The sequence below is a fragment of the Poecile atricapillus genome, chromosome Z, assembly GCF_030490865.1.
Source record: "Poecile atricapillus isolate bPoeAtr1 chromosome Z, bPoeAtr1.hap1, whole genome shotgun sequence".
Classification (NCBI taxonomy): domain Eukaryota; kingdom Metazoa; phylum Chordata; class Aves; order Passeriformes; family Paridae; genus Poecile; species Poecile atricapillus.
Window position 1 is genome coordinate 41,263,483 of NC_081289.1, and position 288,358 is coordinate 41,551,840.

The 288,358-nt window shown below is 38.5% G+C and overlaps 9 protein-coding genes across 18 annotated transcripts; 2 read left to right on the forward strand and 7 right to left on the reverse strand.

Annotated features, from left to right (window-relative positions):
• Window positions 1-4,521: 4,521 nt before the first annotated feature.
• On the reverse strand, window positions 4,522-41,852 carry LOC131573117 (myelin regulatory factor-like protein). Its single transcript, XM_058826719.1, has 25 exons — window positions 41,807-41,852; window positions 35,303-35,393; window positions 32,322-32,389; window positions 31,969-32,227; window positions 31,097-31,188; window positions 29,139-29,286; window positions 25,803-25,998; window positions 25,275-25,351; window positions 23,911-24,021; window positions 23,248-23,338; window positions 20,220-20,420; window positions 19,702-19,810; window positions 19,168-19,277; window positions 15,628-15,791; window positions 14,982-15,045; window positions 14,167-14,252; window positions 13,334-13,405; window positions 13,167-13,213; window positions 12,899-13,063; window positions 10,493-10,567; window positions 8,261-8,348; window positions 7,967-8,041; window positions 6,908-7,016; window positions 4,768-4,842; window positions 4,522-4,674 (listed from the first exon to the last, which is right to left on the reverse strand). The coding sequence occupies exons 1-25, from the start codon at window positions 41,850-41,852 to the stop codon at window positions 4,588-4,590; spliced, it is 2,706 nt and encodes a 901-aa protein (XP_058682702.1). The 3' UTR covers window positions 4,522-4,587.
• A 2,594-nt stretch (window positions 41,853-44,446) lies between these two features.
• LOC131573025 (rab-3A-interacting protein) lies at window positions 44,447-76,996 on the reverse strand. Of its 3 annotated transcripts, none has more exons than XM_058826595.1 (11): window positions 76,928-76,996; window positions 68,653-68,925; window positions 68,183-68,444; window positions 61,413-61,508; window positions 58,833-58,910; window positions 58,268-58,471; window positions 53,522-53,650; window positions 51,199-51,311; window positions 47,709-47,808; window positions 47,532-47,601; window positions 44,447-44,813 (listed from the first exon to the last, which is right to left on the reverse strand). In XM_058826595.1, the coding sequence occupies exons 2-11, from the start codon at window positions 68,898-68,900 to the stop codon at window positions 44,731-44,733; spliced, it is 1,383 nt and encodes a 460-aa protein (XP_058682578.1). In that variant the 5' UTR covers window positions 68,901-68,925; window positions 76,928-76,996; the 3' UTR covers window positions 44,447-44,730. The 3 variants fall into 3 exon arrangements, with proteins under 3 accessions (XP_058682578.1, XP_058682577.1, XP_058682579.1); XM_058826594.1 differs by lacking the exon at window positions 76,928-76,996 and adding an exon at window positions 76,270-76,402; XM_058826596.1 differs by lacking the exons at window positions 61,413-61,508; window positions 76,928-76,996 and adding an exon at window positions 76,270-76,402.
• A 10,338-nt stretch (window positions 76,997-87,334) lies between these two features.
• On the forward strand, window positions 87,335-111,684 carry LOC131573745 (bestrophin-3-like). Of its 2 annotated transcripts, XM_058827970.1 has the most exons (10): window positions 87,335-87,495; window positions 91,179-91,348; window positions 93,023-93,117; window positions 93,647-93,880; window positions 98,878-99,032; window positions 99,735-99,812; window positions 100,231-100,383; window positions 103,630-103,710; window positions 104,994-105,145; window positions 107,450-111,684. In XM_058827970.1, exons 2-10 carry the CDS (start codon window positions 91,197-91,199, stop codon window positions 108,354-108,356), a joined length of 2,007 nt encoding a protein of 668 aa, XP_058683953.1. In that variant the 5' UTR covers window positions 87,335-87,495; window positions 91,179-91,196; the 3' UTR covers window positions 108,357-111,684. The 2 variants fall into 2 exon arrangements, with proteins under 2 accessions (XP_058683953.1, XP_058683954.1); XM_058827971.1 differs by lacking the exon at window positions 91,179-91,348.
• A 2,087-nt stretch (window positions 111,685-113,771) lies between these two features.
• LOC131573748 (cathepsin E-A-like) lies at window positions 113,772-122,380 on the reverse strand. Its single transcript, XM_058827975.1, has 9 exons — window positions 122,289-122,380; window positions 121,935-122,112; window positions 119,806-119,923; window positions 119,186-119,304; window positions 118,535-118,734; window positions 117,761-117,883; window positions 116,674-116,818; window positions 114,261-114,359; window positions 113,772-114,168 (listed from the first exon to the last, which is right to left on the reverse strand). The coding sequence occupies exons 1-9, from the start codon at window positions 122,342-122,344 to the stop codon at window positions 113,989-113,991; spliced, it is 1,218 nt and encodes a 405-aa protein (XP_058683958.1). The 5' UTR covers window positions 122,345-122,380; the 3' UTR covers window positions 113,772-113,988.
• Window positions 122,381-126,929: 4,549 nt separating this feature from the next.
• Window positions 126,930-139,905, forward strand: LOC131573750 (leucine-rich repeat-containing protein 10-like). 2 transcript variants are annotated; one of them, XM_058827979.1, is made up of 2 exons: window positions 126,930-128,610; window positions 139,855-139,905. In XM_058827979.1, exon 1 carries the CDS (start codon window positions 126,999-127,001, stop codon window positions 127,833-127,835), a length of 837 nt encoding a protein of 278 aa, XP_058683962.1. In that variant the 5' UTR covers window positions 126,930-126,998; the 3' UTR covers window positions 127,836-128,610; window positions 139,855-139,905. The 2 variants fall into 2 exon arrangements, with proteins under 2 accessions (XP_058683962.1, XP_058683960.1); XM_058827977.1 differs by lacking the exon at window positions 139,855-139,905 and adding an exon at window positions 132,551-132,826.
• Window positions 130,193-140,915, reverse strand: LOC131573749 (T-complex protein 1 subunit beta). Its single transcript, XM_058827976.1, has 16 exons — window positions 140,821-140,915; window positions 139,987-140,061; window positions 139,478-139,543; window positions 139,268-139,379; window positions 138,365-138,441; window positions 137,522-137,634; window positions 136,767-136,969; window positions 136,441-136,541; window positions 136,226-136,353; window positions 135,706-135,809; window positions 134,069-134,188; window positions 133,450-133,578; window positions 133,261-133,364; window positions 132,155-132,254; window positions 131,287-131,428; window positions 130,193-130,653 (listed from the first exon to the last, which is right to left on the reverse strand). The coding sequence occupies exons 1-16, from the start codon at window positions 140,821-140,823 to the stop codon at window positions 130,623-130,625; spliced, it is 1,608 nt and encodes a 535-aa protein (XP_058683959.1). The 5' UTR covers window positions 140,824-140,915; the 3' UTR covers window positions 130,193-130,622.
• A 5,319-nt stretch (window positions 140,916-146,234) lies between these two features.
• Window positions 146,235-192,851, reverse strand: LOC131573746 (fibroblast growth factor receptor substrate 2). Of its 3 annotated transcripts, XM_058827973.1 has the most exons (8): window positions 192,714-192,837; window positions 173,259-173,347; window positions 161,237-161,342; window positions 158,746-158,837; window positions 156,712-156,898; window positions 153,604-153,762; window positions 152,619-152,782; window positions 146,235-150,283 (listed from the first exon to the last, which is right to left on the reverse strand). In XM_058827973.1, the coding sequence occupies exons 4-8, from the start codon at window positions 158,809-158,811 to the stop codon at window positions 149,333-149,335; spliced, it is 1,527 nt and encodes a 508-aa protein (XP_058683956.1). In that variant the 5' UTR covers window positions 158,812-158,837; window positions 161,237-161,342; window positions 173,259-173,347; window positions 192,714-192,837; the 3' UTR covers window positions 146,235-149,332. The 3 variants fall into 3 exon arrangements, with proteins under 3 accessions (XP_058683956.1, XP_058683955.1, XP_058683957.1); XM_058827972.1 differs by lacking the exon at window positions 173,259-173,347 and having other exon boundaries at window positions 192,714-192,851; XM_058827974.1 differs by lacking the exons at window positions 173,259-173,347; window positions 192,714-192,837 and adding an exon at window positions 177,182-177,201.
• Window positions 192,852-212,594: 19,743 nt separating this feature from the next.
• Window positions 212,595-217,094, reverse strand: LOC131573760 (YEATS domain-containing protein 4). Its single transcript, XM_058827989.1, has 7 exons — window positions 216,979-217,094; window positions 216,759-216,878; window positions 216,159-216,225; window positions 215,974-216,068; window positions 214,531-214,623; window positions 214,366-214,453; window positions 212,595-213,170 (listed from the first exon to the last, which is right to left on the reverse strand). The coding sequence occupies exons 1-7, from the start codon at window positions 217,027-217,029 to the stop codon at window positions 213,001-213,003; spliced, it is 684 nt and encodes a 227-aa protein (XP_058683972.1). The 5' UTR covers window positions 217,030-217,094; the 3' UTR covers window positions 212,595-213,000.
• A 13,753-nt stretch (window positions 217,095-230,847) lies between these two features.
• On the reverse strand, window positions 230,848-257,852 carry LOC131592992 (cleavage and polyadenylation specificity factor subunit 6). Of its 4 annotated transcripts, none has more exons than XM_058865064.1 (11): window positions 257,701-257,852; window positions 247,070-247,279; window positions 245,812-245,915; window positions 244,927-245,072; window positions 244,093-244,266; window positions 242,446-242,950; window positions 241,139-241,231; window positions 240,027-240,142; window positions 239,534-239,687; window positions 238,750-238,944; window positions 230,848-231,261 (listed from the first exon to the last, which is right to left on the reverse strand). In XM_058865064.1, exons 1-10 carry the CDS (start codon window positions 257,758-257,760, stop codon window positions 238,755-238,757), a joined length of 1,752 nt encoding a protein of 583 aa, XP_058721047.1. In that variant the 5' UTR covers window positions 257,761-257,852; the 3' UTR covers window positions 230,848-231,261; window positions 238,750-238,754. The 4 variants fall into 4 exon arrangements, with proteins under 4 accessions (XP_058721047.1, XP_058721048.1, XP_058721051.1 ...); XM_058865065.1 differs by having other exon boundaries at window positions 238,750-238,941; window positions 257,701-257,851; XM_058865068.1 differs by lacking the exon at window positions 241,139-241,231 and having other exon boundaries at window positions 238,750-238,941; window positions 257,701-257,851.
• Window positions 257,853-288,358: the final 30,506 nt, after the last annotated feature.

Below are 288,358 nucleotides of genomic sequence, written 5' to 3' on the forward strand. Positions count from 1 at the left end.
GTAAATGATTCCTTATCATGAGTTTCCATCAGTTGTTCAATGCTTCCAAGTGTACTATAATATCACATATAAAAGCCATGTCTTCATATAAAGCAACATGTCAAGTAAAAGCCTTACAGCACTGCAATTAAAAAATTATGATTATTTTTCTGTCTATTTTGAAAGTAGTTTCTGTACCTAAAATGAACTGACTTATTTAAAAGACACTGTAGCACTCAGATCAATTGAAAGAGCAAACATGATATAAATCAGGTTTCCATTTTGCAGATGGATTGGCTCAGGTTCTATGCAACAGATTTGTAGCTCAAGAAGTCATTGACTCCTGACTGAGGAACTTTTTGTACTGTGAACAGAATTTAACACAATATAAAATCTTAATGAAAGTATTTTTCTGACTTTATAAAGCAAGCAAAAATCCTAGAAAAATGTAGATAATCAGGACTTAATCAAAAGCTCACCCCCAGGTCTCCCTTCAGACCTGTGCTATGCAGGACTCCAAACTCTGTTTTAGGATTGCTAACTTCTCGGGATAGGCTCACATCATGCCACCAGACAGCCTCCTCACTACCTACCAGGCATCTTCTGAACTAGAGAGTCACTTGAACTGAGCTGCAGTAAGAGACCAAAATGCCTTTCTGCTCACAGCTGTCTAGAGCTGTGCCAAGGGCTATCAGCAATTCCAGCTGCAGACTCACACCTCAGAACTGCTCATTCTGCTCTTCTGCTTCATCCTTGGTTTCCATAAAGTGGCCATGCAAGATTTTCAGCCTTTACAGCCTCTTGGCTTAGTGCACTGGGCTTTCAAGTGATCACTGGCTCTTATTTCAAATGCTGCTGACACTGCTAGATCAAACTTAGTGAAAGCACGGCAAAGTAATTTGTGTTACAGTCAAGTAAAAACATGAATTTCCACATCATGTTCTTGGTATGCACAGCATGGCTTGAAACCCAGATCACATGGTACAAGATCACCCCATTCTAGCCCTTCATTTGCCTTCTGCAACTTTTAGATGTGACTTTCACACAGCCTGGCAGTTTGCTTTGCCTCAGCTCCCTCTTAAATTAGGCTGAAATATTCCAGTGATGGATGTCTGAAGGTCTCTTACAACCACATTGTGGTAAAAATAGATAAGGGAAAGAGAATTTCCTGTTCCAAGTGGAATTTACGTAAACCATTAATAATTCATTATTCAGTATTCACAAAAATTCTTTCAACTTAGAATGACCACTACTAAAAAATGTTGTAACTTTATTACTGAGGACACAGAAATGGAAAGAAAAAAAAAAAAAAAACCCAAAAAACCAAAAAAACCCAGGAAAAAAAGAAACAACGGACATGCTTAAAATTTTTCTAACCTTTTCATTTGGAAAGGTCACTCCATACTTCCTTTGGCTGTACAGAATGGAAAATGCTGCTGGCCGTGTTTTCCCTGTGGTATTCTTCTCTGGTAATTCTAATTCAATGCCATACAAGGGAGAAGGAAAGCAGGAGGCCAAGAATGTCACCAGTCCAGTGCTGTCAAGATGAGCTCCACTTGCCCAAACATAGCAAAGTGAAGGCTTGGCTGTTAGGGGAGCGAGAATCATTCCTAGAGCTTCAGTATTTCCAGTCCAAAATGGATCAAAATCTGGTCATGAAGGTTAGTCACTCACTGGGTTTCTGATGGGGCTGGTTTCTGGTGTCACAGTTTACCTCAGTAAGCAGCTAAACATGACCCAGTGTTCTTTTAACACCAATATTTAATTTCTGCTAGGTCTTCCCTAGCTTTTGCCAAGATTGATATTTGTTATCTCAGACATGTTAGAACACAACCTTCATACAGCCACATGTCACCTTAAACCTGGATGAAATCTTCAACAGTATCTTACTTCAAACATATGACAGGACTAGAGAACCAGTTGAAAATTCTTAAATGGGAAAACTGATGTGTAATTAAATCAGCACAAGCATTTTAAGAAAGAAAATAGTTGCTATCCCATGTGCACCTCACCCTAGACTCTAATTACATAAAGCCTTTTGATGACAGGAAACAGAGTTTATTTTCCTGCTGCAGTGCTCTGTGCTACTGGGAATGGTGTTAAAATCCAGAACAGTGTGGTGAAAACCAGGTGGGCCGAAAAAGGTAGAAGTTTTGTTCAAAATGCACATGCGTTACCATCTGTGACTGGTTTACTCTACCCTCAAGTACAGACTACAAAAAATGAAAGGCATAAATTTCTGATTAATTTGTATCCAAATTTTGGACACCAGTAGTCTCTGGAATATTACAGAACAGTGGTTTATACCACAAATATTTCCCAGGAAAAAAAAAACTCCACACGACAAAAAAAAAACCCTTAAACACATAAGGTCAAACAAATGAGTCAAATGGAAAAAAAGCCAGACATTGAAACTGACCCCAATTAAGCACATGCATCTAAAAAAAAAAAAAAAAAAATCAGTGAGAAGGAGATCCTTAAAGGAAATCCCAAAATAATGACAAAAGAAATGCCAAATCAAGGCACAGAAACAAATTAAACTCTCCCATCACATTGTCAGGCAATAAATATACAATTAAGGCACAGTGGTGTTTACAAAGACAGTGGCAAGGTCTTTTTTAGACATTCATTTTTCTTCCTAATGTTTCCCTTCCACTGCTAAATAATTTCATTCAGAGGACAGTTGTTCAAATGTAGTCTTCACCTCATGAATCTTTAAAAGCCTACAGTCTCACTATTATATTTACTTTCTCCTCTCTACACAAAAAAAGGATTTATCTAGACATACCCTACAACACCATTTACACTTTAATTTATTATTATATCTGTTTTCTTTCTGAGCAATTAATGTAAAATTTCATTTGAATAGCTTTTCCTTAAAAATGTATTTCCTAAATATAAACAGAGAGAATTTTCCCATGCAGGTATGTATCCATATGCAACTTAGAAAGCCATTCTTTTATCATACTAACACAAATCACAAACACCAAGAAAAAAATATAACCTGAATTTAGGAGTATATAGTTCATTCCTGGTGAACAGTTTCAGAGGGCAAAAAAAAAGGTAACTAAAATATAACTCATTGAAATAGCAGTAGCGTTGTTAAATCATGCAACCGTGGTGGTGGCAATGATGGGACTGCTTTCTGAAATGGAAAACACACAGACAACTGAATTGACCTGTTGGTCCCTAATTTACACTTATTTTAGAGGGCATTTGCAGAGTGCTACATTTCTTTTAGAGTTTTGGTTGGTTTTGGTTCTGTTAGCAAAAAAAAAATAGATGGATTTATATCTAAAAAAGGGCAGCAGATACTAAAAGAAGGCATATGCCTGTAGGACAGAAGCAGGTCTCCTTATTGCAAATAACATTTAATCATCTTTCCATTTTCTGAAAACTAAAGGGTATCTCAGCTCAGCAGTGCTCCTACCCATTTGTTCTTGTCAGCTATACATACAATATCATATTGTATCATATCACAATGACCCATACCATCATCTTATTTACATATCTGTAGCAGGATGCTCTGTCTGGGATGCAGTAAAAACTTGAGCAACGCAAATTTTGCAAAGCTATCACTGGTGAACTGAGAGGAGGTGTCATGCTGCTTTTCTGGTGTTGAATTATGGAAAACCAAACCTGACTCTTCAACCCCAAAATTAAACATCCTGAGAGTGAGGTGAAGGTGTGGCACATACTGTAAAGTATCCTCATCTAAAGATGCTGAGCTGATGCAGCTGACCTGGAGACATATGACTGACAGTGAACCACTTTATACCATAGAAGTACCACTTTATATATATATACACACACTATAAAAGTGCCACTTTCAAATGGCAGGGATTTCTAGCATACTCCTTGGAGCGTGTGGAGATTCCTCCCTTGGGTGCAGACACCTCTTAAGGTGAGCTAAAGATGTTTGCTCACAACCATTGGTATGGGTGTGTAACACTGATCTCTACTCAGTAATTGTTTCTTTTTTGATATCTTTAATATCATTGCTTTGATATAGTACATTATCATATACTATACTAGCTGTGTTAGCTTCTATACCATGTAGTAAGTAATTCTGATTAAGATCTTTTTATCTAACCATTTATCATAATAAATCATTCATTTTCATATATTTGGCTTGCCATCCTTAATTCTGCATGACAAAATTATACAAAGGTTCAGTCACATGTGTATAATTCCTTAGACTTAAACCGTTGACCAAGTCTAGGGCTATCCCCTCGGCTTGTGGTAAATCCAACCACACCTAGACTCCTCTCTGAAGAGTTTAGAAAGCCAGAGGTCATTCTGCACCTTGTGACTCAATAGGAAGGTTTCTCTAATAAACTTTGAGGCTCCCACTCCACCCATAACAACATCAGGTACTCCATTACCTCATGTCTTTTTAGAAATATTTTCTGGAAATGCAGAGCTATGTTTTTTGTCAAACACTTTATTTTTCTACTTTTTTTTTTAATTCAAAAGTGAAAAAAACCAAGAAAGTCCCATACAACCCAGAAAGAGGTTTAAAAAATATCCAGGGTTATTTGCAAGTCTCTTTTTCAAATTAAGTGTTTCCTCATCTTTTCTGCAAAGAACAGAATATTTGGCAACATTTTAGTTACACTGTCGATAAAAGTAGAAGTAGTAATCAGTAAAAAATATTCCAGCAAAGTAATGGTCTGTTGAGCAGCTAGCAAAACCCTGCAAAAGAAAAATAAAGGAGATTCATACAGGAACTTCTTTCAGTTCAAATGCTAATTGTCTTTTGCCATGCTGTCATTTGAAAAGGCTTACCGGCACAGCTACGCGGAACGAGTACGCGCTGTCATACAACTTAGCTACGGGGAGAGCCCAAATGTGCTGGCGTCCCTAGGTGATAAATGAGAGACAGGTTAGATAACCTCATTTCATGGGAAACTGGAGAGAAGGATAGACTCTGGAAATATTTAATTGACAAATGCAGTGCAAGGTAATTAGGATACCAAACCTTGATAACTACAGTCAAAGTATTTAAAGACCAAGTGCTGACTTTAAACCCTGCAAATGTGGGTTTACTCTGATCAGCTCCACATGGGAACTGGCAGGCATCTAACTCCCAGTGACACTCAGCTGGCTCTGAATAACTGGATTCCCTCACTCGTTTTCTAAGCAAATCCCCCAATAAATAGGGATTGTTCCTGATGTGGCAGGTGGCCTGAGAGCTTTAATTTGTAATACTAGCAAATGGCAGCTCTGCTGAATTTGGGACAGCAAGTTTAGTAGTTCTCAGAAGACAGAAAATTTCCTCCATCTATTCTAAAAGTATGGGTAGTGTTTTCAATCAGTATTTCAAAAACAGATACCTGCAAGGTTTCATGTTATTTTTTATTATAGTGTTCCGCCATGCAAAAGTGAAACAACATATTTTGTACCTGAAATGTTTATGCTACAACAAATAAAACAAAATTCACCTCTCTTTTACCTAATGATCCACAGTAAATTATATTTCTAGCATCTCAACTCCTTCATCTTTCGCTCCTCACTTCACTTTCTAACACATCCTCTCTTCTGGAGAAGATATGCTCACATGACAAAACTTAGGTGGGACTGGTGACTCCAAATGATTGCTGTTCTGCCTTTTGGTAGGGAATAAACCTTTCCATCCCTAGAAAATTCCTCTTGAAAGAAACCTCTTCAACTAGGCAGCATTTCTATTCTGAGTCACATCAAATCTGAAAGCTCACTGCTGCTGGAGGCTAGTTAGCTTTAGTCTTTTGATGTGGATTTCAGGTTGACACAGGAAATCTATTTGACCAGTTTTGTCAGTAAGCTTCAAGGACAATTCCACATTGTGAAACTCTCTATGTCTGACTTAATTTCAATTCTGCTGAAATTACAGCAGACAGGTCAAAACTTGGAAAATTTGGGCTTTCAGATGACTTTGCCACTGTTACAGAGAAGCCTGAAACTTTTTGCAAAGACATTTGAAAAGTTGAATAAAAAGTCAGCTTAAAGACTGAAGGTATCTCAAGTGCTGTCATTTGACTAAGCACAAAAAAAACAAAAACAAACAAACCAACCCCTCCCCCCCAAAAAAAACCCCACCATGTTATGTATGGGAGCATAGATCAGAATTCTGAAGAAGACTCTGAAATTATTTCCAAATTCAGGGATGTTTCTCCTACAATGTGTTCAGAAATGCTATTACCATTGCTTCTCCCTTTCCTACTGTTTTAGCCACATTTCCAATCAATCACTGACAAATGGGGGCCTTGAAGGAGTTCTGTATGTCCAGCAAACTTTAAGAGAGTTTAAAACCTTCATCAGTTTACTGGAGGTGTTTAAAGATTTGCAAGACTTGGTCACTAAATATTTTTTTATTGGGAAAAGCTAATGTGTTTTACCAGCTTTTATCCTGATTGAGGCAATCCAGAGAATGACACACATACAACTTTTGCTTTTAAAATGAAGAATTTTCCCTAAAGGGATTTATTAGTAAACTCCTGTTTACACAGAAATAAAGCAGAATACTACCATTGTTACCAGCAAATTCTAGACTTTGAAACTGGAATTCATTACTCATAAGATAATAATGGAAACCATAGAGTAGAGGAGAGTTTGGAGGACTCTCCTAAAGCTCTGAGTGATAAATTATTCCCATTTCTTATCTCTGGGATTATAATGAGTTGTAATGGTGACTTAGGCTGAAGCAGAATCAAAACTGTCCTTGCAGAGAATCACTGAATAGATTTTTATAAAAGTCAGCAGAAAACTGACTCCAACAAAAAGACTGCATCTCATTATGGTCATGCCAAAGCCAGCCATGACCAGCCATTGACAGACTCAAAGTACCAGCATCAGGATTTCTAGCACTTCAGGAAAGATCAGAATTTTGCAGCCATTAGTTTTATAAAACCAATTCCCAAAAGCCAGGGTATTGCTACAAAAGTCTTACCTGTGTAGTTTCTTGGAAATCCTTTCTACCATTTCGGCTTGAAGAATAATGAGGGCAATAATTTCCAAATGCAACTTTGCAGAGAAATATAATTAATGGTTCTGTGGTGCTTCAAGAAACAGAGAAAAATAAGGATAAATTGCTTTATTAAAAATAAAATCAGTTGCCCCCAAACCAAAAACCAATATTCAAAATAAAGTCATACTCAGTGAAACTCTGAATATGATATATTAATTCCTACATGGGAGGGCTGTACTATTGGATTATAATGGCATACATGTAAAAGACAAATTTTTAGTCGCTGTAGAAAACAAGCAGACACTTCAGGAGTACTGTTATATTTCATCTTATCTGAAAAAGGCAGATGTTTACAGGGATAACACTGAAGCTCAAAAGACTGGATGAGTCCTTTTTTGCAGAGACAGGAGTCATAAACTGTTGTCAAGCAGATCATTTGGCAGCTGTTCTGGTTATTGCTGGCCTTTCTCAGAATAAAACTCCAAAAGAAAAGAACATGGTAGAGGTGAGCTTTTGAGGAGAAAATACTTGCTGAAAGGAATAACTCTGCTGCTTTTCCCTGCTGTAAGTCACAATTTTATGTAATACCAATAGTTTCTGCACAAGAATCCCCCTTTTACAGGGTTTGGCACAACAGGCCCAAAGAAGGTACTCTCTGTAGTCACCCATGTTATGTTCCTAATAATGTTTCTCTACAACAAAAGAAAAATTAGATCCCTAGGCCAGAGACCACAATCCTGCCAATACACACATACGTGTCTGCTCAAATGATTCTTAGGATAGGAGCTTAAGACTTCTGGATTTCAGTACCTGCAACACTGGGTGAAACTTTCCTTGAGCTGAGAATGGTATTGGGCCCACGCAACAGCAAAGAATCTACCCAAAAGGTCTACATTAACAATTTAGCTGTGCATAAATTTTTTCCCACTCTTCTGAATAGGACAAATTTGTGTAACAATAGACATCATCCAAGAATTATCTTGGATTAAAGAACCACAGCTGTCTTTTATATGTATTTGTATTCATTTTAGTTGTACTTACTTCATTTCCAGTGAGATTTCTACATCCGTGGGCATGTATTTGTTAAGAGGAATAACATAGCTGTAGTTTCCAGAGCTGAAAAAGGTTGCATTAATACATGTGGCATTTTTGAGATAGACAGTATCTTCACCAAAACATGGAAATTGCATTTAAATTTAAACAGAAGAAAATATAAAATGGTATCAAAGACTACTTCATGCTAGAGGAAACAACTGTGAGCAGGAGCCAGTCAGGCAGCCAGGCCACATAAATGGTGTTTTATTCCACCGTAGCATAATAAAACAATTCACCTACCTGCACTGCAGATTTTTACTACAATAGCGATTGTCAATGCTTTGCTGAGTTTCCAAAATCTGTATGGAATTGATTGTTGTATCAATCCCTAAGAATATTAAGAATAATGGTTTATTCTTTATTATTTCAGAAATTTTAGATACGAGCATAATAAAACTGCAGTTAGTCTACTGCCTTGATTGCCACTACAGGACTTGCTGCAGGTCTAAATCAGCACTCATTTAAAAGAAGCCTCTGGTTGATTACCTTCAGTCTGCCATTGGAGATAAGATCTTTGTTCAGTTTGCAGGGACAAATATCCTAGGAACCTAACATTGCACCATTTTCTTTTGCACAGACATTGAAGGCTACTTTGATGGCAGCTCAAGTAAAACTCAAATGTGTCAATATTCATTTTAATATATTAGAAGCCATACTCATTCAAGTAATCACTAACTTGAAAAACCTTTTCTTTGTTGAAAGGAATAATATGGAATACAACAAAACTTGTTTCAAATTCTCTGTGGAAGAAAACTACCCAACTTAAATGAAAATTAAAATTTCTTCTATAATGTTGCCTTGAACTTGCAAGAACTTTCATTTTTGCAAGAGTTTGGTAATCTACAGATAGATGATGACTATAGCCATGATAACATTACTTTTCCCTTAGGCGGTACCACGTGTCTGAGAGTGCTGTCCAAATCCTTCCTGAACTCTGGCAGCCTTGGTGTCATGACCACTTCCCTGGGGAGCCTGTTCCAGTGCCTGACCAGCCTGAGGGTGCAGAATCTTTTCCTCATATCCAGCCTAAACCTCCCCTGACACAACTTCATGCTGTTCCCTTGGGTCCTGTCATTGATCACCAGAGCAAAGAGACCAGTGCCTGCCCCTTCTCTTCCCCTCACGAGGAAGCTGTGGGCCACCAGGAGGTCTCCCCTCAGTGTCCTCTTCTCTAGGCTGAACAAACCAAGAGATCTCAGCTGCTCCTCATACAGCTTCCTCTGCAGACCCTTCACCTGGTCTTACAACGTGGTGCAGAAAGCACAAGGAGGACTTGGTTCAGCAAGCCCAAGCCCCTCACATCTGTGCACATTGGGTTTGTGTTTCTGTTCCTCTGGTCTACAGCAACCATTCCCTGCTCTGCAGTTGGTGAATATAGGGTGACCTGTTCTCTGAGTATAAAATCTCTGTGTGGTAGTATATACTTAATTTTCAGGACACAAATATCTACAAGTGACAGAAGGAAATTGAGCATGTTCCTCTCAGAGAAGTAGCACAGGAGAACATTCCCCTATGACACAGCAACTCATTACAACATGTAACATAGTGATGCCTCAGAGGATCTCATCTGAGGTGTGTGCGCCCTTGCAAAAAAAGTCAGAAGGTGAATGATTTTTTTTCCCAGATCATCCCACTGGGGCAGATCCAGGCAACCTGTGTTCTACTCCTCACCTCCTTTAAGTGCACGGTCTAGATGTCTAAGCCTAGATGTTTTATCATCCACATATTGTCTAGTCTTTAATCAAATATTTATTTTTAAAAAAACAAGCCTTAAAACAGAGGATCCACATGAACTGAAAACAAGGCGTAATCCTGCTCATACTGAATGAATGCCAGAGTATGCTGCTATAACATATGTAGTCAGCAGATAATCATTTTTACATAAAAGAATCAATATTTGTAGCCCAGGCTGGCTCTGACAGCAGTGCACAGTCACTAAAAGGGGAACCCAAAATCAAGCAAAACTTCCTGTGTCAAGGAACTTCATTTCATCTCTGAAGTGTCAGGATCTAAAGGTAAAGATGACCCCTTTGAGCAGCTGACATTTTAATCCCTTAGGTGAGATGAGGTAAACCCCAAACACTTCCTTCACACTGTATCATGAGTTTCCTGCACAGAAATATCACACTCATATCCTTAAGCACAAGATTTTAGCCCCTGTCAAGGAAAATACCACTTGTCATTTTATTGTATCTGAAGCCAAGGCTAAAGACTCTCTAGAGAGGGCAGTGAGAAAGTCTATAAAAATCTAATGAAGATGTAAGAATAAACTGAAAATTACAGTGAATCACAGGTTTCTTGTGGTCCACAGGAATTAGACTCACACGTGCTAATTCTCAATAGTGATGTATTATAACTGAAACATCTCTAAATTCCAGAAGCAGAATTACAAGCCTGAAAGTAAAACCTGAAAGTCATACAAGTAAACTTTTTTTTTTTTTTTTTTTTTTTTCAATTAAATATAGTACTTACAGTCATTTCCAAGATCAGGTCTTCCACCAGGTTTTTTGACTAGATCTTGTTTGGGTAACATGTCACTTTTATTTCCTGTGAAAGGATGAATGCACAAACATCACCCAAATTAGCCTTGCACAATAGTAACAGCAAAGTATGAATACAAAACAAGAAGATATTTTGTTAATTATCTCTTGAATAAAGACATGCATAACCATGAGAAATAGCTTTAAAATACAAAGCACCTCCATTCAGAAAAACATATACACAGTTAAAATAAGTTTGCAGATAACAAGAAACAAGTGTTTGAAATCTACAGAATATCAAAAACATTCCCAAAACATAGCCTCATAGAAAAGACTTCATCACACACAGCAAACATCACCAATTTCTGTAACAGAGAGCCAAGCTGAAAGTAAATACGCAGCCAGGCACTTCAGCACAAACCTGAACATAAAGCCACATCTTTCTTATTTGTGAGAAAATGCAATGAGCATTAAAGCCATGGAAGCAGGGAGAAGAAAAGGCCCAAATGCTGAAAGGTATTCACATTCCTCAATTCCACAGAAATCAGTGGAATTTCAAAAGCCTAAATCCTCTAGAGAAATCAGTTAAAAGAAAGTATGAGGAAAACAGTCACATTAAGCTAGATGACATAAAGATATGTTGAATCTTTGTTTAAAAAATTTTGTCTTGCTTATGAATGCTTGTGTTTCTACTTGAAGTTTCTGCACAGTCTTTTCATGAATAAATCTGGGATGCAAAGGATTAGGAGCTACAATGAATGCACTCTGTAGTAGTCTGCACCCACTGAATTCAAGTATCGCATTGTGGAGCAGAAAAAGGTCTGTAATAACTCCTAAATTAGTATTTAATTTCACTGCAATTTTAAACAGTTCTACCTCTCCATGAATCAAACGAACCAGCTGATTCTAATCCACTTTTTATCTTGATAATTCCCCATATTTAACTCTAAGCTTTTTGTTCTGAAAACATTTTCCTTTTTATTTATCTTGGCTACAGCTACAGTAAACAGCTTGTTGGTTTTTCTCCTGTTTGGATTTCATATTGACATTGTTACCTTCCATTTGGGTATTCATTATATTCAGGTTCATTAAACTTGTGCAGAACTGAAATCTATCAGTAGCTTGTGTACTGTGCTGATTTTTCACTCTTGGATCTACTCTTAATGCTATTTGGAGCATAAGACCTAGAGAAGGTAACGCTTTGTGTTTATTCTTATCTTCTTTTTCCACCTAATATCAGAAGCAGCCAGCTGAGGATAGAAGGTTTTCACATTTCATTTTTACCCATCTACAGTTCCTTCCTTTATAAATGAGATTCATGTCTTCTTAATTAATCAACACTTTTTCGGGCTTCAGAGCAGTACAAATTACTCAGGTATGACTTCTATTGAGCTCTATCTGCCACGGGGCTTACTGCAGCGCTGATCACAAGAATTACAAGGAACACTCACATACAGCTTGTCTGCAGAGTAAAGAATGGCCAGTGGGTGAGTCCCACTGACACCGTTCATGCTGAGAGTGTCACAGCAATTGGTAATGCCTGCCCTGGCAGACATTTGTGCTTCAGAGGCTGAACTGCATCCATCCCCAGTTTCACTTCACTCTGTCAATTATGCTGCAAGCATTGTTCCCAAGGCCAAGATAGGAAGAGTGTGAATGCTGGTTTAGTAACATTAATACTTGCTTCCACTGCAAGTGTTAAGGACTGGCAAAGAGGAATACAGATTCCCACAACTTATGCATACCTTTATGCATTAACCCTTTCTTATAAATATTATAAAATTTGTAAACAATGCATCTTCTCATACACTACACATATAAAATCTGGCAGACAATATCAGGAAAAGAATTCATTCCAGTTAAAGTATTTTATTTTATGTCTTCAAATAATATTACTCAAACCCCCTTGAAGTAAAAAATTACTCTTAAATCATAGATTTAAGTGTAAGTTTTATGTTTTCAGGCAGTTGGTATTCTGTCTCCGCCTATGGAAAAGTTACAGTACCACCACATTGTGACACAATTCAGTTTTTTGGGGTTTTTTACATGAGTTAATTCATTATCTACTACCCCTAATCAACTCCCATCCAACTGTAGCCAAAGGTTAATTAAAGTTATTAGTGACTTTCCAAATCCACATCAAATAATTTACCAATAAAGGCCAGGAAGAAAAGTGACAGACAAAACATCTTAGGGCCCTAAATTCTCAAGGGTAACCAGGCCGGATTTTTCAAAAACATATTGACTGTAGTGATGATTGGTTATATCAAGATTTTTTAAATCCTCTGGACTAAGGTCCTTTGTAGAAAGCTGACTGTCTTCAAAGATTCTTGTCCCTTCCCCCACACTTTCCATACAATCTGTGCTCAAATTATAAATAATTAAATTTTCAACTTACGTTTTTCCTTTGCATTGTTTCTTTCATAACTTAGAGATTTGACTTTTGGCTGATGAATTGGGCAACAATAGACCTTGTCACAAGGCAAAATGTCACAGAAATTCACTTCAGGGATCCTGCTGATGGGCTGTGTGCTCTGAGAAACTGTGCTTTCCCTCTGCAGTGCTAAAGAAAAAAAAAATTCTTAAAAATGCTGTGTACTGGCATTTTATAATAGCCATATTATATACACATATAATGTGTATGCAGACCAGCAGAGACACAGTACCTGCTGTGGTGGTAGAGGGAGAGACTAGAACAGAACTTGTGGTACTGCTGATGAAGAGAAACAATTCATTAAGAAATGGACATTAGAGTTGAGGACCAAAACAAATTGATCCAGTCTATTACTGATTCTACCAATTTGAATTTGCTAATGGTACTTTAACTACTTGCCTGTAAACTGGATGTTTTTCAAAATGGCTGTCATGAATATTCAGTAAATATAGGCTCCATATTGTCAAAGCACTGCAGAAAGAGAATTGTTCTGTATATTTACATCCATCTTTTGTGCAACACAATATGAATAATACCTTGACAGTGTTGTGTTGAAATGCAGTCATACGAGTGTTAACTATCTGATCACTTTCCCTTTAGTGGGAAAAATTTCAGTTGAATTTAATGGGGTTTAGATCAGATATATACATATACATATATATATACATATATATACATACATAAATATATATACACAGTATTGTGTTCATAGACTTGTATTCAGCAAAAAATACAGCCAGTTTCCAACCTAAATAGAATCACACCACCAGTTCAAAGTACTCAGCCCACAAAGAGATTGTAAGCCACAGGTTTTTGGAGACAGAAAATGGCAATCTCAGAAGTCCAGAGCATACTTTCCACAAATCCAATGTCACAAGTTAAACTTTCAGTCACATAATTGTCTACCAAGTGGGAACATGTTCAGCTTCACTTCACACAACAGAATCACTCTGTACATTGGAAATTGTACTTAGACACAGAATGGTTGTATAAAACATGCAGAGTCTGGTTTTGCACCTGTAGTGCTCTGAGGTGCACCCTACATTGTGACATGGAGAGAGATCAGCTGTGTGTCCATCACAAGAGTACCTTAATATTGCCAGGAATATTAATTGTTAATTTTAATACATTGTGTTATTCAAGTAAGAAGGGAAAAGAAGAAGAAAAAGTGCTATATTCTTTCAGATAAGTAGAAAGAGGAAGGGAGAAGCAAGTCAAATTGTTGTTGTTACCATAGTGCCATAATAGCAATCAGAGCTATTATAGTCACCCAGAAAATCTTCACAGAGCAAGATTCTTTGGTCTTTGACAAACAAACCTAGGGTAAAAAAAAAGTTTGGTTAGTTCAAGTGTCAAATATCTAAGCAACTACTAGTAGATTAAGAAATAGTACACTAGGTTGACTTTACCTCACCCTTGTTTCTTTCATGGTCACCCTTATATAGGGGCCAACATCTACACATTAAAACTTCAGTAATTAAAAGGTCCCTAAGACTGTGAGTGCACTGTGCATTGTCGATAGCATGGGGGTACCAACATTACAGAAGAAAAAAAGGATAGATAAAAATAACAGTTCCTTGTCCTTTCTTCCTGCTGTTTTTTCATACTTTTGAAGTATTTCAAAATCAAATTAAGAACTCAGTAAGTGTCCAGAACTAAAAGCTCAGCAGCTTTCAGTATGTGCTCAGACTATGTTAAAGCAGGACTGGTATAAATACAGAAGAAAGGCACTTTCCAAACAAGTAAGATAATCTTAGATGATGGAGCAATTTGACTATCATTATGGTACAAAGTACATTTGAACTATTATTTTCTCTTGCTCTTTGGCACTGGCAAAAGCAAGGTAGGCAAATGAGCATTGGTTCATCTTAAAGAACAGGGCTTGGCAGCCTAGGAAGACAGTCTTGAAAAAGGTCAATACATGTATTTCCTCACTCATATGATCCCCTTTGAAAAGGGGCATCCACTTCCTAAACCACAATACAGGCCAGAGAAAGTGAACGCAAATCACAGTGAAGGACTCAGACAAGGATTTAATTTCACTCACCTTCCTGGATTTTTGCGGGACTGATTTTACTGATGGCAAGAGACTATTAGCTTGACTATACCTGCTGTAAGAGACAAGATTTCTTTAACATTCAAATGCTTCAGCAACTAATTAATGAAGAAAAGACATTTTTAATGTCACTTGCTTTAGCAATTTTAACATTTACAAAAGGAAAGGCAGAAGTGTCAGATTCATTTCAAGGACAAAGGTCTCCAGTAAACTCATTCAGGAGAATGTTCTTAAATGCTACATTTGATTTTGAAGAAAACTTGGGGAAATTGCTTAGAAACAGGAAACGCTCATCACTTCACTGAAGCACCAATAAAGATTCTTTCTTGCTGAAGAAGCTCTGCAGATTTGCCTTAGAAGCAACTTCCAAGTCCCAGAGCTGTAACTGAACATAATCTACCATTTACTTTATGCAATAGAAGCAATTACAAAAATCACTGTAATTTATCAGCCATTTCAAACATTAATTTTGTCAGTGACTAAAAAAAATATGAGAAATTTGGGGTCTTTTGCACAACTTAAATACTGGAAAATAGCCTGTCAATATTGTCAAGCAAAATCAATTTTCACTTCTATCACAGAGATCACTTTAACAATTTGTGGGGCAACTATTAGAGAACATCACAGCCAGAGGTACCTGACTTTACTCTCTTCACTGACTGTTGACTTTAAACTGTTCATCCGTTTCAGCCTGGCCAGTTTCCTATTCCACTGTTCCAATTCTTCTATTCTGACTTCAAGATTGTTAGTTAGTTTACAAAGCTGCTTTACAGCACCAACATTCTCCATAAAGATCTGATCCTGAGAAGAAAACAATGACAAAAGTATATACACAGTATATTCATCAAGCAGATGTAACAAGCAGAAATAAGTGCAGAATTCACCTATATAAACATAAGTTATCTCACTGTAGATATATGGCACTCCTGTATCACCATAAAACCCTTTTGCTAGACATTAATTTTCAGTAAATTAAAAATGAAGACTTGCAGAAAAATTTGAAGAAGCTAAAAGGCTTTTTACACCAAGAATTTAAACCGTATTTTATCTTCATATTGTTTTGAAACCTTAACACTGTTCCAACAGGCTTCTACTACTTGATTTTTAATGCTGCAGCTGAACATACATTTTAGAATCCCTTAGCAAAATGTACATCCAACCATCCCCCTAGAGGCATTAGATAGGCTCAGACAAACCAGAGATTCTATCCATGTTGTACACATAAAGTTAATCACGCGGAGATAAGTGAGGCAGATTAAAAACCAAACCAGATATCAAGCTGTGATTGTATAATATTTTGCTCTCCTCTTCAGCCTCTCCAGTCTCTTACAGGATTCTTGTAGGTTCCAATAATAGGATCTGATCATCTCTGCAACTAAAATAGTTCAGACACCCTCTATTTGCTCTTTCTGGATATTTTACCCAGGAAAAGCCTCCTATTCTCCTACCCCTGCTTATCATCTATGTATCAGTCTGCTGCTGGAAAAGCCCTCAGTATAACCATACAGGCAGTATTTTATCCATTTCTGAGTAAAAAATAGTTACTGATCCACTGCAGGAACACAGTAGAAGAGTACTTTGTTTGCTATGTTTGAAAGAATGGCTTTCTGATACTAATGTACAGACTGATGCCATTGGATGAAGCTATTACTGCAGTTAATGTTGCTAAGTGTTCCAGTCTAGTCAAGTTACCAGAAGTAAGGTAAAAGTAGTTTTGTCTTTCATGATGTAAAAGCCATGCATACCTTTCCTTTAAAGGCAACTGCATTCCACAAAACCAGGCAGCATTTAATGTAATCAGAATCAGAGCACATTTTCAGTGGCAAGTCACAAGCTTCCCTACTGCCAGAATACCAGCAGCCCATTTAAATGACAAGTGACTTCAAAATGCTCTCTCGTACCTAGAACTGTGAAATCACTTACATGGACACTTGCCCTCATATGAATGATATGTAGCAGCTTCCCTTTCCACTGTCTTAAAATCAAGCATGAATTGCTTCTAGGTGGCTTCAACTAGCTGACAAAATTGGTCTTCTCACAAAATGAAGGAATACTCTATTTGAGGGGAAGAAAATTGATCAGAGTTTTACTGCCCATCTAGTGACAAAGTACTGAACACAGTGTGACTGAGAAGATTCTAACTCAAACAAATTGCACATAGTTGTGACATTTCTCTAGAAAGTATCAGAGCCAAGTTCAAACATGTAATGCAATCAATTAATTCAACAGCTCGAAACTGACAGAGACACAACACCAGCCAACACCCTACTTATCTGGAAATAAACTTGGAATATGAGGTAACAAAGTTCAAGGCCTCATCACTTGCTAAACTGAATGAAAAAAATTACTGGCCTTTTACTATTCAAGCTGCTGAGCTATTCTGGAGCTGGGAGCTCCAGAAACTTAAATCAGATGTTCCACCTGAACAAGACATGTTCCAAATCTCTGAATTCAACATACATCTTAAACTGTTAGACACAGATCTCTCCTGATCCTGTCACCCCAAAGGTTATGGAATTGATATTCATATGCTCTGTCACAAGTGTTAGGAGAAAGAGGACACAGCACAGATTTATCTGACCATATTAAAACACCAAAGTGCCTGTGAAGTAATCCCAGATCCAGATCTAGACAAGTAGTCAAGAAAACGCAAAGCAGCAAAAAAGCCATTGCTGTAACAGCCCATTCCTGCTTGGGCCACACCTTGAGCAGAATCACAGCCTGCAGGGATGAGTAGAAGGAAGGCATTCTCCATTTGTATGTCACATCCCTGGAAGACATCCTGGCAAGCACTCTCCAGGGACCCAAGGTACAGAGAAGAAAGGGAACATGATGGGCCCAAACAGCAGTGCTGTGAGGCACTGTCAGAGATGGCATTTTGTGTGATATTTCAGCAAGGAAAACATATGAATAAAAAGCTCAATTCTCCAACCTAAACTTCTGTCAAACAAAAAACTGAACTATGCCAAAGAAATTTTGGAGGCATTCAGAAATGCAAATGATGCTACAGCTGTCATACAATATAATAGGAAGGCCTAAAGGGCAAAACTAACCTGGAGTCACCTACCACTACTGCACTTCTACTAGCATCTAGAAATCAGCTACAGGCTGGAACACTGACCAAGTACAGCAAATTTTCTAAAAGTCACCTTTTCAACAGTATCTCCAGAAGTGCTCTTTCCATAGCTTTATTTGAGGTATCTAATTCATACTTCTTTTATATAGAATACAACCTAGAAGATTTAACCTATGAATTTAAATTATTTATAGCCTATCAAAAGATGACAAGTGAAATAAAATAATTTTATAGACATTTTCTCCAAGTTTGGTGCTGTAACCTTGTGTTTTCTATAGAATAATGAAAGAATGCATTATGATAATGAATGCAGGATTGTGTTCATGACATCACCCAGACAAGATCAGGTCACCTTTCTCTAAAACCTCTCATTATCAGCTGCAAGTGGGAAAAAGCTGGGAAGTGGTCTTTGGCATGCAGTGAACCAGCACTCAGCAGAGGGGCTGCTTTGAGACAAGTGCTGTGTGCAGTCTTGTGTGACTGGACTTTGTGACTGACAGTCCCTGGCAGCCGTATTTCTACAGGAAAAGGAGGAGAAGAGAACACAGGGAAATATCTCAGGAGTGTTCCCAGCCTTTGTGTGCCACTTCATAGCATATGATTTTGAACCTATAAAAAGCATTTCGGATTGCCAAAAACAAAACTCCATACACACTTGGATTTGGTATGTAGAGGTAATACCAGGATTAAAGTAAAGAAGTTTTTATTTAACAAATTGAAGGCCATCACTGCTCAATTCACTTGTGGAATCACTTAATTAACTGAAACACTTAAACAAAAAAGAATGCTTTAAAGTGCCACTTGTTGAACCAATGCTATGAAATCACTATCCACTTTTATTCAGAAAAGATAGGGGTTTTTCTTATTAACTGTATGTTTATATAGTACTATAATCAGTTTTAATATAGTCACCTCTTGTCGTTAAAAGATTCAGCCCTTTATTAACAGCTGGCAGTTCTGTTTTTCTCAATTTGCTGAACGCCATTTCTGTAACACACGTGGGGGGCTACAGCTTTTTATGGGGCACAGCATGTGCTCATAGCTCCCCACATGAAAGAGCAGTCTAAATACACATCCCCGCTTTCTCCCTCAAGACCATACCTTGTCAACCATGAGGAAGTTTTCTATTTTTTCTCCATCATTACAAGCAACATCTCCAACTTCTCTAACCGCTTCAGGTAAAAGCCTCTTCACTTCCTGAGCTATTATTCCTGTTCAGGAAGTCACAAAAATGAATGTCAGGAAACACACTGGCATACCTGCTGACCATTCTAAAAACTACAGGCAAAGCAAAAAATCATCTGGAATTTCTCAGTGGTAGGAAAATATAGACTTTCAGGGGGTTTTTATTCCATTCCACCAAAAAAAAAAAAAAAAAAAAAAAGAAACCTTTCGAATTCTCATTTCTCTGCAGAAAGAACAAAATTGTTTGTAAGCACATACTTCATCCTCATTAAACAGAAGTCGTAAAATTACAAGCAATACCTAATTTTGGCATTCTTATACCACAAGAGGTACACAGCAAAGTGTGCAATTACGATAACCTAAAAAATGAGGATGAAATATTAAAAGACACTATGGCACAATAAATATCAGTAGATGTTAATAAAAATGGGAACAGAACTGACTTTATACCTGTTTCATGGGTATCTTTTATTCCCATAACAGATGCAAATTCAGGCTTGTAGTCATATTCCACCAGCCTCATTTGTGTTATTCTTCTTAACTGCTCATTTGTATCGACCTAGTTGGAAAAATACCAAGATTTACATGTTGCAGCACTAAGCAATCTATGACTACAGCATCTAGGGCACCACTGAGAGAGCAACTAGCCTGACACAGTTATTTGGCCAATCATCACATTGAAAAATACAGACAACCTTCCTATTCCCCACCACCAGAATGCTATTTGTAATTTTATTGCCAGCTCCCCTTCTGTTTGACAACTCCCAGCTTCTACAGGAGCCTTCTCCAAAGTCTAGCTGATGGCCAAAGTGCAGCTGATGGTTCTACAGAGCACAATGGTACATCCGGTTTCTTTAAGCCAGCATTTCAGCACAGCCAGGATATAGGAGCTGCTTCCTGTGTCAGAACAATGATCCACACGTGCTGTGGTACAAACAGAAGTGCCCCAAATACTGCAAGGCCCTCACCTCCCGGATATTCTGTTTTGCTCGGCTGTCAGATGGGTGCATGACTCTGCCCATAACTTTGGCATTTCCGCAGACAACCAGCGCTTCATCTGGTGCATCTGTGTTAATTCCTACTCGACCATGATAGGCTATTGTCTCTGGAATGTGTCCTCGCTGCCACAGTACATCACTGTCATTCTCAAACTGCCCTGGGTTAGATGCCTGGAAGAAAATTTTTTGCTTAAAGATACAGTATAGCATAGATGCACTGTTGTTTATTCTATTAGAAATTCGGGGGAAATGAAAAGCCAAATCTTAAATATTGAAATTGTATTCAAGAGCTTTTTAATAAACTAACAGAAAAAAACAGAGTGGAGTTACTTCTAAGTGTTTCTGCTCACAGAGCACTGGCCTCATGCTTTTTTCCTTTGAATTCTACTTTATTAGCACCTTAAGCTAAATTGACAATGTTCAAAGCTTTCCAAATTTTGACATTATACCACATAACCATTCTTTACCTACCACTAAATTGTAGCTGAGACTGGAAATCAGAAAAGAGAAAGCAAGGCAGAGATTAAACACACATGATTCATAAAATCCTCTGTAATGTTTTAAATTAACTCATACTAAAAATTTCATGTCAAGGAAACAGGGTCTTTTAAAGAACACCAATAAAACAACAGAATGTGTAAAACAAGAAAAGGCATTTGATTTCAATAGATAATTTTGGGTTGTTTATTGTTTTGGGGTGTTTTTTGGTTTTTATTTTAACTTTGAATTCAGGCCAAAGCAGAATCATGATAAAAAGAAGCCAGGCTTTCACAAGGCTTTGCCAGCTACAAGGCCTGGCACTGTGTACTCACCACTGTTTGTCACAATTGGAGCATGATCTGATATGTCTGACAAGCACATCTCAGCTGGTAGCTTTGTTGTGTTGGAGTGTATAAAGGGCCCAAAGATGAGCTGCTTTTTCTCGCAGTGCATTTGCATGGCTTTGCCACTTTAAGGTGGCCAGAGGCTGACTTGCTCTATCCTGCCACTGAAGCCCTGTTAGACAGCTAGAAAATTACTTTTTTTCCCCCTTCTATCTTTCCTGTTAGTATTTTCACCACTTCAGAGCCTCTTGATGTTTCTGCCTTACTGCCTTCTTTTTCCTTTGTCTGAAACAGATGCCAGGCTTGAAAAATCCCATTCTGTGAATTTCTGTTCAAAAACTGTCTTGCATACATTGAAGAAGCCCTCTTCCCTTGAAATTTCAAAAGAATCTAATATTAAAAAGTGGGAAAATGTAAATTTTTAAATCTTACATAAAAATATATGTATCCTGTAAAGTAACAAGTATGAGACAAATGTGAAAATTCAACAGCTTCCCCAAAATGTAATATCTGTAACACTGTCAGATCCAGAAAGATAAATTCAGATGAAGACAAGACTGTGGAAATTAATGGACAAATAAAGGAAAATAACTATAAAATGTGTGTAGGAATGATGCAAACACTGCTTCAGCATTCTGAAGCAAAAAAAACCACAGCAGCAGCCAGGATGATAAAACTTCTCAGCAGGGCAGAATACTGTGCTGAACTCCACACATTGCTTTCAAAGCCTTTTCACAGCTCCACCCAGAAATGAGCTCTGGGCCAAAATGCCCCCCAAAGACCTATCTTTAACTACAGAAAGAGGTTTTATGGCACAAGAGGATGCTCAGATGAAAAAGGAGACAGGACTGAAACCATCTGAAAGCTCCCATCTTCCTTTGGAAACCCCTGAGCAACACCCCACGTGCTGGAGATTTTCTCTTTTGCTCTCTCCAAACACCAAACCAGACCATAGCTGTAAAGCCTAGGCAAATGATGGGCTGCCAAAAAGGATGCAAGAAATGGCCTGCAAAAAAACAATGCCAGGACTAAAAGCTTTGACAGCCCTCAACTTCTTTGAGAAGCCTCTTCCCAGCTCCACTTAATGCACCAGAGCTTTTGGTCATGCTTGACTCCAAGCCAAAATGCTAAGCCTATTCCTCTCCATAAACCAAGGGCTAAGAAAGAGTCCATGCAAACAAGAAGTAGCTCTTCAACTGATCCACATGAAAAAGTTCAGTGGACTGCAGTCTGCCAGACACCCTCTCCATCTTTTGCAGCCCTGCCACATATTTCCCACCTTACATACTTCCTATTTTTCTAAGCCCTATACACAGTATTCACCCTAGAAATAACTATAACTCCAGACTATGCCCAGTTCAAACATTAGCAACTACCCACTCATCACAAGAAAAAGGGTCCAGGACTGAAAACTTTCAGCAGCCCCCACCTTCCTTTGGCAGTCCCCTTGCAATCTCACTCATTCTGGGGCTCTGTGTTTTCTCTCTCTCCTAACCCTAATTCTCCATAGCTCTTGTTACACTACAGATCTAGGTTTTTCCTCTTTTCTGAGTCTAACTGCAGGCTAAAGCTGAGTACTAAAAGAAAAATGTCCTGTGAACCAGGCAACTGAAAAGTAACAGTTAAGAGGAAAATAAATTATTCTTCCTTTTGTTAATTTGAAACCTATATTACTTACATAATCTCATCAGAGATTATCTCATGAGCTAATCTCATCAAATTGAGAGGTGGGGAACTCTGGAAACACACTGGAAAAGCAAAGCTATAGGTCTTAAACTTCCTTGAGCTACTTGACCTTCTTTCCTTACTTTTTTTTCCTTCTCATCCTCCTTGGAAAATGAAGACTCTAGCTAATGAAAGCTTTTACAAAATTCCTAGCCAGTGAAGTAAATTGTTTCACCACAAATTAAAAAAATAGTCTGGAAAAATCAGTATATTTTTGTATTGGAACTCATAACAAGCTTTCTTTTAAAGCTCTTCCATAGCTCTACTTATTTTTTAATTTCTGGTAATTAAAAGAAAACATATTCATATAATGTGCAACTGTAGGTTTTTTCCTCAATCTTTTTGACTCAGTGGTAATTTTTATCCCAAACAACCATGACCCCTCAATCTCCTGTGAATATCAAAACATTAAATACTTTTACATGAAAGTAATACAAATTTATACCTACCCTCACAATGATCTTTTCAGAGACATTTGCAGATAGTAAGTAGAACTGGTCTTGAGAGACAGCATACAGTCCAACTACCAGCATGAAGTATCTAATTTGAAATTGATTTAATCAGGACAATAATTGAAGTAATTCTTTCTCACAGAAACAAAAAGTTTTAAATACAGCTGTTATTATTGATACGTAAAACGATAGAAAATGTTTGTTAAATGTATTTCTTACAATATAAAAGAAAAAATATTTCCTTAACTACTAAGAAATATGCTTTTACAAACCCCATAATCACTGCAAATTAGCAAACAATACAGTAATGTTTATGAATTTAAATAATGAAGCCTCAAAGATGAAAACCTTTCCTGCCTCAGAAGAAAGTTATCATTATTTGGGTTTTATAGCTTTCCAATTTTGTCAGCCATTATTCTGGCTATGATTTCCTGAAACTATCTCTAACTATGAGGATGAAGTTTGAGTTTTATTCTCATATCATGCTGTGACTGTAGCAAAAGGAGCTTTTAAGCACATACCAAGTGCTTAAAAGCATGACAGAATTTGAAAAAAAAAACCAGATTTGGTAGCAGAAATTTTTCACAAACATTGGCTCCATTCTAAAGTAGACATTCTCTTTTCTGCTTCTACACACAGGCCAGCTAGCTGTATCAATACCTCTGATCAGGATTAGGTTTCCCCTTTTTTCTCATATTATTTGCTGTTGTTTCACTGAAATGCAGCCGTGCCAGTGTTACTTTAGTTATCTGGTCCCCTGGCAGATCAACTCTAAAACAGAAAAGGAATCAGGGAAGTAAGTATTTGGAGAGCTATCTGCTCAAACCAGGTCTCTGCAAACTCATTAAAACAGTTCTGAGAAAAACAGACAAATAAAATAAAACAGAGGAACCCCAGTAAAAATGCAGTAACCCTGGTTTCTAAAAATGTATTAAAAACAGTGACTACATCAAGGAGATAAACAGGATAAAACATCAGCAGTAGGAAACTGTTCTCAGTAATAAGAGTCTTATGTTTCTTGGTCTGTTTGTACTCAGTCTTGAATATAATAAAACTGTATGTGTTCAGTAGGATGGCTATTTGCTGCTTTGACAGGATTAATAACTGCTTGCTTATTACTGGGCTTGAATTTCCACAGTAAAACTAAGAGATCTTACTGCTTGTCCTTCTTTTCATCTGCACCTAATTGACATGTCTGGAAGCACACAGTAGACACCTATGTCTCAAATACATAGTGGTAGTCCTCTAGTACGGGATAAATAATACAAATGAAGAGTCTGTATAGATAAAACTACAGTTCACCAAACAGTCACACAAAAAATAATTTACATATACACAGAATCTATTTGTTAGTACACAAAAGGAAGAAAAATGTCATGAGAGAGGCAATATAATTAAAATCAAGCTCCTCTTCCAAGCTCAAAATTCAGTTTCGGTGATAATATAGTGCAGCCGTTATCCCAGCACTGCCCTAACTTGACATTGTCTTCTCTCTTCACATTATAAAGTTTATTTAATTATTTATAGAGAACAGAGCAGCTCCAGCATAAGAAACTTATGCCAGAAGAATAAACATTGATTCTGCCAGTGAGTTAAATGCTCAAGAATGGCAGAGCTCCAGAAAGATACTGCACCTGTGTTTCTGTCAGAGTCACTCTCCCTTAAAAAGCACTGTAAATGTATCTCATGCCTACATAGGACAGGAACATTCTGACATCTTTTAAGATTGGAAATGCATCTGCCATACAGCTCTAAGAAGTGTAAAAGAGGGTTTCTAGTTGAATATAAATATTTTGAATATACATACTTAACACATCTGTAAAGCTGTTGAAAATTGTCCTTAATGAAGTGTGATCAGGTATATATTACTACTGTGATTCTATCTGTGCAACCACAATGAAATCTGGATAAAAATCAGAAAACTGGTTCAGAGCTACTGTGAGATTCCAAGAAACAACTGCTTCATATTTCAAACAAATGAGACATATTGAAACAAGATGGAATAATTTTCTCAGAAATCTTACTTAACAGGATGAAAAGGTTTTTTGCTTCGATCTGATTGAGATTGCTCAATAAGAACTGTTTGATTTGGAGCTTCCACCTATAAAACAAAAATAATCTTCAAAAATTACAAGAATATACAATTTTAGAACACATAAATATTGAAATAGACATTAATAGGAAAATTGTTCCTAAAACAGTGAAAATGCACTCATTTCTAGTGGAACGACATAGAAATTAATAGAGGAACTGACTCCTGATCAATTGATAATTGACATCTAATCTGAAGACCCAAGTCTTTCTGCAGAAGTAATTTGAGAGAGAAAAAAACAAAACAAAGAGCATTAATTTACAAAAGAAAAAATGCTTTTTGAATCCAGACTGTTATTGGCTCATTCCATGCCCAAGCACAAATGCAGAGGAGAATAGAACCTACATAAGATAGCTACATGTTCTTGGTCAAAAACTACTAAGAAAAGAGTTCACTTCAATTATTTACCTCACTACATGGACAATGAAAAATAATAATCTCAAAGAGAAGACACACTTGCCTTAATTCCATAAGCTTTCAAGTAAAACTTCTCTATTGGTTTCCTCCCCTGCTGACTTTTGACATATTTTGGATGTCCAATGATTCTAATATGAATTGTGATTTGGAAATGATTCTTCTTTTGGCACACAAAGGCATCATCTGCTGTTGAAAAGTTAAATCCTTTATCTGTGACAATGTGATATCCTACAGTAGGTCTACAAAAACAAGAAGGAATAGCAACTTTAAGTACCAACATACTTGAGTGACATCTTGAGCTCCTTTTTTTTTTAATGTGGTCCAAAATCCATCTGATTTTTAGTGACAAAACTGGACTAAAAGACATTGTTATAATCACCATTTCTACCAGGATTTTCTTCTTAGACTGTCAAAGGTGTAAAAATAAAAACACATATAAAATGTCCTCTAATTTTAGTCTGAACACAAAATATTTGGAAACCAGAGGCTGAGAGGCTTACATAACCATCACTTACAAATCAGATATAAAGGAACTGTGTGCACCTAGGACCACAAATCAACCTTTTAATGTATTCAATCATTCATTATAACACTGCTACAAACAGCAGTCTGCAGACAACCAGCTAATGAGCCAGCAAGACTCCCCACTTTGTTCACAAGTTCCCACAGCAAGTGCTTCTGCAGAAGCTGCTGGGATTCCAATATGGCTTTCCTTAAGCTAAAAGAAAAGCTAGAGGTATCAACCCTCTGGCCTGAGTATAAGTTGTCCATCCTATTCTGGCTAAAGCAGCTGTATTTTATTTCTTCAAAGGGCAATTCGCCACCCAAAGAGCAAGAGTATTCTGTCTCTAATTCACAGTAAACAAGGGAAGGTACCAAAAGATCTTTCTATTAGAGACAGTGAATTCACCATCCCAACAATGTTTCCAGTCCCCTGATTTAAGCAATGGATAATTCTGAAATACTAGAACTACGTGGCAAGGTTCTCTTATATAGACATTGACTTTTCTTGTTAACAGAAGTTTGATCATGATAATACTGTATGATGCTACTGAGAACCTCTCATTAACACAATTACTGAAGACAGATTTTCATTACTCTTCCATAAAATCAAAATGTACAGACTTCATAGGAAATACACAGATTTTATTATTGTTTTATAAATTATGAACAGAAGTCCCCTTTCAAACAACTTGATTGATTACCTGGGATGGGGAATAAAGAGAAAACTACTTCGTAACTACTTCAAAATTACTAAATCATGTGTTACTTCCTATTTAAAATTATAATGAAGGTTCTACCATCTCAAACCCTCATTATAAAAGAAGTAAAACTTACTCAGTTTTTTTCTAAAATGGGTAATTCTTTTTTATTTATATATGAAATTAATATATTTCATAGTAGGGAATGAAGTAGTTTTTCATATTTAGGTGTCAGCAAGTTCATTAGCTGATATTCTTAATGCAATTTCAGACTATTTGCCTACACACAGGCAAGCAGCTTGAGAAGCAAAATTATAAATGTCCAGATCTCCAAGCTGCAGTGTTTGGAACAATGGCTCTCAAAGAGCAATTTCACATTATAATTTTCCAAGTATGTAATTTACAGTAAATAGGAGTAAACATATATTTTGTTCTTAGTGCAAAAAGAATGACGAGTCTTACCAAGCAGTACAGCTAAATTTGGAATATCTTTCAGGTAGCAACAGATATCCCTGTCACACAAGCATCCCTAGTAGAAATATGCTTCAAATTCCTCTTTCTATTCAAAATTTAAGTCTTCAGACATCTTTGGGACAGAGTCCCACCACAAGGGCCAAGAATGTGCTGAGCAGACACAATGAAGGGCAGAATTAAAGGTAGAGTAACCTTTTGTAATGAATCTACCTCAGCTAACAGTATTTTTGTTGCGAAAATGAAATAACTAAGACATTCAAGTACTGTATGAAAAAAATGGAAAATAATAATTAACCTGAGAAATACCCCTCAAATGGGGCAGTGATTTGAAGGCATGGGTTTGAAGGCATGGGATCAATCCATCTACACTAAGCAATGAGAAGCATGTGAGTGTTTTGAGGCCGACAGAATATAGGATCACTCCTCAGAAAATCTGTGCATTGTGCTGTAATTACAGTGCATCTTGGAACAACAGCACTGCCATTGACCTCACTTAAAAGCAATATTGACTTCCTCTGTAAATAACACCTCAATCCCCTCCCACAGTAATGGCAACAGAGCGTGTATCGGGATACTTTATTGTTCAGCATCACATAGACTTTGTTCACAAAGAAATACACCTGGAACCTCAATTTTAGGTGTATGGGAAGCAACAAGTAACTGGGTAGTGGCAGGAGAGCCATCTCCCGCCATCAGCACACAGCCTTCATGTAGTCATTGACTGAAAGTGCAACAGAACTGGAAGCCACTTCCATTTAGAGTGAATAATCATATCACAAACTCAGCTGGAGGTTTCTGGGCCCATCCAGCTCCCAAGGAGTGTAAAGGTCTGCTCTCTTGTTGTGTCAATCAATACCTGAGGAGAAGGGTTGTGTGGGACATACTAAGATGTGTAACGCCCCTATCCCCTGGGTGCAAACAGGGAACATCAGTGTCCAGGGATGACACTGATATGTACCCAACTCCCATGAGATATTTTGGCAGGTTGGGCGAGAGGAGCATTAAAATTTACTGTGCTGTGTTAGTCCCGTGTAGGCAGTGACAAATTTTTTGCACCAATCCTGAAAAACTAGGCAGATGTTGTAGAGAAAAGGGTGAATTTGTTAAAAGGGTTCATATGCTAAATATTAGAATGGAGAAAATCAGGGATGTAAAGTGAACTTGATCTTTTCCAGATCATGTGGCCAAAAAAAATTATTTACAGTTTGATTAACACAGGAAAACTCTAAATCTTTGACTAAACAGTTGCACATCACACACGCATCTATAATTATTAAGAATTAAGTTGCACGAGCCCAGAAGTAATACTGGTAACTTCTAATGTTCTCTTGTAATGCTTTAGACCACTAAAGGTAAAGGTGCCATATGCTTAGTATTTACTTGCCCCAATGCATTTGACAAAATGAACAAAAGTTACCAGGTATCTTAACTTGCTTTTCTTTTGCCCCTAAATCCCTGAAGGGAAATCAGAAAACCTGACATTAATTCTAACCAGCATTTCTAGTTCAGCTTATCTGATACACCTGCAAGTTCATATTTCATCATACTTTTTATACTTCCTTGTCTGTTCTTATTTCCAAGAAGGACAAGGGATGCCAAATGTTTCATTTATTCCTACAAAACTACAACAACAGATAAAAAAGGGGAAAAAAAAAAAACCAGAAGAAAACAACCTTTTTTCAAGTGCAAACATCAGTGCTTACAGTTTTTCGTAATTAGAGTCAAATAAGCTGTTCCACTGAGAAATTTGATATGGTTGCCACGTAAGAGCTTGACAGCATTTTTCCAAAGCTGCATTTTGTCCATCACTGTCATATTCTTGCACATCAGCAGCACAGTCCTTTAGTGTTGCTGTAGAGAGACAGTGATAATTCAGTTATTTCTTTTGGGACTAGCCAAAAATCCTGCATAGACATTTTTATAAATATATTTACATAAATGCACATGCATATAAATCACAAATGCATTGCATATATATTTAAATGTGATTATCCTTTGCAGTTATTCCACAAGACTGTGTTATATTCTCTTGCTCTAGAAAATAAAATTTTCAGCTTTCTTGATTTGCAAAATAGTACACAAGTAGCACTTCCTATTTTTTATTCTCTCCAAAAGGATGAATAGTTTCCTTTTGTGGGGGTGGAGGGGGGAAGAAGGAAAGAATTCTACTGTACCTCTGCAACACTGCAAGAAGCAATTAAGCAAAATAATTACATTTGTTTCCCATTCCCTCTACTACAGATTTGAATTGAAAAATATACTACAGGGGGCACAGTTTTCCAATAGCAAGCACATTCACCACTACATCTGGCTGATCTCCTTACTGCTTTCTGCCTATACAATAGAGAATTCTTTGACAGACAGGGCCAACCCCAGTCCTCTGAGATATCATACATTTTATGAAGTCAGAGGAGAATGTGATAAGAGAGACAGAGTGCAGGAAGGATAGGAGAAAATATGTCATTGAGCATATAACTAAGATCCATCCACAGCCAGTGACAGCACAGTAAGGCAGACCCTTCAGAATCACTTCAGGCCCAAGCTTCATTTGCAAGTCCCCTCAATTCTGACCTACAGCAGAGTAAAGATAGATAGATTAGATCGATTAGATCGATATAAAAACACCACAGTAAAGAAATCCACACCTCACTTCTAAATTACCCCCATGCCATTTTCACCCATGTCTCTGTTCTTTTTCCAATGCAGGTGTCAGTGAGATTTTATTAAGAACGACACCAAAAGAGAGCTTTTTTCAAAGCTATATCTTTCAGCATTAAAAACAGCAATAGCAATTTTAGATATGGAAGTGTCTGCTTGTCTTGTCTTTTCAGCAGTGGTTGACTCAGAGGACTAGCCACAATCAAGAAACACTGATTAAACAAAAGATATCAAAGGAAAAGCAACCTACTAAATCGAGTTGCTACTCATTAAAAGTGTTCTAGAAAGATAGATTTAATGCTGACAAATAACTTACTCTGAAGAAATAACAAGCAACTTAGATTTTTCACTAACAGACATGGGTAAAATTCCTCAAGTATATTGGTCATTACAAACTGTTCATTTACAGAGAGCCTGACACTTCACAGATGCTGATTCATTTCTGTACATGCCTGATAAGGTTTTTGCATTAATTGATATAAGCTTTTTTTTTTTTTTTTCTTGATAAATAATGAACCAAACTAATATGGGGAAGGGGCAGGAAAAAACACACAGTTTTTACCATGCTTGCTTATGCATACACTTTTTAGAAAAAAACCAGAGTGGAGGACATAATGGGAATTGGCAATCTCTTTGCTTATCCACCCCATTAATTCCCTGTTCAGCTGACCCAAAAATGGTTTCTTTGCTCAGTCAAGTTAATGCCAAGCAAAGTAAGCAAAATATATTATCATCTCTGTGGCAGAGGTTCACATATGAAAAAGGGCAGAATATTCTATCCAGAAAAGCCTTGGGAAACATGAACCTCTAATGCTCTTCTCTCTTTGCCAAAGATAAATAAATCCTGGTTTTCTAAAAAGGTAAATTCCTCCAAACCAGGTAGTGGAGTACAGACTATTAATAAACACAATTACCTTTTCTGAGCCAGCAAGAGCTGTGCTCCTCTAGTATTCACTTGTTTATGGTGTAAAACATTAAATTTCCTCTTCACACACTTGCTCACCTTGTCTGGAATCCTGAGACTGCACTGGAGAATCAATCCCATCTCCTAGTAATTGGGAGAGCTTCCTTTTTTTGCTTGATGCTGCAGAAATACTTTTATAAAAACACATGTTGCATTACTCATTTATAAGTTTAAATCTAGATACTACAGAATCATAACAAAAGAACACACAGGTACCTCTCATCTCATTTTAACTGCACTATTATCCAAATTCTGATTTGCTGAGGAAGGAGACTGCTGGTGGGTATTTAAAACTGAATTATCCAATTTTTTCCTTCCAAAACTTTTTTTTTTTTAATTTCACATGAATAAAGAAGTTGATCCCATTAAAAAATTTCCACAGTGCATAAGTGGCAGGTGTTTAGTTTCCTGACATTGGCATCAAAACCACAACTTTTATCTTGAATAATTTTACTTTTTACCAGTTAATATTAAAATACCACAACATTTTAAATAATTGAGCATCCAGAACACATTGGTGGGTTATTATGGCAGATAGTATATGATTACTGCTTCACTTGCTTACATAGATACGACAACTCCTTTTCTCTTATGTCATTTGCTATAACACAAGATCCTCATGCACAAATTTCTACAATAGGTATTGCAAAACACCTCAATATTTTTATAATCGAGTTATGAAAAATCTATTGATTTCTTCTGTTGATTTAAAAATTGAAATGCATTCCTTCTTCCAATCTAAACCCTAATCAAGATGTTTCAAAGAACCCGCAACCACAAGTGTCTCAAAAATGTCCAAACACTGCCATCCTGTGGAAAATTCTACACCCACAGGGATTTACAACCAGTCTTAAACAAGTTCTACCGTTTTTGGTATGTCTCACCCTTTGCATAAAAGCTTTATCATTTACCCAGAAATCTGAGTTGCATTAGGCTGGAAGTATGAATAATTAAAACCCAAACAGCTGGGGGATGTAGAATGATTCCATGGAGTCACAGCAGTTTCTGTCTTCAGGCAGCAGCTTTGGGAGAAGTTGCAAGGATAGCCCGTGGCACTGGGGTCAGAGTAAGTCTCCATGAACCTGCAGGGAAGCTTGCTGGGCGCCCCGACAGATGGGCATGGGAGCGGAGCCTGAAGCCCACTGGGCCACACGGCACCACACCGCGGGGCTGAAGGAAATAAACAGATAAGAAAGTAAGAACAAGGAAGAGGAGCTGAAGATCTTCCTACAAGCCTGGGAGAGGCCAAATTCATGTCACCTACTTTGTAGCTGTGGTGGGGAACATGGTTCTGACCCAGAGTCCGGTGGGGAGTCTGGCAACTGGCTTTGCCTAGGGATGAAAAAGAGATTTCAATTTCTACTGCAACAAGACATGAAGGACAACAACCAATGCTGAAAGCAAGTGAAGGGGGGACCACCAGGCTACTGACAAGTGTCTTCAGGAAGCACTGCTCAACATGTTTGCTGCCCTTCTCACAGGAGCAATGTCACCTACACTTCATCAGCCCATCTCTTGTGGTCCTGTGCTCTCTGCCATGCAGGAAAGCCTGGTCCCCCATCCCTCCTCACCCAAATCCTCCCTTCACAACCTGCTGACTTTCATCCTCCTTCTCATGAGTGGCTCTTCAGTTACCTCCAGTCACACCAGTGACTGTCAGCATTTAGTGCTCACAAAGGATTTAAGCCCCATTCTCTCTAGACCAAAGGTTAAAAATTTGTGGCATCTTCATCTCTCTTAAGGAAGAGAAAACCCTATGCCATCTTACTGCCATTTAAAGGAGCTACAGAGGGTTCCTCTGTTACATTTGGAATAGATGGAAATAGATTCTCAATCCTTTCAGGTATTCCTATGAATTGTCAGCTCAAACACTGCTCTGAAGCCTAATCTGAAACATAAGTCTTAAGATGCATGTTATGCTAAAAATTCTGCAGCAGAGAAAGGATGACAGAAATCTAATGAGACACACCTTCTTTACCAAAGCTGAGTTTTCTCACAGAAGCCTAATAAAATAAAATTACTTAAAGAGACACTTAATCATAATCATAGTAAAGACATACACACAACACAAATATTTTCAAGCATCAATGGTAAAATTTTCTCTATTGCTTCCACCTCAGATTTTGTATTTCTGAGTTTGGATAGCGTAAAGACAGAAGTTTCATTTTTGATTACAGACTATTACTTTTGACATGTGCTTGTGCATTTTTTAATTGTATTGCTTCTGGTCTTTTAACATCTACAACCCTGCATTTTGGGCTAGCTTCAACCACACAGATCCTCTTTAAAAATTAATTTAAAAATTCCACATTAGAATATTCTTTAATTTCCTTCAAAATAGATTCTTTGATGCTTTTAAATACCATGACTACACTCTGAGCCTTGTTTTTAACTTTGAATAGTTAGGAAATATTTAATTATTTTTTTTTTTCCCTGTGGGATACTTGATCCATATATACCGAATTCCAATTGTGCTTTGTAAAATTTGAAAAGATACATACATAAAAGTCTAAACCTTCCCTTCAGCACATTCAGTTCATATTCTGGCTTCAAATGTTGCCTTGGGTACTTGATTTCTGCTTTAACATAGATTATTTCAGTAAAATAGAGAGACAGACACTTTCTAGGAGAAAGTATTTCTGAAGTACAGAGGTAGTAGGGATATATTCCATATATATGTATCTCTGCTGAAACTGATACTGTGCTTTTTGAAGGAAAATAATCTGTAGTTTAAATGATTCTACATTACAAACATAGTATATCAATGAAATACCTAGTTAGCAAAGGACATGGCAACCCCTTTTCTCCTTTCACTAATAATGTGGAAGATATTACTGTGAGAAAAGATGAGGCAATCAGATGGTGCTTCACTTGTGATGTAAGAGAAGAATAAATGCAATGCTGATGGCCTTTCTGATGCAAGATGACCTTTAATGGAAATTTCAAGGTACACCCAAGACCTTGGTGGTAGCAGCATCCTTCTCATTGCAGATGACATTATGGGATTCTGCATTTTATATGTATATATGGAGGCTTTTAATAGTTTTCTCCTTTGACATATTTTGACATGCTCTTTTACAAGACTTTATTCTATTAATGCACACATTTTCTGCACTACAGACAAATGGTTAATAATGTGACCTGTATAGATCTAATGATTCTTAAATGTTCTTAATCCTATAAATAATGAAATAGGACTGCAGTATTAGCGTAAAGTCCTGTTCATCCTCCAAATCCATAACAGTTTTACAGATGGTTTTCTTGCATGTAAGTACTTTGTAGCACTGTAACTATAATATCTAACATACTTAAGCTAAATAATAGCATATATATTCACATTTACATTTTTGCTATATTTTGTGTATAAAAGCAAAATAATAACATTTTAAAGTTGTCATACCGGAGTTCAATAATGTTAACCTAAAACACATTTAGTCACTCTAAAAATAAAGGATATTTATATACAACATCTTCTTCATTCCTCTTTATTTTTATAGTGTGGGCAAAGAGAATCAATTCATTATTCATGATTTAGAGCAGGTAGGAGCCTTTTTGGCCCACTTTAAGTAAACATGTGCTGCTGAGTCTGTCTAGAATGAAAACTTCTATGTTTAATTATTTTTAAAACATCTCTTCTTGCCATGCTTCTTGGCAAGTGCAAGTGTCAGCCTATTAATAGTGTTTTGCCTTGAAACAATCATCTGACAGTTGTCTAGATGAAAGATTTGGGGTTTAGGTCTTCAATAGATCAATACTACATAATTTTCCACCCTTGACCATAAGCCTTTGCACTATCGATCCTTTGATAGTTTTAAAGCTAATCTCAAAAGAGACCGATGGACAGTTTCTGCTCTGAACTAAGTATTAGCTCTACTACCTTCAAATGGAAAACTTCCATTGTCCTCTCAATTTATTATACAGTAGTCTCACTTTTATCACTTACTCTGTATACAAACAGTAAATTAGTACTTACAGGAATGTTAAAGTAACAGCTCTGCATTTAATGTCACAATTAGCTCAACAGCTGTGAATCAACACAGACGTCATTATCATTTGTTCTGTTGAGCAAGAAGACAACCGTATTTCCATTACTGAAATTACTTAGTTCATTTTTTCTAACTCTTCCTGTGCAGCTTCAAGAAACAATGCCAAGTGAGCCACAATCCTCTTGAAACTCAGATTTTATCATGGCACTAATTAAAACAATTGAAGAGGACAGGAAGTACATGTTGCTATAATACTTACAAAGTTCCAAACTCTATGTCACTACCAATGAATTCTTCCAACAGGCTTGTATCCACCATGGGGTTTTCCAAGGCTCCGTGGACATCTTGCCCTAAGGTTAAAAGTAAAAAAAGACAGAAATTCAGAGGGAATTGGCAGTGTTTCAGAATAAGTGATGCTGCCAATGGTCCTACACAAAGGAAAACCAAATCTGTCCTGTCTCATGTGAAACAAAAGCGTTATGCTTCTGGTTTAGTCAGTCTGGGAAAAAGGATGATGAGGAATGCAGAGTACTTAACAACGTGCAGGGGCATTGCAGATGACAGTGCAGCACTGGGCAAACACCACAGAATGCATGGCATTAAGGCTTCACGGAATTACTCCAGCAGGAGGAAGGACCCTAGTCTGCAACTGAGAAAAAGGGTTCTGAAGATAATTTCCAACTCTTTTACACTGAGGTCTAAACAGTTTGTTGAGTTGAAGCTCAGACATTGTGTTACATAGATCCACTTGGTGCATTACTACTCAGAAGTACTGCGAGTTTCTGATTTAAAACTCCATTTAAAAATCCGCCATCTGAGTTTAAATAAAGACCAAATAAATCTTTAAAAATGTTTGATTTGTGGCTTCCTTTTATTCTGCCTAAAAAACCAGCCCACTAATATGTTAAATGTACTTTGTCCTTTGTTGCTTGGTAACAGAAGGCTACAAACAGATTTTATGATGATAAAGTTTCCGGAATTCATGACAACTTTTGCAGGCTGTCAACGGGCACTCATTAAAAAACCCAGCCAAGCAGCCCTGCTCTGCAGGCTCCCCAACTCTGCAGCAAGCCTTCCATAAATACAGGTGTGGCCTGCATGCAAACAAGATAAGGACCTTGACATTCGTGCTCGAGCTGCAAGTGCCTCTGTCCCACTTCACACACGATAAAATGGTCGAGCCTACACATCAAGAGCTGTGAGGCTCAGTCCTAGAGTCTGACACCAACCACGTCCCCTCAGCTTGACAGCAGCACATGAGAACACAAAAGGTTAATCGCTGCCGCTGAACCGAGGAGCAGTCACTGCCTTTGGTGTGTTTGCTGTCTTCTCACTGTACTATCGTGCATAGGACACTTAGCCTAATACAGCTTCAGTTCCTTTTCTGATGTCTTTGATACTGTTCCCTCTTGATCCAGTGTTTAGAAAGGACATTCATGCAAGCAGAATCTAAAAATCCACCACCTTACACAGGATTTGCTCATTTGTCTGTCTTAATCCACATAAATCCATATTGCTAATAAACATTTGCCAAATTGCTTTGTCATCATAGATTAATCTAGGTATTGTTTACTTGTTGGTGCTGCAGGCTTAATTTTGACTGCCTTTCACTGGGGGACAGCAATTTGGAGGTGTGCTACTGATAGATCCTCGCACCTCAACGTATTGATGTTGTATCCAAACCTGTCCCATGCACACCAGAGAACAGATTCAATAGGTGCAGCCCACTAGCTTATCTCAGCAGAATTGGAAGACACAAATTGTGGAAGCAGAGCAGATCACTTTGCAAAACCAGCTAGAGAGTGTAAAAGAGCCTGGCTTTCCTTAGCAACCTTCCTCAAACGTGTTGGATTCTCATCTTTTCATTCTTCATGTCTGAATGTAGCGTCCCCCTACCTTGAATTACAAACCCTTCTCCTTTTACTAATGTAGTCCACAGGAAAATTATTCAATCACCTTCTTTTACCTCACCTGTTCTTCCTGTTCAAACCACCAAACCCTCATGTAGAATGATATAATTTCATTACTAACTTGAGGCCAGAAGTCAAATACAAAATGTTTGTCCTGTACCACACAACCAAAAATTCTTTATTTTGACCAAGATCAGAGACAGGCTCTTTTGAATCAAAGAATACAGCTCTAAATCAAACATGGACAAGGCCTTTCAAATGGACATCCCACAGTTCAGAGATCTGTTGCTAAGTAATGATAACAGAAATAGCTATCATTTCTTCTTAATCTCTCCACTTTGCATGAACAGCTAAATGGAGGAGAATGAAAGAATAAGCAGTGCTGGGAGAGGAAGGAAGCACACCAGGAAGACAGGCCACCACTAATGAGTGTCTGTGACGCAGGTACATGGAACAGTGGGCACATTTTGCTGCCCTGTAGAGCTTTGTTAATGTACTTGCCAGGCCAGTGGTATCACGTGCTTGCACTGGCACCTGTTTCAGCAGAGGAGGACTTGTTGGATCATACGTAAATTTTTTTTAAATGGTGGCATCCATTTCACAGGCATTTGATCACAGTAAGTACTTAACAGATATGGGCAGTATGCAAGACAGTCCCTCACCTGGATGTTATGTGCTTTTCCTGTGGCTATGCAACAGGACAAGCCCGGCGGTGTGGCCTCTGTGGACACAGCTTCCTGCACAGAATCACGTGCCTGGCCAAGAGCTGGAGGGTATGTGGAGTTAAGAGCCTCAATCAGCTTGCAGTCAGCTTGCAGTTCATGCTACAGTGTGCCCAGACATCTCTGTGAGAGTGCACTGAGTGACACATTCAACTTCGGTGTCACTGTGCAGTGGACTACTCAACAAATGCAATGAAGGTGAAAGGACAAGGCAGTGCCATGGCAGGGGGCTCACACACAGATGTTTGCAGAACACACACTGTAGGCACAGGCTGCATATAACAATATATTTTTCTCATTTCTTTGTAAGCTTGATACTTCTGTTGCTTGATCTCCAAGCCTAAAACCTGTCACTTCTTCCACTGTCTTCTGTTTCCCTGTCCAGTCGCACCTAGCTTGTCCCCAATACCCAGACACAGGCCCCCAAGGAGAAGTATGAACTCCAGCCCCTTAGTTTGGCATGTACTCTTCGGCAGAAATCCCCTTCTTTCCTCCAGACATGAAGCTCTCATCACCTGGCTCCTCAGCTTGACTCTATGGTGTTGTGACCACATCTCAATCCCTGAAAAACCTACCTTGATCAATTCTCCCAACAATTTCATGTAGCCTTATCTATATCTGCATTTAAATTGGCTGCCTCCTATTCAGTGGTATCTAAATGGAGAGTGAAGAATGGGGGACAGAGAAATAGTACTGACTAAAAATAAATACTAAACTAATAATTTCCTGACATTAGAAGAGGATGCCAGGAAGCTTCCAGCAAAGTCCAGCTATCTGTAGCAAGATCAGTGTTAAAATATCGGTTACTTTACACAGGAAACAATCCTTCTATACAGCTCAAGATGTAAAAACAGCACAGAGAACATGGTCAGGGTTCAGAAATGCTTCCTGAACAGACAAATTCATGTTTGCTAAAAAGCCTTGCAACTTGAGGGATATGTTTCTGCTTGAGAACTAATAACTGATTTCCATCTACAGACACTTCAGCACTTTATGAGCTCCACCATATACGCTCAATGGCAAGTCCAGCTGCACCTCATTGACTGACACTGATGTAAGTTATTACTTACAAGGCTTACAGGCCCTTATTTCACGATAAAGGACTCCAAGAACTGGTTGCCATTTAAATTGTGCACAAAATCAAATAGTGCACAGTCATTTCGACTGGAACAGACCTGTTGTCATTGACACAAGCTGCAGAGTTACAGGGTTCTAAGTATAAACTAGCTGCAGCCAGCCAGGAGGTATTGCAGCCTAGGTTATTCAACTTCAGGAAGACCTGTTACTCCAAATTGTAAGGAGCGAGTTTGTGTTAAAATACACTTTTTTTTTCCCCCCAAAGTAACATTTTCTATAGAAACAAATCTTACCATCAATATTTTATATTTTTCACTTCATTTTTTATTCCTGTTTCAAACTCTCATCCTTAAAATGGTATGTAGCACCTCTGGGGTTTAAGTGTTTTATTTTTAAGGGTATTATTTTAATGTTTCTTCAGTGGCTCCATTATTTACCACAAACTCTAATCAATATTCCATGTCACCCATGCAGAAGCTTGAGTATATAAAGAAGTGATGATTCCACTAAGGAAGAGATTTCTTTAGGTGACAGACAGCACAGTCAAAGCACATGCATTTCAGACATGTCGAAGTACCTTACAACAGAAAAGACCAAGTTCAATAGCATAACTAGGCTGGCCTTCTACCAGGTCTCTCAAACTATTGATAACATCAGCAAGAACAGGTTGTTCTGCCACACACAGGCGGAAGAGCTAGTCAGGAGCTTTGACCTTCCTTTTCCCTTGACAAATACGAACTTACTGACTCTAAAATGCAAAATGTTTTAATTATACTCTTTTAGTAATCATAAATACTCAATAAATGCTATTTCTTCCAAATAGGAAAAAAATCTGCATCAAAGATGTTATCTCTAATGTGCAAGTGAAATGAAACAGAAAAAAATGAGAACTTCCCAGCCACACAAGACAAAAGCCATTTACTTAAATGAGAAAAAGCCAAGGTCAAATCCCAATCCCAGAGTAATAGCTCATCTACAAGGTCTATCTAACTAATATCTAACTATCTAACTATTCAAAGAAGTGATTGCCAGGAAAGCAAACATTATCTCACCTTCCTTGAAAAAAAAATCCTGTTTTAGACTGCCCCCTTTCAATACTGTAGAGACAACTCCGTCTTACTAGTGAGTGTCACAACAAATATGCACTCTAAGGAACTAAAGCACAGGGCAGAGGGGGGACTCTTTGCTCATGAATTTCAAATAATCTTACAAAGCAGATCTATAGATTCATTAACTGCCAGCTCATGCATTTATAAGCCAAAAATGAACCACTGAGGAACCACTCAGTAGCACCATTCTCCACTTGATATTGCAAGATCCAGTTTTTTCACAGCCTTGAAAAACAATGTGCTAACACTGCTATGACTAATCAGAGACCCTCAAATCAACACTAGCAATTTATGACTCTTGCTTCATGAGGTTTTGCCTCATTGAAGTGTTACAAAGCCAGCCCACAAGCTGAAGTGCTAAGTTGTAGAGATGCCACTACTTAAAACTGCTTTTGTGTTCAGTAAACACAACCCCTGCTTGAAAAGAGGGCTAACCATCTCTGAACTTCAGCTTGCTCCCTTCTCAGACTTGCCTATGGTTTTATAACAGCAAGAGAGCCGACTCCATGCTGAATGATTAGCTCTTGCAGCCTTGACACATATCTGTGTCCAGATAATGAAATTCAGCCATCTAACAGCATCACAGCACACTGTATGGCCTTAGCAGACCTTTGTCACATTCTAATGGAACACAGCAGAGCCACACATTACAGAAGGGACATGACATCCCAATATGTTTCGCTTTTCCTGTAATTAAAAGGAATCAACAGGACTTCTCCCCCTCACACTGGCACAGACTACCAAAAGACCTTCCAAAAAGAGTTGAAGTAATAATTATATAAATTTATAAAAAAATTCTGATAAAAACAAGAATTATGCTGCCAAAAGCAAAGCAAAAAAGAAGTTAGTTAGCCTTTCAGTTCCATGACATAAACTAAATTTAAGGAACATTGTATGAACTTCCTACAATCTATAAAAACCACATTTGCTGGCTAGCAGCTCTAGATTGTAGCTCACCAATTTAAATTTCTTGGCTTAAATGTATTTCCTTGGTCAAATCTTTAATTGTCCTAGCTTAGAATTAAAATTCAAAAGTTTCAGGTGCCACCTCTCACCCAGGCCAACAGAGGGGCAGGGGAAAAAAAAACACAGAAAGAAAATCACAACAGAAAAGGTAGTTGCCCAAGTTACTTTGAGATCAGTGAATACCTGCATAGGTAATAGATGGAAAACAAATACAACAAAGGCAGCTTAGAATAGAACAGTTAATATATTAAAAACAAAACAAAAAGCAAAGTGCAAACTGGAGGAAGGGAAAGAAAATACTTAGTAAAAAAAATATAAAAGTAAAAAGCCTTTGAACACATTATCAGAGAGTCTAAAAAAATGCAGTTTTATTATGGAATCTATTAGGAAGTGAATTGTGAAATAAGAGAAAGTTATTAAACTAATTGGACCAGCTTGAATAGAAAATGTCTTGGAGAAAAGGGAGGACAGATGATTCCAGCCAAAAGACAAAAAAATCCAAGTCTAACTCCTCCGAAGGGTCCTGAGGATACTGACACAATTACCATTTTACCAATTACAATCAGGCCATTTCAGAAGAACATTAGGGGAAAGAAAACCTCTTTACCTAACATGCTAAAACTGACAAGGAAGTGAGATCTCTAACCACATGAAAATCACTAAGATTTCACAAGTGTTACACTGCAATGAGTCTTCAGTTACTTCCCAATTTTTCTTCGAGGCAATTCACCTGTACTGCCGGCTTTGCTGGGTCTGCCTTCCCTTTGGTATTCTGGCCAGAGCACAAAGAAAATGGCACTGCAGCACATCTGTACCATTTGTAATACTTCATTCTGGTACTGTCTTCCACAATAACTTACTGTAAATACAGCTTTCAGAGAATTTTTTTCTTCCTCCTTTCTTCCTCAATTACCCCCAAACAATTTCTGGTTTTGCTGCCATCAAAAATTGTTAAGGATTCTCTTGAAATTAGTCCTACCTTCAAAGAACTTCTGCAAGGCCTCATTTTCTCCCACGACATCCATGAAAAGCCAGTAGGAGTGTTTTGCTTTCCTACTACTTGAAGAGCTCCCACTGGGACAAACGCAGTCTCTTCCAGATGATTATGAACATGCCAAGGAACACATCATGTTGTTATTGGAGGTTTCAACAACTTTGTCCCAGCTGATTTCATTCCTCCATAACTAGAGTCAGGGTTATAATTAGGCTTTACATAAAGGACTTAAACTACACGTAAAGGAGATTCTAACAAGGCTTTTGGGGCAAGATGATGTGGGTTCTAGCCAGTCAGTAAGTCTAATGTTCTTGTTTTAAGGACCTTTGTTCCCAGTAGTAATTACACATGCGCAAAAAATGCAGCAATAAAAATTACTTATCTTGTCTTTGTACTTTCACACAGGTTATGTAATTACTACCAATGAAAGCAATAATAATCAAAAATGCAAGAGCAAAGCCATCACTGGCAGGGAAGTAGAACTTCTATGTTGTTACTATTATTAAAACTAAATCACACATTAGCCTGTTTGTCTAAGGTAACATTGGAAAACATATGGGAAAGCAGAACATGGGAATAAAGCTCTTTTAAGGCTAGCAGCAAACTCCACTTTCTCTTAGTTCATCTTTAAACACTGAAAATTGTCCATTCTGTCACCACTAAGCAAACAGGAGAAAAACACTCAAATGTTTTGAGTAGGTACCTAAAAGGCATTTGTTGCATAGTTATGAACTAAAGTTCTGATGAAGTCTGGAATTAGGACATTTTTGGAAGTAATTATACCTGCCAGAAAAGTAGCTGTTGTCCAGTTTTTACAAGCCCCAGGTACTCACAGTGACACAGGTTTCTCATGATAAACAGCTCATATGAAAAACAGGAAAGAATTTTGGAGTAGGGACATGAAGACAGAGGTCTTCACAGCATTTACAATATGTTGATGTAATTGAGCAGAACAGTCATTACTACTGAGATGCACTACATGGGGTACATCTTTGTACAAGAAAATCACCTCAGCATAACACATTTTGTATACTACCATGTATAGAAAGGACCGTTCTCGCTGCTTAAAGGCACGACAGGATTTCGTAGTTGTAAAGGATATTAAGTCAGAATCGCACCAGCTACTGGCAACCATTTGCCTACTGTCATGGGCAAAGGCTATGACATTAGCTGTAGCTAATCATGGAAACAGTTCTATCTCATTATCTAAACTAAGGATTAACAAGCATTTAGGAAGCATTTATGAGCTTAACATAACATATTAATACCAATAAACACAGCTTGTTTTCTAAGAATGAGTAAAGCCAGACTTCCTTGGCATTATTGAATGGACAATAATGGAACAATCCTTTAACAACTGCTGGTAGAATTATTCCAGGTTTCCACAACAGCAAGTAGTACCCAGTAAGGGGAGATTAAGAAAAGTATTCCCTCAGTACTAAAACAGCCCAGGTTGGACATGCATACCCCATTACTAATAATATCTAGGTTCAGTTGTTTTTACCTTAACATTGAAATGTCCAGTCTAAGCCAACATTTGCAAAGTGTTTTCACGTATATACAAGCAACACAAAGATGGTACTAAATTTCACTGCTCATTCTATATTGACTTTTATGAAAACAGAGAACATTGCAGCAAGACAGTGATTATGAATAGTGTTGGTTTTGCTCAGCATCAAAGAGATCTGCATCCACTGAGATGCCTCTAGTGAAAAAAAACAACCCATGTAAGTTCACCTTCTAGTCAGTTTACCTGTCAAAGTTTTAATCCTGTGTGCAACTGATTAACAGTTGTCAGGACTGAGATCCCATGTTCTTCCAAAAAGGCAAGTCTAGTACATACCCACAACCATGTTCCTTGTAACATCATCAACTCTCTGCCTTCAGCTGAGACAACACCCAAGAAAAAAATGACTGCTTGAACTTCAAGTGCCAAAGAAACACTTCCAACAGAAAAAGCATCTCTTAAAAGGCCAGGATCCTTTCTTAGGGCTCTCTGACACCATTTTTTTCATACACACAAATTGTAACATTATATGGAAATTATCATCAGCATGTTAAAGAAATCACACAATGGAAATTTCCAAGTTTCAAGAACAACCACAGGGAAAATTATGTATAAGACACTGAAAACTGGAATTTCCAGAAGAGTAGAAGGAAAAAAAAACTAACTTAAAGGAATGAAAAAATTTTAGTGAAAGAAAATTAGAGGGAAAGAGAAAATTTTTAGCAGTCATATAGGGGTCAGAATAGATTTCTAACCAAAGTGCGAACAAGATCCATCCTTCATATTTGACAAGCATCCTTCCTTAAAGAGAAGATAAATAAACTCAGGTTTATTGTGCTGTGACACTTCACTATATGTGTTTCTCTTCCCACATACATATTGTTAAAAATTACAAGTATAAGAAAACAGCACCTCAAACAATTTCAAGCTCTCCCAGATGTATGTTAGCTGTTTTGGCATACATCCATAGAGAGCTGCATAAGTGTACCTAAACACTACAATAAAGAAAATACCAGGCATTTATTTATTCACTCTTCATAAAATCAGTTTTACATTTTGGAGTGTCCTACTGGGGAGGATAACATCATTCTGCGTCACAAAGAACAGAAGACAGAGACTGTTCCAGATTAACACTTTAATCAGAAGTTTTGTTTTTAAATGTAAATTACAATCACTGATACACCTGCAAGTGCTTACCACATTTGTTCAACTAAGTATTATATGTACGCATATACAGCATAGGTCAGTTTAAAACAATCACAGTACTTCATAGTGCCATCTGCAAATGGAGAAAGATCTTGGACCCACTTTGTGGAAATAAATATCAAGTGACAAAAAAAGGTTCAGCAACTTTAGTTATGAATATTCAATGAAGTTCATGCACGCGCAAGAGTAAAAAGTTTTAGAGCTCTTCTTTGTAATAGCCAAGTTTTGCTAGTGACATCTCTCGTCTCAGCTGCATAACTTCCCAGAACATCTGATCCACTAAAAAAGACAGAAATATCATTAAATATATCAAATTCACATTTTATTTCAACTGATGTATTCAGTCTGCCTTACTCTACATAAGTTTTGGGGAACTTTATAACAAACATCTGGTAAAACCAGCATAAGTATGCATAAGAGTTACTCATGCTTGGTTATGACAAAATTTGTTCAAGTACATTCTGAACATTCAAATGAGAGTCCTATTAAAAATTCCTCAGATTTTAGATTTCTTTAAAATGGAGAACAGAACTACATCAGTAGTCCTTATCAGCTTCAATTAATTGCAATTTCTTATTTAAGTTTCCCTGCCCCTAGACTCATATTCTGTGAAACTTAATGACTACAAAAAGAAAAAAGTAGAGCTTGTTGAATAACAATTGTTTCACCAAAGAATCTGTAATTTTGTTGTAATTTGGCCATTTATAATCTTTCTTGCTCCTCTTTTTTCTACAGTAATCTGCTAGCAACGATAAACTGGGTAAGAAAGTCCCTTTTTTCTAATTTAATCTATATCTTCCTGAACCTATGATAAACCTTATGCATTGGCTTAAGCTTCTAGACATCACAGCAATACAAATCAAAATCATGGTGCATATAATTATTCAAGACAAAATTTCCATGTAGTCAAGATCCTGATGTAGAATGTCTACAAGTATCATTAACCTGAATAAATACAAGGTTTTCCCTACCATAGTTCAAAAAACACTTTTGTAAAAGTGACCTCTGTCTGAAAAATTCTATGGCATACTAGTAGAAATGCATGCAGAACATTATACAGACAATTACGATGAGTGCCTACATTCCTGTGAATGTACTGTTGAAATCCTTATATAAAACAAGGAATGCAAATTCTGTGTTCTAGCAGTAAAGACAACTGAGCTGAAACACCAAACTTTTTTTTTTTTTTTTAACAAACTTCTTGGGAGGAATAAATCAATCTGATAATGCTGAAAATATTTCATTACATTAAGGTTTTTTTATCCATTAAGTAAAAAATTAAGTAAAAAACCCATTAAGTTTTTTTTATCTCAGTAGCAAAGTAAACAATTTTTAGTTGAAACTTTACAGGTCCTTTTGGTGACAGTAAAAGCCTTTTAACTACAAACCATATTAAAACGTAACATATTTTCAAGATCTTCAGTGATTCTAGTCAATCAGTAAAAATTACCGACATCTGAAGGTTTTATTAAACATAATTAAGTATAGGAAATAGCTGAATTTCCAGCAAATTCCATGACCTTTTAACATTGAAAATTAACAGCATTATTTTTTGTAACTAAGTCTATCTATCACCTCAGGAGTACTTCAGGTTAGAAATATTTGGGTGTAGCTAAAATCCTGAGCTCTTGAAATTTGGAAACATCAGGTAGAGATGACTATAGGTGAGGTAGCAAAGCAGGGCTAATTCTAGCCAAATTCTTGATGAAGCAAATCCACAGAGACTTGAAAACTGGAATAATGAAATGCAGACATCCATAAATATTACAATGTTTAACTGTTTTACTTTCAAAAATGCAACTGAACTAAAAAAAACTTACATTTTCACAGTGAAAACAAATATTCTAATTAACTATTGACAAAGGGCTAATGACACTTTTTCCAATATCTGTGCTCAGTATTTCTGGGAGCCTGAGTGATACGACCTGTTTCAAAAAAAAATTTGGACTGAAAGCTGTTTGGCAATATTCTTTGACAGTTAAATCAACTGTGTGCAGTTTAAACGCAGTCAAATCACCTTCTTTCCCTTTTATAGTGATAAACAGGTAAAGTGGTCTTGAAAATGAAGACAAAACTATGCCTCCAACATGTGATATATTTTTAAATTCCAGAATTAAGTAACTAGGTGTACCATGAATATGTTTTCACAAACATATTTTATATGGACATACTGGAACCGCATAGCACAGCTAAGCAAATTCCTGAATTACTGTGCAGACACAGTTCAAACAGGCAGTTGTTGGATATGATATTCTGACATGACCAAACCAACTGGGTAACAAAGGTAGGGAACCCCTCCCAAGTCACAGCCTGAAGCAATGGCAGTAAAAAACACATTTCTCTTTTGGGCTGGAGGGTAATCAAGCCTTACATTTATAACCCGAGCCCCAGTCAAGATTTGGCGATGCCACTGTAATGATCTCATTTCTCACCTGCACTCAGATGAATGATTACAGGTTTTCTGTATATATAAAAGGTTACCTGTTTACATTTTGCAATTTTACCCAAAATACTGTCTTTCTTGCCAGTTCCCCCTGAAAAAACAGTCTGACAAGAACAGTTGTCTCAATTGCCATTGCACAAAATAAGATGTGCCAAAATACTAAGCTAAAGAAAAAATGGCCCAGATCAAAACAAACTGAAGTTTTTTGTATCCAAAATGGCTCCACATTCTGTGACAGATATTTGATTTTTGATTACTGTGTGGAAGAACTGTGACTAACTCCCCTAGTTAGATTTTGCTTTAACATTTCTTACTGTATAAGGGGTTTTAAAATGGACTAAAGAATCAATACATTATAATTTTTTGTTTTAAAAACTAATTTTATTGGAAAGTGAAATATCACCATATTCTCAAGATTACAACAGTGACTATAAACTGATAACCTGTAATGTCAGGTCACAGCTAGCAACTTTGTTGCACAGAGAGCAACTTTTAGGAGCAGGCACTATGTAAATGTCTCTTTATGTAGGTTAAATACAATTTTTTATACTTACCATCTTGCTGCTTCAACAGTCCTTGCTGGATGTATCGAATATATGTAAAGAAGTTACACACCGAAGTGATCTAAACTCATATAAAAATAATGGTGGTTAATGTAATTTTGTATACTAGTGTGGAAAAAATAGCTAAATAGCTACTACACAAAATTAAGTCATAGTAAATTTACTTACCCTGTAACGACAGAAAGGAGAAATGTAGTAATAACTGCTTGAATCTCCTAATTTGATTCTATGCTTGCATGACTTACTTTGTCCACTGAGAGCACATTTCCTACAAATATAAAGGTCACACGATTCAATAAACAAATCTGACATTAATGTCTAAACACATGCGTTTATGGTGTGAATGTAACTGCTTCATATTGGCAAAGACTGATGAGTCTCTACCTTCATTTTGCAAGCCGCAATTATTACATTATGTTGTCAACTATTTTAGTTCCACAAGGCCTAATTTAATTTCAATACTGCTGCATTATGATGGTTTTTTTTCATTCTAAAACTTTCTTCAGGTCTAGGAATGCACTTCCATATTCACTAACTTAAATTGGCTTGACAACTCTGGCACAGTGGGATTTCTTTAATTAACTCTTAATATGTCAAATAAACAATTTAAAATTTGATGCTGATTAAATCTTGATGCCAACATTTAAACAGATTTTTTTCAAGTTCCACTTGATATTATACCTCATCCTAAAAAAAATCAGCCCCACAGAAGAGCAGTCAATTCTCTGAGATGCATTTTAAATCCAGTTTTGCATTTATGCCCAAATTGAAATCATATTTTACATTCAGAGTATAAAATCTTTCGGGACAAAGGAAAATGGGCTGTCTGGCAGTAATTCTTTCTGTTATGATTCCAAAAAGTGAGAGTAAAATAATCAAATTTACTGCTGCTGTATTGCAACTATGCAGTATTCAGGAAAGGTCATTATCACGACAAACTGTTCCCAAAAAAAGAACAATTTAGGAAAACAATGGATTTTTAAAGATAAGAACAATTTGATTTATTCGGAATGTCTGTATTAGAGCATCTCAGATGAATTGGGTTGTTATGGCAACCACTGTTTCATTAATTTTAAAAGCTGCTGGTTCTTCTTTCTCCCATTTCTACCTCATGAAATTAGGGAGTCTAAGAACAAGCAGCCTTCCAAAAGTGAAACAAAAACGACTAAGCTCCTGTGAGTCTGAACAGTGGCTCACAGGCCCTTTTAAATTGCCTGCAGCTGGTCCACAGAACCACGTAAAACAGGAGAAAACTGATGTGTGTATTCTATGATTTTCCATAGCAATTTATGAGGACTGACAGCAGTTCATTAATACAAGAAATCCTGAAGTAGCTGAAGCAAGCTGGATCACAATTTCAGTCCAGCTTTTGTCAGAAGACAAACTTCCAACCCTAGGAAAATAAAACCCTTGTATTCCTCTGGTTACATAATTGCCTCCTCTATGGTGTTGTCCTCCATCACACCAGTTAAATTCTGAGGGCTCCTGCTGGTGACTCAGTTTCGTGCTGTGCAGCACACTCAGCTCAGTGCTTTGTTCCCCATGGGGACAACTATGTGAATCTTCTGGGGAAACCCAGCTGTCTTCTGTTAAGGCAGCACCCACTACACACCATCACAGTTACCATTCAGTAACTTCTGTATATTCAGAACCTTTCTGTACTACTATCACAGCTCTCTGTCCTCCACCCCTCACTATGCTATTTAGGCTCTCACCCACTATTTTATGCATCCATTCCCCTATATGAATGTACAACAAAATGCAAATGTACAACAAAATTACTTCTTTAAAAGCATTACTCTAGCTTTTGTTATTGTTTATTATCCGTTTGTCTATATTAAGGTACCCACTTAAGAGGACAGTTTGAATGAAAAAAAGCATTTTGCACTGTGTGAAAATAAAAACCTGAAACTGCTATGCTGATTCAGTGAAAACTGCAACACCTGCTTCCCATTCAGTGCAAATAATAATATATAAGGCAAAACACAATTGCTGTCAAATTACACTTAAATACTGCAGATTCCTTACCTATTACTTATCTACAAGCAGCTCCACAAAAGTTTTTTTTTACAGAAGAGTTGGAAAGTGAGAAAGTAATTTCCCTGACCTTTTGGTATAGCTAAAATAACTTAATTACAACTTGTGCATTGTCATCTCAAAACATCAATCTCTATCTTTAAGGATTTTCTAAATTCTGATTTAAAAGTTATCCTATACTGGAGAAAAAGGGTTAAAAATATCCAGAAATTTCTGAATGATACAGTGGAGTCTCCTGTCTGGCTACGTATTTCATCACATCAAGATGTAGCAAAGGTACTTGAACCACAATGACTCTAAATCCATTTGCCAGTTATTCTTTAATGACACGTGACTTGTTTCATTGGTTTCTGACTGTCCAGATTCTCTGCTGCTTTCATGGCATACAGTTTACAGTGGCAGACTTTGGACAGGAATTCACTATCCCTCAAGTAGCTCCACTACTGGTGTGGGCCCCTCTGATGAGAGCCTGCTGCAGCCCAAAAAATGTGTTCTAGTGACAGGAGAAGTTGAAAAGTATTTGAATGCTTGAACTTCACAGGCTAGAAGGGAGCAAAGACTAAGTCATAAAACACAGAAAACAAATTTTCATTTTATACAGTTTCTTTAAAGAGAAAATAGAGAATTTTGAGATGTGTCAGTTGTAGTTTCTCTTCCACACAACAGAGGAAAAACAAGGATTTAAAAACAATGGCAATGAGAAAGAAAAAAAATCTTGGGAGTCAGATGAAAACATTTTGATGGAAGTTTTCTATAGTAAAATTGAGCTCTCTCAAATCAAATATTACAGAGTAAATTGTTAACTTGTCCAAAATACCTCCAAGAGAAAGGTCAAGTCTTTCTCAAGATTTGGAAGGATTCAGATTAATATCCAGACTGACTCTGCTTTCTTACTCAGACATCCACTCAGGCATCCTACAATCCCTTTCCTTCTCCACATCATCAAAGCCCCAGTGCCTCAGGCAAGTCACTCCCACCCAACTTCAATGTTTGTATCAGTACCTGACAACAAATCTTCCTTCACATTTCTCTAGGACCATTCCAGAATTTATAAAATAACCTTCCCTCCTATCTTTTAAACATACTTCCTACTTTAGGTTCAAACTGTCATTTGTCTTCATTCCCACTTACACTCCTCCTGCTCAAATTCAGAGGATTAACTATATTTCTTAAATACTTTGTCAGCATCCTACATATGTCCCAGTTTTTTTATGCCACAAGTACTCCAGATGTCATAAATCCAGCCTGTACTATTTCAATACCTATTTCTTTCATTATGCTTTCCATCTGAGAGCCTCCAATTCAAAACCATCTGGTTAAAGTATCAGAATGGTCTTCTCCAAAGAGGTGAATGTTACTTTCAGGGTCAATGCATCAAGACAAGCAAAAGTCAAGCTCTCCCCAAATTATAAGGTTTGTTCTATATTAGGGGTTATTTTGAAGTTTCATTTATTAGATGTTTACTTTCCCATAAAATTTGTAACAACAATCTTGAAGTCTTAGATTTTAGGAAATTAAAGGCACACAAATTTGACTGAGGTAAACAGTTGATAGCAGTTTTCTCAAGCCAAGAGATCTCAAATGAGTCAATATTATCCCCCTATGTGTTAGCTCAACATACTTTGGTCCCCCACATTCAACTGCAGAAGCTTTCACAAATCGAACAGGTTGCAAGCCAACAGGTTCAATGCTCAGAGTGTTGTTTTCAACAGCTTCCAGAACAGCTGAGGCCAACTGCAAGAGAAATTTAGAAAGCAGTTAAAAACAGCTCTATTTCATCCATTGCCTCAAAGCAGTGACATATTTCTTCTTCGGGAAAGTTAAGAACACAGGGGGGGAAAGAAAAAAAACATCAACCCACCAAACAAAAATTATATTACAAATAAGATTTCACTTTTATCACAAGCAAGAGGTCCCATTTCCAAGCTCCTGTGCAAATTCTGCCCTACAAATAACCCTGCCTTCCTTGAGGCAACCTAACTTCCTTTCCTGTTCCTACAGCCAGGAATGTAGTTAAGCATGTTTAAAACACTATTTTCAGCCTTTTCTCATACACTCAAATAGCACATGTATTTGTACATGCTGTGCTCTTGTCAGAGACAATATGGCACAAACTTTATTTTAAAAAATTGTATTGTGCTTTATGAAAAATACATAATTATGCTGCATACATTTTTATCTTGAATAAAACAAGTAAATAGTATGTCACTGTTTGTCAGCTAAACATTGCTCTAGCAAGGTGTTCAAACAAGACTGAACAATATATAGAAAAGCCAGCTGCAACTTTCAAACACTGGTCCACTTAAAGTTTAAGTTTGATCAGGTTTTTCATGCTCACTCCTTATAAACAATCATAAGACACTGGAAATGTGACTTTGCTTGATTGGAGTGAACACTTGCCCAAGACCCCTGTTTCAAATAGAAGCCATTATCTGGTTTTAAAAAAGATGCAACTTACATTACTAATGAAATAATTTTGTTCCAAAGTCCCTTCTACTAAGTAATAAAAATATTTTTCTATTATGCTTTAATTATTTTAAGACCAGGACATTACTATTAAAGTAGTTCATATGAAATACTCTCTCTGCCATCTCCCAAAAGCAGAACCCTACACATATACACAAAAGGCTATGGAAAGTTAATATGAGACTTCAACCATTTACATAATTGCACTTTCAATTATTCAAAAACACAATAGATGTGTAATTTATTGTTTGGTTTAACTGCACACTAGCCTATCAATAGCCAAGTAAAACACAAGCTGGTCACTACACATAGCATCTGGAAACAATAAATGGTGTAACTGACAAGTGCTAGAAGCCTCATTCTTCCCTTAAAAGGCAATACAAATCTACAGTAATTATACTACCAATGAAGAACAAAATCCAAAATTAAGTTGCTGCAAAAGACAACAGGATGGCCTACTTACTGCAGAAGCAATTTAATTCCCATAGTAACCAAGTAAACTCTTTAGTGGGAGAGGTTCATATGATGCTGTACAGCAGCCATAAAAAACTGGTACACAATTAACTAAAACAATGCATGCACTTATGGCCAGCAAGTAACAGCAGATGAAAAGCATGGGAAAAGAACATAACACCTCCTGAAAACAACAGATAAACATTATGAACAAAAGGTAGGATTTTCCGTGTGAGCTGTTTAATTTTACTGGGAAATGATATCAATACTTAGGCCTATAAAATTTCTTGTTATTTTAATAAAGATCTAAGAGTATGCTCCCTTTTCCCTACTGACTGATACTATAAGTACAGCCTGTAAATGGTGCTTAAGAACAAAAACTAAGCAAAGCAGCTGGATCTGTAATCAGTTCCATGTTATTCCCAGGACAGGTAAAACTCCAGTCTTTCCTGTGTATGGGAGAATGTGTGGAAATAACACAAGGAACAAAGTCTCATAACTTGATTCTTCTAAAACCGTGTTTACCAACTGCCCCTGTTGAATCTCAAATCCTGAAGTCTAATTCTTGTAACTCAAACTTCTCTTCAAGAAAAGGCCCAGACTATGCTTGCAGTCTGCTTTGACTAATATGAGAGAAAATCAGTCCACAAAATTAAATATATTGATCTCTACTGCCCCCTATATAAACAAGAGACAGAACACAACTTTTACACTGTATCTGAAGTATCAGGAAGAAAACTTCCATCCATTCCTATGAAGATCAGATTCTAACAGACAGGAGTAACATATGAAGAAGCAGACATAAAAAAGCCGTATCCAGAAGAGCATGAATTGAATGGAATAGTGAAGAAAAAAGTGGTCATTTCAATACTCCAGACCAAACTTTAGAATTTCACTGTAAATTCTCACACACTGAAACAAAAATGGTAAAACTTCATATTGAAAACAATATAATAGTCTTTTGGCTCCACGTAACATATTTAAGGGGAAGACATCAGTGAGCATATTTAGACCATTTCCATTACCTCACTTTTGGAGAATGTTAAACATGGAAAAATATCTTCCCGATAAATTTTGTCCAAGAAAGGACATGTTCTGTCCATAGTAGGCTCATCCTTCCAAGATCTGAAGTCATTGTACAGAGACAGGTCAGCCTAAAACACACAAAAATTCACATATTTTAGTAATGTAATTATCACACTAGTGTCTATCATTTGCAAATATCCACAGGTAAATAATTAGCATTGAAATGTTTTCTATTGTAATGTAAAAATTGAAAGAATGTAGTGTGCAAGTTGAAAGAAAGCTATCATGGTTCAGCTACGAATCTCTTCTTAAATCCACTTTCCTAAGCCTGTAAATTCAAGCAAATCAAAACATATGATTTTCAATACACAGAGACAATGCATCTACTGGTTACCACTACACCAGGGACTAGCTAATTACCCTTCCCCCATTTCCTAAGCTTAGAGATAGCTTTGAAAAAATTAGGAAGAGCCAGAAAACAGTTTCCATCTTCATGCATCTTCATTACAGTATTTTAGCTCACCTCCATTTATGTGAGTTAAGAAAAGCAGAGAAATTCAAAGAAAACAACTGCAATGCTAGACAATTCACATGTTCATGCTGCATCTGATTCCCAACACCCAAACACAAAAAGAGAACAGACTAACACACTGAACATACTAAGAAAACAAAACAGGAATTCAATGTACAACTCAGTTAAAAGTATACCGTTATTCTTAATTTTTCATCTTTATGCCAAAACTCTCTCCTACATCTCCCTACAACAGAAAGGCAAGGTTCACTGGGAATGATTTGTGAGCCTGCTCCCACCACAGCTCCACTAGTCAAAGAAGAAATGCTAAAATTATCTATTAAATCATGCTCAGATTAACTGTGTTCTGTGTCAGGAAAAGACAATTGTACCTGTTTTGAAAACACTGTTTTGTCATCTCCAAGCTGAGATCAGTTAGCAGTAGGATGCCACCTACTCAGTGTGGTGGTCCAGAGATGGGTACTAGGTGGTTATTAAAAATCTATTTGTGTTATGGGGCAGTCTGTCCCACGGGCTTGCTACCTACCAACACACTGAGGTGCTCCCAGAGCACACCACCTGCATTAGGGTTACTTGAGAAGCACCTTTCATGGGCTCCAACACTGCTGCAGGACACAAGCCAAGCAGAGTGGGGGTGAGTGCTTCTGACACATGCTCCTAATCCAACATATAAACCTAACTCCAGTCCTGAAGGGATATACAACACCATCCTGCTCCCCAGGTGCAACACTATCATCAGACTGGTTTTGACTTTCTGATTCAGCACCTTTTGTCCTGTTTAAATCCCTTTCTGGAACTACAGCAGACCTGTACTCCTAAAACTACATGCAGGAGAAAGGCCAGGATGTGAATTTAAAATTTTGTACAATTAAAATAATAATACAGATAAGATAATGAAATGGGGAAATAGTATATATTAAAAATTGATTCTTAATCCTATTTAAAAGATCAGTATCCTGCTTTGAACCAACCTCTTTTTCACTCCCTATGCATCACCCCTTCTGAGTTCTCAGCCATTCTTTTACATAGATGCTTTGGGGACTTCTTTCACCATTTACAGGGATTTTTTTGTTAAACTTAATTCTTTGTATTTTCCTTTTTTTTCCTTGCAAAGTAACCTACAAAAATTAGACTGGAAATTTTGTTTTTCATTAGAGCCACTTGCATTACGCTCAGGTACAATCGGGAACAACTATCTTAATTAAGCTAATCCATAAGTGTTCTGGTTGCTAAGCCACCAACTTCATTGTACAAGTGGAATTCAATAGGTGTAACTGGCTCCCTAAAGGAACATTTCCCATAACTTAAACCCATATTGGGTCTGGCTTTAAAATGAATACAGTCAAGAGATACCAGAAGAAAAACATCTATTTTCATCTGTACTCTAGAATTCTAAAAATTAAGATGCATTTCTTATTAACTTCGTTATTTACTAGATTTACCCAATTTTACCCAAATCTACAGTTTATAAAGAAGTTGACTTGAAAAAAATTGTTCAGTGACCATAGCTTGATAATCTTCATTTTCAATCTAAAATGTATGATACATGTGTATCTCCTCCCTGTCTTCACTTATGCTTTCATTAGATCCCATTTCATTTTGATTATCTGAAATTAAATATACTATATAAATGTAGCAATAATTCCAGTTAAATTTTAAATGCTTTCATTACAGTAAATATGACATCAGCTCTTTGAACAACACTGATGCACTTATCAACATTTCTGGTGAGGGAATGCTACCTGTCTGCTGAAGATCTGGGCAGCTATTCAGCTTATCTCAATCTATTTAATATCTAAATTCATCAGACATGTCTATTTATCCTAGAGGTTACTACCACATGCTAGGAAATATTTCTCTGGGATGTTGGCAGCTTTTTAGCTCCACTGCAATTCAGGGTGGACAGCCAGACACTCGTGACTCTGTCTACATTCCACAATGAAATCTGAGAGCCAACCTGTATTTACACACATCTCCATCCCACAACACAAAGCTCTAGGTGGGTAGACTCTGCAAAAGGGTTCAAAACTATTGGCTCAGGGCCAATACACACCCCTGAGCAAGGGTACTCCTGACCCTCTTTAGAAGTCAAGTCACTCAAAATTAGAAGAATAAGATCCACAAGTAACAACTCACTGGCAGGAACAACCAGCAAGAAGGGAACTGAGCTAGGGTTTCAGACCCAAGCTCCCAGAAATGCAAAATATGTACCTTAGAGCAGCTATAAATAAAACCAGTAAACAAAGTGACACAGCACTGGAGAACAGGAACAGCTGGGAAGGTATGTATCCCCTGCTTAAAACAATATCCTAGCTACCATGCCAAAGGCACTCTTGTGTTTTTTCACCCCATTCTACATTCCACTAAATACTCAGAAGTGTAATAGTGAATAGAGAAGAGAAATAAAGAAGAGAAGAGAAATAAAAATACTCAAGTCCCAGTGGGTGGAAAACCTATGTGTTTCTTAGTGATTCCCTGGGCCATGACTGGAAGAAGACTGGAAGTCACCAGCTTGAGCAGCCTTGAAGTGTCTCCTTATGCAGCCAACAAAAAGATGAATTAACTAAAGAAAAGTGCCAGGCAGACTGGTTCTTCTTCACCATGATCTCCATGAACACCTTCTCTCCACGAGAAACTGAGGCAAAACAGATTTCTCTGGTCTCTCACTCTTGCCCAACACTCAAAACCATCTGGTTTTTGGTTTTTTTTCCCTGTATGAAACACAAACTGGAAGATGCCATACTTTTCTAGGTTTATAGTAAAATGATGTCTAGTACAAATGCAGTTAATGGTGACAGGCAAAATAAAGTATAAAGATCTAGTCAGCATATTACCCCTCTGACAACAGCCAGCAGCCACAAAGCTGGCTGAAGGAAAGGATAGTGATGTGTACTCTTTTACAGCCTCAAAACTTCTAGCAGTCTGTAGCTAAAGAAGCTTTCTAAGCCAAATGTCGTATCTATCTTCTATATATCTTGAGAGGCTTTTCTTTTGTCACTTTGCATGACTTTATTTTGAACATATTTTTAATCTTGCTTCCTTGTGACAATGTTTCATTATGTACTGACTAAAAATTCTTCTCCTTTTAGCTTCCAGAGTTTTCATTAATTCATTAATAATTGTTCATCATTGATCTTCCCATGTCAACTGAGATTGCAGAGATTTTTCTTCTACCTCAAGTATCTCTACAAAGAAGTCCTTCCATTAGGTTTGACCATTTTTGTCAGACTTCCTGCTATTTTCAGTGTCCTTTCTGAGATGAATACATCATAGCTGCACGTACAGAAACTCTCTTACTACATGTTGATACAGCAGTATAATACTACTTCTTTTGTTATTTATTCTTTTCCTAAGAACTCCTAAATCTCTGTAGGTCTTTGACCATCACTGAACACTGAGATGGGGTTTTTCAGACAGTGATCAACAAAGACACTAGATTTTTTCCCAGTACAACACACCTCTTTCCAAGTCCACAACTTCAAGCTTGCTAGCTGCATTTTTTTCCCTAAATGCCTTGTGTCTCATTTATTGATTTTTGGATTCCATCTGCTGTTCTACTAACCATCCAGTAAAATAAACTCCTTCTCAACACTTTGGACAATTTTTGCTACTACCATTCCAAGGACTCAAGTACCAACACCTTGCTCCTTATTTCCCCATTTTCAGTGACATGAGCAATTTAAAAAACAAGCAAACAAACCAATACAAAAACCAACCAAACAAAAAAAAACCCAACCCACATAAAAGACACATACAACCCTGAAGATTCCAGGGACTCATCACCTGTTCTCTAATTACTGATTTCATCTTTTCCCTGACTTCTTTCACCCACTACTGATCTATACAATGACTCTTCCTCTTTTCTATGACAATTTATATAATGCTTATGAAAGTTTATGAACTTTGAGTGATGGACTTCTTAAAAAAGCCACCAGGATTTACCATTCAGTTATACTGTTTGGAATTTTTTAATCACCACTTGCAATTCCAATATTTGAAATCTTATCTCATCTTCCCTTAATGACTTAAAGGTAAATAAGACTTGGAAAAATCACTACTTATTGGCATGTAAGGAAAGTTCTTTCATTAATGAAAACTATCTCTAAGACAGTCAGCATTAAATGAAGATTTAAGATATGCTCTATTTATTGTGAGTAAAACGAAACAATAAAGCCAGTTTATCAGCAAAAAGAGAATGATCCTTGTACATTACCTCTTTACAGTCTTTTACAATTGGCTGCATCATGGTAAGGTCCTGATGACTGCCGCCCATAGCACTGCTTGTACTCTTGTTTCTTGCATGGCCTTTCTTAAAAGGAGTTCTTCCACCAGACTGGAACTCCTTAGTTGGAGATGTTGGTGAAGTAGACAGTACTAGCGTTTTCAATGCTGCTACTTCAGCCTGGAGGACATCAATCTTCAGGCGACAGGGGGAATAAAGTCATTAAGAAACAAAAAAAATATTTGTTTATAAATACATTAAATAACATCTCCAGCTATCTTGGTGAAAATCAAAACTTCACCTTTTAACAGTACTAACACACAGCTACCTAAGCAACTGCATAGTAGTAGCATTGGCTTCCTATGCAGCTTGCTGGATGACATGACGCTGAAACACCATGTCCATGGGTGTTCACTAAGAATACGTCACACAACACAAAACAACTGAGTATATATCCTAAAAATGTATACAGGTAATGCTCTACATCTTTATGATTCACACTTGAGATTTAAAACCATGTGAAAATACAAAGCAAACAAGTTGGGAAAAAACTGACCTTGCCTTGTGCTTCTTTTAACTGTTTCTCTGCAGCAGCTTGTTTGACATTTGCCTCTTTAACCATTTTGTGTGCTTCCTACAAAAGATGTTTAGCTAGTGTAAATGCTTCACACAAATTTATGAAAAATCCAACAACTAATGACATACTTTTGCTTCATGAAGACTACGTGCGACAATTAAGATGTGCAATAGTCTGAAATTAAATAGCTACATTAAAAAAAAAAAAATCCCTACAAATCTATGACTTTGATTCATCATTGGCCAACTAAGGTTCTCCTTGGTCCTGAGCCCACATTCAGAAATTCAGCAACTCCACCCACCCCACTCCAGCAGGAACAATACCTGTCATGAACACCAGCCTCCAGTCACGCTTCAGTGTCTGACAAGTTCCTTGACCCCCAAAAGAAAGACTCAACCAGTAGCAACAAAAGCAACATAGGCACAGTAGCACATTCAAAAGAACTCCCTTCTTGTAGCCAGAATAACCAGTTTTAGATAACTGTAAATTTCGGCATGAAGGAACCAGTCAAACAACTACGAAGTCTAAATTCTTGCCATCAATAAAACAGACAAAACAACAGCTTAAAAACACTTCATCATTTAATAAACATTTTTTAAGTAGAATGGAAAAAGCACTAATAAAACAACCCAAGTAAAGAAACAAGGCTAAGCCAATAAAGAAGGAAGCATAAAAGGACTGAGGGTTTTTCCAACATCCTTTTACCTCATAACTCTAAGCCTTTTGTCTGTATAATGTATTTGTTTAGGCTCTGATCCAGCAATTTGTGCCTAGGATCAAATTACTCTTCTCACGTGGTACTTAGTGAAGGCAATAAAAATCAGAATATCAGAGCCACCAACCAAATTACTTGGGATAGGATCCTTTTCATATCTGTAAAGCGCCTAGCACATCTGGACACTATATAAATAGAACAAAAAAGTTCATACATTGTCATACCAAAAGATCTGGCTCCCACTAGCATACAACACAGCTGTATAGTATGGGTTTGTAAAATTCTGGTAAGTAACAAGACACATGCAGGAATGAGAACATACACATTTATACAATGTGTACAAATACATTTAACATTGACCATGCAGTTTCTGCTTTGTGATGCATATTTAAAAGCAAAGCATGTTACTGTGCTATTACAGTGTAATAATGTAATATATGCACCCAGCTGTGCAAAACAAGTCTCAGTCTTCCTCTGGGATGCAACAACAGAAGCCCTAGCATATCCATTTATATGGCTGCTGAAATTAGTTGGATTCAAAATTAAACACGAATTCAAGGGCTGCAGATCCCAGTGCAAAAAATCAATAAACCTCACCACTGTGTCTTGTTAGAGCCTCTAAGAGAAATCAAAAGAAAAAGTAAACTTAGGGTAATATGCCTATAACAGTATGGACAACTCAAACTAAACTGGACTCAAACTATTATTACTAATAAACTATACTAATATATTTCAAATATATTTTTAACAAACTGACACACTGTTCTAAGCAATGCAATGTCATAAATAAAAAAATTTCACTGATAATTTTCCTTTCATTCCTCCACAGTTAAAATACCTGCCTGACATTTTCCTCCCACCAGCACACGCAAATATTTATACTATAAAACACCTTTCCACTCTTTTACTTTTTTACACAAAGGAACTGCTTAATATTTTAAGTAACCTTGCTCTATCAGGATGTAGTTTGTAATTTGATTTTTGAATGTCAGTATTTTCAAGTGTTTTAATAGCACTTTCATACAACATCATAGGTTTAAAAAACTGCTTCTAAAACATACCTAATGTTGTATCTTTATGCATATGCCGAAAATCTATACTTACAATTTAGTAAATGTATCAGGCATCCATGGATTATGAAATTTATTCTGACAGTTAAAGATACTACAATTTAGGCTCAAAGCATTCCTATATATATTCCTAAGATAAAATGAGAACTGATCCTACTTCAGGTTATGGATTTAGCATTTTATTTCTGTGTAATACATCTCACAATCTTTGCTGGTACTACTGCCTCTTCCTCAAATGCAAAGGTTCCACTGAAAGTTCAGGCTTCTCACTTGGTAATCAGGTTTCACCCTGGTGCATCACTCAGCATTAATGTTTCTTTTGAAGTCTGTGGGTGTAGCATGCTACCAGAGCCAAAATTCAGAAGCTGAAAGTATGGTTAAGTTATGTACTCGCTACCTCCATTCATCTGGAACGACGTTATTTTTTTATTTAGTCACCATGGCAACACCAAATTTAGCTCTTATCTAGATAGCCTTGTTGTCAGACAGAGAAGCTGTCTCAAAAATAGTTATGCCAAAAAATAAGCTGATATATTTCCCTTATTTTCTTCATTTTGTGTCTAGGCAGATTGACAAGCTCAATAAGGTGTCTCGCATCTAAGCGAAAAGCCTGCTGCATTCTCTTAAGCTTTTACTTCAACACACCCAAGTCTCCAGGACACAAATCCCTTTATGCGCTTATTGAAGAAAAATTCAGCATACAATATACTGGTTCTACATAAAACATCTGGCTCAGCTTCTCTTAAGTATATCACATCGAAGACTCCAACAAACCTCAAACAGACTAGCTGTAAGTTCTTCCAATTCCTGTCCAAGTTGATCTCGCACTTTAGAAAGCCTTTCACATTCTTCATCTTTTAACTTCAGCTCCTATGGAAAATTGAAAGTTATTTATTCTGACTTAGAGTAGTAATTTGGCCTTTTAAAGCTAATACCACATGAGAGGGGGGGCAAAAAAGAAACGCAAATAATCAGAGGAGCATAAAACCTTTGCTAAACAAAGCCTTTCAAAATAGTCATCTCAACACTAAAAACAATTAAATTAATGCTATGCATATACAGCTGTTTCTTCCTGCTGTGCAGAATTATACCAGGCCAATCTAATGCATACCTAAGCTAAAAACCAACATTTCCAAAATACTCTGAAGTAAAAAAACCTTTTTTTCCCCTGGAAGTATAAAAGACTGTATTCACATAAAATATAGATCAAATTAATTATTGGGACAGAGAGAACACCAGTTCATCTACCCAATCCTTTAAATATGCTTAAAGTAATCCTTTTTAAAAAAATTTAAAAATGTATTAAAAAAATCAAAAAGCACTGACTCGGGACAATCCGCAGTTCTAAACGAATCTTAAAACATATCTTACTATAAATACTGTCTTCCAAATATCTCCTCACAGTGTTTTTGAAATCATACATTAATTATATCCTTGCCCTTGTTTATGCAGATTTATAAATAAAAGTAAAGCAACTTAATGAAATTCAAAATGTTAGTGTCCACCTCACTAAAATTTGAGTGAAAGTCTGACCATAACCAGTTTTGCAGTAAGATTTTAACACAGATTTGGCAGTATAAGGGTTATGTATGCCCAATCTCATCCGTACTAGGATAAAGTGGGGTACTTTGCAGAGAAGTAGAAAAAGGCTGACAAGAAATTTGAAAGAAAGTTCTTCTCCCCTTCCACATCCATTAAACCCTGGAATCCCTTGCACAAAGAGAAGGATGTAGAGATAAAGTAAAAGAAAGAAAAGTAGCAAATTCTGACCTTTCAAACTTTTTTTGGCCCTAGCTCCCTTCTCATCCCCATCCATCTCCTCTTTTCCTCTTCCCCCTGACAAGAAAGCTATTACACTACCATCATTCCTGAAATACAAGGCCAAAGACTGTCACTAGTAGGTTAAAGACTTCAAATACAATCTAGCAATGATTTGTTCTGAAAACTTCCACAAGCCAGTAAAAAATAGTTGCCTTCAGAAAACTGCGGGAGTCCAGTCACAAGAGAATCATAAAAAAAGGCCCAAATGGCAGCTCCTCTTGAGTTTTTGGAAGGTGGTTAGTACTTCTTCCAAAGACTTCATGACTGAAGTAATGTTGCATACAACTACGTGGGAAACTGAATCTTGCCTTATAACATGCTGGTATTAGGTCTTGCTCTCAATTTCAGCAGTGAAATTGGCAATAGATTTTTCTGCAAGGTGAAGGGTCCTGTTTGACTTCAGCTCGGAGACTGGACAAGAGTTTAGGGACCCTTCTAGAATCATTTAGTATCAAAGGCATTATTCTATCCTTTTATTTGGTTTTAACTTTGAACATTTTGATTGATTTTTCATTTAGTTTATTTGTCATTTGGATTTTTTTGCTTTCAATATGCAACTATTTTGTGAGGTACCACTTAAATGATGGTGATTTTTCCAAACACAGTATTTCTCAAATTCGATTCAAGTCTTACTTGCTAGCGACTATTCTGCGCACAGTGACCTATCTCTTTCTCAAAAAAAAACCCAAAAAGGCAGCAGGAAAACAGTTACAGATGGAGACATGAAAAGGATAAAGAAATATAAAAAGTAAGGGGAAAAATATAGTTATTCTGTGTTGGCTTAAAGTATTTCCCATATAAAGTATGGTTCTTAATCAGGAAATATAAGATTCTGATGCAAAATGCTTAAATCTCAAAAATGAGTTGAAACTTTTCCTATAAATGCAGAGGAAACATCAACATTTCCTTTGGCTTATTTCCCTGATTTGTAAGGACAATGCTACATATACATCGACAAATATTAAAAGCAGGTTGTAGCAATATTCAGGTCAAGAGCTGTCAAACTAACAATGCAAGTAAAACTACCCCAGGTTCACCTACCACTACCAATACACTACTTACATAAAACACATTTTGCCTGCAACTGGAATGATTAGGAGAGATTAGATTAAAATTTAGGCGAATGAGTAAATTTCTTAATGAAAACAAAAAGACAACACCAGGCAGTCTACTACGCATGGCTGCTTAGCTGGATTTGTCAAACACTAGGCAAGTTTCCATGAAATGATTCAGGAGAAGCATAATGTAAGACATTATTTTTGTCAAGTAAATTTAAGCTCAGTTTTTTTAGGCTGGGAAGAAATGAAAAAATGCCCAAAGCAAAAAGCCTAGAAGTCATTAGAAACATTACTACTGCCTGTGGCTTAAAGGCATTACTAAAGTCTTCCCAGCCATACCCAATAAAGAAGCAGAAAAGACAACTGTGTGTGCTAACCATTCATGCTGCAGTCCTTTACACATTACTGTTCTGAAAAAGTAACTACATGAAGATGAGGAACCATTATAAAGCACACTACAAACATACTTACAGAAGGCAAGAAAAAAAATTAACGTGCATGGAAGAAAAAAAACCTTACAGTTAAAAAAAAGACTGTATCAAAAGGTCATATTGTTGTTTATTTCTCTTTGATCTTCTCAGACAACAGGGTAGGTATTTTAAAAGAACCATGAGATAAGAATTGCAAATTACTGCTTCATAACCATTCACACTTTACATTCTAGGAAGAAAATCATCCTACATCTAGCTCAGAAATTTAAAGTCAGAACTAGATGCATAATACCAAGCAAAGAACATTTGCTACAGATATCACCTAAATTCTGAACTGTGGGATACTGCTGAATTCTGATGTTGTCAAAGTAATTATGTTAAATGCAGTCCTATTTGACTGGTCTTCACTCAGCACACAAGTTTAAGAAGTTACATAAAAATCAGTCTTTTGCATTCAGATGCACAAGGAAGCGATCTGATGCGACAGAAGATCCAGAATCTCCCTCCAAAGTTAGCAGCATTTCACAAACTATTGAATTATGGTGTGGGTGAAGATGTTTCTATTTTGCTTTCATGTAGCCTTCTTTCTGCATGCTGGAGAAAATTCCTCTGCCTACAATGCACTGTAACAGTGGAAGTGGTGCGGAAACTTTGATGAAAGACAGCCAGGAACTGCTAAAACACCTTCACAGAACCAATGCGTCTTTAACCGTCACAATCCTGTGGCCTTACAATTCAACTGCAATTTGATTTTAGAAAAGATTGAAAGCATATGCTTCAGTACAGTTCTAACGCACCTCATTTTATTGTTAACTTATGAGAAATAACAGAAATTTTAAAATGCTGTAAAGTACTGTATAGTACCACTGGAAATCCTGGGTAGTTATTGTGAACCTGCTCATTGATTAATCCATGCAAAGTTTTAAAATATCATGTTTTACAGCAGATCTGAAGACATGAGATCAAATTGTAACACTCAGCTTGTTTCTGAAATGAAAAACGCATACAGAAATTGAAGCCTTTGAAAGAAAATTCTAAATCTGAGAATAAGGCTCTCAAACTATGTTAAAATTGACAGTACATTCTATACTATCACCTCTTTCACAAGAGTATCGAGGGAAAACAAACCAATTTTACTCTACTAGGAAAATATAATTCATTCACATTTTACTACAGAAAGTCAAACATGGCTTTACTTGTTACTAACAACTCTACAGGTCTTACTCTAAAAGACCATAGGAATCATGGAAACCAAACATGTTACCATCTCTGGCAGACTGCTCTTTCTTCATCAAAGATGGCTAAAATATCAGTTTGTTTGAGAAGGAAATAGCTTTGGGTCAAATCACACAAAAATTCAAGAAAAACGTGACTATGAAATGCTAAAGCTCAGAAACAACAGGTAAGCTACCCAAAATACATGCACTATGCTGATTAACTCAGGTGAAAAGCAAAAGGTATTCCCTCACAAGGACTCCGCTAAATTTGTATATCAAGAAATATTGTGTATCAAAATACCATCACGGTTCTCTGGGAGAGCTAGCTACACGTGGTTGACCTATGGTCAATAACCACAGTGACAGAGCTCAATCCAAACATGGCAGAGAAAATACAAATGCATAGAGACATGAGGACATAAGGTTCCAGGCATTACCATCACTAAGTCTTTTAACACCACCTCACTTCCCCTGATGCTGCTTTAGAAGACCAGTGAAACAAGAAGGGTTCAGATGATCTAAAGCAAACACTACCCATCTCCACCTTTAGAATATAGCCAGAAATTACTACTTCATGAAAAAATAAGCAAAAAAATTATCAGAATGGTCTCAGAGATTGAAAAAAATCTGTCATTTTAATTAAGGGAGCATTTTAAGGCAAAAGTATGTAAAATCGTATATGCCCCATTAGTACAGAGCTCAGCACTGCTTTTAACCTCTGACCAAACCTTCCTCCCCATCTTATGACAGGATTTGATCCTGCAACTGATCTAGATTGAAGTAGAAAGTGTATTTTTCTCTCATCAAGACACAAATATTTGAAAGACTTTTTTAACAATCTTGCCAGCAACGCCATTCATTTTAAGAAGTCTATAGTCTTAAGAAATCCAAGGCACACACAAAGCAGGAAAAAAAATACTTATTCTATTACTGAATAATTTATTCAGAAACAATATTGAAATGTCTAACAATTACATACATTATCTAATATAAAAAAAAAGTGACAGCACTTTAAGAAAAGAGTTGCACTCCAAGCAAAGCAAAAAAAAAAATCAGTGGATCCCTAAAGTTTAAAATTTCCTTTTTCTTTCTAGTTCCCTTTGTGATCACAACTGCAACAAATTCAAATCAATCTTTAATGTATAGTACAATAGCACACAGTTTGAGCAGGAAATTTGGAACAAATGAAAAATGCAAAATAGCAAATTTGCATTTAATTTGTTCATTCTCCATAGCTTGTAAAGTTTCCAGGCTCAATATGCTCACTAAATTCAAGTGCAAATTATAAATCTCATTTTTCTCACTAGTAAACAGCACAGAGAATTACAGAGAACTTAAAGCCATTACACAAAAGACACCCCGTATTCATTACATCCCTACAGGGTTTGAACTGAGTACTCATCAACAGAAGTGTATATGCTGGGAAACAGAAGTTTAAAGATTGCATGACATATGAATATCACAGACAGGATACAGCACTATGTCAACAGCCATGAGTTTTGGAAGATACTAGAGACGAGTTAGGGATAGATAAAAAATAGTTCTCATGCAGGAAGAAAGTGGGTATAATGGAAGGAATAGGGTTTACTGTTGCACAGTCTGTACAGATCCCCTGATGTGACTAAGCAACCCTGAAACAGTGCAAGTTTAGAAAGACAAGCAAAGCAAGTTACCTCTGCAGTGTAACACTGGTAAGAATCACATGAAGAGTTGAAAATTAGCAAGAACGCTGACATCTGTCTCAAGTTAGTGCTGAATTGCTTTTGTTAAGACCACACAAAGAGTTTGAGAACACTTAACATGCAGTTAAGTATATCCTAGCAGCCTTCATGGCATTTTCTTAAGAACAGCCCTAAAAAATTTCAGAGTGAAACAAGAAATATTTCAATCTTTAAGAGACAAAGTGGTACACATTGCAATAAGATTTTTAGATCATTCCAAGCTATAGTAGCAGATCCAAATTGTAGTACATGAGCTATAATTTGGTATACTGTAAAAAAGAGCTTTTCTAAAGTTTGGATGTTCATTTGTCCTTACTTTCTAGGGTTCCAAGTTTAACTGCTAGGATTATATATCCACATGCAAGGTCCTCAAGTTTAGCTCGGGTTAATGTTTCCTTTCAGTGGTCAAAAGCTAAGCAAACACACACATTAGCCACCACTCAGCAATAAATCAACAGAAAAAGCAATGTATGAATCCATAGTTAAGGTTCACCAGGACAGTAATGATGCATCCAACAAGAAAAGGTAACAAAACAGAGGGCAGCAAGTTCAAACACAAGATGAGCTTAAACCTGAACAAGAATGGAAATCACCTAGAGGAGAAGAAAGGGCAGATACAAATAGCACAAAATATACCCAAAAACTTAGGCACAGAGAAACGCTAAAATGATAAATAATGGCTTTGCATTTATATAGCACCATCCATCCAAACAAGACAAAGCGCTTTACAAATATTAATGAATTGAGACACAGTGTCTTCAAAGGTATCCATATTCAATTTGAAGTGGGTTGTAACAGTACTCTAAAGAACACTAGAGACATTTTTACTGCTTGTTTCCTATGCAGGCATTCCCCTATGAAACACTCCTGTTTCTAAAGCATTTATAAATTCCATGACACATGCTACACTTCTAAACTCTAGAGGAAAGACTCGAAAGGTAGTGTCTATAAATACTTATTCAGTAACAACAGAATGACAGAAAATTACTCCTATTCTCAAATGTCAGAATGAAGGAAAGCCTACATTTCAAAAAGAGAATGTTTAACCAGATATTGCAGCAAAAGCTTCCATAGTTAAGTAGCAGCAGCAGCACTAGAAAAAAAAACATTATCAAAGAATAATTCTAAGACATCAGCACTGCACTTAGAAAATTTTACCTTACGTAATTACATCGTAATAAATCCATAAGAAATGAGCAGACTCCAAATGCACCTTCTGGCCCACCTATCATTCTGCAATATTAGAAATACTTTGAAGAGAGAAAAAGAGGGAGAAAACAAGACAATGAACCTTACCCTCTGAGCTTTTGCAAGTTCTTCCTTCAATCGTTCATAGCCCTTTTCTCTTACTTCCAGTACAGATGGGCTCCGTAAGTGAGATAAACTGTCTGTACTCAACCCAAAAATATCTTCATTTCCTTCAGCAACATCTGCTACTGTAGTACCCTGCAAAAGCTCTCTCTCTACGTTATTGCTCTCCTTCCTGGTATTACTGTGATTGAGTGACCCACTCTGGGGTCCAGAGGTAGAACAAAGTACTGCGTCGGTAACATTGATGCTGAAAAGAAAACAATATAATTTTTATTTATATAATGCATTAAAACTAAGTATTTTAGAAAGGAAAGCAGTGAAGTTGAATATAGAATTATGGACACAATTTAATATTACAACACTGTAAATACTACTAAAATTGTATCTTTAATGAAGCAAATAGTTTATATGCAACAAACATCAACAATTTAAGTAAACAGACACATGGCATTTACCTGACACCTGATACTTCTCCACAATTCAGTTGTCTGGGAGATGAATAAACAGGTTGTGTAGGAAGGTCAGAAACATTTAATGCATTGGGTTGGATTGGTGTGGACACAACAGAAGGATGTGGTCGGTAGATTACACTGGGTGAGGTAGTTTGTTCCTGAGTCCCTGGCTCATTTACTCCAAGAAGATCCGGTGTAGTAGGCGAAGCGAGGTTCACTTCATGAAAGCCTTCCAAGGGGTCACTGGCCATAATAAAAGCCTCATTATATGAATCCCTAAATGAAATAATCACATTATCAGAAAGTAAACAGGAAACAAATGTATCTGACAGCTTCTTGAATTTAAAAAACACTCAAATATGTTCAAGGTACTTTGTGATAGAATGCAAACTACGGACTACTCCTGCAAAAGTACAAACTTCAACCACCAAAAATGTTTTTTACCACCCATTGGACTGTTGAGTCCAGAAGACCTAACAGCAGACTCTGCATCTAAATGGGATGATAAAATCAAGAACATACTCGACATCCAAAACAATGTGATTTTTAATATAATCTAAACCTGTTTCATATCAAAACAAATATATTTCATTCATGAAAGAGGGGTAGACCAGGGAATCAGCTAAGAAAAAAACCTCTAAACCTAAAACTTCCACTTTTCATCTCAATGAAGCAAATAATCTAGGACAGAAATCAGTGAATGTGACAATTGCAAATAAGTGAATTGTGAACAAAAATATATTATAGGTAGAAAGTACTATGAATTGGCAATTTAACTGACAAAATTTCAGTTTGTTTTTTAATTACACATGCTTTTCGTAAGATCAACAGAAAACACATGATTTTTACAAGTCCTACTTTCTAGCAGTTTATCAGAGATGACAAAAATCTCTGCATAATTCAAAACTGTGTGTTGGAAGTATTATGAAGAAATTTGTGAAGGAATTACTTAGCACTGATTATTCACTGCAAAAAAAAACCCCACCTATTCCATGTTACATAAATAAAATTAGAGAGAAAAGGCTCAAAAATATACTTAATGCTCAAAAAAAAAATCCAAACAAAACAGTACATTGTATTTTACGGAGAAAGTTGCTTGCATCCTACACTTGAAAAGACAAGGCAGGGAGAAGATCTATAAAGACGATAGTCACAACCATGCCTAGAGGATGCTACATGTACATCCACTTCATTAGCTACTTCACAAAACACACAGGAAGACATCAAGAACAGAATCCCAAAATTACATATGAAGTGATGTTTGAGTTAATTTAAGACTTTCTGGTCACTTTAATCTCAAAGAACACTATTCAAAACTGTTCTGCATCTTAAGGATTGCAGCGTGTATACATACCAGTGTGAAACAAGGAGCTCTGCCAAGTCAGCAGGTATGTGTGAGAGAAGTTCAACCATTCAGACAGCAAGAATATGTTAATTGATAAAAAAAACAAACAAAAAAAGAAAAAAAAAAAAAGAAAAAGGTAAAAAAAAACCTCACCTCCCTCTAAGAAACTGCCCAGACTTAGGGACAAAAACGACCTTACATAAATTAAAAGGAACATTTTTGTTTCATACTCCTTTTCTGCACAAAATTTTATGCAGAAATTTGTTTTATTTTGAACTCTCAAGAGCAGTTGCATAAATATGATTCACACAGAAAAAACACTGTGAGTTTTGGGCTTTGAAGCTTTCCTATAACAGAGATGAAAAGCTTATTTTTGAGTTTAAGTAACTTTGGCAAATATTGCTGTTTGTTTTCCCTATAGTTTTTCTTAACTATTAGAAGCCTTATAATTACATGCTCTACATGATGATAAAGCCTGTTAAGTGGACAAATTAAAATGAAATGACACAGCTACAGGATATTTCTTCAAAGTTCAATTTCAAGAATGTTTACAGTGCAATTATTACATAATTGCTTTACCTTTAATAAGCTAAAATACTGCCATCTTTATAGTTCATCACCCCAGCTGGAAAATATCCACGTTACAGATCTCAAAGTCAGGGCCACATCCACAAACACCCTTTCCCCTCATTTGTTCCCACCACTCTCCTTTCACAACCAAGCCAGCCATACCCTACACAACTAAACTGACAACATCAACCTGTCACTTACACTTCCCAATTCTTAGGATTCCAGTCTTTGACACAGACAAAGGACACAGGCTCTAAACATGGATGCAGAAGGGCTGCCTGGATGCCTCGCCTTTTCTATAGCACCTAGGAAAGTGCACCCAAATCCACACAACAGAAGCAGAAATTGAGACCCACCTGAGACAAAAACAGGAACACAATTCTGCCACATACACTCTGCTGTTGATTAGTTTCTATTTCAAGTTTGAAAGCTGCATTGCTAGTCACTCTTAAAACTCAAAGTCTGACCTGATATTTAGTAGAGATAAAATGGAACTTCCTATCACCAGTACCACTGACTGCTTGAAGTTGCACACCCCATTGGGCTGAACTTTGCTATGCAAGGTTTTTTGCAAAAAAATGGTTTTTAGGAAAAAAAAAACTACTTAGCCTTTTCCAAGAATAAAAAAAGGCTCAAGAAAAGTTTATTTGTTGTTTTTTAATTTATTTTACTATTTCTGTACAAATCTTAGGGCTCTGTTTGGAGAAAATAATTTAAGTACACAGAGTAAGCAACAGGTTAAAAGATGCACCATTCCATATATTTATGATAACAGACACAAATTTGCCTACACTCTAAAGTCCAGAAGGCTATGCTGACTCAAATATATAAAGAACAATTGAAAGTCTACCTATTATCTTTCAAATGCTCAAATGCATTTCTAGCTGTCCCTCTGGACCATCACATCAATTCACCCTGGTGTATGTTCAGGGTATGGATGGGAGGAATCTATCCTAACTACATGGTCCCACTCCTTTGAGAAATGTTCTACTTAACTGTTTTCTACAGCTTTTCTACCTAACCTGCCTATATCCTGCAGTATTTTTAACAGTAAAAAAAAAAAAAAAGAGTTCAAACCAAAAAGATTAGGATAGTTACAAGACTATCACTCTGCTTATACATTAAATACTGACCTCAGCCGAAACAGTAAATAAATCCATGCATAACTTCTCAGCTATCAAAAAATAAGCTCCATCTGATACAGGAAGGAAAAAAGTTTAAAAAGTTATACAAGTTATTCCTGGAAGAGCCAAAAATAAAGTCCCTCAGCTATATTTTTCCCATAGCCTGTCAAATGGGCACTCATAAGCAAACCATCTGTGTAAAACACTTTCCATTCACAATTTTTTCTTTCCTAAGATTACTTCTCACTAGGCAGTGAGCAGGCAGAAGCTGGGTACACCACCCAGACAAGACAAAGAAATCCATATTAAGTATCACAGTTTCAAGATTCACCAACACCATTATGAAGACACATAAATAAACCAAAACATACATGCAAAAAGCAAGGTGGTTGTAAAATTAAAAGCTCTCTTTTGGGAAAGAACTCCTCAAAGTAATGGTAGCCAAAAGGAGGTTTAAAAATGCACATTAAATTTCAGTGTCATTAAAGATTAGAGGCTTCCTTAAGGCTTGCAGGAAACATTCACATTATTGACTAAGGCAGTGATCAACAGCCTTGCTGTGAAGGAGCATGGAGCAAATGGTAATCAGAGGGCTTCACTAGGAGCCAAGCTGACTGCGTGCAAAGAACCACACTCTGCTGGCACAGCACTCTTTAGTAGTAGTTCTGCTACTGTGAACAAAAGCTGATATTCTGACATTTCAGGGCAGCACACATGTTAAATAAAATAATTAATTTTCTTAGTACTTTTTCTACCATCTTAATGTAAGGTGAAAGCTTGGAATCGCATTAGTGCCTACCCAACATGGTTATTTTTGTCTTAGTTGATACTATGCAATTAGAATCACAAAAAAAATGTCAAGTACTGTAATAAATCAGGATGAAACAACATAATAATTCATTTCCTTATGCTTTCATCTGGAAATAATGCAAATTTGGAGGGAGCTGACAAAATGTCATTTTTTATTACCTCTTTGCTGCCACACCTGCACTGCTGAGTTACCATAACTTCATGAGGAAACTATGCTCATATCTATTATTTCCTCTAATAAGAAACTAAAATGTACTACAAAGAAATCAGTTTAACAACAGTTGGTTTAACACTTCCTAAAGCTTCTAACAGAAATTGAGAACCACAAACATTTTTAATAGCAGTAAAATCAAAATGCTTAACCTAATTTTTCTGTTATAACTCTAAGAGGGGTTTAGCTACTTTGCTGAATCAAAGCACTCAATAACTAAATACTAAAAGACTCCCAGAAAGGCAGTACTTTATTGTGGTTTGTTTCCTTTTGGGAAAAAAAAAAATGTTGAAAACCACCTACTACAAACTCTGGAGTTTGTCTTTCACAGATTGCTTTTAAATACCAGACACTTTGAAGATAACTCTGAACAACCTCCTAACTTTTATAGTCCATTTAAAAGCAATGCCAACACCAAACGCTGCACACATCGGTAATCTGATTTTTAGCTTTAACAGTAAAAGAGTACAATTATAACAGAATGGCTACCTGCTTGAGTAGGAAGAAAAAAAAATCCCCTAAGAAGAAAGTTAACACCTCTAAACATTTTAACAGGAGGAAATTCTAGTTAGTATTTATCAAAAGAACGTGCCTATTAGCCACTGTGGTTTAGCCTCCATGCAGCAAGCCTTTTAATATGTAACTGAGTCTCAAAGACTTCATTAGACTCCAACATCTGTTTCAGTTGATTTGGGAGGGGTCTGGAAAGTGAATTTTTCCTCAAAATGACTGCCATTAGCCCACCACTGGACCTGCATTCTTCTCAGTCAGTTTAGGGAAAAATATTTTTTTTAAAAAAATATTTGGCATTATAGAGCCTGGAATGTAATATGTTTTAAAATCTAAAGAACTCAGTAGGGAATTAAGAATAGTGGACTAATGAATACCTTTTAAAGAACCAGTTCAATGAAGTAGTGCTACTTCAAACCTCTCAGATGCAAACAGGCAGTTTAAATTTTCAATTGTTGTAAGGCATATACAGGCATTATTTTCAAGTTCAAAACTAATTCAATTACATCTATCCAGTCTAATATATTAATGAGATGTAGGCAGGACAAAGTTTGGTAGATTTTCTTCCTAAATTATCTTATATTTAATCTTATCCAGAGATTTCAAGCAAGTTTAAACACCATTATCCAATGCCAGTTGATTGCATGAACACAATTCAAGATTTGGCATAGGAATTTCCTTAAGATTTGCAAAAAATAATTCCTAAAATTTAGCAGTTATGATAGAAATTTCTGCTCCAGGAACCCGAAACAATGTTTTTTAAAAATTTATTTATTTTTTGAGACAGGAAGAAAGCACTGGACTACTCCAGTCTTTACAGATTCTACTTTTATTTTTAACTGACCTCACACCATGTATTTACCAACAGATGATAAATTAGGCAAGACAGTAAAGGGGAGGTAAACTGTAAGTTTGACAAGTCTACAGAATTTAACAGCTAGCAGAAACACACTTGGTTTAATGTGAGAGTATTTTTCTACTGCATTCCCTCTAGTGTTGTCATGTAATACTATGATGTGGGTCTTCTATTTTTACTCTCACTCTATGCATTGAAAACACTATTTTACACTGTATTGAAAGAAACAGTCTAATTCATAGCAGGATTTTATGAAGTTAAAAGGATTTTTGCTTTGATGAACTGATGATGAAAAAAATCTCTTTTGAAAACTTTATAATAGATGTATCTTCAACTAGAAAAATACAGGCACCAACAGCAAGTGTCTCTCTTACAGAAACAAGCAGCACACGAGATTCAATGACCTATATTTATGAAGTGCTTGTGAAACTTATAAATAAACATGGTTTAGAGTCTAGTAGATAGTACACCCCTTACTAGAGTGAAAAGTCAGTGCTTCGCAAATACAAAGAATACCACAAACTTTCATTGTAAACAAACATTCAAAGAACACTGTTCTGTTCACAAAGACTCTCAAACCAAGCTAATTAAACTGAATATATGATTCTCTTTGCAGTTGCTGTTCTTTTTAAAGCAGAGCATTGTTCTGCCTTATCTTGGAAACTATTTCACAAGCCCATCTCAGGTTTACACCTGATCACAATGACTGTAGTGTCATTCTCGCCAAGACTTGGACCTAACGACCCTCTTGTTTTCAGTTAACACTGAAAATATTCAGTAAGTAAACTTAAAACTTCAGTAAAATTACCATGAATTTCCTGACACTGTAACTGCAAATGCATTTAAGGAAGTGTTTTCTTAATTTATTAAAAAATGGTTAGCATATTAGTGCTAATAAAGTCTCTAATACAAGTCTTGACAGGTTACAGTAAGACAGTATTCTACATACCATATTAAAAAGGGTCTTAAAAATAAAAATCCGAAGTACACATTGCTTTTCTGAGAAAATCCATAAACCTAAGTGGATCAGTGAGTGACCATCCCATTTGGTATTTTACATGAATTTTTAAACCATGTCAATAAAAGCTGTGAAGATAGCTTCAGTCTATATTCAAAATGCTTCTTGTGACTGTTCTGTTTTCCTACATAAAAAAGAAATTCCCCTTTTAAATATAGCCTATCAAGATGGATATTCCAGTCGCAGCTGTGAGGTGCCCTCCCATTTGTTATTTATTAAAAGCATAATGAGAACAGTAAATTATTTATCCTTCTTTGCTCACTAGGTAACATTAACCAAGCACAACGGACGAATGACTGCCAAGAGACAAATACAGAAGGCCAAACTTTAACCCTTCCAAAAACTCATTAAACAGATCTATAATAGAAACAACAATAAAATTATTAAAGCAACAAGATTTCAGGTTTTGCCCTGTAGTGAGGAATACAAATATTTGAACAGATGGTAGCTGCCAATACATACTTCTAGTCTGAATGACCTTACATCTGCTTCAAGAGAAGCTGATAATTTCAGTTACATTAAGTCTGTAGAACATTAATTATTTTATCTATCTAGATAACTATCTTTGAGACTTCCTAAGAACATGCTTTGAAATGAACACAGCAAACAAACCAAGCAGCATAAAACTCAGTACACTATCTGCAAACAAAACAGACAACACTTTTAAACTCATGAAAACACTGTAGCTTTTTGTCAGCAAGACAAACTCTGACGGTATCATTAAGGCTTTGGTCACTCTGTGTTCTCCTGCTTCCAAAGCCCTGCCACTCTCGGGGAATCAGCGGAGCAGCAGAAATGTCAGCACTCTGGCAGCACAAATTTCTACATAGCTCATCGCTTGAAATTAACTTGTGACCAAAATTTACTTTCTGAGCCTGTCCAACATAACTACATTAGAAATTAAGGCTAAGTCTACTTAACTACTTCAGCTAACAAGACCACTTATCGGCGACTAAGTATGACCCTCAATATTGCTCGACAGACCATAAAGCAACCACAAACGCTACAGGCGAATGCAGCCCCACTGTCCCACGGCGCAGAAGGCCACTCCGGTCTCTGCCCACGCTGTTCTGGCGCCCCTCGAAGGGGGTGAACCCCGCGAACCCCACGAGGGGCCCTGCCCGGCCCTCTCCCCGCTTCTCTCTGCCCCTTTCGGCGCTCTCCCCTGATCCGCACCTGCCGCCGCGCCGGCCGATAGCTCTGTGAGCGGAGGCGAAGCGTTCAGTACTAGCTCAGCTTCCTCTCGCATCCCTCCTCTCCTGGTCTCGGTCACCGCCGCCGGGCCGCCCTTCCCCTCGGGCGCCGCACAGGCACTACGTGGGGAGCACGGCAGCTGCTCCGACCCTCCGGCCCCGGGGATGCGATGGCTCTTTGTCCGCCGCCGCTGCCTTCCCCGGGCCAGGTGCCCCCGGCACTTCCCGGGCTCATCATTGAGAACTACTTTTGCCCAGTTTTCCCTTCGACCGCGGCTGCACTCGGGGACAAACGCATCCCTGCCGCCGACAGACCCTTCCGTGCGCACGCAAGCCCCGACGGATCGAGGTACGCCCTCCCGCCGCAGACAGGCACGGCGGCATGGCCCCACGCTCCCACGTCCATCCGGGCAGGGACCCACAGCCGCCGCGGCCAGCCCGCGACCGGTCACGGCGCCCCGGCTAGGGGCAGCGCTCCCCGCCGGCGCCGGCTCCGCCCGCCTGGGCACAGGCTGCAGGAGACGCGTCGGCGGGCAGGTGCAGCAGCACTAGCGGAGAGTCACAGCTCGGGCAGCCACCCCTCGCTCCCGCTGGCGGAGCCGGAGCCGGGACCGGGGCCGCGCAGCCCCCGCCGCACGTACCTGCCGAGCCTCGAGAGAGGAGCGGCCGCCGTCGTCGCCGCGTCCCCTCAGCCGACCTGCGGGGCCGGGCCGCGCATGCGCAGCGCAGCACAGCGCCCGCAGCGGGGCGGGGGGGGCAGGTGTGCGCAGCCCCCTGCCGCCCCCTAGCGGCGGGGCGGGGGTGACCGCCGTGAGGGGAGCGGGGCGGGGGCGGGAGAATGGCCCGGACCCGCGGGGCCTCCGCTCGTCCACTGCGCCGGAGGGTTACAACACTGAAACTTTGGTTACAACACTGAGCACTTTCTTGTTCGGGAGCGGGCGAGGACAGGGCTGTTAAACCCTGAGTGTTTTGTTGCCGTGAAAAACACAAGGAAGTTCATCCATTATGTGTTTAATGGTATGCAGTAACAAAGGCGCGGGATCGCGCAATTCAAAATGGGAAAATGAAAGAAATGCCAGGTGGTTATCCAGCAGTTTTCATTCACGGGGCATGCACTGCTCCAGAGCAGTTTCCCAGCCTGCCTAATGTATGTCGTACTTAAAGACTGAACTGTACACATCAAATTTCTGAAATGAGACCACATTTAGAGCTATGAAAGGACTCATTTGCTAAGGAGAGGTGTTTTTCCAGCTCCAGTAGTTTGATAAAGAGCGATTACTAGTATGTCTCATCTGGGCTTGGCCTAAGCCATCCCTATTGCCACCCTGACACGAGCATGATACTTGGCGCCCTTGAAGTCGTCGTCTGTCCTGTTCTGTGTGTCCTGTCTCTAAAGCTGATAGGCAAAATGTTATAAAGCTACTATAAATAGGACTCCGTTTCACCACTGGTCTGATTACAGTGCCAAAGACTATGCTTCAAATGACAGCAATATTAGCTGGACCATGTACTTTGCTCGTTGTTCATGCAGCTGAACTGAGCCGTGTGCTGCATGGTGAGGAACTTGAGCAAAAAACTAAGGTAAGTAAGACCTTGTCCCATTCATCAGTTAAGGAATTTAGGCCACATTCCAGTCAGTAATTGAAACTCTAATTATCTTGACAGCTTTCCACTGAATGTGAAAGAATCCTGTTTGGCCAGTCCTGCAGGCATAGCCACAGGCAAGTAATGTTCTGGTGGCACATTCCCCATGGCATCCACCAAGCAGGAAGTTCATTGAGAGCAAAATAATATGACTAAGATTATACCAAAAGGCAAATGTATCATAAAGTAAATACAATACCTGTAAGTACTAATATCTTCTATTTTTCTTTCCAGTATGTAAATCTACACTGACTACAATGGGGCTCAGGCAGAAAAAACTGCTACAGAAAGTCATCATCTATAGCTTTTCTGGAAGCAATCCGAAAACTAAAAACCAAAACTAAAAACTAAAAACTAAAAACCAAGTGCAAAAAGTAGAATAGTCAAATATTCAAACACCAGTATAACTTGAAGTTTGATGTAAAATGCTCAAAAGAGCAGAGATGTTCAGTATAAGGACCTTGAACTTTAAATTATTTACTTTGCTAATATTGACATGAAATAGAATCCAGGCAGCGCTCTCAGAATACAGGTTTGACAAATTAGAAGATGCATCAGAAAGTTTATTAAAAACATGATTGCAAAAGAGATGACAAGTGGAATCAGAAGTTGAAAACAACCTATTAAGAGATAGTAAACCAGCAAGAGTCTATAATTAGGATCTGTAATCCAATAGTTCTTAATCCTGTACAATGACTGTGCTTGGCATGACAATTTGCTGTCTTAACCAGATTAGACATCTTGCAGTTCAAGAAATAAAAGCAATATAGTTCCGAAGACATTTGACTGCTAAAATTAATCACCAACAGATTTATGTTGTCAAAGTACTCCTGTATTTTGCTCTGTGTAATACTTTAAAGAGTCAGGCAGCAACAAACCACAGAAAGCATAATTTTCAGGGTTAAAATTAAAAGCTAAAATAAATTTAATTAAAACCAGAGTAATAAATAAGAGAAAGAGTATTTGAGTGAGATTGGGGGAAAATTAAAAGATGTTTTAGAAGAGTATTTTACCCAGCCCTTTGCTCTTTCCTGAGCTGCAGGGCAGAGCTACTTCTCCAAGCATCATGAACTGAGAGCCAAGGTCACCGATGAAGGCACAGCCAAGGACAGGGCCAGGTGGCAATAGCGATGAGCTTTGCCATACACCAATGACCATCACCCAAGTTTGAGATGTCAAATCAAGTCCAGGATCCATTCAGGAAGTCTTATCAGGATGAGGCAGGAGGCAGTACTGGAGACATGTATGACCTGTGTGCAGACCTACATCTGTGGTGTAGATCTGAGGCTCATCCAAGGAAGGATCATCCAAGACAGATGGAATTTAGTTAACGTTTCTCATCTCCACAGAGAAGCACAAATGCCAGCTAATGTAATTTCCCCCCCCTACAGGTTAGAGGAATGAAAGAAAGAGATGGTAGAAGATGTTCAAGTGTTTAGTAGGGGAGGATGTCCCAACAATATCATGTATAAATAAAGCAAATAAAATTTGATATCTCACTGCCTACTTGCCCATGGTACTTCTTACTTGTTTATTTATTTTTTTTTCATATCAAATGAACTGTACTTATTACATCCCTTTTTGTCAAGATGTTATAAAACAATAAACTCAAGAAAGCCAAAGGATTAATCTATTAATAGTAGTCACACATGCATTGAAACCCCCCAGTACAGTGAAAAAAAACCCAAAGAATATAAAACAAAGAATATAAAAAAACCCAAAGAATAAAAACCCAAACTATATAAAAAAAAATTACAGAGACTGTAAGTCTTGTCTATTTTAGAAATTTCCTCCCCCCTCCTTCTACTAGCTCAGCTGAACCAGTGCTAGCAGTAGTGGGAACTATGGTTCCCCACTCAGGCATACTTCTTCAACATTTAGCTAAGCATTTTGAAAGCAAATCCAATCAGTACATTGGCATAAATAAGCTTCCAGCTTATTGGAGCCCAAAAACTTATCTCTATGTTGCCCTCCCTGTCTAACTAATAGGATGTCAAAACTGGTGAAGTCTGTGTTATTTTTCAAATCTACCCACTGAAAAGAGGCCCAGAATAACAGAAAATAAGCAGGATTGATATTAACTGCTCCTGCAGCTCTTTCTCAAAACTTCCAATAGTGAAAGACAGAACATCCCCACAAGCAGTGCATTCCAGTGCTGAACTAACCTTGGATTTACAAATATCTCCCAAAGTCTAACCTCATCTCCTGTGCTACAGTGTAGAAGAGGTAACGAGCTTATATCAGTGGATACAGGAAGCAGCAATCTTCAGGGCATTTGATAGCATCATCTGTACCCTCAATTTTGTCAAAGGATAAACAATTATTTTGATCTTTCCTCATAGGTGATGTTTTTTAGACCTCCAATTGTTTTTATTGTTCTCTCTGGGTTTCTTCCTGTGGGTCTTTATCAGAGCAGTGCCCAGTTCCAGGCACAGCACTTCAGCTGAGGTCTAACCAGCACCAGCTCTAAAATACCACACATCTGCTTATACATCCCACCAAAGATCCTTTGCTTTTTCTCTTATGACAGCAGAATGCTGCTTAATCAGTCCTTCTCCAGCTTGAGTATGACCTCACTTATGAATTTTCTTCTATGTCCATTGATTCTTACTGAATTCCAATCTTGTTCTGAAAAAAAAAAAATATGTTTAAGACTCTTCATATCTTGCAGATTTGATAAGTGCACTGGCATTTCCATCAGCCAAGTCATTAATTAAAACACTGCATGTTATCAGATCCAGAATGATCCTCTAAGCTGAGATGCTCCTCTTGAAAAATTGACCTTCTAAAACCATGGTTTGAATGGGGTTTTCATACCTATCTTGTATTGTTATTACAGTAATTTATGCTGGACCATGTGCCCCTCCCTTCCTTATGAGATGTCACAGGAGGGAATTTCAAAAGCCTTAGTAAACTCTATCTGTATCACATATATTGATTCTTTCCTATTTTTCTTAAAATGATTTGTTCAAATCATGTAACAAATATTTTGCAGCATCAAAACCTCAAACTGCTTCATCATCTTCAGCTCTGTTATCAATGTTATCACCTCTGTTTTCCATGCACTAAATTAATGTCAGAAACAAGAGCTCTAAATGGTGTCTAAAAAGGAAATGTTCATTAAAGCCCTGTATTCATTAATTGAAAGTCAAGGCTTGCATACTAAAAAATACAAACTTGGCAAATAAATTCCTTTTATACACAGCATATATCTACAAACAACCAGCAGAACTCACTGACACAGTATTAAAAAAATGGCACATTCTTTATGATTAAAAAAACAGAATAAACACTGTTTCATGAATACACAGAACAGAGCCTAACCAGGGAAGATAAAAATTAATAAAGAATATAAATTCTTCATTGACTCTTAAAATGACAAATATTAAAAAGAAATTTCCCATTCAAGCACGTTAGATTACATTGGTCCTCTTTGACCATAAGACTGATTCTGCAAACAAGCTGCCCAAGTAGACAGATTCTGCTGTTGAATATGAAATAATTAATGCCTGTTGATTTTTTTGAAGGTGCTTATAAATGTAACAATACTAAGTAGAAGAAACATAACAACTGAAATGGGCTTACCAACTTATGTAAGGACTGACATGTGGCTTTGTTTATCTTTAGAAGCAAGCCAGGGACAGATCCAGAGTGTGATTAAAAATAGTACAACATGTTCATTCCTAGTTAGAGGACAGCAGAGATACCAAACTTGAACTCAGAAATCAGAAAATAAAAATACAAAATACATTTTAACATGAAAGTTAGCTCTCCGATAATCCAAACAAACTTTGTAGACCCAACAAACCTGTTGTTATAACTCAAGAATTCTTTTACTTGATGTGACTCCAAAAACAGCTCCACCAAATACTGAAAAAAGCAGTGAAAGGCATCAGGTGAGAATTCAGGAATCCTATGTTTTATTCACAAGCCTGCTTTGGGCCTGGGTACCTTCCCTGTGCCTTAATTTTTCCATCTCTAAATGAAATTCAGGAAACTTCTTCCTCCTTCCCCATAACACATACTTGTGATAAATTTTAAATAATTTTTCAAAGGTCTTCATTCTTTCAAAATGAAGTTCCTGTGAAAATGGAATATGTGGCTTTAATGGGCTGGTATTTCTTATTTTTCTCAACAACATAGAAATTCAAAATCAGACTTCGGTCAAGCCTGCCAGTTATTGCTGAGCTCTGTCCTATGAGGTGAAGCTGACCTTATGGAGAAAATTTTACAGGTACCAACCTGTAAAATATCACATATTCCCTATGTGATAGAAATATCATTTTATTCACCTTCTGTTTAGAGTTACCTAGTTGGTACAGGCACCACTCCACTGGGCATAGGAATGCCTCCCAGTTTAGAGCAGCCTTTTCTTCTCCATGTCTTCTGTCTTCTCGAGCTCGACATACTCATGATGCCAAGGCCCTGCAAGTTCAGTGCAGCAGAGCAGCATTTCTGAAAAATAGTCTGAATTCTTTACTCAGTTGCATAGATGGCAAAAAATGCTTAAGTAGTACTGAAACCAGAGCAGTTTCAGTTGCACAAAAGAAAGGGATTACTGTTACACTTTTCAAAGTGACCTTAAAAGTGCCAGGCCTCCCAGAAGTCTAGTGTCCAGTATCATATACATCTCTGTTACCTTCATTGGAAATGTTCTCTCACACTCACCGTGGTAGGAAACATTTTCTGTCACCTCATTAAAATAGTCAAAGCATAGATTTACCCAGAGGAGAGTGAAGGATAAATTCCCCAGCTAGCACCATTCAATGCCCGTTCATGTTCTGAGCCATGAACTGGCTCAGCAGCAGCAGAGCAAGAGGGTTTGTTCCATCTGCTCTTGGCTAACTCATTGAATCTTATGTCAAATAATGAGACTTTACATGCTGTTCAGGCATTTTTTCTAAGTAAAAGTTGTAGATAGCAGAGAATGAGAGTTTGTTGAAATTCAGGTGGAAATGATCAGGCTTATTGTCCACAGAAATTCTTTCTGTGTTTCTTTCTGTTTTGTTTTTTCCCCTATTAAGCAAAATCTAAAAAGTGAAGAAATGAAGTTCTGAGGAAAATGTATGGCACTGAAGTATGCAAGAGAGGAAAGCCAGAGTTAACTTTAATACAGGGCTGGCAGGACATGCATTAAACCAGTTAACATCTGGCTGATGGAGTAAAGTCCTCAGTTTTATCCTTTTCATGTGTGTATTACTGCTACTTTGAATACCAGAATGTTAATTAGAGTTCTTTGAAATAAAACTAGTTAAATAAGAGAAAACCCATGTGAGCTGTTCCCTTTACAAAAATAAGTTAATGATGGTTAGCCATCTCAATGTAATCCTTTTTTGCACATATACCAATAATCCTATTCTCACAGATACAGCAACAACAACTATTCAAAATTCTTTCCAGACAATAACTAACTCTAAAAAAACTCATCTTTTCTAGACACACTTCTCTGGAAATGCTCTTCTGTTCTTAGTTGCTTTCTTGTTCTTGGAATCTCTTCTGTCTTATCCTTCACTTTGTCTCTCATACAAGCAGATACTCCAACAAATCTCTCTGCCCAAGAGACAGCTCAAGAAAATCCTCCATCCTTACAAGTTGCATTTGCATTTGCTGGTACCATGACTCTAAATTTTGGGCTGAGGTCCCCTGTAATTTAAAGAGAGATAATGAAGGGTGTACTTTCTCCCATCAGCTGCTGCATGGTTTAATCACACCTCTAGCAGTGTTATATAGGGTGAATTACTCCAGAGTTTTGTATTGCTCATCACTGCATGGTGATCTGGATCATCATTTCTGTAGCTGGATTTTCATATACACAAACCAAAATATAATCATATGAAGAATTTCTCCAAATAAGCAAATCTGTCCTTATAAAGTTGAAGAAGCACAATGGCTCAGTTGTAGTGTTATACATATTGTCCGTTTTTACATACCATTTTTATAGTTGTTATTTATTATTATATTTCCATGCAGCTCACATGGGTCATCATTTGCTATTCTGAGATGTAACATCCCTCACTGAAAACCTATGCCATTAAGCCATAAAGAGCATGAATTTATGAGGCTCCCAGTGATACCCCAAAAATCTTGACTGAGAGCACAAAAATGCCTGTTGTGCAAACAAAGCGGCATTATTAACTCTAATATGAATATATTATATGAATATTTCTGGTGCAAAATAAACATTTAAATGGGAGAAAATATTTGTCTTTCTCTAATTTAAGTCCCTAAGAAATGCAGGAGATATTAGTATATATTATGAAGCACAGACTACCAACTATCAGTATTCTTCAATGTCCAGAACAATACAAAATTTTGTTAACATAACTTCTTCATCAAAAAGAAAAGAAATTACAGTTTCGCAGCATCTGCATGTGGAAAAAAAAAAAAAAAGAATGATTATGCAAATGGATGTGCAATCAGCTGCATTTTTAAGTAAGTACAGAAATTGTCTAATATCTAACATTTGATAATGTGTAAGAAGTTTTGAAACCTTGGTCATATTGCAAAGTAAAATGACACTGACTTCAGAAAAGCCAATCCATAGAGCAAAATCAATCACATCTCCTTCTGTGATTGCCTTTTAACCATTTAGCTTTCACTTAAACTATGCTAGCATATATTAAATAACCTACCCAGATTGTTTCAGATGAACATGATACGGAGCACTTTGGGGACTTAAGTGTCCTACGTCACGAGAAAGTTCTCCCAGTCAATCCAAGCACTGGCTTTTGAATCCAGTTCCTGGACACCTTATTCCTGGATGCATTGTTGATCTCATCTGTCTAATAAATCCCATGGTGACATTGTGCAGCTGTGCCTTTTGCCAATAAAAGGATTGTCGAGGCTGATAAGAGTCACAGTAATAATATTTCTAATAGCAAATTCAGCACTACTGCATAGCAAATGATGTTTATTTCATTACAAGGAAGTTACAAAGCATAGTATTTTTTTGATTGCAGTTTTACAGTACTCAGAGAATTAATCTGTCAGGACAGCAGGCTTTATCCTGCAGACAAATTCATTTGTAATCCTCTCAAGTATTCTACCATGTGACTTCAGGAGATAAAAGAGCGTCCTTTAAAGTATATTTCCATAACCCGCATTGAGTGATGCTAAGTACAGTGGTATCTCTCCCACTAGATTAACTTTTAATTATTGCAATTTCTCTCATGAAAGAGACTGTAAGATAGCACAGCAAGTCTCCACACAGTCATTCTATGGGCAGAGGACATTTTATGTTAATTTACTGATTTATTTAAGACAGGAATTCCAGCAGCAAGCGACAGTAAGTAGAAAAGTATAGCAAAACTCAATATATTCTCATTTGAGAAAATCTGACAGCAGGTTCTTTAATACTGCTCTCTTCCCAACACTTAAATTATTCACTTCCTTTCAATAAGAAAATTCTTTCATGTTGTTCAGACCACATTTTAGCCTATTTTTTATGGCATTTCTTTGGATATTGGCATTATGTGTTGTTGTTACAGATACTGAAGTGCTTGCTTGAAGCTTCACTAGCACATGATATGTATTCATGTCTCTTCCAGAAATCTTCCAATATAAATGGGTTCAAAAATCAAGAGGAAAGAGAAGTCAAAAGCATAAATATATTAAATAACTTTGATGGGTTTCTATCTGTTGCACTCAACTGTCTTGTTAAACACCCATGGATGATACTAGCAGAAACCTGTCTAGTTACACATTGCCAAAAAGTTTTTGTCTCTTGTAAGTGTTCAAAATACAGCAAGATAAAATGAATGCAAAATACACCATTATTGGTGATCATTAGTACAACTGCATATAGAAAGGAACTTCTGAAAACTATTTTTGTAGATGAAACCACATTTCCCTAGAGGGAAGCAGAGGAGGACAGGAAAAACATTGCCTATCTTTGGAAATATCCGACAAGGAAATAGAGACACCTTAGAGATAAAAAAAGGAGCACTTCCTACAGAACCAGTCCCAGTGGAGCTAAAAAGATGGAAACCCGTATTTATTTCTGCCCCTGAAAACATAGGAGCTCTAAATCTCATGTCTTCTGCAAAACAGCTCAGAGCCAGTAGAGCAACCTCAGCCACTCCGATCTGCAGGAATACTGAAGAGCCGCCAGGAAAACCACCTGATACCCACTGACACACAGAGGTGCTATTATTTACTGCTCAGTGAGACCAGCAAACGATTATGCTCAGCAAAGAAAAATGTTTTAGGTCTAAGTAATTATTTTACCAGTGACCTTAAAATATCCCTGTTGCTGAGAATTTTCCTTGCACAGGGCAGTTTCTGTAATAGGATCAGGCAGTATGTTTCTTCATGCCAAGTCACTGAATGCTAAAATGATTTGTCATCTTTCGCCACAGGCCACTGCCTGACACACACATGCCACAGTCTAGTATCTCGCCTGCTTTGACATCAAAGTGTCTTTCTTCGGTCAGCCATTAACAACAAGAAGGCAGGCAAACAATAGCAGAAACTTCTATTCTTTCTGGGAGAGCTTTAATTAAATAAATGGCCTCAAGTAGCTTAATGGGACTAAGGCAGGGGGGAAAACCTTTCATCATAAAATGAATTAAATCTATAAATCTTGCTTATTCTCTCCCCCTGCATTTTTTTTTTATTTACTTCACAGTCACATTATTTCATTCTCTGCTGAAGTTTATGGCAACATTATATGATATCTCCTGGGCTTTCACAGTCTATCACCTTTTACAGCTCATTCTTAATGCCATGGGTCATAAAAGACAGAGTTCATCTCATTTTACAAAGGGGAAGAGGGAAAGAAGTCCTATGTAAAACCTCCAGTTGCAGAAGGGTGTTCACGTGCTGAAATATACAATTGTGAATAGGTCTACTGAGACTTGGTAGCAGCAACTCTGCCTGTTTTGAGGGGTGAGTGATTTCTACAGCATACCCCAAAGACCTGATTTCCCAAATCAAATCAGCAAAGCAGAAATACAGCAAATGCTGTGCTCCAGGGTGGGACCAAGGTGCAGCTGGAGCACATTTTCAGGTTTGGTGGGGCTGTCTCTGATCTTCCTATTTAGATGTAGTTAATCATTGCTATTCATTGATGTGTTTTCACAGGACCCTGTTAGAGACATATCACTTTTCACGACAGGTCTCAGAACAAAATGCTCCCTTCTTGTCCATCCCATTTTGGAGAAAATAAAATGAAGAAAGACAACTGTATGCACCAGCCAAAAGCATTGCAAGATTCTTCATTCAAATGAAAGAGGTCCTTCCGATGGCAAGTGGCGTTATAATTATAGACTAGAAAAGAGCAAGATCAGCAGCTGCTGCTGCTGCTGCTGCTTGCGTTTGTTCCCTGTGTAACTGACAGGACAGAGTACTTGGCAAAAACAGACTTCCAGAAGTGGAAAGACATTTTAACCCCTGTTCTTGTCAGTCCACTCCTCTTACTGCTCGGCACCAGCAACCCCTTGCTTCAGGTTAAGGGAAGAGCAAGGTGATTATTGCAGATCTGAAGGGGACTTGGTTTAGGACGTCTGAGAAAGAGGAAGGGTCCAGGATTTGCCTTCAGGCTTGGATTGCTGAATCAAAATAGCAGGTCAGTGGATACAGCATAAGCTTAATATGTTTTTATAGTTGGCTTAACTCAAATCTCTCTCACTCACTTTCTCTTCTATGCCGTAAACTAAAAAATAAGGTGAACAATGACAAGGGGTAGGTCTGCATAGAGGTACTATTTATTTATACATTCTGTAACAAGACTTTCAGTTAGGAAATACTGATGGCTCTTATTTTGTGCTGTGGTTTCCCTCTGAATCGTAATGCATCCTGAAATTTGCCAGGCAAAATTCCCATTTACAATTGAGTTCAATATTAATGGAGAGGATGCACTTATATTTTTATCTTTTTATGCCTAAAGTCTTCTGAAGATCTTAGCAAAAGTGGAGCAATATATAACTCACATTTCAGTCTGTGCTTGAGAAAGCTTCAGAAAGTAAATAAACACCAAGTAAAAGAAAAAAACATCACAGATACGAGTCAAGGTCTCTACAGGCATCAAATGGTCATAAACTTGCATTATGTCCTCAAAACTCACAAACCCATACCAGCAAAAAGTCTAGCCCTATATCTGCTGATGAATTTAAGGGCAACATGATAATTAGGAATGTTTTTCATTACATTGGTGCCTGTGGTATCTGATCTAATGTACTCTCCTTCTTCAGCCCTGGCCAAAAGAGTGCTCAGAGAGGAATGTGCTGGGAGGCATCATTATGCTTTGCTCTTCCTGTCTACCTCAGTTTTAGCTTTTTAATTTCCTGTGGCTATAAGTAATGTAGGAAGGACTCACTGCCAACATTCTGCATGTGAACCAAGGGCTTGGGACCACCGTGCAAGAGCCAAAACTTCCAGTTGCAAGGCCTGTACCTAAGTGGTTGTAGCTGCTCTCAGAGAAAAAAAAAACACAAATGCAGATTTAAATTTGTTTTTGCTGCACTGAGAAATCTTACCAGACAAACACATAGCTGTCTTTCATAGCTTTGTATAGTCTAAACTGTTCTGTAATCACCTAATCTGACCCAATGTTTATTTTAAGACATTGATTATTCAAAGTCCCCATATGAACCTAATGATAAATGTTAAGGAAAGCATTTGCTTAGCAGGAAGATAAAACAGAGTGTACCACAGGCAAGGAAAGGCAAGGAAACCAAGGCACCTAAGCCTAAAATTGCTGTAACAGTCCTACTTTTCTTTGCCCCATTTCAGAGGCAGAAAGAAAAAGCAGAGACATCCAGTATCTTCCAAGAGTTTCTATTCAGAGTCAAGAGCATTGAGTAAGGCGCTAAGAGATGTCTGGAGTGTGATTAAGTGAAGTATAGTTACTAGAATCAAGCAGACAAATTGCATTTAGTGGATAAAATTCTTCTCTCGGTCTATTGCATGGGGAAATATTCTTAATCCTGATTCGTATTATCACTACAGGTCTGTAATCTGTGGCCAAAGCCCATCCACAAGGCCTTGCAAGACAGGATTTGTTTCAGGTCTGTAGAGAAGGTAGACCCACTTTGTCCAGCTTAGCTACTGACCAGTTTCTGGCACTTTTCACTTTCTGATAGCTGGGAGGAACAAATCCTTCCTGAACCTCCAATGCAGAAATGGAGAGTCATGTTTTTGACACTAATGGCTGCCTTCCTGCAGAGCTGCAGATGCTGCAAAGGTGCTGCAAGCAATCTTTTTTCCTCTGTGACCCACAACAGAAGAGACCTCACAGAAAGTTTAACAGATGCCAAGATACCAGGGGAGACCAGCAGAACCCCTCAGCCCCTGTCTGTCTCATTTATGTGAATTCTTCCTGAAGGTCATCTTCTGTCCTACAATTTGCCCTCAGCTTAAAAATCCTAAACAAGAGGGTGACTATCCAATCCTCTGTTCTGATATTTGGCTGCCTCCACAGTTAGCAATTCATGTTCTGTTTCATCCTGCATTTATCCAACTTCACCCTCTCATTGTGTTGTGCTGAGGGTCTGTGTTCTTGCCTGGCTATGAGCCCTCCTGTTATCAGACATCTTTTCTATATCTGAGTCCCTACATTCAGTCATTCCCACTGGATATTTCCATTAAAAAGTGGATATTAATGGGGAGATAGAGACACACTTGTTGGTGATATGGCTTAAACATGCACTCCACAGCATCAGTGGGCAAGATCTAAAGGCTCCTACAGCAATTCCAGGAAACAGTATATTTTTAAATGTATTTTTTACCCCATTCCTCCGCTACAGTCCAGCCAGATTTCTTTCATTGTTTATAAAGCCCCACTTTTGCTAGAGAATGGACATCTGTGACTCCATTTTCTTAAGCATTGCATCCTGACCACAAGATTTTTAGCAGACAGGACTGCATTTCCATGCATGCCAGTCAGACAAGCTGGCGCTTGCATTGAACTTCTTGGACTACAACAATGACAGCAAAAAATTTCAAGGTCTGTGCCAAGGCTCAGGAGAAGAAAAACTATCATTTGGATTCTAAAGACAAAAACCAATGCTTCTTAAAACAAAAACAAAACCACCAGAAAAAGTAATCTTCAGGCACATGCTGGCAAATATTGAGCAGACATTCTGCAGAGGAAAAGAGACAGCCTGTCAGCAATACAAGGCTTCTGGTGTCTTTTCCCTGTTGATTCCCTTTGTGCCTAAAATAAAAACTGGAAGTTTTACAGGTGTCTTTTAAAGGCTTACTCTATGCTCTGTATCAGATACACAGCCAAGAAGCACAAAATACTTGCATCTATTTACTAGGAATTCAGATTTTTCTTCCCCCCCCCAATAAATTTGCTACAGTGGCATCACAAAAATATAGGCAAGAATCATATTTGTGATACATAGTGACTTTCTTGAGATTTTGTTCTTGTCTTAATTACTCTCTTTCTTGTATGCTGTATAAAACTGCTTTCATTCACATTTGGAGCTAGGATTTGTTTTATAAGTGTATGAAAGTTCCTGTAGCATCTCCCTGCACTGGGTAAGCAGGTACCAAACCCAGCAAGAAGTATTTACCTGTGTATTTTCAGTTGTACTTTAATTACACCGTGTCTCACACTACCTACCTGAGCAACCCTATGGCTTGTTTTGCATGGCCATGCAATGCTGAAGTATTGATGAGTAAGTCTGGTCTCAAGGAAAGAAATAAAAGCATTTCCCAGCTGATCTCAGCTGCTGTCGTAACTGTTAATGAAAGAAGCAGTCTCCAAATCTCATTTGGTTTTTCAATGATTATAATTACCACAGCCAGCTAAAAATACTGGCTGGGGATGTACATGCATTTGTGGAATTTAGCTATACTTCTCTTACCAAGAAGCTGAAAAGTTTTGAAGAAAATGTCAAACAAATTTGTTTCCTATTCTTTTCCCACACTACAGTGGAGCAAACTGTGAGTAAGCAGAGACTTCAGAGGTGTAACATGTCCCTGCTACTGCCACCCAGAAAGGAGGCCACATTCATTGCTAACTGCTGAGTTTGGGTGGTTACTGACGTAAAGCCCAAATACAGCCTTGCATCAGTCAATCTGCAGGTCTCAACAGGGCTTGTAACTGCACGATTTTATTTTTCCCTCTCTTTCTATATATATATATATGTGAATACAAACACCATGTATTTATGTACACATACTATTATATATTTAAATTTACAAGTATATCCATGTATCTATCTATACAAGGGTACATTCAGGTTAGGATACACTGTCTAAACTGTTGTTGGTGTCCTGCTTCTCTTCTACTGTTTCTAGGCCCAGCTTACCACGACGATGACAGTCACTTATTCCAGCAAAGTAGCAAATGCCACTTTCTTTGGATTTCACAGATTACTCCTAAGGTGGAAAGGCAGCATCTACAAATTGCTGTACAGAGAATTTATTGTTTTTGCTACTCTTTACACAGCGATAAGTGTATTATACAGGTACACTCTTTCCAATTCACATCTCATTAAATGTTATGCTGAAGTTTCAGACTTCCTAGTGTTAGGCTGATGAATGATGGGGGGAGGTTACTATTTAGTTATTGTCTTTTCCTTGGACATTTTCTAATGTGCTTACCTTTCCATGTTTCCTGTAAGGTGCCAGAGAAAGTATATAGTGTCAATACTGTTTATCATATTCAGTTGATTGTACTTTTAGCCTAGCACTGAGCAAACGCCCTACTGAAGTTAGACTGAATAAAAACTCAGCGCTAGCCTAGGCTATACAGCTTTTGTCATTCTGACATTGAGCTGTCAGTCGTGAGTGTGCCTCCCTGCTTTTGATCATAGGTATAGACCTTTTGCTCTCCCTGCAGAACCCTGTCTTTGGTTGCCTGGTGGGAATTTAACAACATTGAGAGGTAATAATTTTAAAGTGAACTTATATAGCCAGGAAAAACAAAGTTTTGCTTCAAGCTAGGAAGGCGTGCAGCCTTGATTTTTGAGCTTGCAAAGAACCAAGGAAAATTGCGTGGAAGCCAGATGTGGTTATTATCTGTGTGTCACCCAGCACCTGGGAGGAACATGTTAGAAGAAGAATTGCTATTTTCCACCAAGGTGTGAATTAAACAACATATGACAGATGCAATGCATCAGTTGGTACAGTGAAACTTTTAATTGATGAAGTACATTACATAGAAGTATCAAAATTATGGTTCCGTTCTTACCATGACCTCTAATTAGATCTCTGCCTTTTACTGGAAGCAAGGAGAAAATGAGCTTCAGTTTTTCTCTGATTAATCACTATTTTTTATTCAGTAATCTATACCTGTAAACAAAGAAGGAAAATTATAGAATTAAGATGTAAAGGAACACCAAAGTCTCACTATTATTTAAATTAATCTTTCTTTTATTGAAATGTCAGGCAATTGAAGACCATGGTAAATACACTGCAGAAAGCTTTCTATATGTTCTCCAGTTTTTATTGCACAATTGTAAAACCCACCAAATATTTGTTGTATGTTCCTGTTATAAGAAATCAAAAAATAACTGTAATACATATACAAACAGAATTATACTGAAGCTTGTTGTATTTAATCAGATGTCTTTTCCCAAGGGCAGAAGCTACTGCCATGGTCCACTTGCTATCATTGGGTGAATATTTTCCTGATTGCAAAATAAATACAGTTGTATTTTAATCTTGTAGAAAAGGAAAATTTCATGGGAATAAGAATAAAAAACCTGTTGCAACAAAGTAACATTTTCAAATCAGAGGAATTTGACTGGTAACTTTTTGCAATCCAAGTAGATCTAAGCATTTCCATTATGTACCCCTCTAAAAATGGAGAGTAAGTTCTATTTGCAGACTTAGAGCTTGCTGCCATCTTTGGTATGTATGGGACAGCAAACTGATTCTCCAGACGTATTGATCCAATTAGTAGTGCCAGTCAAATTAGTCCTGAGAAAACTACAAAGACCAGGGAATAATACTGTTGTTTCCTCCAGCTTCTTTTATACCTGCCAAAAGTGTTTAGACCTTTACCTTTAAGAATTTTCTTTAAGGCATTAGCCAAAGTTGCTCCCCAATGCACATATCTGGTTATTTATATGTGTTTGCCCTTAGTAGATAGTGCCAGAATATTATGGAAGGACAGATACATTTTATTTTTGCTGCAGATTTTTTCTTACAGGTAGCCAAAAACGGTTCTTTGAAAAATTATCAATTTACTGTGACAAATATGCTGAACAAATCCCAGTAACTTTTGTGCTTGGTAAGTACCAGTTAAAAGTGAAATTATTCTCCAACTCTGTTCAGGCATTTTGTGAATGTTGGTGCATGGAAGCATTTCAAAGCTGACAGGCATGTGAGAGGCTAGAGATTCACAATAATCATCCACTTCCAGGTCTCTTCAAGTTCAAGTTGCTTTTGTCATAGCAACATTTATGCTCATGTTCTTAATACACTAACAGAAAAGGTTTCCATATATCTAGATCTAGATCATGCCCACTAACACTGATATCTTGTAACTGATCTTCCAATGAACTAGATCTACCCTAGGTTTTACTACAGAAGAGGAAATTTGGAAATTTGTGGGTATGAGATACTCAGCTGGAATGTACTGTTACATTGCAATGTCCATTAAATAATTAGTATTTATTGTATCCTGGGTTTTGACATGGTTTATTGCATTTATTCTGGGAAAGGTAGCAGCTTAGTGATATGAACAACGCTCTGCAACCTGAAATTAAAATAACTGAAACCCTGATAGTCAATGGACTTTTTTTCTTTCTAACCCTCAGGTTTCTATGTTACTTTGGTGGTGAATCGCTGGTGGAATCAGTTTGTGAACTTGCCATGGCCAGATCGTCTGATGTTGCTCATCTCCAGCTGTGTCCAGGGCAGAGATGAGTATGGGCGCTTGTTAAGGAGGACTCTCATGCGTTATGTGAATTTAACATCTCTGCTGATCTTTCGCTCTGTCAGCACAGCTGTGTACAAAAGGTTCCCCACCATGGACCATGTGGTAGGAGCAGGTACTGTGCTTTGCTTCTTCAAAATTGCTTTCCTTTCCCTCAGAGGCAAGGCTCAGGGAGGAAAGGAGCCAGCCTCATTTTTCCTTTCCTGTGGCCCCATGTGAGCCTCATACCAACCCACGTCAAAGCAATCACCTTTTTATTAGTAACTTAAATGGCATAACCTTAAGAGTGCATCTTTAATGTTCTTAAAGTCTTTAGCAACACTATAGAAGTCAAACAAGTTTGACACACTTATGTGAATCTGCTTTCAGACCCCATGGAGGCAATAGGCCTCCCCCAAACACTCGACACAGCTTTATCTTGATTTTTATTTAAGCAGACTGCATTTTAAATACATTGCACATTTTAAGTGTTGTGATTTACTAAAAAAATCCCTCAGCCCCAAGGGTTTTTTCTTTCTAATGAAAAACTTGCCTTAAACTTAGTTTTTCAAGGATAAATATACTAAGTATTAAACATGTCTTTATTTTCTGTTTCTTTCAATAACATAGTGAGTGTAATGATGATGAGGAGCATTCAATCATGTCACTCTTTGACTGCCTTTCAAGGACTGACTGCTCAGAATTTAAAGGCAAAGTGTGGCACTGTGCCTTCTGACTGGCATGGTCAGTGTCAGAGGTAGAACAGCAAAGCAAAGATATGGGGATGTGTTCCAAATAGAAGTCATGTTTTCTACTGAATGTCTTGAATTTCTTAAAATTATTCCTTTGGCAGAGATTAGTAAGCAAAGTTGTAGCTAGTTAAAATATGCAGTGTGTATATACATATACAGATTTCAAATATGTGTGAGAAGCTTTGGATATTAAAAAAAAAAAAAAAGCCAGGCTTACTGAAATAAAACCCCAAACCATTATGTTGGATACATTGAATTTTAAAGCTCTTTTCCTTGTGCTGTGCAACAAAACTGTTTACCTGAGCCTGTGAGAGGTCAAGGAAGCTTCTGTCACTCTCCCCAGCAATCTGCTTCCACTACGCACTGGAAAATTACAACATTTCCAGGCAGCTAATCCAGCTCTGCCTCCCTATTGCTAGAGACAATCTGTTCCAAAGAGACAGAATGTCACAGCATTGTACCAAAATTGTAGACCAGAAAGCAAGTTTTGATTGTTGGGTTTTTTAACAGTGAAAAATCTACTATAAACTGTGTATGTAAATATAGATAATATAGTCAGCTCTGGACTTCAGTACTTATTTTGTGGGTTTTAATGCATATTGTGCTGCAGAATTTTTATTGATGCAGTACCGAGCATTTCAGGGTATATTTTGCTCCTATTAACATCCAGTGACTTAAACAATACTCTGCAATAATCCCCTCCCTAGCTCCCTGTGGCATTGCATATCAGACTGCATGCCAGGGAGGCATTTAATATGAATGTGAACAGCACAGTCATCACTGAAACAACTTATGACAATTTTGCATTTTGCTGTCACACTGAGAACAGCCATGACGTAACTATTGCTAATGCACCTCTTTTTTCAGCAAATTAACTGCTTAAATTCATAGATTTTAAATTCGAGAACAGGGCCACAATAATCTAGTCTGGCTCATCCATAACACAAGGCACAAAAGCTCGCTAGCAGCATCCTTTATCATGCTGCAATTTCTGACTGAGCTGTAATACCTTCTAGGAATATAATCAGCCCAGATTTAAAATTCAGATGGATATACTGGAGACTACACTGCATCCTAGGAGAACAGACATTCACAACAGTAAACTTGCTGTTGAAGAGTGACATCTTATTCTCAGTCTGAACTTGCACATCTTGTTATTTTCTGTTCACTGGATTCTGTAATAGGTTTGGGGGTTTCTTTTTTTAATTAGAAGGAAATGTACTTTTTCCCTCAATAGTTACCTGTTAGCAGACTGCATAAAGGCTTGAATGAAACTCAGGAGCTTCACCAACTGTAGTCTCTCCATATAGGATACAGTCAAGAGTGGCTGGACCTTCCTCCTGACTCTTTTTCATCTTTTAACACGCTTTATGGAACTGGAGACAGCAGATCCATGGAGATTCACTCCTTTATGATGCTGACTGCTGGGGCACACATGCTTTTAAGTGTCAAATGCCTAGCAGCTGTCCTGAGCACAGCAACTCTGTTGGCTGCAAGGTGCAAGAGGGAAGCTGGATGCTCAAGAACACAACTGTTAAAAAGCAGAGTAATGGGTGAGCAGCTGAGCAGAGAGCCCCCCAAAAGAGCTGATGGGAAACACTGAAGAGAAACATGAGGTGTGAGCTCAGCAACATGAATACCTATGGATGGCTGTAAACTGCAGTCACAAATCCTCCACTGGAACGAAGCACCTGAATTAACCCTTTCCCACATAACACAGAAGCAGAAAATGAGGTTTTTATCTACTTGATCCTGTTCCTTCTTCTCTAACCACTAGTATTAAAAATACTTAATGTGAATAACCTGAATCAGTCTTGTCTCAATCTATTGAGTTTTGACAGAAGAACTGAATACTCTTTGAATCACTTAAGGAAGGGCATGTGTGATTTTTTTCAGAGCCAGGCTTGTGTTCTCATCAATAACTTTCCTGTAAGATCTCTTTGGCTGACACTGTTCACATTAGTGTCCTTTGATTATTTATTGATCGTACTCCATGTCACTCTTCTGATATTTTCACGAGGATTCAATGCTCTGTCATTACTTAGACCATCCTTTTCAAGATTTTGGCACAATATTTAACAAATATTCCCCATTTTCTGGAGCTGCTCCAGTCTTCCAGTGCTTGTCAAAACCAGCATTGCTGTTTATATGGTTTCTTGGTTAATTCTTTGAATACTCCTAAATAAAAACATCGTGACCATATTTAGAAACTATGTAATTTTAAGAACTGAATTTGGATATTCTCCCCTATATTGGATGGAATATAAAGTGTTTCTTTACCACTGCAATAACAGTGAGCTGTTCTGAACTGTATGCCAGCAGTAAGAGCAATCCAGAATTAGTATTTTCTGCAATAAGAGTACTAGGCATTATTAATATTCATCAAATATTTAATCAATGTTAACACAAATATTTCAATGCCACTTTGAACTTTATAATTTAAAAAAACCAGACTTTGTTGAGCTTTCTGAACAGAAGGTGCCCTGTTTCAGTGGAAAGCAGAATTGATCCTTGCTGTTCTTTGTGACCCCTTCAGGCTGTATCTTTCCAGAGCCTCCAGTGACTTGCATCCAGTGTTTACTCCAGAGTCAATTTTTTGTTTTTCTGTCTGTTTCAGCCTGACAGAAGCGTCTTTTCCTGTCCTGTAATAAGCAGGCTGGCTGGACAGAAACTAAAGGCAGCCTGAAAGACTTTTAGGAGGCAGGAGTCATGACAAGCAGGTCAATTTGTCTGGTTGCCTAGTATTTCTGTGAAGTTGATTATGAGAGGTGGCTGCAAAATGCCCAGGGAACTTTTAAAAACTTTATCTTATTCTGTTCTGAAATTCTATGATACTGCACGAGTACTGTGTCTTGCTGCTGAACATTTCCTCTTCCACAGTGTTTTCTGTCCTGTCCTTGCCTTCCTTCTCAGTAGTTGCAGTATTTCATACCTCCTGTGTAGGCTTGTTTCAACTGTACAATAGTGACATTTTTCTCAACAACAGAATATTTAAAATCCCTGTGGTTAGCAAATCTCCTTTAATTTAATTCACATTTCCATGCAACACAACTGAGTTTCTATGTATTTATTTGTTTGCTGTGTCATGTATCTTTAGCAATGTTAGCCATATTCTTAGTTACTAGTTGGAGTCTACAGTCAATTCTCTTACTGAATTTTCAGCATTCAAACTTGTAACTGGTTGGCTGAGCCTCCTATTTTGGGGCTGTCATGTTACTAAGTTTGTCTTATTTCAGAGCTAATGTCAACAAAATAAACTTTATAGCCACCCTGATAGATGTCACACACCTGAGCAAAAACTGAGATCCTCCAAACTTGACAATTGCTCCAATATCAGAAAATTCAAGATTTGGACAAAGGAAAATGTGAATTTTCTGAGATTGTTTTTGTCAAAGCCTGGGTGGAAGGAAGACAGCAGAGCAGAGCTTTCTTCCCCAAGGGGGTAGAGGTGTTGCTCCAAAAGCCAGCTGCTCCCTTGCCAGTCCCAGGCAGAGACTGGCTCTGGTGCAGGATTTGTCACACTCAGCCCTGGCTCCCCAGTTATGTGACCTTGGACTTGCTTGCAGCAGGGGGAAGCAGGGCTTCACGAGGCAGGGGAACTCTTCAGGAAACCTAATAGCTTCCCAGCACCCCAGCAAGGCAAATTGCCAGGCAGAGAGCAGCTTGCAGCCCCACAGCATGTCACCTGGCCCAGTGTCCCCTTAGCAGCGGGATTTCTGTGCACAATTCCCTCTTCATCTCTTTGCATGCCTTCATAACCCCAAATAAAGCATCAAACAATCTGTCAGGGAAGTATTTCACTGGCAGAAGGCACACACTCTATTGGGCTCTGTTTCGTGCATGCACTTGTATCCTCTGTTGCTTGCTCACTGCTTTGCAGATATAACAAAAAATAATCAGAATCAGGTCATATAACTGCCCTTATATGTCAAAATGCTTCTGAAAGCCATCATCGGTGAAAACTGTTTCAGTTTTGACTGATACAGCCAGTTCCTTATTTTTCTGAAAGTAGAATATGAAACTAGAGAGTAATTTGTACAATTCATAGTATTTTATGTACCTACCATAGATCAGCAGTTAGATATGAGAACACAGTAATAGGAAATTATTGCCTATATCGGTAAAGAGGAATTTAGCGCAGGTAATTAATGCAAAAAGAAGTTCTTGCAAGCAAGATTCGTCCTGGATTTTTATTTTTTTTTTAATTTTTGTTTGTTTGTTTGTTTCAAAGAGGAGATTACTAGTTAGAATTATAAGTTGTGTTTAGCAGAGTTCTATGCAAATATTACATAAACAGATAGAAACATATTCCAAATTTATAGTATCAGTAGTACTGAAAGCACAGAATAAATGAAGGATGTTTTGGTGTTTTGGTAAACAGGTTTTATGACAAGACATGAAAGAAAACTTTTTGATGACCTTAAGTCTCCTCACCTGAAATACTGGGTCCCATTTGTCTGGTTTGGAAATTTGGCATCAAAGGCACGAAAAGAGGGAAGAATTCGAGACAGTGTGGATCTGCAGACACTGATGAATGTAAGTAGAAAAAGAAAATCTACAAAAAACTAATCTGAAATTGCTATGTTGCTTTTGACTTACAAAATTGGTTTGATTTAGTATGCACAGATCTCCTGTGTCATCTAAATGACCCTACTCAGGATTTATCCCACTTTTTTTTGTGTAACAATGTACACTTAAACACACACAGCAGCATTCACTGGGATTCTTTGTAATATGACTAAGAAGGAATTGAAAGAAGCAAAAAATTGATGAGTAAAACATTATTGTAACATCAATCGAAATTCATACTTGTTCCATTGCTAAAAATATGAGAAAAGAGAATAATTTGGCATTTTGAAGATTTTTATTATCAGCTTTAGAGAAGATAATCTCTCTGAATATTTCATTAAGTGGTAAAATATCCTTTTTATGATACAATATATTCTCTTTCATGTATCACTACACTGTTAATAAGATAGAAACAGAAGATGAATTGTGAAGATATACAAAGTACACTAAGCACTTCAACTCCATAAACCAAGTCAACATTCAAACGGGGTACTGGGTACCATTATACTCTCAATTTATATATACTATACTTTCTTTTCTCCCTGTCCTTTTATATGTGTAAAAATGAACTGCAACAAAATATTTATCATTCAGAACTGTACCCCATGCAATTTTATTTTGTTATGGCTTCTTGCTGGTTGGTTTTGGTTGTTTTTTTTCCTCTTTTAGGAGATGAATAAGTACCGGTCATGGTGTAGCCTTTTGTTTGGTTATGACTGGGTTGGAATTCCACTGGTCTATACCCAGGTACTGAGCTATTATCCGGTAGAAAATTCAAAACACAATTTCCGTAAAAGGGGGGTTGGTACCAAATATTCATGGTATAAAACATTCATAGTCCCAACCAGAGTCTCTTGAGATATTGAGCACTGGTTCACTCGCACATGATCATGGAGGCCTGGCTAACTACTTAAGGCATATTTAATGCAAAGATGTTTTGAAGATCTTGCATAATTTGGAAGAGGGGAGGGAAGCAGTGAAATTTTTTTCTCTTTCCTAAGTGTTCTTCCTGGCCATAAATTTTCCTGTGGCCTCTGTATTTGCAATACCTCCTACAGATTTAAAAATTATATGGCAAAAGGCAGACAAAGGCCATTGGGTGTGGGTTGCCTTGTGCAAAAGATTGTATTAGTTCATTATTTCAATGAAGTTCTGTTCTTTGCAGGTTGTTACTCTCGCAGTCTATACCTTTTTCTTTGCCTGCCTGATAGGGCGTCAATTTTTGGATACTGACCAAGGATATCAGGGACATGACTTAGATATTTACATTCCAATCTTCACACTGCTGCAGTTCTTTTTCTACGCAGGATGGCTCAAGGTAAATTGGCTTTCTGGCCAGGTGATGGGGGAACCCTCCCTGGGGGGCTGGTCAAGGTGTCAGATCTGAGACACACATGTAAAATCACCAGTGAATACTGAAGTTAGACCAGAGTGAATTCAGCCTGAAGTGTTCTGTGGTCATATAGAAATATCATGCAGTACATTTTTAATTCCACCTGACAGACCATATGGTAAGAAGTGGTTGTGAATCTGAAAGAACCCATTTTAGCAGCCACAAGTCCCCAAGGGCATATTACTTTCGCAAGGCCTCAGGACTTGAACTATAAAGTGACAGAAAAGAGATTAAAAAAATCCTTCCTCCCACTCCATTCTCCAATGGGGAGCTATGGCTGAAGACCTGGCATCAGGTGAAAGGGACTGAATGATACTTTCTTATGATCAAAGCTGGTAGTATCTGCTGTTAACTTCATCAGATGCAGGCAATTAAAGGTCCCCAGTTCCAGAGGGCTGTGAAAGAGTGACAGACAATATTGGCTAGAACTCCACTGCATAAAAATATTCATTAAAAAGAAGAGTAATAGAGGAACTGGATGCTGCCAAGCAGCCTGTTGATGACTCCTGGTCTAACGTATCACAATCAATCTGATAGCTGAGTAATTAAGCCACATATCTCAAGGTGGTTCTCTCCTCTGCAATAGACTAATTGGAAAAAAGTTTCTTTGGGGTCCATGTACATTAGATTTCCTTTTGTGCTTATTAATCATGGTGGAAACATAGAGCTAACTTTTGTGCTAGAATATAAATTGAACAAAGTTGGCCAGGTTTAGAGACACCTTCCCACAGCCAGCTCCAAAGGACAGGGTAGAGAAGGCAGCACAGTGAGCTGGCAGATTGTGAGGAAAAGTGCATGCAGGACAAGCTCCTCTAGTGCTGTGACCTAGGAAATGAGGGGGAAAAGGATTTTGCTGCATAGGGACCAGCCTGGATGGGAGCAGGAGAGAGGGAAAGGGAGGCTGGTATGGTGAAGGTAGCAACTTCTCCTGGAGAAAAGTGAGGTTTTATTTCTAGTCAGTATCTTCCAGTTATGCTAAAGGGTTAATAACTGCAAGCTGTTCCTCTTGACCATGCTACTGGTGCTTGTGAGGGGAAATGGGTTTTCCTTCTTCAGCACCCAAGGTTGTTTATAGCTTCTCTTCCAGTTAGGCTCAGAGCTTCTAGCTAGCTCCTGGCTGTGGCAGGTATGAGATGCCATTGTAAGTGAAAAATCTTCTGCATAAGGAAATGAAAGGGAGGAGAAGAAGCTTTTAAAAGTTAATTTAATATCAGCAGTGTTTCCTCAGACTAGAGGTTCATCCAAACCTCCAGTGCCCCACGTCAGGATATTTTTGTCTTGAAGGTTACAGCCGGTTTCCTGCCGAGCGTGTTGGACTTTGGCTGCCAGGCAGTAAAAAGGGCCCTGAAGTATTGACTTCCAGTAACTTGGCAATTCCTCAGAAATAATGGGTAAACTGAGCTCATTCTTTGGCCTCAAGCCTAATCTGTTATACCTATAATACAGGGCCAAAGTTTCCCATTACATGAGACTCTTCTAAACCCCCTTTTTCATTACAGGGACAGATGAACTGTCCAAATACAGAGTTTAGTTTTCCAGCACTACATTCCTTTCTGGAGAATAAAGTCATGTCTCACATGCCAGTACCAGGTCAGCCAAAGAAAAGCCACCACCACTGTCTGCTCTGTCCCAGACCTCACTTTTTTAAGCTCATGTGATAGGTTTTATCGTGGATTTTTGGGTGGTGATCAAAGTTGATCCATGTCTTCCCTGGAGAGCCACAACACAGACTGTGTTCTGGTTCCTCCCTATTGCAGCACTTTCATAGCTGTACCCAAAATTTAATACCATGTCAAGGAGTGTGAGCAGAGGTGACCCCTGTCTCCTTTCATTGCTCCCACCTTAGAGGTGTTTTTGTAGTGCTAATCTACTCAGCAGTTCTTTTGTCGTGTGCCAACGCTGCCCTGGGAAGTGGTGGCCTTGGAGAGTCAGCAAGTGCTTATCCACAGGTACAGCCTAGAGGCACGTAGGAAAAATATCCAGGGAGCAACTGCCTTACAGCTATAAGTTATTTAGATCATATCTGTCCATAGTGAGTTTAATGAGCAGGACTGTTTAATCATACAGTTGCTTTACCCATACACATATTAAACCAAGTACCTTACTGCTGCTCCTGTGCATGGCTATAGTGACCACAAAGAATGCTTGGAAAGGTGTTATCAAGAATGTGTTTAGCTTCGAAACCAGGGCTTGAAAAGATAAACAGAAGGAGAAAAGAATGGTGGGGAGAGGGTATTTAATGTTTGTACCAAGAAACTAGGAAATAGAGAAGCAGTCTGAATTTCCTAAAATTTTTTAAACATTTTTCTATTTAATCTTTTTTTACCTCCATCAGCAGCTATGTCAATAGCTTACTCTTCCCCACAATGTGCTTTAGTGATTATGGGGGTGGTGGGGGCAGTCTCTGGGGATTTTTTCACTGGCTATAGGGAGCCAGAGAGGGTTCCCTTTCCAGAGTAGTTCCAGACTAAGGTACCTCACTACAAATGTGCCTGAGCTCCCTGTCTGACTGTGTCCTCCACAGGATGAGCTTCTGCCCTGCCTGTTTTAACCATTTCAAGTACAGAAACCCAAGCCAGCAGGTTGAATGAAAGAACAGACTCAGATTCTGTCTCTGGGATTTGGCTAGCATGATGCACAGAGTTGACTTGAGTCAAGTTTTTTTTGTAGCATGCTCTTCCTCAAAAGCCTTGGAAGGTTGCCATTGGGGTTAATGCTGATAAAGAAGCAGAGGCTAAGGTGGAGAGATGAGCTCTACTCCCTCCAGTAGACTCCAGCTGCAAGGCTTGGGAATACTGACCCCATGCAGACAACAGTGCAATAATATAGAGCCTCTAGCTGCTAAGCCATTCATTTCAATGAGCCAAAGACAGCAGTAAGGAAAGGTAATGACTATTGGATGTGACAATTACCTTGGCCCTGACATGTCTCAGCTCCCAGTAGGCCAGGGCTGGCAATGATGATTGACAGCACCATGAGGCACAGAGATATGAATCTATAGTGAAAGCAAGCTGTTCCTTCGCTAGGCTGGCAGAACCATCACACAGGAGCTCAAGCTATGATTGCAAGTGACAGGCAGGGAGAGACAGAAAAATCCAATCCTAATTCCTCTGCAGCAGCAATCCTGACATGGCATGCCAGCCTTTCTTCACTGTCTTGTTTTCTTTCCAGGTCGCTGAACAACTCATTAATCCATTTGGAGAAGATGATGATGATTTTGAAACTAACTGGTGCATCGATAGAAATTTACAGGTTGCTGTTGCTACTTCTACTTCCAGCTTTTCTCTACCATAGGTTATCATTACATCTAATACTATGTCTTATACTGAGGAATAAATCAGGGCAACAAGTGCCAGCAAAACATATCCTTTCCCTGAAGGATTACCTGTGGCTATGATCCACAGAACTTGTTTTCACAGGCTAATTCGTTTTGATTTTGTTATTTGGCATTTACAATGCCTGACTAACCATGCAAACAGCTGACCTTAAATTATAAGACCCCTCTGTTCCTGGAAAAACATGTAATGTAGGTCAATCCTGCAAAATCCAAAAGTCGTTCCCACATAGATAAGAACATATTTTGTTAATCTGAATGTCTCAAGATTAAAATACTGCATATGAACCACCCTTTAAAAAGAAAGGTAGCAAAAATAGTAAAAAGACCAAGCAGGACCCTGAACTAATAAGCAGGCCAGTACCATGATTCACATTCAGATGCTGTCACCCAGGGCAGTATCTGTGGTCAGCACAGGAGCCAGTGTCCCCAGCCACAGGGGCTATGAGATGACAAAGGGTACAGTTTTATTCCAGTTACCCCAAAGAGCCCTGGCTGTTGTGCTGTCAAGGAGAGCAGAGACGTGAGGAAGTCCCACAGCACCCACAGCTCCCCTTGCATAGAACCAGGCACAGAGCTGGCTGAGGTGCTGTCAGACTCTGCTCCAGCAAAGCAGAGCCCAGGAGTTAGGGAGAGCAAGGGCCAAATAAACCACCAAATTAAGCAAAGTAACCAGACACAGGTATGTGCAAGAATGGGAAAACACTTCACACTGACAAAGATGCTCTCTGGCTTAGCGGGATACTCATGCTACTGTGCCTTAGAACCTGTTGTGTAAAATTTATTAGAGGGATGTTCACATACTTGATTTGGAATGTCTTAAAATGTCAGTAAAGCCTATCAGAATGATTCTTGACCTCTGGACATTTTAAGGAGCACGTGTGTAGTACTTTACACAGACTTTCTGTAGCACATGAAGGATCACATTTAACTCATTATACATGTGGGAAGGACTTCAACCTGGGGCAAATATCTTTGCAGTACAGAAGATTCAAGTTATGATAAAATTTGTGCTTTCATGAGTCTAGGCAGATATAGGGGTTTTATTTTATGATACTGAGTCTCCTCCTAATGCCCAGGCCATCATACACTAACGTTAAAGGGTTTCTGAAAGAAATGTTGATCCAGAGAGTATAAAGTAGACTATTTCATATACTCCACTATGTTGAAAGTGACATGATTTATGCAAAAAAAATTTAAGGTTTCACTTCTTGCGGTGGATGAGATGCATATGAATTTGCCAAGGATGGAAAAAGATATTTACTGGAATGATACCTCTGCCCGGCCACCCTACACAAAAGCAGCTGCTGATTACTGCATTCCTTCATTTCTTGGATCGACTATTGAGATGGGGTGAGTGGCACTAAGGGTCCTTAATGCCATCAGAAAGATCAGCACCCCGAGAGTCTGCAGTGACTGGCAGACAGTCAGTGCAGGGATACGGGCTCTGATGGTACTGCAAGCAGAGAAAATGGAAATGGGAAAATAGGAGGGAGTGGACAGGCTGGTGTTGGTGGGAGGATGTCTGCAGTGGTCCATGTGCTCATCCAAGCTGTGCACGAATATCTTAAATTGTATAATCATTAAACAGAGCATGTTTGCAGGGAGGGTGTGCTGATAGTCTCTGAGCACAGGGTGATACCTGAGAACAGACTGACTTTTCTTAATAATATTTGCTTTGCTACATTTTCTTCATGCATCCCCAATTAGCAAAACAGCTATTCCTTTGTTCATTTAGTTAGCAGACAAAAGTTGAAATCAGTCCAGATGTCTGTGAAGAACAACAAGAAATCATCTTAAATGTTGTATGACTTTTCATTGACAAATAATCTTGGCATGGAAGTAGAAATGGTCAGATTTTGTGAAGGTATGAAGAGGATTTATTTGCAGAGATCAACAAAGAACAATGGTTACAAAGAATAGAGGGTGTGGGATAGTCCCCCTGTTGTCAGGATCTGTATGAGAAACCAGTGACAGGCCAGTTAGCTTAGAAGCTGTTAGTTTAAATACTTGTGACATGCTGTAATATAGACAGGTCAACAAGTGTAAATACCATCAAGCTTGAAAAAATACCAGACAAGCAGGTGTTCACATCTGAAAACCTTTTTCAAATCTTTACAGAAGCCATTTTTCTAACTTTAAAAATTATCTCAGGATATTTATAATTTTCCCATCATTTCCCACCTTTATCAAAATAAAATGTCTTCAATTTTTTGTTTCATTTGGCCTCAAAATTGTGTTTTTTTCATTTTTGTTCCTCTTATTTTTTTCATTCTTGCATGCATTCTACTACAAAGGACAATGGTTTATATGAGCTCTTTTTATCGCACACACCCTTTTCAGAAGTTATTTCCTTCTGGAAATAACTATAAAATGGCAAAAAGAAAAGTAAAGAAGAGAGTAAAAAAAGTAAAGAAGAAAAATTAATAGAATGTAATTTATTTTAAGATAATTTCTAGGGGGGAAAGGTGGCAAAGAAGAAACATCATTAAGTCTGCAAACAATTTTTTAATAAGAAGTACTTCACACAAAAAATGGAGAAAGGAGTGAATGAAAAGTTGCCTTGGATAGCTCCTGTGGAATGCAAACAGCTCTGATGTGTTTACTTTTTATTAATTATCTTCTCATCTGAACCATTTCTCTGGTTATATCTCCAAAAATAATGGATAGTTCTTACGCAAACTTAAAAACAAGCTCTAAAAATTCTTCCAAGTCCAAAGCAAATATATAAAACTTCAGCCCAAATGCAAAGTCTTCTCCAGTCACCTCAAGCTAACATCTGGAACAGGCTGCCCAAAGAGGTGGTGTATGTCCCATTTCTGTAAACATTAAGGTCAGGTTGGATGGGGCAATGAGCAGCCTGATCTAGTTGAAGATGTCCCTGTTCATGGCAGGGAGGTTGCATTAGATGCCTCTAAAGGTCTCTTTCAACATAAACTATTCTATCATCTTCGCAAATGCTGGATGAAGTTCCTTTGTCCCTCCAGTACTGTTGCCTGCCTCTGCTCCTTGCCTCAGATTTGGCCAAAGCCCCTTTGCCGTTCTTGTCCTTAGGACAGGTAACTGGGCTGGTTTGGCTTGTCCAGACTGCACTGAGCCAGTGATGTGTACTGAATTCACTGGCACGTGCAGCAATAGTTGCTCTCATGAAGCACCAAGGCTGTGCAGAAGAAGAGTACCAGGTACAGGTGAGACCTTCAGACACACTGTCATGCCCAAGAAGTAATTGAGATTTGGCCATCTGAGTAATTTCAACATTTTTTGAAACTGTTGTACTCTGTTTCCAGCTGTAGCTTTTTCACTGTTGCTATTTTTGCCTGAAGGATTCTCCTGAAAAAGTAACTACAGCACTGAGTAGGGTTCCTTTCTCTCCTTTCCCTCACAAGCATAGCACAAACCTAGCACAAACCTAGCACAAGCCTAACCATGTGGAGTTGCCTCAGAAGGCTGCAGCTCAAGTATGAAATGAGGGTGCCAGATTCCTGTCTGGATGCCTTTCCTGGCACCCTCATCCTTTTCTTCCTTCTCTTTAGGGACACACTAGGGCCTTGGTTCCTGTGTCTTGGCTCCTGTGTCAGAGACAGAGGGATAAATGTGCATAGAGACCCAATGCTTCCTATATTTAAGTGACATCTACTACCTGGCTTTATTTGGCAGGCTGGCTGATACTGAATTCCTCTATGGGGAAGAGTGGCCTTGGGAAGAGGAGAAACACCAGAGACAGTATTCAGTTTTGAGAAGAGTCAAGAGGTTTCTCAGCGTCCATGAGGGTCCTTCATACCCAACTCACCACCGCTACAGTCGGCAGACGAGTGAGAATTCGGTGTTTTTCCCAGCAGATGAAAAGGGGCACATCAGACGGCTGCAGGAAATGCACACAAGAGGGAGGCACTCTACCGCAAGCTTCAAGAAGAAATATGAAGGAGTTACAAGAAGTAACAAACTTCATGGTAGCCGGGAGCTAGGACCCATAACAGAAACCTCAAGGAATGAGGCACAGTTTGGTGACAGTGACACTTCATCTGAGACAACCAGGCCAGTGCCCGAGGTCATCGTTTCTGAAGCCCAGGAGATTGAACCTGATTTGCTGGACAAGCCAGACCTGCCAACAGAGCGCTCTGCAAGCATGCCAGAAGAGAAGCTCCAAAGGATCCTAGCTGAGGCAAATGTGGCTCTTCTGAACAAACACTTTTTCTCCCCAGAAATGACTCCATACCTCTCAAGTTCAGAGGTGCATCAGTCACTTCCTAGTGTGATAGGAGAGCATAAACACGAGCCTCAGGTTAGTAACATAGCTGGTCTCATAACAGACCATGAGAGAAACCTTCAGCGATGGAGTTTACCAAGCTTCCATAGTCCTAGTACAGCATCAAATGCTGATGCTGCACCACCTTCAACAGATTCTAGCACAACTTCACAGCAAAGGACATTGAGTGATGGAAAAAATGCTACTTCTGCTTCTGCTCCACAAACATTTGAGATGCAGGACTTATGGGAAAACCTGGACAGTAAAGAAACAGCCATAGTAGAATTTTCTAATGAGGAGAGTGAAAGAAAACTTTGACCATTCTTCCTCTGGGTTTGACTGAACTTCTTGTCTTATCTTGAACGTGGTTCTCACACAAATTCGCTGAAAGTCCAGAAGGGCAGACTCGATACTCAGACAAGTCATGAGCAAGATCCAAGAGAGGATTTGGGCACCTATATAGGAGGCATTGTGATGCCATACTTTAAGCCACTTGGTCACTGGCTTGAGATCTGTGACCCTGTGGGAAATATATTTACAGGGAGAGCTGGGAGCCTCAGGATGTATATGGCGGTGAGCTGTGTAGACATAACTAGAGGAAACACTAAGGTTATCAAAAGTATGGGTATGGTTCTGTCCACTTTGAATATACACTGAACTCTGCTGCCTTTGTCTGCTCCACCAGCTTGAGGTCTGTGTCATCCCTGTAAGATCTAACAAGTTTAGGGTTCTACTCAACTAGCTCAAAGGCAAGACGTGGGCTTAATTCCTTTCTCACCCTGGAGAAAACCAGCCCACCATCTCTCACTGCCTGAAGGAACATTTGAAAAATCAGGCCCCTCATTTGTGTAGGACAGTATTCTGCCCCACTCCTGATGAAGCTATGCCACTAAAGAGTAGAAAAAAATAAAAGAATTAAATGTTTCATTTCATTTTTAAAAATGGAAGGTGCAAAACACCTGACGAGCTGTGCATGGGATGACTGAGCCTTGGAGCACATATGTGACATACCCAGTGACACTTTATTGTAAAATGAGGCTCCCAGATGGCCTCCCTAGCAATGACAGGGCTGCAGCACTCTCTCAAGAGGTGATGGAGTTGCAAGTGCAACTAAGCTTAGTGCTCCACTCTTGTGGAGATCTTCAGCTGGAAGTGCACAGGCTATAGTCATCCCAGGCAGACACCAAAGGGGCCCATGACTCCTACCAAAACTGTTCTCCAGTTCCTAAACCTCTCCCCCATTCCCATGCTTCCCAGATGTACCACACACATTCTTGATTAACCCAAACCTGAGACAGCATTAGGTGGCTCCTGCTACTCCAGGGATGACCAAGCCACCTCCCTAAACCTGCTGATAGTGACCTGACCTTTCAGCTGTCACTCCTGCAAGAAGTCTCAAAGTAGGCCAGGAAAGCAGCCACAGCTCCTTGGGTTTAGCTCTGACCCATGTTAAATTAATTAAACGTGCAGTCTGGAGCATGTTGCCAGCATTCTCCACTCTGTGAGTATCCAAGTAGAAGACAGACAAGGGAGAGACAAGGTAGCTCAGGGACTGAAAAAACAGAGAAAGGGGGGGACTGAAAGTTAAGAGTCTGCAATAACCAGCAAAAGCAGCATGGACTGCATGGACAGCAAGTCCACCCAGCTCTCTTGCTCAGAAGGTTGCGCTTCAAAAAACAAATCAGCCTCTCTGCCATGGTCACTGGAAACACCAGTGGCTCCTGGGAGTCTTTAGCACTCCCTGATCCTGGGAAGGGAATGAACAGACCTGCCTGTTTCTGCTCCTTTGGCCAACAACTTAAGTGAGGAGCCCTTCTAGCTGGTACCACATACAGCAGGACTCTGTCTCATCTGGGTAGGCTTTGAACAAAAATCAGTTGCCCTCCCCACTTGTACTTCTTCCAGCTTTATTTCAGTCTGGAAAATAGCTCCTGCTGCTGTATATTAGGCACAGTCTGAGCAGAGCCATGCTCTCAAATCCTCCAAAGACACTAGACAACAGCACATGTATCCCATCAGTTTAGGAAGCAGAGGACACATGGCCCAAGGAAGCACTGTTTAAACTCATATTATGGGAATTCCTGATATGCAGGGAAGCCAAGCACAGATTTGTCAGACACCTATGGAAGGACTTCTTCACACCATGAGAAGAGGTGACACTGGTGTCTGACAACAGCTTATTGAAATTTGATCACAGTTCAGAGTCAGGTGCTCTGGTGCAACCTCACCCTTGCCACTCCACAAGTCTTCAGGCAATTCAGATTGCTATATTCAGGTTTGACCAACAAAATGAGAAACTCTGGAGTGAAATCATACAGAAATGAACAATGCCTTGGCCTAGCAGTCCAATTTTCTGAATGGCCTTATGCAACTTCTGGAAGCGTTCCCTTTTTCCTCCTGATTCCCTCTTTCTTCTTGTAGCTGAAGCCACATTTTGCAATTCAATGTTTCTCAATCTAATTGCATCTGCAATTGTCAAGGAACTTAACTTACCAATGAGCTTAACTTACATAAAGGGCTAATTTTAAGTATAAACAATATATTTTAAGGACAGCCAGATAGCTCCAGTCACACAGCTGGGAGCAAAGTAAAAGTAACAGCTGCTCTCCTCTATAGGACTTTAGTTAAAGTCAGGAGAGCAACACAAGTTTCTGGGGAGTTTGTCCGTACTCCTCCCAGCTGTGCATGTATAGGAAGGGTTTTCAGCAGCTGTGAAGGAAGCCTGGCCCTTTATCTAGCCCTCTCTTCACAGTAGACAAGCTTGAGGAGTGTGCTTTCCACTGTAAGGGAAATCAAGACACAAATTAAAGATATCTCAAGTGTCCACCACAAATCTGCACTGAGAGTACAGTTCCACCACACCTCCTCCCTCTAACCCTTCACACAGCTTCCACCAGGGCTTAAGGTATTGGACCAAAGTGCTCTTTGTCCCTAACCCAGACATCAGCTTGTTTCATCCCAGCACTGTTAAGTGGGAAAAGCTTTCCCAGCTTCTCATCATCCAGCTCTGCTCATCTTCTTCTCAGGTTGGCCGCTGCCTAGGAAGCACAGTGCTGCTTTCCATCAGGACATTATACATCTAATCAGCAATGATTTTGCTACCTCTCCCACTCACTCTGCCAGCACTCCCTCGCCCTGCAACTGTGTTCATTACTTGATGGAGGCTAAGGGTGGCCACGCAGCAGCCATTAAGTAGGCAAGAGCTTCAGTTAAGCTGCACAGAGGTGTCTATTACACATGTAGATACATGCTAAATTAGGAATTACAGCTCTGAAGTCACAGTGAAGTGTGAAGTCACACAGTGCCACCTGTAATACACAACCAGCATTTCATACAGTGGGCCAGCTCCAGGTTAGCTATAGCATTCTGTTCATTGCTTCTGAAGAAGCTAGTGCTGGGATAAACTACCAGAAAAATTTCCTCTCCTCATTTAGTCTTATCTCACTTTGGCAAACATCAGTGTACTCTGATTTGTATTAAACTATCATTTGGGATTATGTGCTCTCTTAGGCACTTCTCTCAGTAAACTATTTGCTTTGGCATGGTAAATGGAGTATTTTACCAAACCAAACAATCTACAATTCATGTTCACAGGTATAAGCAATGTTGAATTATTGCATGAATAAAGGCACTTTGAGAAACACCATCATCCTGGTTATACTGAACTCTCAAGAAGCTCTTCTGGCAAGGCCTTGACCTATCATGCAAATCAACTTGATGTCTACCAGGAACAGCAATGCACTTGCAGAATCTGGCCAAGTTGGACAAGGATAGAACAGGTCCAAGATAGACAAGTAGGTCAGAGCAGCAGTTTGCTCCCATCAGATGGTGTTAATCTTGCACAAGATCAGAGATATCAGAACAAAGAGAGGGCAACACGTTCCACCTGTTTCTAAGATGTGTTCACACTCTGCGCTGGAATTCATAGAGGCAAGATGTCAGTGCTGGGACTGACTGGTTGGGGGGACATGTCCCAACACCCTTAAAATCTTCTGCTGTAAATAACAGATCTCTAACTCTGCTTGCAAACTCATATTTGAGAAACAGATACATATTTTATATATAATGAAAATGTACCAGAGTGTTAGGTATGATGCATAGAAAACAAAAATACCATGCTGCTGTTAAATGAGGGATGGGGCTTTATAGATGTTTGTTTGTCTTGGTTCATGACCAAACAGATGACATTTTCTAGACAAATCAGTTAGCTCATGGTCAATCCGTCCTTCAAGAGTGGCATGATCAAGGCAAGGCTGGCCTGAAATACACAGTAACTTCACACAGCTCAGACTTGTCTGCAGAAAGAGACAGCTGGCAGCAGAGCCTCCTTTGCTAGAGGCTGAGAGCCTGGATGCCAAATGTGTAACACAATGTGGCTGCAAATAGAGAGTCATGAAAACAGGCACCAGAGAGAGATTATTTCATACTGAAAGTCAAGATCAGTATTTCAGAGATACCTACAGGAAAACCATTCTGTTTTTGTAATACTTACTGAGTCTTACCACTGAAAACTTACAATCTAAGGGGCTTTGATTGTGAAACAGCCAAGGCAGCACTGGACACTGCCTTTGGTCTGTGCCAGGCACATCCAGACAGACAGCAGCAGCAAGTGCCTGGGGGCCACCAACCTCTGTCCCCATGCCACCATGGGGCCAGTGTCCATCTCCCCATGGCTCTGCCCTGCTGGGGAAGTGCCCAGTACACATGACTGGGACTGCAGACATTTTTTTGCTTTAGGAAAATACAAGCAGCCCCAACACCCCAACACATGACAATTTTTTCCTCCAGGACAGAGAGCAGCCTGAATTTTCAATTGTTGCTCCACCCTCAACTCCCCTTCCTCCCAGAACTGGAACCACTGTAAAGAAGCATAAAATGTAACTGAAACACCAGTGCTAAGATTAAAGCAGATTTTGTTTGGTCATGTTTTATTCATGTGTATGGGGGCAGTATCAGCTTTAGCAATCCAAACAAATACTCCAATGGGTAGAATTTAGGTGAATCTTTTGCCAAATCACTGCAGCTACCTGTGGCTGTTTCATCTGAAACTCCTGCCACTGCTGACAAGAAGTGGCTGAGCAAGGGGCAGTAGGTGTGTAGTGCTGGTGCATGGGTCCCATAACTCATCTGAGTTGGAGGAACACTGGTATCCCTTTGCACAGGCTGTGGTCTAGGTTTTCTAGAGTGAATAGATGCTGCTCCAGCTGCTCACTCTGCTGAGAGGCAGAGGAGACAGGCAATAAAAGCAGCCTCTGACCTAAAGCATGGACATCAAATGCCCAGACCCAAAAAAAGGAAAATTATCAAGGGATAATGAATCCCAGGGAAAAAGGAGGTTTGAGAGGTGGTGTAAGGAGCAGGAAGTCATGCAAGGAACAGTAGCTGAAGTTAGTGGCCACACAGGCATCTGTCAAATTCCCTTTTATATAAGCTGGTTGAAGCAAGCTAATTTAAAGAGAATTTCCATGGCACTCAGGAAACTAAGTTGAACAAAACCCAAACCATGGGAAAATTATGATGGAAAGGAAAGCTGTAGAAATGAGGTGGAAACTAGTACACAAGAAAAAAAAAGGATAGTCAGACCAAGCAGGACCAGGATTAGTTTTCCCCACACATAGCTGCTATCTTTTCAGCCTGGCACATGTCAGCATTTTCATTCTTCCTGATCTTTTGCAAATCTGAGTGCTGAGCTGTTCTGCTGCTGACTCTGAGAGCTGCAGTGTCCATGAGTTACTCAGGAAAAACGGTTTCTCCGTTGTAAACATATAGATATTTAATCAACTATAATAAACTATATCATCTGGGACGAGGATCACTGCAAATTCCTTAAAACTTGGATGGGGACAACACAATGCCCATTTAGGTCCAAAGTTTCAGCAAAAGCTCTTCTTCACATTGTTGAAGATCATTACATTAACCTGAGCTAAGATAGAATAAATGCTATTACAGCTCAGTAGTAATCCTTCCTGTGAACAGCTTTTGCAAATCCCACTCTGTCATTCCCACGGTCAAAAATACAGTAAAATGCAGACATGAAGACATCTCCTAAAATCCAGAGCGAGCCGGTGCGAGTGGGGATGTCGAGAGACTGAAAGCCACTCATGCAGAAGGTTTGGTCATCAATAGACTCCTGGAAGGGAAAGCAGATGTCCCTGCAGCAGCCTGCTCCATCCCCAGCTCAGGGGGTGAGGAGCAGGGAGCAGGGAAGCTGTGGATACACACCTTTATGATGTACTGCTCTGCTGTCAGCTTGTATTCGCGGTGTCCGATCGTGAAGCTTATGTGAGGCAAGCTCGACAGTCTTCTGCAGTCTACGAGAAACTGGACACAATGCACTGACTGAGATGGGATCACTTTGCTTTTCTTTAAGTATTGTTCTTTGAATTCAAGGCTTTCGGAGTAGGTAATAGTGAATTTACTACAGAGAAACAGCATCAGGCTGACTTACAGCCTAACACTGCCCTCCAGCTTTCCTGTACTCGGTCAAACCAGCCCAGCAGCCCAGACCACTGCACCCTAGGGAGCCAGGGCTGATGAAAATCCTTTCAAGTCCAAAAAAAATGAGGTGAAGGGGCTCTGATATCCTCCCTGTGCAACTCAAAGGGAAAACGAAGTGTGTGAGCCCCATCAAGCCTACGTCAGCAAGGGCTGCTGAGCAGAAGTTCTCCAATGCTCTGGCCTTGACAGGCAGAGGGAGTGCTCCAGCCACAGAGGGAGCACCCGATGGGTGCAATTCACCCCAGGTCCTCTCATAATGCCATCACTCTAGGGAAAAAAAAAAGATAGTGAGGAATACATCACTTTATGCTTATACTTTGCCCTGGAGTGGGATTTAAAGAGTAGAAGGGCTAAACTCTGGCATGGTCATTAATGGTCATTAATGTCCATAAATAATATATTCAGTTACATTAACTGAGAAGATAATTTCCTGGCCTTTCTAGTTATTTCATGAAACAACTGGTGAGTGAAATGGCACTGCAGAATGCTCCAAGTCCCAGAGGAATCTTTGATGTAAACTGTAGTGTTTTAAGTCATTGTTTTAGAGGCTTCCTAGAAGGAAGAATCTGCTTTTTGTTGTTTTTCAATCTATTTTATGAAAGCATAATCCTACATCTTCTGTACACTTACCAACTGTCATACCATTAAAACAAAACAAATTATGGGATACAGAGGAAAAGGGTACAAAAAGCCAGTAAAATACTTTTTTCTAGAATACTAGAAGGGAGACATAATTATTTTACATAGCTATTACAGAATTAGTATATCCTGAACAAATCAATCCTTGCTGAAAAGAGATAAAAGTTCTGGTAAAATCTGGGATGGATACACTCACTTTTACTGGGATAAATTTGAGCCAATATGTGCAGTCTGTCTGTGATTGCTAAAAATCAGTCATAGAAAGTCTTGTTTTCAGGATGCTTTTTTTGTGAAATCTGAGATGCCCAATGAACGTTCTTAGGTCAGCACTGGTGTATATGAACCCACACAGCAATGACCCATTCCTTGTTTGTATTAGGCTAGTATAAGTACATTGGAAATGCATATTTTATCTATGTTCATTCCTCCTCTTACAAATGAAAGTGGATTAAGGATCCACTTTTGTCTTAGCGCTTTGTTCAGTGCACTGGGTACTTGCAATACTCCTAATTTTATTCCAAAAGTAGTTTTGGGTCAGGATCAAGACAAATTGAGATTAGCTCCGTTGGTTAGAACATGGTGGTGCTAATAACACCAAGGTTGTGAGTTTGATCCCTGTACATGCCATTTGCCTGAGTTGGACTTGGTGATCCTTGTGGGTCCCTTCCAATTCAGAATATTCTGTGAAACGCAAAATTAACAAAAGCCACACACAGCAGCTTTCCTTGAACACTGGAGCTGTGGCAATGTGCTGGTGACCTGTGGGAGTCAGCCAAGGGCCAGCAATAGGCACGGTAGAAATAAACTGCTCTTTCCCTGGGGGCAGGGACAGGAAGGACTGGTGAGGAGTGTCAGCAAGGGAGATGCAGGAGACAGCAGCAGGGGAGAAAGGAAAACTAGCAAAGAGTCAGAGGAGTAAGGTTCAGGAGGAAGAGCAAGAGCCAGGAAGCCTTGTCCTGTACCCTGTGACTCGTCTGTGAGGAGCCAGCATTGTGAGTGACGCTGATGTGCATCCCTCCCAGGAGCTCTGGCACGATACCAACTGCTCCACTGCAAGCCGACAGTGAGAGGTCCTGTCAGTGAAACCACTGTGGGGCTGTCATTAAAATACCATTCCCTTTCCATCTGATGCTGACACAGCTGGCCACCAGCACCAAATCCCTCCCAGCTTGAGAGAGCCAACAGCTAGAGCTGGAGACCTCCAAAAATCCTCTGAGCTTCCAAAAGAAAAGTATCTCTCGTGCAGAGTACAGATCAATTCTTCAAACAGATGTCCCCATTATTTCCTTACACACCACAACAGAAGATGAAGTGAACGTTTGGGAAGAGGGCTGAGGCAAGGCATATAGGTCAAGAGCAGCTTGGCTCAGAGCTCAGCGCTGTCCTGGAAACAAGGCTTTTGCTGGCACCTAAGAAATAATTTCTGTTATTTTCCAACTCTGCATCATATACCAGTTTCTCTTCCTCTCTAGCTGTTCCCTGGCTGTACAGTTTTTACCTCTCCAATATTTGATGGACTTGCCCCAATATATTCCTGCAATCGCCTGATTTGTGAAGAGGGGCCGGTGATAAGAGAAGTGCCTGAGTCAACGATGGCTTCGCAGCCATGGGAGCAAAATGCCACCCGGCCCTGGATCTTTATACTGCAAATTAAAAAAAAAAAAAAAAAAAGCATCTTTAAGCAAATGGCATACACACTGTGACTAAAACACCATATTACTGCTGGCTAAAGTACCAGACTACTGACTGAAGTTAATCCCAGACAACAAGGGGCAGGACAAGAGGAAATGGCCCAAAGTTGCACCAGGGTAGATTTAGATTGGGTATTAGGAACACTTTCCTCACAGAAAGCATTGTAAAGCATTGGAACAGGCTGCCCAGGGAAGTGGTAGGGTGACCATCCTTGAAAGTCTTCAAAAGATGTGTGAATGTGGCACTTGGGGACATGGCTTAGTGATGCACTTGGTAGCGGTGCTGGGTTGACAGTTGTACTCAATGATCTTAAAGATCTTTTCCATCCCAATGATTCTGTATTTCTATGATTAAAACTATCTGCCAAGCTCTGCTAAAGACAAGAATGTCTGTGGACCCACTTTTCTCTCTCGAGACTCCTACAACTCTAATCATGTGCTTCCTGATGATGAATTTGTCCTCACTCCCAGGTATGTGTTCTCATCAATTTAGGCAGTGTGCTAGAGGTGCGACAAGGGAACACTGGCTACTTTGACCAAAATTAGAAGGACAGATGAAAACAGGACCCAGAGCTGGATTCTATTCCTGGGTGCCTTAACCTCTTAACAGAACAGTCCACCAAGACTCATCTTGATCACTGGTGCATCATATTAAAACAAACTAACATGCTCTCCAAGAAACCAGCTGCCCATGTCACAGCAGATTTAGAGAACCAACAAACCCCGATCTCATCCTGGTGAACCCCTCTTTGAAGGGCACTGTGGTAAAACACTGCAGCTGAGTCCTCCTGCACCTGTGTCACCAGGTGTTTTTGTCTCTGGGGTTCACCTAGGGGGGTGAATTCCACCAGGTTTTTTAAACACATGTACATACATACATACATACATACATACTTGTTCATGTGTATTTGCCAGTAGCTTTTCTCAGTGACTGGGACCCAGTGGATTGAACCTTTGTAGCGAGAATGGTCTATTCCCCCTAGAATCAACTCACCGCCATTCTCAGTGTCATCTCCTCTGAAAGCAGAAAACAGTTTAACACAGAATGGGAGTGTGCCAGCATGCACCAATGAGATTACACTTAAAAAGCAAAAGTCAAATTACAGCCCTTTCTAAATTCAGATATGAGTGGCTAAAAGGGATTATTACTAAAGTATCACTGTAAATGGTCTAACTCAGACCCTTCAAACAACCTCTGAGAAGACTTACTGTAGACACCAAAGTAGGCATCAAGAGCAGGCTGAGCCAGTTGCTATGCTCAGCTCCGAAGAAACACTAAATAGGTGGAGTTGCAGGTAGGTCCAGATTAGGGAACAGTACTTTTCTGAAATGTGGCTATTTGGGTGTAGCATAGCACTTCTGTTCATCTGCACGGGCCAGAGGGAAACAACAGACATGGCTAGTCTGAGCTGGGAACTTTTATTTACGACCAGCTCCAACAAGAATAGATCTCTGTGAAAAAAGTCATGGTCCTCCCCAGGACATATTTTATTTTCATGCCATAATCCTCAATGTCAAATTGAAAACAAAAAAAAAAACAACACAAAGAATCAAAAAATGGGGGAAATTTCTTTCTAGGGTTGAAGCTTTATACAGATGCACAGTTGTTTCTATCAACAATTGAAATAGATTTACTTCTTTTTTAGCAGTGTAATTTTAAAGGCAGACCTTTTCAGATAGAAAGAGAAGATTGGCTCCTCTACCAGGCGTTGGTTCATGATGCTGTCAAACACAGGCAGAGCATTGCCCACTGCTAAGGAGGGGTAGCCTAAGCCCAGTACACCATCGAAGTGGGCAAGGACAAAAGTTGTTCCTGGCTCAAACACCGACTCACCAAAGTCCTGTCCCTTGATGGAGATGTTACTTATCTGTTTGGTAAAAAAAAAAAAAGGCAACAAACAACCAAGCAAAGAACAACCACAACTGAAAATAAAGAGATCACTAATAACAATATTTCTGATCCATATCAGTGGATTTATTCAATTTATAAAGCCTGGCTATCTTTGTGTGACTTGCATCAACATAGCACATGCCCATTCAGCAGGTAGGCAGCACCAATTCCATAGAATGCCTTAATTATGTGGCTGCTTCTTCATAAGCCCAGAAGATGATCCAAGAAGACAATCAGAAATGAAAAATAAAATCTGAGGCATTTGTGTTGGTAGCCCAAAGCTACCACACCTCTAAGCACTCAGCTTGGTGGGACTTCACCCTGCCCTTGCTTAAACCAGGCAAGGATTTCCAGGGCAAGGCCAGTATCTGAACTGCCCTGAAAACAGCTGATGTGGAGGCTAACACCCATTTTAGGTGGACACTCACCTGCAGTGTGTCTTTGCCAGCAATGCCCAGAAGCTGTCCTGAGCCATACTGCAGGGAGAAGGCTTCCCCTCCGTGCTCATATGAATCTGACTTGAAGGACTTAAATTTCTGGTGCACCCCTACACAAAGAAAATGACATCTCTACACTGAGGGGAGGTCCTGGCAACCCATTCACTCCCAGTGCAGAACAAGATGAGATGTCAGAGAGCCAGATTTTTGTTTCTCTCAAAAGAGAAAGTGTTGAAAAAGTACTGTAGGCACCTCAGTTCCCCTGCAGACACCCCTGTTTGTCAGTACTTGAGAGGTAATTTTGCATTTTGGAGAAAAATTAAAACAAAAATGGGCATTTCCACCTCTGTTGGTAGGTCTCCCAGGTCTATTTTCATGCCTTTTACCTCATAGTGCAGAGGGACTCTGGGCAGCTGCAGCTGGCGCTTGCCCTGGCTGCAGAGTGACATGAGGGACAGAGAAGCAAAGTGGGGAGAGCAGAGCTCCAAAGGGATGCTCCAAATCCTCCCTTTGCAGATCCCATCTGCAGGCAAGCTTCTTGGGGAAGGAGAAGTGGGCAAGGCCTCTGGACCCAAGACAAGAGAAGCATCAGGGAGAATAACATTTCTTACTGCAGGCCTCGCTGATGCAATAAGCGGAAGGGACCCAGAAGTTGGAGGAGCCGGTGTCAAACACGACGGTGAACCTCTGGGGCGGTGTCCCGACGCTCACAACCCCGTAGTACTGCGCCTGCGGGAGGAACAACCCGCTCAACCCTGGGCAGCCTCCAGCCAGATATTCCTGAGGAAGAGGCCTGACCGGGAGCATCACACAACACTCCCTCAGGGGCTTCTGCATAAACATTTAAACATAAATGCACACCACAAGAAGAGGGTCTGGTTCCACAAGTGGCTTCAAGCAGCAGGTTTTACTCCAGCTGAATGAACAACGGTGTGGCATTTTTAAAGCCTTTTAAGCAAACATTCAGTTGGTTTCTCTATGGAGTCAACAAACCCACTTGCACTGGCTTCAGAGGTGGCAAGGTCATCCTCAAGATGAAACTCTCACATGACCACACAGACTTTCAGGCTGTTCCTTACTGATGTCAATAAGAAATCAGTGTTGCAAAGTCAGCACGACGTGCCTCTGCCAGCTTCAGAGGGCTCTGACCAGTGGCACAAATACTCAGTGTGGCTTCCCTTTTTCCTTTGTAATTAGCAGCTATTAAAGCAAGTCAAAAAGTATTGTGTTGCACAAACTGTTCCTGTTGTACTGGACAAAGTTCATCCAGCAGATGAAGAAACTGCTGGCCATCCCTGGATACCAGTTGAGACTGAGATAATCTGTGAACACGTGAATGCTGGAGCCAAGCGCTTATCCACATCCCGTACACAAGTGTCTAAGTGCTCCTATCTGGCCCTGGAAGAGCACTTCAGCATTAAGAGACCTATTTTTAGGAAATGGCATTTCTGGAATTCAACCACAGATAGAAAAGCAATAGCTAGTGCCAAACTGTCTTCAGCAATACAAGTATTTGAATATGTACCTTCAAGTGCATACTTGTTAGTTAAAACACTGATGTTTCTGACCCCAGAATATACAGTCTGAATGAGATAATCTTGAAAAGGCAAGCAAGCATGCCATTTAAGAGAATATCCAACTATACAGTAGGATTCTATTTCTTCCTGCATTAAACAAAGGGATGTTCATAAAAAAAAAAAAAAATAAATAAACACCAAAAAACATACAACCAGAAAACCCACATATACACTGCAATGAAACTGTTCCTGGTGCTACCTGAATATGCTGGGGAAGTGGGTTTTGCTTTGTTGTTTTGAGATTTTCATTTATCCTTCTTTGAAATAAGCTTTAAAGCAGGTTGAAATGTTTCAGTGTACTTTGTTCTTCACATACTTATTTCTTTATGGCCCTCAAGTGTCAGTAAGTTCTTGCTGAATGAATTTGGCTTTCCCTTCGATTCCATTCCCTGTTCAGATGAAGACTTCACAACGTTTCTGCAGCTTAGTTTCCCTTGAGATATGCATGGCAGAAAAACCAAATAAAACAGAAAACACAGACCATCCAAATGGACAAAATTCAAAAACTAGGAAAGACAGCTTACAAAATCATAGATCTGCTGACTTGCCTGTCTGAGATCCAGTGAAATTAATATTTTTTCCTTTTTCAGCTTAGATGGTAAACCCTCCCAGGTCAGTCTCCAATATTTAATACATATTAAACTTCAGATGTAAAAGCAGAAAAATAAAAAACTCTACTTAAGTCTTTGTCATCACTGATTTATGACTCCACCTGAAGAAATAAATGAGATTTGGAGGATTGTTTTATAACACAGAAGCATCCAAGTATCTGGTAAACAGAAAATGACTAAATGAAATAATCATTTATGCTATGAAAAACCCTATAGTTCACCAAGACTGATACAGGCAAACCTTCCATATTTCTTTGGGGACCCAACCGAGTCCAATACAGGTATATACAAAAATAAAACTTGTCACAGGACAACCACTGCTACTCTACACCAGCTTTCTACTCAGGTCCCATGCTATCCTAGATCTAGATATGTTTTATTTTACAGATTGCAACCTGATTTTTATGATCTAATATTTATAGGTTAAAGCAACAAGACACCACAAGCCCTATAATTTCATTGACAGACCAGATGTGAAATGTGCTGGGGAAAAAAACCTGCCTTCAGTAGAACAATGAGTCCTAATGATTGCATTACCAAAACTGTACTTACATTCATGTAATCATACAGCCTTTCTGAAGTAGTTCCTACTGATAAAGCAATATCTGCAGGGAAACAATGCAGATACCTCCGGGCAAAAACATCAGGGTGGTGATTCCTCCAAAATTCCTCTAATTCTCCCTTTTCCTTCAGCTGTTTCTTGATAGATTTGAATCGAATCAAGGGGATTCTATGCAAATAAAATAAACACACAACAAAACCTGATTGTCCTTTCTAGAACTGTCATATACTCAGTTTGGTTTTTTTTAAAGGTATCTTTTTTGAGACCTCAAGTAGCAACAAGTACAGGTCACCCCATGAAGCCAGCTGAGATGTGTGCCAGCGAAGTCAGATGTGTTTTCTTACCGTTCCAGAGCCACGATGAATGGGATGTAAACCACAGCCAACAGTGTCGCCCTCATGGCTCCAAGCAGTTCAGAGTCTAATGACACTCCTTTGCTCAGAAGTCCCTTTTTTATGGCCTATTGTCAGCTGAGGGCAGCTCGCCAGGTCAATCAATCGTAGGAGGTCAGTGCTTTGGCAGAAAACTAATTCATTTACTCTCAGACTAACCGCTGGTTTGTGCAAATAGTGGTGTCCAGTGCAGCTACTCAGGCACAGATAACCAGGGCACAGTCTAGACCAAACAGACATTTAACTAACAATCCTTAATGCCTTTTACATAGATACAATACATGGGGTGAGTTTGGCTCCTGTTAGCATGAGAAAGAGGAAGCAGTCCAAGGACTTGCTGCTTTTCAAGCCTGCTTTAGTGAGATGTTGATCAGAAGTGTTCAATGCAGAGAAAGAGGACAAACCATTTCCCTTTTGCATGGAGACATTTCAGCAAGGCTGAGCAGACATTTGGTGGGCTCGTGACAAGTCACCCCCTAAGAGCTGAAATTTAATTCCCTATTTATGGGAGAGCTCCAGTCTAAACATAAATGTGACTGCCACCCCATAAAATGGATCTTTATAGTAAAAAAAAACACAACAGTACAATACTGCAACATACAGTAAATACCAGAAATATTTTTTTCACACATTTCAGCAAGACATTTGGAAGAGCTCTCTTGGATTTATTTTCCTCCAAGTTTCCTGAGGTTAGTGGCTCCCACCCCTGCCTGACACTTGGGTTCAAGTCAAGCCTGCAGAGAAACAGTGGTGTCAAAGAAAGGCTGATTTGGCAGAGCACAGCACTCAACCCACCAGCTGCCCAGGAGGAAGCTGAGCATTGAGTCTGCAATTTATTTACAAGACTTTTTGAATCTTTCCTCTGCACAAGAAAGAGCAGTAAGCAACCACTTACTGCAGCCTAGCATATATTAAAGCCAGCTTTGAATAATCAGCCATTTTTGTTCAAAAGGCTATGGTAGGATGCTGGGAAAGAAGCAACCACATTTTGTTCTTTGCAACACACCATGTATTTAAAATAAACTTCTCACTACGCAAAGGTGAACTGGAACTAAATAAATCTCACAAAAGAGAGAAGATGTGCAACAGCACAGCAAGGAGCGAATGTCAAAGAACATGGAGGAGGCGGGAGTTGTCATCTTCTGCTCCAGCAGCAATGTCAAGAAAAAGCAGCAGAAAAACCCAAACACACAGCATTTGTGAGCCAAGAAGGGGTTTAAATGCCTGTCACAGACTCTAATTAAGTACAAAGCAAACAAAAATTCCTCCTTTAAGTCACTTCCCTTGCTATGTCAGACTGATTGAGGAGGGGGGTATGAGAGCCTTAAAATCGGTAAGTTTAGAGCTCTATTTATTAGTTACCCTGGATTTTGAAATACACAGTTTTCTTTCTCCAATGTACCTCCAAAACTGTAATAGCTAAAAAACTCAGCAAAGGCTGAACCTGGTGTCATCACACAGCTGCAGGCAGAGCTTTGGATCTGAAAATCCACCAGCATCTCTATTATAATATCTTGTTTCAAAAATAGTAGACTCTCAAAAATGTATCTTTTATATTTATTTCTATTTTATTATAATATTTTTCAATTATGTATCTCTGAGTAATATTCCCCATTTCTCCTGTACTAAGAGGTTTTACACAAGTTACAGCAAACGATCCCACTCTGTCCCAGAGTCACCTGGCCACTGAGTTGCAAGAGCTGGGCACGGCAAATGGGAATGGTGAGCAAAGATGTAGCCATTTGTGAAATTCTAGAAAGCAAGGGCATTCCTCAAGGAGCCCCCTCCTGTCACCTGATGGACAGCAGAGCAGATGTCATGCCCTTGGGTAGGGCAGCGCCACTTTGACAAGAGCAAGACAATGTCTGTGCTGAGTGCTTTTATCACTTGAACTTTTCCTCAAATGCTACAAATGTTTCTGGGAAGTCGTTAATGTTCCTTTCAGAGGGCACCACAGTAACTTTGAAGACAAGAAGTGGTTTTCAAAACACCACCTGGGTCTACTGTAAGGACCGCCTTTGCCTTAGTGCCTTCACTGAGTGGCTGATTCTCAGAAAGAACATGATTGTTCATTTTATTGCAAGTGTAGTCCTTTATTAATCCACACACAAAGGTTATTCTTTCCCAAATTCTCTGATCTCACACTATGTTCCAAGCAGACATTAATTTCGCTAACAGAGGTACAAAATGCAGCAACAAAAGGTCATTGTGACCTTTTTTGATAAGCTGGAATAATGATTAAACTACAGTGGAGAGGATCCCTAAGAAATAGTTATCTGCAGCTTAAAAGTTCCATTAAGGAGAAATAATTAAAGTAGAAAAAAAAAAACAAAACCATATCTGTATCTGCAGACTTAAGGTACTTCACAAAGTTATTTGTCTACATATGGACTGTTGAGAAAAATATGCCTAAACTATATCATTGATATATTCTTAGCTATGCTCTTATGTTGTAATGATTAGTAGGTTATCTGAAAAAAATTGTCTAAAAGACAAGGCTTTGCTGTGGATGTATATTCATTATTAATTATACCAAATGCACTTGGTTTTCCACCCATAGCCTACAGTGCCTTAAGGGGAGGGAACCCTTGCCTTCAGAAGGTGCCACAGCTGTTTAGAAATGAAAAACAAATACAACAACCTGCTGACACATTCCCCACAGTGGCCCTCTGACAGGGCACAGAGTATCAAAGCAGTGAAGAAGTGTCCAAAGGGATACGCTCATGCAGTGCAAACTGGCTTCTTGCTTCTGGGACACCATGCTCAGCACATCCCACCATCAGAGAGGGAACTTTCAGGCCCTCTACTCCACAGCACCACCACGGATGACTGTGACACTGTCTTTGTTCTCCAGGCTTGATGCTTCGCCCAGCTTCTCCATCCAAAACTTACTCTATGGCACGCAGGTCTCAGCACCCACTCAGTTTTCTGTCCTGCTACAATACTGTTTCCCAGGTGCCCTCTTTATTGTACTCCTCCATACATTTCATAGCATCACTGCTGCATGGCACAGCCACCCATCTTGTGGGGAAAAGGGTCATAAACATCCTATAACCTATACCCAATTGATAGCTAAGTGCTGCTTTACATTTGAAAGCAAGTGATAGAAAGAGCTCTATATAACTAGATTTGAACAGAAATCCAGAGGCCACCTTAAGTGGTCCCTTTTCCTCAATTTTCTGTTTGCTCTGCCTTCTAGTTTTCAAGAGTGTGTAGTTTTCAGCAGTCACAGATTTTGGTAGCACAGCACCTAATACCCCGAAACCACCTGCAGATTGTTCAAAGATAGTATTCTCCCTAAATTACTAAGTGTGGAGAATGACAGCAACGAGCTGTAGATATCAACACGAAGAGGCAGGTGCTGAAAAGGCTATTTTACCTTAAAACGCTCTGCCAGCTTTCACATCCAAAGTTCATGGTAGAGCCATGGCCAACACCCAAGCAGGGCAATCATAGAATGGGTTGGGTTGGAAGAAATTTTAAAGATCATGTAGTTCCAACCTGCCCACTGCCCTGGGTAGGGACATGTATGAGTACCCAGGAAAGCTTGAAATAGCAGCAGCTCAACATGTCAAACTACGCAGAGGTTCCTATACACAGGAATGCTCCTAGAAATTAGAACTGAATAGCAAAATGGGTCCTGATGACAGAACAGTTTATATTGTCACATCTAAATAGCCATAACTTTTCAAAATGGGACTTACTTCATTCATAACAAGTGAGAATCTTGATGGAATTAAATCCACGGGAGTTTCGTGACAGGTTTTGGTATAGACACGGGAACTGCAGTAGCACAGCTGGAAAGCAGATGGAGAACAACCTTGGCGATTTGTGATAGCACATTACATTGGGATTCAGACAAGGAGTAAAACATAATGTAATGAAAAAGCTCCTGCAGACAAGAAGTAAAACATAATGAAAAAGGTCCTCCTATACAGTCAAGAGTGCCAGAGGCTATAATAAATACCATTAAATTAGGAACATAAACAGTAGAACCGCTCAAGATAGCAGTTTGCCAAGTATTTGTGTTAAAGCTTTAAGATAAATACGGGGTGGCAAGTTACACTCTGAAATCCAAGTGTTTGGCACCTTTCAAAATACATCCCTGAAAGTGCCACTCATCTTGAAAGTCAGTCAAGTCTTGACAGGTATTTTAAACAACAATTTGATTATATCTGACATTTCTGCTGAAAATTTAATGAAAGTTAAACATCTGAGGTTAAAATTTTGGTCTGCTGTGGTGTTTACTTTCTCAAGCCCATCCTTGCTGCCTGCACTGGCTACACAGACAGCACAGCTGCAGCAAGAGTTGTGGGACTGGGTGTTGGTGTGACCCTAATTTTGTTTGGGGCAAAATCAGAGAACATTTACAGTGTGCAAGAAGAGGAAAGAAAGAATGAATGTTTTTGGGGGGGCAAGCGAGTGGGAGTGTGGGTGAGAGAGGGAGACCTGGGCCCTGAGTCAGCCTGTCTATAATCCTCGTCACCAAACACTCATTCAGTTATCAGAAACATTTCAGAGCCCTTGAGATTAATGGCTGGTGCCATGTAAAGAGAGCCTTATATTGAGAAGAACAAGTTACCAACAGGCCAGTGTGCAGCAGGAGACCGAGGCAGGCTCCTGTCCCTCGCAGTCCCAGCCATCCCAAAACAAAATCCTGAGATGGGCAACAGTCTGAAAGCCATACTTGCTTTTGTGCCCTCTAACAAGTGCCAGAAGTACCTTATAGAAGACCTAGAAGAGATGCCTGCGGATAAAATGGTTGATCTGAGCGGCAGGCAGATGAGGCGGCTGCCTGTGCACATTTGCTCTTTTAGGGAACTGGTTAAGCTGTACCTGAGTGACAACAACTTGAACCATCTTCCCCCTGAGCTGGAACAGCTGCAAAACCTGCAGATCTTGGCACTGGACTTCAACAACTTCAAAGCATTGCCCCTAGTTGTGTGCACACTGAAGCAGCTGTGCATCCTCTACCTGGGCAACAACAAGCTCTGCAGCCTGCCCCTCGAGCTCCGACTCCTGCAGAATCTCAAGACTCTCTGGATCGAGTCCAACTGCCTGCAGTACCTGCCCGAAGTGGTGTGTGAGCTCAGCCTGCTCAAGACCCTGCATGCCGGCTCCAACGCCCTGCGCACCCTCCCTCCCCAGCTGCAGTGCCTGCAGGAGCTGCGCACCATCTGGCTGTCAGGAAACCTGCTGTCCGAGTTCCCTCCCGTGCTCCTGGACATGCCTTTCCTGGAGGTGATCGACGTGGATCGCAACTCCATCCAGTTCTTCCCCAGCCTTGCTCACCTCCCTGGACTGAAGCTGGTGATCTATGACCACAACCCCTGCAGGAATGCACCCAAAGTGGCCAAAGGGGTGCGCAGGGTGGGCAGATGGTCAGAAGAGACCCCTGAGCCCCGCAAGCGATCCGGAGCGGTGATAGAAATCACGCTCGATGAGAAACCATTGCTACCTCCTGCTGCCAAGACCGAGCCAGAAGCCGAGCCCTGCTGACGCTGAACTGCCCCTTTTGGCCAAGGTGGCAGCGCACTCCCACCACTGCCAGCTTCTACCTCTCCCTTGCTTGCTGGTGTCCGAGGAGCACCATACCACCTGGCAGTCATCAGGAGTACGTGCACCAGCTTGAAGACAGTGTGACAGCAAAACTCTTGTACAGACAACCATCTTTGTGCAGCACTCGGCACTCTCCCTAGAACACACTTCTTCCCTCTCCCACTCCTCCCACACTGGGACCACGGACAACTCACAAGAGATGAAGACTCAGTTCAGGTGTTTGCCATGGGTGGATTGCATGGAGCACATATGGACTCGCCGCTCCTCACCTGTGGGCTTACTCTTCTCCCTTCCACCTTGCTGAGGTGTCCCAGCTCAGCTGGAAGCTACCATTCAAGGTGATCATTGCTGAGACCCACAGCTCTAAAGCAACTCACAGCATTGGTCTCAAATTACTTACCTGAAACACAGCAACACCTTGCAGGTTTCCGTCTGCTGAGTGGGAAGCAGTAGCAAAGTCCTGGCTGCACTATCAAGGAAACAGCACATACGCACAGGGGGCTCTCCTCTTTCTTCCTGCAAAATTTGTGACAACTGCTTCGTTACTGCCGAGCAGAATTTAAATGATGGTGAGGAAAGCTATAGGCTTTGCTGCTGCGTTTTGTTACTGGCAACACTGCCTCTAAGGGCAGCTGTACAGGACAAGTTCTCATGCAGGAGCAAAGAAGAAAATCAAAGCCTGACTAAAAAGGAAAAGTCACTAAGAGCTGCAAAGGTAAACTTGCATGAATAAAATCCAGGGCTGTTAGCTGTCACTATAGGCTTGCACATAATCTGATGAGGCAAACTTTACTCAGCTGATTTCAGCTGGGTATTTCTTAAGCTTGCAACTTAGACCACTTCAGATCTCCTTAAAAATGCACGCTTTTTTTAAGCTTTGCTTTATTCGAGTAACAGAAATCTGGCTCAAAGTGACATTTTAAACTTTAGACTCTGTAGCATGATTGAATTAGGTGACAGCTTTTTTACAAGGGTGCAGAGCCTTTGGTGGCACACTCTTCGAGCAGAACTGTCTCACCAGCAGAGCCTGCAGAAGCGGCAGTTGTCTTCCCAGAAAAGGTTTGATTCCATGCCAGTTTGTGACTGCTTAATGTCATCTACATGTTTGAAAAATTATCTGGAAATATATAGACTCTGCTAGCACTTGTTGTCTTGTTAAATGAAGTCCAAATTTGCATCTGGCTAGCACCCATGTAGTGTGCTACTAGTCAAATTAAATAAAAGTATACTACCATCTTGCCAACTTAAAAAATCCTTTGGAATTAACTGCAAATTCTTTATCTAGTCTTGTTCCAACAGTTTCTTCCTACAGAAGGGAAAGCAGGACATGAATTAGGGGCATTTTTTTTAATATCCAAGGTCAGTGTTTTATATCCCACAGAACTGAGCTGGTACTGTATTTATCTGAAGGGATGGGGATGAGTGTGCTTTTGCTGGCTTATCAGTGGTTTGTGTTTCACTCAGCCCTATCCACACAGTACTGTCACTTCTGAAGAACTGAAGAGTCAAGAGTTAAGGGGAGGATTCTGTAAGCAGATTCCCTTCATTTTGAGAAATCTAAGGGAGAAAAATCTCTGCACATACTTGCTTATTTCAGCTTAATCTTTCTGCTTTGGCAGACTTGCCCTGGTGTTTGCCAGGTGCTGACAACACCTTACACTTGCAAGATCCAGAGAGGTCACGAGGCCTCACAACGCACAATTCTGGGCCCCCACACAGACCGGGCCCCTGCTTGTCTGTGCTTACAGTCATCACAGATCTGCAGATCTGCAGACTGCTGCACGCATCACAGGTTTCCTTCCAACCTAGGCACAAAGAAACCAGTCCAGTCAAGAAACATATTGCCTTTGCAGCATGAATATAAAGATTGGACACAACAGACATGAAAAGGATGGGGCAGAGAGGGGAGGAAGTGAAAGTTATGGAGCCTGGCACATTTTCTGCTAAGTGTCCTCGACTATAAATGTTTGTAAAGTCAGCCCAGTACTTTATAGATCAACACTATATAGGTACTGAATGCTGCTCTCTCTCCCAAACTGCATGTTCCTCTCTCCCCTCAGCAGAATGCAACATTTGTGGTGTAAAAAGCTGTAAGATCACTTAGTTGTAGTTCTGGGCATTGACTGAGGTTCCTCTTCCACTCTCTCTTCCATCATAAAGAAAAAAATTCAAAATCAAAACCAAACAAGTAAAAAATCCCCTCCAGTATCACTAGTAAAAGATACCATGTAACTTCAGAGCCTATTTCTAGGACCCCAAATCAAAACCTATGCAGCCAGGACTGGAATACACCACTCACACTAACACAGCAGGTCAACACAAACCAGAGAGCCACGAGAGCTTAGTGACTCCCTGAAGCAGCCAAGGCCTGAGGATGTGCACCATAGCTGTCCTAATGGATCTGGCTCATCCTGGTTCTATAGAAAGAAATACAACTTTGGGGGATCTGAATTTTTTTAATTTTTTTTATTTCTGTGCATTTTAAGTGGAACCTGGAAGGAACAGAATGAATAGGATTGTATAAAACCCCCGGTTTATACATCCCTGAATGTGAATTCTTCCCCACAACACAGAATAGCTCCAGTAAGTAAAAACCAACTGAAGACAGTGCCATTGATGGAGAGCTGTTTGTCTCAAGCTTCTGTTCCATAACCTCACAAAAACTAGACCATTAAAAAAAATTACTAGGTGAGATCTGGTCCACACATCCTCGGGTACTGAAGAAAATTAACAGGGGCGATGGTCTGGTACACGTTTTCTGGGGAGAAAAAGAATCAGAAAAATCACACCACACTGATGCCCACCAGCCCCTCCTCACCCACCCTTATTTTTAATCTTTAGCTAGTATTCTGTGTTCAGTGACAGCTTTATCTCAACACACAAAAACCAGAACCACCTCAGAGCTAACACGCCACCCATGACTATGCTAAAAACAAATCTCGTGATTCAAAAAGCAGGGAAAACTACCTGGTAGCAGGCACCCAGGCACTTGCCTATCAGCGGCAATTCTCCTCAAACCTTTTAACAAATATGTCTCTGTTTTAGCTGCAGATTCTATCTCGGAAATAGCTGGACATTTCACTACTATTCTTGCCAAAAGAAAAAAGAAAGCATGACCCCTTACATTTTGGTCGGCCACTTGTACAGGTGTTTAGTGGTGACCTGAGATAAACTAGGCATTACTCAGACAGTGCAATTTAAGTTTGCTGATGGCACTAAAGGCCTGATGATACTGGTAATGTAATAAAATTATCTAATATGAACATCTGTATGTCACATGTCAGGTTCCCTTTCAAGTAAAGCTTTTTTAGATCAAGACTTCTCTGCACCCTTACGCTTCCACAGAAGGTTTACACCACTGTGACTGACCATGCAGATACTCTGATCATACCTTGGTGCTGCTTTAATGATGTCATCTACACGAAGAATCATTTCTGCTGCTTCAGCTGCACTCAGCAAAACTTGTCTCTTGACATGGAAACTTTCTGTTACTCCCAAAACTGACATGTCCCCAATGACACCCTCTTTCATATCTGTAAGAAGAAATGCATTAAGAGGTGTTTTTTTGGTTTTTGTTTTGTTTTATTTAACTCAGCATTATTTTAAGGAAATTACAAGAGGCTGAGAGCATAGTAACTCACCTGCTCAAATGAACTACACTGATAGGGAAGTATTAAATAAAATCTACATCAAGGCTCCTGATTTAAGCCTAATGTTAAAATTACTTAAAAACAATGACAAAAATTTTATACACTGTGATGAGGACACAAGATCCCAATAGGACTCTCAGCACTATGTCCTTAGGTATATTAACTTCAGGATTCTTCTCCACAACTCTGTGGTTGTTGTTCAGTTGGGTTGCTGGGTTTTGGGTTTGTTTTGGTTTTTTTTGGAAGGGCGGGGGGGAAAGGGAAGGTTGTTCGGTTCTTATCGGTTCTTATGGGTTTTTAGCTGGTTGCTGGTTTTACAGCAATGCTTTTGTTTTTAAGCTTCCTATAACTAGACTCAGCGTAAGGAAAGTGGATTTAGAGGTGGAAACCATCCACTTAAGAAACAAAGGTTTTCACTCTACTGTCAAAAGGCTGGTAGAACAGAAAAGGAATGTAGTGCTGTACACCCAAGCTCTAGGCAAAGCAAACAAATCAACATACTCAGTTCTCCCTGCTGAATCTATGTGACAGACATACATGAACAATTTTAATGAGCTTAATGGACCTGCCAAACAGCAATTCAAATAGAAGCAAAACTGATCCACTTACCCAGTCCATAAGTGGTCTTCCCTTCACTATGAGCAGCTCTGAGCTGAGCAACCAAATCAGCACTGTCATAGCCAGCATTATCAGCTATTATTGTTGGGATCTAAGGGGATAAACACAGGTTGTTTTTAATTAACACAGGGACCAACTGTTAGTAAATATGAAACATACTTTGATGTTATTAGTTTACAAATGAACTTCAAGAAGATGTTTCAGAAACTTGGCAGATGATCTATTACTCTGATAAGGAGAAAGTAAAAAACCCAAACTAACTTTCTAAGAATTTCAAGACCCTGTTTTAAGAAAGTACCTAAGAGGACAAAAGCATGTTAGCAGATTTGTCAGTTCGTTTAACATGGACAGAATAAAAAAAAATAATCTTGTCTTTTATCATTTCAGACTACAACTGGAGAATTTTTTTCATTTAAAAAGCACAAGTCTGCTGGGAAGCATTAACTAGCTGACCATTCTGTTCACTGTTTCTGTGACAGCAGTGCAAACTTGCATGTGTTGACTGAAAAGGTGATGCCAAGTGTTACTATGCTCTTGAATTTTCTTGGGAGAAAGGTTTTCCCAAATTTAAATTGCAGAAAGTAAATTTTTTCTCAAATTGACAGCCTGTTAGCACAACTGTATTAGTATTTCTTGTGACACTCTTATTTCCTACCAAGATGCAATCTCCAGTTCAAGTCTAGAAACTTGTAGATAGTACTGGAGTATGGATACACCTAAACAGCACTACAGCATCAATGGAACAGAAGGGTTGCTCTTTTCTAAATCAGTTGTCAGCTACATAAGATTAGATTTTTACGTACTATTTCTGCAGCACTTTTAACTATCAGGTAAGGACAGCAAGAACCAATTAGAGGGCTAGCATATGAACATTAACAATTCTGTAACATGCAGAATTATTAAAACACCAGTACTTTTTTTTGCCTAAGAGAAAAAAACAATTTCCCCCTTTGTTTATCCAAGATGTATTGCTAAACGCCACTTTTTTACTTTGGACAACCAAAACTCTTAAAGTGAAGCAAATATCCAATGTCACAAGTTTGTAAATTTCATGAAACTTTGCCTCTTTATCCAGCAATCTGATTAAATAAACCTACCATTCGTAAAGCCTTAGCAAAGGACTCCATTGCAACAGACTCTTTGCCAGGTGTTCTGACAGCAAGTTCTGCAACAGCATTAGCCATCAGCATCTCTGAACAACCTGTTCATTGAAGATACACAGATGTTACACATCTGATGTTCAGTAATACAAAATGTGTGACATTTACAAAGAATCTGATATTCACCTCCACCATACACAGTTCTTGTGTCCTTCACAGTCTGGGCCAGAACACAGAGAGCATCATGCAAAGACCTCTCTGCTTCATCAAGAATCTGCTGTGTGGCTCCACGCAAAACTATGGTGCAAGCTTCACCTAGAAAGCACAAATGTAAAAGGATTAAAAAGAGAAACCAGGATAAAAAAATGGGCTGTAACAGAGTATTTACAATGGTTTTGCTATCACTGTAGTCAATATTTTTATCACTTAATTTTGGGAGCAAAAGAAAGCATGATAACATTTCAAAGACAGAAAATTAATATCACCTCAAAACTCCCTGAAAAATTATGAGCATCAGCATTTACTAGAACAAGCTCTCAAGCTCTTTAAGTATGACATATTGCTACTTTTCTTGTCAACTGAATTTCCCAAAGCAGAAACCTTGGTTCCAATCCTTAGAAATTATTATATATGTTCATATAATACAAAACATCCACAGTTTCAACCATGAAACTGTAGATACTTACTGAAAAGCAAGGCTCTAGTAAAAGGAGTTACATGAATCATTACAGAATTCCTATGCCTCACTGGAAACTATATAGCATTAGCAGAGGGTTAACACAAATGTTAGTGATCAAACACTTACCCATTGCCACTCCAGAGAAATGAATGAGTTTATCTTCTCCAATCATGACCTCTTCAATAAGCTTGCAGCTTCCTAGTTTTACCAGCTCAGGGTGATCAAAAGTTGATGCAATTTCACCACCTACAAGTGTGATGAAAAGAAATAAAAGATCATAAAGAAATCAGAGCTCACAATGAAAGCATCCCTTCAGGCAAGGTCTAATCAAGGGAGGGTTGTGTGTGAAAAAAAACCATCTTTGTAACTGCTGCAAGCCAAAACTTTCTCATGTCAGTATGTAAGCACCAGAAACCTTTAACCAATGCTGATAAATCCTTAAAACACCAATGTTTTGTTTCATATCACAAGGACTACAATGCTTGTGAGTTGTGCCTGGTAACAGAATAATCATCTTTGTTAGCACTAAAATGTCATTATGTTTCAAGTTTTCAGTGTTTAGTGATTAAGTATTTATAAAATACTAAATGAAGCTTCTTATGCTTTAAAACTTGAGCTTGTGACAGTATTTATTTTGCCTGCCTGATGATGGCTGAGAACCAGTGGCCACCATACTCCTCCAAGTCTCATTCCATGTTGTAGCAGCAATGCTGTGCATGACGTGCAAACTGCTGTATCATAAATGAAACAAGCACTACAAAGACAAAAATGTCTTTGAACACAACATCATTTTAATTCTAGTTCTTTCCTCCTCCTATTAGAAAACTCTTTACATGTATGCATTCCCAGTGCATGCTCAAATATCTCACAGTAGCTTGCAGCACTGCATAGTTGTAGCACTACAAGGAAAACCAAGACTTGTATCAGAGAGTTTGTGTGTATTAAAAACTTGTCCTTTTTTCAGCTATACTATTCAAGCCAATGTGCTCTGAAAAGGCCCATATGCTCTGCACAGAAAGTTTACTTTGAATTTCTTCCAGAAAGCAATGTTCCTCCCAGTCTAGCATTTTCCTGTGTCAGTGTGCCTACTGACAGTTACACACAATTGCTACTTCAGTTATGCTAAGACACTAAACAAGTCAGTGTCTTTTCCTTTCTCCTGCAAAGCAAATTCATCATCCTTCCTGATCACTTTCAAAATCAGCTATGATGTCCCAGTTAACTATCTCTAACATCAGCAGTGAGAATTATCTGTAGCATTCCACAGGTTTCATTTTCATTAGTTACTAGAATCACAGTTATGCTGACCACTACTCAAAATATCCAAGGTTGTTCATATCATTTGAGGTCCACCTCAAGTCAACAACCCAGGCCCACATTTTTAACAAAGCATGACTCTTTAGTCTTCTCTATCATTACAGTCAAACAACAGCCATTTAGAACCAAGTGCTATCACTGAATCAAAAACTGTTAGTATTAACTTGTGGAGTTATTCTTTCTGTTGCTAAGTTTCATCTTTTCCCTAGAAAACAAATCTTTCAAAATCTTATCAAGCAGGAACTTACCTGAAAATATTTTTAAAATATGAAAGAAAATTACTAACTGGCACTAACTTGCTAAATTATACTCCATGTTTTGCATTATGATCCTTTATTCACAGATACTGGAGAAGAAGTAGTATGTTTAAGTGAGTTAAATGTTTACTAATGATCAAACAAATGAAGTACTACTCCAAGTTTCATACAACAAGATACTCTACACACCTGTGACAAGAGCCAGACGTTCTACACCAGCAAAGTCTGCATGTTCAATAGCCATGACACCAGCAGCTCCAAAGAGATGTTCAGGGTAGTTGTAGATCAGCTGCCTAAAATTAAAACACATCTCACCATCACACCAGAACAAACCTTTCAAAACAACACAGGAACAAAAGACACCAGATTCTCAGTAGCATGGACACAGGACAGATTTCTGAAAGCTACTAAAGCAGTTAGTGTATGAGACACCTGCCACACATGGAATGTTGCACAACACAGAGGCAAAAGCAGTAACAGGAAAACGTGCAAAGCTAAGAAAAAAAACCCAAATCAAACTATGATGCTTTTTGAAATACCCTTTCTCTGAAGAAACACTATCACACTAAGCACAGGCCGCCATATGCTTTAAGGTCCAAGTCCTTTGATCCTACGTACCTGCTCAGCACTTAACTGCCTATTCCAGCGGAGTGAATTAAAATAACATGGGGAGCAACATAACTCTCCCCTTTTCCCCAGAAATAAGTACCTGTTAATAAAGCAATTTATTCCATGTTTAAGAATGCGATCCACTTTCTCCTTCATTTTTTCTTTTTCTGCCTGTTCTATTTCTGCCACTTTTGCTGTGGAGTCCACTCTAACACGAGAGCCAAAAATCTAAATCAAAGAAAAGAGAGTTCAGTCTTCAGCCTCAAAATTCCATTTACAAAAACACAGTTTCTCAACAGTAGTTCTGTCACATACCTTAATCTTGTCTGTATCCATACCAGTATTTGCAATAAGAATCTTTGCATTTTCAATTCTTTTTGGCTGATTTACACCAATCTTCTTGTCAAGTAAAAAGCCTGTAGTAACAGAAAGGTCTTGTAAAACTTCAAATTTAAAAAGGAGTACAATTACTAGTTATTACAAAATCCCCCACCTTTAGTATTCAATTTAATAATAAATTATTATTATAAATTATAATATATTATAATAATAAGTGTTTCCCATAACCAATTTACATAGATGTGTAGCCTTTAGCAGCTTTATTTCTCAAGTGCATACACAGTCAACACTCAAAGACTTACCTTCATCTAAGTAGGAATCAGCCAAACTTCCACCAAGTTTCTTAATGACATGGATAGCCTCCAAATTACCAGAACCTTTCAACCTAAGAACAGCTTCTACAGCCAGCTTGACAAAATGATCCTTATGGTGAGTAAGTAATTTTGATGAAAGAGTTGTTCCTGCAATGTTCATCAAGTCTTCACGGAACTTCAATTCATCATTACTAAAATAAAGACAGTTCAGTTAAGGTGGAAAGTCTGAAAGCATTAACTACCACTAGCTACCACCATGAGTCTAGCCACCACTTCATCTAGCCTGTATCTATATGTACCAAATTCTCTTTTGAGGAACACTGCACAGAATCTCTCCACTGCCCCAGAACACAACCTTCTATGTGAAATCCAAATTTTGTTAGGAGAATTTTCACATTCAGTTTTAGAAAGTTTGTGCTTTCAAAGTGCAGGGCATGGGAAATAGTTGTATTTAGAATGTGAGTTCGAAATATGAAATAACAGCTCAGATCTTTGTTCCGGGGAACAAATTACAGCTTGTATTTAATTTCTGCACATCGTAAGTATTTTGAATATCATAAAGCTTCATTAGCTCGTTTGAAAAAAAACCCCAGCATTTTCTTCTCAACTGTTAAAATTCATGAACTCAGCCTCCACACTGCTTTAGTAAGAATGAAAAAATTACCAATGGACTGCAATTTGCATTGATGTTTTGATCTTGAGTAGCTTTTTATGAAGAGTTACAGCAAATGGACATTACTAACCCATGATCCACGGCTGCTTTCAAAAGTGCCTCTCTTGAAGCCTTTGTGGCTGCTCTCCAGCCTGCAATGATGGTCTGAGGATGAATCTTCCTTGCAATCAGTAATTCTGCCTCCTATTTAAATGAAATCAATAATTACTTCCCTCCCAAAAAAGTACAGTTACACTAACTAGAGATGACATGTTCGCTTTATGGATGCAACTTTAAAGTGTAGTTGAAAAAGCTATCTTCATTTTTCTGAGGAACTTGTCAAGCTAATAGATGACTCCTTAAGATGCTCTTGATCCCAGCTCCTGGACCTGAGATGATCAGCACATCTGCCACAGCTCTGCAAGGAAGAATTACTCATTTCTCAAATCCTTTTCAAATCCCTAGTAATTTCAGTTTTACAGTTTGGCAGTGTAAATTTTTCCATAAACATAAAATCCAAACAGAGTTTAAAGGAACAGAGTTTAAAGTACGGATTCAGGCCTTGAGCAGGGAGCAGAATTTAGCAGGACTTTTTTTTCTATAGAAATGGAGTTCAGAGAACTGAGCCTCACAACTAAGCAGTGCTGCATGCTGCTCAGTGCAATAGCCAGGAAGTGACCTGTAAAGAGTCAACTTAAAACACTTGAGAGTTTATAAAACTTATATAAGGAATGACAGTCTACAATAATACTCAAAAAATGATGATGCAATACCTAAGGGTTGTTTTTTCCCCCCTATTAAGTTCAACAGCAACAGGGCAAGCTATTCCTTTCTATACTTTGGGAGCCCTTTCACAAACATAGGATAACACACCTCCTACTGGTGGTATCACAGAACTACATTGACAAACATCTGAAAAAACATAATACATCACCCTCAGTAATTCAGCTGCCAACACCGTGACAGATGTAGTTCCATCACCAACTTCATCATCTTGAACCTTTGACATATCTGAAGAAGGAAAACACAGTATTAATGCTATTTTTCTCATGCATTAATTTGGACGAGGAAAACAGGTCTTACTCTTTGTGTAAAGAGGGAACTCTAAAATAATCCCCAGAAAAACGAGATCAAAATGAAATTCAGCATCCTTCAAATTCTTGCTCTTTATTTGCAACCTAGACACCAATTTCAGCCTGGTGATGGTCAAGATGCTCCCCTGTGTTCCCCATTCTAATAGTGGTTATCAAAAGGAAGTATAGATGGATAGAAGCTCTAAGTCATAGATACAGGATCAGAAACTGTAATAACCAGGTCTGCTACATGAACTGCTGATAAACTGGGACGCAGCAAAGACAAAATCAGTAGGAAACCTGAAACCAATAGTTCAGGCTCCTGCTTGTCACCAGCAGTGGACCACTGGCACAATAAAACAGTTGCTCACAACAGTAAACTCTACAGAAGTACAGCACTCACTGAGTAACAGAGATTTAAATCTGGGAGACACAGAGAGAACTTTGGTTGCTGCACAGATTTCTGCTCCGAATTTTCATACTGCAAAAAGTGGGCATATAGCTGTCTTTAGATCCTTCTGAGTCATGGGACAAAGCAGGGTTGAGGTAAAAGAAGATGAAAAAACAGTTCTGAAGAGCAGCATACACTACAATTTGACTTTTGCAGAATGCCACAACTCTTGCAATACCCTGCCCTTCTTACTTTAGGATTTCTGATCCCCTTCCTTCAATTTTTCACAGAATTTCAAGAACAATTTTCTAAGAACAAATAAAAACTGTGATAGAGTTACAAATTAGGAAATATCAAGCCCGTAAGAACTCACCAACCAAGACCTTGGCAGCTGGATTGTCAACTCCAATAGCTTTCAGGATGGTTGCACCATCATTAGTAACTGTCACAGAGCTGTCTCTCCCGGTACTTAAAAGAATCTTGTCCTACAAGATGTGAGATTTAGAATACTGCTTGAAAGCGCACCGGAACTATTAAAGCTAAATTAACAGGTATGACTACTGAGAGCCTGCAGCTGTCTTACCATGCCTTTAGGCCCCAGGGTGCTCTTGATTAGGTCACCAATGGCAATGGCACCAACAAAGGATGACTGAAATGAAAATAAATATGCCTCAGGGAACAATTTATTTCTACTGTAATACAGGAATTCTACACCATCACATAGCTTTCGACATTTTAACCAAACCTTCCACCTCCTTCAACAGAGGCTTAAGGCAAATTTCTTAACTGTTAAATTTTCATAACCAGATCAAATATACTTAAATCTCCCAGAAACAGTAAGTCTGTCTCAAAGCCAGAAGAAATGCCACCCAATAAACACCAATCTTCTGAGCTTCAATAGAGCTACTTCGGTTTTGGCACTGAAGATTTCTCTAATTTTTCTCTCCCTTCTGTTTACAGATCTGGAACAAGTAAATCCAGTTAGAGACAGAAGCTCCGTATCATGATATAGTGTAAGTATTTTTAGTAGTAGAAAATAGAAAGTTTAACTACCTCTAAGTAATACCAGTTTCTTAAGAGAATTAAACTCACCAACCGAGCTGTTTCTGCTTTCTCTTCATCTGCACCTGCCTTGAAAATGTTCACAGGAGCAAGGGAAATGGATGCCTGAAACACAGTTAATGCAAGACTACTGTTCTAGCTTCAATAAAACTACGTGCTTGAAAAGCAAATCCCTGACACTAACAACTGAATGTTTTTATTAATAAAATTTCCTTAATCCCCCATTTTGTTGTGATAATAGGTATATTTAAGAAATAGTTAAGGTTCTTATAAATCCCTCTTGCAATCTCATAGTCTTGTGAAGCTTACAAGACCGAGTGCAGCTGCTCACCGACTGCAGTGCACACATCCCTTCGTGGCTGCTGCTCTCCCCAACTCGCCGGCCCTTCCTTACAACCCGAGGGCAGCCACAACCAGCAGGAACCAAAAGAAGTCTATTTACTGACCATACTGAGGCTTTAGCATTTTGATACCTGAGCTGAACTCGTCTTTTATTAATTTTTTTCTTTTGCATACCGATGCTAATTAATTACAGCAGTAACCAACACCGGCCTTTAAGGACTACCATTCGCGCAGCAGACAATGCCTTAAATGAACAAGGCTCAAACACCCCAACACGTGTTCCAGGGCGGGCTCGGGGGGGTCCCCCCGCGTGGGCCGGGCCCCGCCCCGGCTCCAGAACCTTCGGGGCCACCCGCGCGCGGGGTCGCGAGCGCCGCCCCCACCCCCGGCACGGCGCCGGGAAAGGAAGGGCGCGGCCTCCAGGCCCCGCGCGCCCGCCCGCGCAGAACGCAGCACCAACCGGCCTCGCCGCACCCCCGGCCCTGCCCTGGGCCAGGCCGTCGCCATCGCCCCGCCGCTCACCATGGTGCCGGTGCCGCCGGGACCCGCCGTCCGCCCCTCCCTCAGCAGAGAACCAGCGCCGCGCCGCAGCCCCCACGAGCTCCTCCGGAACTGGCGTCACAGCGGTCGCCGCTTCCGGCGGCGCGCGGCCTTCTGGGAGCCGCAGTCCGGCCCCGCGCCCTCAGCGGCTGCGCGGCCGGGGGATGGGATCTGTGGGTTGGAGACCCGTTCGGAAGAAATTCCTTACACTGGGTGGAGAGGCATTGGAGAAAGAAAGCCTGCGTGCCCCATCCCTGGCAGGGTCCAAGGCCAGGTTGGATGGGGCTCTGAGCATCCTGGTCGAGTGGAAGGTGTCCCTGCCCATGGCAGGGGGTTTGGAGCTAGATGATTGTTAAGGTCCCTTCCAGCTCCAACTTTTATGATTCTCCGGTTCGGTGATATTCCTGGAGGTCAAAAGCATTTTTTAGTTTCTGCCTGTGGCCTTCCAGTGCGCTTGACAGACCATCCGAGACGGCTGTTCTTAGACCACGCCTCCAGTTACAAGCAGCGAACAGGAGATGCCCAGCGCAACCCCACACGATACCCTCCGCAATTCAGTAAGGAAAAACGGGTAACTATTGCCCTGGCAGCTTTGCCAGTGCGAGACAACACTTCAACCTTGCTTTGTCACTGCTTTTCCTCTACACAAAAAGCCAACAGGTCATATAAAATGACATATCCAAAGCCAACCTCTATTGTTTTGTATGACTCATTCTCAATTATTAATTTCAGCTGGTATCCCTCTTCTTGCTGCTAGATAATAAACTCGTGGGATATGTGGGAAGTTGCTTGTTCTAGATTCAAACCAGCCACAGACAGAAATCCATCCCAATGGAGACAGCAAAAAAGAATGTGACAAAAACTCTGCCAACTCTGACCTGTATTGCTACTTTTGTTGATACCTGGTTAGTGTTAGCTCTTGAGTATGTTAGGCTTTTTGTATTGTTTTCTTCACAGTTAGATACACTTCCCTTCACAACCCTCTTCTGAAAACTAGACTACTAATTTAATTTAAATATCTTTAGTTTTCCTCATAGTTATGGAGAAAACTATTTAAGTTTTGGGTAGGGGAAATAATACAACTAAAACAAGGTAAACAACTTCTCTCAGAATCACAGCATTCATAAAGATTTGCACTGAAGTAGTAATTCATTTTAATTTACATTTGCTGCTACTGTGGTGAGTTGGGAGAAAAAAGATTTTAAAGTGCCTCAGACTTATCCAAGTTACAGCTTTTTAAATATCCAATGCTCACAGAAAAACGACAGCAAATTAGTAAATTTGGTTTAAGGGGCTTTTGACCATTTTTAAGCGATGATTTACAATGTGTAAAAAGTAGTGACACCAGAATAGGAAGAACACTGCAGCAGTGCTGGTTGTGGGGTCTGCTTCTCTCAGCTCTGCAGTGCCCTCACCTCTGTTGTGCCAAGGGCAATTTTTCAAGTTGCACTCGCTGTATGTGAATAAAAAAAATGCCTCATTTTAAAAATCTCATTAAAAAAAAAAATCCCAACCTACGTTCATGACAAAGATGTGACAGAAAACCAGAAGAAATGAAACAAAATATTGGAGATGATTTTACAGACTTCAGATCACCATGACCAGTTTTGGGTTTGTTTTTTTTACTACTGAGTAATGACTGGAATATGGAGGCAGGGAGGAGAGCAGAGAGAGGTACATGAAGCAATGATTTAAAGAAAAGCAAAAAAGTTTATACAAACAAAACACAATACAGTGACACTAACACTGCAAACTATTGAAGTAACCCACAGACAATTTTTAATGTAAAATCAATAGTTTATTGCCATGCTACAATTTTTTTTTTTCCAAATGAAGTTGGCACTGGTAAGGGGAAAAATGTACATAACACATTTTTTTAAAAAATGCACATTTGGTAAGCTTTCTCAATAATGACAGCTTAAAAGAAGTGAAATTATTTTAAGATTAACATGGAATGGCATAAAAATACACTCTTTCTGCATAGTATAAGAAATACGGAATGTTTGTAAAAACAAATTAATTGAACAGGGAAAATTACTTGAAATTTCATAAACAATTTGGCAACGGTACTCCCACTGTTTAGACTTTTTATATAAAAGAAATAAAAATCTAGAAAGCTACCTTTATACAAAGTTGCTATATTTATGCCTTTAAGTAGGAAAAAACATTTTATAATGCAAATTAGGACATACAATAATCTTACAATATGATACAATGTAATGACAAGAAAGGAACATACAACACAAGATTTTGGCCTTTGTAGAAATGTCTATTTCTGCATTCAATAAATGCATTTGTGGCACACTGGTGACTACTGTATCACTACTACCAGTCAGCTTTGACGCTAGCGCGGTGCGCAGCTGGCCTGCAGTTTGGCTGGGACACAGACTGCTTTCCAGGAGACCAAAGGTGATGCTGCAATGAAGCGAGACGTGAAAAAGGCAATGTGCCTGCTGGTCGAGCCATGTGGACTGTGGGACACCATACAACACTCTTTCCTCTCATACCAGAGCATTTCTTATACATTCAGTTATTAAGTACCAAAGTCTTACAAGTGAGAACATCTGTGTTCACGATTTGGCAAAATTTCAAAATACAAAGTTAGTACCAAATATATAATATATTATATATAAAATGTGGGTGTATGATATACACACATATTCCAATGCAAAAAAAACTGCATTATTATGGAGTTAAATTCGCTGACATCCATTCCTATATAACATGACCATTAAAATACAGGTGTAATCCTGACCTTTCACACATTTTAGAATCACTTCCTCTTTCATACACAAAAGTTAAAGCAACATATATGCAAGTAATGATTAAGAAATCAAAATTCTCATAGTTATCTGAACTCTGACCACAACAAATAGGATTTGGTTTTCAGTACGTTTAATTAAATATATTTATATTTTTACATATTTTTAGGCCATTCCTGAAGAACTTGACCAACCAGGTCCTCAGGTGTAATAGAACTGTTACATCAGCAGAACTTGATCTTGGAGGAGCACATCCAGTGGCCCTTGAAGTCAACAGAAATCATTTGTTCGGCTTCAAAGGACACTGCATGCACACCGAACAAGCTCTGGAAGGGTCACCCTGCTAACAAGGAAGATTTCCTGATGACATCAAAGCTCCTTGTCAGACTTCTTTCCTACTGCCAAGGGGAAGGACCCAAGCCAGGGATCCGTGGACTCTGGGCTCTCTGGGTCGCTTGGCAGGTGGCGCTGGGAGCAGCCGTACACAGCACCGCCCCAGCACCAGGGATTGGCAGGGTGAGCTTCACAGCACCTTTTATACTAAGACTTCCCATGGGAAGCAGGGAAGCTGTTTCCCCCACACTCCTCACTTGGCAATTCAGTCACTACAGGTCTCAGACAGGAGCTCTGGCTGGAACCCCAAGGCATTTAGTACTTTGCAGACACAGACGAAGATGGTCTCTGTTCTGAAGGGCTTGAGCCTATTTTTTAATCATTTTACATAATCTCCTTTCTATATACACATATTTGCTACATAAAATAGAATTACACCAAAGTAATGGATATAGCAGAAAACATTGTCACAATATATGTATATTACCACACTAAATAATTACTAAAATGGCAAGAAAAATTTTAAAAATGCCCTTCATAATGTATAAAAATACAGAAATGTCCAACACTTGTTTCATCAACCTTATTTCTCATATTCTATTTCTAACTGTACACCTACATATTCTTCCAAACAAAATACTGCGTTAATCTGGAGTAAACACCGTGTTAGGAAAACATCCTCATAAGACATCTGACAGACTTAGTCACATACCTTACAGCACAGCACAAGTAATAATGTATACATGGTCAGAGTTGCAGATGCTAAGTTGCTCTTTTTTTTTCTTCTGATTCACTTATCTTGTCCGAAAGAGGAAGTAATTCCTAAAGATAGTGAAAGAACCTCAACATGACTTCCTTTTTCATAATCTGCTGTAAGAAGGACATCAGCAAACCTGACTCCATCTTAACGCAGTTTTTTGTGGTGGAATTTCTTCTGGATTTTTTTTTTTCTTGGAGTGTATATGAAGTAAAAATAAAGACATAATAAATGAACTTAGGTTTATATTAAGTAAATACTGTCAAATATAAATGCCTGAATTGCTACCTCAAGGAAGAGATGGGAAAGATCATAGAATTAAATTCCAAAAATACCTAACTCTATCTATCACAATGAAGGACCAGACACCTTTAGGGGAAATAGGAGAATTTCAGATTTAAGTCCACTACTAGTTCCTACTCCATTAGTTTCATCTTATTTGCAGCCATTAAATAAATTAGTACAGTGCAGAAATGGAATTTCACCATTGATCTCACTTTACATGAAGCAAGGAATACTGCTTAGAAATAGATGTCCAAATCAGATATATCATTATATGCTTAAAATAGTTACTGACATTAATCAGAATTTTGTTTCTACTTCACTGACAATGAATAAGAACAATCTGCTCTCTCCTGAATCTCTTTCATTGAGAAGTGGTTAAATATAAAACAAAAACAAGAACAGCCAGATTTTGAGCCAATACAGTGTTATAAAACCAGCAAAATCAACTGCTGGTTTGTCACCTATAAAAAGCAGCCCTGTTTTGACAATGGTTTGGACTTCATACAGTTTAAACATTTCCATGATCCTTTTTACACCCAAGCCATAATCAGAGGTGCAAACACAGACAAATAATCAAACATCAGGGGGTGGGGGGGAAGGACATTTTATCAATTTATTATAGGAAATTTCTACTTCAACACTTTTATTTTCTGTAAGAGCTCTGAAGACTTTTATAGGAATAGGGCTTCAATGCATATCATCAGATTCAACCCCTGTCAAATGCAAAACACTGGGGGAAACAAAGTATGTTCTAATGAGTGTCAAGGTTTTCAGAATGGTCTTTCTCAATATTGTTTTAGGAAGTCAGCAAAAAAAACACCACAAAAGTTAAAACAATTGGTCGTCCTTCTGAGGAAAAGATTATTTTCCTGATATAACAATGGAATAAATTCTCACTTTCTAGCACAATCTTTATTATGTACTTTTGGTCACTTTTTTGTGTTCTTGAACGACTCAGTTTCCTTGTTCAAAAAATACAGCAATGTATGTCTTTCCCAAATCATTGCACTAAAGGAATACCTAAAGTTAGAGGTTTCCCCTTGTCAAATGTGTTTGAAGGGCAGCAACCGACTGCACTTATGGATGAAAAGTAGAACTGATGGAGCTGCTACCATTTTTACAGGACCTAGTTTATGTAAACTTAACATGCCACATTTACTAAAGAAAATGGTTACATATTTCTAATTTCTCAGTCTATACACCTGTGGGCCCAAAATAAATATGATCTAAATACCATGGAGAGATTTCAGTTGAAAACTGAATCCTAGATTACAGACACTAAATCTAACATCACAGCCTTTAAAAGAGACTGAATTGAAAAAATATTTACCAAGTCTCAAAGGGTAAAGTGCATTGCAACTGTATCTACTTCAAGGGGTAGAAAATAAGGAATGCTAAAAATTAGTAGTCTGGGTGACAGGGACTACCCAGCATGTTTGTAGCGTACACAAAACGAGAAAGCATTATCCCACTTGTAAAATGTAACAGGTTAAAAAAGTAGTCCTGGAAAATATGTCAACAGACTTGTTAATATAATTAAGGCTACAGACAGTTGAAATTTCAGTATGTTCTCAATTCTGGGGACCAGAGCTAAGAAAACATTGTGAAACTTGCAACAATGTAAAAAAATTTTCTCAGACCATTCTTTCTATCTGAGACTATTCAGAATAAATGCATAAGAGAGTACCAGAACTAAGGAGGGATATGGCTGGTTGTTGAAATTTCAGCAGGTCACTTATGATCTAGCCAAAGCCTCTGCTTCCCTATTTAGTAGTTAACAATATTATTACTTCCCTGCCTCACAGGTGTGTTTTATGGGTCCAGTTAATTAGTCCAAACTATACAGATGAGGACCATATATTTCCAAGCAGCTAGCTAGATCAAAACAGGCTTGCCTCAAAACACATGCTGAAGCGTTAGTTCAGCTCACAAATTTAAGTGAGCTATATGCTAAGAACAAGAATCACACCAATATTATTAATCCAGTAAGTATTTTGCAATACATGGCAATTTCTCTTCAGTATGGACCAGGAGGTCCATAAGGTGAGGCAACGGCAAAGATGTGACGGAGTAGTTACAGAATCACAGAGTCAGGAGACTTGTGTAAGACCTCTGAGATCACTGAAGCCAACCTATGACCAAACACCACCTTGTCAACCAGACCACAGCACCAACTGCCATGTCCAGTCTTTCCTTGAACATCTCCAGGGACAGGGACTCTACCACCTCCCTGAGCAGCCCATTCCAATGTCTAATCAGCCTTTCTATAAAGAATTTCTTGCTAACATCTACCTGGCACAGCTTAAGCATATGTCCTCTTGTCCTGTCGCTGGCTGACTGGGAGAAGAGAACAATTCCCACCTGTCTGTAACCCTTAAAATGCCTAGCTCTAGGTAGTCTTTACCTTCTTGAGTACCAAGGTCTCCTCAAAAGTCAGTGAGTCTATCCAAGAGTATGCAGAGGCTGACCATGAAATAATTAATAAGGTTTGTTTCTTTTAAATATCTCTTTTAAGTTCCTCACAATGGTCTCAATGACTCCCATTTTTTACTTCAGCAAATTATGTTCTTTGTCCATCTGGTATTTCAGTACCATACAGTCTGTAAAGAATAATGAAAGCCAGAGTGAAAAGGTGGTCTGCTACCACCTAACAGTACAGCAAGAGACATATATTTCAGGTGCTACTACTGCTGCCACTACTAAATGAGAGAAGACCAAAGAAAAAAGTTGTAGGAACAGAAATACACACCAATTTAAGAGACAGAAAATAGTTGCAGTTTGGTATCTATAAAACTTCAATTCAAATATTGCATGGAGACCCTTAATGCTTTTTCAGATCTCCAAATGGCTTTTCTTGCATGTTTTTCCTCACAGTTCAAGGGTTATTTTACATCACACCAGTTCACACAAGTGTCAGTTCCTTTGCAATCACAGGCTCAAGAGCAATCTTTTCTGCTGCTAGTACCAAGGTGCACCTGCAATACTTCCAGAATTCTAACATTATTCAGAGTATTAATAAACAAAATAAAACAAAAAAAAACTTCTAAGGGTGCCTCCGGCATATTCAACAAACATTCTACCTGGATGTACCTGTAACACTGAGCAGCCATCACTGTAACCAAATTCACCAACTGCAAAAGGAAAACAAGTATGCTCATAGATAATACTACCTTCAGATAATTTACTATGTATCTTTTTAAATTAAAGTACACTATCACCTATGGATGCACATTGCTAGAACATACAACTTTCTATAAAGAACTATCAAGTCCAGTACCCTGCCTCCCGTGTAACCTGTGTTTGATGCTTTAGAGGAAGACAATAACTGCATAATAAACCTTTCCAGTTGTGCAATAATGCATGCTGCTGGAGAGCTGGAATATTTCTGTCAGGCATAAAAAAGTAGAACACTGGACGAAGACAACCATTTGACCTTCAAGAGTCTTGCTTTGTCAAATGCAGAGAGTAAGACAAATACATAGATGACCCTGAACAATTAAAGCTATGTACATTACTTTGACTTTTAAAACAAGACATTATGGAACAAATAAAAAGGGAACACACAAATGCAAAGAAAAGAAGGCACACTGAACTAAGAAATAACAAGAGAGCCTTAATTCAAACAGCCCACCTGTGAATTCCTTCACAAAAAACCCCAAAACTTTGATGAGATTAAAATTTTGTCAGATTTCAGAGGGAATTTGATATGTCACTTGGAATTCTATTTTAACGGAAGGAGCTTAAAGCTGTTTTTTGATGTGTTTATAGCTCTGATCAACAACCATCAATGTGTCAAGAAAACTGTCAGGAATTAGAGGCCTTCTTGCCCGTAGACAAAAAAGGTGTGGTGTTTATATTCCTTGAGATGAACCAATATATCTTGTGTATGTCAAACTGAGTGAATTAATGCATTACACACATTTAATTCTGGAGGAACCACTTCAACGAGGAATGAATGTCAGGTATGTATATTGAAAGATTAGGTTTACCTGCTAATAATGCACATATCAAGAGGCTTTAAAAAGTGTTATAAATGCCATTAACGAGTATAGGCACCAGACCAGAATATTTATAAATTCATAACTGACATGTCACTCAGACTCTAATCAATTAAAGAGGCACTGTGAAAGGTGGTGATGCTGCTGTGCAGTAATTACTTCGACTGTAGAATGAAATAGTGTTACCTAAAATGAATACTTGCTCTACATTAATTCCCTTTAGTAAGACAAGTACATGAAGTATGCAGAAAAAGTTCTGTTAGTCTATAAAAGGCGTTAGTGTTAAGAAATGCAAAGTACTCGCATCTTCAATTTTATAAACTTCACAAAAGGTGCAAATGATTCAATGCTCCCCAGGCTCACATAGGCAGATCAGTACTGTTATGTCTAGTTTTCCTAGAAGTACCATCATCTCGGGGCAGTGCTTTTTGCAAGCTTGACATAGCAGCAGTTCTTTCAATGTCTATCACAGCATACAGCTCTGTGCGCCTGGTTGGAGTTTGCGGAAGTGGAGTGGTGGGGGTTTTTGGAGTCTGAGGGTTGTCAGAGTCACTACCACCTTCCAAGTCAACCTGTATATAGTTGAGCTGCCTGTGTTCTAAACTTGGACGCCTAATGTCAAAGTTAAAGACTGTTGGGGTACAGTCCCGACGTCGTGTAAATTCTACTTTATGAGCACTTGCTGGTACTGTTACATTCTCTGTATTGACATAGTTATGCATCAGATCTAGGTTATTGTGGTAGCCATTCAGAGACGGAGTCTTTGGTCCTAAACTGTCATCTTCATCTCTGCTCAGCTTGCGGGCTTCCCAAACAGGAGGCAAGGATGGCAAGTTCTCGTAGTTCAGCAGCGCAGTTCTTCTCTGAGCAGAGTTGTTAATGTTCTGGGTGTCTGAGGTACTGGTTGATGTCAAGCGACCTCTCCTGACCCCTGAGGCACTAGGGATTGATAACCTATTTATATTTTCATACACCAATTTGTTACCAGATGGTGTCTCTCTACGTTCATCACTGTCGTACCCAGTGTCCCATTCAGTGTTGTTTGTGCTGCTGCCACTAACTTGATCTCTCCCAAGTTGTTCCAGTTTCTCTCTTTCCATTAACTGCCTTTGAACAGGTGTTGGTCCTAAAACAAACTTCACTCCTTCAGGCTCCAGGAGAACCTGAGCATCTCTGTCATCAGTACACATCTGATCTTCTTTCACTTTAGTTGTTTCAGTGTTTGAAAGCTTTGATTCCAGTGGCACATGCACACTTGATCGACTTTTTCTTTCCTCTTGTACTCCAGTAGTGTTTACGTAAGTGTGCACCTAAAAGGGAAAGAAAAAAGAAGAAATTCAAACACTATGCCTTCTCCCCCCATCCAAATTTATTAGCTTCTTAGCTCCCCACTTTTCTAATCAAAATATAAAGAAAAACTTGTGATGGCAGGTGTTTAAGAGCAAAAGTCACCTCTCTTGCATTTTGCTGAACTGTAGTCAGCTTTAGGTTTTTTCCCTGAATTTTTGTTATTAGTTATGTTAATGTTCCTCTAGCGGAAAAACAGAATTCATATCTTATGCCGATAATTATTTTTATCTGATGTTTTATCTGAGTTGTGCTCTAGTTCTAGAGATTGACTGCAATCAAGGCTACCTTGGGCTGCTCTAACTTAGCTTGTTACTTTACCTGGGCAGATCACTGAGAGCTCTACTTTGTTGTCCCTTACCAGTGGCCAGCAATTACTTTGGCTAAGTTTATGTTCATAACTTCCACACTGCAAGGAAATCTACTGTCCATACAAGGAATAAAGAAAACCCCAACCAAAAAGTAAACCACAGAGAGGCCTAAGAAGACCCTTGTTCTCTTGCCTTGTGCACTACTCCAGGAACAAAAAGAGAGGTTGTGCCTACAGGAAGAGCTATCCATTCTTTTTTCGAGAACCAACAGCTTCCTAAGAACACGAACTCAAGTAAAAAAGTACACAATTCCATATGAAGTGTGGCGCTCAGAATTAAAAAGAAGCAGGAATTGGCACCATATGTTACTAAGAAAGGCAGAAATACACTTCTAGGTTATATTCCTTCAATTTCCACAATGGATCAATACAAGGCTGAATGGGAAAGACTGGATTCCTTCTCTAAATTTTAATTCTATGTCTGGATACCCAAACAGCAAAAGTAGGATTTTACAGCACAGTCATGTAGTTTGCCAACCTCTCTGTCAAGCTCTGCAAGCTGAAGTGTCATTTACCAGCTCACTTGACTCCTCCACTGATTTTTCAAACTCACTTACTAGTCAGTAACTCCAACGGTAACACCTGAGCTCTTCTGTGAGGGCTCCTAAAAAATCCTTTCCCACAAGATAGCTCACAGCACTCTGCTCTGGCTACCTTCTCTGGTTTCCAGCACTGTTTCTTGTCACACATGAAAGTCTTCCTAAACCACATGACATTCTTAAACTTGACTGTCATTTTCATCAGCAACCTGAATGATGAGCAAGAACATACCCTGACAGTTTCCAGTCTATCCGGACTGGTAGGGTTTCCAGAGAAAGGGATCTCAGCAGTCCGGAGAACTGACTTCATAGAAACCTTATGAAGTTCAGCAACAGCAAATACAAAATCCAGTGCTTAGTATGAAATAACACCAACAATACAGGCTAGATACCAACTGCTTGAAAACAGCCTTGCAGCAAAACTTCAGAGGTCCAAGTGGATGGTAAGTTGAATTTGAGTCAGCAGTCTGCTCTTGCAGCAATGAAAACCAAACATGCACTGGTTTGTGTTAGCAATAGAACAGCCAGTAAGTAAAGCAAAGTTACTATTACCATCAGTTCAGCTCTCACGAGACTAAACCTGAGCTCCAGAATACAAGACAGACAGAACCATACTGAGGTAAGTCCAGTGGGGGGCCATGACTAGAGAGGAGCTGGAGCACATGACACGCAAGGAGAAAATGAGGACATCATCTTAGTCCCATTTTAAGACAAGGCAGGGAACCACCTAATAGCTGTTTTCAACTACCTAACAGATAAAGCAAAGACAGAGCCAGACCCTTTTTGGGGATGTTCAGCAAAAGGCCAAGGGACAGCCAACACCAGATGTAACAGGTAAAAATCTCATAACATATTAAAGAGAAATGATTTCACAGCAAAAGTGATTAAACACTGGAACACATGGCTGAGATTCTGTGGAATTCCTTTGTAGTATTCAAAACATGACCAGGACAAGGCTCTGTGCAGCTGTCTCCAACTTAAAACTCTGACCTAGACAAATGGAGATCCCTTCTAACCTAAATTATTCCATGAATTCTATTTGACAAATAGAAGACTTACATATAAAGAAGCTTTTTGACCAGGATCTCTCATTATAATGTACAATTACTCATGTTTAAAAATAATTACTGAAATTTTTGAAAAGAGTGTAACGCAAACACATACTGTCTGTATCTTTACTTTTTTATTAAATATTAATTCCTCAGCAAGCCATTCTATGAAGTATCATTTTAAAGAGGCTAGTCAAACACTTTTCTGAGGTAGTTAAAATACTGTAGGAATACATTACACCTGATACTGAGAAATGCAAGTGAAAGCCTACAGAATAATCATTAGAAAAATCTTAAGTGATGTAGAAGCTAAGTTGAACAAAGGGAAAAAAACACCCACTTGCTCCTCTGCTACAAGTAAAGGATGTGTTGATTCTTCACCGACAGAGGGGAGGCGTGCGCTGCCGACAGAAGGATGTCTGCTGGAAGGGTGTGATGAAGCATCTCCAAAAGACGGGTATCTGGGATAGCCATTGGGTAAACTTTGTGCATTGAACCCAGGAGCTGATTCAATTAGAAAATAACCAAAACCATATTAAAATAGAACATTTTACTGTATATGAATAAGATACTTTAGATATAAAGCCTAATTTTCAAAAGAGAAAGTAAAATATGTAAAACCATATTAAATATTCACAAAGCTCAAATTTGCTTGCAGGAAGGAAATGGAAAACAGAACAGCATCCCAGTATATACTAGAACACATTTCTGAAACAACCACTGAAAGTTAGGTGTATTACACACCCAGTAAACGCCCTCCAACTTCTCTTTCCCCCATTAACATCTCTCTCTCCCTGACAAGCAGAGACCCCCTACCTAAGCTTCCATTTCTCTGAAATCATCAATAAACTGGAATTCCTAGTTTCAAATACCAAGTCATCTGCCTGAGATTTCAAAAATACCAGAAAATCTTAGGTAAATACTTCACTCACCCATTCATCTACTCAGAGTAAAAGAAACATATTCCAAACTAACTGCACATGTGATTTAAACAGTATTATTTTCCCCTAATAAAAAGTTTGAAACATTGCCCTAAATTAACATTTCTCTGAAATGCTACAGGTAAAGCATGGTAATACATCATAAAGCAATTCAATAAGCATATTTGTAAGTGTTCTTATGCAACAACTAAGTTCCCAAAACTTTTTTCTTGAAGATAATCCTCAGCAATTACCTCAAGAGAATGCACTACTTGTAATTAGCCTCTTAGCTTTAAATTAGCTTTCCTTTTAATTACTTAAAGATTAAATTCAAATCAAATGCTGTTTTCAGCTAAGAACCACATTAAATTCAGGTATGTCATCTGACAGTAGAACCATCCTTACTGGTAGGTGTTCGAGGGGTTCTTGGTACTTCCAAATCAGTTTGATGATTATTCCTTTCTACTACTGGTTCTTCTACCACATTTATGCTATTATTCTGCATTATCTCTTGTAACATGTTAAACAGCTCTTCTGCCCGGGCACACTTAAAGGCAAAGATTCCTATAAACACACCAAAAAAAAAAAATCCTGTTACTCAGAAACATGCCTTAAAATATATATAACTTTAAAGAAATAGAACTGGAATCCACATAATGAATACCTGTTAAAGAAGCAAAAGTTTTATTGCACCAAAACACACAAAATTACTGTGACAACCTTTGAAGTGGTTATCTAATAGAAGAATAAGGTTCCCATGCACCAAAAGTTAAATTAGAACAGAAAACTGATTCAGCTAGGAGCAAAACTAGGTTTTGAGTGCTAAATGAGGGGGAAAAACCCAAGAATTTTCTTTTTTCTTTTTTTTTTTTAAAGCTGATGAAAAGGATACCTGTTAAATAAATATATACTTAAAAAACATTAAATGAAATTACAGCAGTGTGACTGAGTTGTATTTCCTAAATCATATTTCTATTAAATTACTATAAAAATAAGATACCTGCACAACAGAAAAGGATTTAAACACTGGGTAAAAATTTAGTTTCTTTTAAGAAAACTAAAATGAAAAGCTAGTAAGACAAACTGTGTGGAACAGACAGTAACAAACTAATTGATTTAGGCTAAAGGATAGACACAGAACACAAAGTTAGCAGCAATACCATGTATTTTGTGTGTGTATTGTGCCACTTTGCCTTTGAACAGCAGGGAGTTTCCCAACTTACCCTCACCAGCAAAGTCGCAGCTTTGGATTATTCTTCCATTGAAAGCATGAAGTTAAAGTTGACACGCTTGTTAAACGTGGGTGAAGGTGCTCATTTTTTAAACTGAGTACTACAATCTTAAAACACTCTTTACTGAAAACTACCTACCTATAGAACCACTTCTGTAAGTGCAGTTATGTGAATGCACTGGCAATTACTATCATCATATATTCATTTAGGGATGCAGAGCTGTGACAGATCAGAACCACCAGAAATGCTTCACATGGCAGAAGTGCACACAACCCCAGCTGGGAATACCCCAAATGGGCTATGAGGAACAATAATAATATGAGCTACTAATAAGCAGCTGCTGCTCAGAATAAGCTTCATGTTTGCAACACTGCAGCTATAGAGATTCTACTATTACATGTCCCTGACCCTTAATCCAGCCACGTTTAATATTTTGTATATTTCTGAATACTTACACTGGATATTAAAATCTTAATGGACAAAAAAATTTTTAAAAAAGCTCCCAGCACGTTTCTGAGAAATTCAGCTGCCTTTAAATATATTCGTATTAAATACAATGTGATCTGTCACACAACATGGTGACATACCAGCTTTTCCAATTTATATTCAGAAATATCTGTTAGATGGGCCCCTAAGACATGTCTGCAAGGTTTTTAATTCCTAGTACAAACTCAATGATTCACCATCATTGCTTCTCACAACTTATCAATAGAAATAACTTGATATTAAAGGAAAAACAGAAAGAAAAATACTGACTAATGTAAGAAGTTTCTAGGCAGTACTCAGAGAATTCTCAAATGAAAAACTTCTTGGTCATCCCATGAAGTAAAGATGAAGTTTTGCAACTGTGCCCACAAAACCCACTGTGGGTCACAGGAACAATGTTCCATTGCAAAAGGGCAGCAGAGAACATTTTCTGACAGATTTCTTTGTCCTCAATATTTACAGTATTTTAATATTACATAAGGAAGGCAAGAAGCAAAAGAGGGAGGAAAGGGTTGCTGCTTACACAGCCTGCTTAATCTTGTTTGTAAAAAACAAAAAAGAAAAATTAGAAGGAAAGCAGAGATGCTAATTAGACTTGGTGTAAGATTTTGCAGACTTGCTAATAGACTGTAGAGAACTACCTTCAAATTAGTATTTTGAATTAAGTATTATTAGTACATTCAGAAGCAGTAAATTAAATCTGCAAAACCCATTAAAGTGATGATCTTCAAAACTTTAAAAAAAAGTTTATTACTTTAAGAATTATGAAAATTTAGTTTAGTATGGAGTATACTTCAATGTTTGAAAATATCTCCACTTCTCATTAGGAGATGAGCTGAGTGTGCCTTTTAGACTACCATTAAAAAAACCTGTCTTCCTTTACCTCTGCTTAGACAATGAATATTGACTAGGTTTATTTATGATCCAGTTCTGACTTTTTAACAGTGAAATTAAAAAACAAAACCTGCAATTTCTCAATGACTAAAATTATTGATAATAACACTGGTAAATGACAAAAATCCTAAAGAATGCTGGAACTTAATTTCAAAATATGAATGCATATGAATTCCAACTGCACACAGCTATTTCACAGTAGGAGGATGCAAAATGAGGCTGAGAGCTCAACAGAAACAGCTGTTTCCTTGGGGACTGCTGCAGGGAAGAGAGAAACACCTGGATGTTCTCAGAGGAAGCCAACCTTGGCCCAGGCAGGCATGGTCTGGGTACTGGAAAGGTAACCATGAAAGCCACTCAAAAAATAACTGAGCATAGCTGAAGTATATACACCTCATACAAAAACGTCAAAATTTGAGAATTATGTCATTGATATTATTGAAAGTGATATTTGCTTTAGGAAGAGAATGAAACACAGGTGTGTTTCTCAAGACAATAATAAGGTGGGGACGTCCTGTTCATATCAGTGCTCCAGGCTTTTAAAATCTTAAAAACAGAGAATTGTCTGAATTCTAAGGAGATTCCTCCACAGTTTCAGATTCTACTGCCTCCCCCTGGAAGTCAAGTCAGCTTCTGAGGCAGGACAATTTCCACCTCCTTAGATGACCAAAAGAATACTCACATAGAAGCTTGAAGTCCTCCAGACCTATAAATGCCAAAACCTACATGCAACCCAAATCCTCATTCTACCAGAAGACCATTCTTCATAAAGTAATTTTTTTCCAGAAACCACATTCACATACAGCACTATAGCCTTCACAACTCTTGCCAAAGCACTGGCAAATATCTTCCAACATCAAATAAACTTCCAAAAATGTTTATATGCAACATTTCCACATACCTTGTCCAGTTTGACACCTTCGACCGCTTTCAAAAGAGAAAAGATTTGAGTCATAGCCATAGCGACGGAGACAGAGGTAGTGCCATTTTACAGAGTCCCTTTTACGGGTGTACAAAATTAGTTCTGTATCTGTAAGTTCCATTATGCCAGAACCCAGTTCATTACCATCATCATCCACATTAATAACCTATAAAAAAGAAATTAAAAGCATTAGGTAATTACTCTTTTGAGAAACAACACCACTTTTAATAATCTTAATGCCCGACTGGTAAACTCCTTCTGTATTAGTTACAATCCTTGAAGTGAACATTTAAAAAAAACAAAAAAATAACTCAGCAAACTAGTTTCTGTGCTACCCTAACCCAGAATTTTAAAAATTCATAAAATACTTATTTAGAAACAATACAAATGAGGCTGCCTAACATTACTGTAAAATCTGATGAAAAATTTAAAGCAGAAGAGATCTGGAAGTTAAATATTTTTTTTTTAAACTGGCTTTATGTACATATTCTAGTATTCCCACATGGATATGGCATACCTCAGATAATGGAATCTTTCAGAGCCCCATTTCTAAAAAAAAAAAAAAAAAATATTTGCTTTGTCATATAACCCCACTTACAGTTGGGAAAAGGAATGAAAAAGGGTAAGTGGCTCCAAGATGTGAAGATTGGCTCCTTCGCATACATGTATAGCCTTACACTGTGCTGAATCACCCAACAGTTTTAGATATTTTGCTGCCTTTTAAAAGTCAACAAATAATTAAAATACCTTATAGTTATCTTGTGTGAAAAGATGCATATAAAGTTAAACTCTTGTTCTTTCTGCTTTTAAGCCAGTTTTGAGGTCATCCTTTATAGAATTTGGACGGTATATATTTCCCCTCTATTTTACCTTACAATGCTGCTTTTAGTGCGATTCTTTCTTCATCAATAAAAAAGCTACCAAAAAAATTTCCCCACAGAATTAATGCTACTCCCTAAAATTATTCCCTAGAAATACATTTTCAACTTGAAATCTAGTCAATTGAAAAAAATTAAGAATTGTTTCATCCGCCTGTGAGGCTTATGCCCATTTTCCTCATTTTGTAGATTACATTCATTCGTCTCTCCCTCCCCCACCTCCCCAGCCCCGCTGCTAAACAAACAATAGAGAAATCTACAAGGAGAAAAATAGGAACTAGTTACACAAAGTGATGCATAAAGAGCAGGAAAACAGAAAAATATTTTATTTTTCTGCTTTCTTAACTGATAATATTAAACATTTCAATAAATTCCCATGGCTGTAAAGCTCACTTCATTGCTGCCCTCAGGCAGTATGTGAATCAATTTTCATTATGGAAGCATTACATTCCTTTGTCAACTCACAGAGACAGTTTGGAGCACAGAAGCAAATCTGACTTATGTGACCTATGCAAAGGTATGTTGACTTACAGTCACTGAATTCAGCTGCTTCATGCTTAGCACGTCAAGCACACGAACGAGTGTTTGCAAGCTTATAAATTCCAGAGATATATGAGACATAAGGGCACTTAGAAATAAAATTTCTCCACATAAAGGACAAAAGTTTTCAAAATGCATAATCAATAGTGATCTTCAAGTAAAATCAGCAGTCTTGAAATTTTCTATTCATGACCCCACATTCAGGTTCATAATCACACTTCCCCAAAAGCTATTTATATTCCCTTATGCTAAGGACTCCTTTCCTAACTTAACCTTCCAAAGGCAACAATATTTACTTGGGCTCTACCAACTGAAATGGAGGTGGATGAGAATCACAAGACTTCTTCCCTTTCCTAAAGATCAAAACTCTCCTAAAAAGCCTACCCTGTCTACAGAATTCCTGTCACCGCTGATAAGAGAGGGTTTCTCAAAGGTGCAAGAGAAACCTGTAGCTACAGGCACCTGCAACTCTGCAATGTTTCAGCTGTGTAGAAATTTACACTCAATTTTCATTACTTTTTTTTTTTAATCACAGACCTAGTCTGTAAGAAAAAAAAAACAAAATAGTTCACAGCACATCACACCAGCTGCATACCTTAAACTTGTTTCGTTGGTTATCTGGGACAGTTTCTTTATCTGGACAGCTACAACAGCTACCCATGACTTCTTTAGAAGACCATCTGATCTCTAAAGGAGAAAAAAAACCCAACCAACAAAATGATCATTTAGTTGAAGTAAAAATGAAGTAACATCAACAAACAACTCAATGCAAATTACTCTGACATACAATTCTTCATGATGAATCTTCCAGTCACATGTAATAAAAAAATCAACATAGATACTACAAATATGATAGTTAATTTAGATTTGATAGTATGAAGTGGCAACACTGAGCTGGTGAAGTCCTACCAATAACTCAACTTGAGGTTACTACCAAACAGACTCATTTGATTTCTCACCTTAATTCCCATGGTAGCAGCTTGGGGGAAAACAAAACCCAGCCACTTACAGTGTGAGATTTTCACCTCAGGCTTTTACACAAGGCTGCTATCTGGATTCCAGTTCCATCTAAATGAGCACTCCCCGATTCAGGAGCACTGCACTAGAGATGCCCCTAGAAGCTCTGGGCTGTAGCAGGTTACCAGGCACAGGCAACACAAAGAGCCCATATGGCAATCCTGAAAGGCTGCCCTGGCTTTGGCAGCTCCAGGGTGGAGGCGTTCAGGCCTGCAGGCAGCCCTGTGCTGGCAGCCACGCAGTGAGGCTCTGTGCTTCCAATTTTGAATACTTCCCATATTGCAGTGTATATCAAACTATGTAATCAAAGATAAGGGAAGGGAAAAAACCCACATTCAACACAAATATTTTAAAACTTGGGTATTTTTTTTATTTCTATTAAGTTCCATTTGGATTAAATTGTGTTACACATTTGTTTAAAAATGGTAAAATATTCAAGTAACACTGAACAGCATGGCTAAAGTAAAGAAACAAAAACTAAACACCTTGATATTTTTGGTATTTTCATTTAAAGATTTCTGTGTGTATGACAGAACTTTCACAAACCAGTATGATAAAATATTAACAGAATGAAGTCAAGCAACTTGCTGTTTGACCCTCTATCACCATGAAAAAGGGGTTAAGTCTCATATTTCTTAAATACAAGAAAGTCTGACAAAAGAAAACTTAACCTATTTACATCATATTTATACTAGATAAGAAGTAAAATTTCCAGTACACAAATGAAAAATGGGGCAAAATCCTGGAAGAGAGCTATTAAGTCAACAAATGATACAACATTAGAAATCAAGAAGAAAGGAGACTGAATGGCTTGATAAGTTTTCCTGACTAGAGGGAAAAAAATCCAGTGTCATCTCAAGAAAACCATTACTTGGTTTCTAGATAGGCATTTGTATCAGCATGCAGCAGTAGTATCCATGTAGCACTTCAGTCTGCTAAGGGATAAGGTGCAAAGAATACAATGAAAAGCAGCTAACTCTTCCACTTTTCTTGATAAGAAAAGCCACTCAAAAGAGATACTCCTACTCTAGAGATTGTATCAATCAGCCACCAAGAACCCCCTGCAGAGGTAACAACACTGCTCCAATTAATCCAGTCATAAAGAACCAAAATACCAGTCACCTAACCAAAATCATAGATTCTTTAATGTCATTTCTGGCCATAACATAAAAACATGCATTATATTGACAAAGGTTTTTTCCCCAACTCAAAATGAAACTGGGGGTTACTTGTTTGCTTCTACTGCTGCAGAGAGAAGCTATGCTACACACAACAATTTTTTTTTTTTTTTTTTTTCATTGTGAAGTTTTGAAATTTTTATAGTAGCAGAAGTCATAGTAGTAGTAGTTGTTCCTCTTCTATTTAGAAAGGGAGATACAGGTAATAACACCTGTTCCTGGTTTCCTGCTCTGGCACCCCTCAGTGCACCACTACAGTAATGTTCAGATGTTGTTCTTGTCAGGCTACTGCCACTGTGCTATTTAGCCTGAGAATCCCCTGCTATGAAGAGCAACAGGTGACAACAGCCTCAATGCAGATTAACAGTGAACACTCTGGTCCATACAACATAGTTGCATATGCCTCTAGCAGCCTTCAGGCACAAATGCATGCATTTAAGGCCCAGACTTAGACCTCCTCTGATGTTTTGCAGTGCAAACAGAACTACTTAGTTGCATGCTGTTAGTATCAGACTTTCTATGCATTCAGCATGAAATACTGATCAAGTCTGTTGAAGACACAGCCTGCTTCTTTAAAAAAAAACTTATTAAAAAACCCAGAACTTAAAATGCAAAGCACTTTGGAGAAAAAAAAAAAAAATCACTGGAGTTGCAAGAAGAAAGCTGTAGTATATGAAGATATTTGAAGGACAGCCTCTGTACAACAGGAACAACAAAGAAACGGTATGTAATCAAGAATCATACAGGCTTTTTATTTTGTCTCAAGTATGTTCTAAGATTGATATTTTGGAAAACCAAGAACTGAAATGCTGCTTCAAAAGGAGATGTGAACCTAGGCTATGAGGAAGAAATTGAACAGGTAGGGAGCTGTCAGAATTAAAAATCACTCACCTAGATTTGGCCATTAATACTCCCAGCCTCTGCTGCAGCATCAGGGCTTCTGTCATACTCAAAGTGTCATGCTGTCTTGTCACAGAACTAATCATTGGACCTAGAACTAGAAGGGTACATAAAAATGTCAAACTTTTTTCTTGCTTTTAAGATGCCAGTTAGTAAATTAACAAAAATACATGCTTTTGTTTATAATTATTTTGTGACTATTATGTCAAGCAAGGTCTTCATGATGTTTTAGATGACTGATGTCTGAGTTGCCCTGGCATTCCAAAGCCTTGAAAGAAAACCCAGCATTCGTTTCTGCAGCATAGCCTGTCACACTGGGGACTCCATTCATTCTCCACTCACTGCATACCCAATTCAGTGTGGAAATGACAGATGTGAAGCTCCCATTATCCTCAGTGCATACCAACCCAACCCAACTCAAACCACAGTGGACAAACAGAAGAACATGTACAAATCACTCTATTTAACTCCCTCTTGCTTATCCTACTGAACATACACAAATGCTGACCTGTATGGCTAACATATCACCCTTTCTCTGCTTCCCTCATGATTCTTACTCCATGACATCAACCATAAATTGCTTGCTTTTACTCCCCCACCTCCTGGATTATTCTCACACTAGCTATCCACTCACATTTAACACTAAAAGCTAATTGCTGTTCCCATCACAGTAACAGCTGGCAGTCTCTGTTCACTGTTTGCAAAATTGCCGAACAAGCACTTGATGTTTCCTTTGATGCTGTTTATTAAACTCAATAAAAGTGCTAATTTCTCAGAATAATACTTTATTATTAGTCTTCCTTAACAGTCTTTCAGAATGTCTATGCAAACTTCTTTGAGACCACTGCAGCTTTGCTTATAAATTTTTTGCTGCAATTCTTTGTATTCATCAGCTGCCCCCTGTGTTGCCCCTGCATTAAAATCATCTTGGCAAACCAAAGCCCTCTGCATTTTTTGCATAATATCACATGTAATGTAGTCCCAATTTCATCCTAGGTCCTAGGCATGACTATACCAGTTGCAGAACCCTCTTAATTGTGAGGGGATTGAGCAAGAGATTATCAGAAATTCAACACCAGCAAATGCAAAAATAACACTCCTAGCAAAGGAGCTGTATCTGTTAGGAAAGATCAGTCACACAGTCATGCAGTCCAATGGAAACTCTAGCTGGACAGCTATCATAAAGCAAACGAAACATAACTGTTTGGAAAGACTTTAAAGCGCCAAACCAAAAATACAATTCTATTGTATGAATCCATAGTGCAGTACATCCACAGATGTAGTAATGTATGCCATCAGGCCTCTGCTTTTACTCTCTCAAAAAAAGACAGAGTAAAAGCAGAAATATGCTTCTTAGATGGCTCAGCCTGAAAAAAGAGAGCACACATAGCAGAAAATATGGGTACAAAATTACAGGAGACAAGGAGAAGATAAATAAAGCACAATTATTTTCAAAATGCAACCATTAGGAAACAGCAGTTGACATTATTAAAGGAGGGTTCAAACACACAAAAATTCATTTTTGCACATAGTCTGTAGCTAAACTTTGTGACCTGCAATGTCTTGTGGGAATGAGTTCCAAAATTTTAAAGATTCAGAAAGTAATTGGACAAATGCAAGCTCCATGAAGAACTTTTAAAACCCAAAGCTGTTGTATCTGGCTCTAAAAGTCTCTAAGGTGCATACTTAGAAGGGTCTTAAGGAATGATCATAAAATGTTCCTTCTTATTGCTCCCTTCCCTACATATTTACTGCTGGCTATCAATTTACTATTTACCGTCAGAACAAGATACTGGACAAACTGATACTTGAAGTGGGACCCAATATAGCCATTCCAATTAGCATACATGGATTACATCAACTCAGCATAAATTTGTGAACGCTCTGCCATAAGACATTAAAAAAAAGAAATAAATAACAACTTAACTTGAAACTAAACCCTAGATTTTACAAAGGTACTTTTCAAAAAGTAAACTTATTGAACTGCTTGACAGAGATGCACTTTTGCATACAGTTGTGTACCTATCCCTCTGCAAGCTCAAGCTTTGGTTATAGGATGGCCCTATCCAATCTAGCTGGTATGATTAAACTGCGATTTTGGTCAGGTTAGATTTCTGATGGCTTGGCATACCAAACCAGCTAGCAGAGAGTCTGGGAAGTGCCAGAGCCCGCTCGGGACAGAATCACAGCCTTAGTCACATCTACCCAGTTTTCAGAAAAATTAGCCACTTCACAACTGGGATTGAAGTTTACCATATTCCCTGCTAAAATTTTCAGAACAGGAGAATGGAAAGAGGGAGCAGAAAACCTGATCCACCCACTCTGGTGAAATCTTAGGAGATAATCATGAGAAAAATAATTAAAATTAAAATGTTCATAGGCAAGCTATCCTAATGCAGTTATGCTTGCACTGGTCTTTACCTTGGTCTTTTTCTAGCACAGTTTTAAACCTTTTACATGGTTAGGCTACCTAAAGTAGACTAGCCTATTTCAGTTACCTAAGAATGATTATTAAACAATCTAAACAGAGTTTTATAATTAAAGAAAGCACACAAACTTGCAGCACCTAACTTCTTTTAAATGTAAAGCATTAACAAAATTCTCCAAACAGTTGCTTGCAATTACAAATTGCCTATTTACAGTTCGGGACTTTCTTAAATTTTCCCAGATTGCAAAACATTTACCCAAACTTAAACACACAAGAAGAAGTAGACATTTCCACAGTCACAACCCTAAGTTATGTCTACAATGTCAAATTTAGTAGCTATAATTTCCCATTCACAAACTATCAGTGGTGGTTGGGTGCAGTCATGCAAGGAGGGGGAAAGGGATGGAGAGTATTTTCTGTTTCTCCCCAGCACATTCATTACTGCATTGCAAGGTAAAAATCCCAGGCAAGACAAACCAGGACCAGCACTCATCTAAACCTGCTGTAACTTCACTAAGATGTATACTTGGCTTTGTGAATTAAAAACAGACTAAGCAGGGCCAACAAGTTATGCTAATCTCTCAGAAGTCGAGGAACACAAGGCATCAGTGTAAACAAGAGCAGATACTTTAAAAAGAACAACACAGTCAAAAGTTTGTAGGTACTCTAACATTTGCAATTCTGCAGCCTCCCCAGGCTGGGACTGATCCGAACAAGGCGTGTGCTCCCTTTGCGCAAAAAGGACATGTGGACATGCTGCTATCATACTCCTCATTTGCTCATAGTGACCCCATTAAAGTCAGCTCATGGTTGCAAAGCTGATCTAAAAGCTGGTTTTAACTTAGTTCTGTGTGCTCTGGTTGCAGAATCAAACATTAACTTCAGGTGATAGATTCGCTTTATAATTCCCAAAAGGAAAAAAAAAATAAAAAATAAAAATCTGTACATCAGCAAAAACTGACTTGAATGTTTGGAGACACAACAGACAAAAGATGTGCCAAAGCTGGAATGTTCTCCCATGGAAACACAGGGTTTAATGGCATATGAGTGTTCAGAAGAACAGGGAGAACCCATGAGAAATAATACAGCAAAAGAAGCACAAAATGTTCTCCTTGCCTGCCTACGCCTGCCACCATCATTCAAACCTACTCATCTTCTTTCAGGTGTTCTGGAAGGCTCTTGCCTTGCACAGTCTGACAAACAACAATGTAACAACAATTCACACCCAAGAAGCAAATGCGTTTTGGGAAGAAGGCGTTTTAATAGCAAAGCAAAACTGAACTAAGGTCAGACATAGTCCTTGCCCTTCATCCACTTGGCAACAATTACTAAGAAAATTAATTTTGAAGATGCCTCCGTACCTTAGAAGGATGAAAAAAGAGTACTAACAAACCATAACAGAGTTAAAAACTACAACGAAGGAGAGCCAAGAAGAAACTAAACATGCTGAGAAAGAGTTTGGTGCCGCTGGCTGCAATTAGGGAAAACAAAGTATGAAGGGTTGAGGTGAAGTTGCAGAATCTAGTTTATAACTTTGCTTATGCTAACAGGTGAAGTTTTCCCTCAATATTTTTATTAAATGAGCATGTTGTCAGACTTATGATTAAAACACAGCAATAAATGTACACTCCTTTTCTCTCTTTAGCCCTTTACAAAGGAAAAAAACAAAAACAAAACAACAAAACTGACAGAACCCAAGCTAAACTGTAAAAGCTTTCTGTCTCCAGTGAAAACAAAATTATTGCAACCACACACCAGCTCGAGCAGACCAGCTTGCCATTTCAGTGCAGTGCCCTCAGAGCCCTCTTTGAACACGCCTTGAGGAGGCTGATGCAGATCACACCAGAACTCGCCCTCTCAGCAGCATTCCTTTGCCGGCACCTTCTGCTGCTGCCAACTGCCTGCTCCTCAAACTCACAGGAGACTTTCTTTTTTTCCTTACTCCTGCCTTAACACTCAGATCACTTCACAGCTTGACTTGTTTTGCTATATATGTTTCCACATATTTAGATTCAAAATGAACAGCAACTTTTTTTCATATCTATTAGTGCTATATAAAAACACCCAATATAATTTAATAAAACTAAAATTAAATAAAATGAAACATCAGGAAAAGCAAACTTGGAGCCTTGTTGTTTGCTTAAATTCAGAACTAGCAACTAAGCTTAAAAAGTCATTATGCAAAAATTTGAAACGGTATGCTATTATGAAATTGATTCTCTACAGTTCTCATTAAAAGTTATCATTTCAGCAAAATGCCCAAATTTAGGTGAGATAGTTAAACATTCAAAAGAACACTGTTCAACAGTAATTCCTTAAAAAAACATGCTGGTTCTGACAGAAAAGCTCTTATATTCACCACAATTACCACAGAAGTGAAGATTAAAGACCAGGTCAAATAGCTGAGCTAAGATGAGCAGAGAGAGAACTGCAGCAGTCAGAGCAATGTTGTGCCAACACTAAATACTTTGTGGCGTTTAAGAACAATTTATGTAACACCAATCCTACACCTCTCCACTTTGCTCTAGCATGACATTCTAAGAACAGCATTCCCTTATCCTGAGGTGTGGTACCCCCATACCTTGGCCCGTCCCAAAGCAATATAAGGGGTAATCACCCATCAGGTACTAGGTTGGTACAACTGTTCTATTCAACAATGCACACAGACACACATACACATAGAGCCATAAATGGAGTTTCAAATTTTCATCTCAGAACATTTTGAAAACTCTAGGTCTTTAATGAACACGAATCTTGAACAGGAGCACAAATCTGTTTGCTTCACCATCCCCATTAATCCCTCTGAGGATGTGGGACATTGTTGCTTGTTCTACTCTTTAATCGCTCTCCAAAAAATGAGCCTCTTACTCTAAACTTCCAGAGAAACAAGACTTGTGTTTTACTTGGTATCATTTTTAAAACAACTTACACACATACAAATATTTTTCAATTTCTTAGTAAAAACAATTTCTCCAGATCCACACCACCATATTGTTTTCTGTGAATGTCTGCCAGATTAACTGAATCCTTTTAAAAGAAATAGCAGAACATCAAACTCCAAACCATGACATTAGGTTAAAAAAGCAAGCATTATAAATTATTTTACTCTTGGAAAATGTGACTCTCTTTTAAAACATTCTCTAGGGAATAGCATATACTGAAAGCATCATTTTTACACAACAATATACCAAGAGAAATGGGACTGAAGTTTTAAAAGCTGTGCTATGGAAATGCTTTTTGGATACAGGATCAAGGAGTAAGGCAAAGAGATGGGAAAATATAGTGGAAGGCTACAATAATTAAGTAATGGGGCTGAGGAAGAAGAGAGAATCTAGTTTAATTCTTGAAAAGAAAGCCTGACTTGAAATTGTTTAAATAGTGAGTCAGTTCTCCAATATTGAACAACAAATGCCTCCTACAACTTGAGGCCTGCAGCTCTTGCCAAGTTTTCAAAGTCAGTAAAGTGCCAAATCTTGTAATTAGGTAAATGGCATTGAGTTTATATTTTGTAATATTTTAATCTTTGAAATATTGTTTGTTCAAACATTTCAGGGAGGGTTAAGTTCTGCTTTTATGTTTTTGACATGTTTTACAAACAATTTTCTCATACATTAATAGAAACAACTCTGGAAAGCCTACAAGGTCTTTCTTACTGAAATGTTAAGCAGATTCAGTAAGAAGTTATCAAAACTGAGACCATACCACTGTGTATTTATTACAATAAATAAATAAATAGAATATGTATATAATTTCAGTATGTATTCTCAATATGTACCCTTCTTCATCTGTCCATTGTTGCACTATCAGCAAGTTCTTAGGACTCGGATACAAGGAATCTGGCCTTACCTGAACATCAAGCTTTTATATATGGTTTTTATTTCTCAGAAAACTGACAACCGAATCCTCCCAAGATCTCATTAAAGCTATTAAAAAATAGCTTGCCTTCTTTATTTACAGTTTTTCCATTTTCCACACAGAACTCTTCCCATCTCTTTTGAATGGCTCACAATTTTCTTAGTTCTGTTTACATATTTCCTCAGGTGCTTCTTGTACATTTTTTTCTTCCCACTTTAAGGAGACACTCTAATAATCATTTAAACTTAGCTACCCCATGGCCCCAAATCGTTACATAAAAGGGAAAGTTTAACAACAGCTAGTTACACCTCTAAATTAAAATTATGCAGATTGGTCACTGAAGTAAAATCCAGTCTTAGGGTATCTTTTGTCACTACTGAACTGCATCTGCCAAAATTAGGTTTAAATTAAACTTATTTTCTTTGTATTCTAAGTGAAGAAGCACATAAAAACATTTAGTTAATGTGACTGATCTGCTAAATCATGGTAACTTGATTGCATAGATGTCTGTGCTTTGGGCTACACCAACTCATTAAAATTCTGATTATTAGGATGCGCACAGCAGATTTAAGTAAAACCCAATTATAATCGCATTTCTGCATCTAAGCAATTATTTTCTTCTTTTCATTGTTGAATCTCTCACAGTCAATTTTATGTAATTAAATAACTATGTCTTTGAGTACTCCTTTGGTAGTGATTTAACACCCTTCCCCATTAGTCTAGTTGATCCATGCCCTAAAAATTATTTTCCTATTTGAGATGGAAGCTACTAAAAACTAGTTTGATCTACCTGTACAATGGAGAGCAAAGTTTCATTAAGCAAAACCTTTATTCATAGTCCTCTAAAATAAACACACCTAAAAGGTCCACTTCCTTACATTAAAAAACTCCATGTAATTTCTTATGAAATGTGTCCTTCTTGATCACTGCTGAAACACTACAGGAATATCTTTAGGAATAACTACTTTATTAGCCTAGTTCTCTCAATACAGAGCCCTACAAAGCTTTATTCTGTTGTGGATGATTTGCATCACATTTGACAACTGCTGTTCAATGTTCAGATCAGGCACCATTTTGTTCTAACAAAGAATAAACGTACCTTTTTATAGAATCCATATTGTCTGCTTTGTATAGCTGTCCTTTTACTATTTTAAAAAGCTATAAAAGTAATATATTTGGGGAATATGTATCAACAGAAATGTAGATGTCAGTGTGTGCATGTGCATGTCAATATCTACACACCTGAACAAGGAGCAGGACAAAGATTAAAGCTTAGTCCACCCTGATAAGGAAAAACACCATTCCCACAGGAGTGCTCCCAGAAGCATGGCCTGATCAGAACACTCACCAGTGGAAGAGCCTGCAGCCTAACACAAGTTTGCATCTCACAGTGTATATTGTTCCTTTTCCTGTTACCACATCCCCAAAACAGAGTACTGATACACATTTAAGACATATGAACTAAATGAAACAGAAAACTAACAGATGCCCCTCCTATAACTCATGGAAGTTGAAGGTTAAGAAAAGTGTATCACAACATCTCATGATGAGTAAAACACATAAAAGACCATGCAAAAATCATTTTGACATTAACAGTCAATAAAGATGCCAGAGATGTCATTAAGATTTTACAGCTTTTTTTCCTGTCCTGTGTTACTCACAAGGGACCTTGGCTAAACCACCTGGGCACAAGTCTGGCTGCATGGTGAGCAAATGGACACAAGAGTGCAAGCAAATTAAATGTGACAGAGAATGCATCTCAGATAATTTGAAGATCAGAGAAACAAATATCACCTTGCCCTACCACAGGATCTTGCACTAAATTTTGTTATGCCACTCTTCCTAAAAAGATAAAAACAAAACTAAATCTCTGATTCCTATGGTAAAATTACCATCATAGAACCACTGGTTTTATTACAAAGTTAGCCTGAGTAACCATTTGCTCTCTTTTACTTTTCAACGTAATGAATTGTAATATAAGAACACACGTATGGCTTGCAAACCCAGTCACTATTTGGAATTCCTCAATTCCATCAGATGTGAACCTCATTATTTGCTACTATTTACATAATTAATTTTTTTCCCCTATGTCACCTATTTGAGTTTCTATTACCAACTCTATTTCCTGGAAGAGTATGGCCTGGGATGACAGGTTTTGAGATGGAGGAAAAAGGAAGAAAAAAAAAAAAATCTGATTTTCTTCTTCTTTTTCTAAAATTTAACTCTTCCCAAGACATTGCTGCAGCTTCATCTTCAGGCACTTTACTGTCCCATATATTTAGATTGAAAGACTGTTTGTACAGTGAAGGTGCCAATTTTGAAGACATAACATTTCAAACAAAACACAGCTTTCCTCACCTGAGAGAAATAATAAATATATACACATTAGAATTGTATCTATATATGTTTTGTATATATATGTATACATTTCTATTTAAACAAGTCCTTCCATAAGATTCCTTCTATTAACAAGTCTGAATAAGTATCATTTAGAAAATTTCTGTGGGAGGATTTTAGGATTAAACTGTCAACTTTGAGTGTCACATGACATTCAGAAGCACTGGTACATTCAATTACACAGAAAAATTATATTCACTGTCTTGTATAGAAATTATCTCCTACTGTCATAAGTGGCAGATATTTAAGGACAAAAAGCAACCTTTTTGGATTTTCATTTTCATAACACATGCATGTTTTCTAATCAACAACTATGATGCCTGAATGTATGCACTACATGCTCTCACAAAGCAGTCATATCCAAGATTTGGATTCCTAAGTACCTATGAAGACTGAATAAACAAGAGTGACACAACTCAGTTTAAAAAAAAAAAAAAAACCCTCCCAAGTAGAAGGCTTAAAGAAGTGCCCTGAACTTTCCCGGCGAAGGCACAGTAGCCTTAAGTTTCAGCCTCAGACAAACCTCAAACACCTTCTCTTCTGCTTGGCCACAGGGAATTCCAAGCACTGCAGAGTGTCAAATATCACCTGAAACACTGTAGCCCTCACAGCCTCCAAACAGATGTTTTGTTTCTCTATGACTGCATTTAGCGGTGTGCTCTACATAGGAGCTCACACTGGCTATTATGTTACTGTATTATTTTGTGACTCAATCTTTTGTGCTGTAAATTTCTTTAACTTCAAGATAATAAGAGGCTGACGTAGTTTAAAATACCGCACTAAAATTCCAAACACTTTTGCATACAGAAAATAAACTGGTTTGATTTATAGCTAGCATGAACAAGCTTTCCCTTGCCCATCCATTTTGTTAGCATCTGATGGCTCTATTGAATGCCCATTCTCTCTCAAAAAGAATTGATTCTAGAAACTGCTTAAGATGCCAAAACTTTACTGCTATTACTAACCATGACTACATCAAAGCAGCACTCACAGCACTCTGAAAATGCTATCAATTACACAACAGGGTCTTGTCATTACTTGGGACTGAAGTCTCCAAAATTTATCCTTCACAGCTGCACAGTTTGTGCTTTTTTCTGATGAACTTTCACAGTGGGAAACATATACATCTGAAGTCAGGGGGGCCACTATGTGTAGAGTACACTACATTAATTCTTCATATTTATATGATACTCTTTTTCACAAATCACTACTCAAACTGATCACACTCTCATTACTGTATGCCTGCTATTTAATGGATAGTGAATAGTACCACCTGGCAGAGCACATTAGCTTATACGGTCCAAACAGTAGCTCTGCTGTTAATTTTTTTATTATTAAACTTCAAAAAGGCCTTGCAAACAAGAAACCAAAACAAATGCAATACTGATGCTCTAAAAACCCTGCAGACCTCCATGTGAGCTGACATTTCTGAGGGAGTGTTGGCTAAAGCAGACAAGTTGTCTCCTTGATGAAGAGTCCCTACTCATAAGTTAGCCACCATCTCCTGAACCAGCAATCCTCAAACTGAAGCTCGCAATCTCAAGGTTCATTCCATCTTCCCATTCCTCCTATTCCCCCCTGCAGTTCAAGCAGCTCTTTGCAGGAGGCAATGGAGAACTGCAAAGGGATAAACTGACTTATGTTCCTCCTCCAGCAAATACATCTCTATCTAAATGTATGTAAAAAACCATTTATTGCTACTAAGAAATAAAATACAAAATAATAATATAACCCCATACCCACATGAATTCCAGCTATCTCAGGTTTTTCTTTCTATAAATATCTTTTCAGTTACCCACCATCCAAACATCAGCAAGTCACTCATAACTCATAATTGCTCTGGGTTAAAAATAATCATTGTTTTCCTTGCTTAGCTATTTTTTAACCTGGACCAGCTTCCTGATCAGGTTCACCACATGAACACTGAAACGCAAGTCAGGGGCTGGCACTGTTTACACTGACAGCACCACAAAGAGAAATGCTCTTTGAAACCAAGCCTACAGATACATCTTATGTATCTGTATTAACTCAGTATTAATGGTAGTTACTTATGCCATGCTCCAGTTAAGTAATCAGTCACATCTTACTGTCAATGAAAAGTCACAGAAAACCTGAACGAAAGGACAGAATAAAGAAAAATTCAGATTTAGGCAGGGTTTTTTTTTTAACAAAATAATTAAAAGTTCTGGTTCTGACCAATCCACAGGACTTGGAGCTTAATTTTAAAGCAGTTGCAACAAGCAAAATGGATATCACTCCCATACAAAAATTTTCTAGAAGAGGCCAGGTAAGTTTAGTTACATAGTTCAATCAGCCAATCTGCTGCTTCAGAGTATTAGAAGTCTACCCAAAAAGGACACAAAAAACAGTCATTCACAGATGCCGAAAGTACAGCCCTTTGTGGGTAAAAACTCTACAGTCTCTAGCAAACCAGCACCACTTGCTTAAAAACATGAAAAGTAATATGACTTGGCACAAATCCCATCTAAATAACAAGCCCATAAAGCTTGCTGGCACTTACTTAGAAAAGAGTGGAAAGAAAACAAAATCTATTCTGATTCTCTCAATTCTAAGAACTAGATTTGTATTTTAAATGTAATATTTATACATGACTCAACATCTTAAACTAGACTTCAAGTACAGAGGAATGCAAGTTAAAAATCAAATCCAACAGATTTACTAAGCCCCTTAGATTTACTCTTGAGGTAAAAATTCAAAGTGCTGATTTCCCTTGTTATACTTCTCTACTCCAGCTTATTAGCATTTCTGCAGTGAACTATATATTTTACCAGCTTTTTTTGAGATAAGGGAAATTGCTTCTTACCACTGTTAATATTCAAACTCCTGTACAGTAGTTACAGGATCTTCCCACTTCCTATAGCACATTTCAACTGCTCAAGGAAGTCCAAGGAATGATACACAAAAAGTATAAACCAGCTAAACTGAACTACCACTGTCCACAGAGAAGACTGGCTTTAACTAGTTACCATAACAAAATATAGTAATTTAAAAGTAATTTCTGCTGAGCACCCTGTCACCTGAGACCCATATTTTTTATTGTGTGAAGAAATGCAGTTATTTTTGAGGTGCTCTCTTGTGTATAAGAGACATGGGATATTACCAGATTCCTGAGCTGTTTTATCTACAACAAGAAACAAGTTCTAGGATTAGAAGGTACAGTTAATAAATACACACAGAAATTATTGGCTACATGGAAAAAAAAAAAGTCTACACTTCAAGATGAGATAACTTGATAGAATGTTTGAAAATGAAAAAACCTTTTAAACCCGTTAATTATAAAAACTACCAAATAATTAAACACAGAATAAATACCTGGTAATTAATGTCTGCAATAAGATGACAAGAAAACTGGTGGAGCTTTGATGTCTTGAAGAGCTCCAAGATCAAGGTTAAAAAACTTTCTGGAATACATAATTAGGTAGCAATAAATGGGTGAGATGTAGTGTCTTATCAGAACACAAAGGATTCAAGATAGGTACATGCATGCTACTCTTAAGCAACTTAAAATAAGGAATAAACACTGGCATTAAAAAATTCAACCAAACAAGAAAAAAATATTTTTTTGCATTATTTAGCAATTTTCAAAAGCAGTTTCAGAATAAAAACTACATTTGAACTTTGTGCTGAAATATATTCCTGGCAAGAACTAAATTCTAGCATAACACCATGTGACATACTAGACTGAGATAAATTACAGAAGTTACTGAGGATCTTAAAAAACAAAACCACGGAAATAAAACCAATAAACACCAATACTTTAACAGTATGTGGATGTTTGGATAGAAAAATGGTAATGTTTGCTATGTAGCAAAGCTACAAAGTCTGAAGTGTAAACTTTAAGGTTTCATTAATATAACTGGTACTTTTGATCTTTCATAATTACTTTCTTTGGTATATTTTATAATGACTTTCACCTATTCACTAAAGGAAAAAAGGTCACTGGACTCTCTAAGAGGAGATTTTCCAGCAGCAAATAGTTCAGGTAACAATTTTATATGGCAACTGATTCATAAAGCATGATCACTCAACATAGTGTTCGCTCCTTGTCTGTCTAACTCAGTTATATTTTCCTGTCTTTTCTATAGCATTTCATCTCCACATATACCTCTTCTGGCAAACACCCTGAAAATAACGACTGACCCTTCTGTACCAGCTTAGGAGGGTTTAGTAAATCAGTAGGATGATCAGTAATAATCACCACACTGCCAGTTATTCTGTCCAGTGGAGACAGCAACAGATGGGGCCAGGTGGCAGGACCAGAGGCAACGAAGGCCAGGACCTTTTGTTTCCAGGACACTGGAAAGAACCTCTGTTCAGCTCACTGATGGTCTTTCCTATGCTGTTGAGAGGTTTTCTTTCTGTTACAGTCCTCATCTCAATTCCTTGCACCCTCTCCTCTCACAATACCTCATCTCAGTTATCTGTCTCTTTCTCCATTTTCTTTGTTCAGCACATTCCTAGCTCACATCCAGGAATTTGCTACCACCCTTGCTGTCAATCTACAATCACTTATATAATGTAGTTTTCTTGTTTTGCATGCCTATCTCACCCATTTAGACTACTTACATTTGGTAATACCTGCCCTAATATCTATATTGCAGCTATTCACAGGAGATGTGATTTCAGCTGACCATTACACACAGTGTAACAGACACAAAAACTCTCACGTCCAGCCACAGTTCCTTGGCAGGAACACCTCTACCAGTCTAAACTGGCAACCCCATTTTATGGCACAGCTATCTTGCTTTTGTCTGTTCCGGTGCAATGAAAATATTCTCCATCCAAGAACTGGCAATGAGCAGATTAATTTCAATTACGTTAAAACACTGTTATGCTTATAATACAATTTAAGTGCCTTGCAGCTCATCCTTAATTTGTGTACAAGTTATGAGGGGGTTTCATGTGCAATTCTACACTTACAGAGGTATTACCTGACATTGTACTGTTATAACCCTTCTAACCCTAAACTGCAAAGACACCAAACACATCAGTTTGATCGGTACTGGCTTTTAAAAGGGAAAGTGTACAGTTTGTCAGTAAACTTGGCTTAAACAAAGCTTCCTTAGAAACTACAGCTACACCTTATTTACAGTCAGCACAGTGCTGAAAAATCCCCTTCTTTATTTTTATGTTTGAAAATTTTCCTTGCAATAGTTCAAGAGAGAAGAGAAGAAAATATAACGGTGGAAGACCTTGAAATAAAGAGACTCTCTAGACATGCTGTGCCAATTAGTTTACTTTTCTTACAGAAACTGTGTTCTTAGAAATAATGGACTAGCAAGTCCAAAGATCCATATTTAGGAGATTCAATCATGTTCTAAATAGTACATATTTTAAATATTACATATTAATAAAGTATTTAAAATATTTTCTGTTTTTAGAGTTTTGCTCATACATACTAACATAAAAGAGGCACCCCGACACAAAGTCTCACCTTTCCCTTGCAATCTGAAGGCTGTATAAAAGAAACCCTATATGGCAAAGAGAAAAGGTGAATAAAGAGAATTTGTACCTATCAAGCATTTCAAAAAACTTACTGCATGGCAAATGAAGCTGAGCACAGTGTGGATTACACTGTAAATAACCAGTGAGACCTCTAATGAATATAGAGTCTTTAAGATGATTTATTTCTACCAAATGCACAAAAATTATCTCATAAATCTGCCCAAGTGGTCCAACAAACTTTGGATATAGGCATGTTTTGGAAACACACTGGCAAGTATACTTCACTGGTTGAAAAAACTCTGGTCATTACTTGTATTGAAATACCCATTAACTACCTACTCCCAAAATACATAGAATTATTCCAGTTAACAGCCTCTAAAGCAGAAAGTTCAATCTTTACCCAAACTACACAATAAACTAGCAGAAGGACATGATCATTTGTACATCAGCATGGTGATACAGATGCAGAGTCCCTGAGCATGTAGCTTCTCTTTTCCAAATCTTTACTACACACCAGAACCTCCAGTTACTCAGTGTCTGATTTTAAGCAAGGTTTAAGATTTTACATGTTGTCTCACTCTACATAAATCCAGTATTTGCTCTCCTAACTCTGAAATAGCTTGTTGGTCTTCACTTTGTAAAAAGGAATAGCCTCTTTGAGCTTTCTATAAACTTCAAGGCACCAACTACCTGCCTGTGTCTCCATCTCACAACTGCCATTGCTGCCTGTGCCAGCTAGATAAATCCTCCTACCTGTAAAAATCAACATGGATCCCAAAAAGTTGTACCAGATCTGTGAGAACTAAGAGAAAGATTATAATTTCACACTGATAGTCCCCTCAAACTACCACTTAAAAGCAGACAAATTAACAATAGTGCAGCTATGTATATCACACTCTGCATTTTCCCATAAAAATTTACATATATACACAATGTAAACCATTAAAGGATGCCATTAAAATTTAAATGTATTTTCTAAGTCACCCCTTAAAGTTATTCCTTAAAGTATTTTCCAAGTCATTCCTTAAAAGCCACATCTTCAATTACCAGAATCTGATGCTTCCAAATTCAAAATATTGAATTGGTCTTGCTTATTTAGTCTACCCAGAAAAAGACAGGCGTACTAATAGCAAAGACAGATGTTGTTAATAACATCTAATTAACACCACAAGGTTTCTACTGATTCACTGTAACCCCAGAAACCTTGGGTTTCTGGTGTTTTCATGCAACCAGGATAGATAGGATTTTTCTGGGAAGAACAGAGAAAATAAGTGAACAGCTGTGTCTAATAACACCCCTCACAGTCAGTAAACCTACAAGTTAACATTAAAAATTGAAGTTTCTTGTAATCTTTCAATCATTCTGAATTTAAAAGTGAAGAGGAATCCCAATTAATTTTGCATTTTAATATATTCTGCACATCCAAGGTCAACACTAATCTAGACAGAATGTACCCAAAAGTTCAATTATATTGAAGATAGCACAAATATTTAACCTGAAAAGGAAATACAAAGGTTAAAAGAAAATGTGTGCCTTTTCTACTCTTACAAGCTCATAAGGGCCATGTTTTATGTCAAAGATTTGAACATTACAGCCAGACAGCTTTCAAACAGTTAAAACTGTGAAAGTTCTTTTGACCTTATACTCATGATTAAAGCTAAATTTTTAAAAGTTTTGAATTTCTTTTAAATATTCTCTTTCATAATAAAAAAACCCCCAAACCTACAAAAAAACCCCTAAAAAAAAAAAAAAAAAAAAAAAAAAAAAACCAAACCAAAAACCGACATTACATTAAATATGTCCCAGAAGCCATATTTAAGTACATGTGCAGGAATGAATGGAGGTAGGAAGAAGGATGTAAAAAAAATCCATAAAGAGAAGAAATTCAGTTGCATTCTACTCAATATAATTTTCATTATTAGAAGTACTTTAACCACAGTGTTTGATTTTAGTTACATAAAGGGAGTAACTTAACTGTACAAGTTTAAAAAAAAACCAACAAAACAGTGAATATTCATAATCAAACAGTTGTGTAACACTCACTAAAGATTAAGTTGGGCTGCACCATAATTTTTACACTGCCAATCTCCACTTGCTTGCCTGAAAAAAACAAACCACCTAATTTCTTACCACTGTTGTGAAATCACAGGGAAGTCCAAATGAGTCAACACTAATATTTACATACCTATGTCCTACTCCACTTGTTCTTCTTTATATGTTGACAATAAAGCCCAAAAATGCCAAAAGTAATCATTTTTAAAATTTTTAATTTTCTCTACTGCAATTATGTCTACTAGAACTGACATAATAAGAAGTAAGAGGTAATAAAAAAACCATCTCCTTCAAAACCAAGCCTATTTCTGAGGTAATAAAAAGTCAGTTTATAACAAGGGTACTCACATGTATAAAAATTAGCTCTATGTTTATCAAGTAGTGTGAAGCTTTCCTTTTGTAAATTTAAGAGTCATTCTGAGGTGAGATACTTTAAATTAACTGTTTTTCTTTCTCAGAATGCTATTTTGTGTTCCCCTCAGCTGATCTAAAGGTGACAACAGCTGAAAGACATGGTCTTTCCTACTCTGGCCATACTCCAATTAGCCAGACAAGCTTCAATCCCAACTACTGCACTGGTCTTGCAGATCAAATGACCACACTGTGACCAGCACCAACAAAAGGAAGGCTGGACCATGATGCCTAAGGAGAAATCAGACCCTTCCTTTTTTCTCAGTAGGTCTCACTTCAACCATCTTAAACTCGTCATGAAAATAAAGCTTCATTATACTCTAAGATGAATTTGCTAAAATAAATTAACCTGTGTATCACTTCTTCAGAGCCCTAGAGAAAATCTAAGGGAAAAGAAACCAATCTGTAGGCTCTGAAACTGCTTTCTTTTAAAATACGTTATACAAAGCTAAGTTCATAGAAAGGCAAAGTTATGTGCAAAGTGTAAATCTGTTTAAAAGTTGGAAGTGATTTATACATACAAAGAACAGTATTTCAGTTGCAACATCAAAAATTGTATTGATAAGACTTATTAAATCTCAACCTACACACATAGCTTTAATATTTCTAACTTCCATTCACATTGCAGTGTCAAATACAGCTTCAAAAATTCCTAAATATTTAAGAACAGAATTAGTGACAATTTTTCCAGTACAGGTTTTGTTTTCTTACATAAGTGCATTTAATTTTGCTTTCTTTTGTTTAAAATAAGAACAAAAAAACCTCATTTAAGAGTACAAGTTAAGATTAAGCTCCTGACAGTTAAGCTGTTTCAGCTGACTGATGGAAGTCATTCCCATCATTTCTCAGTAAGTCAACTACAGATATCAAGTTTTAAATTATACTTTACATAAACACTCAGAATGAAACCTTTGGAAGTTTGTCATTTGCTAAACCTGGTCACTAAAGTATTCAGCAAGCATAGCTACAATGAAAGATTTTTGTCCTCCCAACTGCAAAAGACAAATAGGAGAAAAAATAATTCAAACTAATAACATAAACTTTAAGCTTTCACATTTCACATCTGATTTCTAATGACACTGCAAGATAAGTTACTTGCTTTCACCTTACACTTACTACTGTCCTAGTTTACTGAAAACAAGTTTAAAAACTTACTAAACTACTTAGCTTTTAACTTTCAGGTTAAAAGGGTATCTTTCAAATGATAACTACATATTGTCTGAAAATATTTTGGCACTGGCACAGAATCTGCAAAGAACAGCCCAAGCTTTAACTTAATTATCCTTTTACAAGAACTGTGGTTTCAGAAAATACAACAACTTCGTAAACATAATAATCACTGAGAGTAATTGCCTTTGGCAGTAATGTCACAAAGCAAGTTTGGATACCCAAGATAAACCATGACTCCTATTACTTCTCTCTGTACTATTCAGTTAATATAAAAATCCAAAAGCAAATGAAAATGGTGTGTCTAACACTGTACAAGCAAACAAAACACAAGTTTCTGTCAGAGCAACATATTATCATCAATAAATAATGAAATCAGTCAACAAGCGTATGTTACAGAACCTGCAACTCAACAATAAAATCTGCAAAAGTTAAATTATTTACTAGAACAGAAATAGAAAGGAACTGATGGAAGTTTAGATGCAGTTACAGAAGCAGTGTGAAATAATCATTATGCTACTTACATTGTACTTTACTCCCAGATATACTATCCACTTACTGCAACCCCTTTGTATATACTGGAAGACACCCAAAAGCACAGAAGCCACTTATCCCTGCCTAAAAATATTGCAGGTATTTTGAAAGCAATTTAGAACTCAGAAACATGATAATCAGCTAATGTTAATACATTAAAACACGGTAATTCAAATTCTGTATGTAATAGGCAAGATTAAGATAAATTAAAGCAAGCACTTCAAATTCCCAAAAAATCAAGCTTCTTCCTAACTGATTTCAAGTCCCCTTTCTTTATCAGTTCCCACACAATTCCCTTGGCTGATTCACTGCCTTATATTGCCTGGCTCCTGCAACTTCTGTTGTACCAACCTTTAGGCTGCTCACCTATGTGAAACTCTGCAAGTTTTCACAAGTCCAGTTCTACATCTGAATTGGATGTATTCTCTCTAATAGCTGATCATTAAAAGAAGCGAATTATTACTGTGTTTGTAAACATATGTGCTTTGATACTTCTGTACAACTCCAAGTAAATTACTTGACTCTGAACATTTTCCATATTAGTACACTAACATCCCTATACTCCTGCATAAATTCAAAGCCATTTTATGTTGACTATCTGAATATGCAGCTCAATTTCTTCACATTACCCCCTAAACCACAGCAAGAGAAAACTGTTTGATTTAGTTGGAAGTCACACTGTTTAACAAGGAAGACTTTTAGTTTACATTATTTCAGTCATCCTATATACACCTGTAACATCTCAAGTGAGAGGGAAGCCAAATGTAGTGCAGAAGGGAAAAGAAGCAGTTAGAAAACTTTTAAATAATACATGATAGAACTACAACAAGATTATATTCATACCTTGCTTCTGCTGTGCCAGCTAGTGAAAGCCTGTAGTATGATGCACGGAGAGCTGCTGTCAAATTCTGAAACCTGCCTAGTGCTGCAGGCTGATATAAATTCTCTTACTGCAGCAGTGACTTTTGCAAGCAGCCCTATTACACCTCCAAACAGGACGATGAGCATGTTAACTTTGCCCTTTCTAACAGCCCCACACAGCAGCAGCATGAATCAATTAACCCCAGTGGTGTAATTTTTCTATTATTCAACCTGAATTGCATTAATTCTTGACTGCTGAGGCAATACATTTTGTCTGTTATATTAACTGAATGATGATCAAACTGGATAGAACAAATTTGTATGGGTATGTTAATTTTAGCCATTTTTGTACCTTATTGTGTATTGAAGCAAGAGCTGAGTTCTTTAACCTGTAGCACATCTAGGCTTCCTTGATGGCCATCAGATAGCCTAGGGAACAAGAAGCAATCATAGGATTCTAAGAACTCAGTCTGCTAGTTGTGTGGTACATGTACATGACTCATTTGAGAGTTTCCCTAGGGAATCTTCTAAAGTGGACACTTTTCAGAAGTCTCATTATATTTTTAAGTGTTTAAAATCTCTGCCAAGTCACTACTATAGACTTATGCCATCAGTTGTGAAATATGACCTTAGTTGAAGCACATCTACTTTGTTAGTTAAAAAAAAACTAAAACAGATTTTATAAATAATTCTTAAAATCCATATAAAAAGCAATGCACCACAAAACCCACTAGTACAATTCATTACATTAGGCACAGGTCTAATGTGCGCCTGTGAATGCACACACTTCACAGAGAAGCATTTACAGTTTTCTTGGAAATAAAATGAAGTTCTGGGAAGTAGCAACCACCATCACCAAGAAACCAGCCGAGAAATTCACAGTACTCACTAAGTGCCAGGCCCCACCAAAATCCCCGCCTTATTCAGGAGACAAACACTGAGCCACTCACAAATCAGCTGCTAAATTGCCACAGTTTACACCATGGCATCTTAAAGCAAACAAACAAAAAAAATACCATAAGGCCATACTGTAAACTCATTTACAAATAGTTTAATCATGCATGTGCAAGAGGATTGCAAAACAAACTACAGAAAAAAGTGCACTACCTGCCCCAAGATATGCCGTCACCATTTCTGACTTAAAAAACTACTGATACCCAGTTTAACTGTTAACACTTCACCCAAGTGTACAGCTGCTAGGCAGAACTGTGCTATTCAAACAAACTTTAAAAAATAAAAGTAGAGAAAGGAAGAATGATCTACTCACTGTGCATCTGCACCAGCACAAAACTTTCAAGCCTCGGAAATTGTTGCTATTAAAATATTTTTTTAAAAAAAAAAGCAAAAGTCCCTTCCTGGTCCCAAATTATACAACATTTAACAAGGAATAAAGGAAATCCAGCTTCTACATTTCCGAGATTTTTGCCGAATTTACATTTAACAATGGTTTTACTTTCACCACTAACATAAGAACAATATAATCACAAATACAGATTTGAAGCCCAAATAAATAAAGTCTGTTATTAGGATTAGCCTATTAGTAGCTCAGCAAATAGCTTCAAACATACGAAATTTAATATCAAACGTTTTTGGTTGCAATTTTTGGTAACAATTTTAGTTGCATTTTATTCACAACTCTAGACTTGTATTTCAAAGTCAACACTCCCTTATTCTTTCTAGTTTTACATTCTTTTTACATGTAGCTATGTAGTTACAAAATTTCCTACAGCTACCAGCTTCAAAACAGTTCATTCACACTAAAAGTATAAAAGTTAAAAAAGATAAAAAGTTAAAAGTTTTTAGTTGATTACTAAAAGGTAATCAACATGTGATTTCATTGAAATAGTCTGCTATTGGAATTAATTCATAGAAAGCCTTTGCAATGAATGTAAACCAAGATTTCTCACAAATCACTGTCGGATCACAATATTTACTGTTCAAAGTACTATGTAAAAAACCCACTTCTACTGTTCACCACTGCTAGACTTTATTATTCCATTATCAGAAGTATTCTTATGTGAAACTTCCTTGTTTGAAATCAAGATTATATAAGGTACATTTCCCTAGTACAGCACACCCAAGAATAAACCTAAAGTGTAACTACTTTAAAAAACTCACTAATACAGTATGATAGGACACTACTGCTAAGAATCCAGTGCACTCCTAAAGTGCACTGCTCATTTTAGAAGTCAGCACCAATGAAACAGTACCACTGCAGCCAGTCATCAATGCAAGAGCAGTCTGATATGTCACATATCAACTGATTCTAGCTCTACTTATCAGCATAAAGTATCTCCTGGTAGTCAACATTTAATCATTTATTTAGAGCTTTCCCCAGAGTACACCACTTATTACGTACTTTAGCTTTTCCTCAAGGCCTCAGCTGAACACATTCTCTCCAGACAACTGAACAACTACAACTAGAAAAAAACATCCTCCCTATGGAGAGCTTATAACCAGTAATACTAAACTGATATGGCACAATCAAACCTTCAGAGAAGTAGTTTTGATTTGATACTACTGACAATGATAAACTGCTTTTCAGTTTGATATGAAACTATTTTAAAACCGTACCATTGACAATTAGTACATTACATCCATTTAACAAATAGAATTCTATATTACAGCTGACATGAGAAACAAACTCTTCAAGAGAAGTAAATTTAAATTTAGCAGACATACATGAAGTTGTGCTCTATGAGACCAGTGAATAGTGACTTAACAGAACAACAAACTCTAAAGCAGAAAGAAATATTTATTAAGCAAATGTACTGACACTTAGGGACTAAAATCATGAAAGAAAACACATTTGTGAAGGTCAGATGATCAACGTAACACTGTAGGCAAAGAAAATCCAAGACAAATAACCTGAACTTTAGATTTTGAAGAGCACTTTGTTGCAATTTACTAATAGAAATATTTCAAGACCCTAAGTGGCCAAAAGTCAAGAGTCATAATGTACACTTATATAAGAGTCATAATGTACACTTAAACCCAAAGAGTCCTACAGAAACTAGAAGCTTATCTAAGTTTCTGGTATATGTTGTACCTCTGAGACAAAACACACATTGCTCTAGAACTAAAGAGCCACAGGACAAGCTGGAAATGCTCTCCCAATCTCTGTTATCAGAAAAAGTTCTGGAACCTAGGGAGGGAGAGAATATAAGTACTGCACAAGAAAGGGTCACCTCTCTACAAAAAAAAAAAAAAAAAAAGAAAGAAAAAAAGAGGGAAGAAAATATAAAAAAATAAAATAGTTTGCCTGAGATCTATGAAGCACCTTCCCTTTTTCATTTCCTCTATACATTCTTTTCCTGTCCAGCAATTTTTAGGAATGGAGTAGCAGGACTGACCAATTGGCACGTATTACTCAGAATTTCTCTAACTATAGGGACAACAATATTGCTAATATAATACTAAATAAATACCACAGAGTTCATGCTTAGAGAACAACTTATTGGACTGGATTTAAGATTAGCTTGTTCATTATTTTTTAAGGTCTGAAAAGTCTTAACTAAATGCCTTTTAATTATGAAGATTAACATAATGGCATCCTTCCTAGCAAAATTGCAAGTGCAGAGGAAATTCTTTCAGGAACTGAATACCATCACCTAAAACTAGTGCAGCAAATGGAGAAAGAGATAGCTATCAAGAGAGATAAGAAGGCAATAATTCACATTCATACTGAGATCTGAATATTTGCCAATTAAATGCTTTTTGCAGTCCTAAAGTATAGTCTGACAGGAAAAATCCAGCTTACTTTAGTATTACCATCGGTACACCTGAGAGAATTAACATTCTATCATTGCCCTAGTCCTTTTACATTACAAATTGGTACCACATACACTGCATTCTCAATTTCAAGCCATGAAAGTCTACTCAGCAGATTTTAAGAGAAGAAAACATAATGCAGCTGCCATGACACAGAAGAGATTCACAGTGATTTAACTTCACTATCCTAAAATATTTCTAAGACACAGCAAGCTATACATTAAAATTTATTATTTTATCTATTATGACTAGTTTACTTTTTCATTATATTACCAGCTCAAAAAACTCAAAGTACAAGTAGCCACAGCAGTTACCTTTCTCCAAAATAAACCCCCCCAAAAAATCACAAACAAAATGAAAAACATAAGCCACAGAAACCTTGGGACCAAAGCTTCATGAAACATGAAAAAATATTTAAGAGTGACTTGGCTTTCCTTAAGAATAAAAAAAGTATTACCTCTGTTAATGTTAGCATTAGTTCTGCAATGAGTCAAGTATATGACATAGCACTTCATACTAATTTGATTGCCAGTTTAATTCAATTCTTATATTATTTCAATAAAACCTGCAGATTACATCTGTCTCACCAAAGGAACCTTCGAAGTGCAGAAAACAACATTTACTAACTGAAATCATATATGATACTAAATATCCACAAAATATGACACTGTATTCACACAACGCATTTTAAAGCATGCCACCGGTGCACTTTACTCAAAGCAAAATCACTGGACGAATAAATCAGATTTAAAATATATTCAACAATATACGTTTCCCAAGCACCTATAAGAAAAGATCCAAAGCTAACATGTATCCCTGCCTGCTTACATAGTTTAAAATATTATTTATCTATTAAATATTACTTATCTATTAAAATATTGTTTATCTGTATAAGCAAAGAGACAACAGGATACTCTAATACCCAAGAAGAAAGGTCAGAGGAGCAGTCATTTTCTCTTGAAATAGTATGAACATATAGAACATCCCAGAGGTTTTGTAAATCAAAGTATATGACATGAAACATAAGTAAAGACATGGTGGGAGAAGAAAAAAAGGCAGAAGGAAAAAGACTACCATGCAGAAATAGGAGACATGGGTCCTTGAATTCAAAGACAATAAGCGAGATTCAGCTTGATGAGGAAAGTAGCAGTCAGACTACTAAAAAATCGTAGCAGCTGTATTTTGAACAGATTGCAGAGATAGGAATATCAGCAGAGGGAGAAGGTACTTGAAGTACTCCAGATGGCAGATACAGAAACTTCATTTGCAAAGACAGAAAAAGAAAATGTGGTCTTGAAAATGTTATTTGGACAAGGAAGGAGTACATGAATAAAACATGACTTTCTCAAGGAGAAGAAAAAGAAAGGGTTATTCCAAAACAAGTGCCCTCCCTGGGTGAGGGAGGATTATTACACTGTCAGCAGCATTGCAAATGGCAGGCAAATGAGTAAAGTTTGAGAGAGAAGATAAAGAGCTCTGAAACATTCAAAATGTTTATGATGATAAAAAACACCTAAAGGAAATACAGGACACACAAAGTATGAAGACACACAAAGAGCCATGAATCTCTACAAAGTTTACAAAGCAACCTAAATATAGGAGATGCAGAGATTTCTATGAACGTTGCATACTTTAGGTACAGAAGTGGGAAGATGCTTGCAGCAAGCAGCACTGCAAAGGCAGAAGAGAGTCAAGGCTGTGACAGCCAGGCAGGTTTCCCTACATCATACATCCTCTCATTCCCACAGACCTAAAGCAGCTTAGTTACACATTTTATAAAAAGCCCAACTACACTTTGAAAATGTAAATATTTTTAAAATTGTATTATAGCACCACCTGACAGATGCACAACAGCAACTACTTTCAATTATAATTTTTGTGGTGATTTAAAAGCAAGACCATATTTTATTTGAACTAAAATTTGTGTTCTAACTACATGCTTCAATCAGTGTGGAGTTACTGAAAAATACAGACAGCTAGAAAAAAAGTACTCTAATACCCTCTATTTGCAATGGTTGCCTGAAAAGGCTAAACATGTTGAGTGGCATCAAGGGGAAAAAAGTCCCCTTGTGTTTCAGTAAGATTTTCTTAAAAGAAAATAACAACTGAGCTTTAAAGGAGTAATTCAAAGAGATTTAAAAAAAAAAACCAAAACAAAAAAAGCCAAGCCCTACGACAAATGCTAAGATGTCAGAAGAATCTTAACATACTTCCCTGAAGAAGTAGTCCCCCCTGTGTTTGCTTGGTATCTTAATTTGCCTTTGGTTTCAAAACCCTAGGCTTGCCAAGAGCTACTCCTTTCAAAACCTCAGGAATTCTATTACTAGTTTTAAGCTAAATTAAAGGAAAATAGAAGCATTCAATGCATGGCAAAAGTATGCACAAAGTGTTTGTTGATATTCATAAATAGACTGAAAGATGTACCCATGTCTGAAGGATAACTGCTGCGTAGTCAACTCAGTTTTGCTCTGCCATGCTGCTGAGCAAAAAGCTACTGCTGTCAGTTCAGATAAGCTCAGCATAAGATTGATACATTGCTACCAAGATTGAACACAACACTAGATCATTCATCTCTCACTTCAAGTTTAAATATAAACTAAAGTTTGCATTTCTGCAGGAGAAAAAGAGGAAATAGTGAGAGTTCCCTCTTTAAAGGAAGTGTTTCATCATCTCCATTAGGGAAAAATGTCTCACTGTTTTAAAGCATGGCAAAACCAGTCAACTCTCCACTGTCAAACATCTTGCAAGTAATGAAATAAAGACATTTACTCTCAGAAATTCATCTAGTATTGTGCTGATGAATATCTTTCCAATGTCCACATAATTGGGTCTCTTCCAAATCACGGTATTTTATGATTCTCAGCAAGCAGTATTACTACAATCACATTTGCCCAATAAAAAATGGTAATAATGAAATGTCCCCACCTGCATATTGTGCCAGGTGTCATACTATCACACAAGAAGGTAATATCCCTGTGTAAAGCATTTAAGAAAATCTTCTTGAAAGACAAATGCTTCATCTGTGTCAAGGTGTGCAATCCCAGCAGATAAGAACTACTGTGCAGTTTAACTTCTTTGGCAGCAGTGACAGGAGAACAGTGAAAATATCAACACACTATTTTAAACTGCACCTCTCATGAGAGATCAAAGATCTGTATCTTGCATTAGAAACGCAAGAGTCTGGGTATATGGGATGGAGAGTTTATTTTACCCTTGGAAAGGCAGGAAATTAAATAGAATATTATTTTACATTTGCTACGAGCACAGATGATTAATATGTTATTTGTGAATTAGATTTTTCTCAATAGAAAAGTAACAAACATACATACAAGAAAAATCTGAATAGCAAGATATACCTGAACATCTTTTCCATAAGATACACGTTTATCATAAATTTAGGAAAGAAAAAAAGGATAAGCTCAAAACATACATTTGGGGTATTTTTCAAATCCTGGTCCAAAAATGTACCAACACAGAGGTGTTTCTATCTACAGCCAAAATAGAACCTAAACATCTATTAAAAAGAAAAACAAAACCAAAAACAAACAACAAAATAAAAACTAAACAAACAAAACCAAACCAGTTCTGTGAGAAGGAACAGCAGGTCTAGTAACTGGCTGATTCTAGAAGCTGAAGTAAATAAAGGCCATCCAGCATGGTCAGGGGTATGATTGCAATGACATGCAACACAGTGATTTTACCCCTGCAGCATCTGAGAGGAGCACAGATACTAGTGTTACTAGTAACTAGTGTTATTGCCTAACACTGATACTAGTATTACTTTGTTGACTAAGATTCAAGCAAAAAGATCAGGGATTACCCTGGACCACCTGAGAAGTCAGTGACAGATTACATATCACTCCTGTAACAAAGAGCTTCTCATCTCACTACCCCACATATGGATGTAAAGCATTTTAGAAAAACAAAATAAAACATGAAATTAAAGTACTCTAAGACATGAGAAGGAAACAGTCAGTAATCACAATGCCATTTCCACTAATTAGAAAAGAATGCATATAGTCAGTCCCAAGCATGCAATAATCATGAATTTTTATTGTATAAACATCAGAAATAAGTTATTAGTTCTTTTTATTTAAGCCAAGAGGTAATTATTTCTGTTGTCATTTAAAGCTTGAGGGGAAAACTGAAATTGTGGAGAATCCCATGGTTGTAGGAAGAGGAAACTCAATAAAGAGTGAACTAAATTCTCCATCATGATTGTTGCCACCCTGCCAGATGCAGTGAAGATGAAGCTTTGAAAAATACACTATAGTTGGAGAATACGTGACATACATACTCAGACATTTGCATGCGCACATACTTCCATGAGAAAGCACCACATATCTGTTTATCACCAGTTCAAATTTAAAAAGAATCGTCACATCTAGCACTGATTATGCAGAAGGGCCAACACCAAAAGATGATGTTCAAGAGCAGAAAACTGAATGTCTATTACAACTGCTGTTCTACAACTCATACACCACCAAAATACCACCTGCATGCCCTACACGATATTAAACATCTCTGGAAAGCAGTTTGCAGCAAAAAGTTCCTCAAATCATTTTGACAAAAAAACAGTAGCAGACAAAAATAAAATAAAAGCCATTATGTTTTTACAGAAAACGTTACCTAAGAGCTTCCAGCAGTAGCTACTGCCCAGTTACTCACCACCACTGAGCAAAGAGAGACTACCACCCATAAAGACTTGCAACAGTGAATCATGTAAGAGGACACTAATCCACTTTGGGAAAAATTAATCAAGGTAACTGACCAGTGAAGGTAGGCTGAGCTAATACTGTCCATTTAATGGCTGATTATGTAACACTGCATATGGCTTCTCTGGTGGAAAGGATTATTATGCATGGTAATCTATGGCAGAGAAGGAGAGACAAATGGATGGAGGACACTATCTACAATTTTTACAGATATTAGGGGATAAAAAAATAAGACAAAAATCAATGCCTATCCATATCCTGAAACATTAACTGCAACACCTACGATAGGCTGAATAAGATAGATTTTGAAAACCACTAACCATTATAGTTACTTAGGAAGAGAAGTCACAGACTGCCTCCCCAGAAACCATGTGAAGTTAGAATGTGTATCTTATCTCAGACAGATGATCTAGCCACATAATTTTCATAGATTTGTTATGTCTCTATCTACTTGTTGCTGCAAAATACGCTGACATTTTCTTAGTGGACACTGATCACTAACTTTCCTTATTTATGTCTTTTATATTTAAAAACTCAATATAAATGCCAAATAAATTCATTTGTGGAGTAATTTGATGAATATCAGTTGTATGAAACAATAGCTATCAAATATTTTTTTTTAAATTAGATACTATAAAAAAGGCCAGATTCTTCCTCCAGAAATCCCTTCAAAGCACAGAAGTAAATCGTACACACACCACCCTGGTTTAAGGGGTCTCAGATGTAAATATTCCCATGAGCCATATCCAAATGATGTCTTCAAACCCTTAATGCTGTACCATCTTAACTTCACAGAATTAAGGCCAATATCAAATATCCTTTAAACTGGCATAATGTGTCACTGTCACCAAAAGAAACAGACACACCCTGCTCCCCTTACCGCTTGCTTCCACCCCCATCTCTGCGCCAGCACAAATGTTTGTGCAGCAAACTGATCCAGCTCAAAGCGAACCCTTCCCTGCCTGCCCCTCCCCCGGGTTAGCTCAATCCTCAGCCCAGCTCACCAAATAACCATACAAGTATTTGCCTGCACAAAGGAGGAAGCAGCAGAGCAGGGTGGAAGCAAACAGGACCATGTTTTTCCATGGTGGAGCTGGTCTGTGCCAGCTGTAGGCCAAAGAAGGAGTAGTAGGTCGAGTCCTGCAGCACCAAGCTCACAGATCCAGGCCTACGGTGTGCTGCTCTTGCCCCTCCTCTCTGGGATCCCAGCCCTCCACTCACACAAGCCACTGACAGCTATGCAACTGCAGAGTGAGTCGGTTCAGGGTGTCGAGTCAACTGAAAACTAATTCTACCAAGGGAAAAAAAAAACCAAAGTTGCTAATTTTCAGCCAGTACAGGTTCCTGAACCAGTTCCCAGTGCAATCCTTACCAGCACAAGGAAGGAAGAGAAGGAAGGATGCTGGAAAGGTGGGAGGTCCAATTTTTATCAGCTTGGGATGCTGTGGAAACACTCAGACATCAACACATTTTAAATTTCAACTTGCCTGCAGAGCTGAATGTGACTATTTTAATCAATTTTTTTCCTAAGATTAAACCTTATTCCAGTCTTTGCAGGAAGATGCAGGACTATGGCTAAGCCGCCATAGTTTATTTAGGCACAAGAAGCAAGAAGTGAGGCCAGTTCACTACATTTGCCACTTTCACCCTTCATAGTCAATGAAACAAAGAGAGAGCATTAGTTTCTCTAACTTAATGATAGATTTACCAGATAATTGTTTTAAACATCACTGATTAAATGAACTCAGATATTTGCATAAGAAGAACATACATGGAATAAAATTATTACAGCCATGTTAAGTATTATCTTAACCATAGATTAGTAGTCAAAAGAAATTTAAATGATTCTGGTGATTAAAGCTGTCTAACAAACCTCAGGAGTGAATTTCATCCATTATTCAAAAGGTTGTTTTGCTTAAACTAGAAGTCCCAGTGATCACAGAAATGAACAAAATTCATTTCAATGAGGTCATAATCAAGACACCTAATAAACATGGATGCAGCTACTTTCAAGCTAACTTTTAAACAACAAAGTATCATAAATAGGAGGATAGTCTGTTAGCAACAATCTTTTTAACTTGACCACCAACACTTGACACAAAACACTGACCTGGAAAGTGAGCAAAACCCTGAAAAGCTATTTAACCATATATTCCTACAACTGCTGGCACACAGTTTCAACAAGCATTTTCAAAGCATCCTCGACATGGAAGTAAATAAACTCAGGGACTCTCAATCAAGTATGGAGTTAACAGTACTTGGACCTGAACTGGTGATTTATACTGATACAGGTTTCCTTTCAAGCAGGCACAGACAGGTGTGCTAACCAAGGAAAACAGACAATGAATCTCCCTGGCAGTTCTGCTGATTTCAACAAAAAAAAATAAATTATTAGATCTGAACCCATGTATCAGAATACCGAGCCACTTTTAACACAGCTTTAAAAATTCCTTTACACAAATCTTTAAAAATTCGGTTTCTGTTTCACCAAATACAAATATACTGTAGAATTAGTAGAACAGATTAAATGTCAGGTTCATTATATGGAATTACTGTTAATGTTAACACCAGTAAAGATTCATTCAGAGAACTCTTTTTGCTCATTACACTAAACATCACTTTGTCACTAGGCCTTAAAGATAAAAAAAAAAATTAAATATTCCTGTATCTTTATATATATATAGTCACAAATAAAATGCTTGTTAAAAATATTAAGATCAAACAACAGCTAGCAACTTTCTCAACACTTACTAAAATTTCTTGATTTCTACACTATTTCTTCATTATAATAATATAGTATGCAATGTTAGCATTATATGCAATAAAAGCATTACTTTCAACTCACAGTCCAACAACATTCCTAGTGATTTTTAATCATGATTATCACATCTTATGCAATGACTTTGAACAAGATGCAGTGACCATGAAGATGCAAAAACATGCATTCTTCTTCAAATATTTCAAGTTTAGATGATCACTCAAGCCAAATCAGCACTGAGACACCTTTTGACGTCGGTGTGTCTTCAGATCCGTCCTTGCTACATTTACTTGTATTGATATGTCACAGGATGGGCGGTTTAAAATGACGAGGAAGTGAGCCCGGTATCGCTTTCATTCATACACACGGCACCCCTTCCAAGAGCCTGGAGGAGCCCCTTCCCCTGGCAGGCTCTGTCTGCGGGTCCCAACCCACTGACCCCACACAGCTCTCAATCAGTCTCGCACCTCGAAAGCCCCCCGGGTTTGCTCAGCGACGTGGAATAGCAAACGCACTTGTCTTGGCAGGCATGTGACGGACGCAGCTGAGCCAGAGGAAGGTGCGAGGGCTTGACAGGTGACACGAGATGAGACACGACCATCGGACACGCCGCGCAACGAGGGGCCGGTCAGGCAGCCGGGAACGCTCCCCGCGCCAGACCTGCCTCCAACACAGCCACAGCAGGGACAAATTTATCGCCTCGTCTTTTGTTTCTAAACTCGCACTCTGCTCGTCCACCGCCGCTCCCGCCCCAGCCCCAGAGTAAGGCAGCGATCCCCCTCCGTGCCCGGCCTCCCCCGCCCAGAAACAGCCCCGGGCCGGAGCCCCCCGCGCCTGTGGGGGCCCGGCCGCCCCCGAGCTCCCGCGCCCGGACCCACGGGGAAGGAGCAGCAGGTCCTACCGCGGGGCACGTCCCAGCCCGGCTCCCGCGGGAGGAGGCCAACCAAGGGGCTGCTCCGGGGCTCGGGGCTTCCACTGGGAGGGGGCGGCAGCGGAGCCAGCCGGGCACCCCGCAGGAAGGAGCCCGGGGAGGGGGCGAGGACCAGCACCTACCTGGGCCATGAGCCCCGCGCTGGCCGCCGGGCCGGGCCGCCTGTGACGGGCGAGACGGCGGCCCCGCGTCGGGCCGGGGCACGGCTGCGCCTCCGACCGCGGCAGCGACAGGGCCGCGCTCTGGGCCGGACCCTGCCCGGCTCCGCTTCCGGAGCGCGGCGCGATCGCCTTCCGGGGCAGAGCCCGCGGGGCGGGGGGGGCGGCGCCTCACGGTACCGGCAGCGCCCGGGCGGAGCGGCGGGCGCGGGGCTGCGCCGGGGGCCGGAGGGGAGGGAGGCCGCCGCGAAGCGGGTCTTGCTCAGGTTTGGGGGAGGAGGGGGAGTTGAAATCAATCTGTAATTGCGCGCACGGCTAGGAAGGATTGGCTCGCTTTGCTGTCACTTTTGTAGCACTCGGTGTCGCGGTGTTACTCGAGGCGCTGCCGCGGTGGCTGCTCGCCTGCGGCCGTCGGAGTTGGGCTGTGTTAGTAAGGTTGCACTGTATGCGACTGAACGCAAAGGCAGGCGCTGTGCGCATTGAAAACAAAGATACAGCACAATTGATGTGGGAAACAAGAACCAGAGGTGGTGCCACACCTGCGCAGGTTTATGGAAACGCTTAACACTCCTGTTAGCCCGTGCAAAAAACCCCACAGGTTTGTTCTTGCTCTCGCTACCTCTGTGTCACCGTGTCTGTTCCCTCTTTACAGAGCAATATTTGTGACAGGTCTTGGACCAGAAGACACTGTGATCTACGATTTCTCTTGGACGTGTAGATTTTGTCCCAGCGTACACAGAAACACACTGTTCACAGAGCAGCTAGCAGCCTGCATCAAATTCAGCTTTGTCTCTTATTGTTATCCACCTGCTTTAGCCATAATCTCACTTCCTCACCAAACAATGCCTTGCACCAAGTTGCTCCATAGTACAGGTCTGTCCATGTCTCTGACTTTCTCAGGATTTGTGCAACTACTCTTTTGACTCTTTCAGTTACCTCATGATAAGGAGAATAGAAAATCTTGCTCTCACAGTTACTCACCTTCTTCCCTTCCCTGGACAGTTACTGCTTTGTAGCAGAAATGTTGAAAATAAATCAATCATAGTACTCCACAATCCTAATATTCATTTAATCTGTAGGTTGTGTGAGAGTTGAAAAAGCTGAAGTCTATGCAGCAGTTTTCTTCAGATGGACATGCTAGAAAGGTGATAATACCTAGAAGGAAAAGAGTGGAGAGAGCACTGCTGTGGTTTAGCGTTTGTACCACCACAGCTGTTGGCTGCTGTGCATGTGAGTCAGGACCCAGAGGATGAGATGGATTAAGCAGAGTAAATGGGATTTTCCTATATCTGAGTCATGTAATAGGTGAAGTCATGTAGCAAACGCTGTCATCTGACATACAGTATGTGCTCGTATGCCATAATCATAATATACCAATGGGCTTCAAAGCAATAGGCTATTCTTAAACATCTGCAGGATTCCTTGTGGCCTTCAGGTCACAGGAGTGGCCTTAAAGTCTATTGAGGTGCAGCTGTCAATCTTGATCTGTGAGTGCACATTCAACTAAGTATTGTGCCTTGAAATTTTTCCCTAGTGTTTTCAGCAGTGTCTGGATGAGCAAGGAACAAAGTTTCAGTGTGTCTCTACTGGGTCATTTATTTATTTTCTCTTCCCTCTAACTCTCACTCTGCCTTTACCAGTTCATTTGAATGGGTGCACTTAAATTATGGCAGGATTTGTATTAAATTAGGATATCACAGTGCCTCTTTGACAGTCAAGTTGAACATCTTCATCGAAGGTGAAGTGGTGTATTTGTTCATGTGTGAAATTGGTCACTCTTACTGTTTACCTGAGTGTTACCTTACCCAACTCACCCAAATTTACTGACAGACCAATTCAGTATTTAGATACTGGAGCTGCACTTTGTAGCTTTTATAGGTTTTTCTCCAAGGGATTTTCTTGCTTCTTGAGGCTTTGCTGTGCTGCATTCCTGGTGGGAATTTCTGTTCTGTTGTTGTTCCTTCTTGTTCTTACTACATATATGTTTTGGATCCGTGACATATTTGTTGCTGCTCATATCTGCAATCATTTCTGTCATCCCAAACTGAAGTTATTGCAGCTCTGTCCAGATGCCGCATCAATTACAGGTCTTTCAAAGATTACATAGCTGCTTACAGACTTCTGTAAATTATTAACTTTTATTGCTTTAAGTCCTTTGATGGCATCTTCATTTCTATTAGATCTCGCTAAACTTTCTTTATCTCAACTTTGAAGTCCAAAGCCTTCTGTGTTGTTTCACTATAACTCACATTCTCTCTTTTAAAAAATTAGATGCTGCTACTTTCTTTAAATCTTTTCCATTTTAGTGCCTAGACTTTCCAAATTGTTTGCTTCAGTATTTTTTATATGGTATTATACAACCACTACAGGGTGTGCTAAATGCATGTCTTTCTGAGGCAACAGAATTTAAAAATTAGGTCATATAAGTATTTTGGAAAGTTTCTTAGTATTTTAAGAGGAAATAAATTTGAACTGCATCAGATATACAGTAGATCATATTTCCAGAAGTTCTTATTGCACTGTCCTAATGTATTTCAGTGTTGATTCACAGACCACTCTTGTACCAGTCCCTGGATTCTTACAAGATGATACCGACATCTTTTGGTGGCTTTTATAACAAAATTCGGACTCTGCAAGTCAAGTGCTTTTGCCCTTGGCCTATGTTGATTTAGGCATTATTCAGTTCTGTAAGCAGGAGCACAGTTCTGTCACATACATTTTAACAGCAGATTTTTTCCCCTGTACTGAGCACTGGTGAGGCCTCACCTTGAGTCCTCAGTTCGGGGCCCCTCACTTCAAGAAAGGCATTGAGGTGCTGGAGTGTGTCCAGAGGAGGGCAACAGAGCTGGGGAATGGTCTCGAGGGTGAGTCATGTGAGGGGCAGCTGAGGGAGCTGTTTAGCCTGGAAAAAGGAGGCTCAGGGGAGACCTTATTGTTCTCCACAACCACCTGAAAAGAGGCTGTAGTAAGGTGGGGGTCATCCTCTTTTCCCATGCAAATGGCAACAGGACAAGAGGAAAAGGCCTCAAGTTCCACCAGGGGAGGTTCAGGTTGGACATCAGGAAGAATTTCTTCATGGAAAGGGTAGCTAACCATTGGAATGAGCTGGCCAGGGTGGAGTCACCATTGCTAAAGGTGTTCAAAAAGCAACTGCACTTTCTGCTATGGTCTAATTGACAAGGTGGTGATTGCTTACAGTGATCTTAGAGGTCATTTCCAACCTAATTGAGTCTGTGATTTATCTGATTAAAACAGTGGGTTTTTTAATTTATTTTGTATTCTTTCTTAATATCTGGACCTGACAAAGAGAGGACTCGTGGGGAATCGAATGCCAAATTCTGCATTGTGTTTCTGCAGCTTCCTTTCATATGCTGGTCAGAGATGCATGGCAACAAACTTCTCAAGGCCATGAAGTGGAGACTTATATCTCTTCTTTTCAAGAACTTTGGAACCTTTCGCATTTCATGTGAAGTTTGTCTTCTCATGAGGGAGGCCTTTTCTGATGAAATATGAGATGAGATATGTCTACACCCGCACAAAGCCTGGATGCATTTTTGGAGATGAATGTGGACTCAGATCCTTGATGTTTCAACTGTAACTTCTATTCTTGTGGTAAACGTAGGAGAGTATACAGTTTCTCCTAAAATCATAGCAACAACCTCATGGCAAATCACAGAACTTTGCAGTCACTTTGTTTTGTAATACAGAAGGCCTTTGATATTCCTGTAGGCACCACCTAACACAGCTATAGGTGAGGGCTGTACTATAAACACTCTTTCCTGGTTTATGACTGCAGTGAAAGCATTTTTCTGGTTGAAATGCAGTGCAGAAGCTTGTGTGCTTTCTCTGCTATAGGAGGCTACCTACAGTAATTGTATTCTGACTCACATTTTCCAAAAATTTTCTTTTTTCCGAAAAGAAAAACCCATTCAGACTATGACAACATTTCAGAAGCTGGAAAACAAATTTAGAGAGAGAGAGTTGGGCTTAGTGTGCTAGCTGAACAGAATAACTCCAGTCACATCATATTCTGCATCCCCTCATGTGTGGCATGTTAAGTAGAATAACCCTTTGTACATCACATCAAGAAGTTTTTGTTTTCACAACCAAACAAACCCCCTGCATACAGTAAGGGCCATACAGCACCTACTTATGGCCAGATCCTGCCCTTCTTATGAATGCACACCTCCACAGTTAATAGTTGGGGGTTTTTTTCAGAAGGAAGTGCAAGGTTGAGCTGGTTTTAACCAGTAGTTTACTGCTTCATTGAGTATTGTCTTTAGTTGTTGTTTTGGTTTGAAAAGGTAGATGTCTGCTAAGGAAGGCAAGAGTTTTATTTGAAATGGAAAATATAAACCTCTTTCTGAATTATTATAATTTTGAAATAAAAGGTCTCTCAGGTAAAAACGTGAGTGGGAATAACAGTTCTTTATTAGTATATATAAATAAATATAAAAATAAATTAAAAAAAACCCAAACTACAACTTCATAGGAAAATTAAAATAAAATGCAGTAGTACCAAAACACTGACAGAGTCAGAATACCACCTGACACCCTGTTGGTCAGGGTGTTGATAATAGTCCAATTAAATGGTGGCTGCAGTCCTCCTGCAGTGACAGATGTGGTTCTGCTGAAGCAATGATCCTGTAGAAAGGTGTAGTTTTCCTCTGAAGGTCCAGTGGTGATGTAAAGCAGTCTGACTTTCCTCTGGGAATACAGTGGAAAAAGGCTGCCTGTGCTGTTCCAAGTCTCCGATTATATCCAGGTAGGAATGCTTGGCTCCTCCCCTTGGGTGGAGCATCTCACAATGGGATGATGTAATTTTATCAGCCATGCTGTGAGAATGGCCCATTAACAGAAGATACCCCCATGGAGAGAGGATGGGTCCTGGAAGAGATAAAGAGCACTGCCACACCTGGTTTTAACAGCTAGCCCATTAACAGAAGATATCCCCCTGGAGTTATGAGGGATGGGTCATGGAAGAGATAAAGAACACTGCTACATCTGGTTTAGACAGATGGTAATAGAACACATACTTTTGGTTACATCTTGCATTGCAACCTAAGGCAGTTGTGATTTCACATAAAAGTGAAAAAGGAAGAATAAATCCAATAGTAAATAAAGGTGTCTTGCAGCTGGACATTTTAGTTTACATAGTGAATTTTTTCCTGAAATGACTGCTAGAATATGACAAACTTTCTGTTCTTACAGGAAAAAGTAGAGCAGACCTGGTCATTCAGGAATTCTTCTAGTGGTTGTTTGTATTATAATTTGGTTTTCCTCAGTTTTATAAACTGTCTTGTCCTTGTACAAATAAACTGCTGACAAGGTTAAAGGATCCATGAGTTCTATGAAGGACAGGGTAGTTGTTGTGACAGCTGGTCAGTAGACTTTTAAAGATACTACAAGTCGCAAAAATGTAATTTTAAACTTACATATCTCCTCTGACCTCATTTTAGTCTGAGCTTGCTGTCTGAGCTATTATGTAGTTTGTTCTTAGAGATGCTAGATGTTTGGTCCTTTATCATTTGAATATTGAAAGCCTGAAAAACATCATTGCAAGTGAAGCTGCTTTTTGGGCCTCACAAGTATACACACTTACTCAGTTCTCCTCACAAGTTAGTGTTCTGTGTAACCAAACTGAACTGGTTTCATTTTCCTAGAAAAGGCTGTCTGTCATATTCAGTTCCTGTAACTTCTTGGTGATTGTTTCCCTGGAGAACCATCAGTTTGTTGAATGTACACACTTCTGTTTCCAGGTTATTGTGCTTGTAATAAACAAGCAGGATATAAATCTAATTAAGGGCTCAGAACTGTGTACACTTGACTGTGTGCTAAGTACAAAACTGTTTCCAAAGAACACCATCACAAAAGCACACTTAAAAATTAGGCAACTTGTACAGCTGTGGTTTTTACTTCCTTGTGGGCATCAAGTATGATAGAATAAGGTTGCCTATCATACAGCATTTTTCAATTTTGTGCCTTTTGGAGGACAGAATGGAGACCTCTCACAGGGGGAAATGGTTATTTTAAATCTCTGCATGCAGCAAGTGCCCTTTGCCTTATTCATTTAGTGAGTAAATACTTAGATATTTTTAGGGCATTTGTCATTGTGTTAGTTGATACTTCATTAGCGTTAGTGGAATTATGTCTGTGCTTCTTTTGCAAGGGAAGCAATAGAATTTAATTTTGCTTACAGGGAAGCAAACTCTGTCCAGGTTTCCTATGTGGTATGTGATGGAAGCAAGTAGACAAACAGGATCACTTGGGATCCACTCTGAAAAAGATGCTGGCTAAACTTTTCACTGTGAAATGACATTTATGTGACTGAAGTCACAGTGACTGGAGAATAGTGCTAAATAATCTTAACAGATGCTGGGCTTGTGTCAGTTGTGCCAGTGGTGTCCCATGAGCCAATATTGTAACTGCTACTGGAAAACTTGTGGGTGGACTGTGCACCTTTGACTCAGCCATGACAGTGCTAATTTAGGAATGTTCAATTAAGCCCACACTGCGAGTTCATAACCAGGACACTGACAAATACTCTGTTTTGCCAACACAGCAAGTGTTTCAGTGTTTCAGTGCAGAGGCAGAACAGGCAGGCAAGTAGAGATGCAAAACTTAAAAGTACATCCCTCAAAATCCTCAAAATAACAGAGTTGTGAGGAGCTGCTTGCTCCACTTGGAGTTCATGTCAGTGAACTTTTTTTTGCTAGACACCTTTTATGCAGAATTTGCATATTCAAGGCTAGGAGAAGCCATCCTGTCATTTTTCTGTAGTTCAGTGATTAGAAAGGCTGAAATTTGCTTGTAGGGGACATGGGTTTCATTTCATCCTCAATCTGTGAACTTACAAATTAGTATTTTGCACATACTGAGAGTGTGCTACAGCCGTCATAGAGTTATTACAGCTTCCTTAGGCTCTGAAATCAATCCACTGAAACTGTTCATTGATCATCTGGGCTGGACTTTCAGGAGCAGAATTAGCTTGCTGGGAGGTACATGTGAAAGTGGTCAGACATGCTCTGGGAACATCACTGAAGAAAGAATTTATGGAATGTAAGCACAGGAAATAGCTGGAAAACAGCTGAGTGAGAGTTTTTGAGACAGTAATTTCAGATTTAAGGAACATACGTATTCAGCATCTGAGCCCTCTTGTTGGATTAGTTGGCAAGACTTGTGTCAGGTCACAGAAGCTAACCAGTGACAGAGAGGTGGGGTGAGGCTTTAGCATACAGACAAATACGTCACACTGTGGAAAAATCAACATGGGTTTTTGTAGATAGAGGAGCTTTGTCATAATTATGAAGTTCTTTGACGAAATCAACAAACTGATAAACCGGGGTGATCCATTCATTGTAGTGATTTCAAAAGAGCCTCTGGCACAGTCTCTCAGCAGCGCTGCTGAAGAGTACTAGCTGACACATTCTAGGAAAGAAGTCTCTTCCTGAATTAGTAACTACTGAAAGGGAAGAGTTAACAAGGTAGCAATAAATAGTCATTTTTTACAATGTGGGAGAGTAGATTGGACTCCCACAGGGGTTCATGCTGGGACCTGCATTAGTTAGCATACTCAGAAATGGTCTTTGAAAGAGACTTGAGTAAAAGCAGCAGCACAGTTTGCTGCTGATGCAAAATCCTGTGCACTAGTGCACTATGAAGCTGACAGTGAGGAGTTTCAAAAGGATCTCCTACTGCTGAACAGCATGGGTGTTAGACAAGAAGTGGAAATTTGGTTTCTAACTGTAAAGTAATGCAGGCAAAACCAATAAAGGAAATAAAAGCAAAGCATTGCATTAGCACCTAGTAAATGGAATGGAATACAGTGGCCTTTGGTTCTGGTTTTCCCTGGCCAATGATTTACAAAAAGCTGAATATATATTAAAAAAGATTGTGCTTCACATGACCTGTTCTTTCTACTCTTGGCTGTTTAGTCCTGGTCATTAAGTCCAGAAGCAGGTTAGGGATACTGTCTGATACAGTATGGCCATTTGACAGCTAATACAGGACAGAGACACTGAGATGGTCAGGGGGCTGGAAAAATGGTGTATTGCCTTAAGGAGGCAGCTACAGGAAGAACTTACTGCTGCTGCCCACACGGAAAAATGTGCCAGATTCTTCTTAGAGGTGCACAGTGATAAGCTGGGAGGGAATGGATATGTCCTGCTAAGTTGTGCTTAGATTCACAGATCTATTTATTTTTCTTTATTGCTCTCTTTGTGTCTTTCAGTCTCTCTCTCACTCTGTCTCTTTCTGTCTTTCTTTCTGTCATGAAGGTGGTCAAATAACATATGAAGTTGCCAAGAGAGGCACATGACCTCCTTCCAGGGAGATACCCAGAGCCTGACTAGACATGTCCCTGAACAATCTGGGCTGACTGGCCCCACTTTGAGCAGTGGCCTGTCCTAAGTGGCCTCCAGAGGCCCATTGCAACCTATGGCTTCTGGCTTCTTAGGGTGAGTTCTTACCACGTGCTTGTGTCCTGATTATACATTATTTTAGATGGCATATTCATGACGGAAGTGTAATATATTTTCTGCAGGTTAACAACTACATATTAAAACTCAATTCAAGAACATTGTGGGGCTAAGACCCTTTGGATTTGGCATAAACAAAGCAAGAGTCAGCTAGTGGCTGACTAGAACTTCTATCTAGAGGCTTGACAAAGTATTAAAATACTTTGTAAAATGTCAAGAAGAGGAGTTGATTGTCAAGAGTGCGGCTACAGCAGGAGTCAGTAAGGGGTACGGTTGTCTATTCTCAAGGATTTTGGTTTTTTACTTCCAATGTCTTCTTTAAACAAATGACACAATTCATTTGTCAGATGCTGAATGATGGGCAAGAGTTAACCTGGCATAGCATGTGCTGCCATGTCACATGATGTGTCTGTATAGGTATGTATTCTCTGCATCTGGATCAAACCTATCTCCAACACGAAAGTCAGTAAAAAGATGTTCTTCACCCTGATATGTCTAACTAGGGACAGTGCTTCTTAGTACTTGGGTTAAGATCTTTGAAAGGTAAGATAATGCTGTTTGTGGCTGACTGCTTCTGTTCAACACCTGGCAAGCATGGCATGAACAAACAATTCAGACTACAGCAACACCCAAAACTGCCCATCACTCTTTTCTCCTGTAATAAGAACTTTTATTTGTAAGCTGAAGATCCTGCCACAGCTCAGCAGCTTAACAACTGTGTATTCATCAGCAACACTTATAGAATAAGCTGAGTCCTATAGTTTTAAAGAACAAATGTGCTTCAACTTAATTAGTCAGGCCTGAATAGAAATTAAAGGGTTTGCATGTCTGTTAGTCTGTATGTGGGTAGAAAGGCAGTGAGGTTAAGATAATAGTCTCCAAATGTATTCTCAGAAAACATTTAAAACCACAGCAGGGTGTGATTGTATGCAAATAAGTATTTTTGCAATAGCAGATTAAACACCTTATGGAATTTGTATGGAAAACTGCATGCTTGTACTTGATGCAAAGTATGATTAAGCACCAGTGTGTGAAGTTTTTGCCTTTGGTCAAAAATTAAGGCATTAATTTTTAATTATTTGAATCAATCAATGTTTTTTTCAGTCTTTTCACAGTGTTTAAGTTATGAATGGTGACTACTAGAGAGAAAACAGAACTTTCTCCTTGGGTCTGATTTGTTACAAGAATATGTCCTGCTATGGTTTCCAATCAGTAAATGCAGGGCAGTAGCAGAAAGTCTGGTGATAACATGGCAACATGTGGTATCTGAGACAGTGAGGGAAGAAAACTGGCAAACTGATGAAACTTTTACTAGGATAACTTTTACTGTATGTATTTTGCATCAGCTTACAAACAGCTTTTCGTGGGTGGGTGAATGAAGCATTTCTGGTTCCAGGACTACATTTAAATAAACTTTTTTCATGTTCAAAGGTTGTTGAAATGGACCTCAGGCAACCTGGTGCCTTTAGGGGCAGCAAGTACCTTCTCAGAAAGATATCTTTAGCTGTAGTGGAAAGACCTGCATTGTCACAGGCAGATAATCGCTGATCTACTTGGTCATTTGCGTAGCTAAGGGACATTGCGTAGCTAAGGTTGGCAGAATAACTTAAGTGTCTTTGGAAAAGTCTTCAATGTTAACTTCTAATCTACATTACATACCAGAGTTGTGTGTCTGCCTTTCTGAAACTCCTTTTCCTTACACACAAATTAGCAAGGCAGTCCAGCAATTTGCAAGACAGCAATTAGGTGTCCTGTGCAATGAGAGTGATACCATGGCTTTTCGTAGAAAATTGCCCTTTGGTATGCTCAGGAAGAAGTTTAAAGGAACATTCAAAGTTACAACCTGAATTATTTTCTCCTAGCAGTGATAGAACTGATTTAGCAAAATCCAATATAATGGTGATTGGTTTAATCCCCTGTTTTCCCTATCTGGAGCAGGAAAAAAAATAAAATACATTACTTGAAATTAACTTTTAGATAAATAGAGACATAAATTGGACTCACGGTGATAAGCAGTTTCTCTGGGATGGATAGTACTTCAGGAAAAACATAACAGCTTCTCTGAAGAAGTCAAATTACCATGTTGAGAAACAATAAAACACACTCTCTGTCTTCCAAAACAATTCTGCCTACTCAGCAGCAAATCTGCAGAGGGAACCCAAGCTCACACTGGCAGAATTACGCTTCTGCCTCTTGATCATAATTTGTTAGTGAAAGCAGTGGTCAGAGGAAGTGCAAGGTCAGCTGTTCTGAACACTGGTAGAGCAGGCTTCACTCTCCTTCATTCATGTGTCGTTGTCCCAGATTCCAAAATCACATCTGGACATAAGTAGATAACTAAGTGTTGTGATTTATACAGACAGGTGAAAATTGGATACTCTGGAAGATATCACCTCCCCTCCCCTGGAAGGTTCTCACCCCTGCTTAGGGAAAGGCTTGGTTTATGAAGCTGTTGCTGAAGTACTGATCATACCCTGATGTTTTAAGAGAAGAAAAGCATAAATGCCAGGGTTTTTTTCCTTTCTCCCCATCATATAAGGACTGGGCTCCTTTAGGGAAAAAAGAACCTTATTAACATGTGGGCAGAAACCACCAAGTGAAGGTCATGGGCCATCCAAAGTGATGAACCACTCAAAGCCCTTGAAAAAAATAAGTTTTATAGTTAGAGCTGAGACAGCCAATGTAAAAGTCTGTGGAAACAACTTCGGGCATGTTCCCTCAGAAGAGGCATAGAAGAAGAAAAGGTGACTTGTGGCAAAGCAGACTTATTGGTAATGGAATGTAAAGCTGTTTATACACTGCCTCATTTTGCAGCCAGCATATTATTTCTCACTTTTGGGACTGCCTAGGTTCACACATAAGCCAGTAGAAGCAAACTACATAATTGCCTGAAACAAGGGAAATAAAAGCAGAGTTGTTAACGTAATGATATTTTAAGCAATAATTATTTGAAGCAGAAATAATTAGATTTCCCTTTCAGTAGCATATAATAGCTTACATTTTAAGGCAATTTAGGGACAAAATCAAAATATATACCAACATTATTCCCTCATGCAGAAACAAGTATGGAGAAGAGTCTAACGGATGGAGACCAAGGAAGTTTTGCTCATAAGGTTTTTCCTGAAGCAGTTTGGTTCAGGTGGGACTAACTATTAATAGAGATTTGCCCAATTGTCTTTGTTATTCCCCACTGCTTCATTGTTTGCAGGAGGAGGGAAAGATGGAAGAATAGTTTTTGTTCTAATGAAGCATTTTTTAAGAAAAAAGGCTTGTTTACATTAAAGAACCCCGAAGAAACAGACCTTCAAGGTGAAGTGAGAAAAGGTGAAGTTTATGAGCCTGTCTCATGAAGAAGTTCATTGCACTGCCAAGAAAACTTGTGCCCCTCATGAAAGCAGAAAGCTTCTTTATATCAGGATAGCCAAATTGGTAACTGTGGATCATAGATGATCTTTGATGGGCTTTTTCTTCTCTCTCTTCTCTCTCTCAAACTCTTGGCCTTTCCTGAGATGTTCAATTAGTTGCTGTTTGTGTCAGAGCTCAGGGTAGACTGCATATGCTGGTTTTAAATGATGCACTTGTCAGTGTAGACCTCTGTGAAGTAGCCTGAAGTATTTGGGATTTTTGTTCTCCTTTCAGAATTCATGGGTACAGGATTATTTTGCCAAAGTATGAAGCAAAATGCTTAGAATTTTTGTTCTTAAGTTTGTTTTTTACCTCAAGGCTACTTAATTCTGTATCAAACATACCCACTTCAACCATCAAACAGCCTGTTTGCTACAAATGGCAGATTTTCAGATATTTTTGCTCATCTCTTTTCCATCTCTCCTTTTTTAAAACCATAACAACGTTTTTCATGCGAGTAACTTCCTGGAACACTACTTTTTTTAAAATAAGTCTGATTTGTTAAAGATGGTGAATTCCTAGACAGCAGTTGCTTCTCTTACCCACTATAGTCAGACCGAGTTGTGTTGCCACAGGATGAGAACTGTACTGAATGCTTCTTCAGATCAAAGTGGATGAAGGGTATGATTTTAGAGCTGAAAGACATTGCTTACAGTTGGAGTTGCAATTTATTACACCACCCATCCTATATTGCCCATTCAGATTGAAGGCCTTCAGGCCTGGAACTCTGCCTGTGCATTTTACATACGCAGTATTCTCAGGATACAATATAAATAATAATATATCATCAGTGAAGGGAATAGCCCAGTGGAGCAATCCACAACTGAGTGAACCTTTCAGATATTGTGGAACAGGGCCAGCATTACTTCAAAAACATTTCTTTTTTCACAAAGTCAGTCAAATGCCTAAATTAAAATCCCACTCAATTGCTTTGGTCTTATCTGATAAAGTATCTGTGTGTTCATTTAATATGCCTCTCATGCATTTTATCTTTATGCTTCATTTAAATATGAGAAGCAAACACATTTTATACAGTTGTTATTCTCCAATTACTACAAAAGCTTCTTGGAATCTTTGATCATGAGAATGTTATTTCAAATCCAGTTCTGCTTCACAATTACCAAGTGTCTTCACTGAAGTTAGTTTGGATGCAATTCTAACCCCAGTAGAGTAAACCACAGTCAGTCCTCAAAAAACCTGGACTACTGCTCCTATGACTATGGAGCAGTAAAGAGATCAGGATGAACCCAAATAACTGAGTTAATTTATGTGGTGGTGGGAGTTTTTTAGACAGAAATTCCAACCAAAGCAGCAATGATAACAAGTGAAACATCAATGATTTAGCATTACATGGCATTTACAAAACACTATTACTATTAAAATACAGCAGAGGAGCAAACTTTATTTTTTGTATCAGGGATACTAGGACAGAGGTTCAGCCACAGTGTTTTGGTTTCTTAGGGGTATTGTTGCACAAGGCCACAGAGAAGTGATGCAAGTATATAGTGGCTGCTAACCAAGTTCAACATGCTTGAGTGTGCACAGCTATTTGATGATCACTGTGTATCCAGAGTTGTCACACAAACTGTCTCTAGATTTAAGTAAGATTTAAGCTAGTACTCTACAGATAAAGCTCAGGAAGTGATAGCAGCAGCAAAACCAAGTTACACTGCTTTTTGTCTTACAGATCATTTATCTAGTATTTATTGAGTAGTGAAGTAGCTGTACCATAGAACTGAGGAGAATGATGAAACTTTTAAAGGGTAAATCTTTTGGCAAACATGCAAAATACAGTGCAAAAAATAATTTTACTGCAAAGTCAACAAGAAGGCATGCAGTAGCAATGGCTAGGTGACAAACTGACAAGTGGTTTGTTTAAATTTATGCATAGGGTATCTTCAGATTTCCAAAAGCCTTAGCTTAGTACTTGTAAAGAAATGCTGTAAAGTCTTAACCATCATGAAGTATAAAACATTACTAAAGTGTCCCTTCTACTATTAAAATGTGGCTTCTTCATTTATTGATTTATTACCTTCATTCACCAGAGGCCTGATTGAAATTCACTCACTTCACAAGGATGGGAGGTCAGGTTTACTTAGTAAAGTACCGAGCATTTCCATCTCCAAACACAGAGGCAGAGCAATTGCAAATGTTTAGTACCATATGGGGTCAGATTAAACTATGAATAAAGTATTTTCAGACAATGAATCCATGAAGAGTTTTACTGCTTTTCCATTTTAAAATAAAGATACTGTGTCAGCCTGTTCCAAAAAGTAATGGTTTTGTTTCTGTCTTTTATCCTTGAGGGGAAAAAGAGTACTAGAAAGAATTCACAGACCTAGAAATGTATTTCTTTATTCTCAGCAAATGCACAAGGACTAGGACTCATTTCTTATTTACTAATAAAAAATGAGCAAAACTCACAACACAGTTTAGTTTAAATTCAGCTAGACTGTGCTGGCTTTTTGAAACTGTAGACTCCTGACTATTAAATAACATCAAGTGAGTCTGTCAGGATGCAGGACTAGCAGACCAACCAGTGATGAGATGCTCCAAGAGTACACAGTACTCTTGTACGCCCAAGAGGAGCAGCCTTGTGGTTGGTGACTTGCAGGCCTGGCAGCTGAGCCACACCAAATCAGCCAGGCATGGCGCATGATTTTCTGTCGTGATCCAAGGCAATGCCCATCTGCATCCAACACTGCACCTGATGGCTGTTGCTGATAAGGACTATTCAAAGAAGATTCAGAGGAACCACAAAGCTTTGCAAAGCAGCAGATGCTTTGGTAATTTTAAACACTATGTAGTAGGTGCTGGAGTTCAGTCTGTCTAGTTTAGTCCTGTGTCTTTCTTCACCATGTAAACATACTTAACCTGCAGCAAGAAGGAAAAAAAACAGTTCCAGTTGTCCTACATATATATATATATATATATATATACATATTTATTCTACAATCATAAAAAAGTTTTATAACTTCCAAAGGTAATGGGAAAATAATTCCATCTAATTTAGACATATTTATTTACTAAGGCTGCAACTCTTCCCTGCGATGGTTTTTTTTTCAGCTTGAAAAAAAGTACTCAATTTGTTTTCTCTAATGCCCTAATCACTACATGAGATTACAGTTTTTCCTGCCTGTTCCCTGTCCAGTCCTAGAGAAGTGCTGCAGAGCTGACTGTCTACAGCTCACTGTGGGCAGCAGCACAGGTCATGATCTCATGGTGAAGAACTAAAACTGTGTGATGCGGATTCAGTTTTACTGAGGAATATTTAGCTTACCAAATAAATGCTTTACCTACTACATAAACTTCCGTAAAGAAACCAGGAAATAACACCAAAGTTAACTGCAAGCTCCTCAAACATAACTTCTCAACATTCTCCTTTTTACCTACTCAGGGTTCAGGTGACTTGGGACCTGAATGGATCTTTAGGTGGGACACAGTTGTCAGTCTACTCAGGACAGCCATTAAAAAAAAACAACAAAACCTGGATTAATTCTTACTTTAAAAAACAGAAAGATGCTTTTTATTAACATTCTAGATCAGAGCTTAAATAGAATGTGCAATTTGAAGAAAGCTGGTTTGCAGACTGAAAAAAAAAAGTGAGATTTGCCCAACATTGCAGAATTAAGACGTAAAAAAGCTATTGGTCACTTCAGGTGAAAGTATTTGCAAAGCAGAAACCAGCAGTAGATCAGATGAAACATGTTTTCTGTCCTAAAGTACGGAATTCCCCACAAGTGTGGGAATAAGAAGCGCCAGCTTCTCATTTAATGAATGAAGACCTTAAAAATACAGTCATTATTAGGGGCAGAGTAGGACAAATACTGTATATTGCAATGTTAATGAAGTTTTTTTGTGGCCTTATCACTGACGTTCAAGAGAATTTTCCTATGAAAATCAAACATATATTTTAATTTTGGATGAGCATTAGCTATTTGCATAGGCAAGGCTGTTCCACTACAATCTTACATAACTTCATGTGCTACCTTAAAACATTTTTAAATGGAAATAGTATGAATGTATCATAAGTGAATAAATCCCAACTAAATATATATATATATATATATATATATATATATATATATATGTAATGAATTTCTCATTGTTGCTACTCTTTTCTACCATCCTAATTCTCTGATCTTCCCTCTCTTAAGTGAAACTGTTCTTCCCTGTGGTATGCAGGAAAATTAAAAGTTCCAACACACTTGGAAGCCAAACGTTCATTTGTAGTATTCATTAAGCAGTAAATAGTCAAAGAAGTTTATTAATTTTATCAACATTCGGTTATAAAAAGTAATTACTTTTACTGGTGTAAAATCCTGCATTTTGGACTTGCAACTGAGTGCAAGCAAAGTACGCAGTCCAGTAGAGTGCCTAAGTTGTTTTGTGCACTCGTATTGTCACATAATCTTGGCCTGAAAAAGGGAAAAAAACAACCCCCTAGATTTGTATTTTGAAAGCTCCTTCCCTTCCCAAATGAAGAAAAATTGTAAACATTCATGCTTTATTTTGTGCTTCCTGCCATGGCACACTTGATTTGTTGACAAGGCCGCTGAACAGTTCTGTAACATGCAAGAGATAATTTGGTCACCTCTACAGCAACAAATACAGGTGTTCTCATATCATCATCATGTCATCAGATGACCAAGTCTCAAAGCAAATGAGATCAACCAAAGATATCACAGGTCTGCCAAAATCTCAGTAATTAAGGTGCTGTACACACTGGAGAATATTTTGAACATACCTGCCACCTGGTGTTTGGAAAGCATCATGTCTGAAAACAACCTGAGATGCTCTTAAATGTGTATTCTCGTTAAGACACAAACACACGTTGATGTATTTTATATGGATGAAATGCATAACCAGCAAAAGGTTGGTGTTATTACCAGCCTCTGTCTAGAAAGACAATGAACACGGAGCTTTAATGTTGCTTCCAGTTCCATCTCTATGGACTACAAAAATTCTTTAATTGTATCTACACATGTCCTGTGAGATAATGGCACATCCTGGGCAACAGCATTATGGTACTTCACAGTCTGACAGTGTGCCGAACCCAAAGGAAAGAACTGAGTTACATGAGATGGAGCTAGGTAAGAAAAGGACTAGTAATGTGTAATACTGAGTACTGAGTAATGAGCCTTCATCTGAAATTACTGTGGTGAATATTAATTTGTCTTAGCTAAAACATTTAAAATGCTGAAGTCTTTATAGTGGAAGTGGAAATGACATTAACTACTAGTTACTTGATATTGATTGCTCACTGGTAAAACTTGTAACAGTAAGCATGTAAACTGAGATACACCATGTTTACCTTTACCTAGAAAGAGGTTACTTCAAGCAGTGGCTAAAGCTTTAGTGTAGGCAACTGAACAAATCACTGTGCAATTCAGTGGTATCAAACTGTACCTATAGCAGAGTGAGATTTTTTTACTCCTCATTTGCAAAGCAAGATTTAAATACAACTGTGTTTCCCAGTGATAACTCAGGATGAATCCAGTCTAAGGTCAGTCTCAGCCATATAAACAGCATTTAAGTTTGCACCCTGGCAAGCACAAACATTTGGAACATTTTTTCTGGAACTGCATCTTCGTAGGGCTGCTAAAAATAAAGCAGAAGGTAGCATTTGGGTTTGTCTTTTTCTTCAAGACAATGGAGGTCAAATGCAACTGTGCTCTTAGGTGCCCCACACCATTTCAGTTCTAATAACTTTAAAAATGATACGCCCTAGTAGATCGGTACTCACTGTAAATTTGCTGTGTACACACACGCTCTCAGGTGTTTGCATCAGTAATTTCTAACTGCAGAGCACATGGGAACAATCATCACCTCTCTATCAGCTGAGATGCATGCAGCTCTTGGGAACAGCCTGTGCAGGGCCAGGAGCTGGACTCCATCCTTGTGGGTCCCATCCAACTCAGGATACTCTGTGACAGAGTCTATGATTAATTGTCATTAACTCCTCCCAGAATTTAGTCACTGTCTAATAGTTTAGTCACTGGCTCAGTTGCTTTCCCAGCATCACAAAAAGAGTGTTTTCTAATGAAAACACAGATCCTAACATGCAACTTTGTAAAGCAGAAGGTGCTCTTCCTGTTGTCTATTGACAGTGACTACTCAGCACAGACAGCTGTGTTACTAGCAGATTTGGACTATTTTCCTATCAAGAAAGGAGCTTAATGACTCTTCTAGGATCTTTGCAGAGAGTGCAAAGGAGAAGAAAAAAAAATACAAAAAGTTGAAAGAAAAACTGAGGATAAAAAGACTACAGACTCCAAAGTGGTCTAGCATGCTGGTGGCTACTAGCAGTGGAGCCAAGATCATTGCTCCTGTATCCTAGGACACGAGGCAGTTTATTGGATGTAAACAAAAAAAATATTTCAGGCTCCCACAAAAAAAGTTGGATTCAAAAGGAACATCTCCATTATTTTTGGTCTGTCCAAGTCTGTTTCAGCAGACCTGTTCATGTTAGTCAAAGCTCCTGCAGAACCTCTTTAATATTCCATTTAGGCTGGTCATCATTACTACTATTTTAACTGACAAACATGAAAATAATAATGTTGTACACACCAAAAATTGTGTTTTCCATTCCCATTTTTGTTTCAGCATGCACAATATACTGTGGCTCATGCAAATCTTATTCTCAGCGCACAGCTCTGAAAACTGCATTCTTCCTCAGCTGCTGCTTAAAAGGAAATTGGCTACTGAATAAAGAAACCAAAGCACTTAGGCAGCCAAAAATTGACAAATTTGGATATTCTGCATTGCTAGGATCTGTGTGGACACTGTGGTACACGCTGTCCCTCAACCTATGTGTATTCATAATACCATAAACCAAGTATGCCAAGTTGCTGCTCTTAATGAAAACCCTAAGTCTACAAATTGAGTGATGGAACTTCAACTTCAGTTTCCCAAACCATATAAAAGCCCAGCAATCATCAGTTGTTTCAAATATGAAGAAAGGAGTGCTTCATTCTCTCTACAAAAATCATGTACTGATTTTTCAGGAGAATACTTGCTAGTGACTTAGGAATTATGTGGCAAGGTTTTGGTAGTGAGGGGTTAAAGGGGTGGCTTCTGTGAGAAGCTGCCAGGAGCTCCCCTTGTGTCCAACAGAGCCAATGCCAGATAGCACCAGGATGGACCTGCCACTGGCCAAGGCTGAGCCCACCAAGTTGCTGGTTTAAAAAGGGGAAAAAGAAAAAACTGCTTGAGCAGGGGGAACAGGAATGGAGATAGGAGTGAGAATATGTGAGGAACAGCCCTGCAGACACCGTGGGCAGTGAGGAAGGAGAAGATGTTACAGGTGCTGGAGCAGACATCCACCTGCAGCCTGTGGAGGACCACACACCAGAGCAAAGGGATGCCAAAAGGAGACTGTGATCCCGTGGGAAGCCTGCACTGGACAGGCTCCTGTGTCCCCATGGAAAGGAGCCCACACCGGCACAGGTTCGCTGGCAGGACTTGTGACCCCATGGGGGATTTCACGCTTGGTGAAGAAATGTAGCCCATGAAATGCTCTCCCATTGGAGGAATGAATGGAAGACTGTTTCTTGTGGGAGGGACACCAGGCTGGAGCAGGTGAAGACTGAGAGGAGCAAGTGGCAGAGATAACCTTTGATGAAGTGACTGTAATACAGTACAAATATGAAACAAAATCCTACAAAACAGTACTGGAATAACTTGCTGCTTCTGAGCATAGTTTGTAGCATTGATGCATTTATATGTGTTAAAGCAGCTTTGGGGCTAGAAAGTCTTACCTGTAGATATACAAGTTATTTAAAATTCTGTTTTCAGAAAGTGTTTTCACTGTGCTGATAAAAGAGAGACATGCCAAAAATCACTGTCACCAGGCTTAAACAACTTGCATCCCTTTATATTTCAACCTCTGCCTTAAATTGCTGTATGCTACTTACAGTTGTTCTTGAAACCCACAGCTGGACAGAGACAAAAAACATTAAAATAAAAAACTGCGTATTTTATTTTTAGCTTTAAAGATGCATTTCTAAACAATCAGTAGAAAAAAAAAGTAAAAAAAGTAAACACCAGCATTTTGTAAAATTACATTGAACTAATACAAGACTTAATACAAAGTTTTCATACATGACTCAAATGCAGTTTTCAAAGAAATAGTAGTCTGGTCTTCAAGACCACTTCCACTTGAAATAAATCATTAAGTACCCACAGATTTTAACTATAAAACAAGGATACATTCTTTCTTTTTTCTTCCATTTATGGAGTTGATTGCCACAAACTTCAATCACTTGCCAGTGAAATTCTCATAGTCTCAGTTACAGAACTGAAGAGAACTCATACAATTCCGTGACTGAAGTCTTTCCATTTTCAGTACACACTCAAACCAGCACTTGTCACATATCTTTAGACTGATCATCTTCCTCAAGTTTTCTGATTTCATTCTTTAAACAGTTGATGGTTTCACGACTTGCTTTTAGTCTTTCTTTAAGCTCAGCAATTTCAAAACTAGTCTTCTTTTTGGCAGCTTCAAGCTTCTCCCTGGTTTTCACTTCAAGATCTGCAACTGTGGTGGTGATAAAGAAAAATATACATTTTAAGTACCATGAAATTTGATTTTTTTTTTTTTTAATTTAAACAGCAATTTGGATAGCTTGTGTCCTAAAAAAAAAAAAAAAAAGTCTGTTACTGTTAACCTTAGAGATTCAATGGTTGTAATCAAAAAGGTATCCACATAAGAATCTGGATTAAAAAAAAAAATAAAAATCCTGTTTTGCAGCCTCATTCAGCCCATCAGTTTTGCAGATAGTTATACAATTAATAAAATAATTTTCTACCGGTTGTTTTTAAGATTGGTGAGGAAAATAAAACCTGACATGATGACAGCACATACATGGGAAATTACAGGGAACTAGGAATATGTGATGTCCAGTGACAGCACATGAGGCCACAGGCACAAACTGAAACACGGGAGGTTCCCTGAGACTATAAAGTGACCAAGTGGTGGCGCAGGCTGCCCACGGAGGTCATGGAATCCCTATCCTTGGACACATTGAGAAGCCATCTGGACACAGTCCTGGAGAATCAGCTGTAGGTGACCCTGCTAGGGCAAGGTCAAGATGCATCCAGAGGTCCTTTCAGGCCTCCATCATTCTGTGGCTCCTCCTCCATGTACTGTAAGCATTTTCTATGTCTCAATGGAGGTAAATTCTAGGGATCTGAAAGCTCCAGTTATGCTTTTATGAATATCTGACATCAAGTATCCTGTTTTTTACTGGTTTTTTATGCACAACTTTTAGGACAAAGAAGGTAAAGCCAGCAAGTCTATGAAGGCTGCAGAGATCACACATATCCCATATATTACATAACTGTGAGCAGTACCAAATAATATCTGCTTCATTAGCACTTTTTAAGAAAATATTTATACAAAGAAACCACACTGAAAGTTTCTACCTGCTCTCTGGAAAAATAGACAAAAATTTTAAATGAAAAAAGTTTGAACTTGGATGTTTTTATGAATCATATTATTAAATGTTTTCTAAACAAAAACTGTAACATGCAACAAAATAACAAAAATCCACCTCAAGACTGGCCGAACTAAGGCAAGAAATACAAGTAGCTCATACAACCACACAGCCAAGCAAACATACAGCAAATAGGAATCCTAACTTTGAAGAGCTTCAAATTCATAAAAAACCACACTAAAAGCAAAGCCAACTATTGTTATTTCTAACATTAAAATATTTTAGTGTCCAACTTACACTCTGTTTCATGTTTATAAGCACCTAGTGTTAGTTGACGGGATGTTGTTAACAGCTGCTGCATCATTGCAGTAGGATCTTGAAATATCTAATGAAGGAGAAAAATACATGGTATCACTAATACTGTTAAAAATAAAGTGAGGATTACATTAAGAATGTTCATACCATTTCATCATAGAATTCAGAAACTACGGTTTTCTTCCCCAGGATGGCATTGGTATCCGACTGAAAAAGCTTCAGCAAGTGATATAAAGTTACCTATGCAAAGACAGAATTTTATTAGCTTGAAATTTGTAGGGAAATAGGAACTTTGTTCTAGATATCAACAAGTAGTATTCATTCCTACAAAATAACTGTACAGGATTTAAAAATGTTTTAGGAATGCAAATATAAGTGTCATATAACTTCACTAGAATTACTTTAAATTTAACTGACTGTTAAAACATGCCAACTATCCAAAGACGTCTTGAGACTTGAAAAATGTCTAGGAAAGTGGTTTAGGACTGATATATAAAATATACTAATACCACCTTCTATGAAACATTTCCAAATGGGTGATTTAATTCAAACCGATTTTCTCAATCAATTAGAAAATTATTTCTGTGACCTTATCCTGTACTCTTGAAAACAAAGCACCAGGGAGGCTGTGAATCACTTTCACTGAAATGTCTCTTTATACTCTTCCATCCCTGCAGTGCAAATGGCAGGGTGGGGAGAGGACTGGAAGCCCTCTGTGCAGCCCTGAGGAGCTACTGAGCACCTGGCCCATCCTGGGAAGGGCACACACAGCCCACACTACTTCCCTTCCACAAACAGGCCCAGGAGCAGTGGTGGAACAGAGCAGTACCTGACTCCCCTTGCTAATTCCTGGAAAGGAAGAAAGTACAGGCTCCCAAACAGCCTTTCATGAACAGCAGCAAAAAAAACCCAAACAAACAACAAAAAACACCCAACCAACCTTAGGACAGCTTAGTCAAGCTGTGAATGGAATTAATATAAGTCAAGATGCAACTGTGCCCAGAAGAGCCATTGTTACCAATTACCATGTATTCAAGAAAAATTAAAATTCATTTTCACTCTCATTTAGCAAAAAAATGGATTAAAAAAAAAGATTGTTAATACAACAGAAAGAATTCAGTCCTTCCTGAAATAAAAATACTTTTTCCCTAAAATAGAGTAATCAAGTTTCCTACCTAAATCTGCATAAAGGTTTAGACATACAAGGTACACAGGGGAACACAGGAATGGAACAAAGAAATTAATTCCAATACTTTATTCAACTACAGAGTTATTTTAACCTGGTCTTCTTAGACAGAGACTCATGCTAGCATAGTAACCCTGCTGCTTTTTGACAGATTTTGATCTGACAGAAAAAAAATAAAATACCAAAATATCCTAGAACTTAGAAGCCATGTGGAAGAAAAATCCTCAGCATGTGCCCAACCCAGGTAAGGTATAATATGTGACCAAGCCTTAAAATACTTTTCTACAAGAATGCACTTTCATTACTTTCATGGCCAATGAGACTTATTTTGACCAGCAATTTCCTAGAGCTGTGCACCACCATAATTAATTATTTAAGCTTTGTTAAAAGTTCAATGTACTTACAGGTCTTTCATTTGGATCAATGAAAAATATCTTAATGATTATTTCAAATTCACCCCAGCCTGTTTCGGTGATTTCATACGGTGGTTTGGTAACAACTGCAATAGGCAACACAGAAGCATTAATCCCATGATAAAGCTGGAACAAAAGCCCAGTTCTAGGAACAACTGCCCAAACGCAAAACCCACCTCTTAAAGGATTACCGTAGCTTTCATGCAACTTGAACTGAATTTTTTTCACATATGCAGACATGTCCTAAAACAGAAACATTGTTATTTCTGATTATTCAGCACATCAAGCTACTATTCAATCATCTATCCTACATGTCTACATTCCTTCTGATTTTAAACAGTATTTCTTCTGACTTTAAGCACAAAAGGAAAGCAAAATGGTAAATCCAAAAATTAGTTCTGGCACATGCGTCTGTTCATATTTCGTCCCCATGAACGTTCTCCAGTCTTCCCCTAAGCTGGAAAGAGGACTCCAAAAAACATAAATGGAAGCATGCCTTTCCCATGGTTTTCCTTTTTGGGAACCCACCAGCCTGTTTTCTCTGCTTACAGCCCTTTCCTCGAATCCCGGCTTTTCAAACCCCCCAAGTCCCGGGGCTGCTCGGCTGGAAAAGACCTCTACCACCACGGAGTCCAACCCTTAACCCAAGGCCACCACTGAGCCAGGACGCCAAGTGCCACATCCACAGGCATTTTGCACACTTCCAGCGACGGCAATTCCCCGCTTTCCCAGACGGCCGTTCCAGACCCGGACCAAGGGAAGCGGCTCTGCCGTACCTCGTTCCGGTACGGCTTCACGTACACCGTCCACTGGTGAGTGTGACCGTCCTCCTCTCTCTTCTTCCCAAAATACCGCGCGACGTTCCCGTACACGATCGGCTTCACGATGGTAACGCCCTTAGAGAAAAGGAACACAAGCGGACGCGCCGCGTTCAGAGAGGCGCCGCCGCGCCGCCCCCCGCGGCCCGAGCCCCGCCGGCGGCCGCCGAGGCCGCACCTTCACCCTGCCGCCGGAGTCAGGCCCGAACTCTGCCATTCTCTTGAACATATTGCCCGGGGGCGCCGCCCGCCGCCGCCGCCGCCCGCGCCCGCCCCGCCCGGCCCCGCCGCCGCTCCCGCCGCCGCCGCCGCCCCGCGCCCGCCATCCCCCGCGGCTTCCGGGGCGGGGCCGCGCCGGGCCGGGCGGAACGGGCCGGCCCCCGGGAAAGGCTCCGCGGAACGGAGCGGAAAGGGCGCCCGGTTCCGACCCCAGCACAGGGACGCCTTCCACTACGGGAGGCTGCTCAAAGCCTCAGCCAGCCTGGCCTCCCAGTGATGGGGCATCCGCAGCTGCTCTGGCAACCTGTTCCAGTGCCTCAGCACCCTCACAGGGAAGAATTTCTTCCCAATATCAATTTTAAAACTATCCTCTCTCAGTTTAAAGCTATCCCCCCTCGGCCTGTCGCTACATGCCTTTGCAAAAAGTTCCTCTCCAGCTCTCTTAGAGGCCCCCTTAGGTAGTGGAAGTGTGCTCTGAGGCCTCCCCGGAGCCTTCTCTTCTCCAGGCTGACCCCAGCTCTCTCAGCCGGAGACGAGTCCGAGGGGGTTGTTGATTTGTGGAGTTGCTCCGTGCCCCAGTGCACCCTCTGGTCAGCCCAGCTCGGTCTGTCCCTGCGATGGACGGGAGAACTCGGTGGACTCCTCAGGGGAGCTGCAGCCAGATCCTGCCTGCAAACCATTTCGCACAGCGTCCCCCTCCCGTGGCCCTCCAATGCCTGTGCTGACTGCTGGCAGAGAAGAAGTCAGCAAACATCATGCCTAACCCACTCCCAGAAACCAAAAATTTCCTACCCTGTTCCTTGTATGAACTAGATTGTGTGAACAGCACTGCTCAGCTCTGAAATGTTACAGCTATTTTTATCAAAGCAAGCTGGCAATACTGGAAGCTGGGCCAGTTTTTTACAAGTGGTCAAGCTCTGTCTTCAAAGAAAAAATTTATGTGGTTAATCTAACCTCTAATTAATAATTGGTTTCTGTGAAAGACTCCTTATTCCAGTAACAAGATGAACAAGAAGGGGAATGGTGCAGAGTTCCTGATCTAAAGAAACCTTTTCCTTTCATGTGTTCATGACCATTCCACAGATCCCCCTTTGGAAAGGGTGGGCTCAAACATTTCTATTTTGGTTTTTAAAGACAGAGGTGTAACCAATCTTTGCTAATCTGTCAGAAAGAGAACAGGGTTTAAAAATAACAAAAACTTCATCAGAAACTATCATACAAAACCCTGTTAAGACCCCATCTGGAAAAAAGTGCACATTCCTGTTAAAAGAGTATATAATAAAATGGGTTGAGAGGAACCTTAAAGACCATCTAGTTCTCACCCTCACCCCCACTGTGGGCAGGGTCACCAGGGTCACCTTCCACCGGACCAGACTGCTCAGAGTCCCATGCAACTTGGCCTTGAACACTTCCAGGGGCAGGGCATCCAGAATTTCTCTGGGCAACCCATTCCAGTACCTCACCACTTTCATAGCAAAAAAATTTTTCTTAATATCTAGTGTATTATCTCCTGTTATAGAAAGAAAAAAATAATAACTGAAAGGCAAATAGCATGAACAGGGCAAATCGGTGTAAACATCATGTGCCTCCTTAAACAAATTTGCCAAAATAAAGGTAGAGAAAGTATTAACTAAATGCCTTAGGGGGCTAAGTAAGATGGGAAGGGAAATAACAAAAGGTCGAGCAGTATCAGCACAAAAATGAGATGAATATAATCTAGCTAAGAAGAAACTCGGGCAGCAATTTCCTTTTGTAACCCCTGGAGCATGGGAGGAACAGGATAGATGTCCTGTAAGAAGTGCAGGAGCCAACACCCCAGACAGACATAGGTTTTAAGATAAATCATAGAAGTTAAATGATGCACTTGCCTGCCCCAGGACAAGGCTGAGTTTCCTATCCCGTGCAGCATTTTCCAGTCTTTCTTGCTATTTTGCTTTCTAGAGCGACCTTGCAATGAAGTATGGAAGGCTAAAACACGCCCACACCATTCCCAACCTGTTTTATGTGTAAGTATGGCCAATCATAGAGATACAGGTTGATTGAAAAAGAAATTAACTCCTTTTTTAAACCTGATACAAAGATTTGTTCACCAAAAGAATAGTTAATGGATTTATTATCTGAATACTCACAGGCTTGAATGTTATTATCAAGACAGAAACACATTTAAGAAAAGAAGTGGCAGAACTGGAGAAACTGGCACCGGACATGTGCTCTGTGCCAACAGAAATAAAGGAAATAATCTCAAATGGAGAATGCTTCAAGGCAGTCACTGAATTTCAGAGGCAGATTGTGGCTATGGAGGGAAAATCTTTCTTGGAACACGTGGAAAGAGAACAATCTGCATAACAAGATGACACAGGAGAGACTGGAAATGGATGGAATTGTCTGAACTTGACCACGTTAGGCAGGTTCCTGTCTGTAGCAAAGGGCTGGGAGCACCCTGAACCTAAGTGCTGAAATCTGCTTCTACCAACCTATTTTTGGGAGCTGCTGCACATCATCTGCAACCATGCTGTAACTGTTGAGCCCAGCCTCTGTCCAAGTGTGCAGTTTAGGTCAAGTTTTTTCATATGCCAGTGTTGTGAAAGGAAAGAGCCACCTACAGGGAGCTGGCTGCCCCTCAGAGCTGAGCCCTTCACCTGCCAGCTGTCCTCAGACAGCACACACAACACTGGATACTGGCCTACACAACAAATAAAGAACAACTTCCTACTTCAGATTCTTGCCAAAATTACCAGGTTCCTTGGCATCTTCACCCAGGTTAGGTCATCCCAAGATTTAATTCCAAAATTGTGGGGGTTTTCTTTTTTTTTTTTTTTTTTTCAAGTTCAAAAGAGATGGTTACATTTTTATTCTTTGTAAGGGGATAACATACAATCTCACAGGAGCTGACCTTGCAAAAGTGTCATGTAAGACTTTCCTCAAATTCTTCCAATCCTGGAAAGGACAAACTGAGTGAGGGAGGAGGCCACCTGCTCCAAGGATCAAGTGCAGCTGGAAGCAGCACAAACCTGGCTCCAGCAAGGATTGGTATACCACCATCTCGCTCACTAACCCTAACTGTTTTAACAGACTACTATTTTAATTTGATTCATGTGGTTTTGGCAGGTTGCTACTTTTCCCCCTAAATAAAGAGTTGCATTTTTAGAAACCTTCCCTCTTCAGTAACGTACCCAAGTACGTCACAGTTAAAAATCTGAACTAGATACTGCTGTAATTATAACTCAAAAATAGGAGATGACAGAAGTTTATGTTTTCTTTCTAAATTCTTTTTGAGTAACAGGCATAAAACTAATTTTAAAATGTGATAAATTACTTAACTAAATGGAAGAGGTAGGGGATAACTTGGAATTAAGAGGGCACAGTAGGAATCCTACATGACAAAATAAGTTATTTTTCTGAAGTATCATACTGTTACCACAGTGAAATTAACAACACCAGGAAAATCTTCCTGGACTCCCAGCTGAGATGGAAGCCATCCAGCAGATAACTTTAATCTTATGGAGAATTTATACTTACATAGAGAAGCTCAAAATACAGCTTTTTAGAGCAGCTAATAAAACATTGTCCTTCTCTCTTTTTATTCAAAGTACTTTATGTACTAAAAAAAGAACCCACAAAACAATTTAGACATTATTTTCAACAATTTCTTCTGCAGGGTTCTGTTAGCCATTCTACACTATTCACCATTTTCAATACCCTTACACTACAGGTCTTTGAGAAAGCAGGGGCTGTGAACCTTCATCTTGCAAATATTCCAGGCTAAATCACTTTCAGGAAAGTGAGAACTGCAGTTTTAATTACATAGAGGCTCCAATTAACTTTTTGAGGTGGGAGCCCAAGTCCCTTACAACTTGACCCATGAATAAGGATTCTGTTTGGCATGAATGGTCTCTTTCTATCCCCTCCCACGAGTGTGGAGCTGTAACACATCCAAGCAGAGCCATATATCTTTTAAGAGAAGCACAGTCTGCAGATTGTAAAAGGCGGCAAGGGTAGCTGCCTGTCAAAAGAAGTAAACACCTAACAGTGAAATGGGATACCAGCAAGCCTCAGAAATCAATTTTAAGTAAAAGAGTCGGCATTCTGAAATGCAGTAACTCCATAGTCACTGCTCCTTCAGAGGCAAATGCTGCCTATTCTAAAGGGGACCCGCCCATCTTCAGAGGGGTTTAGAGATACATTCCACTACAGGCAACATTTTATCTACTTGTGTGGACATATCTCTTTACAATGTCTTTAGCATGAAAGAAAGGTTTCTAAGCCTTGAAGTATTTCAGTACCCTTGTCTCATATACCGAAACAGACACAGGAGTTTAAGAGCAGTGCACTCAAAAGGCATTCAGACAATAAACAGACTTTTTCATGAGGTGGCTAGGCAAGGAAAATAAAGCTTGTTTATTCTGTGGAAAAGGGGATTAAGAAGTGACTGCTATCTTCTTAAAATTAGGACAGTTGAGTATTATTACACCTAGTTCTACTGACAATGCAGACACAATTAATGAGATTAAGTGAAGAGGAGCAGAGAAGGTTTTTTGATGACACTAGATGGCAGAAAGAGCCCTTTTACACTCCTTGATCCTATCTACACCATTTTGAATGTACCCTTACAGGACAGCTAGGGACCTATCTTCATCACTAAGATGCAGGTTAAAAGAAAAAAATCCACTTAATGACTGCCAGTGCTAATTAGATTCATCTAGTTTTGGAAAAAATGTTCAGCAATATATAATTTTTAAAACCATCTGTTTACATTGGGTCCTTTATGTAAAGCTGAGAAGCCTTGTTTGAGAAGAAATTAATTTTACTTTTTAATTTAATTTACACCATGGGTACAGGATTTACAAGACTTCCAGCAGACCGATGGGAAGCAAAGTGCTAAAAATTTTCTGCAAATTCAGATAGAATTAATTGAAAGGAATAGCAACCTTCTATCTACAGCAAAAAGCTCTTTCTACTGGGCTGCATTTGTTTTTCACCGTCTCTCCAAGAACAGAAAGAAAGGAGAAAAAAACTAGCAAATTTTTGATCAGTTCCTTGAACACCATATTCTTTATGTTTCAGCATAAGAAGTGTGAGCTGAACCACATCTGTTTTCTATAATATTACATTATGTCACACTATGTCACTTCTCTGATTCACTTCACCCTCAAAAATCTGTCAAGCAGAAGAGCTTAACAGCACCAGCCCTTCTCTCTCCCTCATCCCAAGGACAGCACTGCATCTCTCAAGCTTGCAACATCTTTGACAAATGTGCTGCTTTCCCCAGCTGTCACTCCACAGCACTGCTTCTGCACCTTTCACGAAGTCCTCCTTTCTTCTCCAGGCTAAGAAAGGAAATATATTTCCACTTCACGCTCACTTTGGTCTCTATGTGGTCTCTATTTTATACACCTGTCAGCAAGTTACTTTTCCTGGACACAGAGTAGGCTTATCATCTCCCCATTCCCAGCCATTTACTTACATTTTACAGAAGCCATCACTTGCTTTTCTATCTTCCAAGAGATAAAACAGCTAAAAATTCAACATGATTGATAAGTTTTCCTCCTTATACAGTTCCAGTTCATCTGTCCATCTATTGTGTAACAAAATCTCCTGAGTAGCTGCAGCCTTACCTATACTCAGAACATGAATGAGCATCAAGTCATAAATTCTTCACTATGTCTGGAGTAAACCCTGTTGTTAGTGAAGATACATGCAGAAAGTAGTGCCATGCTTTAAGTACTTTAGGATATGCTAAACCCATTGTCAGAGGTGCTGAGTGTGCAGACTATATTCCTTTAACAAATATGCTATGCTGACCAGGAGGTTATTTTTAGAAAAATGCTAACTTGGCAAAATTCCTTTCTCAATTGACTACTTTATATCCAGAAGCATGATACTTGCAGGCCTACCAGAGGACTCAGCTAAATCCCAATGCAAAACAGAGGTCCTGATCCCAAAATTATTAAACCAGTTTTTCCTCACCCTGTGTGTCACGATTTGTTATAGTCCAAAATCTAAGGGTGCAGACACTCAGGTGCCTGCACCTGAACTTCATGTAATAATGTTTGTAAAAAATGCATCTTTGTGATCATGAACTACACACATACCTCTGTCTTCCTTTACAGTCTGCATTGGACAAACTTCCTTTTGTAGCTTCATAGACTTTGCTCTTCTTATTTGGATGTTTGATTTGCTTTCTTCTGCTCCTCTTTTTTGCAGCTTACCATTTTTCCTGGACAACTTGAAGTACTATGAAACTGTCTGAACGATGAACCACGGGAAAATTAAAAGGCAGAGAACAAAACTAACAATCCAAACCTGAGCATCTCTTTCCAGCCCAAACAAGGGTTAAAAAAGACACTTCCAACTCCTTACTCAGTGCCTGCTTCCTTCAAGGTGCTCAAGATGTCTCACTTTCACAGAGACAAATTTTTAAAACTAAAGCCTCTCTCTGACCAGTACCTCCTGTACTGACAGCAAATAAAGCAAAATGCCAGCTTTGTGAGAGAAGAAACTGCAGTAGTGCATTCAGTGAGGCTGGTAGAGAAAAGGTGCAGCAGCAAAAGGGAAGACTTCTTCTCCTGTAAAAACATCTGGAGAACTCAGCTATCCCATTGCCTGGCATGCAAAACCCACAGCAGATATGCACAGGAACTCGAGCTTCCTCACAGAAAAACTTCCTACAGTCCAGTAATCTCCCTTCAATTGTAGTTAGTGTAAGAACAGAAGGCTCACAGAACTGACTAGTTTTGGCTCCCCTGCCAAGCCTCACAAATGTCTTCCATCTCCCTCTCCTCCCAAAAAACTAAGTCAATAATAAGGGCCACACACAGTCAGGCTACTCAGCCAAGTACAGCCATGTTCAGGAACAGGTTTATCCTGGTGTGATTTTGGCATTTTAATCTTGTTTCCAAACATCAGAGGACATGATAGATGGGAAGAGTTAGGTCTCTTTGCTGAGGTGGCAGACAGGAAGCTTCTGCACCAGCTTCCATATTGCTAAGCACTGGAGACTCTCCAGTCAGTGAGAAAAAAGCAAGGACAGAAATCTGAAGCCTGGATTCCACTAGGATCTCTCCCTCCAGCTCACCTAGGCCTCTGGGTCTTTCAATCTGCAGCAGTTATGAAGATGACCCTGAAAGAGGTTGGAGGCAAGGTTCTTACAAGCAGAATTGAGCAAGAACATTTTCCTAGTAAGCAATATAGAATTATTTCCATGTCTGCAACTCAAAGGATAATATTTTCCCTAGGGAACTCTCATGGAAGAAAACAAACCCCATACTTGTTACATTACCTTCCCCATTCTCCAATACCATTTCAAAGCATACCTTGATGGTCTTGTGTCCTGGTTAGTTGACCTATGCTTGAACACCTCCACAACGAATCATCCATGTACTACTGAATCTTCACTGTGTTTATCTTAGAGTATACATCCCGTGTTTTGGGGGACAGGATGCTTTACACACTTGTCTCACACATTTCAGCAATTGGAACTGCTGAACACCCTAACCTGGAGGAAAATTGCAGGAAGATACTTTCAAAATCAAGAGTTTGCAATGATTTCCCCCTCTGCTCTTAACCCAGAAAGAAGCCTGGAGTCCCCTGAACCCCACCAGCCACAGCCCGACACCATTTCTAACTCTGTCTGAATTTTCATGTGGTAAATGAAACCAGGCTACAACACACAAATCTTGTTAAAAACTCACTGTTATGGTAAATTCTGACACAGTACAGCAAACTCAGTGGCCAAGTTGGTTTTGCTATCCTATTGCTTGCAATTTGGACAAATAATGTCTGAGCCCTTCAGAGGAAGTGAATGTTCTTTCCATTACTGCAGGTTTGGAGCACTACCCAAAGAAATTCAGGGTAATTTTCTCAAGAACATTTTTTTTTCTCTACAGAGACCTGTACAGTTACCCATTGGGTTTAAATACAGTCATGTTTTGTTTTACCAAGCCAATCAGATTAAATTTCAGACTTATTTTTGAAACTATAATTTTTTCCCAAATGAACACCAGCGTTCTTAAATAATCTTACCACTGTCAAATGGCAGAGGCTCATCACAGGGCAAAAGTGGAGCCAACAGCACAGAAAATGATACCAGTAATCTAAGCTGCTACAGTGGATAATAGCTCATTTTGTGCCAGAGTGAATGACCTTTGACAAGTATTATGAATTATGGCAGTTCACCACTAGAATGGCACAGTATGGCAACTGTGGCTTTGTGTACGTAACACAGTGATGTGTTCTATGTAACACAATGTTCTGCTTTAGCAGTTGAAACATTTGCCCATGTAACCCCAGTATCAAAAGTAGTTTTAAATCATCAGAGGATGGATACTGTCACTGCTAGCAGACCAATGTTTTGCATGAAGTGACCTGACAGCAGTTCAACCTGCCATACAGCTGTTTTACAGCCACTGCGTTTAACACTCACATGCTTTGCAATGATTAACATTTGCCAGATTTAGTCAAAGCAAGAAACCAGATTAAGAATTTCTATCATCAGTGGTTTAATGCCTCCTATGGAGAAAGCCCACAGCTCCAAACATTACTACACTGTTTGAGTCTGAAAATGTAATTTTAAGAGACTAAAATTGTTTTATGCATATACTTATTTTATTCCCTTTAGTTAACACACTTCACTGGGTCACTGTATTTTACAGAAAAATAAGGTTAGCTTAAAAAAAGTCTGCACTTCTCACTGGTTGTAAATGCTGCAAAAAGTCCAGATAAGGACAAGAGCTAGTATAAACTATTTCTAGATGCAGAAGCAATTACAGCACAGAATCTAGATGTAACTATCTTAGAATATCCGCCCTCCAAGTTTTAATGTCCCAAAATTTGAAAAGCCTGGCAAAAAGGAGAATTGCAAAGAAATTATACAAGCTGAAATGAAGACAGACAAAAGTATTTTTTAATATAAAAATGGTCTTTATTTCTTCAATACAAGGTAAACTACTATTGCAGTTTAAGACCAACACAAAAGTTGGACAGCAAATTGCTTAACAGTCTCCTAAAGGCTGGAAAAAAAACCTATGAAAGCTAAAAGTTGTGCAATATTTCAAATGTAACATCTAAAAAAATGAAATTATCTCTAAACTTACAGATTATTTAAGTACCTCTGCTGAAAATGTATTGAAATCCACATTTGCTTGGATACCATCTTACCTTGTGGAGAAATACAGGTCTCAAAAAACTCCAGTATTCAACAGACTCTTTGGCCTGCCAGCATCAGGGAACTGTTTACTATGTATATGAAATCCTTTGGAGTCAGGCATTCTGACAGGCATCCATTTCCTTACATTTTGCATTTCAAGTCTGCATTCCAACTTCTACAGCCCCCCTCCTGTATTTCAAACCATTTCTTGAATATTTTACTCATATATCCTTGTGCAAAGCGGGAACCAGAAAATGGAATGGTACAGGAAGACAATACAGCCTTTTGTTTAGAAAGTCAGCAGTGCTGGTAATCATCATAAAAATGTTACAGTTTACCAAATAGGAATGTATTTCACCTTTAAAATACTCGGCTTTTTTTTTTCCTTTCATTATTATTTTAAAAAAGGACAACTGCAGTAGTAAGGAATATGAATTTGCAACCACTTATATTTATAAAAGCACACACATTCCTCATTTTCTTACATCTGAAGATCAAAGGAATGTCTGTTTCATAATGTGATAATAATATGCACAGTTTAAAATATTTTCTATTACAAAATACTGTGTACAAGAGGGTGAGGCTGAAGTCTGTTAGGTGAATATACTCTGAAGTGTTATTTCTGAAATAATGTAAAAATCACATTACATGATGTGAATAGATGAGAATTTTTACAACTTAAATGCTCCATTCTATCAGGATCAACGGTATACTGCTTACTATTTTCAAGAGACTTCTGTAAAATTAATGTATTTAGAAGACTTAAGCACAGGCATAGGCATCATCCCAGAACCCACTGCAATCACTGGGGCTACTGAAAGGGTTCAAGAATTAACAAACATATCATATACAAATGGAATAAGGAGCTTTATCATATTTTGTCCAACATGGGGGAAAACAAATCCCACAAGAACATAAATTCGATGAACTTCTATACCCCAAACAGCTCCTTAGTAAATTTATCCTCTAAAGCTAAATGGAAATGTAAAAATACATGGGATGTCAGACCTTAATGGGATATGGGGAGGAAAGGGGAGGAAGGTGAAGCAACTGCAAAACCAAAAAACACCCACCTCAACACCCCCATCTACCCCAAGCCAATCTGAAGTAATAATTGCAAGGCATCATAATTGCAAGAGACAGTTTTTCTGCATAAACATCATGATTCATCAGCATGCTGCAACCATTATGTTCAAGACCTGTGCAGTGAATTACCAAAATAATTTGAATCTCAACTGAATCCACATTGCTTCTTTTCTATGTTACAACTGTTATTCTGGAAAGAATTCAAATAAATTAATTTTTTTAAATGGACAGTAACCTCCACTTTTCTTCTCTAAAATCTTGAAGGGTTTATATTTCAATGCAGAAGCAATTTAGTGTATCAGATCTCCGAAGAATACCAGTCCTAAACACATACGTTTCAAATTTAAATCTATGTGACTGACAATATCTTAACGAGCACTGTGTTAGGAAATTTAAGGCTGTATCTCAGTTCACACAAGAACCAAAGACAATTTTAACAGGCTACGTATAAAATTCTGTAAGTAAAAATGGGAGCAGTGTCTGTTTAACCTGTACATAAAGAGCAAGTGGATAAGGAAAGAAAATCAGGAATTAAGTATTTCTACAAAGAATGCCATGTATTTTACTAGAAACACAGATGACAAGTATATACAACATTTAAATCTCCAATTATCCACATACAACTAGAAAAAAAAAAACATTTACAAGGGTTTAGGTATGCAACTAAACAATCAGGTAAAAAAATACAGTTAGAAAAACTAAGCCTCACCAGTTTCAAAGGAACAAAACCAGAACGTACTCAGTTCATAAAGAAAAAAGCTGATGTCTAAATTTAATAAAAATATCTTGTTTAACACAAAAAACAACAGCTATCCAAGCTTATAAGCTATACCGTAAATAAAAATTTGAAGTTCTGACAAACATTTTTCAAAATGTTATCAGAACAAAAATTATTGGCACAGAAAGCAAAAAGGGAATGAGGGAAAAAAAAGACTATATGGTTTCCAAAATGCTATGTTCTCCTTCTTAAGTACTTTGACCTGCCAAAACGTATAGTCCTGTAAAAAATTTACTTTTTAAAAAAACACCCTCTACTTCTAAAAAAACAAACCACTAAAACAAGTTCTGTTGGTAAAGCACCACCACCCCTAAGTCACTACTTGTAAGTTTTGTCTTTCAAGATAAAGGACATAGCCTTAAGATAATATTTTCAATGCTACCCATAAACTCATTATTTTAAAAGAAAATGAAGTATTTCCTCACAGATTATTTCATCCTTTCATCAACAAAAGGAAATGAAATACAACTGAATGAATATTAAACAGCAGTAGCCATCATGGCATCACCACCAATCAGCGAGTTTCCAAACTACCATTTCCTACATATGCACAGGAAATTGCAGGAACCTTTAGTAAACCAAGACTTGGTAAAAATTCTTCTACAAATCCAGTTATACATGATGTACATTAGGCATATTCCTTTTTTGGTGTCTATCAGGGTCTTTGGATTTTTTTCTATACATTTTTTGTTTTATAAAAAAATCTAACAAAGGAAGCTCACAACAAAGAAGGGAGTATTATCTAAATTGCAACACAGTACATTTACCAGTTAAAACTAAGAATTTGGAGAACAGGCAGAAATAATGGGCTTCATACAGGGATCTCATCTCTCAGATCACAATGGTCATTCAGTTTAACTTATGTTATTCACCCCCTGCTATTCTCTCCCTGCTATTTCCATTGCCAGCAATGGAAATACGTGAGAAATTACACTCTATGTAAAAAGAGCAACAATCTCAAATCTATTTCAATGTGGACTAAAATATGAGTTCCTACATTAAATGCTTGTAATGTTACTTTTTTTTATTTTAAAATTTAATATATCTACGCAATGGAGTATTACTTACCTGCTGCTTTTCCAGTATTAGATATTCCCCATTTAACTGCTACAGGCAGGTAATTTCTTCCTTAAACTTATTACACACAGTAGTAAACAATGTTTTTAAGTAAAGAAAAAAAAGTTACAACAGTACTGTTTGTAACCAATACCTATTCACAAAAAAAGCAGGAAATGATTCATGACTTGCTTGATACAACTTTCAGGTTTACAAAATTTTAAAAGGCAGTTTTCATTTTCAAACAGGATTAAACAAACACGTGAAATATCTTCTCAGTAGCAAATAGTTCAATAAACACCAGTGATCCCATGCTTGAGGAACTGAGGTACACAATTTAAGGAAAAAAGAAAAAGGGGTAAATCTGAAGCTGTAGCCAAGTCCAACACCATCAACCTGGCTGCAGGAAACCTGGGTGAATAGGTGCCAAAAATATTAGAGCATTTCAGGCTTATGCAAAACTTTTGCAGTTGCATAAGCTACTGGTCCCAACTCAGTAAAGCATAAAAATCACTCATGTATGCAAATACAACACTTAAAGTATATGTTTACATTCCTTGAAATCTATGAAATGTAAACACATGTTTTAGATGCTCTGGAAAACCAAACAGATTTAAATGCTTTCCTGAACAGGGTAACATTTTAAGTCAGCTGTAAAATCTTCAAAATTGGTAAAAAAGAAATCAAGAGACTTCTAAGAGTTGCCTCTTAAAGCCATCTGAGGTCTTGAAACTTAACTTAAAACATTAAGTGCAGCTATTTGAACGAGTGACAACTCCAGGAGCATGTCTGTTACATAACGCTTTACAATAGACTAAAAGTGAGCCTTTGCGCAAGGCTGACGGGAATGAAGCTTTTGCAGCTTTAATGTAATTTCTCTTTTCTTGTGTTTCACACTTGATGAAATTTAAAACAAATTCTTTAATTTGACGCCTAGTTTCACTGAGTGCTCCGTTCATTTGTTTTTAGGTAAATTTACAAAACCTCATCTGACAAATGTAATCAGTGCCATTTTTTGCTAAGACATTTAAATATTGCCCACTGGTGAACAAGGACATACAAATGTACCTTCTCTTTTATATGCATGTGTGAATAAACCCCAAAGTATTAAAAAAATACCAAACCCATGGAGTCATAAAAATGGTAACATCTTATTTCTTCTGGCACATTTCTAATATACAACTATGTACAGACTGCTACGGCCTTGGGGGTGGAGAGGGAAGACACACAAGCACTATTACTATAAAACTGTAAGCAACTGCAGGATTTTGGGTGCTTTAAACCTAACCTTTCTACCCTTTATTATGGGCAGTTTAAGTTCATATGAACTGTTTATATTAACTGTAGTGTCAATCAGGATATCAAGGTTGTATGAGAGACAAAATTTTTAGTGTGCTAAAAATCACAGACCTGGGACTATCTCTCCTCAGAACATCTGACCACAGAGAGCTGCAGTTTTTACAGTTTTATAAGTCAATTAGCAAATTCACAAGCCACCTAGGTAAACACTGCTAAAAAGCAAAACAGAATTAAAGGTTTTTCGCAACCACCTATTTTTGTATCAAAATTGAGTGGGAGAGCGCAACATTAGTACGTTTAACTCGCTGAATGCAAGATTAAGTTGAGGCATATGCAAGAACTATTGCGATGTTTTTGAAGACAGCATCAACGTTTTCATTGTAACATTATCTTTAAATATTGCTCAACACATGACTTTCCCTGAGGTGTAAACATCAAATAACTTGAACAGCTTTACACATCAGCCCCATTAAACAGTTTATTACAACACTACATCTACTGTAATCAGTGGTGCTGTGTACAGACATTATATGAACAGTTTAACATGAACAAACTACTATAAAAAACAAGCATTTACTTGACTTTTTTCAATTGCTTGCACATTATAATTGCCAAATGTATATAACCAGTAATAAAGTTGCAAAAGCTATAAGGTTTAAATCACACAGGTTTCCCTCAAATAAAACAGTTAAGCAACATAAAAAAGTAAAAGAGCTACTGGTTACCATGTATGCAGATTTGCTTTATTCAGATCTATTCCTGTTCATATTATCCATGAATCCTTACAGGCTCAGTTCAATCACATGAAGCAAACTGCTGGACAAGCATCTTTCCTTGAAGAATGTATCTTGTCTTGCACGCTGTTCCTCTTCCTTCAGCTGTAATGTGTCAAAATTTGTGATGTAGATTTTGCTAGTCCCCAAAACACACAGAAAATTGTTGGCTTATCTATACATACACAACTCGTGCATCTACTTCACCATGATGTTAACTAACACAAAACACCCAGAAGCAGTAGCTATTTATTTGTACTCATTGTTTTATAATACAGCAATTAAAAATAAGATTAATGTTGTTGTACAACCAAGATGAAAGAATATAAACTTCACAGTTAAAGAACTGATGATAAAAAAAGAAATAACTACTGCTTCTATGACTGACTGCAAAATTTATATAGAACACTTCCTAAAGTATGCATTCTGCAAGAGTAACTGAACAAGAATTTGAAGTAATTTTACCACAATTAGATTTTTACATTTTTACCTGCCCACTTACATAAGTTTTAAGCTAGTTTGACATTTAAATAATTAATTGATAGTATAATGAAGTGGATGGCTCAGAGCTCAGTAACATTTAAAAGTACACAGAATCTGGCACCAGTACTTCAAAAGACTAGTGGCAAGCTGGATGGGGTTCACATCTAAAAAATACACACTTGCAGTTATGCACAAGAACCCACTTTTCAGTTAATACAATGTAGATTTGCAGGTTTCCTCACCTACTTGCCCTTGGAAAAACCCCCAAGCCCTACTTCCTATTCTCATCTATTTTGGCAAATCAGGGAACCACACAATTCAAAGTTAATTACTGTAAGAGTTCACAAAATGCTTGGGATGGTATAATTCCATACACTGGATTTCAGTTGAATTCCATTACAAAACAATTAGCTATCTTAATTTCATTAATAATTCACAATTTCAACATTCAATAATTTCAAAGTAGTTTCAATCAAATTATTTTTAAAACCCAACACATTAAATTATTCATTTGAAAACCAAGACATTTCGAGAAGCAATTTCACAAACGTGCAACAGTACACAGCTGTCAAATATTCTACTAGCACAAAAATTCAAAAGCTGGGAAAACTAAATACGCAATTTTTCTTCTTCATTTCCTCAAAATGACTGTCAACAAGAACTTAGAAAAAAATCCCAAGTATAACCAAGTAGACCCTATACACTACAGTATGCATATGAACTAATCCAAATCAGGGAGTGGAATTTCTTCTCTTATTCACAGATTTTGTTCCCAGATCTCGAATGCATCAACAAGTAACTACTTTTGGCCTCTGGGGAAGGAGCTTCCCCAATGTTTCCATAGGAGTTATGTTACTTTTGAAATTAATTGGTAGCAAAGTGACTGACAAAGTGCTACTTCCACAAGAAAAATATTGTTTTAAAGTTGTGAGCTAAGTGAGCAAAAACAGACAGGAGAGAATCTCAGTTTTCTAGTGGAAAAAGTCAGTACCTGACAGCTGTGAGACTGCACATCAGAATTTGCTGCTCTCATCACACAATTGCTGCAGCCAGAATTATGGATCTCAATTATGTCTATAGCAACAGTTAACAGATCCAAAGCGCCCTATATAGATTTATAATACTACCATAAGAAAGCTTCAGTTCCTGGGAATAATTTATTATATTTGTAAAGGTACTTAAAGAACTACAGGAACTCTAAAGAATGCACAATAAAGTGAATTTAGGATTAATGCTTTTTGGTATAGGGCTCTTAAGATGGTCAGCACCACACTGAGCCTTCATTTTTAGAAACATGGCCAACTAAAATCCAAAGTGGCGTACATGTTGGTTCCAAATATTCTGCCACTGTATCTTGACAAAACTGGAAATCCTTGTGGTTCCAAAAAGAAATAAATCTGTATGGATTATACCTGTGTGCTCAGCCCCTTTTCAGTATTCTACAAGCAAGTAGAATATTGAAGCAACAGAAAACTTTTAAAAAAATTAAATCTCTAGTCAGTATTTCTTGGCATCTTTCCATCTGCCTCAAGCTCATACAAAAGCTATCTGTCTCAAGCATGTGTTAGATTTGTACAATTTAACACCAGACACCAAGGAGTTTCTCAGCATTTCTACCAAAATTTATCAAATCTATCCAAATTTCAGACTTAGGTGTTGAATAGAAATTTTGTGGTTTAAAAGTTCAGGGTTTATGCCAGAACATTTCACGAATGAAATCTCAGTACCTGAGTGATCAAACATTTCTGTATTTATGCAAGAGATGCAACTTGAGCATTTTTTCCCCACAAAGACACACTCTTACAACAAAACCCCAATAGATTTCTTATATATATATATGTATCTCAAAAGCATCTTGCAATAGCACCTCTATTTTTTTCCCTTTAATTCCAATTATCCAAATATTCACATAAAAGCTTTAAACAGCCTTTAAAATTTTGAAAATTCTACAGCAATTTTAAAGCTGTATATACATATACCCATCAAGTTTTGTTATAGTAGTTTATTTTCAGAGATTGAATTTCAATCTCACATGTTCACATTTCAGTAAAATGCACAATATACATTTGTTATTATATCCTAGAAGCTGCTATGAATTACTTCATGTAATTCTCCTTTATTTTATTCTATACATGAAGAAAAACACACAAACCAAAAATCCCACAGAAAGTATCAGCTTAAAAGCCAAAAATTTCTTTTTAGTTTAACCTACATTCCAGAACATCACAAAATACCCCAAATAGTCTGATGCTTTAGCTATAACATAGTGAGAATGAAGGAATTTCAAGCTTAACTTTCTATTTGTTTTTCAGCATCAGAGATCAGCAGAGTTACACATGTGGTTCTGTTCTGTTTAGCACACACGTACAGACTATTTCATCAGCACTAACACCTTCTCACATTTGCTGCCTCTTCCCCCCTCCTATTATGAGTGTACTTACCTGCTGTCTTTGTTCAGTCTTAGTGTATAATTTAAGATCAACACACCAACAATTTCATGACTGTATAAATAATTTTACTTGGGGGAAAATCCTCCTAAACTAATTTCATTTGTCAGGTATCTTTCTTCTATTATCCCAGCCTGTCTATTCACCAAAACTAACTGATGAACAGAGAGGTGCGATCAGAAAATTCAATCTTGAGTTTACAAATTAAAAAGATACTAATTACTGGAAAGTATTCTTCACATTAATATATGAGGAAGAGACAAAAAGGCAGATTGAGCTCCCACAGGAAAACAAAAATGAAGATCTCTCACGTGTCTCCTTTTTTTTGTAAAAAGAAATACTAGTTCTCAAACCACAATGAGCAAAAGTAAAAAAGTGAATTTTGTTCATTCTTTGAAGAACATTGCATCAAACAAACATTTTCACTTCTGTGTTTCATACACCTATAAGTTTCTTGGGGAATTTTCACACAGATCAAATTTGTCAAAACTAATGAATTCACAAATAAAAAAGCCCAGGATATGAGGAAAAAAAAATATAAGTGTGTCTAAGGACACCTCAGAAGTCAATAAAATTACAGAAACATTCATGGGAAAAAGGTAATTAAAGTTATGCATTTGAAAATAAGTAGCAAAAGATATTATGTTTATTTTTTAAATCCTTGTTTCACCCTCAGGAAAATCAGATTCATCTCTGAACATTAATAGACAAACTATGTTTCTGCAAAGCAACAGAGTAATGGTAGACTTTTTAAGAAGCACATAAACCAGTGGCACTGCTTGCCTCTATCATGATATGCTGGATTTCAAATAATGAGTCAGATGCACAAAGCATCTGGTGAATGCTAAATACAGAAGAATAGTGCCAGCCCCACATAAAACATAGGGTTTTTTTTAAAAAAAAGAGAGATTAGGTAAACAATATTCATAATAGCTTAAGACTAATACCTAATATAATTCTAGACAGGTATATACCCAGGTCTTGAACAATGTTACCACATGATTTACTTATTAACTAGAAGCTTATTATTAATAGCCTATTAAAAATAGGCATTTGCCAATTTATTACAAGGTTTCTTAAAATGCTAATTTCATACCTCACTTGATGTTTAAGTGGTTATTAGCACAGTTACAGGACCGTTCCAACTTAGAAAAGCAAAATATAATGAATACTATGTAAGCCATCAGTACCATTTTCCCTCCTACACAAAAAATTCCAACCATTGAATCACTTGAAAGCTGTAAGTAATTTCAGAGTGATCTGAGAGCAGCTTTTGAAGAATATGAGTCTCAGACTTCAAATTATTTTGCTTACAGTGGTTTGAGAGCAAAAAAAATCAGAGAATAAACATGGAATATGGAATACAAAGTCTACATACATATCAACTGTTACAATGTTGTGGTTTTGTCTTTGCAATTCAATCCAAATCCAGTTTAAATAGGAAATAATCAATTAACCCAGTAACAAAAACAGAAAATGAAAAGCTTAACATTCAGCAGCTATAGAAATTCAGACAGATTAAGATTGGGACAATGTATCAGCTAGAAATACATTATTGATTATCAGTTAAAAAATTTTGCCTAATAAGTCAGGATTCATGCTGATGAAGTTACATTACTATTCTGTTTGTACACATTAATTTTGCTGTTAATTCTTCTAAATGTCATTCTATTGGGTTCTCAGTTTTTTTGAGTAATACAGGTTAGACATTTGTCTTAAATCCATTGTTATCTTTTATATTTACAGGCTTTCTATCAGCAAAGGCAAGATGTTCCAAGGAAGCATTCCATGAATAGTAATTCAAGAGAATAGACTGTCAATGTACATGAAGTCTTACTCAAGTGAAGGCACAAAAATCTTGCAACAGTTTAATTTTAAATTGTGAAGTGTACAAACAGAAGTGTAAACATCTGATATGGTACAACTAAACTTTTTAGAGTTTTACTGTTATAAACACATTTTGTAAGTTATTCCAATTTAACCCATCTCTATAAATATAATACAGTACAAACCGAATTTCACTGTTTACAAAAGTTTTCACAATGGACCCTTAGAATTCTTCTGAACTAGACGTGTAACAATTTGGAAAAAAGGCCAGTACAGTATCACAGTCATGACTATAGGTACACAATAAGGAGAAATATAGGTGCCATTCACAGGGTGTAGGCACAGAGGCAACTTCATGTTTTCTGGCAAAACACAGTAATATGGGGAATAACTCGTTTCAGCACTGTTGATATTTATTAAATGACTGAGTGTTAAATCAGTTTATGATTATTATTCAGTGTAAAAAATGAAACAAAAAATGTATGGGAACATACATCTTAGTGAAAATGAAACATACAAACCAGGAGATAACTACATTTCTTTTATGTGTGTGTGTATCAATATATAAAAAACGAAACTACAATAAAGCTCTTCTTCATTAAGACAGCAACAAGACACAATGTTTACAACTTAAAAAAATACCAAATGCTTTCATTTACATGTAGTATACTAAAATTTCCATTTAAATCAAATTCTTAGGACTTATTTTCTTCACACAAGGGAATCTTACCAAGACACCCTTTTGAAAGAAAAGTCCCAGCACACAACAAAGCTGAAGGATCTTGCAAATATAAATCCCACCTGAACTGAGACTGAAATCACAGCCTCAGTGTAAATTGTGCGTCAGAAATTATAAAATACAAGCTAATGCTGTTTGATATATGCTCTTGGGGTAAGAGAGTAGGAAATCTGTACTTGGCACAGTAAATCTGTATCTATGTGCACAACACTAAATACACAAAAATTAAAGCTAGATTAGTAAAACTATGTCAGGGTTAAAAAAATTATCTTTCAATCCAGGCTATTAACCATCTTTAGTGTGGTTTGCTCATCTCCACCAGAAGGAAATCACTCTGGAAATGCATCCATTACTCAGTTCAATGGTTACCTCTATTAGTAACAACTATTTGCAAATATCAGAAATATGCATTTATTATAAAAGGTAAAAACCAAGTTCAACAAAAGGAATTACATTTACTTTCATTATATATGTATTTTTATGTTCTCTTTTTTACAATTAAGAACCAGAGTTGATATTTTTACTAAATTCCAGAAATATTTCTTTCAATCCATTTTTAATGGCAAAAAGTGGCATTAACAGAAGTACACTGCCAACTTTATTTCAGCTGCCATGTTTTACTTTCCTATTTAAGCCTTTGACTCCCCTTCTCTAGGTCAGTTACTTCTTTTTGTGTCCCCTGCTGGTATAAGAACCTGAGACAACATCCCACTTAATTCACAACACACTAAAGCATGTACTATCATAATTTGCTCTTTCCCAGAGGTGTGTCAGTGACACAAAAAGCCTGGCTGAAAAACCGACATTTAACACAAACAGAACTGTATTTTCACTTAAGACTATACTACATTTTATTTGACTTCTACAGGTTTTACTCTGTAACATCTATAAATTAACTTCCATGAATAAAAAAACACATGCAAAATCTGGAAACTAAATCTGAGGTTAAATGTAAGAAATGGAAGCTGGGCAGACAGGCACATCTACAAGCTTCAATTTCAGTGTAGATGTAGTGGAAGTTCTTTCAAAAAGGGAAAAGACCACTATTAGGTAGGGTTGGTTTCTCTTCAGTTGTCAAACAAGGAATTATGGGCGGCTTTAATTCCCAACCCTCAAAATGCTACATGATATAATGTAAATATTTCTACGTATTTTAAAGCAGTACATTGAAAAGAATAATTGTTTAGCATGCTACTCTAGCTGTCTAGACATTTGATGCATAGAAGACTTCAGATACATGAAATAAAAGAGCATGTTAGATAGTGAACAACCAGAAAAGAATCAATACTAGTGTCATATATTTGTTTACTAGTCTTCAGAAAAAGACTTTACTACCAGAAGGGGGACAGACTGAAAAATCAGGGTGGTGGGCAACAACTGATAATAAATTTTGCTGAAGGTTAATACCTGGATTTAGCTAGAAGGCAGAAGATACTGACAGGTCACATTTCATAAAAAAAAGAAAAAAATCTGGTTATATTTCCTGAATTTGACTAAAACGCACCAGGGGGAAAAAAAAACCAAAAACCAACAAAACAAAAACAACACAAAACAAAACAACAAAACCCACAAATACCAAAACCCACAAAACCACCATCATACCTGTGCACGGACAATAAGTGTATGGACATTGAAATAATCCAAACACAATCTATGGAGGGCTAAATGCTGTAGTCCTTACAGAAGTATATTTTAAAATACAAAACTAGTATTTTTAAATACAATTAAGAAATAAAACCATAAAACTAATATAATCTTTTAAGATCAAAGAGAACAGTCTGACTTACTGCCTTTTTAAGAAGTGGTCCAATCACATTTCATAAAAACTGGAAACACTATTATCAGCCAAAACAAGAGGTGGCATGCAGAATGTAGAAGATAATTGTACAAATACTTGCGCCCTCCCAAGACCAGTGAATTACCTGTTGTTACTTACCTGTGTTCATGTCAGGTGCTGCAAGAAGAAAGTGATTCAGTACATACTGCAGGATCATTTAAATACAGATATGAATGGTAGAATGGTATAAATAATCTCAAACCTAGAATGGTTACTTTTAGTAAGTCAGTAAAGTTGAAGAACATGAGAGAAATGCTCACCTTCTTTAACGGTGACGATATTCTCTCTCTCTGTCTCGTTCTCTGTCACGATCTCTGTCACGATCACGATGCCTCTCTCTCTCACGGCTTCTTTCCCGGTAATAGTCATCATGACGATCTCTACTACGTGATTTGTGGCGCCTACTTTTTTCTCGTGACCTACTGTGGTCCCTCTCTCTGGATCGCTCACGTCTTCTAAAAGAAATTACTTCATTAATTTTTTCTTCAAAATACTTGTCAACCCCATGCCAGTTTTGTAGTCTACTTATGAGTACAAATTTGACCAAAAACATATACGAGGGAACGATCTGTTCATTGTGATGCAGTTATATTTTTGTTTATAGCATTAAAGATACCCGGTACAAACAGTGGTGGCTAAGAACTCAGTTACAGGTAGTAAGGGACACCCACTTTATAATGTAGCAAGGAAAAGCTGAAGCACTCAGAATGAAGGATGTCTGAAATCAGCTGGGAGAAATGCACCACGCGTCAAATGATCACTACAACATGGCTGCTATTCTGCATATGGGAAATGTGAGCCAAAACCACCAAATAAAACCAAGAGTTAAAGTGAAGCTAGTCAGATCAATTTTGAAAAGAAGGTTAATTAAAAGGCAGCTTTCCTAGGCTCAGGAAAGACTTAATATTTGGTTCCTTCACATATTTCTTGTGCAACTCAGCAAATCACTAACTTCTTACATGCCTTAGTTTCTTCTGTCTAAATTAGTCCTGCACTACACCTTCTCTTTTTTAAGTAAGAGCAGATGGAAGAGGAAAGTTTTACCTGGATCCAGAACCATAAGACTTGGACTCAATTCCATGAAGGCAGTCCTGAAGAGAGCTAATAAGTACTTTGCAGCGATCATCTGCAGATACTTTGGACTGTTTGATTAAGGAAATTGCAGTTACCAAGGTCTCTATAGCACTTCCATAGTCCCCTGAAAATGATGTAAGATCAGGATCAGAAAATTATGCAAATTAAAACATAGATTTTTATCTGTAACAGTATTACTGTTTTGAGTATCTTCTCTTAAACACCCATCTAGATAATTTACTGTAGCATCAAATATTAAAATACTGTCCAGATCAGTACTCAGAAAGTTTTCCTAGAAACTAACTGATGCACAGTCCAAAATCAGTCATAAGTTGTACCTAAATTCAGCACCCTATCAGGAAAATGTGGCTTAAGGCCTTTCAGATTCCTAATTTAAAAAAAACAACTATAAATTCTTTTCAGATGGGTAGAATAGCAAACACATTAACTGAGTTTTACTAACCAGCACTGGCATCTGATACAGCTCTTGAAATTGCACTGCTTGAGATCGCTCTATTTCTATTCATGATTTCTTCAAATTCTGCTTCACTTAGAGGTGTCCTCGCAGCATCCATTTCTCTGCAAGCAATAAAACTAGTATTTAGAAGGTTAAGGAAAACCTCAGAAATTATCATTGCATTTTCAACAATCCAAGTTTGCAACTTTAAGCAGTGACAAACAGAAAAGAAAGCAGGATCTGGGTTTGGTTTTGTTAAGGACCATCGTTACAGTATAAAATCCTGAAAGCTTAAAAAAAAACCCACCAAACAGAAAATCCCAACAAACCAACCAAACAAAAAAATCCCAAAAAACCAATTAAGACATTGCTGTATAAGCAGACTTTTTTTTCATCCCATCTATTTCAAACATTCAGCAGCACTTAATATTGTGCTTGACAAATATTTACAATTTTTATAAAATCCTTGAAGGTACATAAATAGATATTCCCAGCTGAATGGATGTGGAAATTCACGTACATAGGCAATGCAGCTTTGAGCAAAATTAGAGAAAATTTTCATAACAGTACTGGAATCAGAACTATATGATCCTGTTTCCCAGATCTTAACTAAGACCAGAATGCTGTAACTTTTGAAAAACAAATGTAGTTATCTTTAAAACACTCAATTTTCTGAATGATATGTCATCATTTTACAGCAATTTTGTTTGTTTTTTTTTTAATTTCTGGTCAAGTTCAAGGTACTCCAATTTAATCTCCCTACTAGTCACAGTAAGGAGGAAGCAATAAAGCAGAATCCTCATACTCATTACACTTCAATTATCAGCTACCTATAGAGGGTTTGCAAAGTAACAGAAGTAAACCTAAATTTTCCCAAAAGTTTTGCAGTGTCCTATTAGGCAGTCTCTGTGTCACATAGAAATTTTGGAGAAATGTGTTAAGAGAAAAATGCTGAGACTGTCAAACTGGCCCACTGCTTGATATTTCTAGAACAGTGTTAGTTCTTCTGGTAGAAAGAAAATGCAGAATAATAAGCAATGCTATCCTCTTAATTGCAAGAAGTGGAACAAGATCCTATAGCCAGTTTAGCATAAGAGGAAATGTCTAAAAATTCATACCTCCCTGAGTTTTGAGTATTATTTTTCGTGTGCCTCCCATAGAATGGAATATGTAATTTTTCTCTTATGGACATGTTATTTCCAGTGAAACGCCTATGATATATAATTAATGACAATTTAAATAGTTATGGATGATAGCTTCAACATTATTAATGAAAATACTGGACAGTAAGTTATACTGTCCTATTCCCACTCCTTCCCTCCCCAGACATTCTATAAACTGCAGACAATCTTGATTTTGTCCATCAAAAAACACCCAACATCTTATAGTCTTATATTTCAGGCAATTAAGCCAAATGCTTGAGTTTCTATAGTTATTTTCGTATGAACATCACATGTACAAATGCTTGGGGGGCATTAAACTTTGTGGTAAAAAAAGAACCAAAGCACAGCATCTTTGCAGGAAACATTTTAAGCCAGGAAAGTGTGTCTTATGCTAGCAGTACAATTACTACTGAAAAAATTCAAATCTAACTATGTAAAACCGTCTCTCTTAGAATTTATGCCAAAATTTTTGACAAATACAAGTATGGTGAAAATCACGAAACAGCAGCAAGACAGGGATGCTTGAAATCACAGATGAAAAAGATGTTTCAAACAAGATGTGAAAAACTTGACAAGTCAAGTCAGGGACTTAAGAACTCTGTCGCAGAGAGGATTAACCACAGGAAAAGCCACTGCTACAAACACAGCAAGATTGCACCAAATGAGCAGAAACATCTTGATAGGAAAGGAACGTAAAAGTCTTGCAGTAAATTCACATCTGGCTTTTAAGACAAATACTAAGTTTTAATTAAATCCTGAAGAAAAAAGGGACAAGCAATGCTGCTGAAAGATGAATATGGTATGAGCTTGGTATGACCTCAACATATGCACATATTTGAAAAAGAAAACTCCAGAGCATTCTTAAAAGGCAGCCTGCAAAGCACGATGATACAGATAAAAGTCAGAATTTCAAGTTAAGACAGAAGCACAACCAGAAGCTGCTGCATAAGTGATATATAAGTTTACATGTAGAACACATGAAATGATGACACTGCCAAATACAGCAAAGACAAACAGTTCAGAGCTGAAAAGGGAAGTGAGATTACTGGTGTTGCATTTCAGGATTTTCTTCCTGCAGCAAATATGTTTCTCAGATTCATTCCCTTGGAGAAGTTAAAAGGGGCAAGCGACAAGATTGGTGGGATCCCTTCTGGCCCTACTTCTAATTTTTCCTAACATTTTCATTAAAAGGGAAAAATCAAACGCTTCCAACAAGAGGAGTAAAATCTGCTACCCAAACACATTAGACTAAAAGAACTCACCTTCCAGGTGGCCCATAGTCACCTCTGTCATATGGTGGAGGTCGGCCATATGGATCTGTCGGAGGTGGGCCACGGCTGTCTGAAGTGGGTATGCCACTATTGGCAGGTGGGGGGAAGAAAGCTGGATTCACATGTGGTGCTGGTGGTGGAGCACCTGGCGGTGGCCCAGGGAGATGTGGAGGAGGAGCAAGAGTCAGGGGTGGCCCAAGAGGGCCAGGCGGACGAGGGGGAAATGGACCCGGAGGTGGAGGTGGACCCTGCTGAGGTGGTGGTGGACCTGGTGGTGGCCCATAGCCTGGAACTGGTGGTGGAGGGCCTGGAGGAAGTGGCCCAAGTGGAGGCTGACCAAAAGGCTGTCCTGGAAACAGAACTGGTGGTGGTGGACGATCACCACGATTAGGAGGTCCAGCTAATGGAGGTGGGAGGACCTGACCAGGCGGTGGAGGGCCTGGTGGGCCTGGTGGGCCAGGAGGACCTAAGGGTGGACGTGGGGGAGTTTGTCCAGCTAAAATAAAAATAAAAAACAACAAAAACAAAAAAAAACAAACAAAAAAACCAAAAGAAACAAAAAAAATAAATAAAATTGAGTGAATAAATACAAAGAAATAAAATTATTCAAAATTCTTCTTTTTTTTTTATCCTTAAAAACAATGACAAAAAAGAAACCAACCCTCCCTCCCTGAACACTGTGCAGCATGTACAAGACATGCGTGTTCCTGCTTTGGGTCCAGCAGCCTAGAAAATTTTTAACTTATCTGTATCTATTGACACTAGATATCTAGAGATATCTAAAAAGAGCAACATTATCTTTAACACTGACAACTCCCCTCCTCAAATCACTTAATCACCTGCTGCTGTTTCCAAAACCCACAAGAAGATTACAAAAACCAGAAAACATTGCATCTTACTGCAGCTACTTTTTCATAGGGGCTTAAGATAAAATACATATTAAAAATACGGGAGAAGCTGTATTAGAGAAAGTAATGTAGATGCTGTATTGAAACCTTCTTTTAGGTTCTCAGTACTGTTTTACCAATTTGACTAGGTCCCTTGGGCTGTTGGTAGACAATCTATTACTGAATGACATTTACTAAAAAATATGTCAGCTCTAAAAAGAACTTCACTGCAGTGCAAACCTGTTTAATAGATTTTTTCTATATCAGATACCTAACTAAACATGCAGACCTCCTCTTCAAATTTCTGCTGTTTTAAAGTGCCTACCAACTGACCTGTCAGTGGGCATGAATTAAAGCTGAATTTCTGATCACATGCAAACTTGTACAATAAGGAAATTAGTTACTTTATACTGCAACACAGGCATTCTCATCACATATAGCAAATCAGAAAATCTCAACTACACTAAAGTCAAATTTACCTGCTAACATGATGTATTTTTATTTTTTTCATACTTAAATATGCATTTTGACATAGTATAAGGAATGTATCTAAAAAAGCTCTTGTCTTGCTACCAAATTTACTTAGGTACAACTCCCTGTTGAATATCAACAAAGGAACAGTCAAATCCTACAGTCCAGCTGTGAACACTGATTATGGGTTATTACTGAATTGCCTTGATCTTTATCATTTCCCAAATAAGTATGCCACATTGAAACACAAGATTGGAACTCCATATATGCATAATTTTACCTGGGAAAGGCGGTGGTGGCCCTCCTGGCCCTGCCGGTCCAGGGAATCTGTCTCCACCTGGAATGGCACCTGGAAAACGGCCCCGACCTCTATTACTAGGTGGAAATGCTGCTCGTGAGCTTCCTCCTGGGGGACCAGCTTTACCTTCCCCAGACATCTGGCCAGACTGTGTGGCTGCAAGGGAAAATCAAAAGTGTCATTGCATAGATGAAAACAGGTTAAATTATTTCAACACTTGATCTGAAGTTTTATGCAGTGCTAAAGCATGACCTTATGAGCACCAACTTGCTCCTCTTACCCAAACACAATGCATTTGGGCAGGAAAACATTCTCTGCGAAAATATTATGCCCCATACTAAATTAGAGGATCTGAAGAGACTGCCAGTCCTTCATTCAATGAAGTCCAAGGCCACACTGGGAAATAAAAGACGTGCTAAAATGGAACCTCACAAATGGCTACAACATGGAACCTTCTCTTCCCCATTCTATCGTAAATACAGACCATCCACACATTAGAATTTAGTCCAGTTTGTTTACAAATGTTACATTTCTAAATGCTCTTGTGCTTTTTTTTTTTTAATTACATCCTCAAGAAATCGAGAAAGCATCTCCAACTTGTTAAGACAAGAACTGCATGAAGCTGCAACCTTCTTTCAGAATGCAGCAACTCTTCAGTGTATGAAGTGGTTTAATTAAACAAAGGTAACTTCATTCATCTGGACTCTAAGTGCTTTATGGCTGTTTCAAACTGTGTAGAAATTTTAAGACACTGCACTAAAAACTTGCCACTCTACTTTTTCTGCTTTTCCAAGACAGCATTTAAGTAAAGCTTACTTTTCCTTGACTGCATTTCAAATTGACTCAGAAACTGTTTATTACACGGAGTTACAACAGGATTCTGCCCATGCAATTCTCTTTTAGGCAACAAATCCATCAACTTTTTGGAGGATGCTTCCGATCCCACACCCACAAGGGCAAACCTGAGAGGAAACAAAAAAAGTTACACAATTTGTTCATTTTCTGACATCCTGATGCCTCATGAAAAAGATTACACACAGTATGCAAAAGGATACTTGACAAGCTAGACACAGAAAATGTCTCAGGTTTTAGTCCAGTTTTCAGAACAGATAAAGTAACTTATCCTAGGATGCCACAAAAGGAAACAAAAGAGCAAGTACAAGACGCATCAAAATTTATCACAACAAAGGCAGCTTTTTGGTGAAGTATCGACAGACTACATAATGAATTCATATGACCAAGTTATTAAGCATACCCTGTATGCTCGTTGCTGCTAAAGAGACTTTCTACCACATTCATGCAGTGAAATTTAGGTTGTCACTGAAAAATGGGCTCAGGCACTTACTTTAAACAGCTAATGGACAATAAAGATATAAAGAAAGATTCAATAATGAAGGATGGGGGAACAGCATTTACACTGAAGAAAAACAAGCATCACCACCACACCAATTAAAAATCTAGGAACAGTCTTAAATGAAAATGACTAATAAGATTTAACTCACAAAATGATGAGACACACAATACCATCACAAAAACTTATATCTGAAATTAAAGTCATTAGTATTAAATTATATGCCAAATCATTTCTGGATCAATAAGCTAAGATGAGCAGTTCAAAGATTGACAATTATGAAAACTGAGAGTTCCTTCCCCTCCGAAACTTCAGTCCGCATATAGAAAAAAAAAATTACAAGTTCTTACCCTTTAGACTGGCCATTAGCACGATTTTCAAAAAATTTTATCTCCAAAATGTCATTTACCCCCAATGAATGAACTGCTTCAGTTAAGTCTTCATCTGTTGTCCACTGAAAAATATTTTTAATATTCAACTATGAGAGCTTATCTAAAACACCAGGCAAAGGGCAACTAAATTTTCCATGGATTTTTAAGTGTGTGTGTGTGTGTGTGTGTGTGTGTGAGAAATTGATCCAGAGGAATACTTTACTCAGGTTGTCAATACATTCTGGCTTTTGGAGTAGTCGTTTTTATTTTACAATTCAACAATTAGTTCAGCTAATTCATGCACATTTTACTGATTCCATTCACGTACTTCAAAATGGGACAACTTAAGAGTCAGGTCCTTTACTTACCTATTAGCTCCTGAAATACTGTAATAACTAATAAAAAAAACCACCTACAGTAAATTATCAGAAATGAAAACTCATATTCTTATTTATATTTTAAAACAGAATTTTGCATATGTGGGCCCTGAAGGACTTGATTTCATATAAACAGATAAAAGTTCCATTTAATTCAGCTACTGACCAGCTTTTGCACTGTTTGTTTAGCTGCAATTTTAAAATGCTTTAATTCTATAAAGGCAATTGTCCTAAGGGCGACTGCAGTTCAGTGAGTTATCATAAACCTGTTCTTCTTGGATGGAGAAATAAGCCTCAAGACAAATACCTGAAAAGAGTTATGCTGAAAGAGTCACTGCCGATGGAAAAGGCCCTGGAAAAATGTGAAAAGTAATTTCAAGAAAATCCCAGAGAACCTTCAACCTCCTTTTAAACTAAAACCTTCAGCAAGAGTTGACTAAAAATTCCATTTGTAACCTTGAAGTATTTACAGGTATGAAGTATTTAATAATTTAAACTTGTTCTCCTTTCATTTGGTTCTCTGAAAACCTTAAGAACATAGTAGCACAAATATTATTTCATAACACTTAAAACATGACAGAAACTCTAAAGTTTATATTTACTGAAGACTTCCTTGATTTTTAAGACATCATGACAGGCTCTCCAAATTTCAGACAAAAAGAAAAACGACCCCACAATCACAAATAAAAATTAAAGAAAATCAAACCAACAACAAAAAACCACCAATTTTTATCAAAATCAATGGGTTTTGATACTCATAATACTTCATATAAAACATTTTAAAGCAAAAAAAATTTACAAATAATTAGGTTTATAATTAAAATTCCCTTCTACAACTGAACAGCAGTTAAGATACTTACCCAAGTGAGATTTCCAATGTACAAGGCAATTCTCTTTCCAGTATACGTATAGACAACATTTGGTGCAGCTCCTTTACCTACATCATCCCCAACAGATGGTGGAAGAGAATCCATGTAATCACGATCCTCTGGAGCATCTCCATTATTTGCAGATGGAGAAATTACATCATCATACAAATCAATCTGATCATGCCCACCATATTCAGCCTCCTAAAATAAGAAAGATATCTTGATTATAATTAATATTATGCTTAAAACTCATTGAAGCAAAAGTTGTGATAATTGCCATGTTCCACAGTAAGTCTGATCGACCACCTACACAACCTACACAACATCCTCCCTGAAAAGCTAAGTGCCAGTTTCATCTATATCAAAACATTGTAAAAGTCTTATGACTCCTATTATATTCTAAACTTAGGTGGAAAAAAAAACTTCTGGCCACTGTTTTCCATTCCAATACTTTTGCCCTTGCAATATAAGAAGAAATCAAAAAAATCCACAAACCTTACTCCCAGAATTGAATACTTTAGAATGTAGAAGTATCATGGTTTAATCCCAGATTGCAACTAAGTACCACAAAGTTGCTCACTCACTTCTCCCTCCTCAACCACTCCATGGGATGTGTGAGAAAAATCAGAAAAAGTAAAACCTGTGGGATAAGTATAGTTAAAACACTGCAATCAACTGCCAGTCCCTGAGCAGTGATCAGCCCCTTCCATCCAACTTCCACAAGTTCATGTATTGGGCATGATGCTCTTCCATCTGATGCTTTCCTATAACACAGCAGGACCCATCAATAAACTAGGTATATTGCATCTCATTTTCTGGTAGTTTATTATACAATGAGGCCCCATTAGCATGTGTTATCTCCTCCTCTGGTGATATTCTGAAATCTCTGTGTTCCAGATAGTCCATGATCATTTCTAAGATTCTTGGGCAACGAGGACTTCCTGTTTGAGGTCACAGCAACCCACTTATTTCATGTAGCACCAGCTGCATGATGTGTAGAGAAGATCCTCCATTTGAACATCCAGCCTAGCGCTGGCAGTCGCTAGGGAGCTGGAGGAGCTGTGCTTCAGCACCAATCCCTTCCAAAGCAGCTCAAGTCCCTTGATTAGACTCCATTATCTCTTTCAGCTGGAGTATAGGAGGCCTCAGATACTCTGTGTCCCCAGTTCCAAAAGAGAGGACCAGAGTCTCCCCTGACGCTTTGTGCCATGCACTGCATGTAGGGCTATTTGTCCTGGCTGTAGTATAGAGCATATTTTTACATCTCACCCTACCCAGACTGGCCTGGGGGCTGTTGCATGAACTAGGTTCCATTTAATTTGTTCAAAAGCTTGCTGTTGCTCAAGGCCTCATTTGAAATCATTCTTCTTCCAGGTCATTTGACAAAGAAAACTTTCAATTAGACTGCAATCTGGAATATGCGTGTTCTCCAAAAACCCACATCACCTAAGAAAGCTCATTAGTTGGTGGAGACATTGCTGCTGTTTTGTTGATCACATCCATTGGCATCTGACAACATCCATATTGCCATTTTACTCCTAAAAATTCAATCTCCCATGCAGGTCCCTGATCTCACTATGTTTTATGGCAAAATCAGCTTTTGGAATAATTAGAACTATTTTCTTCCCTTTCTCTAAGACTTCTGCTGCTGTATGGCCCCACACAATGTTATTATCAATGCATTGCAGGTGTTCCAGAGCTTCATCCCATTCCAATGCAGTCTGGATCAGTCCATAGAATTGGTAGTGCTATGTTTTCACCCCTGGGGCACTGGATTCCAGATCTACTGGACATTCCTTTAAATGAAAGAAAATTATGGGCTGTCAAAGGTATTGAAACACATTAGCAATGTCAATTGTGGCCAACCACTTGGCAACTCTGGACTGCAGCTCATATCAATGAGTCCAGTACGGCCGCACTCAGCCACAGTGTAACTTCATTCAGGCCACCATAGTCCACTGTCAGACTCCACTCTCCATTATACTTCCACACTGGCCATATGATCCTGCTGATCGCTGCTTGACTCTCCAGTTGATAAATCAGCTTGTGAATGGGAACCATGGAGTCTCAGTGCAACACCATTGTAGCGACCAGCACCTGTTCTCTGACCTTCAGCAAGCCCAACAGAAGAGTCCTCTGAGAGAACAGGCAAGGCAGGCTTCCTCCGCCTCCAAGGCAGTGGTACTGAACTCCCACCAGTACCCTTTTGGGTCCTTGAAATACCTTCTCCTAAGATACTCTATGCCAGGGATGCACAGAGACTCTGGGCCAGACATGGGAAGTGTTTTTGCCACACTTTATCAGTCAGGCTCACTTCAGCCACCAGTTCAATCAGCTGCTGGGTTCCCCTTTTCTTTCTCCAGAAACAGAAATAGGTTCTGCTCCTGCAGAGCTGGATGGCACTGGGGTACCCTGAGCACCAGAGCCTTCCACTCCTGTGGGCCTGACGTGCCAGGCCACAGGATCCATACACTCCTGCAAACCCAGCACATGGAAATGGCATACTCTGGACAAGTTTCTGCCACAAGGATCACATGCACTAGAATTCTTCTGGGTCTGTGGGTGACTGTGCACTGTCTGGGTCATAACAAAGGCACTAGATACCTCTGTGGTGGCCCTGGGTGACATGGAAAATCTTCCTTGAAGGGATGTCTTTCCTTCACACTCCATAGGAGTCAGCTCCCAAAGGCTGAGGACTTGTGGCCCTCTGCCAATCACCTTGTCACTGCCTCCTTCCTTAGAAGCTGATCCCAGCTGCTTGCTTTCCCTACCCCCTCATTCCAGGCTCACAGCCCTGTCACCCAGCATCCAAGCAGTCAGGTGATCACCTGGGTGATGGCTGAAATCTTTTTGCATATCCCACAGCTCTCTCAGGGACAGGGATTGAGTGGTTCCCTCTTGTTCTGCCTCTTCCTTCTATTCTTGTGATGGCCCTGCTTTGTTCTCCTTCACTAAGCAATCTCTTGTGTCCATTTCTTCTGGTGGAAAGGGGTGACTGACACTGGCAGGGGTTGGTACTCTGGTTCAGGTGCATCATCCATTCCAAGGGTCTGAGCAACTCCAGCACCTGCCACCAGGGTCTGAATAGCCACAGTGCCTGTCACAAGGTTTGAGTAGCTGCAAATAGTTGTCTAACCCTAAACAAGACCTGACATACAATCATGGTTCCTGGCAATAGGGTCATGCTTGCTTCAACATCCCAAGGATATAAAAAAATTTCAAGAGCTACTGTCATTAGCCAAGCAGAGAAGGCAAAGATGTGGGATCATGTCTCCTCCATAGGTTAACTCAGAGGATGAAAGGCAAAAGGTTTAATCATTGATAGTTTCCAGCAGATCACTTACAAAGTACAAAGACAAAAGCAGAGCTGAGTACAAGTAACAGATTACTTGCACAACCTGCAATTGTGTTGTTACACGCCAGTGCTCACAGGTTCATGGGTTGATGCACAGAATGCCTTGGGTTAGAAGAAACCTTAAAGTTCCAAGCCCCCTGCTGTGGGCAGGAATATCTTCCACTAGACCAGATTGCTTATGTTAAAACACAACACAATAACCTCAGTCCAGTTCCCACAGGTGATAAACAGCACAAGAGGGAGGACACACTGGAAGTAAGGAGTTAAATGACAGAGCTCTGAGAACATGGAGAACAACTGAGAGCATGAAAACAACATTGTGTCCAATGACTATTAACAAATAACAAATATGTATAACAAATGCTTGTAACAATTTTGTTCTAGCATGTTCTAGACAGAGTTGTTGTTTTCTAGACCTATCAAGCCCCAGGATGGGTGACAAAAAAAGAGCTGTTGTGGCTTAACTCCAGCTGGTAACTAAGTACCACACAGGTATTTGCTCACTCCACCCCCCAAACCCTGTGGAACAGAGGAAGAGAATTGGTGAAAAGGTAAAACCTGTGGGTTGAGACTAGAACAGTTTAATAACTGAAACAGCGTAAAATATAAAAATAATAATGGTGATAATGAAAAAGAAGACAACAAAAAGAGATGAAATAATGCACAAGTGAGTCAAGTGATGCATAACCACTGATGCTCACCACCTGCTGACCAATGCCCAGTCCATCCACAAGCAGCAATCATCCCTCTGAGCCAACTTTCCCCACTTTACTGGACTCTCACACCCTGCTCCAGAACAGAAACTGCTTTGCCAGGTTTTGGTATCAGAGATATTTCAGCATCCACTATGAATCTGTATCCAGAAACTCACAGAAGCATCCCAGACAGAATAGTTCAAGGTACCATATATGGCAGCTAGAGAGAACCAAGCTGGACTCCACAAAACAGGCTGCAAAGCTGGCAGTGTTTACTGTTAACCCAAGATAGCCACAATCATGATCAAAAGATCCACTGTCTTGGAAATATAAAAATATTATCAACTACTGCTCATACAGCGAAAGTGTAACTAAAATAATTTTTAAAAAACCACAAAACAACAAACAGGTAAATGAGTTTTGGCATTGTCAATCAAGTACATTTAATCCCTAGTAAACTGAATTGTCACAATAAAGTTCAATAGAAAAATCTCTCTCCAAAGGCAAGCTTATCACAATTAAATTAAGGGTTTCATATTTCACCTCATCTACCCCGTTCTCAGTTTGATTCCTCCTATCACCATAGCTAATGAAACCAGGCACACAGAACTGCCCGAGACAGGCCTAAACATGAAATCTTACAGCTGGATTAAGGTTGATGCCACAAGACAATTAAGGAAGTCCTCTGCTAAATGTGCAGTAACTCTAGTCATCCGTGTATATGAATGATGACTTCAGGGAAGTAGAATTTAGTCTTGGTAGACAGATACAAAAACACAGTCACCAAACTTACAGCAGATGTATGTACACTAACATATCTCTCTGAGGCCAGCATTGCCAAAACACCAGAGTGGGCAGCAGTCCACAGCTCTGCTGCGCTCCTGTAGCGACAAGAAACTCCTTTGAAATAGATCGTTTGTATCATACAGGCTTTCAGATCTCCATCAGTGGAGAGAATTATTAAGGCAGCAGAGTCTGCATGTAATTGAGAGGGGGCAGGGCAGGCCCAATAGCATCAGTGTTTTAATTTAAATAAATAAAGACACAAGAGAAAACCTGATGTTGTTTACTAGAATTTCTTCTCCCATTGTGCTGGTTTTGCATCCAGCATGAAATTCATTCAGTTACCGATCTGTCAACAAGGTGTGTGCTTAGATGATTAAGAATGATCTGAACCAGCAACTCCAAGTGTAGACAGAAGAGAGGTGTCCTGGTAGATGTTGCACAAGATCCAACAACCCTTTCTCCTTCATACGTGTTCTGTGGAAACTTACCTAAACACACCCTTCCTTCCTAGATGCAGAAGAGTAAAAAAAGTACAGGAACTATTACTTCTCTAGTCTCAGCTAGTTAAACAAATGCTCTGCTGGTATCAAGAACCAGCTTTGACCTCTTCCAGCTTCCTTAGTTACAGGAAGGACATCAAGCATGAAGAGAAATTTTTTCTTCTCAATTACTGTAACTCCCAATCTTCCAGATAAATGTGCTAAGCAATAAAGTGAGCACCGCTGTTCTGGCCCCCTCCAAAACCAAATCAGACAGCAATGCATTTCCAAAGTCTACATTTTAACTAGACCTGAAAATACTGAATAAATGCTGATAAAGTCTGAAATATTTTTATCATAAAATCAGGACTGAAATCCCACATTCTGTGCTAAAAGGTGGAATTGGTTGAAACATTCCTATATGTAAGCCATGAACTTAAGGAACTTCATGTCCAGAAGGGACAAGCTTAACATGTTATTTCTTTTTTTCGAACTTAATGGACATACTCCTCTGAGCTGCAGAGAACCACTTACTTCCTTTACAAGTGCTGTTTTGAAAATGGCTTTTGTTGTTGTTAAGCAAAATTTCTTAAAGCTTTTCACACATCTGTTAGACTTGCTTTTTCTGCAAAACTTTGTCCAATTTAAGAGTTAAACACTAACTTAGACCTCCAAAAACACATTTTAAAAAATCAGTAAGGTAAATAAAGTTTCATGAAAAACATTTACTGTTGCTTCTGGGGGAAAAAAAAACAAAACAAAAAACTGAACTATCCAGCTTCCCTCTTAGTGTTTTTTTTTCACTCAAGTTATCATATTTGTGGCCAAAAAACTCTAAGCACATTTTAGTATCCTCACTTAATAAATTTGTAGAATTGAAGAATAACAAACAAGAATCTTTCTGGTCTTGATTAACTGTCTGAACATACAAACATTAACAAAAAAGGCAGCCTTTGATACTTCTAAAATAGCAAACTGCCTATGGCAGAATTGGACAAGTTTCTTTGACCACAGGATTCACATTTACTCTACAGGCCCAAATGCTATTGGCACTACAACTGGCACAGCGCTAAAATTTAAGCAACATGATCCCTTGTAACTAAAAATTACAGAGTAATTACAGAGTTAGTAAAAAAATACAAACAAAAATAAACATACACAGTATCACTGTTCACATTAAAGAGAAGTGAGATAAGAAGGCCTGAAGTTTTTTCTGGAGTTTGATATTTACCAATATACACAAGTTATGTTTCCCCAGGACCCCTTGAAGCAGAACTGGCAAAATGCTGTCAGGTATTATGGACATATTTTATAATAGATGCAGGTTATGTTTCTTCTGACCAGGACAGCCCTACTGAGCAGAAATTTATTATACCACAATGTGTCCATCCCCTCCCATGATAAGACACGCGTCTTTTCAATATAAAGGCTGTTTTTAATAACTGGCCTTAAGTGGCCCCTAAACGCTAGATTTTATTATTTATCACATACAAAAAAAAAAATTTCCTTTGTGTTACAGATCTGAAGTCAAGACAGTAACTAACACATTCCTAAGATACTGTAGTTTTCAGATAATTAGTCTCTTAACTGTTTTTTCCATCTAAATCAGCTTTATTATCCAGCTACAAAATGCAAAGTTAAAAGTCTTTCATCTCTAATTTGTTAGCATTTAAATACCAAAACAGAACACTACAGGCAAGTTTAGACATATCCACAATGCAACTATCCAAGTTTACTCATTAAGAGTATAAACAAAGCAAGCATCTTTTCCACAGCATTAAAATATGATATCCTTAAATTCTTTTGCATCCTCTTTCTGACCAGAAAAATTTTTATATGTATACATGTGTATAAGAAAAGTTTTTACTGTTTAACTACATACATACATGAGCACATGTGGGAAAAAAACTCCCAAGTCTGAAAAGGCAAAGCTGATCAGAGCATCACGGAATTTGACAACACATAGTCAAATCTTCATGACCATAAAAAAGCAACCCAGTTTGCTGGCCCAACTGGCAGGAAGCCTCAAGTCAGACCCAAACTGGCCTCCTGCACAAGCTCCTCATTATCCCTGTACCACATAACAATATTCTAGGGTTTTGTTTATAAAACCACACCTTACTATCTGCTAAAGCACTCCAGCCTTACTGAGGGTCTTCTGCCCTTGAGAGTATGCCATCCTCAGCTATTTTTACACAGGTAACAGCTCTAACAAGCACCACAAACTTCCCTCTCTTCAAGAGCAAGATATTTAACATGGAGGGAAATCCTCAACATAAAATATTCCATGCAATACCTATTTCTAATGGGGCACAAGCAATGCATGCAGGAAGTACTACATTTATGAGGCTATCATCTCAAAATGAGACTTTAAATAAAAAGACTGCTGGAAGTCTGCTTAGGAAAAAAAAAAACAAAACAACTCAACCAAGTCGTCCAAGAGAAAAAAAAACAAAACCACAATTTAAACAAAATTGTTCAGAGCCAAATTGACTAAAGCTGTTAGCCCAAAGACAAAAAATACTATTATGAAGAACAATAAGTTAATAAAAGAGTAAGAGGCAACACTGACAGATGATGAGCTTTAGATGGAATAGGAAATATGCATTTTCACTCAAAAGATCTGTTATCAAGTTAGTCAGTTCATTGCAACCAACACTAAATACAGCCCAAGACAGTTTGTGGCTGTCATCCATCTTAGCCAGCTTGTAAACCCATGGCTGTGGTCTTTATTTCACCTTTATAACCTATGGTTCATTTAGCACTAATCAAGCAGAACATCCCTACCCTCCTCCTACTTGGAAAAAAAGCATTAAAAAAACCCCAATTACCCTCAAAGATGAGTACCTTGAGGTGCAGAACCAGACAAAACAACCAAGGGAAGTTTATCCAGTCACAAGGCCTAAATGAAGGGTTAACTCCAGATGCAAATAAAAGTTTTGGCCCAGATTGTGTATAAATAGAGTTATGTACTAAATCCAGAAGAACAGCAAGCTCCACAGTGTATTTTTCAGTCCCTGTTACTGCCAAAACCAGTGGAAAGGGTTTCCATAGTCAAATTCAAAAAATATTAGTATGTCACAAAAATGTAGAGCAACAAAACAAAAAAAAAGTTCAGTTAACAGATGAAGACAATTTATTTTTAAAATACAATATTCTGTAAAATGCTCTCTACATAAACAAATTAATAATGCCAACCACTTTCTTCCTAAAGCATTTTCTTAATTGTCATCTTCACACATCCAAATAACTATGTTCCATCTTATCTATTTAAGCTGTCAGCTTCAAATCAGGAACAGCAATTTATGAATAAAAGCTTCTAGACAAATTTTCTCAATTATGAGAAATTATGAGAATTAAGAGGTAGTAACTAATACAACTTGCCTTCTTTCATATGTGTCAGAAGGAAATGGGTAAGTACAGAGGCATCAATCTCTCACAGTAAAACTTTTATATTGTCTCAATACTTGCTCAGTTCAACAATATTACGTTAAATAGAAAGTCACAGAAATGAAATTTGGAAAAGAACAAACAGGAACTTTTTGGGATGTGTTACAGACAAAAACACAGAAGAAAACCCCCTAAAACAAACAAACCAAACCCCCAGATTCAAGCTCATGGAAAAAGGGCACTAGCCTCTTCTCACCTTTCTGCCCTATATTTTGCAAGATTTATGAACTGAAGCAACAGACTGCATAAATTCAGACTCAACAGAAAAGCAACTGGGGTGAATACAGTGAAAAAAGCAAAAGGGTTCCCTGCCTGCTGGATTAATCTGAACTAAATTATCACAAGACTCCCTTAATTTCTACCACCACAGTTATAGAGTATATCAACAGTAATGATGACCTGAGTAGACCAGGACCATGTGAGTGAAACAGATCACCCACATCACCTTTGTTCTGGCACTGTCTTTAAACTATATTTACAGCACATAACTATTCTACTCTGAGGGCTGCTGCAAACATGAATTTACACAAACACTACCTGACACAAGAAAGGGTTTTTTTTACCTGAAAAATCTGATTTATTGTCAGTTATATCTTGAATTGATTAAACCAAATTCAAATTATCGTAGAATTTCAAAAAAAGTACTCTTCCACTGAATGGTGTCTGTCCTAGGGTTCTTTCCTGTTTAAGTCCAAATAGTGGGTCTTCAACTGTAAGGAGGAAACCCTCACATGCAGACAAACTAAGAGCAAATCAGTGCTTTTCATCATCTCCTTTTAGGATGGCATTCTTTCATAGTATACCTTTATGAGATTATTAATACTTAGAATGACTGTATTAATCGATATCTGAAATAATAAGTCTTTTGAGAAAGCTACAAGTTGCTGAGAAAGTTACAAATTACTTGTGAATTCCAAAGCCATTACCTATTTCCCAGTTCTCTGCAGGGCAAGCTGGCATACAGCTGGGCCCCGTAAGTGCGTGAAAGTGAAGTTGTTCCCGGTTATTTATGCTCTAGGGCAGGAACAAAGCAATCTAGGGCAACTCAACCTGGAGAAGTGCAGGACTTGCTAACAGGGCAGATGGAATGCAAAACTGATACAACAATCGGAAAAAAAAAAAAAAAAAAAAAAAAAAAAGGACTAGAAAAGTGGACTACTTCTAATCCATAGAAGTTGTTTATTTCATCCAAATTTCCTCAACAAAATATGAACTAGTCCTCTTAAAAACGCTTGCGCCACTTTTTAAAGTGGAAGATAAAAACAAACAAGAAAAACAAAAATAGAAAATATAAAAAGCTGGATACTTTCTCCAGTGCTGCAGAATAAAGCCGCACTAGTTCCGCCTCCCCCGCAAAGTGCGGCCGAGAAACAGCCACCGCTCGGCGGCTTTTTGATTCATCTGCGAACAATGGTAGCGCTTCCCCTCCGCCGCAGGCGGGAAGGGGCCGCTCTCCCCGCCGCATCCGGGAGGGTCCCGTCCGCCGAGCCGGCGCGGGAGAGCCCTCTGGAGAGGCCCCTGAGAAGGCAAGGCAGAGAAGGAGGAAGGCTGGTAAGAAGGGAAAAAGCGAGGGAAGGAAGGAAGGAAGGCGCTCGGCCCCGGCGCGCAGCAGCCGCCTCTCAGTGCCGGGCGCGCTCTCCGCCCAGCCGGGCCCGCCGCCGGCACCCGCGGTCCGGGCGTGAGGCCGCGCCCGCCCCGGCCCCGCGCAGCCCCGCGCTCGGCGGCGGCGGGAGCGCCCGAACAATGGCGGCGGCGCGGCCGCCGCGCTGAGGGCCCTGCAGGCGGCGCGGCTACGAAGGCGGGCGAGGGAGGGGAGGGGAGCGGAGCGGAGAAGCCGCGCCCGCGGGCCGCGCGTACCTGATTGAACTCCTCGCCCACATCGGCGTAGATGTCGATGTGGTCCACGCCGTCCGCCATGGTCCCACCCGGGGCCGCCGCCAGCCGCGCCCGGCTCCCGAGCCGCCGCCGGGAGGGGGAGGGAGCGGGGAGGTGGAGCGCGGCGTCACTTCCGCGGCGGCGCGGCGGAGCTTCCGCCGGCGGCGGGCAGCGGCCCGCTCCTCCAGCCCCGCCCCGCCCCGCCCCGGCCCGGGCGCTGCCCGCTCCTGCCCGCCCGGCACGGCCCGGCACGGCCCGGCACAGCACGGCACGGCACGGCACAGCACGGCCGGGCTGTGGCGTGCCGGGCCGTCAGGTCCGTGTCGGGGTGCAGGCTCGTGTGCCGCGCTGCCTCCTCCGAGGAAAGGGGCTCCAGCACAGCCAGAGCGCAGCTCAATGGCCAAGGCCCGTAATTTTCGGCCGAAAAATGAGCGCCGTGCTGCGTCTTCAAAGCAGGGGCGCGTTGGGCTCAGGAGCGCAGTAAAGTGTGCGGAAAGGACACAAAACAGGGCCACGCCGAACTGCATCTAGCCAGAGCTCTCTACTGTGCTGCTGCAGAGCTCTTTGTAACATCACATAGCGAAGATAATTAGTGTCGAATCAAGCGTTGGTCTTTTTTTCGGTGTTAGGTTTTTTGTTTGTTTGTTTGCTTGCTTTTGTTGTGTATTCGGAACTGTTGGGGTTGCAAGACGGCTTCAAATTAATTTTGAATGAATGTTCTGTTACCCAGATCCATGTATAAGCTCCAGGTGATTTTTAGAAACATCATCTCCTGGAACATGAAGTGCAGTGCACATAATGCTCTACATAATAGATTATGTTTTGCTTTGTACATTATGTTCCACATCCAAAAATAAACCTGCTTTTTTTACTTTGTCGCAAGCTGACAATAAGAAGCCTGTGCTTCTCAGACTGAATTAAAATAATGTAAAAACATGACTGCAATAAATAAAAATGTTCTTTTTAGTTTGACTCAAAATTTCTTGGTTCGTGACTGGGACTACTTCACAGTGTGTGGATCAGCATCCAAAGTGTCCTGACTTCGTCTTGGGTCCTGGACTTGTGTGCAGATCATCCCTGTCTATCTTGCTGTCCCACACTGAAGTGCCCATGGAAAAGAAATAAGAATAGACCAAAAAACAGCTAAAAAATCTGAGATCCAAAACAAGGGTTATGTTTAAAGCACACCTGCTGACAGTCTAGACATATTTCAGGTATGGAAATGCTTGGGTTATTCCTGGTGCTTTTATCCAACTTGTGACATGATAAATTTATCAGCTGCAGATCTTGTGTCATTCCTGCTATTAATTATGGAAGACAGAAATACTATATTTAAGGATTTTTTTTTTGAGTTTCCAGGTTAGACAAACTAGCAGATTGTGAGCCCTTTGGTACAGTTCAGAGTATCACCTGAAAAAAATTTTAGAGGTGGTAGTTAGAAACAAGTAAACGACATCTTAATTGAACTTCTAGTGTTGGTTGCAATTATGATTACTACATTTGATCACAGGTTAAGGGTACGTGTTCATGTCTATGAATGCACAAGCTGCTGGTGAATGAAATGATTGGTTGCTTTTGCAAGGAGAATTCACTCTACTGGATTTCTCACAGCCCATATAGGTACTGTTAAAGTATTAAGATCTAATTGGGTTCACATACTTGCCTAATGTTGGACTGATTTAGTAGCTAGTCTTCCAGAGAAAAAAGTGAAGCAGATTAAAAAATAACAACAGATAGTAGGTCATGTGCAACTGAATGTTTTATATGCATCTGAGTCTTATCCACAGATAGTTTTAAAGGGCAAGGAAATTGAATATGAATGAAAAGGTCCTCGTCATCATCATCATCACCTCCAAACCACCTCAGAGATTACCACTAGCATATGAACCATCTCATGCAGGGCCTTTGAAGAGGCAGGAAAAGACATCAGTCTCTGCTTTGCTCTTTGCAATAATGAAGGATGACCAGTGAAGCCCTGGGACCCCCATATGCTGTGTTTCATGCTAGGGGCTCTTCCACTTTGGAGCCTTTTTTAATAGTTGGACTTGCTAGATTTATTGTCCACAGTCATTTACAGAATAGATCATGATAATTTTTATTCTTGTATGTGTATTACTAAGCAAATTCTGTAGGCAGTGTAGGAGACTAAATATTATGCAAGCTGTTCTATTTATTTTCTGTTGTGTTTTCATCCTTTCCATGAGTAGACTTACTAAATATGTCTTCCGCTTTCTTGTGGTCATCAATAGCTTCTTTGTGAATTACTGTGCCTCAGGGGAGCAACTTCAGAGTTGATCCACTCCAGTGAAAATGTTAATGCTTTATGTATTAAAAATTAAAATCATTATTAAAATATTTTAAAAACTATTAAAATATATAGCAATTACAAATTATAATTATGTATTAAACATTAAAATTATTTCAACAAAATGTTGCTGTCCTTCACCCAGTAAAATTCAGGAGGCTGAGGTGAAGCAGGGCTTGAAACAGTAATGTGATCATGAGAGAAAGATTCTTAGCAGTACAACATGGTCTTGGAGAAGTGTCCTCATAAGTTTTGTTGGGGACAGCACGGGTCACTACTCATGAAGTAATCACACACCTTCCAAACCCTTAGCCCACCATGGGAACAAATGGCAACATATGAACTGGTGTCTTCCTTCAGTTCTTCTTTCACACCGTGGGATGTTCTGTCATTTGATGGTGACAGCTGGAGCTCCCTTAATAGCAAAAGAAGGGGGAAAAGGCACTGTAGCAGTTCCACATAAGAAGGTAGCCTACACATCCCTGTTTCTCATGGATACACAAAAGTCTATTTATTTGTATATTGTTCCTTTGGTCTCTTGTGCTGTTAATGATGCAAATTCAGATATAATCCTGATTTTGAACATAAAAGCAGCAGCTTGTTTTCTGAGGATCTTGTGACACACCTCTTGTTAGCCAACAGAACTCTTTATACCTTTCTCTTCAAAGCATTTCAGACCATTTTCTATTAGGACGTTCCTGCTGGAAGACAAAGGGGAGGAGAGCTATTTTCCCACCCCTTTTTATTGTATGTGATTATCTCAAAAATATTTAAATATATTACTTTAGTGAAGAGTGACAGAACCAGTTTCGATATAATAGTGTTTTAAATATTAACCTATTTTTGCCAATATCAAAATGACAAAAAATATATATTTATATTTTAAAAAATAAATTTATGTAGAATTTTCTTGACGAATCAAGACTGAGAAAGGTGCAGGAATTTTCAAATACACTTTTATTTCAATATCAGCATAAGCTGTTCATGCAGTAATGTTATAAGCAACGAAGTGAAAATATAAGCTATGAAAAAGTGCTGTGTTAATCAGGATAGCACTCAAAATCAGAGGAGACCTCAGCTTAGTTGAGAAGCGCAGGGTATGTTTTGTCATATAAACTTATGCCCTAGTATGTCAGTCCAACTGCAATGAATGTGTTTTGTTCCTTTACTTGTAGTCCTGAAGGCTTTTATCTTTCCAAATCCTCTTGGAGCCACTCCGCAGGCCCTTTTATTGTTTTTCTCCCAGTAAAATAATCCAAATGGTAAGTCTGTACACTCTAAGCTGTAAGAAATTGTCTTTTCCACTGAAATGCCTTAGTTTATAAAATTCCACAGACAAAAAGTGAGAATAAAATGTTATATTCAAAATGAGATGGCAAATAAGCACAAATCTGTATATTTGCTTTCAGAGACCAAAATTTCAGGTTTTGTTAACTCTTGTGTAACTGCAGGCTGACACGAAAAGAGACAAAAAGAGACTCCCAACAAAGGTAGCAACAGCCTGTGCTAGGAAAGCGGGAATATTGCCTCATCTTTTGGTTGCGGCTCAGTTAGATTGGATTAAGTGTAATATAAAACCGCATCCAAAGGGCATCTACAAGAACTCCTACTGACATAGCTATTGTAGGAGAATAGCTGGCATTATTCATCGCTTGCTCAGAGTTGTCTTTTTATAGGTATTCAATTGTTTTGGGATCATACATGCGAGCATTGCGTTCCATCTTTTTTCCCCTCTATAAGTGCCTGTCAGTCTGCTGATTGTCTTGGTTCAGCTGCTCACTCTCTGGTTCAGAGACAGGTTGAAAATTATGGTTAATCAGGATATGATTTGCAAATGGTATGCATATTCTAATCCTCAAGGCAGAAAAGTGTATTAGAGAAGGTAAGTATAGTGCAAAAGGTGGTAATAAATTCAATTCCCTCATTTGAATCCACTTTCATATGAGCTGCTAATCAGAGAGCTCAGTTACCTTCAGAAAAGGTATGAAATTGAATTTCCAGCTTAATGTCACATCCTATTTTTTGATAGCTTCCCTTTCCCTTGTTTAAAAACTTGTCTCAAGAATTTCATTTTTACCCTTAAGATTGTCACTCATCTATTTTTTGCAATACCTTTCTGCAGTTCAACTCCTCTTCTAAATTGATTGAAAGCTCCTAAACTTCTTAACTGCATGAAACACATCTTTCTTTCTCTGAATTGGCTATATGCATATACAAATAAAAGAACAGCACCACAAAGACCACTTTAAGATGTTATTTGATATTTTGATATTTTAAAGAATTTAAGCTCAAGAATAACTTTGTTACATAGTTTCTGTTTACTTCTGATACCGGGAGTGACTCTGAATTTGGATAAAATCTTCACTGCTCACTCACACATTGTATGTGCTTTGAGCACAGGCTGGCACAAGTTTGTTCTCCAGGCTTCCTCTTTGTCAAGCTCAGCTATTTAGAGATAGAGTTTCAGAGAAGAGAAACCTCCTCCATAATATTCAGGTTTGTTTTTTTTTTAAACTTGAACACTTCCAGATTTCAGGAAGGGCAGTATCTATCAGTACTGTGTTATAAATATGCAGTATTAGTCTGGAACTGGAAAGCAATAGATCTTATTCCAAGAGCTGGCCAGCCTTCTCACTCTGGCCCTGATCCACGTCTCTGCAGCTCTGCTGAGCAATGTTCACGTGAGCACTTAGCAAGGGTCGGAGAGGACATGTGCCTGTGCCCTCTGTGAGCTCATTGCTCCTGCTGTAGTGATTGTACAGCAGGTGCCAGCCTCTATCCCACTGCTGGGATTCCACCAGAAAAGCTGAGTGTCACCAAGGTTTTGAGGAGAGTCTGTCCCATTTGTACCACTGGCATTTTCAGGAGTGGCTGTGCTGTACGGCCAGCAGGTGTTGGGGATGGGCTGTGCCAGGTACAGAAATGCTATAGCGAACAGGGATCGCTCTCATCTGCAGCTTGCATAGGGCCCATCCAGCCTGCAGAGACACCAGAGGAGAACAAAGGATCAGGTTTTCCTTCCAACAATCCCTAAGAGTGCCAGGGACATGAGGCTGCCCAGATAGCCAGGGGGTTTGGTCTTGAGGAGACCGCAGAATAAATAATGACTTTAAGTCCCACAGCAGCTTCTTGCTGCCCTACAAGTCAGGGACTCACCCCAGAGGAGGAGCCATCAGCTGCTACCCACACCATAAAACAATTATGTGTGCACTGATTGCAGCTGTTACAGGACCCAGGTGTTGCTCTGAAAAATAAGCCTTCTGATTGTTTAAAATATTAGTTATTTTCATTGTTATTTTCCTTTTGATTATTTAGAATATTGTTAATTTTCTTTTTCTTTTTTGTTTTTTAAAGAAGAAAGGGTGAGATGTCACCCTGAAAAAGAAACCTTCTGATTTTGTTTTCATAGTTTTTAGACACTTTCCCAGGAAAGTAACTATAAACATAGTTTATACATTCTTTCTAAGAAACATATTTTGATGGACGTTTTGCATGACCAGTGTGATTGGGAAGGTGGTAACTGAATTATCCAATCCCTGGTCATTGTCAAGAATCTATAAATACTAGAGTCAAGAAAATAAAAGCTCTCTTTTTTTCTGTTACCCACTGAAACATGTTTGTGTGAATCATTCTATGTCCTTTCGTGACACACAGGTTTAGATTTAAACACCACAAAGGGAAGCAAATAAGCAGAATATGAATTGATGAAAGCCATGTGCACTGTTGAGCTGATTCCACCAGGCTTACTGTCAGAATACTTGTGTTTCATACAGCAAAGTTATGGTTTCCCAGACCACTCTCAAGGACTGCTTCAGCATTGTTTTCATGGATCTGAATAGAACATCCTTTGGCTATTAACAGCTTAGTGTCAGAAAAGTATTCCTTATTCTCAACAAGGTTATTTTTTTAGGAGTTGTAAAGGTATCTTAGGAATAAAAAATTTGTATATGTAGTAATTAACTTCTGGCATAAAAGGTCTCATTCTGATTTAGCCCAAATTAATTTTGAGTTACAGAAAGTACACAAAATACTCATAAATATTTAGCATTTTCCCACCCCTTTAAATCTGAATTCATTATTTAATTTACAAGTTTTATCTTTTATTCATTAACTCTCTCTCTGTAAGTTAGGTAAGAGTACCATGATATTTATTTTAATCAAAAGGATACATTTGAGCTCAAATTTCCAAAAGTACCTATTGAATTTGTGAGAATCGGACACCTAGAATGTCAGTCATTGCAGTATCATTGTCAGTATCAGCAGTAGTCAGGAAACACTGTTGAAATTTAGCATCTTTGTATACCTGAGTTGCTCAAAATGAGTGAACATTTTTAAAAATACTGATTTTCTCTTCCTGCAGGTGCAAGGTCACAAGATATCATTACTAAAGGGAAAAAAACCTAGAAAATTTCAGAATTACTGGAAAAATTCAATCAATGAAAACAATCATAAAAAAACGTAATTTGACTAATTTAAAATGCAAGTAACTAAATAGAAACTCTTGGTTTGTGCCTGGAATACATTTGGGATAACTGTAGAGGTACAAACTCGGAGAACAGTTGGAAATCTATTAGAAGAAAGATGTCATCCTAATATTAATCTGATACTTTACTTCAAAAGAAAAAACCCAGTACCTATAATTGTAATTTGTTTTATATGTGTGTCTTTATTCCTTTTCTTTATATTCAAGTAGAAATATATAATTTTATAATGAACTGAGCACATATCTATTAGAAGCAATGGAGAATTTCACAGACAAAAATAAAAGAAATTCTATCTGTGTTTCAGGTAGGAGTTATGTCTTTGTCAGACATTTTGCATTGAATTAAAAATCAGACATGAAAGAATAAAAAAAAAAAAAGGAGGAAAAAAAGCAAAACATATCAGAAAAATGTGGGGTTTGTCAGCCAGATATAAAATGGCTCTAATGGCTGTTTCTATGGCAACTAAAAATGAATGGCTCTGAAGATAAACTGTGGGGTTTTTTTAACAGAGGCAGTAAGGTTGCTGTCTACTGCCACACACTCCAAATAATATTGTCTGTCCGAAGGTTGAACATTTAAAGATTCAGTATCACCACCATATAATTTCACACAGATGAACTGCAGCAGCTTTTAGTTGACAGGGCTGCATCCATGATAGAGACTCAATTGCTCTGCCCTGGGCAGTAAAACAGAGCCCCGGTTTGCTAAAGTGACTTATTTTCTGAACTGACGCCCACCAGTGCTCACCCATCTTTTACATTTGCCAAAGCCAACTCAGCAGTTTTTAACTCCTTGGAATTACATACCCTTTCTTCAAGGTAAATTTATTACACATCATTGCTATGAGATTCACAGCACCCTTCCAAGAGCAGCTGAAGTCCTCCAAATGCTCAAGTGGAGACTGCCACTGGAGGAAGGGAAGCTGGCCTTCTGCAACCCCTCCTCCTCTGCCTTCACCTTCCCTGTGTGCATTGTCTGGCTCACGATACAATTTAATCCTGAATACCCCTGACTGTAAAGGACAGATAAGACTTTGTTAATTCTAGGTCCCTCTATCCTATTATCAATGCTCTCCCTGCCCAAGTTATCACAGAGTGTGCAACACATGCTCACAGTTTCATGCAATAAACAACTTCTCCCAGTAAGATGCAACATGGCTATCCCATTCTTTCAGACTCTTTGAACTGAGAGAAAGCAGACAAAAGAGCAGTTACGACTTGGGGCCACAATGGTACTATGTGTGAACAGTTCAAGACCAAGGGCCAGGGATTTATGGAGAGGAAGGAGACATTCTCCAGAGGGGACCAGCTGTAAATAAAGTAGCTGCAAGTCCCTCTGCACTGCTTGGCACAGTTCTGGTGCTACAGACAGTGAAAAACTGTTTTTCTCTTTTCTTCAGGTATATGTGCTATAAACATGTTGAACAGAGGACTTTCAAACAGGAGTGCCTTCAAGCAATAACATTTTTCACACCAGCTTACTAAAAAGCCCAGCATCAAACCAGCTGATACAGAATTAAATCCTTAGGAGGCCCCATCTGAGGCACAACCAGCTTCCATCAGTCTTTATATGAGATGACCTCTCAGTGAACTAGAGTATCGTGTGTTTTATTAAGGTCTGTTTTCCATTGCTCAGTAAAATTTCCAACAGGGGAATCATTCACAATACAAGTGAGAAGGAGCAGGGTGCACAATGCAGTTCACTGGAAAGAGGGAATTACCCAGTTGTAAATCTCTGCAGCCTTTGCAGTGCAACTGTCAGATGCCAAAAGGTCTGAGGAATCAGCAGGAAGGGCAGGCTGGTTTGAAGAAGTAGACAGCAAAAAGAAGGGAACCCCATCACTCTAAGACACAAAACAGTATAGTCTTGTATTAAATGATGCAACCAGGTGCATTTTGGATGTGAATTCTCCTGACTTTACTTGGAAGCAAAAATGTTGAGAAAATATGAAATACCATTTGGCAGGTTCAGTAAATTAGTGGATGTGGTCTAAACAGAAATTATATCCTACAAAACCTCACTTTTCAGGGTCATGGTTTCTTTCTTTGCATCAAGAAAACTAAAGCCTGATATAGAAATAGTGCTAGCACTTTTTACTTCATTCTGGTATGTGATGTATTTATACATTTTCATGAGAGTCTCTGAAACATAATTTCCTCTGATTTAGCAAACATGTAGAAAAATAAGATTATTGCACATCACTGATTACTCTGCAGGGCTGTCCAGACTACAGCAGCACAATGGGCAGTAAAATCGTGAGCTGTGTATCAACTGCACCTGTCCTAAGAGCAGGTTATGTCCCAGTCATGGTACCAGCATGCCTGAAAGATCTCTGAAGACTACTCTCTATCTGCCTTTACCTTGCTTGAATCTGTCCTTTCAGTGTGTTACAGTTACCTACAAAATGACAGGGTTTTGATGCCTAGTTCTGTCTTTGAGATATGCTCATTGTACTGGAACATTGGGATTTCTGCATATGGAAATCTACAACTTTGCATCCCTGCCCTGGCAGATGGACACAAAATTCAATTCTGTGGCATCTCTTTTGGTAGGGAGGTATTTAAGATTAGGAGAAAGTACATTCAATAGAGCAGAGTACAGAAAAAAGCCTTCTGTTTGGCCATCCTGAATTCTGAAGCAAGATTTATACACCCTCAAAAAGTCTTTATTGTAGTTTATATGTCTGTTTGGTTTCCTAAAACTGTATTCTAACTTTGCTGTTTTAACTCTGAATGTCCTTCCATTTATGTTCATATATGATATGATTTTGAGTGCTTGTAAACTCATAGATTGATTTGATTACAATTGCAGTGGAATATAAATGAAAAATAAGCTCGGCAGATGGAAATCTTAAAATAGATCCAGACTCTCTGTGTCTATTACTACAGTAGATGGCACTGTAACTTAAGTCAAATGACTAAGTCATCTGGACTGGGGATCTCACAAACCTCTAAATAGTAATCTTTGAGCAATTTTAAGGAACACTCCAACAAGGAGTAAGAATCAGGTTTTGGCATGCATCTGTGTTGTGGTCGAATTCCAGTTTTAGATATTTCAGGTGAAATTGTTTCCTTAGGAAAACTCTGAATCATGCATTTATATAATAGCTTTTCCATCTCCTTACATTTCTCAACTCAGAGAGTTTCTTTGTTACTTTTAATACTTCACCTGAAAACACATGCATCTTGTTTTCTTTATTAATTTATGTTACAATTTTGGGCTGTTATCAGCAACATACAACATAATGATCTAAACTTGCTATCTTGTTATTTCTAACTGAAACAGTCATGTCTTGCTGTAAATTGGGAGGATCACATTCTGGAAAGATACTGGGAGCACTTGGTATTTACACACTAATGGGACTTATCTGAGCTTGAATTGTATAATTGACTATATCCCTAATGTTGGAGTATCCCAAAATTGTTTACTGTTTGGACTCTCATAATATTCCAGGAGGTAGGATAGCAATGTTATTTATATTTCTAAATAGAAAATCAAAGAGGAGAGAGACCAAATAACTTCACCTCATTCGCCTAGGGACTGTGTTAGAATGGAGACTTGCATTATATATGGAATATATTTTCATCTCAAATATACATAGAGCATATTTGAATTCTGCATATCCCATTTGAAGAAAACAGTGCACTTTCTTCTACACTATTATTTAGATTATTCAGGTGTTTTACAGAATGAAGTCTCAGACTAAAATGATTGCCGTTGTTAAGCCATATATACTTTGGAAATGTCCTTAATGTTGGATATCCAAAATAAAGATGGTTAGACCAGCTTAAGGCATTTGTAGCTGTTACTAAACCTTTTTATTGCTATTAAACTTCTTTCTGGTGTATTGAGAAAAATCATAGATATGTAAATAAATCAATTCTCTAGCTTGATAATATATTTAAAAGACAAGCTCAATCTCTCCAAGGAGCAGAGGAAGAATTCCACAAGAACACATAAGAAATGTAAATCTTCCCATAATGTATCATTTTATTGTCTAGTGTATACTGAAATACAGCTGTGGTAGCTACTGCATTCCATCAGGGTCATCACTTTGTTCAAGATAATTTTAGTTATGTATGGACCTTTGTTTCTTCACTAATTCACAGCCAAGATAAAACTAGATCTTGAGGTGTAAGGATTTTTCCTAGCGTTAAGAAAGAAATGCAGAAAGAGCTCTAGTATTTTATACCATATTTTGTTGGTGTCTGTATGTCTGCATCCATCAAACCAATTATGTTGCTGGTATACTTCCTATAATGCAAGGAGATGTTTTTTTCTAGTATAACAAAAAGAATTTTAAGACAACAGCTAAATCTGAAAGTCAGGGAGAAGAAGATATTGCTGTCTTAGGAATACTGTTAATTTGGCAAAGACTTCACAGAGCCTTTCCAAAAGCTAAATCTTCTGTGATTCATTTGCACTGAGGTACACTAGATTGCCAGAATGAAAGCAGTGAGCACATTTCCATGCGAAGAAGGAAAATCCTCAGAACTGTTATTCACAATGTATTTTTTTCTTAAGACTGATTTATTTTTTCTTACCTTGATGCATAAACAATCATGTAGGAAACCTTGAATAAGCAACTATTCAAGACATAATTTGACACAGTAAACAACTGGGCCTGGATAAGATAAATAGTTGAAACAGTAAAAGAGTGAATCTGGTGCAAACTGCAGGCATGGATTTTATTCCAAAAAGAGTAGTTACCAAGGACTATTTTAAAATAAAAAATTTCCATTAAAATCTTGAAGGAAAATATGTCCACTGTAGTTTCACAGGTGTCATATATTTAATATTTAAACTCTTTGCAGAATTATTGATAATAGGCTTCTAAGCAAGATTTCCTGAGTTAACCTCCAGTGGAACCTTACTCTATTAACAGGGGGCTCCTGAAATAGGTGCCTTAATTCAAACAGTGTGAATGTTCTTCTTGGGCTGCTATAATTTTTTTAATATATTTTGCTGAAACATTACATATGTAACTTGTTTATGAGATGATACAGTTACATCATTAAACTACAAATATTAAATAAAAGTACAAAAACCCTTAGATCCAGGGTACTGCTTTAACTGTGAACATTTATAGTGTGTTATAAGCCATTTATATATATCATGAAAAGAATCATCTTGAAAATATGTTTTTATAATAGTGGTTATATTATTTTTATAGTCAGAATTATTCTTTTCATCTGACCGTAACAGATTTACAAGCTAAAGCAAGCTTGCTATGTATGTACTGAATCTGTGTTTGATTCTACTGTGACAGAACCTATATTAAGTTTTTAATTTCTTCCACAAGTCCTGTGAGGTTATGAAACGACTTGGAAAAAAATTCTTCAGTACCAACTCCATATGGGTATGCAGTGTAACTCTCTGCTTTTGACCCCATGAAGATTCTTGGATGACTCAGACTAACAATTCTACTTATGGGAAAAATAATTTTAAATTGGTTATATCACTTTTTAAACACATTATTTGCACGTATCTTTTCTAGCCTCTCAAAACTTGCCTTGCAGTTTACTTCCTAAAAAAGAAATTATTGAAGAGAGTGCCTATCCCTGATCTTTACTTACATCTTCAGCTTTCTCTTCATTTCAGGCTGGAAAAAAATTTTCTTTATACTTCCTCTGTGGGAATGGAACAAAGTCCATGCCCAACTGGTATAAAATTGAATCCTTAGGTTTTAAAATGCTTTCTAAGAGCTAAATTTGTGTACTGAGCTGCTGTACACTCTAGCTCAGTTTTAATCTGACAATAAGTGAAATTTTTTTACCTATATGATCAGGGAAATGTGGCCCACAGATCAAAATGAAAAGTGTTCTGTTTCCTATTATGAGGAACAAACACATTTTCATATACAAAGATGTTTCTTAACATCTTTTTGGGGTTTTTTTGTTTGTTTGTTTGTTTGATTGATTGTAAAGTAGAAGAAATTCTAAATGTCTTATACTGTGTTTAGTACACTTATCATAAATAGTAATTTTATAATAATTATTTGATTTCATGTATTACCTGCTATGGGAAATTCCACATTTAAGTACTCAGTAGCTAACAGTTTTCTTGTAGGCATGTTGATATTACACCTGCTATGATGAATTTAACAACCACTGGCTGAATGAAGCACATTCACTTAACAGAAAACTTAAGACACGAGTATGGAAGCCTTCAATGTAACAGTTTCATTTGGAGATGGCAGTAATGGGCAATCACATGGGGTTTTTGCTTTTGTAATGCTTGGTGCTGTGCCAAAGCTATCAGAGTTTTCAACTGTTTTTTTTTCCCAACTTCACAAGCATCCCCCAAATCCTTAATTGAAAACAACTCACTGCCTGTATTTTCTGAAAGGAGAGAAAATATCAAAATATTTATCTTAGAAACAAAATATTGGATCAAACTGTGTCCTGTAGATAATTTGTTGGGACAACAGGAAACTTGGCTGGAAAAAAGTGGGTGATTATGTAAAAAAGATTTATGAGATACACAGTTCTCTGCATGGAGTCAAATCTCCAAGTAAATGGGCATTTCTTCGGGTTCTATCCTATATTGTGTCATTTTAGTGTCTGTGTGGATGAAGGTAGGAGGAACATCAGGGAGGAATATCCTGAAGAAACAGCAGACCTTTTTGTTTGCTTTCAGATATTTTAGATAAGGCTTTACCAACATAAAAAATATGCATGAGCTTTTAATTGCTAATTGGATCTCAGAATAGGCTAAGCATGAGATAAGCAGAGAGGGAATTAAAAAAAACCCTGGAAACTAATATAACTGTTCTGGTGATTTAGCAGCAGCTTTTGAAATTCATGCAAACCTCAGGATGCAAAAGAGCTTATTGGTGAGATGATAGACACAAATGGTTGATTAAATCTAACAGGGGAATAAAAAGGCCGCTTCTGCAGGAGATAGGTGATACCTCTCCCAGTTACAGCAGACTGCCTGAGTTTCTCAAATGAGCTTTTGTTGTGTTCATGCTCACAAGGGGAATGCTTAATGTGAATAATCTCTCTAATCACTGTGCAATCTGAAAGTTTATTTTTTCTGGAAAGGGCACTGCAAAAGCTCATGAGAGAGAGGATGAAAAGGGTGTGAACTCTGAGTAGTTGTAAACTGAGGGGCTAGAAAAATCCAGTCCTTGTAGGGCAGTGGAAAGGAACAGAAGAAGGAAGGAATATTAACCTGAGAACAATGGGTAATACAGCAAACATGTTACAAGAAACATGGAATGCTTTGTAAGGGAATCAGTGGGAGTTGTGTGCTGTGTCTGTGGCTGGCAACAGAGACTCTCAGGACAGCAATGAACAGTATTGAGCTGAGAGAAGATATCACCAGATGGTTTTTCTCCTTTCTTGCATTCATTGTTCTTTTGTCTGTTCTGATTTCCCTTTGTTTTATAGCTTGTACTTCTACCCCTCTACTCTGGAAGCATTCTTAGTCCTATATACTGGGAGTTTGCAATTATGATAAGTGGAGAAACTGAAATGGTTTTCCTTTGCATTCCAGGGTGGCTGGGGAGGAAAGATGACTTTAATGTGTACTTTTAAAGATACTTTTTAAAAATATTTAAACTCTCCGCATCATTAATTGGAGTAGTTAAAATTAATACTGTAACTTCAAGAAAGACAAGGATATTGGATGGATTTCATTGGTTTATACAACCAGGACTTATAATGTTACAGTGTGTAGATTATTCAATATTTATCCCCAAAGCCATTGAAAAAAAAAAATTTTTATATCTCTCTGACAATCCATTGCATAGTCCTAGAATCCCAGGATTACCCAATAACTGAAACTGGAAGACACGTAAGGAAGTTTCAAGGTTTTAGTTTTAAGGTTTCTTTTTTGTTTCTTATTATCCTATGATCTGATAGGTAATAAATTTAATACATTTCCAAAAGTCAAGCCTGTTTTGCCTGTGACAATAATGAGTGAATCTCTACCCACAAGCCTCAGGAGGAGGGTGATGGAGCAGCTTCAGTGGGCACCTGGCATCTAGCCAGGGTTAACCTACCACATGGTGTATGCCAGGGAGCCAGTATTGTTTTCAGGAGGTCTGAAGCATATAAGGCTTCACGTTGATACTTCAAAATATTCATCCCAGAATTCCTGAATTATGTCTTTTAGCTGTTCTGTATGTGTATAAGTATGTATACTTGTGGAAGGATGAAGAGAAGGCATAGGACTGCTGATTAAACAGAGTGCCTCAAAAATGTCTAGCTGGCCAACATCCAAACCAGATTAATGTCTAAAAAAGGCTATAATCTGTACATTCAGGTGAGTATTTTATGATATGTAATACAAGAAACATCTGTGGCTCCAGCCAGCTGCTCATGAAAGGAAGTTCTGATTACAAAGCTGTCACAGCAGTCTAATGCTAATCTTTATGCTTAATGGAAATTTCAAGGAGTGGAGAACACTGAACAGTTCTTACCCTCTGGAACTGGGAACTGATGTGAATCGCAAGCCTTCAAAACCCCAGGGACCCCAGAACGTGATGATTCACGAGAGTAGTTTAAAAATAGGGGGGATTAAAAATAGTAAAAGTTCTTTCTGTTGATATGCTAGTTTAAATCCATATAGTTTGCATTTTCTGGCTACATAGGCTTGAAATCTTTTGAAAAATGCCACTACTTAAAAAGCATATAAATAGCAACTGAGGACATTGTATAATCCTCTAAAACCATGAGCTTGGTCTTATACTGATGACCATGGTTTTGACACTGTAGAAGTGCCCTGTTAAGAGTCAGGATCAGGAGTTTTATTCCACCCAGATCAATGCCTTCTACAGGAGGATGATAATTAAACCCACAAAAGCTAAGGCATGACTTTCTGCTTTTTATTAACAGGAATCTCAGCTGAGAATAAGGCTGATGGTTTCATCTGAAACACTGAATTCCTGATCGAGCTGTACAAATCATCTCTCTTTCCTAAGTCATGTAAAGGGGCCAGCATGAGAAGATGGATGGGTCTGACATGGACAGCCTTCTGCAGGCTACCCTGCACACCCTGAGAGCTTGCCTGACATCAGTGCTGTGTGCTACAACTCCAGTCTGTCCTTGAAATGCCCTTTGCACTGTGATTTGATGGGGTTACTGGAAAATGGTCCTACAGCTGTTTTCCTGAGTGCCTGTCTGTGCTCCAGAAACCGTCTCAGTTACAGAGTGTTTAGGACTCTTCCAAAATACTTTTCTTTCTTTTTCAGGGTGTAAAGGTTTTAGGGTGCCAGTGAAGATCTTGTGACAAGGCAAATCCTAACATCCTTCTTCAGATGTCATTTAGATTTGACTTAGTCAAAACTCCCACTGACTTCACTGAGCCATTTAAGATTTGGCACTAGGACATTAGCACATTGCAATCAGCTATGAAAGCAGCAACAGAACTGAATCCCATAGAGTCACATCAGAGTAACATACTTTATTTCCATCCAAGTAAAAAGGTCTTCCGTGACTTCCTTTTCTGGCCAAATCTAAATCTAAACACATTATTCATCTGTGCACAAGTCTGTTTGCTTTCCAAGCCAAAACTCACCATAAAAACAGGAAATAAGATATAAAACTAGGTTGCTCTGCTCTGTTAATTTGTCAAAGCCACAAAATGTGTTTTTCATTAGCTTTCAAGCATGGGGTGCTTGTGTTTAGTGCATGTTTAGTGCATCTGTCTACCCATCCATCCATCCATCCATCCATCCATGCATCTTATTTTTTCTGAGCAGAGCAAAAGTTCAGCACAGTTTTCAGCTATATTGCTTAGCATCTTTTGTTTAGAGAAAGCAGCAGACACCAAAATTTTAATTGTGTTTCGATCTTACAAATTAGTTTGTCCTTGTGAAAGGGGAGCAAAACAAAGTCAAGAAACTTGTGCTCATGGATCTGTTGGTGGCAGTCTCAGTGGTTCAGGAGGCATAGTCCTGCCTAAATGCCTTCCTAAGGGCAGCTGAGAGCAAAAGAAAGTCATCAGAAGAATCCCATCAATTTCTAAGTGCACTGCATCATTCCCTAGAAAACAGTGTTCACCATTTCCATACCCCTTAACCTGCAATTCCTTACCCAACCTCCTTGCAGTAACACATCCCTATATCTCTTCATCTACTGACTGGGTTTTCAGAACTGAATGAAATTATTTGGTGACTGATGACTTTTGGTAGACTCTTAGAGTGGTTGTAAAGGTATGTATACTGCATCTAAACCTTGGGAGCTTTGGCAGCTTTGGCAGCCTGCGCTGAAAATGGAATTCCATAAATTCAACATTGTTGTTTAATTCTGTAAACTTTTTGTAAACTTCAAAACTGTATAGATGTGGGAAATGCTCATCACCAAGTCTCAATACACCCAAACACTCCCGTTTTAAACAACTAATTTTACTAGAAATATGTGGGGGTGTTTCACTAAGACATCTATATTCACTGTGTTTGTAAGGACTATATGTGAGAGGTCAGAAAGTCCCATTTACTTGTAGGTATATTAATCTTAACTATAGACCTAGACAACTCGAATTAGAGTTTTCCTCTTAATTTACTCAACTGTGTGTTGCTAAATACCATACACTCCAAAGAGTGCCCAAAAGTCTTAAGCAATTCCACTATTCTTCACAGAAGCAGAGTTTCAAGATAGAGCCCAGGAGCAAAGCCAAAATATATCCCAAATTGTGCCAAATTTCTGTGGCAGGAACATATTCTTTTAATCGCAATTGAGATGAGTTCAAATGTGGTGTTGTACTTTGCCCTGGATTTTTCAAATCTGAACCATTATCTATTGATGATCACATTTGTTCCTAAGGCTGGTAGACCAGAACCTGTGAAGAACTTTGATATTCACAGTGGACCCATTAACACCAGCACCCAAATTGTTTACTTCAGACCTGGGCTCAGATATGACCTGATGGGAGGCCTCTAAAATCCTTGGCTTTTCAAAGGTTTTAAAGGTTCAGCCTCTGTGCATTTTCAGAAACACTTCAGCTTTCACAGGGCTCAGCAATTTTTCTTCTGTCTCATGCATGAACTGCTTGTACCTCACCAGAATTCAGAAACAAGAGTTTCTGTGCTGAGCTGTGTCTGGTGGTCTGCTCTCAAAGCCTCCTCTCTCATGCACCAGGAGGCATAGTCTTGGCTACTATTCCCACTTAAATCATGGTAACACCATCACCCCTTTTTCACAGGACTGTCCCAGAGTTGTACTTCTCTCCTTTGCCTGGGAGCATTAAAAAACTCCTATTTCACATCTCTGCTAGAGACTGTCTAACCACTAATCTGTGACTTACTCCACCTTCCAGTTGTGTCTGTGTCCCTGTGAATATAAAAATTAATCATTTCTGATGCCTAAGATAATACCCAGACAGAGCCTGGCTTTGTGGGTAGGATGCAACTTGTCTGTCTGTTGGCTGTACATGAGCAGTACAGGAGCCATAAGGCCAGTATGGGAAGGAAACCTGCCCTAGAGGCGACTCCTATGATACTGGAGAGAGTCCAGTTCTCACCAGCTGTTGTTTCTCCAGACAGTGGCTGAGACTTGCCACTGGCAGCAGTGGGATAGCTGGAGAAAACTGGGAAGAAGGACACTGACGGGGTGTGGGAGGGTGGGGGGCGGGCACTAGCACCATCTGGAGGCAACTGGAAGGGGCCATAAGGAGACTGAAAGCGTATCAGAGGTATGAGTGTGCCCTCCTTCCTCCCCATCCTTTCTGCTCCTTGCAATCTCTGTGACAAACACAACAGTGTGGCTGAACCTGCTGGCTAGGGAGGAAGGATATCAGAGTTTTGCATGTCAAGTAATGCAGCTTTGGTGAAAGCTACTTGCTGCGGCACTGATTAAACCACAAACAGCTTTCTGAGCAGTTTTTGGAGCTGAGGTGGATGCTCACCTGGGCAGCATTCCCCCTTTCCACTGGCATTTTTGCTGCCCTTGGATGTTTCCTGCACCACTGGGTGCTGAGCACTTGGGTGGTGAGCACACTGCAAATACATCCACACTTGCCAGGCGTGTTCCCTAACTGAGGATGTGTCTGGCCATTATGTTGTCTCTGTGATTTATCATTTTCCAGACTGAATACCCTCATCAACATCCTTGTGTTCTCAGTGAGATGTTATGTGCTGGGGGCGTGGGAGGCTTCATCAGAGTCCTCCTTCCCCATTCTTCATAAGCAGGCAGCCTCTTTCCTTCTGCCATGCAAAGCAAAGGTTCAACTATCAGGGGAAAAATCTAACTTCTGGGGCAAATTGTAAACTTTCGCAGCAAAGAGCACGGACAATTAAGTCCAGTGACTGATTCTTTATTATAGACTTTTCACTCCAGGTTCATGCATGGGAGGTCTGGATTCATGTGGTGCATGAAACTGAGCAAAGGAGCATAGAGAATAAGGGATTAAATTAAAGGGAGGCTGGGGTGGTGGAAACTGTGGGAGGGAAGAGCATGTGGGAAGAAAGAAGGGAGGAAGAAAGGAGATATAGGAAGGTACAGGCAGTTGAAGAATAGAAATAGGTTAGTGGGTTATTGTACAGATGGTGTAAATCATCATGTGCTGATCTCTTCTTCCACTCTGCTGACTGCTGGAGCTATCATTTAACATATTTTCATGATGTCTTACTGAAAATAGAAGTAACTCTCCTGTTTCCAGAAGGTGAGCTGTTGAAAGTTAAAAACTAGAAATCAGCAGCTTTTGGAAGCAGCTCCTCATTGATCTGAAAGTAGAGCTGAACTGGAAACTTCCTAATGAAGTTTATGTCCTTGCCACCTAGCAGATTTCCTGCTTTTTAAAGGGGTGATTACAGTCTCATAATGTGTTTTTCTAAATTGCAGGAAATGATTATTTTTAATGTGGCATCCCCAAAAGAATTCTTTTGACCTCGTTGTATGTTTTTGCTCACACAATTTGAGGTGTGTAAATATCAGTACATGGTATTTCCAATTGTAGCCAGATGCAGAGCTTTCCCTGATTTAAATTCACCATCTACTAGGCTTCTGAGCACTTTTGTGGAATAGGAACAGGAACAGGAAGACAAGCTTCAAGGGTTTGTCTTTCCTCATGGGCTGCAGGATTTGGCAAGTTCAGAGGATATATCTGTCTGAAGACTTTTCTGGATCTAGACAGGGATCTCTTGTACTTCATTTTCCACCACAAATATCCCCCTTGAGGTTCATTTGTCTGTCCCACTAGTGTTGCCAAGAAGAACTAATTGAAGTAACATCTAACAGCATTGTTGGATGCTGTGATTTTAATTTCCAAAGTGACTACAGTAATTTTTTTCAGCTGGCCCTTGCTGCTCTTGTTGGCAGCCATCTTGTTTGAAATGATGGCTCTTCATTCTTCTTGTTGATGGTCTTTTTGAGTCTTGAGGCACCAGCTGGTCTAGTTTGCAGGATTTAGATGAAATCTCTGGAGGTAAATGGGTATCCAGAGATATCTGACCCTGGAAGGATATGTCTCTCAGGGCCACACAGCCCACGTGGAGTCCCTCCAGCTGTGCACGGAACAGAAGGTGGCTTTATTTTGCTTCGGCTGCCAAGCATAGCAGCAGCCTAAAGGCAGGTTTTACTATGTGATTGTATAATTTCCTATACATTATCATTTAGAGGAAGTTCTTTTGACCTCAGTTTTGTTGATGAACACCAGAGTCACATCAGGCATTACAAAGGAAAAAAAACCCCAACTAGATCTGTACCTGTAACAAAACCATGTGTTAGAAGGAGCTGTGTATGTATGCTGTATCACCAGGCAAAACTCCTGTACAAACCAAAACAAGTCAAGCCCACCCAGGTACTGCTGGTAAGGCAGAGCAGAAACAGCCTCCACAGTCTTTGTGTGTCAGATGTACCTCTGCGACTTTGGAATGAAGAGTTCTTGAAACCAAAGAGATGTGTGATCACAGAAGTACAGTTCATGGCAAATTTCCAAATAAAACTAGAAGAATCATCACATTAGACCATTTAAATTATTTATGTCTTCTTCATCAAGTTAGTTTCTCTAAGAATGAATTATCTGTATCTCATAAAAAAGGATAAATAATCGATAGTCATGATTGGCTGGATAATGTTGCATGGGCAACATTCTCATGACTCCAACATCAACATGTAGAACTGCTGTAATCCAGACCTGGAACAGCTCAAAAACAGTTTTGTAAACAAAAACAGGCCCTGACTTTGTTCTTGGATTTTAAACCTGATTGCAAATTTTTTTTTTTTTTTTTCCTGAATGCTGCTCATCATTCCAGTAAGACTGGAAATCTTAATTAATTTATCAATTGTGAGTATCTCCAGGAAACAGTTTCATGCTGTGAAATTGATTTCCAGGGAACAGTTTCACAGTTATGCCTGCTGTCAGAAATTTTCAAACTGGAGATGTATCCACTGAAATGATATCATATGTTCCTCATAACTGTGTGTGTTGTGACAAAAAGATAGAAGAGGAAGATTTATTGGAAGAAGATTGCCAGATGCTGTCCAGAGAGTAGAGAAAGCCATTAGCTCAAACTGGGTGAGTCCCTGTTCTTTACCAAGCCAGTAAAGTCCAGGCATTGCAACAAATGCTGCATGTGTATTTGAAAGTTTGAGTGGGAGACAATGAATAAAAAAATATCTTAATTGGATGGGGATAGAATTAACTTCAAAAGTCAAAACATAAGGGTTTGGGGGTTTTTGTTAAATTAAGGCACATCTCATTATATATATATACATATATACACACAAAAATATCTTCAGCATTCCAATTATATTAAAAATATGTCTTTTGTAATTTATGGAGGCTGTGAGTTTTAGAAATCTGTTTCCCATTTATCCCCTTGCTGCTGCTGGAATAAACTAGAAACTTCGAGTTCCCAGGTAACAGCTAGGGAGCAATCAGCTGGTGATCAGTACAAGTAGTTCACATAAAAGATCAGGCTTGTTCCTGAGCTGACCAGGCTGCTCTCATCCACTAAATACACAGACCTTTCAGGACAAGAACATAAATTTTATACTCCCTGTTCTAGGAGTAAAATGCTCAAGAGAGAAACCATCTGAGAAACTACCAACAGGAATATGGAAAGCTATATCAGCCTGGAGAAATATGAGCATGTAAAAGAAAACCTCCAGAGAAGGGAATTATCTAGTATTTGTAGAAAGAGTCTGCCTGAGGCATTCACAGTAAAAATTTAGTCACTGTTAGGTGTTCACCATTCTAGTGGAATTTTGGGGTAAAAAGTGAACAAGAAATTCTTGGAAACTGCTGCATATTAGGATATTTTTTTATTGGCTTCCAGATATTGACTTATCTAGCAGCATGATGAGGAAATCTGGATACAATACATCTATTCTGATCTAAAAAAAAAAAAAAAATAGTGGTAGATGAAAGAAAGACCCATTTACTTTTATTGGGTCTTTTTTTTATCTTTTCATTTGCTGATTTATTTTTGCACTCATAGAATCTGTAACATGGCTTCCAAAAAGTTTTGGAAGAAAAAGAGAGCAAAAAGTTCCCAGTTGTCAGCAAATTTTAGGCAATTGAAAGGAGGGGTTCCAAGTAATCAAATCTGAAAGCTATCACAATAAAAAAAAATGTTCAGGCTTAATGACAGTAGCATTATGAAAATCAGTAATATGTTTTCAATTAAATATGTGAATACATGCATAAATGAGGTCTGAGAGGAGTGTGTACATCAGCTGCACAATAGCCAGTGGAAAGAAAAGGAAAGAGAGATATTTAAAATGAGAACCCAAATAAGTTCTGATACTAAAGTGATTAAGAGCTGAGAGAACTGTGGAGATAGCACTATGAAAAAGAAAAGGTGAATCAGTTAATTATAGAAATGCTTATTATGGTAAAATGTACTTGGTGTAGGATGTGTAGTTTGGTAGTATAGAGGTTAGAAAAGAAAGTCACTTTGTGCAGGGCTATATTGGGGATATTTTAAAACTGTTGTGGGAGAAAACTGATGGAAAGAAAATATATGATCAAAACCAGAGACTGTGTGTTTGGGAGGGTTTTTGAGGGTTTTGGTTGGTTGATTGTTTAGGTTTGGTTTCTTGGTGTTTTTTTTCTCTTTTTTATTTCTTTGTTTTGTTGTTTGTTTGGTTAAAAGCCTAACTGTTATTAGAAATGTACAATAATATTAAAAGACAAGTATGTTGCCATTGGGGTCATACAACTGAGAACTGACTTGCTTGCTCAGTGTGGTAACCCAAAATATGTACAATTTTAACCTTGTAGTTTATCTGTCAAGATAGATTAGAGCAAGAGAAAACTTTCTGGATGGTTTAATACCCAGATATTGCTGTCTTAAATTGCAAATCAGTATAGAATATCTGTCAGGTCCTGTACCTACAGCTGTGAGATGATTGCCTGTATTTAACTTAATCATATATGGCTTTATAGATTGTTTAGAAATGGATAAGTAGTGTATGCCAATCTTTGCAATGCAAAAAGTGACAAGAATTTCTGTATTTGTAGTATAATCTCCATGAATATCATGATTACAGTTACAATAAGCATAGAAATTACCATCAGACTCTATCAGGTAAAGACAGTTGTTTGTTAACTTTAAACTAATGCCTTTAGGTACCTGCTAAACTACTGAGGTACATGCTAAAACACCCTACCTTTACTGGATTCATCAGCTAGGGAGCTTTCCAAAAATTACAAATAGCTCATATTGCAGCCATGGTGGGAATCCCTGGAATCTCTCCTAATGGTGGCTTCCCACAGCTGCAGCCATTTTCAAATGGAGCTTTTTCTTTTGCAGTTGTAATTTTAATTGTAATAATGACTTTGTTAGCTATGCAAGTTGTTTTGATGATAAAAACGAAATGCTTAGCAAAATGAGTAGTTAATTTCAATACAGAGAGGCTCTGTCTTTACAAGACAGGACCAAGTAGAAAGCAGCAGATAACTCCTAGGAGATCCTTTGCTCAGTCCTGATCAGAAGCTTTTAGCTAAAATGATTTTTGCAATATCCTTTCTGTTCTTGTGACAAAGCTTACAGTTTGCAGACTACCAGAAGGGGAAGCTTTGGTTGCCCTTACTGAGTATGTAATGTTAGAAATAATGGAGGGGGGACAGTGAACCACGTGTCATGGGCTGTCCCTGCAGTGGTTTCTCTTGGAGTCACAGACTTCTCTGATCACCCTTGCTTTTCAGAGCAGCAAGTTTGTGACGCAACAGGACAGATTTTGTAGAAAATTCCCTTCAACTGAAAAAAAAGATTCTAAGGCCAAATTCATGTGTACCAGAATGGAAAGGCAGTGATGGTGGGAAACAGTATCACAAAGCATATAGTCAGAGAAATGGAAACAAAACTGCAGTGTCCCAGACCTCAGAGCAGTCCAGATAGCATCAGTGAAAGGACAAGACTGGCTTGGAGTGATGTGCATCCCAGAAAGACAGGACAAAAGCCCTACTGTAGCTTATTTCTGTGAGTACAGAGGACTAACGCAGTAACAACCCGTACCAGAAGGCAATACTGATGTGTTAGTGGCTTACAGACAATATTAAATCTTTCAGAACATAGATAAATACTCCTGCAAAGCAGGGTGATTTTTAAAAGGCTGCTAGTGAAGGGTAAGGCAGCCTGATGTGTCAGTCTTCTCAGTAAATATGTTCAAATGCTGTTTCGAAAGACAGTTTTTTAGAGAATCCTCATCATTACAAAGATATGTAATACCTATGATCAGCTTGAGGCAGCCCACAAACCACCAGAGACAGAGATGATTACTTTTTGATGAAGGACAACTGTTGTGTGACTCTTCACTCAATGTGTTCATTATTCAGAATTATTTGCACCATAGTTTGCAAGAGCCTGGTGTTCCCAAGCTATCTTCAGCAGTCTTAGCATGACATAACAGTGAATTTAACAATCTGTTTCACAGGGAAATTGAAGGGCCATCTTAAACTTCAGTGTCAGGGCCTTATCCTGTACTACGGGGCAAATAGCCTTCTCAATTGTAACAACACTTTTTGGCGGTTGTAACAATATTTTAAAACTAGTAAATCCTCCTGAATAATATGTTCATACATTTTAAATTCCCTGTCTGCATTTTTCTTTCTTTGCCTTACCTTACCATTTGTGGAGCTACAGCAGCATCAACAGAGCTACAGCATTTACTACAGAATAAAGTGCAGAGTAAGTCTGTAAGAAAAGACCAAATTGAATACACAGGAGTTTAGGCAAACAGCAGCATTTTCAGCACTCCATGCAGGGCTATAGCAAACTTACTCTATTTTTCTGTGTTTGTTTGCAAGCTGTAACCACAGTCACTATACGCTTCTTGTGTATTATAATTTAGTGTCTCATTTTCCCAAAGCATTGGGCAGATCGTTTTGAAATGTTTGTAAAAGATGCCTTTTAAGCAAACAGAACAATTAAATGAGCCAAAGGTGAAACAAGGCTGCTTCAAACTCTGTCCTGTGCCCTGGAGCAATCTTACACTAGTGGGATAAGCAGTTTATTTGTTAATTCAATTTAAAGTCTTTTCTGAGTGTAATGAAGTGACAATATTATTCTGTGATAGGAAAGTTTGTTATAGGAAATTTTCATGAAAGGCTCTTTTGTTCTGCCTTTACTATTTGTAAAATCTGTCAATTTACCTCATGCACAACCGGTGTTTTAACTAGAGATGAACCTAAGGTTCTGTTTTTTTAATCTTTTTGAAGTAGGATGTATTGAGTTTGTCCTTTTTACAGAGAAAAGGATGAGTCAAGATAGCTATTTCCAGGAATGCATTAAGTCTCAAGGTCTGAATTCCATGACTTACCAAAAAAATTAAGTCTATTCGCCTTTGGTTTTAATATTCTAAAATTTTTGCTTCATTAATAATTAAGTATTTTTACTTTAATGTCCTGATAATATAATTTTTCCACATACATCCAGTCATTCTTTATATTCTAGTATTTAGTATAAATACTTTCTACTCCAAGTATCTCCATCTTTTTGAAACTTTTGCCTAATCTGTTTCAATTTACTTCAGGCCTTACATAAGTGTATGTATGCCTCAGTAATTGAGGGTTATTGCTTTCATTTATGGAAATTTGAATTTGACCAACTGCTTTCTTTGTAAACAAGGAATAAATGAAAACAAGGAGTTTAGGCCATTATTCATGAACCATGTCATCACAGAGTGACACTTACCAGAACAAAACTCTTGTTCCTTGTTTTAGATTCTTCATGTGGAAACTTAGATTAAAAGTCCCTTCACTAAAAGAGTATCATTGAAAACTATAGTGTCTATGCAGCCTTTTCCTGGATTTTCCTTCACACTCCACAGGAGTCAGCTCCCAAAGGCTGAGGACTTGTGGCCCTTTGCCAATCGCCTTGTCACTGCCTCCTTCCTTAGAAGGTGATCCCAGCTGCTTGCTTTCCCTACCCCCTCATTCCAGGCTCACAGCCCTGTCACCCAGCATCCAAGCAGTCAGGTGATCACCTGGGTGATGGCTGAAATCTTTTTGCATATCCCACAGCTCTCTCAGGGATAGGGATTGAGTGGTTCCCTCTTGTTCTGCCTCTTCCTTCTATTCTTGTGATGGCCCTGCTTTGTTCTCCTTCACTAAGCAATCTCTTGTGTCCATTTCTTCTGGTGGAAAGGGGTGACTGACACTGGCAGGGGTTGGTACTCTGGTTCAGGTGCAGGGCCTGGGGCCAGGTGGAGCAGCTGCAGTGCCTGTCACTTTGTCATCAAATCCAGGGAGATTCTTTTCCCTTGAGGATCCTGAATAGTGCACGTTGCAGTGATTTGTGTCTCTCTGGAATTGCCAGGCTGATTGCATCCTTTTTCCAATTATTTTCTTAGTTTTTCTGGATCCTGCACCTCTTCAGGGCTAAGTTCCAAAATGCTGGAGGTACCCACTGTCCTAGGCACTTGCCCACACTATCCCACACACCCATCCACTCAGAGCTGTCCAAGCTCAGCTCAGGTCTCTGGGTGGTTTTCTTAAGTAGTTGTTCAACAACACCTGGAACACAGTCAGAGGACATAGCAATAAAACTGTTCTGGTTTGAGGATCCCAGGGATATCTGAAATTTGCAAGAGCTGTAGTAACTAGCCTGGAGGAGAAAGGAGGTATCTACTCCATGGATTATGTCCCCCACAGTGGGAAGAAGAGGAGAATCAGTAAAAAGGTAAGACTTGTGCATTGAGGGAACAGTTTAGTAATTGCCATGAAGTAAAAGACAATGATGATGAAAAGGAAGATAAGAAGAGAGAGAGGAATAAATCCCAAGAAAGACAAGTGATGAACAATGCAATTTCTCCCCACCCACTGACCAGTGCCCAGCCAGTCCCCCAGCAGTGATCAGCCCCACCTGTCCAATTTCCCCCCACCTTATATATACTGAACAGGACATTCTGTGGTATGGGATTTCCCTTTGACCAGTTCAGGTCAGCTGTCCTGGCCATGCCCCCTCCAGCTCCTTGTGCACCTCTTCACTGGTAGAGCACAAAAAGCTGAAAAGTCCTTGAATTAAAGTAGGAATTACTCAGAAACAGCTAAAACATCTTTGTGGAATCAACAACATTCTCACACTAAATCCAAACCACAACACTGTACCAGCTACTACTTGGCCACGGTCTTTGCAGAATATCAAATGATAGTAGAAATATTCTCTGCAGCCCAATCAGTAAACCACTGCCAAATGTATGGGAAATGCTGATTTATCACTTTTGCACACACTTCAATTACTCTATATGCATAAATGACAACATAGGACAATGCAAAACTGAGTCTAGAGAATCTTGAATGGAGCAAAAGAAAAATCATTCCCAGTTCTTTAATTCTCAAAAGAGATTGGACCAAGATTTTTTTCCATGTTAATCAGTTCTGAATAGAATATAAACAGAGAAAGGAAAAAAATGATAAAACAAGAGTAAACTATGATATAATATTTTAATCAGATAAAATGTTCCTTTGAGACAGCAAAAGTTTGTAAATCTCTATTGGCCTAGCAATTCACTACAATTTTGTTCCAAAAGAGTATGGGAGAAAATAATGGTGACCAAAATTATGAGCCCAAATCATTGAAAGAAAACACAACAGAAATAACAGATGCTTACATCCAAGAATCATCTCTCTTTTAATATAAAGCTATGTAAACTCTACAAAAGACAAACATTTCCAGAACAGTAGAAGCCCTAATTGTGAAAGCTCCCAATCCTATTCCATCTCCTACAAGATAATACATATCAACTGTGACTGAAATAAAGACAGCCTTGGCATAAGTTTAAAGTTTTTAAACATATGGTTGTGTGATTTACTTGCTCAGATTCTCTATTTAGAGCTGGGTAAAGGCTGGACAACACATTGAGATAGAGATCTTTTTTTGTAATTCTAGATCTAGACAAAAGTACCAAAATTACCGAGGGTAATCAGAACAAGAGTGGCTGGAGAGGAAGAAATAAATTTTGTTCCTCTTATAAGGAATCACGTCCTAGATATAAACTTACACAAAGGATAATATATTTTGTGTTTTCACATGCAATGAAAAGGAAGAATTCTTTGTTTAAAGACAAAGACAGAAGTGACCGCACATTTTGGTTACATTTAGACTACAAGGCAAAATGTAGAGGTCCAATCTCATAAATTATGAATCTAAGGGAACCAAGAAAATAAAAAACCCTGAGTTTACCTTAATATAACTTACATCATAGGATCAGGGGAAGATGTAAATTCTGTCGACTCAGATTCTCCTTTCAGTCTAGTTTTAAAAATTGCTATAGTTAAAATTAAAGCAAGAGCTCACTTCAGTTCACATAAGAACTGGCTAGCATTCCAGTCCTATAAAACATCTATCTGCCACCACGAATCTAAGATCTGTACCATGACTCTGTAAAACAGCAATCACATTAGGCTTATATTTGTAATTGTGATAGTTACTTTGCAATAATGCCAATTCTGGAGCACAACAGATCTATGAATATTAGAACAACGTGAAATAATTAATGTTTAAAGAAGGCAAATATGGAAAATGTAAATTTTTTAATGATCAAATATCTATGTCCATTGCAATCTATGGAAATGTTTGTAGCATACAATGGAATTTGAAGTATCAGCTCACAACAAGGTAGTTTTAACGACCAAGTACTTCCCTCAACAGTTCAATCATTGATCAAAGACACTCACCCATGAAGTCAGGCTTGCATGGGAGCAGTCATGCAAAGGAGAGGCTCAAAAAAGCTGATTTGTGTATAATGAAAACAGCAGATTGAGGCTCCATAAATATCCATTAAAAACCCTGTAGGATGAACAACAATTAAAGTTATACTAAAAACAATCAACTACCAAAAAGGTTTTGTCAGTTCATGCAATATTCAGCCTTGCTATCTGTTAGGGGGATTTGAATACGTGCCTTGAAATGAGGATATCTTTCAAGTTACCGTAATTTAGAAATCTCCTTACCAGAGGCTCTCTGGGACATTGAAGTTTTTCTTGTGTATTTTCAGGCTTCCTGTGTGTGAGACTGCCAACAAGGAATACTTATGCAAATGAGATGAGGCTACTCTTTCTTAAACACTTGAAATCCTCATGCCCAGGGGAGAATCTTATCTTATGTTTACACAGCCATTTATTAGCAAAATAAAAATGAAGACATTGATACCCACTGAAAATTTGTCTCCTTCTGTAGCTGGTACAGGAAATTGTTCCAATCTGGGGTTTGCTCAGATGTCAGTTTGGTGCCTGATGACTCTGCTTAAGCCTGCTGTAATGTATGTTGTTCTGAAACATCCATACCAGAGATGTGCCAAGAATGCTAAAGCATCCCTTATCCTATATATCTTCTCTTTGTGTGGATTTGACAGGAAAAATTGCTGAGGAGTTACTTTTAGGAAAGCATTGTTGTAAAAAAAAAAAATTTATATTTTTCGTGATCTAGTTTAAGTACGAAGCATTCTAAAGCTAGAAAGCACTTTAAAGTATTTGTAAACAAATTACATTGGAATTTTAATTGTTTACAAATTCAGTGAACCAAGACAAAAGTAAAGCTTACCTTGTCCTTTTTGCTCCATATCAAATCTTGTCTACTTTTACAGTTTCTAATAATTCTGTAAAAAAATGAACTAGTGGGGAAAAAATTCTCTGCTGTCAGCAAAGTAACTTTTTTTTATCCTGATTTTGGATTTTCTCATTAGGATATTCATGACCTCAAATAAACTACCTTCGAATCCTGAGTATTGAAGGATCCTTGCTGTATAGATTGTGTCTTGATAAGGGCTGCTCTTCAGGTAGCCTCCACAGCCACCACAGGAGCAGCTTTTCTCTTACTTTTAAGCATTTGTGAATTAAAGTTATTATTTCCAGTGCTATTCATGCAGAGTGTTGTGTTTATAAATACTGGCTGTATCAAGATAACCTTAATAAGGTTTCTGTCATGACAGTTGTCTTGGAAGGCTCACGTGGACAGAGCAGCTATTCATATATTATCATCATTTTATAGCCAAACAGGCAACAGTATCAGACTAAGGGTAGCAGAAGTTTCCAGATCTGTAAGAGGGTTCTCTTTCTCAAATTTCTGTTTAATTGGTGTTACAAGACTGCTTGACAACACTAATTAATCTATAGTTAAATTCAGCATTAATATTCCCATATCATCAGTGGGGGAGGAGAGTAACAGCACTTCATGTATCTCTAGGGAACAAGCCATTGCCAGAAGAGAGGCAGAGCACAACATCTCTCTTTTACATGCTCAGCTTATTTCTCCAAAGAGACTCTCTTCTGACCTGTGGCATCCCATACATGCCTCCCCTTAGCCAGCAGTTCACTCTCCCTCTCCAGAAGCTATCTGGTTCTTCTGCTCCCCCAGCAAAGGCCAGTGCCTGTGTGGATTAGGGAGCTGAGCCAGGTGAAAACAGAGGTTCTTTTGATGGTGTGTGCCTGTGTTTGGGTTAGCTTCCTGATGCAGCAG

Coding starts and splice junctions, on each gene's coding strand:
- LOC131573117 (XM_058826719.1), bottom strand. CDS start 41,852: ATGGATGTCGTGGGAGAAAATGAGGCCTTGCAGAAGTTCTTTGAAG. Junction 19,278..19,701: donor AAAAGATACCCATGAAACAG/GTATAAAGTCAG, acceptor CTTCCTGAACAG/GAATAATAGCTCAGGAAGTG. Junction 13,214..13,333: donor GAAAAACATCCAGTTTACAG/GCAAGTAGTTAA, acceptor TCTCTTCATCAG/CAGTACCACAAGTTCTGTTC.
- LOC131573025 (XM_058826595.1), bottom strand. CDS start 68,900: ATGGCCAGTGACCCCTTGGAAGGCTTTCATGAAGTGAACCTCGCTTCG. Junction 53,651..58,267: donor TTGTAAAAGACTGTAAAGAG/GTAATGTACAAG, acceptor TGTGTGTTTTAG/GCTGACCTGTCTCTGTACAA. Junction 51,312..53,521: donor TAACATTCTCCAAAAGTGAG/GTAATGGAAATG, acceptor TTTCTCTTGCAG/TTGGCCTCAGCTGTTCTGGA.
- LOC131573745 (XM_058827970.1), top strand. CDS start 91,197: ATGACAGTCACTTATTCCAGCAAAGTAGCAAATGCCACTTTCTTTGGA. Junction 99,033..99,734: donor ATCTGCAGACACTGATGAAT/GTAAGTAGAAAA, acceptor TTCCTCTTTTAG/GAGATGAATAAGTACCGGTC. Junction 100,384..103,629: donor TCTACGCAGGATGGCTCAAG/GTAAATTGGCTT, acceptor TTTTCTTTCCAG/GTCGCTGAACAACTCATTAA.
- LOC131573748 (XM_058827975.1), bottom strand. CDS start 122,344: ATGAGGGCGACACTGTTGGCTGTGGTTTACATCCCATTCATCGTGGCT. Junction 122,113..122,288: donor TTCATCGTGGCTCTGGAACG/GTAAGAAAACAC, acceptor TTATTTGCATAG/AATCCCCTTGATTCGATTCA. Junction 114,360..116,673: donor GTCCATCAAATATTGGAGAG/GTAAAAACTGTA, acceptor CATTGTGTCCAG/TTTCTCGTAGACTGCAGAAG.
- LOC131573750 (XM_058827979.1), top strand. CDS start 126,999: ATGGGCAACAGTCTGAAAGCCATACTTGCTTTTGTGCCCTCTAACAAG.
- LOC131573749 (XM_058827976.1), bottom strand. Junction 137,635..138,364: donor TGGCAGCTGAATTACTGAGG/GTGATGTATTAT, acceptor TCATTTAAATAG/GAGGCAGAATTACTGATTGC. Junction 133,365..133,449: donor AAGAACTGTGTATGGTGGAG/GTGAATATCAGA, acceptor TTCAATGAACAG/GTTGTTCAGAGATGCTGATG.
- LOC131573746 (XM_058827972.1), bottom strand. CDS start 158,811: ATGGGTAGCTGTTGTAGCTGTCCAGATAAAGAAACTGTCCCAGATAAC. Junction 156,899..158,745: donor ACCAACGAAACAAGTTTAAG/GTATGCAGCTGG, acceptor TCTTTTTTATAG/GTTATTAATGTGGATGATGA. Junction 152,783..153,603: donor AACCCCTCGAACACCTACCA/GTAAGGATGGTT, acceptor TAATTGAATCAG/CTCCTGGGTTCAATGCACAA.
- LOC131573760 (XM_058827989.1), bottom strand. CDS start 217,029: ATGTTCAAGAGAATGGCAGAGTTCGGGCCTGACTCCGGCGGCAGGGTG. Junction 214,624..215,973: donor TTGATCCAAATGAAAGACCT/GTAAGTACATTG, acceptor GTCTTTGCATAG/GTAACTTTATATCACTTGCT. Junction 214,454..214,530: donor CTGAATTCTATGATGAAATG/GTATGAACATTC, acceptor CTCCTTCATTAG/ATATTTCAAGATCCTACTGC.
- LOC131592992 (XM_058865064.1), bottom strand. CDS start 257,760: ATGGCGGACGGCGTGGACCACATCGACATCTACGCCGATGTGGGCGAG. Junction 245,073..245,811: donor GCTAATGGCCAGTCTAAAGG/GTAAGAACTTGT, acceptor GTTTCCTCTCAG/GTTTGCCCTTGTGGGTGTGG. Junction 238,945..239,533: donor TCTTATGGTTCTGGATCCAG/GTAAAACTTTCC, acceptor AATTTCTTTTAG/AAGACGTGAGCGATCCAGAG.